This window comes from Pseudoliparis swirei, chromosome 18, assembly GCF_029220125.1.
Source record: "Pseudoliparis swirei isolate HS2019 ecotype Mariana Trench chromosome 18, NWPU_hadal_v1, whole genome shotgun sequence".
NCBI lineage: Eukaryota > Metazoa > Chordata > Actinopteri > Perciformes > Liparidae > Pseudoliparis > Pseudoliparis swirei.
The window spans coordinates 25331041-25585680 of NC_079405.1; the positions used below are offsets into that span (position 1 = coordinate 25331041).

The 254640-nt window shown below is 44.3% G+C and overlaps 21 protein-coding genes, 1 long non-coding RNA gene and 1 pseudogene across 25 annotated transcripts; 7 read left to right on the forward strand and 16 right to left on the reverse strand.

Annotated features, from left to right (window-relative positions):
- Nucleotides 1-35893: 35893 nt before the first annotated feature.
- On the forward strand, nucleotides 35894-53152 carry LOC130208305 (serine/threonine-protein kinase pim-2-like). The gene is made up of 6 exons (XM_056437349.1): nucleotides 35894-35954; nucleotides 51863-52065; nucleotides 52161-52418; nucleotides 52505-52685; nucleotides 52800-52961; nucleotides 53055-53152. The coding sequence occupies exons 1-6, from the start codon at nucleotides 35894-35896 to the stop codon at nucleotides 53150-53152; spliced, it is 963 nt and encodes a 320-aa protein (XP_056293324.1).
- Nucleotides 53153-53226: 74 nt separating this feature from the next.
- Nucleotides 53227-55139, reverse strand: LOC130208306 (uncharacterized). Its single transcript, XM_056437350.1, has 2 exons — nucleotides 55115-55139; nucleotides 53227-54896 (listed from the first exon to the last, which is right to left on the reverse strand). Exons 1-2 carry the CDS (start codon nucleotides 55137-55139, stop codon nucleotides 53227-53229), a joined length of 1695 nt encoding a protein of 564 aa, XP_056293325.1.
- Nucleotides 55140-55262: 123 nt separating this feature from the next.
- On the forward strand, nucleotides 55263-56575 carry LOC130208308 (serine/threonine-protein kinase pim-2-like). Its single transcript, XM_056437351.1, is given in 6 exon segments — nucleotides 55263-55487; nucleotides 55583-55761; nucleotides 55763-55838; nucleotides 55925-56105; nucleotides 56221-56382; nucleotides 56478-56575. Coding segments are annotated over 6 exon segments (921 nt in total).
- Nucleotides 56576-58493: 1918 nt separating this feature from the next.
- LOC130209004 (uncharacterized) lies at nucleotides 58494-68982 on the forward strand. Its single transcript, XR_008834517.1, has 3 exons — nucleotides 58494-58624; nucleotides 68673-68813; nucleotides 68922-68982. It is a non-coding gene; the product is annotated as an uncharacterized LOC130209004 (long non-coding RNA).
- A 9753-nt stretch (nucleotides 68983-78735) lies between these two features.
- Nucleotides 78736-100166, reverse strand: mst1rb (macrophage stimulating 1 receptor b). Its single transcript, XM_056438428.1, has 21 exons — nucleotides 100088-100166; nucleotides 95642-96950; nucleotides 88587-88763; nucleotides 88371-88493; nucleotides 87759-87929; nucleotides 87491-87651; nucleotides 86908-87043; nucleotides 86634-86770; nucleotides 85524-85703; nucleotides 85274-85373; nucleotides 84913-85131; nucleotides 84654-84800; nucleotides 84338-84491; nucleotides 84067-84156; nucleotides 83784-83963; nucleotides 83587-83667; nucleotides 83299-83480; nucleotides 83063-83172; nucleotides 82737-82902; nucleotides 82171-82307; nucleotides 78736-81002 (listed from the first exon to the last, which is right to left on the reverse strand). The coding sequence occupies exons 2-21, from the start codon at nucleotides 96845-96847 to the stop codon at nucleotides 80771-80773; spliced, it is 4089 nt and encodes a 1362-aa protein (XP_056294403.1). The 5' UTR covers nucleotides 96848-96950; nucleotides 100088-100166; the 3' UTR covers nucleotides 78736-80770.
- A 915-nt stretch (nucleotides 100167-101081) lies between these two features.
- On the reverse strand, nucleotides 101082-106739 carry mon1a (MON1 secretory trafficking family member A). Its single transcript, XM_056437240.1, has 6 exons — nucleotides 106607-106739; nucleotides 105900-106045; nucleotides 103608-103994; nucleotides 102768-103533; nucleotides 102514-102661; nucleotides 101082-102000 (listed from the first exon to the last, which is right to left on the reverse strand). The coding sequence occupies exons 2-6, from the start codon at nucleotides 106021-106023 to the stop codon at nucleotides 101860-101862; spliced, it is 1566 nt and encodes a 521-aa protein (XP_056293215.1). The 5' UTR covers nucleotides 106024-106045; nucleotides 106607-106739; the 3' UTR covers nucleotides 101082-101859.
- Nucleotides 106740-107427: 688 nt separating this feature from the next.
- Nucleotides 107428-111221, forward strand: traip (TRAF-interacting protein). Its single transcript, XM_056437758.1, has 15 exons — nucleotides 107428-107843; nucleotides 107922-107979; nucleotides 108081-108167; nucleotides 108355-108394; nucleotides 108488-108615; nucleotides 108727-108821; nucleotides 109086-109199; nucleotides 109317-109404; nucleotides 109507-109596; nucleotides 109678-109766; nucleotides 109863-110015; nucleotides 110141-110186; nucleotides 110266-110370; nucleotides 110461-110511; nucleotides 110759-111221. Exons 1-15 carry the CDS (start codon nucleotides 107746-107748, stop codon nucleotides 110864-110866), a joined length of 1350 nt encoding a protein of 449 aa, XP_056293733.1. The 5' UTR covers nucleotides 107428-107745; the 3' UTR covers nucleotides 110867-111221.
- A 59-nt stretch (nucleotides 111222-111280) lies between these two features.
- Nucleotides 111281-128247, reverse strand: grm6b (glutamate receptor, metabotropic 6b). Its single transcript, XM_056437757.1, has 11 exons — nucleotides 127827-128247; nucleotides 125998-126599; nucleotides 122612-122828; nucleotides 121311-121446; nucleotides 121056-121210; nucleotides 120360-120500; nucleotides 120009-120209; nucleotides 117658-117797; nucleotides 115756-116379; nucleotides 115366-115677; nucleotides 111281-112697 (listed from the first exon to the last, which is right to left on the reverse strand). The coding sequence occupies exons 2-11, from the start codon at nucleotides 126541-126543 to the stop codon at nucleotides 112479-112481; spliced, it is 2691 nt and encodes an 896-aa protein (XP_056293732.1). The 5' UTR covers nucleotides 126544-126599; nucleotides 127827-128247; the 3' UTR covers nucleotides 111281-112478.
- A 642-nt stretch (nucleotides 128248-128889) lies between these two features.
- On the reverse strand, nucleotides 128890-135213 carry comtb (catechol-O-methyltransferase b). The gene is made up of 6 exons (XM_056437443.1): nucleotides 135111-135213; nucleotides 133709-133880; nucleotides 129821-129938; nucleotides 129539-129732; nucleotides 129299-129430; nucleotides 128890-129202 (listed from the first exon to the last, which is right to left on the reverse strand). Exons 2-6 carry the CDS (start codon nucleotides 133877-133879, stop codon nucleotides 129023-129025), a joined length of 795 nt encoding a protein of 264 aa, XP_056293418.1. The 5' UTR covers nucleotide 133880; nucleotides 135111-135213; the 3' UTR covers nucleotides 128890-129022.
- A 292-nt stretch (nucleotides 135214-135505) lies between these two features.
- LOC130208985 (SRSF protein kinase 2-like) lies at nucleotides 135506-143360 on the reverse strand (annotated as a pseudogene).
- Nucleotides 143361-144388: 1028 nt separating this feature from the next.
- ccdc120b (coiled-coil domain containing 120b) lies at nucleotides 144389-157132 on the reverse strand. The gene is made up of 12 exons (XM_056438019.1): nucleotides 156807-157132; nucleotides 154245-154482; nucleotides 151069-151168; nucleotides 150141-150271; nucleotides 149713-149814; nucleotides 149495-149615; nucleotides 149284-149343; nucleotides 148918-149071; nucleotides 148508-148609; nucleotides 147170-148207; nucleotides 146473-146640; nucleotides 144389-146440 (listed from the first exon to the last, which is right to left on the reverse strand). The coding sequence occupies exons 3-11, from the start codon at nucleotides 151115-151117 to the stop codon at nucleotides 146544-146546; spliced, it is 1854 nt and encodes a 617-aa protein (XP_056293994.1). The 5' UTR covers nucleotides 151118-151168; nucleotides 154245-154482; nucleotides 156807-157132; the 3' UTR covers nucleotides 144389-146440; nucleotides 146473-146543.
- Nucleotides 157133-157812: 680 nt separating this feature from the next.
- mbd1b (methyl-CpG binding domain protein 1b) lies at nucleotides 157813-166093 on the reverse strand. Its single transcript, XM_056438182.1, has 16 exons — nucleotides 165717-166093; nucleotides 165158-165298; nucleotides 164532-164673; nucleotides 164160-164431; nucleotides 163948-164030; nucleotides 163798-163841; nucleotides 163317-163457; nucleotides 163122-163202; nucleotides 162745-162765; nucleotides 162527-162640; nucleotides 161675-161836; nucleotides 161420-161569; nucleotides 161179-161259; nucleotides 161012-161095; nucleotides 159232-159372; nucleotides 157813-158972 (listed from the first exon to the last, which is right to left on the reverse strand). The coding sequence occupies exons 1-16, from the start codon at nucleotides 166052-166054 to the stop codon at nucleotides 158499-158501; spliced, it is 2469 nt and encodes an 822-aa protein (XP_056294157.1). The 5' UTR covers nucleotides 166055-166093; the 3' UTR covers nucleotides 157813-158498.
- Nucleotides 166094-168681: 2588 nt separating this feature from the next.
- cxxc1b (CXXC finger protein 1b) lies at nucleotides 168682-176046 on the reverse strand. Of its 2 annotated transcripts, XM_056437230.1 has the most exons (14): nucleotides 175930-176046; nucleotides 174864-174979; nucleotides 174678-174778; nucleotides 174419-174558; nucleotides 173922-174077; nucleotides 173620-173757; nucleotides 173395-173502; nucleotides 173093-173271; nucleotides 172389-172596; nucleotides 171289-171399; nucleotides 169689-169738; nucleotides 169499-169595; nucleotides 169192-169344; nucleotides 168682-169077 (listed from the first exon to the last, which is right to left on the reverse strand). In XM_056437230.1, exons 1-14 carry the CDS (start codon nucleotides 175930-175932, stop codon nucleotides 168931-168933), a joined length of 1707 nt encoding a protein of 568 aa, XP_056293205.1. In that variant the 5' UTR covers nucleotides 175933-176046; the 3' UTR covers nucleotides 168682-168930. The 2 variants fall into 2 exon arrangements, with proteins under 2 accessions (XP_056293205.1, XP_056293206.1); XM_056437231.1 differs by lacking the exon at nucleotides 173922-174077.
- Nucleotides 176047-178946: 2900 nt separating this feature from the next.
- tfe3b (transcription factor binding to IGHM enhancer 3b) lies at nucleotides 178947-187139 on the reverse strand. Its single transcript, XM_056437865.1, has 9 exons — nucleotides 187007-187139; nucleotides 185465-185691; nucleotides 185144-185368; nucleotides 184527-184622; nucleotides 183646-183757; nucleotides 183468-183524; nucleotides 182209-182284; nucleotides 181897-182062; nucleotides 178947-181081 (listed from the first exon to the last, which is right to left on the reverse strand). Exons 2-9 carry the CDS (start codon nucleotides 185654-185656, stop codon nucleotides 180656-180658), a joined length of 1350 nt encoding a protein of 449 aa, XP_056293840.1. The 5' UTR covers nucleotides 185657-185691; nucleotides 187007-187139; the 3' UTR covers nucleotides 178947-180655.
- A 413-nt stretch (nucleotides 187140-187552) lies between these two features.
- gnl3l (guanine nucleotide binding protein-like 3 (nucleolar)-like) lies at nucleotides 187553-193912 on the reverse strand. Its single transcript, XM_056438373.1, has 15 exons — nucleotides 193855-193912; nucleotides 193720-193763; nucleotides 190918-191004; nucleotides 190702-190818; nucleotides 190514-190597; nucleotides 190252-190387; nucleotides 190028-190131; nucleotides 189779-189923; nucleotides 189603-189690; nucleotides 189188-189365; nucleotides 188966-189108; nucleotides 188737-188873; nucleotides 188343-188491; nucleotides 188083-188245; nucleotides 187553-187655 (listed from the first exon to the last, which is right to left on the reverse strand). The coding sequence occupies exons 1-15, from the start codon at nucleotides 193865-193867 to the stop codon at nucleotides 187588-187590; spliced, it is 1656 nt and encodes a 551-aa protein (XP_056294348.1). The 5' UTR covers nucleotides 193868-193912; the 3' UTR covers nucleotides 187553-187587.
- Nucleotides 193913-194175: 263 nt separating this feature from the next.
- opn1sw2 (opsin 1 (cone pigments), short-wave-sensitive 2) lies at nucleotides 194176-199776 on the reverse strand. Its single transcript, XM_056437352.1, is given in 9 exon segments — nucleotides 194176-194184; nucleotides 194303-194348; nucleotides 197725-197795; nucleotides 197895-197995; nucleotides 197998-198112; nucleotides 198204-198367; nucleotides 198444-198538; nucleotides 198785-198860; nucleotides 198952-199776. Coding segments are annotated over 9 exon segments (1056 nt in total). The 5' UTR covers nucleotides 199331-199776.
- A 3661-nt stretch (nucleotides 199777-203437) lies between these two features.
- Nucleotides 203438-217162, forward strand: hcfc1a (host cell factor C1a). Its single transcript, XM_056437373.1, has 28 exons — nucleotides 203438-203538; nucleotides 204720-204919; nucleotides 205465-205613; nucleotides 206320-206480; nucleotides 206582-206790; nucleotides 207068-207152; nucleotides 207270-207376; nucleotides 207481-207660; nucleotides 207753-207986; nucleotides 208071-208219; nucleotides 208340-208522; nucleotides 208614-208835; nucleotides 210128-210229; nucleotides 210355-210583; nucleotides 210879-211012; nucleotides 211104-211251; nucleotides 211373-211593; nucleotides 211828-212737; nucleotides 212830-213146; nucleotides 213309-213446; nucleotides 213550-213787; nucleotides 213945-214220; nucleotides 214330-214436; nucleotides 214523-214657; nucleotides 214754-214939; nucleotides 215046-215343; nucleotides 215443-215506; nucleotides 215610-217162. The coding sequence occupies exons 2-28, from the start codon at nucleotides 204724-204726 to the stop codon at nucleotides 215647-215649; spliced, it is 5418 nt and encodes a 1805-aa protein (XP_056293348.1). The 5' UTR covers nucleotides 203438-203538; nucleotides 204720-204723; the 3' UTR covers nucleotides 215650-217162.
- A 625-nt stretch (nucleotides 217163-217787) lies between these two features.
- On the reverse strand, nucleotides 217788-220082 carry si:dkey-13a21.4 (uncharacterized protein LOC494576 homolog). Of its 2 annotated transcripts, none has more exons than XM_056437374.1 (5): nucleotides 219999-220082; nucleotides 219474-219600; nucleotides 219181-219399; nucleotides 218281-218406; nucleotides 217788-218161 (listed from the first exon to the last, which is right to left on the reverse strand). In XM_056437374.1, exons 1-5 carry the CDS (start codon nucleotides 220052-220054, stop codon nucleotides 218075-218077), a joined length of 615 nt encoding a protein of 204 aa, XP_056293349.1. In that variant the 5' UTR covers nucleotides 220055-220082; the 3' UTR covers nucleotides 217788-218074. The 2 variants fall into 2 exon arrangements, with proteins under 2 accessions (XP_056293349.1, XP_056293350.1); XM_056437375.1 differs by having other exon boundaries at nucleotides 219474-219573; nucleotides 219999-220080.
- A 4314-nt stretch (nucleotides 220083-224396) lies between these two features.
- Nucleotides 224397-228503, forward strand: gata1a (GATA binding protein 1a). The gene is made up of 6 exons (XM_056437434.1): nucleotides 224397-224502; nucleotides 226324-226551; nucleotides 226654-227157; nucleotides 227512-227657; nucleotides 227760-227885; nucleotides 227985-228503. Exons 2-6 carry the CDS (start codon nucleotides 226338-226340, stop codon nucleotides 228276-228278), a joined length of 1284 nt encoding a protein of 427 aa, XP_056293409.1. The 5' UTR covers nucleotides 224397-224502; nucleotides 226324-226337; the 3' UTR covers nucleotides 228279-228503.
- A 3574-nt stretch (nucleotides 228504-232077) lies between these two features.
- LOC130208699 (bcl-2-like protein 1) lies at nucleotides 232078-234723 on the reverse strand. The gene is made up of 3 exons (XM_056437970.1): nucleotides 234532-234723; nucleotides 233291-233938; nucleotides 232078-232731 (listed from the first exon to the last, which is right to left on the reverse strand). The coding sequence occupies exons 2-3, from the start codon at nucleotides 233813-233815 to the stop codon at nucleotides 232591-232593; spliced, it is 666 nt and encodes a 221-aa protein (XP_056293945.1). The 5' UTR covers nucleotides 233816-233938; nucleotides 234532-234723; the 3' UTR covers nucleotides 232078-232590.
- A 515-nt stretch (nucleotides 234724-235238) lies between these two features.
- adnpa (activity-dependent neuroprotector homeobox a) lies at nucleotides 235239-239409 on the reverse strand. Of its 2 annotated transcripts, none has more exons than XM_056437969.1 (4): nucleotides 239037-239409; nucleotides 238374-238481; nucleotides 238098-238190; nucleotides 235239-237999 (listed from the first exon to the last, which is right to left on the reverse strand). In XM_056437969.1, the coding sequence occupies exons 2-4, from the start codon at nucleotides 238479-238481 to the stop codon at nucleotides 235663-235665; spliced, it is 2538 nt and encodes an 845-aa protein (XP_056293944.1). In that variant the 5' UTR covers nucleotides 239037-239409; the 3' UTR covers nucleotides 235239-235662. The 2 variants fall into 2 exon arrangements, with proteins under 2 accessions (XP_056293944.1, XP_056293943.1); XM_056437968.1 differs by having other exon boundaries at nucleotides 238374-238486.
- Nucleotides 239410-239798: 389 nt separating this feature from the next.
- Nucleotides 239799-242257, reverse strand: si:dkeyp-97e7.9 (DEP domain-containing mTOR-interacting protein). The gene is made up of 9 exons (XM_056438416.1): nucleotides 242175-242257; nucleotides 241891-242069; nucleotides 241646-241769; nucleotides 241337-241515; nucleotides 240939-241145; nucleotides 240700-240834; nucleotides 240516-240586; nucleotides 240005-240109; nucleotides 239799-239924 (listed from the first exon to the last, which is right to left on the reverse strand). Exons 1-9 carry the CDS (start codon nucleotides 242255-242257, stop codon nucleotides 239799-239801), a joined length of 1209 nt encoding a protein of 402 aa, XP_056294391.1.
- Nucleotides 242258-244591: 2334 nt separating this feature from the next.
- On the forward strand, nucleotides 244592-246957 carry mafbb (v-maf avian musculoaponeurotic fibrosarcoma oncogene homolog Bb). The gene has a single exon (XM_056437450.1). It carries the CDS (start codon nucleotides 245371-245373, stop codon nucleotides 246343-246345), a length of 975 nt encoding a protein of 324 aa, XP_056293425.1. The 5' UTR covers nucleotides 244592-245370; the 3' UTR covers nucleotides 246346-246957.
- The last annotated feature ends 7683 nt before the right edge of the window (nucleotides 246958-254640 follow it).

The window sequence follows — 254640 nt, forward strand, 5'->3', positions numbered from 1 at the left end:
ATTGAAAGTCCCCTCAGGAGTGCTGACTGTGAAATTGACAGCGCAAAAAGCGGCAAAAATTATGAGCGGTAAATACAAGAGGAGAAAAATCAAAAGCCCATTAATGAAACTGAAGGGAGGAGGACTGTAAATTAATAACGTTGTCATCCAACTGGCACGAAGCAGCACATTTCTGTATTGTTAGACACAGCATTTGACTCACTGTACAATAAAGTCTCCGACATTTTAATGAACCCGAGTTCAGTGATAGTGTGTGTGTGTGTGCGTGTGTGTGTGTGTGTGTGTGTGTGTGTGTGTGTGGTTCAGATACATCTTGTAGGTTATTAAGCCAACTAGATTTCCAGATGGTAGTATTACTCTGTCCCCGCTGCACATGCAAGACGAGAGGAAAAGGAAAGGAGTGATACAAATCCATCCCCTGGGCAACATCAACGTCTTCCTGATATTTTATGACCAGCCGTCTCCACGGCTGATGAGACATTTTCAGCGAGTAATACAAATGAAATATCTAGCTAATGGCGACACTAAAGGAACCTTAAGGGGATCGTTCCTCTAAGAACTTGAGTTGGGTGCTGATGCAAGTGGAAGAGGCCGAGACAACTCACTGGATACGTGGAATTTCAGACTCAAAATCGATATATATATATATATATATATTTCTGTACAATCTTTCTGTATTTCTTTCTGGCGAAGAGACCAAGGATGTTTTTTTCCGGGGGCACAAAAATAGACCACACCTTTCCCAACTCTTGTACGACAACACACTCTTCCCAGCATCACCCTCCTCCCCGTGTGTGTACGTCCTCTCCTCCCCTGTTTTATCGTAAATAGATTGTGTCTAATGCTCTCATTAGTTGTTTTTTTGCCGCCGTGGCTCGGCGTATCGACGCGTGCCGACTCTCCATCTTTTATTCTCTCTTCTCGTTCGGTTTGAACAGCTCCCGTTTCTCCAGGCTTCTTGTATCATCGTTTCGCCGAACCGAAAATAGGAAAAGCTTGAGAGCAAGAAAACGCCTTTGACAGGGTGGGGGGGGGGGGGGGGGGATGCTGAGGCTGCATGATGTTTAAGAACAAGGCAGATCTGGAGAGTTTTTTATTTTTTTATTTTGTCTGAAGTCCGGCACAACTGCGCTGCTCAAAGGCGACGCATGTGTGATGAAGATTCATTCTATGTGATTTATTTTTTCCGCTAATGAAACGGCCTCCATCTCCAAGGGAGCGCTGGGCAAAAAAACCTTCAAAACATGCTCCGTAGAGAAAAGATCAAGCGATGCCGAAGACTTATGAAGAAAACGTATTAAAGACCAAGCAAAAAAACGTGTAATTGTCAAATCAATAATATCAGGAAGAAAGCAAAATGTTTGAATACAGACAGGCTGTTCTCAGCCCCGTCGCTGAAGACCGTAACGATGCGATATTCAGCGAAACCGGTGAGTCAGCAGAAACAGGAACACTGCAGTGGAAGGTTTAACGGCAGGGCGGCGAACCTCATGTGTAAAACATCGACCCGCTGGCTCACTGCTTTTTCTTTTTTTCCCAGCTGGAGACCAACATGGCATCAGCACAATGCCAGCGGAGCAGACGAAAAGAACAGTTCGGAGGCAATGGTCCGACACACACACACATACACACACACACACAAAACACTATCACAGGCCTGCCTGTTGTTCACAAGTTAACCCGTTTTTTCCGACTTGGTCGGCTCGGCGTCCAACCGCATGTCCATTTAAATTCTCTTTTGTTCCGTGAGAGCAAATAAGGCTCGGCAGCGCGGGGAGGCTGCTCGTTGGAAGTGCGTTGCGTGGTTCTTTGGAGGGGAGGGAGAGGCTGATGGAGCGGTTGTTGTGAAATCCGAGACAAGATTTCTCTCGAAACGCTCGCGGCTTTTGGAGAGGAGCCTAGAAAATGGAATATGATGATATTATTTCTCAGTTTGTGTCAGTTAATGCAACGCTTGTCTCAACGGGTCCTGCTGGGGTTTTGATAACCGTGTCAATCTTAAGATATTGTTTATCCACTAACTTCGATGAGAAGACTGTAAGAAAATCTGTATGTGGACGAATTATTTTGCCAATTTTGTGTAATAATAGACAGTCATGTTTCGTTGCACCAAGCGACAATAGGTTGTGCGTCGGGGGGGTTGTAATCATTGTCTATCGATGTATAAATCGTTCTATTGCTTCTCAAAGGTAGCAGAGAGAGTTCATATCTTTAAAAAAAATCTTTCCAGTAAATTTGTTTTGGTAGAAAAGCTACACAGACGTCCACGTTTCAATGGAGCAGGTCATTTATTTTTCATGGGTCGGTTTGGATTGACGCTATAACACCTACATAATATACACGAGGGAAGAGAAAATAATAAAAAAAACAGAATATGCCCCTGAGTACAGTGTGGGGGAGCAGAAAACACAGCCATCTGGCAGCCGTTAGAGCGCCAGTAGACCACACTGGGGGGCAAAAAGCAGGGCGTGGCGGGGGGGGGGTGGTGTAGTGAAATAAAGTTTCGTCGGGCAGCCTTAGGGGCTTTTAGCTCACGTCACCGTTTCTTTAATTTTCCGATAAGCGCCAAATCCAAACCAAAACATGAAATAGTTCAAATAGTAGATGTCATCTACGCCCTCCACGGAAAGGGCTGCTAGGCACAAGACACACGCCACGTCATCGTGGTAACCAACCAGTTCCCCCACTTCTCACGAGAAGACGGTGTCAATTCGTTGAGAGACATAATATATGAACGAGCGTGGCCGCTGTGGTCGGGAAGAATGAATGAAGAGGCTCGGTACTCGTCAATGATATTTGGAGAGAGACGAGATTAATTATCTCAAGAAACCGAGTGGGCGTGCACAAACAACAACGGCCCGTATGCGTGTTCAGCAGCTCGCTCTGCATTGTTCACGGTGGATAACAAAGCCAAAATCTTTATCTTTAAAAGTCAGGAAAAATATCTTCAAAATAGAGATGGACAAAGGGTTTGAAAACTAAAGTTAAAAAAAAGATATTTAAAGATTAAAAATAACCTCAGGGCTGCACAATTTCCACCGTCACCTCACAGCAAGAGGGGCCGGGGTTCGGTTTGCATGTTCTCCGCGTGGCAGCGTGGGTTCCCTTCTGGGTTCCCTCCGGGTTCCTCCCACAGTCCAAATACATGCAGCTCAGGTTAATTGGAGACTCTTAAATTGCCCGTAAGACGCAGGTTGACCTGCGATAAACTCGAGTTAAATCACCTGTGATGTCACCTGGGATCAGGATAATGGTTTGGATAATGGAATAAAAAATCACCTGGATGTGTGTTGGTTTTTCCTCGAGAAAGAAAACACTCCAGACTGTAGTTTATAAACTGAAATCATACCAAAGACCGCCTCACATATTCACGTATTCCTAAGCCAACCAGTGATGTATTCCTACATTCCACCTGTTTACTGAACTCTCCTGTCATTTCTCCCCGGTACTACTAACCCTTACAGATGTTACACGTCTATCCAAAATGTTATCCGATTGTATTTGTGTGGCCATATACGGCATATGAATTCTTCGAGTTACGCCCCAACAACGTTGTTTTGTGAGCTCATCCTGACCTTTGCGACCACTAGAATCAAATCAGTTTTATTCCTGAGTCCAAGTTGACGTGTGTGCCGGATTTAAAGATATTCCTTCCAGGCGTTCCTGAGAAAGCCCGTTCACGAGAACAGACGGACAACCCCAAAAACTAAAATACTAGAGCCACAGTCACAGTAACTTGAATGCATTTCTTTCAAGTCTCCTTTTGTTTCAGGGATTCTATTAAACCATCGTTGGGAGTGTAGGAAGCACTCAGTGGCGGTGCGTCCATTGAGGGCGCTAGGGCGCCGCCCCTCTTAAAATTGAGATGAAAAAATTAATAATAATAATAATAATACATCCTGTCAAAAAACATTATATGCCAAATCATTTAAATAGTAAATATACCGTGTTGACGCGCTAAATGTGTGTGGGAGATCGTCAGCCTGTCAACAACCACTTAAGTTAATGTGAAAAAATATAATATATCGCCACTCATTATCACGGAGAGAAGCCCCTCCCCATTTTCGGGACACCGGCCCAATGTGTGTGTACGGCATCGAGCAAACATTTCAGTCGTTTCAGCAAGGACGGCTTCTCATTGGCGGATGAAACGTGAATCTTGGGCCACAAAAATGTGCTCTCTGGCCAATGACATCGTTTAATTATTTCACGTGACTGGACTATTCGGCAGATCAGAGACGTATCGTTCCCTCAGCCAGAGAGCTCCACGGTGCTACGGGAGCAGGTAGCTAACGGAGCTGTCAGCTGGAGCTCAGTGAGTAATGCACTGTTTAGTTTCTCCTGTCTGTTGTTCCAAAGGGACTGAAACTCTCTGGACTACAACGGGGTGAGGGATCTAAAGAGCTGCAGACAAGTGTAAAGCACGAATCTTGCCGCAGTTATCTAGCTAAGAGCTAGATATATCTCTCTCCGAAGGCGGTCGCATTTTTTCTCTCCCCCCCCCTTCCCATGACCTTCCCTTCCCTGCTTGGCTTCTCTCGTCATGTCTTGTCTGTCTCTATACTGGAGAGACTCTCTACGCATCGCTCTTCGAACTAAAAACCATGGACGTAATCAACTGGTCCTTAAACGCAATTGACACCATCTTCTCGACGAGAAGCTCGGGTTCGGGGGAACCTGCCTGTCCTGCTGGGACGAATGTTGCTGGATACACGATGGACGCGTGGGCGAAGTGGCGGGTCTTGTGCCTAGCACCACTCTCCGTGGAGGACGTAGAAGACATCTACCTATTCGGAACTATGATTACAGGATTTCTGCTGTTTGGATTTGGCGCTGCCCTGGCTTATCGGAAAATTAAGGAAACGGTGACAGCTGTAAAAAGCCCCCTAAGGCTGCCCGACATGATTGACGTTGGGTAGAGTTGTTGGCACTCAGACTGTGGCATTAAACCGCCAGAATGATAACATCGTGGAGAAGCTGACGGCTCTGCAAATGAAAGTGGATCGATTTGAAATCCTATTGGCAAACGGGAGGAAGATGGAGGAATAGTGGTTGCGCAAAATTGAAATGCAGCTACTGGAAGACCAAACAATCCCAATCTTATCTGCTGGCTCCCTTACCAGGACGGGCCTTGGCCAAGGCCGTTACTGGAACAACAACTCCCCCGAAGATCACTGAAACGAGAATCTCTCTCATTCCCTTCCCCCTATCCACAGACACCTGTGGTTGTTTTCTCCCCAGGACCCTTCAAGGCCATCTCCATGGCAACGACCATCTTGCGGACTGAGAACTTTGTCTGTTGTGGCCTGGGGGAGGACGACATACCAGGCCACGCTCACACGAACTTAACATACACTGAAATGCATTCACTACCCCCCTCCCCCATCCCACGCCTTCGTCTGCTTCGTCCCCCCAGTGTGACAGGACGGGGCTGTGATCGGCGCTGTAATGGCTGAAGGACCGGGCTGGCTGCTTGTCGGTGCTGGTCACCTCCTGCCCCCAATGGCTGGGCTTAGATCACCCAGTCTTTGGCTTACCTCCCCTCCCCCCTTCCTACTCGTTGCAATTTATGTTTAAGATGTATGTGCTTATGTGCTAAGGTGTTTTTTTCCTGCTCCCACACTGTACCCCTAGGGGCATAGTCGGGGGGTTGTTTTTTTCTCGCCTCTCTTCCCTCATGTTATGCTGTAATCTTCCATCCCCTTTCTTTTCAATTTCGTTGCTTCTGTACCTGTACTCTATGCAATGACAATAAAACCCATATCATATCATATCATGAAGCTAACTCGCTAACAGCCTGAAGCTAACCCTGTTTGCAGAGCAGAGCAGCAGAAGGAGACCGAACTGGCATCGAAAACACAACGAAGAAGTTCTGAAAAACAGACACATTCCCTCCAGAATAATGAAGCAGGCTGGTTACAGACATGATTGACTTTAACCAGAGAGTTATTGAGAAGTTTGCCAACTTTAAAGAGAGGAGGCTACTTTTCTTTACAGTAGTGAGTCTACTCTGTCAAACAATGTAACATGTGATCTCTTTCTGACTCTATTCTGCTCTGAACCTCTTTCATGTGAGGGTGAAACTCTTTTATTTTTCAAACCTCTGAAACCCAACCCAATGTTCCTTAAAGCTGCTCTGAACCTCTCATGCCCAAAGTTACAGTGTGTTGGTAGTTGTTATTGGACCGTGTTGAGCACGCTGTTTTCTTTAAATAAAGCGTTGTTTTTTACAATATTCTACTCAAAACCTCTTTTCTTCTCATTGTTGAGTGCTATTTAAACTGCGCCCCCCCCCCCCCCCCCCAACAAAATTTCACCAGCCGCCACTGTCCAGGATGTTTGCAGAGGTCTCTCCGACACTGTCATACCCGGATGACCTCAGTTAAGTCCCCGGGCGTGTGGTCACACGTGAGAATAATGTCTCCCGTCACATCTGTGATTCATTGAAGCCTTGGCTGCAGAAGGACAGCGGCGGTTAATAAACACTGATATTATAATGATTTTTTTTTAAGATATAGGAGGTCACTGCGCTCTAGTTTCCACCGACAGAAGCTCTGAAAAAATTCTCCTCATATTAAAAGCCATTCTGTCATGGGGGGGGGGGACCCAGCAGGATGAGGGATGCGTAATCTCTCCTGACAGAATGTTCATGAGAATTAGGTGTGTGTGTCACCGCCGTGTGTGTGTGTGTGTGTGTGTCACCGCCGCGTGCCTTCGGATGCTGAGCCGGCGAAGAGAAGCCGGCGTGGAGACGACTTTCTAGCCTCTTCCTTAAAATGACAGCGGAGCGGCGCACCTGTAGTCCTCGCTCAGTGCAGGTAGCCATGTTTTTTTTTTTAAATGGGTGTAGATGCAAGACAGCAGCCCCGGTCTCCATGGATACGCATGCGGTCACGCCGTCTGTGAGAGGTGACGTTATTGGAGTCACGGCACCGCCTGCCCCACCGGTCTGGCCCGCCTGCTGCTCGGAGGAGCCGAGCGAACCCCATCAACCCATGCTGGCTACGTTTCCTGTTGCACGCACGCATGCAAGAAAACAATTTTTCAAAAACAAGCTGCTGTAAAGAAAATAAATGAAAAATGAATTTGCGCTTTTTGCAGGCATTCATGCATGTTTCACACCCTCAGTGTGATCACATGTGTCCCTCTCAAAGGGAAACGAGGGCGCTACGTATGTATGTATGTCGCCGAGTGCGCGATAATAAATGCATGCAGTCAAATAATGTACCTTTTTTTAAAACTTTCAGCAGAAGCGTCATCAAGTTAAGAGTCGAAATAACAAGTGTGATATCGTGAGATTGAGACTAGATGTCGTCATATGCCACGATTGTTGTCTTTTCCTGGTTTTAAATCACATTCTCATTGTTGTAAATATTTTGTGAAAGCACCGAAAGCTAAACTCTAAAATACCGTCGCAGTATTAATATTGTAATATTGTATAGAAAATATGTCGTTTTACCCTCTGAGAATGATCCCATTGACTTTGGCCACTTCTAGTGCCTGAAGTTCTGTCATGGTAGCACATGAGGTAGATACTTTTTGGTTTTGAGTGACATGTGTGGATGTTCTTATTTCATCTCCATAACGACAGCGTTTCTGTACAGGCACAATAAAGCCAGAAGTCCGAACGGACTGACCGCAGCACAAAGACGCGCTGGGAAAACCAGGGAGTCGTAAAAACACCGGAGGAGCGTTTGGGCCGGTCCTCCTCTGGTTAATCGCCACTAAAAAAGAAGAAGAAGAAGAAGAAGAAGAAGAAGAGTCTGTCTCGGCAGTGATACAGTTCATCTGCTCTCGGTGTGTGCCTGGAAAACGAGAGAGAAAGAGAGAGAGGGAGAGAGAGAGGGAGAGAGAGAGAGAGACCGACAGACTCGCGTACTACCACGCTGAGAGAGTGAGCAGGGAGGAGGTGTGGCAACGTTCCAGGTGACTCAGAACATGTGACAGTGTGTGAGTGTGTGGGGGGGTGGCAGTGCAGTGGGAGGTGGTGAGATGAATGACTGAGGTGCGAATCCTTGTCGCTAATGGAGGCATCAACCTGCACAAGCTCCTTTCCTGAAGCGAGTGATGAGCTCCTCCACCCTAAAACATGTGATGAGCTCTTCTCCATCCTAAAACCTGAGATGAATGAATAATCCTCCATCCTAAAGCGTGTGATGAGCTCTTCTCTAGCCTAAAACATGTGATGAGCTCTCCTCCATCCTAAAACATGTGATGAGCTCTTCTCCATCCTAAAACCTGTGATGAATTATCCTCCATCCTAAAGCGTGTGATGAGCTCTTCTCCATCCTAAAGCGTGTGATTCTCTCCTCCATCCTAAAACATGCATGATGAGTTCTGCTCCATCCTAAAACCTGAGCTGAATTATCCTCCACCCTAAAACATGTGATGAGTTCTCCTCCACCTTAAAGCGCGTGATGAGCTCCCCTCCACCCTAAAGCGCGTGATGAGTTCCCCTCCACCCTAAAGCGCGTGATGAGCTCTCCTCCATCCTAAAGTGTGTGATGAGTTCCCCTCCATCCTAAAGCGCGTGATGAGTTCCCCTCCACCCTAAAGCGCGTGATGAGTTCCCCTCCACCCTAAAGCGTGTGATGAGTTCTCCTCCACCCTAAAGCGCGTGATGAGTTCCCCTCCACCCTAAAGCGCGTGATGAGCTCTCCTCCACCCTAAAGCGTGTGATGAGTTCCCCTCCATCCTAAAGCGCGTGATGAGTTCCCCTCCACCCTAAAACATGTAATGAGCTCTCCTCCATCCTAAAACATGTGATGAGTTCTCCTCCATCCTAAAGCGCGTGATGAGTTCTCCTCCACCCTAAAGCGCATGATGAGTTCCCCTCCACCCCTGCGTTCAGCTCCGTGCCTTCAGCCCTTTGAGCCCCACGTCTAACTCGTCCTCGGGGGCTTTGCACTCGGCACACACACGTTCCCGCCACACCAGGTTGCGGCGAGTGTGACACGGACCAGTAATGCAGCTCTTAGCGCGCCGCCTGGATGGGAGGCGGCTCGGCTCTCTCTCTCTCTCTTTTTTTCTGGGGGGGCTCTATGTGAAAAATGTTAAACGCTTCCTCTTCACACTTCACCGGATAATCTGACCCTTCTCCGCGCCTGTTTGTTAGTTGCCTTGGTTACAAAGCCCTCCAGTGTGGCATCGTAGCACAGTCGCGTTTTTTCGGGCTCAATGCAAAAAAGAGAGAGAGAGAAGCAGCGTTTGGGTTTATGCTGTGAGCCGCGGTACGTTGCTAAATTTAGAAGGCGTTTGTCTTTTGGTCCCGGAGGTTTGTTTATGTCTTCGATAGGGCGGAGCGGAGATAAAACATTTACCTGCGTTACCGCGGGGATCAGTGTTACTATTGTGCCTTTCCGTGTCGTATCGGCGACGCTTGTTTTGAATGATTTCTATTGGACGAGTTCATCGAGCGTCTTGCCACCTGTTCCCTCGGCACAGTTTGCCTTCTCCTTTGCGTGAAGGCATCGACGAGGAGTTCGCAAAAAAAAATACCGAGGATCTCGCTCAATGTGAAATTGCTGCGTCTCATTAAAGCCAATGTCTCCCCTTTCTATTTCGTTTAATTAATGAATCACCTTCGGGGGGAGGAACATAATCTTGTTTCTGGCTCTCGTACACAATATCTTCCCCTCGGTCACAACGCGGGGGGGGGGGGAGGGGCAGACGGGGTGCGAGTATAGCGCCGCTCGGGCCTTGGCGGAGTGGAGACACAAAAGGTCAAAAACCTCGTGGCAAGAAGGTCCGACAACAGGGGCGTCGTTAGGCCTATTTTAGGGGGGCCTCAGTTATTTATAACTCTAACGTGCTACATATGTGCGTGTGTTCTGGTTTGTATGTTTTCTCCCCCTTCAAATTACAATCCAATAGCCTATCATCTTACTTAACGATATAATGGACCTTGGGGAGACTCTGCCAAGTAACGTTGTCCAAATGAGCATAAAATATCGATATGACCCTGAAATGTGATTTTTTTTTGGAGCAATCTGGGGCCCCAAAAGAAAATTGCAAGGACTCCCCTTTCTTTGGATCCTACCGACGTCCCTGTCTAACACTGTTTTGTTGAAATATTTGAAAAGCCATAATGATAACGTTCCAGTCTCCTGTGTGTGGCTATAATCATTTATTGTTGTAAATGTATAATAACAATGTATGACAATGTCTTGGTTGACTCTCACTGTTCTTACAGTGACATTTTCAACAGCAGTCGGCAACTTTATTTATTTATTTTTTAAAGAAAAAGCTCTATAAACTCAGCCCGACCCAGTTCAGAGTCTTGCTGGTGAACGCAGCAATAAGCAGCTGCAGAGACGGATGATTTTGGCAGCAACAAAAACAAAAACAGGGCTTAAAAAGAGAGAATATTAGCGTAAACATACATCAGGGGGACAACAACCAGGACTTCGGATGAATGACAATGTCGCTCCGCCGCTGCTGGATGAGCAAACAAGTAACCGTACGCAACAACAACTTCATGAGAGGCGACGGATGACGTTTCAAATGTCCACAACTCGCTTTCCGCTTTGTCCGAGTGGCCAAAGAAAATAAAGTATTGTTGTTTTAATGTCCGTTTTTTACTGCGGCAATAAAAGATCCTGGCAGATGCCCGTAAAACATTCTTTGGGGTGCACAAAATTAAACAGTTAAATCATCTGTGTTTTATTCGTAGAGAGAACAATAACACAACGTACTGTGAGTGATCACGATAATGCATTGGTGCTCTTTGTAAGGAGACTTCGGTTAGGCGTGGGCCGTAAAGATCGGGGATTGCGTTGCGTCGCGTCTGTACAGAAGTTTCCTGCTCTATAGCCCCGCCCCGCCGTCTCCCCATCCTCCTCCGGTTCTGCCCGAGGCCAAACCTGCTGCACGAGCAAAGCTGAGCATCCTGCTGAAAGTCCAGCTCAAAAACAGAAGGAACTAGAATGGGCACTCGCTAGAGCGCATACCTTCGCATATCACAAGATTGGGCATTGAATTATGAACATTTTGGCATTAGTTGCATGCCAATTGGATATACATTTACTGTGCTATGGTGAAAAGAAGATTTTGACCTTTTCATGACCTTGACCTTTGACCCGATCGATCCCAAAATCGAATCAAATGGTCCCCGGATGATAACCAATCATCCCACCAAATTTCATGCGATTCAAGAAGATGATGAACTTTTTCATGACCTTGACCTTTGACCCGATCGATCCCAAAATCTAATCAAATGGTCCCCGGATAATAACCAATCATCCCACCAAATTTCATGCGATTCGGTTTAAAACTTTTTTTGTTACGCGAATAACACGCATACAAATAAATAAGTAAACTAGAACGGGCACTCGGTAGAGCGCATACCTTCGCATATCACAAGATTGGGCATTGAATTATGAACATTTTGGCATTAGTTGCATGCCAATTGGACAAAAATGTATCGTGCTATGGTAAAAAAAAGAGTTTGACCTTTCCATGACCTTGACCGTGACCTTTGACCCGATTGATCCCAAAATCTAATCAAATGGTCCCCGGATAATAACCAATCATCCCACCAAATTTCATGCGATTCAAGAACATTTTGACCTGTTCATGACCTTTGACCTTGACCTTTGACCCGATCGATCCCAAGATCTAATCAACTGGTCCCCGGATAATAAACAATCATCCCACCAAATTTCATGCGATTCGGTTCAATACTTTTTGAGTTCTGCGAAAGATTTTGACCTGTTCATGACCTTTGACCTTTGACCCGATCGATCCCAAAATCTCATCAACTGGTCCCCGGATAATAAACAATCATCCCACCAAATTTCATGCGATTCGGTTCAATACTTTTTGAGTTTTGCGAATAACACGCATACAAATAAATAAATACACGGCGATCAAAACATAACCTTCCGCATTTTCAATGCGAAGGTAATAAATACACGGCGATCAAAACATAACCTTCCGCATTTTCAATGCGAAGGTAAAAACACACACACACACACACAGTTCATGAAGCCTGTTCAACCTTCTTTCCCCCGTCAACATGTCCAAAGACGGTGCAGCCGCTGCAAGGCGATGCCATTAAGTCGTGATTCAAGGGTCAACTCAAAGCCCATCTCCTCCACACGTGTCGCCACGGTGACCAACCACCAAGAGCAGCGAGTGAGCGGCGGCATCGATTGACGTCATCCAGCTGACGGCTTTACTTCGAGGTCTGTCATGCAACTTTAATGAAGCAATAGATTTCCCCTGCCCTTCACCTGCACAACATGTAGAGGAGATATTAAAACAAGACCGAGAATTCAATAACGGGACTCTGACACACATGAAACATGACAAACAGAACCTGGGCGCTCTCATTTCTACCCTGGAAAATAATCGAATTTCCTGCACGAGATATACAGTAGCTTGCGTGTGTTTTGTAACGGAAATTTTCCAGACATTTTAATCCGATTTTTCACGTGAGTGACCTGAGGAATGACATCGCACACTCAAATATCATGGGAAATGCCATCTTATTTCTCCGGGGGGGCACAAATCAATAATGCTACCTTTCCGTCACGTCAACCCCGCCCGATACGGGCCACCGCCGCCGCGAACGTGAAAAATGACAGATTAAGGCGAGCCGGGGTGGCAAAGTAAGTGGCGAAGACAGCGCACGCTCCACAACAGGGGGGCCATTACCCATAATGCACGGCGGGAGAGGAAGAGGATGTGCCATGGTAACCACGCCTTTGGATAAGCGACCGGCTCGCAGAGGGGAAATGTCTACGGCGGCAGCATGAATCAATGTCGAGGTGAAATATTAATCCACTTCCATTTAAAATTCCCCTTCACATTTTGTGTTTGTGGATGAGGGCACACAAAAAAACGCTCCCGTTTGATTTTTTTCTTTTCCTTTTTTTCTTCCAGTGGACGTTTCTACTCTCTTAATCAAGATTGATGGCGTTGACTTAAATTTCTTTTAACTGACACTAATGGCTGCCTGCACTTAAACAGCGTCGGCAGTGCGCCGCATGTCATTACAACGTAACAACCCTCAATCACGGTGTCAGCGGCTCGTTCCCAGACGCCTACGACGAGAACCACCCAGCCTAAATTACCACCTCCTAAATTAGCAGTGTCACTTCATGTCACTTTTTAGAAAAATGACAACAACCTGCGAGATATGGATAAAAAACAAGTTTGCTTATACCAGACATCTGCAGCTCGCTTATTAGAGCGACATTCGCCGCTATTAGCATCGTGCAACTGGAATGTTCGACCGGACCGCCATTATTTATGTACGATTTTTCCGAGTGACACCAGGAAACGGAAAATATTAAGACATTACGACATAAAAACATCCGATTTTACACTTCGTGGCGGAGAACTATTAGTGTTAGTGTAGTGGCCATTTGTCCAAATAAATCAAATAAACCTATAAATCAAATTGCCACTGACGCACCGTGGGGGTTTTGAGTTGACACAGCCAAAAGAAAGTAATGTCCATTTCCGTATGTCATTATTCTTATAATTTATTTACTTAACAAACAAAAAAAACTAACAAAATGGGTGGCCTACTGGTAAAAAAACCATAGGCCACCCTGGTGCATGCTGGTCCTGAAACTACCCACACCTACATATAGCCACTGGTGCCCAGTGTTACCCAATCAGGGAACCAATCCTAAAACTAAATATATATATACAACAATCACAATGAACTAAACTAAACTAACATTATCATCAGAAAAAAGCTTATCTAACATATCAAAATATAACCTAAACTAGAATGGGCACTCGGTAGAGTGCATACCTTCGCATATCACAACATTGGGCATTGAATTATGAAAATTTTGGCATTAGTTGCATGCCAATTGGACAAAAATGTATCGTGCTATGGTAAAAAAAAAAAAGAGTTTGACCTTTCCATGACCTTGACATTGACCTTTGACCCGATTGATCCCAAAATCTAATCAAATGGTCCCCTGATAATAACCAATCATCCCACCAAATTTCATGCGATTCAAGAAAATGTTGACCTGTTCATGACCTTTGACCTTGACCTTTGACCCGATCGATCCCAAAATCTAATCAACTGGTCCCCGGATAATAAACAATCATCCCACCAAATTTCATTCGATTCGGTTCAATACTTTTTGAGTTCTGCGAAAGATTTTGACCTGTTCATGACCTTTGACCTTTGACCCGATCGATCCCAAAATCTAATCAACTGGTCCCCGGATAATAAACAATCATCCCACCAAATTTCATGCGATTCGGTTCAATACTTTGAGTTTTGCGAATAACACGCATACAAATAAATAAATAAATAAACTAGAATGGGCACTCGGTAGAGCGCATACCTTCGCATATCACAAGATTGGGCATTGAATTATGAACATTTTGGCATTAGTTGCATGCCAATTGGACAAAAATGTATCGTGCTATGGTAAAAAAAGAGTTTGACCTTTCCATGACCTTGACCTTTGACCCGATTGATCCCAAAATCTAATCAAATGGTTCTCGGATAATAACCAATCATCCCACCAAAATTCATGCGATTCAAGAACATTTTGACCTGTTCATGACCTTTGACTTTGACCCGATCGATCCCAAAATCTAGTCAACTGGTCCCCGGATAATAAACAATCATCCCACCAAATTTCATGCGATTCGGTTCAATACTTTTTGAGTTCTGCAAAAGATTTTGACCTGTTCATGACCTTTGACCTTTGACCCGATCGATCCCAAAATCTAATCAACTGGTCCCCGGATAATAAACAATCATCCCACCAAATTTCATGCGATTCGGTTCAATACTTTTTGAGTTCTGCGAAAGATTTTGACCTGTTCATGACCTTTGACCTTTGACCCGATCGATCCCAAAATCTAATCAACTGGTCCCCGGATAATAAACAATCATCCCACCAAATTTCATGTGATTCGGTTCAATATTTTTTGAGTTTTGCGAATAACACGCATACAAATAAATAAATAAATAAATACACGGCGATCAAAACATAACCTTCCGGCATTTTCAATGCGAAGGTAATAAATAAATAAATAAATACACGGCGATCAAAACATAACCTTCCGGCATTTTCAATGCGAAGGTAATAAGCAATGAATAATCAAAATTACTTTACTATAAGACTAAATACAAATGTCAAAATAAATATCTCCAACAGTTAGTGTTAGGTTGCATCGAGGTGCGTTCAAACTCAATTCAGAAAATGTGTATTTTCGGGGCAGCGTGTAATTATTAAGTTATCACGATGAGTTCAAATGTAATTACCTTTGCATTGAAAATGCGGAAGGTTATGTTTTGATCGCCGTGTATTTATTTATTTATTTGTATGCGTGTTATTCGCATAACAAAAAAAGTGTTAAACCAAATCGCATGAAATTTGGTGGGATGATTGGTTATTATCCGGGGACCATTTGATTCGATTTTGGGATCGATCGGGTCAAAGGTCAAAGTCAAGGTCATGAAAAGGTCAACATCTTCTTGAATCGCATGAAATTTGGTGGGATGATTGGTTATTATCCGGGGACCATTTGATTAGATTTTGGGATCAATCGGGTCAAAGGTCAAGGTCATGGATAGGTCAAAATCTTCTTTTCCATAGCACGGTCCATTTTTATCCAATTGGCATGCAACTAATGCCAAAATGTTCATAATTCAATGCCCAATCTTGTGATATGCGAAGGTATGCGCTCTACCGAGTGCCCGTTCTAGTTGTTTTTGTCATCGTAAAATGTTGGTGTTTATTGTTTTGATTTTAGCCGTGGTTTCAGATGGCAGTGGTATCGACCGCTATCGTGACATCGCTAACCGACACCTGCAGAGAACCACTCACAGGTACTGTATGCACGAGTGAGCTCTTTTAAGGATGTTGGCCAATCAACCGCGGATGGATGCGTGCGCGGCGAGTTCACTCGGACCGCATCCATCGCCTCCGTCACCGAAACGGGAGCGCTTCCTCTCCGGTGTCGAGATTAGCGGCTTAATGTCAAGACGTTGCACGACTCGACTGCTACAGGCATCACTGCATTGGATTCAGTCACTGTGTACACCCTACCACCCCCCCCGCCGCACTTCGCTCTCACTCACGGCACGATATTGATCCGCTGACTCTGGATGGAGAGAGAGCTCTAAATGTGTTGCTGCAGTTAAGTCTGGGACTTTGTGGCATGACTCATTTCTGCCCGGTCGGCCCGGGTTAGAAGTGGAGCCCATTCACAAAAATACCCGGCACTGAATCAGAGGTAATGACGCCAGCCTTTAAACAAAATGCAGCACTGACTGTCAAAAGGGACTGATTGTGAAACAAGAACTGATATTTAAGGTATCGGATTTATTTGCTCGACATGCTCGAATTATTACATTACATTACATTACATGTCATTTAGCAGACGCTTTTATCCAAAGCGACTTACAATTAGTGCATTTCAACCTAGAGTACAAACTAAGAACAACAAGAATACAGGAAGTAACATTATGAAGCGGAATAATTCTGCAGGCTGTTATTTCATTTTCTTTATAGTTTTATGTTTGGCTGTTTGTTTACTGTAGAAAAAGAGGTGGAAAAAATATACAATTGATATATAGACTTATATATAAAATATTATATAAAATATTATACAACATTTAAATAAAATATTATATTATATAACATATTATATAATATATTAAATAAAATATTATATTAAATATTATATTATATATTCGAGATTAAATATTAAATATCAAATATTAAATATATATATATATAAATTGGCAAAAAGGCTTGAGTTAAGTCAATTCAACAGTCAGATTCTGCAGTGTTTGATTCCACTCTTCAAAGTGGGATACTACACACACTACAGGGCTCAAAAGGAGATCGTATTACTTTAGATCTAACCCTTCCACACTTGATGGATGTTGTCTCTGGCTCAAGTCATGAAGCTCCCCTCTCTTCTAGAATCCAGGTCCTTCACTCATAATCAAAGGCCAACTGCTCTTATTTCCACACAACTCCACTGACAATATAATGAAACTCCACATTGGGAGGAGCATCTCCGGCACCCCAATAATGTCGTCACTTCCCGATGACAATTCCTTCGCTCCGGTGTGTCAAAATGTTGCTCTGCACGTATAAAAATGATTCCTGTGTCCTCTCAGGTATTGGATAATCTATCCGGCTCTCAACATGACACCTGCGCTGCAGTATTTACCAATTTATGCCCCAATATTGCTCCTCTGTGAAGTGTTTTGATTGAGTACCTGTACTCAGCATAGTAAAGCACATGACTACGTATAAGAGCATTAGCGGCTGAGGACTCTCGAAGGTCCCGTAACATTTTGCATGAGCACAAAGGAATATAATATCTTAAAGACAAGGGGTACTTGCGCAGTGTAATATGCACCGTCTACAAACAACCACAGGACCAGGGAAGGCAGAGAGGAATGAAACACATCGATTGGTGCAATACATTCTAGAAGAAGACTTCCAGAAATCGATCCCACCGCTAATTCACACAGGAGTAACTTATTTCCATTCCCTTCCAACGGGACTGCTACCCTTATTATTCCACATGTGTACGCCTGCAGTCGCCTTTTTCGAAGCGATCCTCACATCTCCGCTTGTGTCTCTCGCTGTGCCGACGGCTTCGGATGCACTCGAACACATCGTTGGAGTGGCTCCCCCGAGGAGATCCTACTGTGTGCAATTTGCGAGGCCGATGCGCGGCAGTCGGCTGCGCTTTTTCCCTCTGCTGGAGCACCTGGGGTCCACCGCAGGTCTGGACCTCTTCTGGGAGCCAACACATCATTACATCCAGCTCAGCGGTGACCCCGAGTGCACCGCTCATCTTAAAGGGGCCTTTAAGACGCGGCACACGGATGACTGGCGCACGGTAGAAAATGCTCCCCTGTGTAAATCTGAGTTTGTGTCTCAGCTGGCTCGCTGTTACGGAAAGGTATACACACACCGGAATGTTTCAATCGAAAAAGCGGTGAACAATTATGAAAGTCGAGAGGCCGATTGAGACTCGATTAAGGCCGGTCTACGTCTTATTAAATCCTGGAGCTGAATGCCAGAGTGCTCGCTCTCAAATGTTCCTCTGAGGCAGGGAGCACGCGGGAGTTCAGAGAGATTAGTGTCAGCGTCTCGCAGGCTGTTACAGTAAAAGCCTTTTTTTCTGTTCGCCGCGTGCCGCCGGTAGCGGGAGGTCTTCCCGATATGAATATGTAAAACACTGCATATGGCACATCTCCAAATGGGTAAATCATTCAAATGTGTAAAAAAGTCCATCAGTGCGTGTGTTTTGTGGCACGAACCCAACAATATTTTGAGTTTTTTGCATGCAATGTTTGATGAGCATTTAACTCAGAGGAAATCTCAATGGAAACAACACATTAGAGGTGGAGTGAGAAGGGTATTCAATTCCCATTAAGGTCAATATTAGATGTCTCGCCTGCTTTCTAATTCCAGATAAAAAAATCACAGAGAGCATTATGCACCTTTGACACGATTGAGTGCCTGTATGGTTTTTCACAGTAAAGGTCTTTCCTGTGGGAGGATCAGCATAAGCCACTAAAGATGCTGGTTGTGTGTTTGAATGTTGCTCAAGTGTTTGTGGCATCAGCATCCCCACAGAGTTGCAGCATCAGCACTCTACATGATGCGTGCCTGTGGAGCCGGTGAGGACTCGGTGCTGCCGGCTCTATGAACACCATGTTATATATATATATATATATATATAATAACTGCAAGTCTCTTGTTGCTGTAGGGATTCAGGATGATGGCGAGCTTTTCTTTTTCATTCTCGCATTCATGCTGCAACTAGAAAGTTTGCCAAGTGCCAATAAAACATGTTTTTTTTTAAACTCACTGCTATAAATTTGTCTCAATTACACTAAATGCTTATGGGGATGTCTTTAGTTTAGAAGGTGTTGCAATGGAATACACATCTATAACACATCTATATCTAAAAACAGATGTGTCTTCATCCAGATGGGGTAAATATGTTTCGTTTGAGGCATATTGCATCTAATGGTGGATTGACGCCAGGCATCATAATACATGTCGGTCTTCATTCTGCACAATAGTAATGTAACAAACGTCATTTGGTAAAGGTTATGAATAGATTTAGATACATCTATAACGGATGGGAGGGAGGGAGGGGGGGAGGAGGGGGATGCATTCTGTTTATTATTATTTTTTACCCGCATTCTGTTGCCGAGTCTATTCCTTAAAGAAGAAGAACAACAAACATCCAAACTTACCTTGACAGCGAATTCCGCCTCTGAGCGTCGGATCCAGTGACTGTCAAAGTCGAGTGTGTCCTCGTGGAAGCCCCCCTGGCTCCTTCCGACACGAAACGTCCCCGCGTGAAGTTCAGAGGGATTCAAAGTACTTCTTCGTCGGTAATGCGTGCGCTCCTGCAGCCCGCGGAGTGCTGGACCATCTGTTGTGTGCCTGCGCGCGCGTCGAGCTCTGCGCGCCGAGGAGGAGGAGGAGGAGGAGGAGGAGGAGGAGGAGGAGAAGGAGGAGGAGATGTAAGGGAGTCCAGTGTCCGGGGCGCGCGGAGGAGAACAGCAGCAAGAGGGGCCAGAGACTATCTGAGCGTGTGCTCGAGTGCCAGTCCTACTGCACGCGCGCGACAGAATCGGCGCGCGACGCGTGCAGCCCGTGGGCTCTCGCTGGCTCTCGCTGGCTCTCGCGCACCTGTACCTAGTACTATTTCCATGGAGGAAGAACATCAATTACAGGAGAAATCTCATGGGTGGATATCTCAAAACCTGGACAAATGAAACAAAAATTAGCATCAAGTCCCGTGCTGTACGTGAGAATATGTGTGTCTCTGTAATTTGGGTGAATCAACCTTTTCAGCATCTGCAGCCGGCTTCTGATTGTCCTCGAGCATTCTTCGATTTATCCAAAGCCCTCAAGGGCCCACATGTCCACACACATCGTAATTGAAGCATGAGGAGGAACCGTATCGATGAAACTCTGAAGTGAAAGCAGTGGATGCTCATTGACTTCGACACTCGGGGAGCAGATGGTTCTCACTCAATGTGACAGATACTGGAGGATGCCCCACATATGTTCAGAGGGATCATATCAAAAGGTCAACATAATTCACTTGCTGCTATCGTAACTGTCGTTGCACGCTGATGTTTTCCAATAATAGATGACTGAACCCGTTATAAGTTGCCATGTTTTTTCCCCAACAAGCTCAGAATATGTCTAAACTCACACAACCGTCTCCAAACAGAAGTCCATCCCTCCTCTGAACACATGCCTCCTCACCCACATGTGCTGAGATCTGCTGATAAATGGCGCCTCCCACCCCGGGGGACGAGTATTTTTGGCGGGTCCTCGCGGACGAGAGCGTTGACCCCGGTGTCGCTGGGTGCCATCTGCAACCACCGAGAGAAGCCAAGCTGCCATACTGGCCATTTACGGCACGCTCCAACTGGGATCGCCCTCGTCCAGCTGCTCGCCATGAGCAACGTAGCCGGGTGGCTATGACTGTGCGGCTCGGGTGACAGAGAGGGGTCGTGCTTCAATCGGAGGGTCGGCGGTTCGATCCCCGGCTGTCTGCTAGTCCGGGGGAGGGGACACCTCGCATGCTAACCCCCTAGCCCATCAGTGTGTGAGCGGCTGTGAATGATGTCATGAAGTGTTGGGGCGCTTTGAGCGGCGGGAAGACGATCGCGCTTAAACGAGAACAGTTTACCAACTCTTCCTTTTAAGGAGGCCGTGTTGGAAGGAGTTGTTAAACTTCTGCTTTCTTGCTTGAAGTTAGAAAAGAAAATCAACAAACATGTTTGTTGTTGTTTTATGTGTTATATGTTTAAGGACGTGAACTATAGTAATTTTTTTAGCTATAGCGCTTTTGATGTGTGAACTTGACCGAAACTGATTGGTGTCAAATGTTTTTATCCATTTTTAAGCATAAGAGCTTTTGTTGAACCACTTCCTTAAACACTGATGATAGATTCCAAATTCCTGAACTCGTGCACAGACATGCTGGGGGGCAGCTGCTCAAACCCAAAAAAAGGGCACCCATCGCCAAAATGATTTATCTATCGATCACTGTAATTGGTTGCTACGCAACACCTGAAACACATGGTGACGTGAGAAGACACGAGAGCGAAACAAAATGACAAGTTTTCTATTAACAATTCCAATTAATTTTCATTTACAAAATGATAGGAGCGAAAAATGCCAGATAATAAACGCGCGAAGTGGAATTCTCACAATAACTCAAATAAAAGCCCCGTCAGATCTCAAAACACATTTGGGGGGAATTGATCACAGATAGAGAAAGTTTTATTCTCAAATGCTTATTATTGAAGAAGAAATGTGGCCTTCCAGCAGAAGGGACGCTTTTCTCATCCAGGGCCAAAGGGGAGGAGCTTGAGCACCACTAGGGGCCTATCTGTGCACGTGCCTGCTGAACTCACTCGTGTTAAAGAGCGCTCAATATGACCTTCGAGCAGCCCGGTATCACAGCGGCATTCACGGCCTTGTACCCATCACAGTGCGCGGCAAGCTGGAGTTGCCATAGCAACCGGTGATCAGAGGGGGGTATTTTTGTTCTGCGTTTGTGAACATATTGAGGAGGTGATGGGGAAAAGACGATTGTATAATCAGTCACCAGCTGGATAACATTTGGTGTTCACCAAGAGTGCTGGAATTTAGTACATGAAGTACATTTACACGAGAACTGTACAACTTTGAGGGTATTGTACTTAAAGATGTATATCACTGCTGTGAAGATGTTCTTTCCATTAAACAAGGCATATACAGTATATGTCTATAGAAATACAATCATGTCCCACAGCCCAGATATGCAGGCTTCAGTCGGCAAACAAGCAGGAAACTCGTCGCAATGACACAAAACTGGTTGAAAAGCGGAAAAAGCTTCGATTTAACTTCATTTGGAGAACATAAGTATTGCTCCTCTTTACTTGAGTTCAAAGATCTGACTTCTTCTTCCACCACTGCTCCCCACCAGACAAAAAAAAATCATAGTTTCACCGCACGTTGTTGTTTCCCGTGTCACGGAAAACGTGCCAGAAATAATCGCGCGCCTCCTCCTTTTGGTGACCGTCCATTCAACGGATGGCTCCTCTGGCATGAAGCCCCACTGCATGACGTCATCTCAAGCTTCTTCTTTTTTTAGGAGAGAGCCCTTTCTGAAATGTGAAATCATGACGGGCACAGTGGGATTTGATCCCCCCCCCCCCCCCCCCACCCCCCTGCTGACACATTACTGCCACTTGTAAAAAGGTCAGAGCCGGAGGCATCGACAACTAAATGAGGATTACACTACGTCGTAAATGTATACGCTAAAGGTGGTTTGCTGTATGACAACTGATACACGGCCAGCAGAAAAGGATTTTACAGCTAAAGGGTTTATTTGAGAATTTTTTTAAACTCATAGTTAGGTGTGTGTGTGTGTGTCTCGTTCACACACAGTTATCGGCGTCTCTCAGCTTTCAGTTTTCACACGTTTTGAGGCTTCATACTCACCAAGTCGCTGTGTAGCCTTTCTCTCTCTCTCTCTCTCTCTCTCTGTCTCTGTCTCTCGCTCTGTGTCAGCATACAGGAGAGTGCATCTTTATTCCCCCGGAGAAAAAGGATGCATGATGAGTTTATACGATCGCATGACACGGACGTTGTTATTGCGAGTCGCATCTACGAGGGGAAGGGTGAATGTTGCCCCACTACCGCCCATCACAGCACTCAGAGGCCTCTTTCAAGCCGGCAGTTACATCCACTTCCCCCGTGGCAGGACTTTTTTTAGCATTCAGTATCATAGCCAGCGGTGAAATTTAAATAAAAATTGGAACAAAGAGATGCTGCAGATCCTAGGATCTGTTTTTTTCTTCTCTTTAATAGAATACATCAAAAGAGAATGCTCTTGAAGTAAAACAACCCCCCAAAAATAAAGGCAGCACTGGCTGAGGTCATGATGGATATTCCTTTTTACTGGTGTTAAAATGTAAAATAGAAATGTAGGACGTTTCTTTTTCTTCTTCTTTTTTGTCCTTTAAATGAATGAATGAATTCAATTCAGTTATTTTGTAAAATGTTTGCTGAAGAGGGTTTTAAAATCTGTCCACATACGACATCCCTGACCTTTGACCTCACATCGGATCAGGAAAAACTCCCCCAAAAAACAGGGAAAAAAACTTTAGAATGGTAAAAAGGAAAGAAACCTTCAGGAGGATCCCTCTCCAGGATGGACAGAAGCAATTGATGTCGTGTGTACAGATGAACAGAGTCACAGAGTTACAACACATTTCATGAATATGACAGAAATTATGAATAATAAGTAGATTTCCACAATCCATGAAACAGAAGGAGGTAGAGAGGAGGGCGGGGGCCATCAGCAGGGCGATGGTGGCAGGAGGCATCACTAAGGAGGCCGGACCAATGAGGCCAGGCCTTTGAGGCCGGAGGCACAGAGAAGGAGGCAGGGCCATTGGTAAGGAGGCCGGGGTCCAGGCCAGGGGCTGGATGCAGGAAACAGGGGCAAGGGGTCAGGACCAGCTTCAGACCCAGCCAGGTCCAACAGACCCGAGATGTGAAGTCACAAAGACTCCAGGGAAAAAGTAGATGTGCAATGAAGAGACATAAAGAGGAGACAGGTGCTCAGTGTATCCTAAAATGTCCCCCTATACGCCTATAGCACTTTATGTTGTCTATGCACTTTATGTTGTCTATATGTTGCACAATTCACTTTATGTTGCACAATTCAATTCACTTTATGTTGGACAGAAGAGAAACGTAATTTCAATCTTCTGTATGTTTGCACACATGAAAAATTGACAAATAAAACTGACTCTGACTCTGACTCTGATAGCAGCATCTCTAGGGGCTGGACCAGGTGAACCTGATTCAACCCGAACTATAAGACTATTAAAGAGGAAAGTCTTAAACTCTTAAAGGAGGCGACTGTGTCTGCACCCCAGACTGAAAGTGAATTAGACATGCCAACTCTTAAATGTCTCACTGAACACTGAACTCATCCCACGAGTGCCCCAGTACATCTAGTATTTCTTGACAAGCATAATATTCTAACTTTGGATAAAGGATGAATATGTGGAAATGAAATATTAGATTGGGACAAAAGAGTTTGGTTACGGTGAAACAAAACGCTGATGAAAGAGAGTTCTACAAAGCGTTCCTCTCGTATCAGGATGGTTACCCTCCAGAAGGTGAATGTGTTTGTATTGAACCTAAATGATGGAGCTCAGTGGATTTTTTCGATGCGGGCATCCGGCCAAGTGGAAGAGCTGTTCGCTTGTCTTGATGTCTGTTTATTCGTGGCAGGTACTGTATATTATTACTTGCCAAAATTCCCTGTGCTATTTCTGGCTCTCCTGAAAATAACTCTGTGAGCTCATTTTTTGGTCAACGGCTGTCAGGATTTTAGTTTAGAATATATGAATGAATACCCGTGGTCACTGTGGTGATACAGCTCCACGTATTTACTTCTGCAATATCTGTAACCGAGAGATAGACTGTGAGCTATAGGGGCAAATGATTAATCTGCAACTAATAGCATCTCGCATGTTGTGAAATCCTCCTTATTCGCTTTATTGCGGAGTTAAATGAGAAGACACCAGAGGAAACACAATCTGCCTTCCAGCACACATAAAACCCACAAATGAACTCAGCCTTGTCATCAATGGGAAGTTTAAGGCCACGACAAAAAAATATGTTTTACATTGTAGTTCCTGTACAGACAAAATAAACCAACGATGTGAACCGAGGAAGCGTGGACGACCGAAGAAGACATGGAGGAGACAGGTGGAGGAGGAGATTCGGAAGGTTGGTTTGAGGAGGGAGGACGCCCCAAATCGAGCGAGAGATGGAGAGACGGAGTTAGAGGGATTGCTGCGAGAGTGAGGTGAAACCGGCCACCCCCATTTTTGGGGGACAAACCCGGTTTAAAACTGGACGAAGAAGAAGAAGAAGAAGAAGAAGAAGAAGAAGAAGAAGAAGAAGAAGAAGAAGAAGAAGAAGAAGAAGAGATGTATTAAGTGTTCGTCCTTGAGTTGTAGATGTGCTGTATAGGCAGATTTTCTTTCACTCCTCACATGTTTACTGAGGTCAAGTAAGTATAAGTCATTTTTTGGGATATCTCTATACTTTACTATATATATTTCTGTTGATTTTTACTTTCACTACATTTCCCAAAGAAAACTGATACCTCTACTCTACATTTCCCCTGAAACCTTCGTTATACTCGCTACAAAATCAAATCTATCTTTAGAAGAAAAAAAATGAATCATGCGACCAACGTCAGGGACTGGAAGTTAAATCATTGGTTAATCACGTCGGGCTCTTCGGGTCCATCTGCTAGACTGAGATCCGACCGCGAGATTGGATAGATGCCAACATTGTTGTAATCCTGTCGTGTGCCAGGAAGTATCCAAAAAGAACGAGAATGGGCACTCTCTAGGGCATTGAATTATGAACATGTTGTCATTAGTTGCATGCCAATTGGATAAAAATTGACCGCGCTATGGTAAAAAGAAGATGTTGACCTTTCATGACCTTGACCTTGACCTTTGACCCGATTGATCCCAAAATCTAATCAAATGGCCCTCGGATAATAACCAATCATCCCACCAAATTTCATGCAATTCGGTTTAAAACTTTTTTTGTTATGCGAATAACACGCATACAAATAAATAAATAAATAAACTAGAACGGGCACTCGGTAGAGCGCATACCTTCGCATATCACAAGATTGGGCATTGAATTATGAACATGTTGTCATTAGTTGCATGCCAATTGGATAAAAATTGACCGTGCTATGGTAAAAAGAAGATTTTGACCTTTTCATGACCTTGACCTTTGACCCGATCGATCCCAAAGTCTAATCAAATGGTCCCCGGATAATAACCAATCATCCCACCAAATTGCATGCGATTCAAGAAGAAGTTGACCTTTTTCATGACCTTGACCTTGACCTTTGACCCGATCAATCCCAAATTCTAATCAAATGGTCCCCGGATAATAACCAATCATCCCACCAAATTTCATGCGATTCGGTTTACAACTTTTTTTGTTACGCGAATAACATGCATACAAATAAATAAATAAATATATAAATAAATAAATAAATACACGGCGATCAAAACATAACCTTCCGCATTTTCAATGCGAAGGTAACAAAGATGTTTTTGGTTATATATTACATCGTATTGACTTCCGGGCTTTTAGACACCATCAACTCCGCTGACAATGGACATTTGATGCTTTACATCTCGTGTTTCAGTGAAATAAGACCGACATTGATAAATGTGTCCAAAAGGTCTATTGTACAAGCGTTTGAATTATCTTTAATTATCATTCCTGAACATCCTGAACACACACATGAGCCCTTACTCATGATGTCACCAGCTTTCTCAACCCTGTGCGCTGCAGATCTGCAGAGCGATGCACACAGGAGAGTCCGCCGGCAGAGAACAGGTCAGCCGTGCCGTGATGTTTTGCTTCTCGTTGCCACGCTGCCGAGCGCCGCTCGAGGCGGAGGAACGAGGGTAGAGCTGTCGCTAGAGCTGTCGCGAATTGCACGGCGCGAATATCTTTATAATTAGATATATATGTATGACATTCATGTTATGAACCCAAACAGCAGGGCGTTAGATGCCGCGACAACCCTGCATTTCATTTGATTTAGGGAGCACGACTTGAGCTTGGCACCATACTTATGGAATCCTTGTCTCAATACGATGTATATCCAACAAACCCTTTTTTATTTAAGCTGTCAGGGCTTAAATATATTTGAACAGAGTGGTAGTTTGCAGATCTTAGTACAGAAGGTATCTTTTGTTCCACGTATGATGAATTGAGTTGGTGAGAGTGGGGGAGGCGTCACTAATAACCAAACATGTTGATTATAAATCAAAATATAAAACTCTTGACATGACACTTCCTGTAAGTCACGCTCAGTGGGCAGAGCGACGGCAGCATTAGATAACAAAAAGTCTACGTTTCATTTTTAAGAGAAAGTGCAACTTAAACCTCAGATGATCAGCGACCAATGAAACCTCTTCTCGAACCTGGACCATGCTGACTGCAGAGAGTCTGAGGTCACATTTGAATGAACAGTGAGGTATTCTGAGTTGAATCACAGCCGCATCACCAACAGAGGTGGTTCGCAGACGGATGGTTTCCATGACAACGTTATTTGATAAGCCCTCTCAAAGCGATCAAAAGTGAGGAATAAAAAAATCCACCTCTTCAATAAGTCAGAGAGCGGTGAGCGGAAACTCCATCGCGGCTTTTGTGCAGTTTGAACGTCAGTTTTTTCCGCAGAATGGCGGAGGTTTCATCCGGCGGAGGGCGATTGTGTCTTTGTGAATCAAAGTCCGACTGCACGGCGTTCACATCAAGGTCAAAAGAGATGAGTGAAGACGAGTCAGAGGGAATCACAGCGAGACGAAGGGGAGTCGGAAAGGTGATGAGCGGGTCCGTTGAGATGGAAAAGTTATTCCAAAAAAGTACATTCTTTCACAACTTCTTATCTTTTAGTAATTTATTACAGTAAATCCGATGATCGCGGGTCGGGTGACACGACTTTACCGATGCAACCATGGCAACCCTGGAGGACAGGATCCCGCATCTCGATAGGCTGTTGCCGCTGCGACTATATAGGCAGCCGCGGTCGCGTAATGCTCTCCACCTCGTGCGGTGGATGTCCACGTGATGCGTTGTAGACAGAGACAAACAAAATAAATAAAAATGCATTTAATGGTGAAAGTGGTATTAGGAGAGCGCGGAGGAAAAAGGGGTCAAAGATCAACCGCTGTCTCCACGTCGTAGAGTCCACGGAGCCCAATTATTACCTGCCTCTCATACTATTTAATCGTTAAAAGTCATATTTATGTTATACGGCTGAGCGCCGCTGCCATGTTTCAAGTCTCGAGAAGAATTAATTGAAGTTTGTATCTTCAATTAATGAATTAGTCTGCATGCAAAATCATTATTCCCATAATAATAATAATATTAATAATATTAATAATGCATTATATGTATACAGCGCTTTTCAAGGTACTCAAAGACACTTTACATTACTTAATTAAAACATGCTAAAATCTATACAATAAAAATAGCTAATATTTCAATAAAATAAGTGAAACAATAAGAACATAGAGCCCACAATCACACATTAAAAGCAGTTCTGTGTGCCCTTCATTGTACACAGAACACAGAAAGATAACGGTGAAAACAATTAGCCCACAAATTACAGTTTTTTTCGATTGCTAAACGACAGTGGGCACAACTGGAGTCACATGTGCAAAACTCTAACCACAGTCTGCACTACCAACAGTCACCTGAGCTAAACAGTTCACATCACCTGCAAAACTCATTCCAAGCAACACAACTCTTAACACATGGCTCAAAACACGCTCAGTGCAGCCAAACACTCTGCACAGCCCTCCCTGAGGTAACACACACTGTCACTCAGAACACACACACAGTAAAAACACTAGCATCAAACACCAATACAGAAAATACTAACTTTTCATCTTTACAGTTTGAACAATTTCAGTGACTTCAAACAAAGTAATATTTTCTTCATAGAAAAGAGTGACATTCGTTCACATGATTTATAAATTTTTTAGAACATAACAATTCTTTAAGGTAAATGAAAATTAGCAGTTTGCTTCAATAGTCTGTAGTAATTTACGGAATTACAGTAATGAGAAAAAAAAGGTAGAAACTAAAAGTACATACTTGTAATTCGAACAAATAATTGAGGGGCTAATCCTGCCTCTCTCTAGCATCAGGTCACATGTTGTCATCAACATCACATCTAATGTTCTCTCTTGCCACCTGGGAAGAACCTTCTGGAGGGCCTGATCCATCCCTGGCAGTCCTCTGGACTTGTGTCCTCACATCCGGCACGCATGGCTTCCAAAAGAGACATTTGGTCATGTGGGTGGTGACCAAACACTTGGTTCACGACATTACATGACATGGTCTATAAGTGGAGCCCTTATTTCATCTGGAATAACAGCTCTTTGTCTTCCTCCACGCATCCCCCTCTCCCTGCCACCCTTCTCCCTCCACGAACCCGTCTTCCTTGTTCTATTTCCAAAATGAGTCTTTCTGAGCTCTACCTATATATACTGTAATATATATATATATACATATACAGGACTGTCTCAGAAAATTAGAATATTGTGATGAAGTTCTTTATTTTCTGTAATGCAATTAAAAAAACAAAAATGTCATGCATTCTGGATTCATTACAAATCAACTGAAATATTGCAAGCCTTTTATTCTGATTTATTGCTGATTATGGCTTACAGCTTAAGAAAACTCAAATATCCTATCTCTAAATATTAGAATATCATGAAAAAGTATACTAGTAGGGTATTAAACAAATCACTTGAATTGTCTAATTAACTCGAAACACCTGCAAGGGTTTCCTGAGCCTTGACAAACACTCAGCTGTTATAAATCTTTTTTTTTACTTGGTCTGAGGAAATATTAAAATTTTATGAGATAGGATTTCACGAGTCACTTTGCTGAGTCGTTCCAATTGGTTCAGTTCAGATTCATCGTCACATGACCAGGTGGTTCATTCCTGCATACAAATAAATATATAAATATATAAATAAATAAATAAATACACGGCGATCAAAACATAACCTTCCGCATTTTCAATGCGAAGGTAACAAAGATGTTTTTGGTTATATATTACATCGTATTGACTTCCGGGCTTTTAGACACCATCAACTCCGCTGACAATGGACATTTGATGCTTTACATCTCGTGTTTCAGTGAAATAAGACCGACATTGATAAATGTGTCCAAAAGGTCTATTGTACAAGCGTTTGAATTATCTTTAATTATCATTCCTGAACATCCTGAACACACACATGAGCCCTTACTCATGATGTCACCAGCTTTCTCAACCCTGTGCGCTGCAGATCTGCAGAGCGATGCACACAGGAGAGTCCGCCGGCAGAGAACAGGTCAGCCGTGCCGTGATGTTTTGCTTCTCGTTGCCACGCTGCCGAGCGCCGCTCGAGGCGGAGGAACGAGGGTAGAGCTGTCGCTAGAGCTGTCGCGAATTGCACGGCGCGAATATCTTTATAATTAGATATATATGTATGACATTCATGTTATGAACCCAAACAGCAGGGCGTTAGATGCCGCGACAACCCTGCATTTCATTTGATTTAGGGAGCACGACTTGAGCTTGGCACCATACTTATGGAATCCTTGTCTCAATACGATGTATATCCAACAAACCCTTTTTTATTTAAGCTGTCAGGGCTTAAATATATTTGAACAGAGTGGTAGTTTGCAGATCTTAGTACAGAAGGTATCTTTTGTTCCACGTATGATGAATTGAGTTGGTGAGAGTGGGGGAGGCGTCACTAATAACCAAACATGTTGATTATAAATCAAAATATAAAACTCTTGACATGACACTTCCTGTAAGTCACGCTCAGTGGGCAGAGCGACGGCAGCATTAGATAACAAAAAGTCTACGTTTCATTTTTGAAAGTGCAACTTAAACCTCAGATGATCAGCGACCAATGAAACCTCTTCTCGAACCTGGACCATGCTGACTGCAGAGAGTCTGAGGTCACATTTGAATGAACAGTGAGGTATTCTGAGTTGAATCACAGCCGCATCACCAACAGAGGTGGTTCGCAGACGGATGGTTTCCATGACAACGTTATTTGATAAGCCCTCTCAAAGCGATCAAAAGTGAGGAATAAAAATCCACCTCTTCAATAAGTCAGAGAGCGGTGAGCGGAAACTCCATCGCTTTTGTGCAGTTTGAAGCGTCAGTTTTTCCGCAGAATGGCGGAGGTTTCATCCGGCGGAGGGCGATTGTGTCTTTGTGAATCAAAGTCCGACTGCACGGCGTTCACATCAAGGTCAAAAGAGATGAGTGAAGACGAGTCAGAGGGAATCACAGCGAGACGAAGGGGAGTCGGAAGGTGATGAGCGGGTCCGTTGAGATGGAAAAGTTATTCCAAAAAAGTACATTCTTTCACAACTTCTTATCTTTTAGTAATTTATTACAGTAAATCCGATGATCGCGGGTCGGGTGACACGACTTTACCGATGCAACCATGGCAACCCTGGAGGACAGGATCCCGCATCTCGATAGGCTGTTGCCGCTGCGACTATATAGGCAGCCGCGGTCGCGTAATGCTCTCCACCTCGTGCGGTGGATGTCCACGTGATGCGTTGTAGACAGAGACAAACAAAATAAATAAAAATGCATTTAATGGTGAAAGTGGTATTAGGAGAGCGCGGAGGAAAAAGGGGTCAAAGATCAACCGCTGTCTCCACGTCGTAGAGTCCACGGAGCCCAATTATTACCTGCCTCTCATACTATTTAATCGTTAAAAGTCATATTTATGTTATACGGCTGAGCGCTGCCATGTTTCAAGTCTCGAGAAGAATTAATTGAAGTTTGTATCTTCAATTAATGAATTAGTCTGCATGCAAAATCATTATTCCCATAATAATAATAATATTAATAATATTAATAATGCATAAAATGTATACAGCGCTTTTCAAAGTACTCAAAGACACTTTACATTACTTAATTAAAACATGCTAAAATCTATACAATAAAAATAGCTAATATTTCAATAAAATAAGTGAAACAATAAGAACATAGAGCCCACAATCACACATTAAAAGCAGTTCTGTGTGCCTTTCATTGTACACAGAACACAGAAAGATAACGGTGAAAACAATTAGCCCACAAATTAACAGTTTTTTTCGATTGCTAAACGACAGTGGGCACAACTGAGTCACATGTGCAAAACTCTAACCACAGTCTGCACTACCAACAGTCACCTGAGCTAAACAGTTCACATCACCTGCAAAACTCATTCCAAGCAACACAACTCTTAACACATGGCTCAAAACACGCTCAGTGCAGCCAAACACTCTGCACAGCCCTCCCTGAGGTAACACACACTGTCACTCAGAACACACACACAGTAAAAACACTAGCATCAAACACCAATACAGAAAATACTAACTTTTCATCTTTACAGTTTGAACAATTTCAGTGACTTCAAACAAAGTAATATTTTCTTCATAGAAAAGAGTGACATTCGTTCACATGATTTATAAATTTTTTAGAACATAACAATTCTTTAAGGTAAATGAAAATTAGCAGTTTGCTTCAATAGTCTGTAGTAATTTACGGAATTACAGTAATGAGAAAAAAAAAGGTAGAAACTAAAAGTACATACTTGTAATTCGAACAAATAATTGAGGGGCTAATCCTGCCTCTCTCTAGCATCAGGTCACATGTTGTCATCAACATCACATCTAATGTTCTCTCTTGCCACCTGGGGAAGAACCTTCTGGAGGGCCTGATCCATCCCTGGCAGTCCTCTGGACTTGTGTCCTCACATCCGGCACGCATGGCTTCCAAAAGAGACATTTGGTCATGTGGGTGGTGACCAAACACTTGGTTCACGACATTACATGACATGGTCTATAAGTGGAGCCCTTATTTCATCTGGAATAACAGCTCTTTGTCTTCCTCCACGCATCCCCCTCTCCCTGCCACCCTTCTCCCTCCACGAACCCGTCTTCCTTGTTCTATTTCCAAAATGAGTCTTTCTGAGCTCTACCTATATATACTGTAATATATATATATACATATACAGGACTGTCTCAGAAAATTAGAATATTGTGATGAAGTTCTTTATTTTCTGTAATGCAATTAAAAAAACAAAAATGTCATGCATTCTGGATTCATTACAAATCAACTGAAATATTGCAAGCCTTTTATTCTGATTTATTGCTGATTATGGCTTACAGCTTAAGAAAACTCAAATATCCTATCTCTAAATATTAGAATATCATGAAAAAGTATACTAGTAGGGTATTAAACAAATCACTTGAATTGTCTAATTAACTCGAAACACCTGCAAGGGTTTCCTGAGCCTTGACAAACACTCAGCTGTTATAAATCTTTTTTACTTGGTCTGAGGAAATATTAAAATTTTATGAGATAGGATTTTAGAGTTTTCTTAAGCTGTAAGCCATAATCAGCAATATTAAAAGAATAAAAGGCTTGCAATATTTCAGTTGATTTGTAATGAATCCAGAATGCATGACATTTTTGTTTTTTTAATTGCATTACAGAAAATAAAGAACTTTATCACAATATTCTAATTTTCTGAGACAGTCCTGTATATATATATGTGTGTGTGTGTTCACTAACAAGTCTAAAACAAGACACCTGCTTAGCCTTTCAGCTGAAATTGCAATCCGCAGTGTTTGAAAGGCACAAGGCTGAACTCTATTCCGTTTTGAATGTGTGGTTCACAGTTTTGACAGCAGTGTGTTCGCATTTGAACAAAGTGCTGTACATCCACAGTGTTGTGCAGATTGTGGTTAAAGTCATGGGATAAGTGTTAGAGTTTCGAAAACTGTGTTCAAGCAATGAAAAACAAACTAGAGTTTGGTCCACATGAACTGCTGCTGTGCAGACTGTAGTTAGAGTTTTGCACATGTGACTCCAGTTGTGCCCGCTGTCGCTTAGCTAACGAAAAATACTGTAACAGCCTGTTTCTTTCTGCTTGTGCGTGTGTGTGTGTGTGTGTGTGTGTGTGTGTGTGTGTGTGTGTGTGTGTGTGTGTGTGTGTGTGTGTTCTGGGTGGATTAGCCCTAAAACTTTACAAACTACTTCCAGCCGACTCGAGCAGCAGAGAGAGTTTAGCTTCTGTCAGAGCCATCTGGAGCTCCTTGAATAAAACGTGTTTGAATTGAGTCACAATTTTTTTCTCCAACTTGGCTCTCCGTTTACGCGACGCACAGAAGAGAGAACAGCGGCACGGGGAGAACAAGTGTTGATGTCGTGTGTGTGTGTGTGTATGTGTGTGAGAGAGAGAGCTGGTGGCAGTGGGTGGGTGTGTGTTGGGGGTGCAGAGATTCAGAGTACGAATGTCACTTTAAAATGCAGCGTCTTCCCTCCAGCACACGACCGTTCCTTCACCCGGTTGAAGTCTGATTTCCATTTATCGTTCCCTGTTTGGAGACACACGCGCGACATGGGTTTCATAATGAAGCGTGTTATGAATCGCATGCTTTCAAGGAGTCTATTAAAAAGTTGGAGACTAATGGTGACAAATTGAGTCGTATTCTGCGATTCAAAGGTTTTTAAAACCGTGATGATAACTTCTGTAACTTCAGCAACGTAAGCAAATTATTCCTCCTTCGATTTATTGAGTCAATATACACAGCAAGCTATGGAGAGGCAGTTATTAAGGGGCGAGTGTGTGTGTGTGTGTGTGCGTGCGTGAGTGTGTGTGAGTGTATATGTGAGTGTGTGTGTATATGTGAGTGTGTGTATGTGTGTGTCTGTTTGTGTATGTGTGTGTGTGTATCCGTGTGTATGTGCATGCGCGTGTGTGCTTGTGTGTGTGTATATGTGTGCGTATGTGTGTGTGTGAGTGTATATGTGAGTGTGTGTATGTGTGTGTCTGTTTGTGTATGTACGTGTGAGTGTATCCGTGTGTGTGTGTGCATGCGAGTGTGTGCCTGTGTGTGTGTGTGCGTATGTGTGAGTGTGTGTGAGAGTGTATATGTGAGTGTGCGTATGTGTATGTACAGTATGTGTGAGTGTATCCGTGTGTGTGCATGCGCATGTGTGCCTGTGTGTGTGTGTATGTGTGCGTATGTGAGTGTATATGTGAGTGTGCGTATGTGTCTGTTTGTGTATGTACAGTATGTGTGAGTGTATCTGTGTGTGTGCATGCGCGTGTGTGCCTGTGTGTGCGTATGTGTGAGTGTGAGAGTGTATACCTGAGTGTGCGTATGTGTGTGTGTCTGTTTGTGTATGTATGTGTGTGTGTGTGTGTGTATGTCTGTTTGTGTATGCATGTGTGTATCCGTGTGTGTGTGTGCATGCCGTATACCTGAGTGTGCGTATGTGTGTGTGTCTGTTTGTGTATGTATGTGTGAGTGTATCCGTGTGTGTGTATGTGTGCGTATGTGTGAGAGTGTATATGTGAGTGAGTGTGCGTATGTGTCTGTTTGTGTATGTACAGTATGTGTGAGTGTATCCGTGTGTGTGCATGCGCATGTGTGCCTGTGTGTGCGTATGTGTGTGTGTGAGAGTGTATACCTGAGTGTGCGTATGTGTGTGTCTGTTTGTGTATGTATGTGTGAGTGTATCCGTGTGTGTGTATGTGCGTATGTGTGAGAGTGTATATGAGTGTGCGTATGTGTCTGTTTGTGTATGTACAGTATGTGTGAGTGTATCCGTGTGTGTGCATGTGTGCCTGTGTGTGCGTATGTGTGTGTGTGAGAGTGTATACCTGAGTGTGCGTATGTGTGTGTGTCTGTTTGTGTATGTATGTGTGAGTGTGTGTGTGAGTGTGTGTATGTCTGTTTGTGTATGTATGTGTGTATCCGTGTGTGTGTGTGCATGCCCGTGTGTGCGTATGTGTGAGAGTGTATACCTGAGTGTGCGTATGTGTGTGTGTCTGTTTGTGTATGTATGTGAGTGTATCCGTGTGTGTGTATGTGTGCGTATGTGTGAGAGTGTATATGTGAGTGAGTGTGTGTATGTGTGTTTGTGTATGTATGTGTGCGTATGTGTGTATTTGAGTATGTGTGCGTGTGTGTGCGCGCATGTGTGAGTGTGTATGTGTGTATATGTGTGTATGTGTATGTATGTGTGAGTGTATGTATGCATACCCCCCCACCACCACCCCTCTCCTCCAATCCACTCAGCACATGTCCGACGAAAACAAACGCGCCCTCAGCCCTTTGTGACGTCCACGTTTAATGACGCTCCCGTTGGGAAGAATTGGATTTTTGTTTTTTCACCGACTTCCAGAAACTATTTTGATGAATACGTCGGCGGGGCAGGTAAACTGGATCAGCGCTTTACCCCCACCATCTTCCAAATGGCGGCCCGGCAGCAGCAGGAGAACCGACCCGACTGGTCCGCAGCTGTCGACCATCTCGGTGAACACTGGAGCGTGAATGGGTGATTTTACTCACAGTGAGAATAAGGGGGGGGGCAAAAAATGATTCCCACATGTGGAGTTGGATTATCAACACTCTGCTTCTTATCTGCAGCATCCCACGGTGGCTAATGAGTCTCATTAGAAGGCAGTTAACAGTAAAAACACATGAATATGTGTGTGTTGCGCAGATTGTTGCAGGATGCATATTCAGTGTACCCTGGATGCTCCCGTGTGTGAGTGTGTGTGTGTGTTGGCGACAAGGTCAGTGCGAAACATATTTCACACTTAAACAAATTCAATATGACCCAAAGTGGTAAATCAGTGTGTGGACAAATTGCACTGAAGATAATGTATGAAATAATAGGCTCAATCCAATTTCACAAACACATCCCCCTTGAGGTACGACTCAGAGAGCTTGACTGCTGCTCTTTACTAGCACACACACACACACACACACACACACAGGAAGAGAAGAAAGAGGAAGCAATTCCTTATTATATTCCTACAGATATCGGGGAAATTGAATTTTTACGGGAGCGAGCATCTTTCATTTTGCCACAACCCAGTCGAACAATGCTCGCTCCTAACGGATGTCGTATCTATAAATAATTATAATGTCCCCTTAAGTAAAAAAGGTACGGTAAGGTAAGGATGTTTATTGTCATTGTGAAAGAACATACAACAAAATGAAGTTAGCGACTCATGAGTCAGTACAGCAGCAACAGTAAAAAAGAAAACATGAATAAAAACATTAAGATTGGACATTTCTAATTTAAAACAAGACATTTTAAAGTATAATAAAACATAAAACACAGGCATCAATCAGTGTCATGTAAAAGAGTATTTTGGTCCCCCCCGCAGCACTGTCCGGTGTGAGCTGGGTCGGGTGCTGGAAAAAAAAAAGGAATGAACCACCTGGTCATGTGACGATGAATCTGAACTGAACCAATTGGAACGACTCAGCAAAGTGACTCGTGATTACCACGTCGAAGGCCTTGGGCTGACTCTGTCATGATGGCCCACCGTCGGGCATATTGCTGGGCTGTCTCACATATTGCGATCCTGCACAGATAGATTGCTTTTTGGATTGTTGTTTATAAAAAAAATGAAAAGAGGAAAAAAAAAATCCTTGTCTGCTCTAGTATTTCCATTTGTCACCGGAGAGTTCAATGAAAAGGTCACGCGCACTGCTCCTTCATGTGCCAAGTGACGCTCGTGGCATCACATGACTCACTGAGCGCAGAGCTTGTGTGTCAGTCACCAACTCCCCACAGAGACCCACCGGACCCCAGAGCCCTCCTGGGAGGGAACATTAGAGGAACAGGCCTCGTGGCGACACACTCGCTGGCACCTCTACTCGTGGAGGACGGGGAGAGAGAGAGCGAGAGAGAGAGAGAGAGAGAGAGAGAGAGAGAGAGAGAGAGAGAGAGTTTAGAGTCAAGGTTTTACAAAAATGGTTTTGTGGCGAACATGTTGTACATAATCCTCCTTGGGAGGGGGGGGGCTGGATGAATTTAAAATAAAATGGTGGTAAGAATAATATAAATACAATTATTATAGTGTTATAGTGTTATATGGAGGATGATGATTTCTGTCCGATTTGTGTCCGTGTTTTTCGGTCCTTGTCTGATTGTTCGTATAGTTGGTTGTTATGCTGTTGTGTAATTTGTATTTATTTGTTGTTGTTTTTTGTGAGGTAATGTGTAACTTGTAAAAACCTAAAATAAAATGAATTGAAATGGTTTCGGTTATTTTGTACCCGTACATTCCTGCTTTTATTCATTTTTTTAAAAAGGCACTTTTTCCTTCTTTTTTCTCTTACTTTGAAAGGATTCAGACGCTGCCTCTCCGTGTTCTCCCGAACCGTCTGAGATCGCCTCAGGATCTCGAACAAGCTGTACCGAACACAAAGCATTCATGATGCAGGTCGTGCAATAACAGAAATGGTATTACACCTTCTTCAGAGGAACATCACCCTTTACCCAGTCCCTCTTTCTATCGCTCCGCTCTTTTTCTTTCTTCTATTACTGCCACCAGCTGAACACCAACATGCAACATCACCTCGCTTGTCTTTCTGACTCCTCGCTCCATTGCATAATCTATATTACGCCTCACCACAAATGCAGATTCACTACTGTTCTGCATTTTATGAGCCAGTAGTATCTTTTGCTTTTTTCTCTTCTGGACTCAAACGCTGTTTATCCCTCCGGCTGCAGCTGCTTGCTCCATGGTGGTTGGAGGAGAAAGAAAAAAACTATTTTTAACATATTTTTTGCTTCCTGCGACTTGGTTGAATCACCACTCGTCTTGCATTGCACAACATTAGGCAGATATCATGACTTGGTCCCGTGGAAAGTCCACCAGGTCAAGTGGCGATGTTTGCGCAAACCAATCAGCGCCCTGCTGGCAGCTAGAGGCGTGGTTTAGGTGTGTGGGGGGGGGGGCGGTGGGACAATGGAACAAAAAGAGACTAGCATTGATGCTACAATAGCATATTAGTATTTCTTCATTGACAGAAGAGCAAAATATATTTTTTTAAATGGCACGGTCGGCTTTCTCTCTGATGGAAACCATGTTTTTCGCTCTTCTACCGACTCGCCACGGCAAGAGTTTGACGGGTGGTTCGTCCAATCACCTTCTACGATAAGTGCCTCCTTTTTTCCAAACTGGATCCATCGACGGCTTCTGAGATGGTTCTGTAAATGATTTTGTTTCCGGGGCGCCTGTGGGTCAGTGGTTAGCAACGACGTGTTTCGATCAGGGGATTCGGGGTTCAATCCCCGCCTTCGTCGATGTGTCATTGAGCAAGACGCTTAACCCCTGTAGCTGTGTCTACGGTGTGTGAATGTAACATTTAAAAGTGTCTTTGAGTACCTTGATAAGTGCTTTATAAATTATATGTATTGTTATTAATATTAACACACCATCTGGCCGGGTAAGGTTAGATCACGGCAGTGCACTCAACAAGTGAACATTGGCCATGTCTCAACGTGTCGACCATCAGGAGCGCAAGAAAGCCAGCAGATACACCCCCCCCCCCCCCTTCCTTCACGGATGCTGATCATGACATTTTAAAATGCCTGCGCGCTCACGTGTTTTTTTTACCACGGAGGCCAAAAAATATAAAGGGAAGAGCTGATGAAATGGATTAAGGTTATCGCGTGGGACGTCGTGCTTGTGTAATCATCACATTTTGATATGTGTTAATGGAATACTAAGCACGTTGCACTATAGTGCACAGACATTATCAATTGAGCTGGAGACGTACAGCGCGGTGCACACCGAAACCGTAAAGGAGCGTCTCAACCCCTGTATCCTTTGTCCCGACTCTCTGAAATAATAAGATTCAAGCTGTTAACATGTAAACTGAAGAAAAAAAACATGTATATAGAGGTAAACACAAGAGGCTCCGGATCTGAAGTAGAAAAAAACACATCCTGCCTTTTTAATACCTACGACAAATGGGCAACTTGTTTCCGTGAGACGGTGCCAGATTCGTGGGCAGGAGGTGAGGATTTGAGCATTTGTTGCGCTGTCGCGGCGAAAAATTCCAGCTCAAACAAAACAGATTCAAGGAAGTTAAAAAAATGTCAAATCTGTTCTACCTGAAGGAGTCGACTTCCGTCACTCTCGACTCCGCAGGTGGAAAGGCCGGCGACATTTCAGGAAAAACAAACACAGAAATGGCATCCACAGGGGGGGGCGCTGCTGTCTTCAGGCATGCATTTTGGGTCCTATGGCGAGCCTCCCTCAGGATGTTTATGTGGACCCCCCCCACACACACACACACACACACACACACACCCCGCCACCTGTGAGATCTCTGATGTGCATCAGTGGCTGAATGTTACCAGACCCCTCTAAACACAGATTATGAGACGAACGTTAAAGCCCCCTAACACACATCTACCAATCACGCCCTGTAGTCATTGAGTATCTCTGTTATGTGTGTGTCTCCTTAAATGTAACTATTATTGACTTATTCTAGTCATTTTGCATCCCTTTGTTGTCATTTAGCTTCCCTTTACAGCCTTTTTGTGTCTCTATATCGTCATGTTACATTATAAACTAAACATGTATTTCTTTGTTGTCATTTAGCTTCTCTTTATAGTCTTTGTGTTACATTATAAACTAAACATGTATTTCTTTGTTGTCATTTAGCTTCTCTTTATCGTCTTTGTGTTACATTATAAACTAAACATGTATTTCTTTGTTGTCATTTAGCTTCTCTAGAAAGTCCTTTTGTAACATTATAAACTAAATATGTATTCCTTTGTTGTCATTTAGCTTCTCTTTATAGTCTTTGTGTCACATTATAAACTAAATATGTATTCCTTTGTTGTCATTTAGCTTCTCTTTAGTCTTTTTGTCACATTATAAACTAAACATGTATTTCTTTGTTGTCATTTAGCTTCTCTTTATAGTCTTTGTGTCACATTATAAACTAAATATGTATTCCTTTGTTGTCATTTAGCTTATCTTTATAGTCTTTTTGTCACATTATAAACTAAACATGTATTTCTTTGTTGTCATTTAGCTTCTCTTTATAGTCTTTGTGTCAAATTATAAACTAAATATGTATTCCTTTGTTGTCATTTAGCTTCTCTAGATAATCCTTTTTTAACATTATAAACTAAATATGTATTCTTTTGTTGTCATTTAGCTTCTCTAGATAGTCCTTTTGTAACATTATAAACTAAATATGTATTCCTTTGTTGTCATTTAGCTTCTCTTGATAGTCCTTTTGTGTCTCTATTTAGTCATGTTATGTCACATTATAAACTAAATATGTATTCCTTTGTGGTTGTTTTGCCTCTTGGAAGTTATGTTGTGCCTCTCTGGTTGTTTTTCTCCTCTTGGTGGTTTCTTTGCATTATGTGTATGTCATTTGGTACATGTATTTATGGTCATTGTACATGTCTTTGTAGTCGTTTTTGTTGCATATCTTTGAAGTCTCATGCTCTTGGGGGGCCCCTAGACCCCTGGACATGTACCTGGTACGCCTGTTACAGATCCATCTACTGTTAGTGTTCAGCATATCCACAGAAGAAAAAAGCCCCATTGAAGTCCTGCAACAACTCAGTGGGTGAAGAAAATCCGACATGGCGGGGAGATGAGATATCTTGTAATAATGAGTGTAAACCCAGCTGAGAAGTGAATTGAGCCTCCCGAGGTAGCCTGTTGCTCGCCTCACCCCCCACACGGCGTCTGCAGGTGGTGAGATGCGGTCGACGTCTGCTCGTGGGCAGATTGCCCCGACGTTTTCTTTTTCTGAAGTAGTCGAGAGGCTCTCCATCGACTGGGAAGACGGACTTCCTTCATACAGCCAAAAAAAGTCACAAGTGAACATCTGCTGAAAGAGAATAGACCCAGACTCTCCTCAAGACTTTGCGGCTGGTTGCCATAGTTATGAGAGGCAGTGGAAAAACACAGCTGAATGGCAAAAATTATTAATAAATGAACAAAACAAGCCTCCCGGGTTGGAGCTCGCTCGCCTGCGCGCTTCGCACACAGCAGAGTACGCTAATAACATCCTGCCTAAAAAAGAGACAATAGACGGTGGATGCAAAAATTACACGGCTGCGTGAATACATCACTTGAGTCGTAGTTTTGGACGCTGTCCACTTAGTATTTCATTAATAGATTGGTGTATTTTTGGCCTCTGAATACCCTGCTTCCACTGATATGTGTTGGCAACATGTTCCACTGTGTCTTTAATCCAAGATTCGAAATGACATCATTCATCAAACATTGCCCGGTGCCTCTTTTCTTTATTTCAGACTTGTGTTTAAAGCTGATGAATAACCATGGCTAACGGAGAAGCCAATTGTTCTTTGTGCGAAATGAAATAACAATAGAGTAATCTGCAACACAAATCCTCTTGACACAGATACAATATTGTCTGATAAGGCAGATCTGCAAAGCTGGAGGTGGTCAACATGAATAACACTGACATTTTTGGGATGATGTGTTTAGTGAATTAATATTTTATCAGAAAATCTCCGAATATTTATGCAATTCAGGCAAAAAAAACAAGAAAAAAATAAAAACGTGTTCCACGTTTCAGGAAAAGAGTGCAGTCACTGTCTTCTGACTGTTGGATGAGGAGATCAATACCTCTCTTGTGTCTGTGCATGATGTATGGAGCCGGAGCCAAGAGACACTTTTAGCTGGAGATGAAATAAAACAGCCAGCCCGGATCGCTCTAAAGTTAGGAAATATGCCTCCAGACATCTTATGTATTCACACTGTAGCAGAAAAACAATGTCGTTATGCTTTTTTTTAACGCTCTGTGTGGCTGGAAGTGGGGAACTCTGTGTCGGTAAATAGCAATTTGTAAATACTTAACTTTAGTTTCTGACTATTTGCCGTTCGCTTTGTCGGGACAAACGTGGCAAAATGAATGCACGACCTGCGGGCCTCAACGTAAACGTCAACGGCAGTTTAAATCATTTGATTTGGTCCCACCTTTATTAATCCATGGAGCGTAGTCCCATTGAGATTTACAAGCTCAGGAAAGGTCCTGGCCAAGATGGCAGCCTCAAAGTTACAGACATGAAATCACACGCTCGAAAAAACGCGGGAAAATGTCACTTAAAAGAGATCAAACGGACTTGTAGAATCCATTAGTTATGTCTGTGTGTTCGATGTTTGAGTGTGGAGTCTATCTCAGGTTGACCCCGGGTGGCAGAGTGTATAAGTAGGGCAAGTACTGTAGTTTATATATGTGGCACAGGTGCGTCTGACAGAGGTTGATGTATGGGTGACGAGGAGATTGTAGTTTTTACCACAAGCAAGACACATCAGAGGGAGACCATGATATTAATATATATATACACTCCCGTTCAAAAGTTTGGGGTCACTTAGAAATGTCTTTATTTTTCAAAGAAAAGCACTGTTTTTTCAATAAAGATAAGATTAATCAACAATACCCTCTATACATTGTTAATGTGGTAAATGACTATTCTAGGTGAAACGTCTGGTTTCTAATGAAATATCTCCAGAGGTGTATAGAGGCCCATTTCCATCAACTATCACTCCAGTGTTCTAATGGTACATTGTGTTTGCTAATCGCCTTAGAAGACTAATGTCTGATTAGAAAACCCTTGTGCAATTATGTTAGCACAGCTGAAAACAGTTATGCTGGTGATATAAGCTATACAACTGGCCTTCCTTTGAGCTTGAAGTTTGAAGAACAAAATTAATACTTCAAATATTAATCATTATTTTTAACCTTGTCAATGTCTTGACTATATTTTCTATTCAAATTTCAATTCATTTGATAAATAAAAGTGAGTTTTCATGGAAGACACAAAATTGTCTGGATGACCCCAAACTTTTGAACGGTAGTGTATATCTATATATATTTAGTTGTATCGTCAGTAGGGATATGTAATTAAACGGAAACCTCACCCAAAGAGTAAGGAACAGGATCTCCTCCCCCAGCCGAGTGACCGAGGACAGAAATCCGTCACTACAGGACTAACAACAAAGTAAGGTCAAACACATCCTTTAAACAAAAAAAATCCACTCGTTCGTCGGCCATTGTGCATTCGTTGTTGTTGCGACAAACAAACATCTTTATGTAAATCCGCTACACATCTCATGAACAATCACGGTGTGTTGCGTGCACAGAGGTGGTCCAGCTCATCCTGGAGCGATCGCTTATTTCCGACGACTCTTCCAGCTCCTCGAGCGCACACAGAGGAGGTGATGGTACTCGATGACCTCCGCTGTACGTTGGAGAGGCGTCCGTAATGAAGGGGCCTGAAGCTTCGCCCGGGCATCCATTTTCAGTGACGATTTTCCCAGTTCACGAGAGGCTCTCAGATCAGCCCGTGTAATAAAGTGGCCTCTCCAAAAAGCCACGGCAGGTGAGTGTCATCGTAAGCCCACGAATAGAATAAGTGGGTGATGATAATGATGATGATGCCGACAATGATGATGATGATGAGGGGGGTTTAATGTCTCCACACCATGTTTACTCAGGTTAGTCCACACAGTTACAAAAATCGCCACTCAGGCTTGTTTTCTAAGTGTGGGGATCCAGACGGTGACACGACTTAGATAATAATACTATTATTGGCTAATATTATATAAATTCTGCAAATAGTTGTGTTAATCGGTTACCTGAAATTATCTTTCTTTGAGGATAAAGTCGCAAGTTTGTCGGACAAAATATATTATTATCTGAAATCTAAATAGGGCTTTATTTAGTAATATGACTGCGGTAATTTAATATACGAAAGCCCCATCAAAAATTCATCTTATTTCAAAATAGTCCGCATAAAATCTATCTAGACATAGTCTGATGCAATCCCCAATAATTGTTTCCTGCTATCAAAGTCCTATCGTCCTTTTATATTTTATTCAGCGCCTCCAACAGAGCTTTCACCAATAAGCAAAGTATAGCACATTATTGTGATGCGGTGTTGCAGCAATGATGTTTGACAAAAGCCTGCCCCTGCAACTCTTACCCCTCTTTAGTGATATACTGCAATCCCTTTCAGCTGTGCGCAGGGATTTTCGGTCGGCATATTGATTTGCTATTAACAGATGGGATTCTTTTCACAGCAAGAATTGCCATTTCATTTTTCTCGCTTCGGAGGCGGTCTAATTTATGAGCTGTGGTTTGGGCTGTTAATGGCTTTTTAAAAGATGTAAGCTTGTTTAGTCATCAGATATCCACTGAATGTGGCCGCTGCCTGTCAATCACTTTACTGGGCAGAGACCCTGAGTTATATATGTTTTGGTTTTTTTAGAGCTTTGTCTCCCACACTCATTCCTCAGTAGATTTATAGGAATTTAGAGATGAATGATTTCAAATTCCACAGCTTTAAAAAAAACATTCCCTATGCCTCTGGTGCCATGAGTCAATTTATAATAAATGATAGCACTTTCCTACATGATAGTATATTTTTAATAACAGCAAGTATGTTGTATCTATATTGGTGCTTCTTGTCATGGTATTACTTGGTATCAAATTGGAACCACATATTGTGTTATTGCTCACCCCGACATAAAGGCCAGGACTGTACATTTCTATATGATACTACTTTAATTGGAGCCATTTCTGTCATTCGTAAATGCTTCATTAACTCTAAAAATCCAATATCAACGTATGAAGATAGATCTATTTCACCTTGAAAATATAGACTGTCATAAAAGGGAATCAAGGGAGTCAAAGGTTATGTTTCACGACCTTTGGACTTGCCGCATGTCACAAAATGATATTTGATGTGAGTGGATTCAAATCGGAGGAGATTAATATGCCTTAATGTAGTCAAGTGCAGTTTCCCCCCATGCAATGTTAACAGGGCTGTGAGGGAGTTGGTCAAAGTGGGACCACTTTGCTTGTCACTCTCCAAAGGGTCGGGAAAGCCGAGCACCGAGGAAGCTCCGGCACTCGCCTCTCCCTTTAATTAAAGACTTCCACTGGACAAGAGTTAGCAATTAGTGTCTCCTCAACTACGGTATGTCACTAGGGAGGTGCCCAGAGGAACTCCCACTCTCCCATTAATGTTTAAACTGGCCTGATTGAGCTAAATTATTCAGTGAATCACTCGTCCTCTGTGGGTAAAGTACCTCCTTGTTGGTTTGGTTCTCAGGCCTAGAGTCTGCGTGATTACATGGGCAGCTGCAGTAGCTGTGGGTTGTGCAGTGGTCGGTGTTGTCACAGAGGGAATGTAACACATAGACTGTGAATGGGGAAACTGTTTCAGCATAAAATGTGAAGACGAGGGTCAAAAGTATCGCAATCATTTCAGACACGACGCCGTTTGGCCTCCAAAGTCCTTCTATATTCAACCTGGCACTGATTGGTAGGCTATCACCATTTTGAACTCGCACAGATTACAAAAGAAAAATGGGTACTTGGTTACTTCTTTACAGTAAAATTGACTTGCAATCACAGAAGCAGTTAACCGGCACTAAACGTTAGCAACGGACAAGCTTAGCCTTATAAGACTAGGCCTACATCTGGTTGTCTGTTAGGGAAAAAGACAGTTTCCTCTGTCAATGTTGCTATTTTACTAGGGAAGATAACGCCTATCTACCAACAGGTAATAGTAAAGGTTTTACTTATAAAGGTGGTAAAGAAGTTTCAGGGATTTTGAGAAATGTAACAGCTAGCTTAATCAAACTTGAAGCAAATGTCCTGTTTCTAGCTCGTCAATACACAGACGGACACACGTAGGGACCCAGGTTGGGCATGATTGATACAACAAGAGCCTGTGACTGGCTTTCAGTCCATGGTCAGAGTACATAGGTCATAGGAAGAAACCATGTTGTTGCTGTTATAGTCCCAGCTTCTACCGCTGTATAAAACTATATTTCTGTAGCATTTAGGAGCATGTATAGGCATTATTATTGAATATTATTTTCACAAGCATGTTGTCTAAAATTTAGAATCACCTTCAAAGAACAATCGTTGTGTTTTCGTTACCTTGGAATGAGCAAATTATATCTACGTAGTAGACATCCCAAACACTCTAATTAGGGCCATTCATGCGTTTGGATGCAGCCAGATCCGACACACTTCACCTTGACGAAGATAAGTTTTAGATTGTGCCCTTTTGAGTAACTGGATGATATATACACTACCGTTCAAAAGTGTGGGGTCACTTAGAAATGTCTTAATTTTTCAAAGAAAAGCAGTTTTTTCAATAAAGATAACATTAATCAAAAATACACACTATACATTGTTAATGTGGTAAATGACTATTCTAGGTGGAAGTGTCTGGTTTCTAATGAAATATCTCCAGAGGTGTATAGAGGCCCATTTCCATCAACTATCACTCCAGTGTTCTAATGGTACATTGTGTTTGCTCATCGCCTTAGAAGACTAATGTCTGATTAGAAAACCCTTGTGCAATTATGTTAGCACAGCTGAAAACAGTTATGCTGGTGATATAAGCTATAACTGGCCTTCCTTTGAGCTTGAAGTTTGAAGAACAAAATTAATACTTCAAATATTAATCATTATTTCTAACCTTGTCAATGTCTTGACTATATTTTATATTCATTTTTCAATTCATTTGATAAATAAAAGTGAGTTTTCATGGAAGACACGAAATTGTCTGGATGACCCCAAACTTTTGAATGGGAGTGTATGTTGGAGCTCTGGCGAGAGCCAGGCTAGCTGTTTCCCAGTCTACATGCTACCGGCCATAAGGTCTGCATTTAAGAGCTAAACTTGCGAGTGGTATCGATCTTGTCTTCTATCTTTCAGAAGGTGAATAAACGTATCATCCAAAATGTCAAACTGTTCCTCACGCCAAAACTATTAACTTATAGCTGCTTCCGGAAATAATGAGCAACATGTTAAAAGTCATTTTATTTGTAATCGTTTTGAATCTGCACCATAGTTTGGGTTTTTAGCTGCTCTTGAATGCAGCCAGTTCCTTCAGTCTAGAATCCAATTGTTCTTTTCCCCCAGTCATAATTTATGACCACTTACAGACAACAATGCTACAGATATTGTCACATGTCCACTTCTTGGACTTTATTGCTTGCGATGTCATTTTCCAATTCAGTCCACATTTGTTGGGGGGAAAATGCATTTCATGACCCTATGGCTCTTATGTAACATCAGCCTTTCAGAATGTGTATAATTGTGCCCGGGGTTCAGATTGTCCAAGCACACATAACATCCCGTCTCCTCCTCCTCCCAATTCATTATTCACAACATTCCTCCCTCGCACAGAAAGCAGCCAGAACAGGATGTTGTTGTTGTTGTTTTTATCTGTGTTTTGTCGCGAGTTAACTGACTTGGCTGCATGTCTTTCCTATAACTCCAGCCATTTGTAGTTCATATTAATTTTTTTTTCTTTTTACAAATCTGTCGCAATGTGCATGTGAAGCCTGCTCCGGGTTATCTTTACTCAACCGAAGGCTGGCATTGCTTCTGGCATCCTACACATTTCCCATTGTGTAAACAGCAGTTACCCTGGTAACAAGCACACCGCAATAAGGGCATCTTAGGAGACAAACACATCGTGCTGTGCCGTGGAGGCTGGGGCCATGTGATAGATTTACATAATCAAGGACATTTACTGTACCGACACTCTCGCTGCGATCTCGAACATCTCCACAGCAACAACCATGTAGGTTGTTGCTTTGCCGCGGACACGTCACTGTCTCCGCCGACATCGAGCTCACCGAGATGTAATTCTTCCAGACCGAGGCAGCTTAAATTACCAGCTGGAGCCTTTCCAGGGTTTTCAAAATAAAAGAATACGTGAAATAGCATTGACTCTTAACCCTTATTTTATTTGCTTTGTCCCTTTTGAATTTGTGAGTCTTCCTGTTGCGTGTCTTGTTAGTACTTGACAATGTCAAAGAGTATAATCTCTATTCTCACTATTAATTGTTTGTGCACCCATTGGAATGTGTAAATATTGTACAAACATTGTATGAGTAGTCTTGTGTTTTTAGGTTTGTTTTATGACATCTGCCTCTTGGAACTACAGATGACAAATAGCCTCTGGCACATTTACAGAAATGTTTTTATTAATGTGTACTGTCCCTTATCAAATAAACCCAAGTAAAAAAATTGTAGTGACACATTTCCTCGACAATGTAACTGCTCATCGGTAAATTTCCCCTCTGCTTATTTGACCGCTGCAATGTTTACGTGGGTAATTGGATGAGTTCTCTTGAGCCAACAGATGTTCCCTTGCAGTCACAGCTCTTAGCTTTATTTGCTAACTGAGGAGTTCAGAGGAGATAGATCGATGCCAATAGAAGAAAATAAACTGCTAATTTAAACTTGCTTTGTTTCAATGGGCTGCTCAAAAAAAAGCAGGAACTGTGTTTTCTGCTTGTGTTTGTAGAAGCCTGCACTGCTATGCTTTTAGTTGTTGTTGACTGGATTTTCTCCCTGGATCTTTACAGGCCAAGAAGCTGTTGTGGTTTCAACTCCGGCTCAGGACTATCGGACCATGTGCTTCGTGCTGGGCTTCATTAGAGGCCCATCACATGGTGTGGACCTTGTGTGTGTGTGTGTGTGTGTGTGTAGATGCTTCCCTGGTTACAAGTCAGCCACGACAGCGGCCCCAGAAACAGCCTCGGACAAATGTTGACGACTTAGATTCTGTATGCCGCAAGGAACAGAGCCCATCCCAAATGTAATTACCAGCAGCCTTGTTCCTCTATGCGGCAAACAGGATTTAGTCCGTGGACGCTCCATCACTGAGAAAGTACATCCTGGGCCTAATACCATCTTCCTGTCACAAGGAGGATTTTCTGTCTTTTCTTCTGAGTTAATGTTTTTTTTTTTTTTTTAAATAAGCGTTATTATTTTCATGTTGATATCTGAACGGGACAAACCAGGCACTTCACAGTGCGATTAAATGTTTTGCAATACAAATATATAGGAGAATATGTGCATGTGGATCTTTGTTTCGTTTCACGCGCACACCAAATGACTCCATTTTAAAAGGGCCCACTGAGTCGCCCAATTGTACACATCAGGAACACGGTACTCTTCACAGGGAGTGCTACTCAGCCCGTGAAAACAGCTGTTTAATGTATTCTGTAGCTCTGGAGTGAGCTGGAAGAAAATAACCCTGGCGATGTCGTCAGGGTTATTTTTGCATTTTATTGGGCTTTTGGAGACTTTAAGATTTTTAAGAGGACACTTGTATTATAAGGCAGGAGAATCTAACAAATGATGCTATTGAAAAGCATTGGGGGTAATTAGTAGTATCCAGTTCAGTGATCTCGAACCACCACTAGTGAAAGAAATCTGTGGATGCAACTCTCGTGAGTCCCCCAACTTTAACGAAGTGCCGTTATGTATCCATTAACTGTTTTTTTGGGTATTACTGTACACGCCGTTTGGTTTGCAAAATTGTTGCATAAATATTTATGCGTTGTTATTTACCCAGTGTGAACTGTTTGCCAGGCACTACAGTTGAATCTCTCTTTTTAGTTATTGTGCAGTCACTATATAGTCATAGTGTGGCTTTAAATGTGTCCATTGAAGGCCACCTTTACATTTATTTTCTTCTTTTAAACTGATTGCATAATCAATATTCGTTGCAGCTGAACATGATGACAGTCGTTGGCTGGTTTTCATCTTGGTGTGTCGATGGAAACTTATATTGTTAAATATTGAATGAATAAGTAAAACAAATAATCATATAAATAGATACGATCAAATTATTAAATTTAACCATGAAATACTGAAATAATCCAATTGGTTACTAATTGATAAAGTGGGGGCCTCTGGGCCTCCATACACCTTTATTTGTCGCTGCGTGATTCAGAGTTGATTCTCATGGCAGGAACACACTCACTGCCTTCAGTACATGTCAACAAAAGTGGTTTAAAACAAATCATAACTTTCTAATAATTGAGGGTAATCCTGAATTTCCTGAAGTGAGCAAATGGACGTGAACGAGGCCCAAAAGCAGAATTCGGTTGCAGTTCGAGCTCCAGAGACGGGAAACAGATCCGTCTCTGCTGGTTTCATTTATCTTTCAAAGAGCCGGATTCCTTTCAGGATTTCATCCTTTTCGCTAACATTTCAACTGACAAGGGAAATCTGCATTCTAGTATTTCAGCCTTAGCACTCCTTCATAAGGTACAACAATACTATATATATCAAAAAAACACCTGAATACTTCAGCTTTTCAACGTTTTCTACCGAGATGGTACCGTCTCACATCGTAAAAATGGTACTTGGGTAACAAACACATAAGCATCAAAATATACAAAGCAACTAACGACTAACGTTTAAAACGGGGACCGCAGGCCGGATGAATTCATATGAGAGAGTCGTCTCCCTCACGAGAGTCAGAGCTCACCCGGGTTGCCAGGTTGAGGACTCAACTTAAATTGGGGATGATCGTGTCTCAGAAGGCAATCACTTCTATTTCTGCAGAAGTCTTGGTCTACTACCAAACAATGTTTTGTTAGAGACCTCCGGGGGTCACTAACATATTTTAATAAATCGCTACTATTACATTTGGTTCAAATTGCAGCGATCTATATTCAATTCAAAACAAAATAAACTGAATTGAATATAGATCGCTGCAATTTATGATTATACAAATCTGTGTTTATTCATACTTTAAACGTTTTGACTTTAAGATCAAGATGAATTCATAAAAAACCTTAGTAGGCCTAAATTTGATTAGTTTGGAAGAAAGCCAGCCAGATGACAGAGAGATAGTATTACGCATTGTATGCTTGTACACATAGTATTTAATGCATTTTATGAATGTATTCAGTGGATACCTCCATCTTTACTTTTAAACTGTAAACAGAATACCATTTAAACCCTCATTTGCATATTCGGAACACGATGTCACACTGTGACCTCATATGGAACCCGATCAAAGCCACTTGAAACACACATATATACCCTCAGATATACAGTAGCTCACTCCAGTTTTGCAGCAACAAGGACTAAAGTTGTTACAACGGTCTTCAGCAGTCTTCATCTATAATGGGCAAAGTATTTGGAAAGCTCTGCAGATGTGTGGAGAAGGTCGTCCACCCTGGAGAAGTGAAAAAAGAAAAAACGGGAGGTGAAGAAAGCCTTCAAAGGGAGGAAAATGGGAAAATTGACTACATTCCCCGTGAAAATGTTTTGCTGTCAAACTCAGGGGACAAGATTACCTTCCCTGGAAGATCAAAAAGAAAACGTACAGAAGATGGGGAAAGCCAACAGAGGAAGAAAAGGAAGAGCCTTGATCCCATCCCCTGTGACAATGAGTTGCCGTCTACCTCTGAGGACACAGGTAAGCTTCATGCCCATATGTTAATTATTATTCTGCTATAAATGATTGAAGAGACATGAAATGATCGTCTTGTTTTTTTGTTTGAGGGACCTTTCGTCCTCATTCGTTGAGAATGTCAGTAAACTCATGTTGTGATGTTTTTTTCTCTCATCTCTAGAAAGTATAAACACACCCGAGACGGCTCCGAGCACGAGAAGCCCTAAGAGGAAAGCGGTCGCCGATGACGGACCGGTTCAAAAGAGGTACCGGATTCTAAACCCGTCAGACATCTTTAAAGCCAAGTACCAGCAGCAACAGAAACTTGGCCAAGGAGGATATGGATGCGTGTTTGCTGGCTACCGCAGAGCGGATAATCTGCCTGTAAGTGTTCTTCACATGTTCTTGTACACACATACCGACACACACACACACACGGTCAGGAAGTTTAACCAAAATGTCTTTTTCGTTTCTCGTAGGTCGCCATCAAGCATACTAACAAAGAATTAGCGGCTTTCATTCATGAAGACAGTGATGGGAACCAAGTCCCCATGGAGGTCGCCATCCTACAGAAACTAGCAGAAGAATCAGAGCGGCATTCAGCAATGATTACCATACTGGACTGGTATGATGTGGACGAGGAGCTGGTCATCGTGTTAGAGAGACCGATCCCGGCCGTAGACCTGGGCGTCTACATTAAACTCAAGGGAGGCTACTTGCAGGAAACGGAAGCCAAGGTAAGCTGCAGTAATCAGCTCATAGCCATGAAAACATGCTAAAGCATCCTTCTCTCTGATCACTCAACTCTCTTTTTGTCTTTCAGATCATAATCAAGCAGTTGGTGGATGCAGCACTTCATCTCCAGCAGAAAAACATTTTCCACGGGGACATTAAGGTGGAAAATCTCCTTATTGAGACGTGCGTTACGTCGCCGCGAGTTCACGTCATCGACTTCGGTGTGAGCTGCTTCTATGAAGAAGGAGAGGCCTTTAACGTGTTGTATGGTAAGAAGTCCAGCTTTACTCCTGCTCTTTATTAACTTCACCCATAGGTGACTTTTACATTGAAACAAAGTTCCTCCTGCTCACGTTTTTTTTCATTATTTCTGTTTATTTTAGCTACTCACGTTCCTCCAGAGTTTTTAAGTCGGGGGGAATACCAAGCCGGACCCTCAACAGTATTCCAGATCGGAGTGGTCCTGTTCCACATGCGACAAAGAGTGAAATATAGAGCGGACATGTCCTTCGAGGAGCTGACTAAGACCTGTTGGCTCTCCAAATGTAAGCAAAACATACACAAATAATGTCGGCAGATAAGTTTGTTCATTTGAGTTGGATCACAGGACCTCACCCGCTCTTCTTCTTTCTCTACAGATGGCAAAAATTTCTTTCAGGCGTGCATATATCCGGACCCGAATCATCGTTTCGACCTGGACCAGCTGAAGAATCACCCGTGGCTGAAAGAGTGTTGAGCATTCTAGACCAGTCAGCCATGTTTTGATAGCGAGGCTGGGAGCCACAGAGGAGTAGACTCAAGAAGAGCTTGTCAGATAAAAAAAGCATTTACTTCAGGCAGGTAAATCGCTGATAAGCGCCGGTAGGGAGGTAGGGAGGTAGGTAGCTGAGCAGCCGTGGCGCCGATGGGACACGGGCGGCAGGGAGCGTCCAGGGAGCACCGACGGGACACTGGGGGCAGGGAGCGGCCAGGGAGCACCGACGGGACACGGGGGCAGGGCGGCCAGGGAGCACCGACGGGACACTGGGGGCAGGGAGCGGCCAGGGAGCACCGACGGGACACGGGGGGCAGGGAGCGGCCAGGGAGCACCGACGGGACACTGGGGGCAGGGAGCGGCCAGGGAGCACCGACGGGACACTGGGGGCAGGGAGCGGCCAGGGAGCACCGACGGGACACTGGGGGCAGGGAGCGGCCAGGGAGCACCGACGGGACACGGGGGGCAGGGAGCGGCCAGGGAGCACCGACGGGACACGGGGGGCAGGGAGCGTCCAGGGAGCACCGACGGGACACGGGGGGCAGGGAGCGTCCAGGGAGCACCGACGGGACACTGGGGGCAGGGAGCGGCCAGGGAGCACCGACGGGACACGGGGGGCAGGGAGCGGCCAGGCGCCGGACGGGACACAGGGGGCAGGGAGCGTCCAGGGGGCGCCGACGGGACACGGGGGGCAGGGAGCGCCAGGGCCCGACGGGACACGGGGGCAGGGAACGCCAGGCGCCCGACGGGACACGGGGGCAGGGAACGCCAGGGGGCAGGGAACGGCCAGGGCGCCGACGGGACACGGGGGGCAGGGAGCGGCCAGGGGCCCGGCCGGGACACGGGGCAGGGAACGCCAGGGCGCCGACGGGACACGGGGCAGGGACGCCAGGGCCGACGGGACACGGGGGCAGGAACGGCCAGGGGGCGCCGACGGGACACGGGGGGCAGGGAACGGCCAGGGCGCCGACGGGACACGGGGGGAGGGAGCGTCCAGGGGGCGCCGACGGGACACGGGGGGCAGGGAACGGCCAGGGCGCCGACGGGACACGGGGGGCAGGGAACGGCCAGGGGGCGCCGACGGGACACGGGGGGAGGGAACGGCCAAGGCGCCGACGGGACACGGGGAGGAACGCCAGGGCGCCGACGGGACACGGGGGGCAGGGAGCGGCCAGGGCGCCGACGGGACACGGGGGGCAGGGAACGGCCAGGGCGCCGACGGGACACGGGGGGCAGGGAACGGCCAGGGGGCGCCGACGGGACACAGGGGGCAGGGAGCGTCCAGGGGGCGCCGACGGGACACGGAGGGCAGGGAACGGCCAGGGCGCCGACGGGACACGGGGCAGGAGCGGCCAGGGGGCGCCGACGGGACACGGGGAGGGGGGCCAGGGCGCCGACGGGACACGGGGGGAGGGAGCGTCCAGGGGGCGCCGACGGGACACGGGGGGCAGGGAACGGCCAGGGCGCCGACGGGACACGGGGGGCAGGAGCGCCAGGGCGCCGACGGGACACGGGGCAGGGAACGCCAGGCGCCCGACGGGACACGGGGGCAGGCGGCCAGGCGCCGACGGGACACGGGGGCAGGGAACGCCAGGCCGACGGGACACGGGGGCAGGAGCGTCAGGGGCGCCCGGCCAGGACACGGGGGCAGGGAACGCCAGGGCGCCGACGGGACCGGGGCAGGAACAGGGGCGCCGAGGGACACAGGGGAAAGCAGCCCAGGGCCCTGGAGAAGGGAAAAAGAAAACGGGAGGAAAAGAAAGCCTCAGGGGGACAGGGAAAATGGACTATTCCCTGTGAAAATGTTTTGCTGTCAAGCTCAGGGGACAAGATTACCTTCCCTGGAAGATCAAAAAGAAAACGTACAGAAGATGGGGAAAGCCAACAGAATAAGAAAAGGAAGAGCCTCGATCCCATCCCCTGTGACAATGAGTTGCCGTCTACCTCTGAGGACACAGGTAAGCTTCATGCCCATATGTTAATTATTATTCTGCTATAAATGATTGAAGAGACATGATATGATCGTCTTGTTTTTTTGTTTGAGGGCCCTTTTGTCCTCGTTCGTTGAGAATGTCAGTAAACTCATGTTGTGATGTTTTTTCTCTCATCTCTAGAAAGTATAAACACACCCGAGACGGCTCCGAGCACGAGAAGCCCTAAGAGGAAGGCGGTCGCCGATGACGGACCGGTTCAAAAGAGGTACCGGATTCTAAACCCGTCAGACATCTTTAAAGCCAAGTACCTGCAGCAACAGAAACTTGGCCAAGGAGGATATGGATGCGTGTTTGCTGGCTACCGCAGAGCGGATAATCTGCCTGTAAGTGTTCTTCACATGTTCTTGTACACACATACCGACACACACACACACACGGTCAGGAAGTTTAACCAAAATGTCTTTTTCGTTTCTCGTAGGTCGCCATCAAGCATACTAACAAAGAATTAGCGGCTTTCATTCATGAAGACAGTGATGGGACCCAAGTCCCCATGGAGGTCGCCATCCTCCAGGAACTAGCGGAAGAATCAGAGCGGCATTCAGCAATGATTACCATACTGGACTGGTATGATGTGGACGAGGAGCTGGTCATCGTGTTAGAGACCGATCCCGGCCGTAGACCTGGGCGACTACATTAAACTCAAGGGAGGCTACTTGCAGGAAACGGAAGCCAAGGTAAGCTGCAGTAATCAGCTCATAGCCATGAAAACATGCTAAAGCATCCTTCTCTCTGATCACTCAACTCTCTTTTTGTCTTTCAGATCATAATCAAGCAGGTGGTGGATGCAGCACTTCATCTCCAGCAGAAAAACATTTTCCACGGGGACATTAAGGTGGAAAATCTCCTTATTGAGACGTGCGTTACGTCGCCGCGAGTTCGCATCATCGACTTCGGTGTGAGCTGCTTCTACGAAGAAGGAGAGGCCTTTAACGTGTTTTATGGTAAGAAGTCCAGCTTTACTCCTGCTCTTTATTAACTTCACCCATAGGTGACTTTTACATTGAAACAAAGTTCCTCCTGCTCACGTTTTTTTTCCATTATTTCTGTTTATTTTAGCTACTCACGTTCCTCCAGAGTTTTTAAGTCGGGGGGAATACCAAGCCGGACCCTCAACAGTATTCCAGATCGGAGTGGTCCTGTTCCACATGCGACAAAAAGTGAAATATACAGCGGACATGTCCTTCGAGGAGCTGACTAAGACCTGTTGGCTCTCCAAATGTAAGCAAAACATACACAAATAATGTCGGCAGATAAAAGTTTGTTCATTTGAGTTGGATCACAGGACCTCACCCGCTCTTCTTCTTTCTCTACAGATGGCAAACATTTCTTTCAGGTGTGCATATATCCGGACCCGAATCATCGTTTCGACCTGGACCAGCTGAAGAATCACCCGTGGCTGAAAGAGTGTTGAGCATTCTAGACCAGTCAGCCATGTTTTGATAGCGAGGCTGGGAGCCACAGAGGAGTAGACTCAAGAAGAGCTTGTCAGATAAAAAAAGCATTTACTTCAGGCAGATAAATCGCTGATAAGCGCAGGTAGGGAGGTAGGGAGGTAGGTAGCTGAGCAGCCGTGGCGCCGATGGGACACGGGGGGCAGGGAGCGTCCAGGGGGCGCCGACGGGACACGGGGGGCAGGGAACGGGAACCGGGAAGGGAACCGTCAGCGGGAAACGGCAGCCGGTGCCCCAAGTTTGATAAGTAAACACACAGCAGCTTGTGGCAGGTTTGAGTTTACTGGCTGGGATAAAGGGAGAGTTTTGATTGGCTCGTGAGGAGATCAACAACAACTTGTTAAAGCACATACAAACGAGACGGAGGAGTTTGTTCTGTTCCTTCGTTTTGTTTATCGCCATCTCATCCAGTCGAGAGACGTGGAGCTGTGCAGGGTGTGGAAAAAAAAGAAAAGAAAAAACATTTCCTGTGGATGTGAAAGAAAAATCATTACCAGGGAGAAGGAAGAAAAAAAAGCTTCACTGGACAAACAACATTCATGAATGTTAATTTGATTTGTTCCGTAGTTTCAGTGAGAAATTCATTTTCCATTTAATATTGTGCCAGCTGCTCATTATATTAGGTAGGCAGGCAGGCAGACAGGCAGGCAATTAGTAGGTGGGGTAGGTGGGTGGGTAGGTGGGTAGGTAGGTATGGGTAGGTGGGTGGGTAGGTAGGGGTAGGTGGGTGGGTAGGTAGGTGGGTGGGTAGGTAGGTAGGTGGGTGGGTAGGTAGGTGGGTGGCAGGTAGGTGGGTGGGTGGGCATGGGTGGGTGGGTAGGTGGGGGGTGGGTGGGTGGGTGGGTGGGTGGGTGGGTGGGTGGTGGGTAGGTGGGTGGGTAGGTGGGTGGGTAGGTGGGTGGGTGGGTGGGTGGTGGGTAGGTGGGTAGGTGGGTGGGTGGGTGGGTGGGTGGGTGGGTGGGCAGGTAGGTGGGTGGGTGGGTGGGTAGGTGGGTGGGTGGGTGGGGTGGGTAGGTGGGTGGGTGGGTGGGTGGGGTGGGTGGGTGGGTGGGTGGGTGGGTAGGTGGGTGGGTGGGTGGGTGGGTGAGGTGGGTGGGTGGGTAGGTGGGTGGGTGGGTGGAGGTGGGTGGGTGGGTGGGTGGGTAGGTGGGTGGGTGGGGTGGGTGGGTGGGTGGGTGGAGGTGGGTGGGTGGGTGGGTGGGTGGGTAGGTGGGTGGGTAGGTAGGTAGGTGGGTGGGTAGGTGGGTGGGTGGGTGGGTGGGTGGGTGGTGGGTGGTGGGTGGGTGGGTGTAGGTGGGTGGGTGGGTGGGTGGGTGGGTGGGTGGGTGGGTGGGTGGGTGGTGGGTGGGTGGGTGGGTGGGTGGGTGGGTGGTAGGTGGTGGTGGGTGGGTGGGTGGGTGGGTGGGTGGGTGGGTGGGTAGGTAGGTGGGTGGGTGGGTGGGTGGGTGGGTGGGTGGGTGGGTGGGTGGGGTGGGTGGATGGGTGGGTAGGTAGGGTGGGTGGGTGGGTGGGTGTGGTAGGTGGGTAGATGGGTAGGTGGGTGGGTAGGTGGGTGGGTGGGTGGGTAGGTAGGTAGGTGGGTGGGTGGGGGTAGGTGGGTGGGTAGGTGGGTGGGTGGGTGGGTAGGTGGGTGGGTGGGTATGTCTGTGCACGTGCCTTGAGAATGTCAGTAAACTCATGTTGTGATGTTTTTTCTCTCATCTCTAGAAAGTATAAACACACCCGAGACGGCTCCGAGCACGAGAAGCCCTAAGAGGAAGGCGGTCGCCGATGACGGACCGGTTCAAAAGAGGTACCGGATTCTAAACCCGTCAGACATCTTTAAAGACAAGTACCAGCAGCAACAGAAACTTGGCCACTTCATCTCCAGCAGAAACACATTTTCCACGGGGACATTAAGGTGGAAAATCTCCTTATTGAGACGTGCGTTAAGTCGCCGCGAGTTCGCATCATCGACTTCGGTGTGAGCTGCTTCTTCGAAGAAGGAGAGGCCTTTAACGAGTTTTATGGTAAGTCCAGCTTTACTCCTGCTCTTTATTAACTTCACCCATAGGTGACTTTTACATTGAAACAAAGTTCCTCCTGCTCACGTTTTTCTTCATTATTTCTGTTTATTTTAGCTACTAGCTTGGTAGGTCGGTAGGTAGGTAGGTAGGTAGGTAGGTACTACTAAACACTAATTAAATAGCAGAGCAGGACATATTACATTTAAGTAAATGCAATAATCCAAATAATAAAGAAAACGATGTTGGCTTATGTAAGAGAGAAGCAGGCAGGCAGATGAACACCAACTCCCCGCGCTCTGTGAGTAACATATCAGGAGCCAGATTCACAAATCGCTCGAGGCATCGTTGAATTAACAAGAGGAACCGGCTGGACTGCCAATTGAGGATAACTGTTGCTTTGTCTAGACTCCGTAACAAAAAATATCACTGTTTACTGTCTCATACATCGCTTAAAGAGTTGTGAGCAGAGAGCTTCTGTCAGGACAGCTTTATAAAGTCGGAAAGTGGAAATGTAAATGAGGACTATCTGTGCCGGTTGGTGAGGAGGAAACAGTAATGTGTAGTTAATGAGAAACTAGCTGCAGCAGCTAGGAGTGTTACAGGGATATTTCATCACTTTTACATACTGTAGATATTCAGAAAAGCCCTGCGCTGAACTCTCTGTTGATATTGTTAAAGCCCTCGTGGCTGAGTCTCATTTTCTAAATTTAAACTGCAGTGTTTTCAAGAATCCTTTTTGTGAAACTGCCACTGTAAAATCCGATAAATAAACCTTTCTTTAAAAAAAAGCATGCAAACCGATTGCCTTAAAAACATCAAGTAAAGTGAACTCCTTAAAAGCAAGTAAAGTTGAATATGTATTGTAAGTTGTACTAACTCATGCTTATAAGTGTAGTATACTTACACTTGAGTTTCAGTAACTAAACCAAATGAGTAAGGAGTACTTAAAACTGTACTCAAGCTGTACTTTTGACTAGTATAGCCTACTTAAAATTACTATTTCAAACAACTCAATTATTTTGTAAAAGTCTGCGACTGATTGCTGCGGAACCGGAAGAGAAAGTCATTCACGGTTTAACAAACATGGAGAATCTCAACAAATGACGGCAGGTATGAGACGCCCTCAACACACATCACACGGAGAATACACAAGTTGTATGAAAAGGAGAGGACTGCAAAAGCGACAGCTTCACAACGTGCACCCTGTTGCTCTCACTGGGGACGACTGGACATCGGGTGACCAGACGTCCGGTTTTCCCCGGACATGTCCTGCTTTTGAGACCTAAAAAATGCGTCCGGCAGGGATTCCAAAAACGTCGGGATTTTGCTTCGTCGGATATTTGTGTTTCTCTGGGTTTTCATAAACTAGTATTTACACCTTACAAGTTTTGGAAATTGTATCTCCCTTACGTTCCACCTTCTTGCGTGAGCTCTGACGGTATAGAGAACAGTCATTGGTCGACCGATCTCAGGGTTGCCAGATTCACGATAATTATCCTCCAAATACAACCATTTTGAGCCTTTGGTACGATACTTCACCATCTCCAACCTGGCAACACGGAGCACCTTGCCGCCTACACTAGTTCATTGTTGTTTGTGCGGCATGCTATAAACTCCTACCAGTGCCGCCGCTCCCATAGTGCACTACGCGCTGTGCGGAGGGCACCAAGTCCTGAGGGGCTCCACAAAATAGGCAACTAAAAAATCCTCATAGTTATAATAATTATAATGCCGATATTATTTCAGTCTAGAAATATTAGGCACCTTTTAGGGATGTATATCACAAAACAGGCAGAACAAGAGAGATGTTTAATCTCAGCACCCCCCCCCCCCCCCCCCATTCACACGCCCTGACTGTGATGAAAACAGAGGAGAGACATTATGCTGAAACGTGCGCGGGACACTTTACTGAAATTGCACAGCAGTGGAATGTGTCAAATAAAGTCACCACACTGAGCACAGATAGAGCACCAAAGATGATCCCTGCTGCGAGACGACTGTCTTTTGATCATGACCCCTGCTTCGCGCACAGCCTCCAGCGTTCTGTCACAGTGTCTCTGCATAACAGCGTTTGACAATGTCCTGGCAGATTTTATGGCACTTTAGTTCATATGGCAGTACATTTAAAATAAGTGTCAAGTTCTAGGAATTGACAAACTGCACTGAAAGTGTTTTCTGGTGTCTCACTCTAACAGGGACAACAAATGTTATGGCACTTTCATTCATATGGCAGAACATTTAAAATATAAGTGCGCTATACACTACTTTTGAATTAATTATTGGATTTTGCGTATACAAATGCGATTAATCGTGATTAATCAGGGAAATCATGCGATTAATCGCGATTAAAAATTATAATCGTTGCCCAGCCCTATTTATTATGTAACACTGCCTAAATAAATGGCAGCTGCATAAATTCTGCAATAACAACAAGCAGTTTATCGGCCAAACTTGGTCGGGAACAAACAAGCTACCAAGTGCAAAATGCGAAAGTGCAAAATGTAAAAACGTAAACGTGACCAATTAACTCAACAGCAGATTTTTAAGAGTCTGCAGCTTTGGTGGGAGTTTGTCCTTGCCCAAGCCAAGCATCACTCTTTGAATGAAGTTGAATGTGTTCTTCATGGCTTTAGGGTAGTTCAAGTGCAAGGCATACGATAGCCCAAACAAGAGGCAAAGTGTGTGAGGTAGGTTCTGGAGATCATCCATCACAATACCTCCCTCAACAATAATGGCAGTCGACACTGGGTCCAGGTGGAGTTGATTTGGAGACAGAAGCACATCTTCAGCGATGACAGTCAGAACCCCAACAGGTACTTGTGCCCAGGCATCACCACTGTCACGATCCTGTGGAAGACCAAACAACAACAACATTACAACAAGGAAATGTTAATTGTCACTGTGTCCACACAGCTCCACACAAACACACACACAGATGCGCGCACACGCATACACACCATTCTAGTAAACATAATATCTTAGATACACCTTGGGAGAGAACATTTCTTCAAATTGAAGGTTGAAATTTGGTGGTCAAAGGTCACTGTGACCTTACAATACATAAAACTCTGGCCATAACTCAAGAATGAATATGCTAATTATGACAATTTCACACAAATGTTGAGGATAAGATGCAATTATAAGAACTTACAAAGCAGGTGTGGTAGAAGTGACTTGGGTCATCACCAAGCAGAACAGGGAGGCCTCGGAGTACGAGGGTTTGCATTGCTGTCACATCTGATGTCTGGAAGTGGATCATTTGAAAAAAGTTCATTGTTATGCAACATTAAAATCTGACAGTACGAAGCTGTTCGTCAATGTGACAATGAAACAAGTATCATAAGAATGTTTGTTTGACAGTACAGACTTACCCGCAAATCAATTTGCTGCAATAACTCAGCCAATGTCTCTCCAACGGTTCCTTTTTTGGACTTGAAGATTGCTACATAGCGGGATGTGAAGCGGTCCAGAGCATCAAGGAAGTTATTATGCAGGTTTGTGGTGGAGATCCGGTTGAACTCGGCAAACACCTAGAACACAGCAAAAAAACATACAGCGACTAAATCAGCTTGGACCATTGTAGAATTTAAAAAATGTTTAAAAAATCTGCAAACAAGAGCTACGTCATTACACTGTTCATTTGTAGGTAAAAACTAAGTTGATATGGGTAGTTGGGATTATTCCCTCATATTTGCAGCTCCATGCAAGTGTAATACATCCAACCAGTTTAGTTAAATTAACATGAGAATGACTTTGAACACTCTTTTCAACCACCTGGCAGTACTATTTTTGTTGTCTTACTTACTTGGCTCTCTGTAAAAAGACCCGGCCACCGCTCCTTCAATGTTGTGTTGGCCCCTCCCTCCGGCAGTTGACGTCAGCACTTTCTCTGAAAAGGACAAAGAAATTTAAAAGGAAGTTGTACTTACAGTATATACATAAACACACTATTTGTAGACATGTAAATGCATGTACATACATATATTTGAGGCCATGTTCATAAACAAATTTAAAAATTGAAATAAACATAAGTAAACATAGCTGTCTTGTCATACTTCCTGAGGAGTTTATACAGGTCAAAGAAGATAGCCTTAATAATAAAAATATATAATTATTTTTTACCAGACAGCGGAAGAAATCACTTTCATGATCACAGAATGGAGGAGCTGCGGTTTAGCTAGATAGATAGATAGATAAATAGATAGCTAAAATAGCTAGATACACAGATGGATATATATATATATATAAATAGTGTCATTACTGCTGTACTATATTTAATATTGTTTTGTAATATATTGTAGCAAGTGGCTGTCAATCAAAGTGTGGCACCGTGCATGCTGGTGGCGTGCCTGTGATTGGCGGAGTAGAGGGAGGCGGGGTTAACCTGTCGGTGGTTGACGGAACCGTTGTTGTTGACTTTCGAGCTGCTGAGCTGAGAGGAGCACGCTGTCTGTGTTGGTGGATGCCCAATAAAGGGAGGATTAATTATATATATACACACATCCATCTGTGTATCTAGCTATTTTAGGCATCTGCTGGCAACTGCTGGCAACTGATGGGCATCTCCTCAAAGGAGAATTTCATGGAGGTATAACAGTATGACATGGTAAAAAATAATTATATATTTTTATTATTATATCATGGTATATAGCCAGTGAGGTGCCAGTGAGGTGACAGTGTGTTGCCAGTGAGGTGCGAGTGAGCAGCCAGTGAGTTGTCGCTGAACTTGCCACTGAGGTGCCACTGAGTGCCAGCGTAGCCAAGACCACCAATATCCCCTGTCTCATGTTAAGATAAATTGCAGATTGAGATTACGCCTTGATTATCTTTTACAGGCATCTTATTGTAGCTGACAGCTCAAGAGGCGCATATAAAAGGTCAAATTAATTTGCGCATTCTCTAAGGCTGAAGAGGTATGCACGCGCAACTGCAGCTTTAATGGTGACTTTCACCACTGGATAAATTAACGTTGCATCGCATGTTTGTGACATTAACTATGGCAGTTCAGATTACTGTATGAAATCATTTCCGTGATGCTAATATTCAGAATAATGAAGCTATTAGATATTTGTGTGGTATGTATTTTTCCACAATGCAGACAGTCCCTGCGCCCCTGTGCGCACTTCTCTCGCAGCTGGCCGCACATTGAAACCAACGTTATCCGCCCAGCTCGGAGAACCACCCGTTTTGGTCAAATGAAGGTTGTAGCTCGTTGTCTGCCAGAGACGTGTCCTTTGTGTTTTAACACCGTTTCGCTAATGAGTTATTTATCCGGGAAACCCGAATCTGTGAATCTTCCAACTTTACCGAACTAACTTTGGCAGTGTGTTGTGTTGTAAAGACTTAGTTACAACGGCACTAGTCATTCATTAACTAAATACACAGGAGTAGCAAAGACCAACCGAAGTGTAAAACCCCTACATTTAGCTTTCACTGCCGTGACTTTATCGTTTCCTTCCACCACCTTTACATGCAATATATAGCTCGCTGCTAGCTAACCAACGTTACACATGTAGGCTAACGTCTTACACCAATCACTTAGCGTTAGCTAGTGTAAAATACTATAACTCCCCCGCTAACAGTGGCTTTAGTGACAAGTTACCGAACTGTTGCTGCAGCCCTCTTGCACATCTTCAACAGTTACCCAGGGAAACAGTTGTTGGCTTTACAAACAGTACAATGTGTCTCTTAATGACGTGGGTGCAACCCGCACGTTTCAACCACACCCTAACGGAGCTTCAGCAGAAAGCACGGTCATGCTGCATTCACTTGTAACTCGGACTTTCCAGTGTCGCTCAATGTCGCGCGCCCTGTGACCAAAATGCGTTCGTCAACTTTCGTTCAGGAACAATTCAAATCGTTTGCCAGGCGACGCCGGGAGCAGTGTGTGTGGGGGGGGGTGGGGGAGTCAATCTTAAGGTGACCGCCAAAACACGCCTGAACAACGTCTGCCAATAGACTAGCAGGGCTCAGCTCGATGAAATTGCGGGGGGAGCCCGTGCGGCTCTCCCGTTATAACTACGCTACTGCACGCGCGCGCCTCTCTTGGCAACCGCACGCCCGTTAACCGCGACTGGATGTAATAAGCGGAATATAGCGCCAAAACACGCCTGAACAAAGTCTGCTTATAGACTAGCTAATGGCAGTGAGTGTAAGCTAACGCTAAGTCAGCTAGATTTGGCTAGTTACCTTAGCAAACTCACGCTAGCTAACATTAGCAGCAGTAAGAAACACTAAACATTGTACACACAGTTATTGTTTGCTTGATAACTTACCTTATTGTTCTTCAGAAGACAAAATGAGACTTTTCACAACTTAACCCTTGTGTTGCCTTCGGGTCAATTTGACCCGATTCAATGTTTCACCCTCCTGTCGCCTTCGGGTCAATATGACCCGATTCAATGTTTAACCCTCCTGTTACCTTTATATTTACTAACATATTTTACCCTTGAGGTCAATATGACCCCAGCTATTAAAATCTCCAGAAAATTATTAGAATTTATATTGTTTTCCAAGTTTAAGTGTGAGGTACTTTATGTTTGTTTGTTGACTACCGAAAGAACACCGACATTAAACATTGAATCGGGTCAAATTGACCCGAAGGCAACACAAGGGTTAAGTCTTTATTGCGCAGCTTCCAGTCGGCTCGAGCCACCGTGTCTTGAGCGCGAAGATGGACTGACTGTCGGCTTCTGCGCATGCTTAGACCCCAGCCGTTATTTGTTACTTGAGTGTATCAAGTTAGCTTTACTCAAAACAATTACCAGGGCTCTCAAGTCTCACGCATTGAGCGTGAGACTCACGCATTTCGGTCTTAACTCACGCACTCCCGCCACACATCGTATTTCTCACGCTGAAAAAAACTCTCGGCTATTTAATGTCAACAACTCTTCTCGGCTCGATGCCGGGGCGCGCGCACAGGTGAGCATCAGGTGCTGATGGAAATGTCACGCTTGCCTGTCTTCAAAACTTGAGAGCCCTGAATTAGTAAATTGGTTATTTTCAACCTGTAAGTAACTGTTACTTGGTAAAAACTAGTAAGAAGTGATATTTTTGATAGCCGAGTAAAGTATACTCATTTAATGTAAGTGTCGACCACTATTACATTTTACAGTGTGAGGCTAATCTGTAAAGAGCATCAACATGAATCGTATGGAGCTTTACAAGTAAATGCACACACACACACATAATCGTCGTTTAAAGCATCTTTATAATGTTGTATGCATGTATTTATTCATTGGCACTTGCGGGCATGGGGACGAGCTACATTAACCTCCATGTATGCCAACAAATAGCTGTAACAGCTGATTGCTGCTGGATACGCGGTGAGTCTGAACCCGAAATATTAAAGCAAAAACTACGAGCTGAAAAAGGCTGAAACGCTCCTCAGAGCCCAGTAGGAGTAAGATGAAGACAACCTTTCACGTTCAAGTAGTCATTGATCTATTGTTATTAATAATGATAGACGACAACAATTATTAGTGCACACTGTAAAATCTGATTAGTTAACCGTACTTTAAAAAAAGCATGCAAACCGATTGCCGCAAAAGAAATCAAGTAAACTCGTTCCAAGCAAGTAAAGTTGAATATGTATTGTAAGTTGTACTAACTCATGCTTATTTAGTGTAGTATACTTACACTTGAGTTTCAGTAACTAAACCAAATGAGTAAGGAGTACTTAAAACTTTACTCAATATGTACTTTTGACTAGTATAGAAACTTTTAAATGCACTACTTATTAAAGTATAATACATTAAATTACAATTAGCTGACGACTTACTATCATATTAGATTCATACACCGTAGGCACAGCTACAGAGAGCTTGCTCAAGGACACATCGGCTAGGACGGGGATTGAACCACCAACCCCCTGATTGAAAGAAGGACCTGCTAACCACCGACCTACAGTCACTCGTAATAAATCTGATGCCACGAAGGACTTTTGCCTGCCCATCCTCTACTAAATTAGATCTTCAGATCCTCAAATACAATATGATCTGTACAAATTTTAGGAATTGGGGATTTCTTTACAAGCCAGAGCTATGTACACAGGCTCCTCTAACAATAACACCGGATGAATCATGGGATCAAACACACGCATACAGACCAATCCTCCTGAATAAACTAGCAACGGTTTTCTTCGGGTACAACAGAGACGGAGACTGAAACCTGGATTATGAGGCATGATGGGGGATTTTTATTATATATATGTATATATATATGGGCTGCAGGCGGCTGAGCGCCCCCCAGCTACTCGTCCTTTCGTGGTGATTGGCGCGTTGTCAGTGGGAGGTATGAGGTGAGACAGTGTGAAGCGAGGTGTCGGTGGAGCTGGAACATTAGGTGCCAACGCGGCGCCCACAGGGGGAATGCAGCTGTCCTGCTGTGCAGTTAAAGAGCTGATGATCGTCATAAAATGATGCAGAAAAAAATCTGGTGACATCGAGGTTAAGTCGCCAGTTGACTGTCAGAAAGATTTGGTCGACGTGTGCGGTCACAGATTTGTTGATAGATCTATATAAGACCTTTTTATGCTGACATAATAGGTTTTAAATGCACTTTTGTACTCAACCTGCCGCCTCTAGTTTGGCTTCTGTTCATGATTTGTACCCAGAATGCCTTTCAGCATCCACCAGAGAACCAGACAGGAGCTTGTTGTATTGTATATATGAGAACAGTGGTTCTCAAAGCACTGATAGCACTTTCTGCTTTTAAATATAAAATGAAAGAAATGGAGGCAGCTTCCCAAAAATGTAAATGTTTCTTAAATTAACTCTGTTATGTCACCGTGTCTTACAGTAACTTTTAGTTTCTTTTAACTTGTCTTCTTCTGTATTTTTTGTTTGTAACTATGTGTTTCATATGTTGTAGCCCCGTTTTGTCCAGGTCACCGTTGAAAAAGAGATTTTTAATTTAAAAAATGGGGGTACGTGTTCCCCCTGGGCTATGTGAAGGCACTCCAGGGGGTACGTGAGATTTAAAAAAAGATATATTTAAAATGAGCATCCATTAAAAAATTCTTTCAAAATAGTTATTAAATAAATATTCAAAACAATATCCGTGTAAGTTCATAAAGGGCAGGTATATATTCTATATTAAACCAGACTCTGATGGCACAGCGCTGTGTATTACATATTCTTTTCAACCAAAAATGCTTTGCACTGGTCACGGGGTACTTGGCAGAAAAAAAACATTTCACAAGGGGTAAATCTCTGAATATATTGTGTTAGAATAGATTGAAAAGGGGGGAAAGACTGTATGGTGACAGTGAAATGAGCTTTTCTGGTTGTTGCAAATAAAATTCTGATCCTCTTGATTCCCAGGAGGGAGAATTGTTCAATCTGACAACAATGTCCTCTTCTCACTTGGCAAATGGCGAGTTGGAAAGAAGCCATCGCTCTGTGATTCATCACGTCCAACAACATTTGACATTTACTGCTGATGTTTAATCTGTGTTTTTTTCCATTGTCTGCTTCTATTGTGCCTCAGCTAGAGGAATATGTGGACCTGACAGCATGTCATCTACATTTGGCCGTCTACATAGAGAAGTCCCCACCGAGCTAGGCTACCGCAGAGCCCACACGGTCACTAACTGCACTCCCTGAAGAAATATTAAATGAATATTGGTGTAATGTGAAATTAAGGAACGACAACTCTGTCTTTATTCAGTCTTACAATCATTAAAAAGCAAAAGCAATGCGTCGATACATTCAGTCACCTTTAAGTGCAACACAAGATCTCTGGAGTAAACTCCTCTGTGACATAATAATAAGATGAAATACGGAGGCCTGATTTATGGGAAGAAGACACCGCTATTTTTACTGTACGCTGAATTATACTTATTTAGATGGCAGGGGTTTGTTGTGCCGTCCTCCCCCACTGTCTTTGCCATGTTGTAATTATTATGCAAATTGACGTTGCCGGGATTGAGGTGCTTCAGGTTTTCATTAGTTTTGGAGATGAGTGCTAATTGTTTTTAAAGCGTGGAAGCCGTGTATATCTAATCTCGTGTATAGATGAATCACAAATGCTTCTTTTTTTTTTTTTACAGAGACGTGGGCGAGCACTGTTGCTTCCAACGAGCAGAAAGAGCATTGATAATATGTACATGGTCCTTCCTCGAAGCTTTGACGATGCAGACGGCTTTTTTTGTGTGAGGTCAAAGGTCAAACCACCTTCAATGTCAAAGAACGTAAGGAATTTGTAAAAGAAAGAGAAGATGTTTGGTCATTGGTTGCTCATTGCTGTTGACATCAAACAATCCAGAGCCCTTTGACAGGTCATTGTCTTCATCTTCCAGTTCATGCTGCCTGTCTCCATCCATCATCTGTTGCCATGACTCCCGCTGCATTGACTGAGGCACCAAATGCTTCCCGGTGAGTCCTTTTCAATACGCCCTGTTTTTGGGACAATATTATCTCCCAGTGAACTCTAACTGTCATTTGACTACCTTAGCTTTTTATGTTGCTCCCTGTAGCCATCTCCTTATGTTTGTGAGGAATACGTTTTTTTTTTTTTATTATAATAATTTGGTTTTGGTACAGAGGATATGAAATCACACACAGTGGTGGTCAAATGTGTCCACTGTAAAGTTAAAATAAAATACTGTAGAAAAGAAAATGCATCGTCGGATAGCAAGCAAAATAATAATAATAATAATAATATGTAATGCTTTTAATTTATAGAGCGCTTTTCAAGGTACTCAAAGACCCTTTAAATCACATGATTAAAACATACTTAAATCTATACAATTAGAGTAACCAAAATTCCCCAAAAGTAAAGTGACAATTTTGAATTATTGGCCATTTTAATTTGGGATTTTTTGTGTTTGGCCTTGACGATGTAACATATTATCAACTGAGAAAGTGGATGCATTCCCCCCCTCAGAAAAAGCTTCAGTCTGTGCAGCTGTCACACAACATCCTGCACTGTGTGTAACCTTTTCATCCAGAAGAAAACCCACCACATCCGTCACTGCGGTGTTCCCGGAAACCACTTCTGAACCGTTTGTATGGGAGCATTATCCTCTGAAAGATGGAACCATCATGAGGGGGAAGTGTTTGCACCCTGGGGTGCTACTGGTTGTGTAAAAAATGGCCTCATATTCCTCTGCTGATATACAAGTAAGCGGTGTAATTACGAGACGTAATGACTCGCTGGATGGCTCCGCTTATCATTACAGATTCAGCGCCATGTTTAACCGTTGGCAGCAGACACTGTGGGTCCAACTGTAAACGTTTACGGTTGAGGGAACACTCACAAACAAACATAAGTAATTGACAGTTGACGTAATGACCGCTCTGCAATGACCCACTTGATTCTACTTGGTAATGTGGGACCGCCTCAGTGACGACCATTTGGGACTTGCACTGAATTTGCTTCCAAGTTTAATCGCATCCGAAAAAATCACTCTTGTGATTTGGGAAATCTGCTTGTTTGCTGTCTTATTGACAATATCAATACGCAGTTTCATGTGTTCAGCCACTAGCTTAGCAGACAAGAGGCAAACAAGCTTTCCACCATCAAAAGGGAAGACTTTGAAATACTCAAAAGCCTCTTTCACCAACATTAACAATGGATCACATGACTCACGTGACAGCGTACTCTCAGATAATCAGCTCATGCCACAACTCTGCATGAATTGCATTGCCAGGCAACAGCTCGGGTCCATGTGGGTCAGTTTATGTCCTTCACCACACAACAAGGAATATATGAAAGATTGAAGGGTATATGGTTTCATCTCGAAGCTCCTTGATCACTTTTTTGAATTTTTTATTTATTAAAAATGATGCATTGGGTGGACTTTGGGTCTGGGGGTGAAGATACACTTCAATAATATTCAGCCACGAGAAGATGTTTTGCTATTATAATCGTATAGGGAGCTTGACGCTTGAAACTAGAGCTTGAAACTACAGCTTGAAACTACAGCTTGAAACTAGAGCTTAACAATGGAGCTTGAAATATATGCTTGAAACTGGAGCTTGAAACTAGAGTTTAATACTAGAGCTTGAAACTAGAGCTTGAAACTAGAGTTTAATACTAGAGCTTGAAACTAGAGCTTAAAACTAGAGCTTGAAACTAGAGCTTAACAATGGAGCTTGAAACTAGAGCTTAAAACTCGAGCTTAACACTGGAGCTTGAAACTGGAGGTTGAAACTAGAGCTTGAAACTAGAGCTTAATACTAGAGCTTGAAACTAGAGCTTGAAACTAGAGTTTAAATCTGGAGCTTGAATCTGGAGCTTGAAACTCAAACGTGTCAAAGACCACAAGAAAACACAGTTTTGTGAATTATATTTCAATATCACTTCAGCAAATTATGTTAAAGGAGTTACTGTGTCATTGCACATTTACAGTAAAAGGAAAAATAATGTAAACATCATAATATTATGTAAGTAAATAAACCGTATGCTAAATATGCCACAGTCACAACATCAACCGCACAGGAGAACACAGCTTCGGCCGGGAGAACTCGACGCTGAATAACTAAACACATTCACAGTCATTTCGAGACATACAATTCTATTATTTGAAGGACTCGTGAGCATAACGTGGGAAAGAGAGGGCCCGTTGTGAATAGGCCTTATGTAATCGTCACCCGGCACTGCCACTCCACCGATGATCCAGGAGAGGTAGGCAGTTGTTCCAGCACATCTATTTCCACGTAGTAAGAGCTCTCATCCCTCCGACAGAAGCACTTGACGAGGCCGGATACCACGATTAAAAATGCATGCTGTTGAGAGGGAGAACGTCGGCGTGATGCTACCATAACACGCCGTATGTAGAAAAGATTTCTTGTTGCAGGATGCGGCGCTCATTGGTGGGTTATTAATTATGGTGGGTGAGCAGAGCGTGATAAGAGACCGGAGAGGATTTGAATGATTGATGCTTCCTTTAGGAGGCTCGTTCCCTGTGTGCTTGTTAACTAGTCAGCTCATCATGGAGGTGGGAGAGGGGGGGGGGGGAGGACACATAGTGTACCTGATGATAAATGGAAACTTGTTCAGATGCGATCTCTAAAATATTGAATACCGGTGGACCTAGATAAAGTATATGACAGCATGAGTAGGAGATAGTGACTCATCAAATCTTCCCATGTGTGAGATTTGAGGAGAGGACAGCCTCCATGCATGAATACAGCTGGCGCTGGCAGTGTGTGTATGCAGATCTCACTCTCACACACACTTTGTTTTCTGTTCAGAGGGGGGACATCAGAAGATGTGGTGAAATGCTGACTCAGGCGGACATAATACGCATTTCGAGAGATATTTAATGTTTGCTGTCCTGGCTTCAAACACGTAAAAACATGCACACATCCAGTGGTGAGGAATAACTCAGATCCTTGCTTTGAATCAAAGTCGTAATCGGAGAGGATAAAATACTATATATGTTCATTGTTACGCAATGGTAAAAGCAGAGCTTGAAAAGTGGACTGAAAGCAACTATAATGTATGTTGTTAGGATAGCAATGGATGAAATGACTGATGGGAACGAGAGCAGGTGGGTGGTGTAAAGCAGGTGAGTGGAGTAGAGCAGGTGAGTGGAGCAGGTGAGTGGAGTAAAGCAGGTGGGCGGAGTAGAGCAGGTGAGTGGAATAGAGCAGGTGAGTGGAGTAGAGCAGGTGAGTGGAGTAGAGCAGATGAGTGGAGCAGGTGAGTGGAGCAGGTGGGTGGAGTAGAGCAGGTGAGTGGAATAGAGCAGGTGAGTGGAGTAGAGCAGGTGGGTGGAGTAGAGCAGGTGAGTGGAATATAGCAGGTGAGTGGAGTAGAGCAGGTGAGTGGAATATAGCAGGTGAGTGGAGTAGAGCAGGTGGGTGGAGTAGAACAGGTGAGTGGAGTAGAGCAGGTGAGTGGAGTAGAGCAGGTGGGTGGAGTAGAGCAGGTGAGTGGAGTAGAGCAGGTGAGTGGAATAGAGCAGGTGAGTGGAGTAGAGCAGGTGGGTGGAGTAGAGCAGGTGAGTGGAGTAGAGCAGGTGGGTGGAGTAGAGCAGGTGAGTGGAGTAGAGCAGGTGAGTGGAATAGAGCAGGTGAGTGGAATATAGCAGGTGAGTGGAGTAGAGCAGGTGAGTAGAGCAGGTGAGTGGAGCAGGTGAGTGGAGTAAAGCAGGTGGGCGGAGTAGAGCAGGTGGGTGGAGCAGGTGGATTATTTTATTAGCAGAAAAATATGAAAAGACTACAGTACATGTACCACATTTGGATGTATTGTAAAATGGTATTCATTCATGTTGATTTGCATATTTAATCCACATATAACCAAATCCAGATTCCTGAGCCCCCATCACACCAGTTTAACCCTTGTGTTGCCTTTGGGTCAATTTGACCCGATTCAATGTTTCATCCTCCTGTCGCCTTCGGGTCAATATGACCCGATTCAATGTTGAACCCTCCTGTTACCTTTATATTTACTAACATATTTTACCCTTGAGGTCAATATGACCCCAGCTATTAAAATCTCCAGAAAATTATTAGAATTAATATTGTTTTCCAAGTTTAAGTGTGAGGTACTTTATGTTTGTTTGTTGACTCCCGAAAGAACACCGACATTAAACATTAAATCGGGTCAAATTGACTCGAAGGCGACAGGAGGGTTAAATATTGAATTGGGTCAAAATGACCCGAAGGCAACACAAGGGTTAAACAAGTCATTTCGGAGAGGCTGAATCCCATCAAGCCAAACCAGTCTAAGGGCTCCCCACATGCTGCCACTGATTAACGGCTATGGAAGTATAATTACTGGAGGGGATTGTTCTCTCCATCACGCCATCAGTTCCCCAAAAGATAAAGTGCGCCGAGTGAAAAGAATAACTGAGAACTTCCATTACCAAGTGGGCCAGATCTGTGCTCTCTCGCCTCCCATTGAGTTCCAGCGTTATCCCTCTGTGCAGCCCTCGGGCACAAATTAGTGACACGGGGTGTCCGAAATAATGGATTTATCATCTTCATTTTGCCGCGTACGGAGAAGAACTACAATACGAGACTCTGGGAAGAGGACTCGCACAGAGCCCGCCGTAATTGAGCTCCGCTGTCGGCTGCTGCTACCAGACTATTGTCCCGCTGGAGGCCATTCTCCATGACTCACTACAATATTGATGTTTAACTTCGCAAAAAAAAAAGAACTGGTTGGGACGGTGAACGCCTAAATGTTTAACGCGGTGGATATTCATGGGGAGGCTGTTCGGCTTGATACTCGTCTGTCTGGACAACGCAGGAATATTGACGTCACTGTATTTTGAAGAACACCAATATGTGCAGTTGGAGCCCGAGGGTATAACGATTGGATGAAAACTAATGGAGATAATTAGCTTTAGCGTGAGGGGAAAAGGTTTGACCTTTCTTTGACCCCGATGAAGGATGTAATGAGTTAAACACCGACGGGCCGAGTCTGAAGAGAATCGATGTCCTCTTTAAGTTGACAGATTCATTATCTTATGGCCTTGTTTTCACTCAGCCACTCGCTTGCATTTGGCAAACTATAACTCTATCTGGCATTCTGTTTTATAATATTCTCATGATAATAAGCAGGATTTCTTTTCTTCTTCTTCTTCTTTTTTTCTGTTCTGCCTCCAGGATAAGGCCGAACGAGATGACAAGATGAGCGTGCTTTCAGCCGAAGTCGGAGTAGTCCGAGAACAGAAGTCTCTAGACATCCTTTGCTTTGGGGCGAAGGATCATTAATTCAATACGTTGCCAAGGCTCTGATGTTTTATGCGAATGTCTTTCTCCGTATTTATTTGCTACGGGAATATTTACCGTACATTTCCGCATCACCCTCCACTTACACGCAGGACGGCACTGTTCCGGTCCGCCTCGGTCTGGTACGGGGGCGTTTGTAGGATTCAAAGAGCCCCAAGGAGAGCGCCATGTCAGGGTATGTTTGGGCCCGCAATATATTTTATTTGGGATATCAAATGTTTCTGACAGTTCATAGATTGGTTCAATCAGAAAGTGATTGTTCTCTGTAGTTTTGCTGCATTCAGTCTATGATAACACAAGAGACATCATTTCAGGGTCATAGTCATATGTTATGCTCATTTGGACACTATCACTAAGATAAAGATGAACTAGTTCAGTGTCAAATATACCATTTAATGGAAAAAATATATTATAATATGAATGCAAAAAGATATGGATAGGTATTGATAGATACCTGTGTGAGTCAGAGTGTGGCAACCCCATCACGCCATTTTTTTGGGAACACGGTGATAAGACTGGCTCGTAAAAAAAAAAGCTGCTTATAACCATTTCCACCCAAGACGTGAGAGGCTGTGCACAGGGAAGCATGTCAGTGCCTCACATTAAATATTGATGGTAATACTCACACGCTTGTGTATTGATCTTTTCTCGCTCTTGTAAATCCCAGGGTCACCGCGGGTGTATTACCTGAGTTATTGCATCCTCGCGTTAGCACAGAGCAGCCATCTATTTGAAATATGATTAATTAATAACAGATTAGCCGAACAGAAGGTAAATAGGAATTGGGCCGGTCGGCCCGGCTGGAGTTTTGTCCTTGTTGTTAGATCCTCTTCCTGTTGGTTTTCATGATCTCGTGCAGGTGAAGGTGAAGTGAACCTCCTGGGAAACCAGATTATGATGTAAAGCTTCTACTTGAATTCCATCATTTAAAATCGATAGTTCAAAAGGTGAAAATGTGAAACATGTCGTCACGGCCGCCAAGGAAATTGAGGGTCAGCATATCATCTCTGCTACTGGGTCCATGTAATCTTTACTTACAGTGTACACACACAAACACAAACACACTCACACACAAACACACACACACACAGACACACAAACACACTCACACACACACTCACACAAACACTCACAAACACACACATACTCACAAACACAAACTCACACATACAAACACACACACACACACTCGCACAAACACTCACAAACACTGCACATACAAACACACACACACTCACACACAAACACACCCACAGACACACAAACACACACACACACACACTCACACACACACTCACACACACACACACTCACACAAACACTCGCAAACACTCACAAACACAAACTCACACATACAAACACACACACAAACATACTCACAGCAAACACACACACACACACAACATACTCACAAACACAACAACTCACACACACAAACACCCACACTCACACACACACTCACATACTCATACACTCACACACACACACATACTCCTCACACACAGACACAAACACACTCACAAACAGAAACACACTGAAACACTCACACACACACTCACGCACACACACATCCTCACAAACACACACACTTACACACACACATACTCGCACTCACACAGACTAGACTGGGTTCAAATGGTGGAGGATACAACATGGACGCAACATGGGAGGAGGGAGGAGGGAGAAAGGAGGAGGGAGGGAGGAGTGAGGTGTGTGTGTGTGTGTGTCTATTGCTCGTTTGCATGTATTACGCAATCCAGCCTGATGTTCAATGTGTAAATGAAGTTCCCATTTGGAGTCAAATAGACGATGAAGCGGATTTCGCTTTAGGGCGGGGCTACCTTGAGATTGACAGGTCACATGATAAATAAAAACCTCTGTAGATGGTGCGAAAGGAAAGGTCACGGGGTCATCACAGTCATTATGTCATTATGTCTCATCCTCTGGAGACGATGGATATCTGTCGCAAAAGCGATAGCGGATCCATTCAATGGTAATTTAAAAAAGAAATAAAAGAAGGTCAGCAATTTAACCTCACTGTCATTGTTTTTATTTCTTGTGTTTCTCCGGCTGAGTGGACTGTCACACCACACATGAGAATATATGAATACTTGTGTTGTTGTTGGTGAAACCAAAATGTCCAATATGCATTTATCATATGATTCTGTCATTCCGGGTTTTTCCAGGTGGGACCCGAGACCACTTTAATGAACAGTTCCCACTTGAGTGATTTACTACACTCCTCGTCCCTCTGGCAACGAAGTGTGAATGTTCTCCGCTGTCCTGTTGACAATCCACGAGTCCCGAGGGAGACCCGAGAAGCATACCTCAGCTTGATGGAGATTAATGGCGGCAGGAAATCATTGATCCCCTCCATTCCATATCCGATCAGCACATCGCTGAGAAGCCCACACCAAGTGTGGAGAAGTATACGAGGGTGCAATCCAATCTTATTTTCAATTATTTTGATTTGCAGTGAAAGAGAAGAGATGAGTTAAAAACGGCTGAAGGAGGCGCTTGTAAAATAAATTAATCACCACAAGGAATATATAATTTACTCCAACTTTGGAGCGGACTGAATTTGCTTGAGTTTACATTTTTTTCTCATTTTTTTTCCAGTCGTGGGCAAAGTTTTGTTTGGTATATTATTTGAAGAAGAAAAGCCCTTTCACACTTTTCACACAATGGTTTGTCCTTCACCTTCTTGAAATCTATTCTTGACTTCTCTTGAACAACTTTCGTTCTTTCAAACTAATTTGTTACGTTAATATAAAGTTATTTAACAAGGCAGCAATGACTCCAACAGTTTATGTTGTTTCACAGAACACCGTAAAAAAACATTTTGATGTGAATAAATATTTAAGTTTAATTCCTGCACTTGCGTATGGGCTCATACCGAGCACAGATCCCATACCAGCGCGTTAAAACACGACGCAGTTTTACTGGATTTTTTCCTGACATTTTGAAAGACGAACGTTACATTCCGCTAACACCTGCCCGATCAGTGCTTCAAGGCGTTTCTCTCCACGGTGATGAGAAAGACCCGGCTCACTCCTGAGCTACTTCCGTCCTTCATTCTGGATGCAGCAATTGTTTGTTTTTCCAGAGCTGATGATGGAATCAACCAAGTGAGACATCGCACTTCTTTCCTATCTCTGTCGTGAGAGTTGCACTGAACTCAACCAAGCCGTATGTGCAGGAGGCTTTGAGGCTAATTTTATTTACAACTACTACTTTTTGGATTCATATTTGAAGAAGGAAATTTGTAAATCAATCTTCTTTTTTTTTTAAGTAAAAATAAAAATATATCCGGCATTTTAGGCTTTTCTGATTCTAATATTGGAACAACCTTTTAGTCTTTAATAAGATGACATTCTGAGATGCAGCGTAAGGTACACATTTTACCAAAAATAATTTGAAAAAAAGGTTTTCTTCTGCAATAATAACTCAAAGCAAAAATGATCAATGACACCCACGGAAGTTCTAAGAAGACTTAAAACCGCATTATGAGGCGCTTTGAAAGTAAGATGTATGCAAAGTGCATCAATGAAATGTGAAGATAGTGCTCGAAACTGAGAGGAACAGCCATGACCAGACAAACATTAACCTTGAGCTGTGTAGCTGTTGGTGTGTCGTTGATCACAGCACACAGGGAAGCCATGCATCGAAAATATTGCAGGATGCACCAATTATGGCTGAACATCGGACAAAAACAAATGAAGGGCCAAAGGCTGCGCAGTTGAATGATTCCTGAGTCTCTTGTAAATTTGGTTTAGCCAAAGGTGCAAAGTTGATTTTTTTTTCTTCCAGTAATCACCAGATGGATAGCACAGGATGGATGCATTCAGTAGGAAGTGTATTCAGACTGCGTTTCTCGAGTACATGAGGTTACAGTAATACCACCAGGGCAAAAATGCCTGAACGTGTCAAAATTAAGCCCCCTCTATTTCTTATTATATGATATGACGACAGTCTTGCTTCACTTGTTCCATATAGAGTTTTTTATTACGCCAGATTTGACGAACAGAATCCAATCGCTCCCAGTTTGACCCCGGGACTTATTCGTGAGGGTCTGCCATCATCACTTATAGCAATGGAAATAATTAGCTTTAAAAAAAAAATCAAAAATACATATTCAGACAGCCGAGCTCGCAGATTGCTTTTCCCTCTTTCCAAACTTGACACGGCACTCGCGCCCTCGCCGATTCCTGTTCCCTCTAATGAGGCTGCCTTATAAAAACGTGCAGGATACGTAAAGCGAGCACGCCCAACACGAACCAGCATGCACTGGCTGATCTAAGATTAATGATAATGAGTTTGAGACTCATTACAAAAAGGCCTATGGTGTGGGACCCCGATGGTGAACCCCGCACAGGAGAAGAGACGAAGCTTCAGGTGGTCACACAGCTGACAGCAGCACTCATCACAGGTTCTGCACTTTTTATAGCCCGGATAGTACAACAGGGAACAAGAGAAATGGAGAGAGGGGGGGGAGGGGATCATGGCTGCCTTGATTCTGTGGATCCTGTGTGCTCTGCTCTGCAAAATGTGGCCTCACACACACACACACACACACACACATTTTGACAACGCAAGCTGGGCTCACTCTCTCTATATCAAAGGCCCCACACGCGGGATTTACTTTTGTTCTCGGCTGGATGTAAAAAGAGAAAACTTGATGTTTATTTCCCTCTTCTTCTATTTGACTCCGGTTTTGTTGTGTGTGTGTGTGTGTGTGTGTGTGGGTGTTGAGGGGGGGGCGGTAGTCGCTGGGAGTTGCAACTGTATGTTGGTGAGACGTCTGTTTGGTTTTATTTGTGACTGACAGACTGTTGGTCTCCACTCATTTCACTGAAGATGCACTCATGTGCTCCTCTGCAGGCAGAATAGATGAAGGAGGGCAACAAGCGTCTCTTGTGGGCGGCCCTGGTCTGCTTTTTAATATTTTATGCGGCATCCAGAGGGATTATTGGTCGGTTTTTCAGCGATAGGGGCAAAGACCTGGGACGTTCACGTTGCTATGCTACGGCAGAAACGATGCCTTCAGGATCAGTGGCCACGCGGAGGACTTCTAACAGAATGCTGCCCTCTAGTGGAGAAGGCACAGTACTGATGCGTATAAATCAACCGCAGGTGGCAGGGGGTTTGCCTGAATTCTCATGTTTACTTGAAGTCCACAGCATGAGCACAAACCTAGAAACAAATAAATATTTTTAATTCACAACACTATCTCAAAGACATTGTGTCGGACATGCGAGCAACGGGGTGACGTCGCGATCGCCCTCAGGACGTTGTGGTGGACCATGTGCGGTCCAAAGTACACAGAACGATAACCGCATCGCAAAAAGGATTACAAGCAAATGTCGTGGGAATGTCGTGCCTCAGCGTAAATGCCGCTGTAGCGGTACACTATGTCGTAGGAAGTAAAACAAAGCGAATGAGCCACTAAATTACACGGACGCTGCACTTATCGTGACACCTTTCAATGCCGTAGCCGACGCCGTCAGACGTGGACGTGGAAGAACTGAGCGAACAAACACAAAAGCTAGCTTGGCACGTCCGCTCGGCGAAGATTTGGTTATCTATCCGACGTTAGCATGTGCCTTTATTTAACTTCAGTTCATGTCAATGTGAACAAACCAGTGCAATGCGTATTCGCTTATAATGGACATGTAACGCGTTGTTTTATTTTGCTCTCTAGCTAACAAGCTAGCGCTACAAAACGTGCATCGTCGGTGACATCAGCAGGGCTCTCAAGTTTTGAAGACAGGCAAGAGTGACATTCCCCCCCCCCCCCGCAGAACGAAATTTTCGGATATTTCCGTCAGTCGCGCGCAATTCCAGGATGCTTCATTTTCATTGGTTGCTGGATTAAATCTTACCCAGATACGGGTTTTTTTCTGATTGGCTATTGTGTAGCCCATTTCTTTTTTTTGATTGGCTGATAAGTGGCACCTCACAGCAGAACTCCAGGGGAGCGCTTGATTCCTCCACGGTGAGGCCAGCTCATGTTGGCGCGCTGCGGCACATTAAAACATTAAATAGCCGAGAGTTGTTTTTCAGCGTGAGAAATACGATGTGTGGCGGGAGTGCGTGACGTAAGACCGAAATGCGTGAGTCTCACGCTCAACGCGTTACACTTGAGAGCCCTGCATCAGTTAGCGGTGAACGACAACGTAGAAACTAAATGTCCGTGAAATACTTTTATAAGATGACTTTGAGTCTGAAGGCTCAAACGTCACTCTGCTATTGTTGCAAAAAGTCTCCGACATGGCGGTGGCGCTACGTGCTAGCTGAGGGCCTCTTATCGCCCTTCCAATGCCCGGCTAACGAACAGCAGGCGGCAGATGTGTTTCAGCTGCTTTGCTGGTAAGAAACGTGGTAGAGTTTTTTTTTTCTTCTCGTGCACTTGCTGTCAGCACCGACACCGTTTTAAAGTGGGAGAGGAAAGGTGAGCGGATCAGGAAGAGACTGAGCCGGAGTCTTCAACGTCTGTGGAGTCGTTTTCGTCCGCGGACTCCGTGAGGGCCGGGTAGGGCCGCGGCTGGTCCAGGTTGACGTAGGTGACGTTCAGACTGATGTAGTGCTCTCCCTCCAGGCCGGACAGGATGCTGGAGACGGCCAACTCCAACGTAGCAAAGCTGGGCCTCAGCTCTGGATCGGGGTCCCAGCACTCGAGGATAATGCTATACCTGGAGAGACAAAACGCGGACAGAGTCTGAGTCTGATGGAAGTAACCAAGTGAGACATCTCCCTTCTTTCCTATCTCTGTTGAGAGTTGCACGTTAACTCGACCAGGCCGGAACAATCCCCCAGGAAGAGTGACGGGCTCTGACGCTAATTTTACAGTCCAAGCAAAAGGGGGAATAGCCAACTCATTGAGTATATTATCAGTTTGCATTAAAATAACGTATTATTACTTTCGCTTTAGCTTTTATATTTCCAAAATTCTTAAATTTTTAGACTTGATCACTTTATAAACACTTTTTGGTGTTCTCCCAGCAGAGCAATGTAACCTCATACAACGTTTTGTAAAATGTCTTAAGAAATTAAGTGAAGTTATGTAAGACATGAGGAATGAATCAACATTAAATCCTCATTATAATTACCTGGATGAAAGATATTTTGTTATTTGACCCCATCCACCTGCACCCCCGCCCACCCTGTGAGGGTTTTTGTTATCTTTATACTTTTTGGTTCATGCTGACGTGGATTATATGCAAAAGTAATTAGTGGGATATCTAAAAATTACAGAAGTAGGAGGTTGGTCCCTCATCATAAAAAATATTAAATTGTTGTTACTACACCTGACGTCTTTGGATTAAACAAATGACGTAGAACATGTTAACTAGTGAGCTGTAGACGATCTGGAAGGTGGATTTTTAATATCCTGTCGGTGCTCTACATGTGTCCCTTAGTGAGACTTTTACAGAATAGTTGATTTATTCTCCATCAATCTTTAAGTTTCTGTGCAAAGAAGCCGCCAGTCCAAGGGATGTATCATTAATACAGCAAAGACATGTTGTCTTTACGCTGTAAAGTCAGACCACCGTGTGTGTGTGTGTGCGTGTGCATGTGTGTGTGTGTGTGTGTGTGTGAGACACACATTAACTCCCAAACTGCATTGTTTAACTGCGTTGGAATACCAAGTAGTGGACAAGTTACGGGTCTCACACTACTGAGTGACCGTACGAACATCTTGTTATTCCTACTCGGACTTTGTTCTTCCGTCTTGATGTCAATCTTTGTGAGGAGTATTCGTACCAAAAGCATCCCTCAATTATGTGAAGTTTTCCAACGGATGTATGCAAAAGTATTATTCAAAATGTGCAACATAATGCTATTAATCCCACTACTTACAAAGGGCCCGGGCAGTACTGGGGCTGAGGAAGCCTCCTGCCCTTCAGTAAGTAATTTGTTATGTCATACGGGTCCACCTCGGGGTAGGGGCTCGCTCCTCTGGTCAGCATCTCCCACAACAGCACGCCAAAGGACCACTGCATCAGCAGAGGCAAAGGTTACTTAGAATATTGTAGTGAATGCAATTATACAGTATTTTTGCTGTAAAATGACACAACCATGAGGCAATCATTTGTTGTTTACCAAACTCATTGGCTTGTGACCCCATAAAACCAAAGCCATGTCTACATGCGACTCCACATCATTACTTTGTTATATCTTTGTTTGTAGCCAAATCAGAAATAATCATTGTGTGACCCCTAACATTTAAATTGCAACCCCTTGGATAGATGTAGAGGACATCAGATGGCCATACATGTATTATTGATATGTGTTAACGTGCTGATAATGGACATTAAACCACTAAATTGAGTTTACCAGACACATAAGCACTGATTTTTCACAATCTACATATAAGACATGAATCATTCCTCAAATATTTATTCCCAGCCCTAGAATCTGCTCACCACATCGGACTTGGAGGTGAATTTCTGTGTCTGCAGACTCTCGATGGCCATCCACTTGACGGGCAGCTTGGCCTTCCTGTGGTCCTGAACACTGTAGTACTCCTTATCGAACACATCTCTGGCCATGCCAAAGTCTGCCACCTTGACTGTATACGACTCGTCCAGCCTCAAAACATGAAAAGCAACATTTATAGTTCTGATGTAACAATGCAACTCCCCCGAAATGTGTACCAACGAAACATCGACTGAAACTAAATCAAAGAGAAAATTCAGGCCTCATGGAGGTGAACGAACTGATGATTTCTCCGCGTATCTCGGCGACTCACATGCAGTTGCGTGCCGCGAGATCTCGGTGCACAAACTTCTTCTGAGCCAAATACTCCATCCCCTTGGTCACCTGCAGCCCGAAGCCAATCAGATCTTTGACGGTGGGGTTCTGAACGAATCCCACAAACACATGACAAAAAGACAGAATTTAAACTTTTGGAGAACCACAAACACATGAACGGCTGTACAATAAATCAAATGATTAATTTGCACAGTTTTAATGCAGGTGCCACACCCTCTTCTCGCAGCGTATGAAGTGTCGCAGGTCCCCGTGTTTCATGTACGGCAGCACCACTAGAGGGAGCCCCTCCTGCGGCAGGAGGATGCCCAGCAGAGACAGCACATTGATGTGGTGGAAACCCTTCATGATGATCCCTTCCTTCAGAAACTGCTCCACCTCCTCCACGTCTGTTATTCCTGTTGACACACACATATCAAGATGATGGACTCATATCTGGAGGACGAAAAGAAATCACAATGATGAGAAGCTGCTTTTTTAAAAGGTACATTAAATGTCCCTCACTGTTTAAAGACTTGACAGCACAGTGGATTTCTCTGTCGTTGGGGTCTTTAAAGTAGCCGTGATAGACTGTGCCAAAATGACCTGGGGGGGGGGGGGGGTAAAAGTATAGAGTAACACAGAAATTATATTTCCAAGTAGGACAAAGCTTACACGATGCTCCATTAAAAGTATTTTCGTTTCACGATGGGGGTCCTCACCCTTCCCGATGATGCGGTGGTGCTGCACAATGAGCATCTCAGCGGGGATGAGAACATCCTTCACCTCCTCCAGCAGCTTGGGCCTAAAACTAGAGATGGAGATCTTCTCCGGAGGCATGAGGGGCGTTAAGGTCGGATCTACGCTGTATGCAGCGTAGCTGGGAGGACTCAGGGACACGGCTGGTAAAGGTGCAGAGAGAGAGAGAGAGAAGGGTTTCTTATCATTGAGAGTTATGAACTATACAGTATAACAGTGTAGTATGCTGAGTGCTCAGCTCGTCACCTCTCCTGTAGTCCCCAGAGGGCGACAACTCCACGGTGTTAGTACTGGAGCGGCTAGCGCTGTGGGTCAAACGGCTCTCCACCATGGAGGCTGAAAGACATTTCACAAGCCTTTTTTTAAATCATCAACCCGAGGACACGTACATCCCACGCAACACCGGGGATGTTCCGGTTGAAAGACTTGTGTGATACATCCCTAAATTCCCACCCACAGCTGAATCCAGTTTGCACCAACAGGTCTGACCAAGGTCCACCGAAGGGAGAGCACCCACCTTTCTTCTTCTTCCTCAGGTGCTTCATAGCGACGAAGGCCAGCACCGCCCCGGCCACCAGAGCCGCCAGGATCCCCAGAACGATGCCCACCATGTAATGGTTGCTGACCCTCACCACCGTACCGACGTTGTGGACCTGCCCGTTGATGGAGATCTAAAGAACAGGGTTCATCAGACACAGTGGTTACTAGCAATTTATTTTGAAATGTCTTTTTTTGGCATTATTTGCCTATGTTTATGACTGCTTGGCCAGCTTCAAGCCTGGTAAGTGATCACTGGACAGTCACATGCGGTCAGTAAGTCATCCTCTCTTTACCTTCACTGGCAGGCCCTCACCGGTGATGCTCATGTTCTTGGGGATCCTGCAGGTGATCTCGTTATCCAGGACTTTAGCATCACAATCAACGCCCGCCACCGTCATAATGATGGTCATACAGGAGCTCACCAGATTCAGCTTTTGATGCTGTGTGAGGTCAAATCAAGACACGAGACAAAACACGAGATATTCACAAAAGCTATACTGAACATGACCCATCCGCATTCATTTTGTCGTTAAATTAAAAGCAATCTCTCACGTGCAGCGACACTTCGTCGAACCCGGGGTACAAATTCAGCACGTGTCCCTCCATTTCAAAAGGAATGGGCTCGCCATACGGGTGGTAGGAGAACTCTTTGTTCCAAAGTCCCAGCGCTCCGTCCATGTCGAAAGAAAGCTCTCCTTCCTCGGTCTCATCCCTGGGGAACGCCGGAGACACGCACTCCATCCTCGTGGGCAAGGACTTACCGATGCACTCCTGGAACAAGACAGTGTGCTCACACTCCAATGGAAACAAAATGACCGCAGAGGGGAATCGAGAAACTCCGAAAACTGAAGACTGACTGAACAGAATGATGCTTTGTGAGTCTACTGTCCATCACAATGAATGAACACTGTACCCTTGACACAGGTTTCAAGTGGCTCTCATTGGGTTTGAAGCGGATGATGGTGCGGTACACAGAATCCAGGTTCTCCCCCGCGATGACAATCTTCGACCCCCTGCGAGTCAGACAAAACGGTGAGGCACGACTCCGTAATGGTCAGGGGAGACAAGATTGATTCCTGTTGCAGCTGAATATCGCGATGTGTTAAAAAACAAAAGATGAGAAAGACGGATGAGAGCAAAAGGCAGAGCTCTCACTGGCTGACCTGTCAAAGCTGCAGTCGGGCAGCACGGCTGTGATCATGGGGTTCTCCTTGTAGTAGAACACCTTTGTGGTGAGGACGGGAGACTTGTCGATGAAAACACTCAGCGGGACGTCCCTCACCTCTGAGATGGGCTGCGACAGGCAGATGATGGAGGACACATTGCCTTTGGGCTTTGTGACTCTGGAGGGAGACAGCGGTGTGAGCAGTGCATGCCGTAACAGTTTTCAAAGCTTTTTTCATGATGCATGTTCAATAACATAGCATAGTTTGTTATTACCTTCACATTGAAAATGCGGAAGGTTATGTTTTGATCGCCATTTATTTATTTATTTATTTGTATGCGTGTTATTCGCGTAACAAAGAAAGTTGTAAACCGAATCGCATGAAATTTGGTGGGATGATTGGTTATTATCCGGGGACCATTTGATTAGACTTTGGGATCGATCGGGTCAAAGGTCAAGCTCAAGGTCATGAAAAGGTCAAAATCTTCTTTTTACCATAGCACGGTCAATTTTTATCCAATTGGCATGCAACTAATGCCAAAATGTTCATAATTCAATGCCCAATCTTGTGATATGCGAAGGTATGCGCTCTACCGAGTGCCCATTCTAGTTGTCTTATGTTGTAAGGTCTGTCAAGGGACTACAGATGCAAATGAGCTGAAGCTAAACTCTGGTACAGTGCATCAAATGGTGGCATTGATGTTTTAACTGTACATGGTGGATAATAATAATAATAATAATAATATTAATAATTATTATTATTAATATTATTAATTATAATTATTATTAATATTATTATTACTATTATAATAATAGTTGCATTGTATTTTTCTTTCTGTATTTTATTTATTTATTTACATGGATTTGTATTACTGCTCACTCCTGTGCACCTGCTGCTGTAATCCTGCAATTTCCCCACTAAGTGACCAATAAAGGATTATCTTATTTTATTTAATCTAATCTTATCTAGCTCATCTCTGAGTCTCAGTCTTTGGATGCCAAGTCCCACCTCGGGGGGTCAGCCTGTGGTTTCTCAAACCATCATTATTCCACACACAATGTGAGGGTAGTGTGATGAAAACCGATGGGGACAGATGTGTTTCCAGACCTCTTTATAGGACAGGGCATGTCGTTGAGAGTGACTTTCCTGGTCTTCCCAGCATCCAAGTGCGGCCCAGTCACCGTGATGAGCGTGCCCCCAACACGAGGCCCATAGTTGGGTTGGATTTCTGTGATGTTGGGAATCTGGAGGGACAGTTCATTGAAGTATTTTGGTAAACAAACAACAAACAAAAAAGCGGGTGCCCTCGCATTTCAAAGTATTTCCAGCGTGTGTGTTGTGTACTGAGGATATTAGTAGACGATAAGCAGCAAAAGATTACCACAAATATGAATCCTGGCATTTCTGCCTTCCCGTCAATAGAGTAGCGTCCCTCCACTTTGCCCTCATGCACCTCCACTGTAATGTGAACGGGTTTGGACAGCTCAGCGGACCCCGAGCGAATCTTACACACCAAGCTGAGGAGCAGCGCCACAAAAACACATGTGTGAGTGACAGTGACGGCAGCAACAGGGACAAATGCAATTTCAGGGTGAATTAAATCTGTTGGAATTTGAAACTCCATGTGTTAGCGTTAGTGTCATCAACCCACTCGCACTGTTTTTATAGAATAAGTTTGTTGGTGATTCTATAAAATAAATGTGTAACCCTTTTAGCCACACTAAGGAAGGTTAATATTTACGGCATTTACCATCAGCTTCAGCATATTAAGGCGCATTTCAAGTTATGTCAGCCCCTCAAAGTCTCATCTCATTTTCCTCCACAAACAGACGTCTCAATAGACGAGATCCCAGAGCAGAACAGTCGTGGTCTTTTCGTGCATTCTCAATTTCTCAGAGAAAAATCCAACATTTCTCCAACGGATCGGACTTGGACCCGTAGCCTGGGCCTGCACGGATACTCACTGTGTGTTATTGCTTTTGACCGGAAGCACAGTGCACGGAGTCTGTCCCAGTCGGACCTGGTGGGTTCTGGAGGTGATGGCGGGTCTCACGGGGGACTGGAACTCCCAGCCGCACACCGTCAGCTCCGTTTGACCGTCGGGAGGAGCGGTCCGCGGGAAGAACTGTGTCGATAAAGCAGAGCACGCAACAGTGCCACCTCGAAATGAAATGTTTTCACTCGTTGCACGGAGAGACGTGTGTATCCCGGATTACGGAAGACAAACCTCACCCCAGTGATCCCCGGCTGGCAGGACTCGTTCCTCCAGCGGCTGGGACACTCGCTCTCCCAGGAGCACACTCCGGAGCACCAGCCACAGCCCATAAACTTCGGGGCTGTCAGGCACATGGCACAAGTCAGGAAGTGTTGACAGCCCGGCCCTCTCTGGGGCACCTGGATCATCTGAAACCAAAGGCATTTAAAAGGTCACATATTCACTCGTATGGCCTTGTACTACTTCATTATTAATGTGGGTATTGCTATAACATGAAAACTGATACTGGGCCTCGTTCAGCAGACAGCTCCTGGTGCTGAGAGGAAGTCCAACACACTTCTCCAATCCAAATAACACACGGTAATGGTCCAAAAAACCCATGTGATTACTGATATATTGACCATGCCGCAAAGTCACATCAAGTTTATCCATCTGCTTTAGCCCCTTGTTCATTCTCAGGGGGACACATGGTGCAACCTATCCCAGCATGCACTGGGCAGAGGGCAGGAACACATCATAGGGCCAATGGCAGCCCCATGAGCCTCGTGATCAAATGACAGTAATATCCACAGAGCCATTCGACACGTCTACATTGATATGAATCCCATTTCATGCGAGCGCTCTTGTACCTTGTCTCCAACCACAAAGAGAAGATACTCTGACGAGGAAACAGCGGCGATGGACGTGACCCTCTGGTTCTCCACCAAGGAGTAATTGGCAAAGATGAGAGGGCTGGATCTCGTCAATACAAGCTGTCAACACAGAACACAACGTACGGTTATAAGTGAGTGGACCGTGTATACAAGAGTCCCGTGAGGACAGATACATAAGCATGGCCCGTGTACCTGCAGCAGGCGCCCAGTCGAAGTGCCAATATGGGCCACGGTCTTGTTCTCGATGGTTGTGACCAGCAAGGATGTGAGCAGGACGTCCGTCATCTGCCTGTTGAAGAGATCCACTCTGTAGTAGGGCTTCGACAGCATGGTCGGATGGTCTCTGCATGTGGCGTTGTTCTCCATGCTCTAGTACCAAGACAAGGGGCAGCAAGACAATGAGACAATGAGAAGGAATCTGTGGCAGAAAATATGAGACCTGTTTGAACGAGGCTGACATCAGAGTCTACGATTGGCTTTTAGGTTACAGAGAAGCAAGAAAAATAACCCAACGATGTTTCAACTGCTTGCTCAGATGTCGTGGAGAAAGAGTCAGTGAAGAGGACCTTGTATTTTGTATTCATTACCTTCGCATTGAAAATGTGGAAGGTTATGTTTTGATCGCCGTGTATTTATTTATGTATTTATTTATTTATTTGTATGCGTGCTACTCGCATAACTCAAAAAGTATTAAACCGAATCGCATGAAATTTGGTGGGATGATTGTTTATTATCCAGGGACCATTTGATTAGATTTTGCGATCGATCGGGTCAAAGGTCACGGTCAAGGTCATGAAAAGGTCAAAATCTTCTTTTTACCATACACTCAAAAAAACGATTCAAGCCCTTCTTTCTAGAGGGACACACATTAAATATTGTTTGACATTAAATTAAATAAAATTAAAAAAAATATTTATATTTTTTTTGAATGGTAAAACACAAAATGTATGAATACTTTCATTTATTAGATTTATAGGTTACACACTCACAAAACGATTCAAGCCTTTTAGGGAGGGGATTTGTTTTAAATTTTTGATACATAAAAATAAATATATAAATTAATATTTATATTTATATGGTGGAACACAAAAAATTGAATTCTTTTTTTTTATTATTATTAGATTTAGCATATCATCTCAAAATAAAAAATAAAAAAAAATGTGTTTCATTGAGGATGCGCCTGCGCCAGCTGAAAATCAGTTGTTTACAAGGTGAAGACACTTTGGCTGTGTTAAGGGTGGTAGTGTGGTGCACACTCAAAAACCAAAGTCAAAGGTCTGGTTCAATTCAGTTGGGGGTTTCCTTCTTTCCTTCTGTGGAGTTTGCATATTTTCTTAGTTAGTTAGTTTTGGACATATTTTACAATGGACATTATTAATTTAATATTTAATTTATTTTTATTTTATTTTATTTTGATTGAAATGAGTGATTGAATTGCATTGTAATTTGTATTGTGCTGTGTTGCAAATTTGAGTTGGAGTATAATATAATTTTGCAATGGATTGGATGAAACAAATTAATTGAGTTCATGAGTGAGTCATCATTTCTTTAGCGTGGTCAATTTCTATCCAATTGGCATGCAACTAATGCCAAAATGTTCATAATTCAATGCCCAGTCTTGTGATATGCGAAGGTATGCGCTCTACTGAGTGCCCCTTCTAGTTTAAATTAGCTTTGAGTACGTATTCGTGCTCTTTCGAAGAGATCCATATTCTCGGATGATGATGTTTCTACTTCTTTAAAGCGTAACAGACGCAGTGAGATGGGCCCAGCTGTTCGCTCGCAAGGAGGACGAGCTGCTACCGGTCACCAGGGAAATCACGAGTTCCCGGCACGCCAGCAGCACGAGGTGAATCTGTCGTCGTTATGTCATCATTTGGTAATTCAGCAGGCCGTGATAAATGATTATGTGCTGCGCTACTGACAGTGGGATTGCCTGGTAGCTTTCGACACGCCGCAGGGCGGATCTCTGGGAGTCGTCGGGTAAACACGGGTTCATATCTTCGGGGCATGAAATAACAACAAAGAAATGGCACGTTGCTAATTGTGTTCCTGTCATATAAAAAGATGAAAGGGTAATTTGGATAGCAGCATTCTTCAAATTTAGTTGAAACGAAAAAAATACAGGGGGACATCAGCGTCGGAGATACACGAGGGCAAAGGGAAAAACTGCCCCGAAGAAATATCATTTTGCCCCTGACATCACTAGGAGAGGGGCAAAAAATGCCCCCATAATTCAATAACTTAATAGCGTTTAGTTGGTTTTCTTTGTTGTGTGTGTCCTATCTGTATTGCCCGTACTAGATAGACAAGCAAAATCAATAAATATAATTTTGAAGTATAAAAAACAAAGAAATAATTTGTAATAATTGTATAAAAAAATGTAACAACAATACATAACTACAAAGAAATATGAATAGAATTTAATATGATTGTCTGATTTATGTTTTCTGTTTGTTTTCTGTTAAAAAATCTAAGCAAACACTTTGAATCTGTAGACTACTGCACAATAGTCTTATTATTACCATGTTTATGATAATTGCTCATATACTGAAAGCATAAATAAGTATCTTTATTATTTCTCAACAAAGGTTAAATGTTATTACACAAGTTTCAAAAAGTGCCCCCAATTACTTTTTAAAGGCCCCTGGATTTCAGGCAGTGGGGGAAAAAACTGCCCCCTAAAAAATATGTAAAGTTCCTCCCCTGGGAGACATACATCCTCCATGAGGCATTGCGATTGGCTCTCACCCCCAGAGGAGCATAAAACCTTGTTTCCAGAACCATAAACCTCAAATGACCTCAAGAAGTAATTACCTGGGAAGCTTAAGCACACATGAGTATGACACATAGTGTGAAAAAGAATAAGAAAGATAGGCTATATCGGCATATGGTATAACCAAACTAAAAAACACATTTTCATATTTAAGCGAGAGGCCAGAAGCTGAAAGCGGCCAGAATCACATGCTCATATTAACAAATATATTATTTTACATTACTCAATTTAATGACCCTTCAGAGTCTATTTGATTTGATGGCGTGCTAAAAAGCAGATGAGCACAGACTGTGTGAGGCGCAGAGGATCTTGTTGGCACTAAATGTGTTTTGGTGTGTAAAGTAATGGAAGAACCAGGATTTCGGATTGTTGGACAATCCCGCTGGCAGACCACTCAACATTCAGACCTGCAGCCAACAACAGCAAAACAGACGAGGCCTCGGGAGAAAGGCTCACCGGTTCCAAGAAACCAAAACCAATGTGAATTCCTCAGATTTTCTATATTTTTATTTTCCTTGAACAACGGACCGAGCTGCTTCTGTGCGACCGCATTTACTTTCTCACCGCAAGTTCTACGACTCAACAACTAAACGATGAAAATCACAATAACAGCAACTCAGTTCTGGGAATTCTATTTAATTCTCAATCTGGCTGTTGCATCGGGAAGAGGGAGACCCCCCCCTCCCCCCTATCCGTCAATGCAGAATAACAACATTTTTTAAAGATTATATTATGGGAAATATGCAACAGTTTTCCCGAGAGTATTAACATGAGATACTGATTCAGTCCTAAATCTAAAACGTTTAAAAATATACTTCCAAAATGCTCACTGTGGCCTCAACAGGCTCCGAAATACACTCACATCATGACACGAGATCAAATCTTTTTTAAATCAAATATATATTTTTAAGACCCTCTTCCTGTCTGGCCTGAGAAATTCACTCAACTGACGCAGCCCTCAAGACCACCTTGGCCCCTGGCCAATTTTCATTCCAACGGACTTCTCACATCCTTATTTATCTATCCAAAAAAAGCAATGCGTATCCCAGATTTCTCGGATTTAAAAGCGAGTGCTCACTGAATGTTGATGCGAGTGGTTTTGGTTACGTTCCTCTGCTTGCCGGGACGCAAATGATCTTAATGGGAATCCCAAAAAGTTTCCTTTGTCCACGGGCATTTAATTTAGAGGATGTGACACATGATGAAGAGGATTAAGAAATTTAAAAAAGGCCAAATGATCACAGAGATTGTTATACAGGACTGTCTCAGAAAATTAGAATATTGTGATAAAGTTCTTTATTTTCTGTAATGCAATTAAAAAAACAAAAATGTCATGCATTCTGGATTCATTACAAATCAACTGAAATATTGCAAGCCTTTTATTCTTTTAATATTGCTGATTATGGCTTACAGCTTAAGAAAACTCTAAAATCCTATCTCATAAAATTTTAATATTTCCTCAGACCAAGTAAAAAAAAGATTTATAACAGCTGAGTGTTTGTCAAGGCTCAGGAAACCCTTGCAGGTGTTTCGAGTTAATTAGACAATTCAAGTGATTTGTTTAATACCCTACTAGTATACTTTTTCATGATATTCTAATATTTAGAGATAGGATATTTGAGTTTTCTTAAGCTGTAAATCATAATCAGCAATAAATCAGAATAAAAGGCTTGCAATATTTCAGTTGATTTGTAATGAATCCAGAATGCATGACATTTTTGTTTTTTTAATTGCATTACAGAAAATAAAGAACTTCATCACAATATTCTAATTTTCTGAGACAGTCCTGTATTTCCATGTGTCAACTATCAGCCATTCTTATTACTTTCAAAACCTCCCCATGACACACTGACTGTGTCAGGGAAGTGATAATTCCACTTTTGGGGAACCACGCTTTTGGGTTTCTTGCTCAGAGTAAGATGAGAAGATTAGTCGTATCAATCTTCTCATTTACCTTCTCATTAATAAAGCAGCATGAGGTGTGAACAATCTCTCAAAAGGCAGATTTAATTCCTATTTTCTGATTATAATGACACAATAATCTACAGACAGATTCAATTTGAGTCACTCAATGACCACATTCTGCTCTGCGCTGTAATAAAAATGAACTTTCTCCAGTTTGAGTCATTTCCTTAATCATGCTTGTTACTCATTGTGTCTGCCAGTCGTAAAGTATTACTTTGGTTCGGGGTTTACAGAATGTTATCATATTTTTCCATCATAATCCTCAGAAAGCATAAACATGGCAAAGCTTGAACCAAAACTATTACATGTGAGGAACTTCTATAAGTGCATCACTAATTTACTTTTACCATTTGGATCTCATCTGTCCTCGTACATGTGCAAACAAGCTGCCATGGAGCCTATTTTCTCCACTCCCCATGCATAATTTCCCCTGCGTCAATGTTGGACGGCACGCCAAGAGAAACGCGCACATTCCTCCGGATCGTCTGACTGACATTTATACGAGCCGTGAACTGCCTCAATTATGTTTCATCTTTCAGCTCGCACTGGTTTTCTGTCAAGGGGATTTAATTCCCTGAAGGAGGAGTGCACGTCCCCGATCGTTCGTGTCCCCTATCGTTCGTGTTCACAGTTCAATGTTAGGAAAAGTGCATATAATCAATAGAAAGTTCTTTTAATTTTGCAATTTTGCAGTTTCTGTGCAGGTGTCACACACTGGATGTGTCTTTCAACCATGATGTTAAATGAGTGTTGGCAGGCTGAGAGGGGAGGAGACAAGCAGAACTATATGGAAAAGAGTCAATCATGAGGCAGTAACAACAACAACAACAGGAGGTGTGTTCCCAGTCAAATTATATAATTATTTTGTTTTCTTTCGTGTGAAATGTATATACTTGTTTATCAACTTCACTCACACTGTAGTGGTCATTTGTCCTGAGAAATCAAATAAAACGATAAATCAAATTGCCACTGACGCACATCATTTATTTTCTAAACAAACAAAAAGAGCAAACAAAATGCTAACACTTCCTCTTTGTGCTGGTAAAAAAAACATAGGTCACCCTAGTGCATGCTGGTCCTGTGCCTACCCACCTCTACATATAACCACAGGTACCCAGTGTTACCCAACCAGTGAACCTAAAACTAAATATATTTAAACAACAATCATAATGTATGAAACTAAACTACAACTATCATAAGAAACAACTCTAACATATTAAAATATAACCTAAATATACAATGAATTATCAATATTACTTTACAATAAAATCGAAATACAAATGTCAAAATAAATAGCTCCAACAAACACTATTCATGTGATAAATTACGCCTCTTGAGAGGATACATGTCGTAAAAGTACACTTGAGCCCCTTTTCACAGCAGCCATGTTGACGTGTGATTGCTGAATAAACACAGGTGTGATAAATCAAATTGATTGATTGATTATATTTAGTGTCCCTGACAATACAGTGAGATAGCAAAGCACAAAACCAGAGCCCCAGCCCAGCTAAATGGAACAGGGCCGTCATAATAAGTTTCAATCACACCTGTGTTTACCCTGCAATCACATGTCAAAACGGCTGCTATGAAAAGGGCCTCCCCGATTGGCTACGGACCGCAGGTAAAAGGGTTATGAAAGGTGTTGGAAGAGAGCAAAGTGGTTTCTCCTTTTTGTGGCTGATCTGAATCCAATTTTTTTTAATCTGGAAAATATAACGCCTCCTCCTTTTTCCACTGACACAAGCAGCCATCCTCAAGTACCTAATGGTTTCATCCAGTCACAACCAGTGCTCAGTTACATCACTATCTTTACCTTCGCATTGAAAATGCCGGAAGGTTATGTTTTGATCGCCGTGTATTTATTTATTTATTTATTTGTATGCGTGTTATTCGCAAAACTCAAAAAGTATTGAACCGAATCGCATGAAATTTGGTGGGATGATTGTTTATCCGGGGACCAGTTGATTAGATTTTGGGATCGATCGGGTCAAAGGTCAAGGTCAAAGGTCATGAACAGGTCAAATCTTCTTGAATCACATGGAATTTGGTGGGATGATTGGTTATTATCCGGGGACCATTTGATTAGATTTTGGGATCAAGCGGGTCAAAGGTCAAGGTCAAGGTCATGGAAAGGTCAAAATCTTTTTTTTACCATAGCACGATACATTTTTGTCCAATTGGCATGCAACTAATGCCAAAATGTTCATAATTCAATGCCCAATCTTGTGATATGCGAAGGTATGCGCTCTACCGAGTGCCCGTTCTAGTTTCCATATGTACGCACGCACATGTTGGTGAGAGATGACGGCTCCACACCCACATGGTGATATTTCCTAACAGGCCCTGTCAAGAACCCTAAACCCTGAGTCAGCAAATAATCATCCATATACCGGGGAGACGCTTCAGATATTTTCCTGGGAATTCCAAAGAGTTACTGGAAACCCCCCGGATCACCCCCTCCATGTTATGGATGAACGCTGTGTGCTGGTTGGACGGACGGCCTCACCTCATGGGGACAGCTCTCGCAGGGCTGGAAATGGCAGAGCCCTCTGGAGAGCTGCTCCGGCCCCGACTCGCAGCAGTCGTCCACTCCATCCACGATGGCTTTGTTCACGTTGTCGATCGGGAAGGCGCACAGGGCCGAGTCGCGCTCCGTCACCCCGTTGTCATCGGTGACGGCGAAAACCCCGTAGAGGATGTCGTCCTCCTCCTCGGCCCCCAACTCCTCCGCCAGCTCCCTGCCCGCCGTGCCGAAGTGGGCCGCCTGGACCACGTTGTACACCACGTCCCTGTAGGGCTCGCTGGCCACGTTCCTCCTCCGCCGCTTCGGCTCGAAGCGACACTCCAGGATCACCTCGCGGTACCTCTTCATCTCCCACTCGTTCCGCGGGAGGCGACCCAAGCGGGTCTGGAGCGGGGAGGAGTCCTGATCGGGGCTCTCTCGCTGCACCGAGAGGAAGTAGACGAACTCCCGAGTGAAGAAGCTGTAGACGTATTCGATATGGTACGTCCGCCGCAAGCCCGGAAGGACCGTCAGGCCACGGACGTCGTTGTAGAAGCCGTCTTCCGTGGCCAGCGGTCGACGCACCGATATCGACTTCCTCGCGTACCGCTGGGTCACGCTGTCGTTGACAGAGGCGGCGACGAAGAAGTAGACGGTCTGGCCCTCTTCGACCATCGTGACTTTGGTGCCAAGAGGGCTGGCCAGACAGTCGGGACAGTACGCGGCGGAGTTCGAATCCTTCCTGAACAAACACTTCGAGAGGGAAGGCGACTCTCCGTTTGGGTTTAGTTGGTGGAAATAGCATACGCCGTACTGGGAACTTCCACAAGAGTATAAAGACATAAAGAGAGTATCCAACAGCAAGACTTGGTTGTTTGTGTCCTCCAGGAAGTTGGGATCCTTGTCAATGTTGCACAAGTTGCATACGTGACACTCGGGGCTTCCCACCGGCCCGGTGCGGAGCTCCCATACCTTCTCCAAGCTTCTGTTGACGGCTTCGATGACATTCTGAGAGGCGACGTACACCTCCTGGTATTGCGAGTTGTTGACTATGTTCTGGATGGCGCCCCGGGCCTGGAAGAAGGGCATGGTGTAAACCACGGAGAAGTTGACGGTGCTGGGGGAAAGCGAGGGGCAGTTGGCCAGGGCGATGGCCAGCAGAGTCTGGACACAGGCACATGTCCCCCACTGCGTGGTCCAGTGGACCATCTCCACTCCGGGGTGCACGGAGGAGGCAACGGCACAGACAACGTGGGGTTACCTCCCGGTCTGATGTCGGGACGAAAGCATCCTGAACGCCAGCCGCTGATACCTAAAGGAAGAAAGTGGAAAAGGTCATTAAATCATAAAGTTGAACAGGGTCAACTTGTGGACTAATAGATGTCGCCAAGAAACGTCCAGAGTTAATTAAATGAAGGCAATAAGTGTCGGAATCACAGCGTTCTGATGGCATGTTTAAATATGCTAAATTAAATTATTATTATAATTAAATTATTGTTCAAATTTCCTTTTTCATTTTGTTGACATATTGGAGGCAAAGGTTTTTTGCACTGTCACTGTCAAGTGCCATAATATATATATATATATATATTTAAATGTCCATGTTTTTAGTAATAAAATGTTTTATACATCAGGCTATATAATATATATGAAAAAAATAATTACAATAACAAATCTGAACTTTGGACGAAGCCACACACTTATGTCGAAACCCATGAAAGAATATATATTATATATATATATAAAGATATATTTAAATTAGGCTATAAATATATATACAGGACTGTCTCAGAAAATTAGAATATTGTGATGAAGTTCTTTATTTTCTGTAATGCAATTAAAAAAACAAAAATGTCATGCATTCTGGATTCATTACAAATCAACTGAAATATTGCAAGCCTTTTATTCTGATTTATTGCTGATTATGGCTTACAGCTTAAGAAAACTCAAATATCCTATCTCTAAATATTAGAATATCATGAAAAAGTATACTAGTAGGGTATTAAACAAATCACTTGAATTGTCTAATTAACTCGAAACACCTGCAAGGGTTTCCTGAGCCTTGACAAACACTCAGCTGTTATAAATCTTTTTTTTTACTTGGTCTGAGGAAATATTAAAATTTTATGAGATAGGATTTTAGAGTTTTCTTAAGCTGTAAGCCATAATCAGCAATATTAAAAGAATAAAAGGCTTGCAATATTTCAGTTGATTTGTAATGAATCCAGAATGCATGACATTTTTGTTTTTTTAATTGCATTACAGAAAATAAAGAACTTTATCACAATATTCTAATTTTCTGAGACAGTCCTGTATATATATATTGTTTTCAGGAAATGGTGAGAGTTATTTTTACTAACAGCTCAAATATCACTCTGCGTAACTCTGTCATGCACTGAATCCGAACGGATCTGAGGTGATAAATATCATCATCTTAGTGGAGCCGCGGTCATAAAGATAAAAGCTTCTGTCCGACACACTGTTTACATAATAAAAAGAGAGAGCTGCGTCGTTGCTGCATTGTTGGTGCTCAGCATCGTATAGTCATTTCTTTCCTCATGTGACTTCCTGCACAAGTCATTCACATCTGTCTGGACGTGTTTATTCTGGTTAACCCAACGTCTAATCTGTCCTCCCCCCCCCCCCCCCCACACACACACACATTATGAGTCATGCTTTTTCATAATAAACCAAGCAAACCAGGCAAACAAAAAAATGCAGCCTCCAAAACAACGAGCAACCGAGCGGAACCGCGCTTCAAACCCTGAGCCTTGGCTTCCTCCTGGACAGACGTTGCCGGGTGGATCATTAACTCGACACATCGCAGTAAGGCCGTAATGAAGAACACCCCGGCCTCTCCACTTTCCATTCCCGGCACAGCCTCTACGTGCCTTCCAGAGGGAAAGGCGTGCACGGGCCGATGGCCAGGAGTTCGACGTGTGCCCGTTTCAGCCCCAGGTGAAGAAGAAACGGCTCATCTGCTCGTGCCACCGAATTTTGATCAACTCTGATTCTTTTTTTTCAACGGCACACAAAGCTCCATTTTCACCAAAACTCCATCACTTATTGTTGCCGTAAGGAGTCGTATACGGAAAAGTTGCAAAGTAAAGTGTGTCGTCCTGGCATCAATAATTCATGGTTTCCCACTAAAGCGGTGTTACATTTTAACGTTGGCGGCTCCATGTGAAACCGAGGTTAAGGTCGGAGGACATGTGCGTACATAGTAATGGCACTGATTGACTTCCTTCATGTTCATGGTTAATAAAGCAAATGGTTGAAATTGAGTTTCCATTCGTTGTACTATTGAGCTATTTAAAGGCCGGGCGGCGTGTCGGTTTTTGCATCAGTGTATTTATTCCCTCACAGGTGAATTAAAGATGCGGGATTCTGAGTTATAGTGTCTGTGTGTTAAATGTGCTTTATATCTTCTATTTAATTTGTCTTTTTTATTTCAGTGTCTATATGAATTTACCCATTTTAAATTTTCTAAATATACAAATTGTAACTTGTATACGCGAGTGGCCTGTGAGGCTACAGTGAGAGGGGTGGAGACATTGCGTTTGGCTGCAAACAGCTTTATCGGATCGGTGCCTTGCTCACAGACACTTTGGCGGCAGTTATAATGATGTCATGATGCACAGATATCCACGAGGATCGATGGTGAAAAACACAAGGCACCCCAAGAAAATATGTATTAATTCAGCGACAGGTAATGCTTCCCAAACCAGTACAGAACCGCCCACAAAAACAAAAAAAAACCAGTGTGGAGCAACACACGTGTGTTTGAAGCATTTTTAAACATATCAGGATGATTCTGTTTATTAAGTTAATATAAGTATGTTATGCAAGTTTATTCTTCAAAAAATATTCATCCAAGTGATCAATACAATTCTGAAAATTGCACAGAAGCTGCACCATTTGTTTGCTTGATCTTGACCCTTTTTAGATATATTTTTTTATTATTATTAATATTATTATTATTGACTTATCTTCCTGTTTCTTATCCTAGCCTAAGCGGCTCACTGACTGTGAAATGGTGCCAGCTTACATTCTGGCTCCATTGTATTTGACTAGCTGCAGAACCTAGAAACACCTTGCCCTGTGGTCTTTAGGAATGCTTTTAGTCCACCACTGTGTTGTTTTAAACAAACTGTACAGAGAATAAAATCCAATTGCAAATGTAAATTGTCATATTTCATGATATAACTCTTCAAATTGGATACGAAATAGTAAAAGAAAGCCTTCCCAGCTCACCTGTCCACCACCAGCACCCACCATCCCAGGCCATATGACAGTGAAAACTCGTATTTTAAAACACTACGGTTGCTTTAAAATGACTTCAACACGCTTTGTGACATGTTTTAACCTCCTGTTATGATATAATGTTAGTGTCTGACGAACAGAAAGTCTCTGGTACATGGCAGACGGGACCGTTATGGCAAAGCTCACCTGTGCAGGTTAGTGTCTGTCCTCTCGCTGCCCGCCTCGCTCCTCGGCCCGTGACTCTGGAGAGCAGCGCGTGCAGCAGCGGGATGACTCAAGATCTCGCCTCTCGAACCGTGAAGCCCGGTCCGTCCTCGCGAGGCTCCGGGACAAGTAACCTGCGCCGGGTTCGGATTTAAACGTGAACGCGCAGCTCGAGTTGGACCTCTTTGTCTCAGACTGGACTTCAGCTAGCCCCGCCCCCTCTGACGGTCAGCAGCGGCAAACCCAATTAACCTTCATTGAACAGTGACGTACACGTGCCGTCAATTAATGCATGTACATTATTATCATTTTGTATTAAATTTATGTCATATTTAATATATATGTATTTTTTTTTCTGCTATATATTTTGTATTATTATAATACTTTTTTTTATTAACTCTACTTCATGCTCTCATATAGAGTATATTATATACAATATTCTAGGATATATATATATATTCTAGAATATTGTATATAATATACTCAATATGGGAGCATGAAGTAGAGTTCTTAAAACCAGGTAATATTGGCCCACTACCATTATCAGTGGTTGAAATATGTGCAATATACTTAATGTACTGTACTGCAATGTACTGTATATTGTGTGTGTGTATAAGTACGGAAGAGCAAAGTGAAACCGGAGTCAAATTCCATGTATGTGCAAACCTACATGGTCATTAAAGCTGATTCTGATTCTGATTCTGAAATACTACGAAAGTAGCTTTTACTTTAGGTAATTTATTCTGCTTTATATTATCCTAAATGTGCACCACACTCTGCAACATTGCTATGCTGTACCAGGAATAATATTACAATAATCCAACTCTGAAAATGAGCCGTTATGACTACTACTGTTTATACTTTAGTGTGAAGTGAATTAATTACTTGTACTTATATTTGCAGAGTACTTCCATCACTAACTAATATGCCTGCTATTCAAAAAGAGAAAAACCCACAAGTCATGCAAGACACATGATCAGATTTGTTTTTGACCAGCGATTTATTGACGTCTAATTCTGGAGGTCTAATGCAGCCATTAACCCGCACTGCCACAACCCCATTTTGGCTTTGAACAATGAGCATTAGTTAAGGCATGATTAGTGGAGGCAGATGTGGGAATGTTTTCCTTATGCAAAGCAAACCTTGAAATACAGTGACACAATACTTAGTTAATACACATATATTGATATTACAAGTTAAATTAAGACTCCCGAACATTGATGCAACAAATGGCAGCAGTAATCAGGTTGAACACATTTTTCCCGCATAGAGGTAAAAAATGACAATTCCAGTTATTGAACACGACACAACAGGAATGTGAAGAACCCATATTTTAACGCCATGTGTTATAACAAGAGGATACATTGTACTGCAGCTTCTCGGACAAATTCCAGTTATTTTTTTAATTCAAATTGGATTCCTGCTTTTTTTAAGACCCGAGGAGAAAACATTTAATAAAACAGCGACAGCGTCTTTCAGTCTTAGAGGCATAAGAGGTCCGTTACAGTAAAACAGAGATTCATGAAACAACGCCAAGAGCACATCAACACCTCCGATCATGTTGTTGTTGTTGTGTTATAGTCAACTCTGTTATTCAAATTTGAAATCATAAAAAGCAGGCCTGATAAAAAATGTAGCATATTGCGCAATCTAATTAATCACAAAACCCTGAATGAGACCAGAGGAACCCGAAGCAAGAAAACTACACTACTGCGCGGCCGTCGGCGTTCAGGAGGGCGATGCTCTTTGGGGGCTCAGTACGTGAGAGGATTCAGGATGAAGAGGCGATCCTCCTCCTTCCGGATCCACTTCAGCAGCTTGGTGACGGCCGAGACGGCCATGGCCTTGGTCCCCAGCGGACTGAAGCAGAGGTACAGCTCGAAGCCACGTGTCACCTGCAGGAGAGGAGGAGGAGGCACAGCAGCTATTCTAAATGCGTATTACAGTATTATTATTTGTTTTACTATTGAGACGTTTTGGAATGCCTCCCTGACGCCGCCTCCCATTCGAGGTTTTCCAGGCACATCTAACTGGGAGGAGACTCCGGGTGAAGACCCAGGAGGGATTATAACTCCCAGCTGGCCTGGGAACGCCTCGGGATCCCCCAAAGTGAGCTGGAAAGTGTTGCGCGTGAAAGGGAAGTGTGGGGTCAGCGTCAGCCTGCTGCCCCCACGACCCGACCCCGGATCAAGCAGATGAGAATTGATGGATGGATGAATGGATGGATGGATGGATGATGGAATGCAAGTCTTTCAATGCAAAGAGCCAAAAGTATAAATGATCACCTTCTTAAAAAAAAACACAAAATACTCTACTTACTTGCAAAGTGCCAAACTCGAAATACACATGCTCAGTCCTTTAGAAGAGAGTAAAATACCGTACAACTCCTCTCACAGCGCCAGGCTTACCCACGCCAGCATGTTTTCCGTTTGCCCGCAGCGGTAGAAGGAGCGCAGGGGTCTGGTTGGATGATGCAATCTGCTGTGGAGGTCGTGGTACAGTCCCATCAGCCTCTCCTGCTCCGCATCGGGCTGGTACACTTCTGGGTACTCTGGGCTGGAGGAAAAGAAATAAGAGCATCATGTCAACAACAACAAAAAACCCGCCACATTATTTGCGAAGCGTGTTTGAGGCACATGTGCATCTGGGACGTCCCGCCCACCTGGTGTACAGCCCCGAGCTCTTTGATTTGTACAGGAAGTGCCTGAGCTCCGGGATGCCGACCTGCTCCACAGAATAGCCGGGGCACTTCAGGGCGTCCTTCAGGGCCTGGTAGGCGCTGCGCTTGCTCAGCCTCTCCAGGAACCGCCGCTTGCAGTCGGACATGTTAAAAAAGTCCTCCCGGTCGGTGGAGACCAGGATGAGGCAGAGCTCGGAGGCGGGCTCCAGGTAAGAGATGTGAGCGTGGAAGAATCCCGCCATGTTGAACTTCGGCAGGCAGATGGGCGACCAGCCTTCGCCGTCTCGGAAGCACGAGGAGGAGCCCACGAGGTTGAAGACCAGGTGCAAGTCGATGTGGTGCAGGACCTGGTCCTTCTTCCTCACCAGGGTCACCAGGCGGTCGCCCGCCAGCAGGATGGAGAACACCAGGCTCTCGGATTTGGCGGCCTGCAGGCCCGACGACACCGCGTCCCTGGCGGAGCCGGCCAGGGGCAGGCAGGTGACGGCGCTGAGCAGCAGGCCCGGGTCTCGGTCCAGCCGGTGCAGCAGGCTGTCGGTGAGGTACTCGGAGCCGGCCAGCAGGCGGCGCAGGTCGAAGTTCTGCTTGTGCCGGAAGACGTGGTCGAGCTGCGTGAGCGTCAGCAGGCTGACGATCTGGTAGTAGATGTACTGCAGCTCCCGCAGCAGCTCCTTGTCCGTCTGAGAGGTCCGAGACACGCCCACCAGGACCAAGGGGCTCTTGGTGAGGAAGACCACCTTACAGCCGTCTGACACGGGGTTAGAACACAGTTCAGGACGTGGCACTTTTGACACGTGCACTTTTGGCTGAGCGGATGCTGACCTGCATGGATGGAACGGATGATGTTCTTCTCCGACTCGACGACGGAGACGAGGGCCATCATCACCCCCATGGTGCTGGACAGGGCCTCCTCCGTGCCGTAGCGGCTGTAGATCGGCTTTCCCGCCTCGCTCAGCACAAACACGTGTTTCCTGTGGCTCCTCCACGCCTCGCTGCACACGTCCTCCTCTCTGGTCCGACTCTGCGGCGATGCGACATCGGCGTTTTGCTGCTCCGCCACGCCGTTCTCCGCCGCCGGCACCGCGAGCTCCTCGGCGCCGGCGCCCGACGCGTCCAGTTCGTCCTCCCCGCTCCGATCCTCTTCCTCGGCGGTCAGCAGATCCTCGAAAGACTGCGCGTGGACGAACATGGCACTCTGCTGGCCGGCGCCTGTGTTTATGTAGGAAAACATAATTTGTCAGTAGGTTGGGAAAGGAATACATAAACAGGGTTCATACACATGTTGACCAATGGATTTCCGGGACTTTTCCAGGATTTTAAACCAAATTTCCATGACCAAACATTGTGAAATCTCGGTGTATACACGAGTATAGACCTTAAAAGAGACATAAAAATGACATTAGTTTGATGAAAAGAATAAATATTTATATACATGTTTATTCTTTTAATCAAACTGCTTAAATGAAAATATGAATATAACAAATTTCCATGACTTTTCCAAAACTTTTGGAAATTACATGTTTTTAAGGAAATAACCATTTAAAAATTCCATGACTTTTCCAGGTTTTTCATGACCATACAAACCCCGATAAGTGAGGACCTATAGAACCATAAAGCCCTTTCGGAGGCCGCCTTTGTTGTTGTTTTGCTGGACTGTCCTCTCCACTGCGACCGGTGGATGAGACTGGTTCCCATAGAAAAAGCTCAGGGAAGGGGCTGCTCTTCAAAAGAGGGGAACCAGACATACATTTGCCAAAATCAACTTCTTAGTCTCTTTCTCTTGTGACAGTAGAAAATATTGTAACACTTCCAACCAAGAATAAATCTCTAGTATCCGCGTGTGGGCGTCTTCGCACTAAAAGGTGAGTTTTATACGCGTGTGTTCTCCAAACAGCCGGTCTCGTTGTCAGGAGAACTCTCCCACATCCTGGCGGTCACAGCGGCTTCCTAAAGCTTTACTGTGGGAAAAGCTGCCAAATGATACAAAGGAAGACGATGCTGTGTCAAAAAAAATAAGTGGAAAAAGCTGAACTGACATCCAGATACCAGAAAAGATCTCAATAACAGATGTTTAGTTTGGGTCCGTCTTCCACGGTAGGACCGAATATTCATAAACTCTGGTCCCAGCAATCTAACCTAGAGAAAAAGAAGTAGAAGAATCGGGAATAGAGGATACCACAAGTCCCATGATGAGTCAGCGAGATACCACAACAAAAATGTCATGTTTATGTCCCGACTAGACGAGAAGAGCAAATACAGGAAGGAAGAAAAAAGATCAGTCGTCAGATTTGACTTTGTTCAAGCTGGATGTGACGCATCCGTGCTGCTGCGGACATGATTTCACCGTGACACTTGTTTCCTTCACCACAACCATTTATTTTCTTTTTAGAGACATAAGTCCAGAGATTACTTTATTATTATAGCTCAAATGAGAACTTTTTTTTTTCACATAATATTATCTTGATTATTACTATTACTACAATCTAGTCTCACAGAGCCCAAAAATAAACTGTCAGTTTATTACTCGAGATGCTTATCACAAGAGCGTTCCCGAGCAGACAAGCGGGCACACTGCAAAAGACAGATCATTGTGATCACATGGTAAAAGAAATGTTTGAAAAACAGGATGTGCATTCTCATTCTGTGTGCGTGCATGTGGATGCCAACGAGGAAATGATTATGAACGACACTTTGCATCAGAGTTATTACTTAATTCAAGAAAGCGGATCTCTACTTATCTTTGAACCAGCCCAACTTGAAACGGTTTCTTTGTACAGCGCACACTAATGTAATGTAAACGTTCTCCTTGCATACTCTACACATGCTGTGTGTTTAAATATATATATATTTTTTTTATTATTATATATATATATATATATATATAAAATCCCATTACGGAAAGGTGCCAGGAAATGGAAAAACTAATTTTTGGATCCATACAAATTCATTCACCCGCTTATCCAAGAGGTCCAGGGACGTCCAGAGAAACCCACAGTGCTTCAATTAGACAAATGTCAGAAAGAAAAGGAAAACAATCCCATTGATCGTGGCTAACAGCTGGGATTTAAACGAAACATGTCACAGTCGAGAGAGTAGAACCGGGCTCAGCCTCACCTGGTTCCGTTCCCTCCACCAGACCTGGTGTGGGGCTCTCCGCCCTCTCGAAGCGGAGGCGCTCCACCGGAGCCAGAGTGGCATTCTCCCACGACGCAGTGGCCCTCTGGGCTTCTCCATCCATCACTGCTACTTATGACACACGCCTGGTAGGAGAGAGAGAGAGAGTTGCAGAGAGAGAGAGAGAGACAGCGAGAGAGTTACAGAGAGAGAGAGAGAGAGAGAGAGAGAGAGAGACAGACAGATAGAGAGACAGGCGAGGGTCACGGGATCAAAGGTCAGCAAGACTTGTGAACTATAGATTGAACACCGAGCTGATTGCGATGTGCTATTGTCATGACGTGGCCACCAGTGCGCGAGCCATTCACATGTTGTGGTGTGACTTTAACCTTTTTTTAAATATTATTAATCAGTCGACTTTCACTCTCGTCGCTGACGTTACAAGCAACAACTGTCGTGATGCTCAGCAGGAAGTGTAAACAGAAGACAGTTGAACATTTCTCCTTGTCGTTGACAATAACTCGTTATAACTTGTTGTTCACGCCCTTCAGAGAGGCGGCGTGATGCTAATGGGGAACTTCTGCGGCTACTTTGATGGGTGACTTTAGCAGATAGTCCACAGGATCTGCGGGTTTTGGTTTCACTACAGTTTTTTTCTTTCTGACAAAGTGCACTCGTGACTCGTTTCATTTCTTCCAAATTGTTACCTTTCATTTCCGGAGTTGTCCGCATTTGGTTGTTCTGCTCCGCCGTTCGCTTGTCAAGCTGCAACTTTCTCCAGCTAACAAGCAGAGACACGACCGGGGAAAAGAAGTAACGCTACTTCTTCTTGCTCGTCACCGTGCACCGTGCACCGCTCACCACGAACAGTCGGTTACGGAAGTAGGAATTGTGGGATATGAAGTTGTAGTCCAGAGAACTACATATCCTCAGTCGGGGCAGTAAACAGCCCCATTGGAGTCGAAAACCACTAAACTTATTTATTTAAAAATGTTTGTATGTATCAGTCTAGTTTCTCAATGTTGCATATTATATTTTTTAGTTTTTGTTATTTAAAGTTATGGTTAGCAGAGTTTAATATGTGATCTTGATGGTGCATTTAAGGCACGTAGGACATCGGGAAACAATGCGTGCTAATTTCAAGATGCTCGAAGTAGGAAAATAGACCCTTGGTTTAACACGTTATCAGTAAAGGTGATTTTCTTTCTTCACATGTTTACACATGTTTTCATGTGCTCCTTTAATAGAACAGGCAAATAATTTATAGGAAATAAATTATGATTAGTGTATGATTAATTATGATACAGTTTAGCTTCGCTTCTCATTAGATCGAAACATAATCTCTACTCACACTTAAGTGTGTTGAACTACATCATAAGAGGATTCTTGAATACAATAAAATGGTTTTAGACTTGTTAAATTGAATAATAAATACATTAAAAACGAGAATACGAGTAACACCTGAATGCAGCGTAAAGGGGCGGGGCTTAGGTTTAAACGTACAGCGGGCAAACGGACAGTGTGTTTGTGTTGTGTTAGCTTAGCTAGCTCGCTAGCTAAGAGTTCAGTCTGATATAGTTCAGCTCGACTGAAGTATCATATTCTGCGCAGCATTAGGGATGCGCGAGTCCAGAAGAAAGACTGTGTATTAACGTGACGTGTTCTTTGTGTAGGTTTGAAGACAAGGCAGCCAGCGTTTACCAAAGCTAGCCAGCGTTAGCTGACAGCAGCTTTCAACGCAGCTTTCACCATTTCCGCACACGCAGTTATGCGCAGAGTCTAGCGGAATATCCTGTTTGTGCGTCAAGTAATACGGTTTTTGGTGCGCTGTTTTTGAAACGACAAGATGCCAATCCGAGCATATTGCACAATTTGCTCCGATTTCTTCGATCACTACAGAGATGTCGCTGCCATCCACTGCGGACACACTTTCCACTATGAATGGTAATCTGACAGATACATTCAACATCTTCCCTTTCTGACGTCTTTAAAAATGACCTTAATTGTTCCCTCTCCTCTCAGTCTTCTCCAGTGGTTCCAGACGGCCCCGACAAAAACCTGCCCACAATGTAGAAAGCAGGTACAGTACTTTGCAGAATGCACTTTAATTTACCAAGCAGATTAAGGACGTACTTAAATACCGTTGTTGTTGTTGTTGTCCCCCCCCGTCCATGTGTTTAGGTCAGCACCAAACACATTATCAACAAGCTGTACTTTGACATTGGTGGAGAAGAGGAGGGGGCCACCAAGGACCCTGAAATCTTGCAGGTACCAAACTTGGAGCATCTGTTGTGTTAATGAGTGAGGTTTTATTTATTTTATTTGCTGATAAATTGCTTGACAGGATGCATTAATATATTGTACTTGATGGTCCTTCTTGTCATGGCATCATTTGCGATTTTAATTTAAAGTGTTGTGTGTTTTTTTGTGCTTGTGTGTTTCCCCCCGAACTTAGAATGAACTTGATCGAATGAAGGCGCTCTTAAGCTCCAAAGGTGAGAAGCCTCCCCGTCTGTTGTGACGCTCCGTCGTTGAAAGCGTCAAATGGAAAGTGATCCATCGTCCTATCTGATCTTTTTAATTCGTAGAGCGAGAGTGGCGGGACAAGCAGACGACGGTGGACAAATTGAAAGACGTTGTGGACAAGCAGAAGAGAGACCTGGACGGTGTGCGGAAGGACATCATGGAAAAGGAGATGCTCTGTTCTACCCTCCGAGTAAGCCACCTGTCCTCTATTGTTTTAACCCATTTTTTTGGGGTTTTTAATACTGGATCGTATTGTCTCTGCACATTTTGTTTGTTCATCTGTTTTGATTGTTTTCGACAGAAACAGATGACGTACCTTGAGACGCAACAGAATGAGACCCAGGCGGCCAAGGAGGAAGCCCGGAGACTGAGGACCAGGATGAAGACCTTTGAGAGGTATCTGCACTCGTACAAATACTGTACTATTTAGGCTTTACGGTTGGGTCACACTATATGATCCACAAGATTAGCTCTTTTGCACAGAGGAAAAACATGTTGATACTCTTGAATATTTCCATATCATATTAGAAATGATAAATATTTGATAATAAAAAAAAGAGATAGAGAGATTATAATTTTGTATATATAAGCAAGGGAGAATTCGTTGGTGAGACTGTCACTGTGCACTAATACAGCTGGTTTCCCCCCCCCCCCCTCCAGCCTGGATGTGTTGTTGCAGGGCCAGAGAGCAGAGGTGGAGTCCATGATCATGGATATGGGTGTCAGCCAGGCGGCAGTGGAGCAGCTCTCCATCTACTGCATCTCGCTCAAAAAGTAAGGAGCCCAAGAGCGGCCGCTCAGTGTGACGGACGCTACATCGTCCAGAGGTTCAGACTACGCTCACCGTGCATTTATCTCCACCCCGCACCCCCCTTTCCTTTCCTTTCCAAGAGAGTACGATAATCTTAAAGGAAGCCTGAAGTCTATAAATGACCTGAGTGAGAAGCTGAAGAGAGAAGTGCTCACCTCAAACAACAAGGTAACATTCATTTTCATAAAAGTCACCGCACAGGAAGCCGTTCTTGAATGTGGAAACTCTCTAAATCAAAGTCTTTAAAAATGTTTGTACAAATCATTTTAGCTACACAAAGCCACCGTGGAGGTGAATCGGACCAGAGAGGACGTGGCGTCGCTGCAGAAGGATTTGGTCGGCGCCGACAAGGAGATCTCCGTAAGGCAAATCCACCAGATATGCATTTATTATCAGCACCTGAGAGATGAGCGGCTGTGACTCCTGCACGTCTGTCCACAGAGTCTTAAGAAGAAAGTGGAGTTTCTCCAGACTACGCTGAGCACCCCGACGCGGGCCAACGAAGCCCTCAGCCGGCTCGTCTTCGAAAGGTGCGTAACGCGCGGCGGCGACCCGACCGAAGTCTCCCAACAAAACATGAACTACCTGTGAGCCACTCATGAGAGAATCTGAATCCATCCGTTTAGCCCCGCCCCTTTGGAGCTGAAGCAGCCCTGCCTCCACCAGCCCGCAGACAGCCAGGGCATTGACCTCAACATGACCTACGACGTCGCTACGCCAGATTTGGCCAAGAAGCCGAAGCCGTGCCAAGCCAAGAAGATGCGGCGCGATCCTCCAGCGTACGTTTGATGTGTTTCGCCGTGGGAGTGTGTTCTGTTTGGATTGTGGAAGCTGCTGCTGTGTGAGCTGTGCGTTAAAATCCGTGTTGTGGTATAATCGAGAATTACAATTCTTTATTCTTCAGGTCGTCTGTGTCCAAACACTGCGAGAGAAGTTCCTCTTTAAGCAAGGTAGCTTTGTGGACGGCACTCGACGAGGTTCATTTTCAAATTATTGGCACACGTCTCACATGTTTTTTTCTCACCTGAGGCTCGAGAAGAGGACGGACCCCTGGATCCTTTCATGAGGAACTCCATCCTCTTCAGGAAGAAGGCTTTCGGGAGCATGTTGGACCCTCAGAGGAAGATTGGAGTTGTACGTACACCATGACGACCAGGTCCACGGTTATAATGTGTTATTTGTTCTTTTTAGTGCTTTGTTGAAAGAAAACGTTTCTCGTTTCAGGTGAAAACTGGTTATGATGGTTTAGGAGGACGTACCAAATTCATCCAACCTGTATCCTTTTTTAAATTTATTCTGTCATGAGGCATGTATGGTGCAATTTCAACAATTAATTTGATTTTGTGTTGAGTATTTGTTTGGATTAGCTGAGCTAAACTAGGTCAAACCACTGCACGCCCAGCACCAAACGGCAGCTCGTGAACAGATATTTACCTCAGGAGTTGGTGGAGGTCCAACCTGAAGTTTTAAACACAATTATTGCAAATGCTGCATCATTCCTTAACCAAGTGCTCCTCTCCAGTCTCCCTTGTCAGAGATTCGCCCGTTGATGAAAGCCAAAAGGAAAAATGTCAGCAGGCCCCAACCCAAGATTGCGACTCTCCTGACGATGGACAGCTTCCTCCAATAAACGGACGACCTCATCCTGGAGTCTGAGGTCAGGATGCTGTGGGATGTGCCGTGTTTCGTGCCGCTCTGGCACACAGAACCAGCCGGGCAGCGGTTCTGCTACTCGGCACCAAACTGGGATTCCCAATCGAAAAACTTTAAAACCAGTGACTGACCTCCCCGCATGACAACGGATCCTCAACTTTTTGGCGACGACATCAAACCTGCTGTAGATATTGTTTTGTGTGTGTGCACTTGAATGTGGAGACTGCGTCGGAGCCTTTTGTTGTTTTCCCGGTGTGTTTGTGTGTGAGACGATTTGTTTACTGAGAAAAAAAACTATTTTTCGCACTTATTTAAAATGCACTCAACACGTGGATATATTCAATGCTATCTTTTTGTTTTACTGCACCTACCAGATGTAAATCGAATAATAAACAATAATTTTTTTTATTAAGGATTGTGTGGGGTCTACAAGCAATTCCCTCTCGACTGCTTCCAGCCACAAACATTTCACCGAGGCGTGCTCTCCTGCAGAGGGCAGTACACACACTGTCTCCCCCACATGATCCTCAGCCCTGCACTGGGAGAGAGGCTGGAAAAGAAAAGCTGCACCAGAACGGGAAGAAATCTTTGAGGAAAACGTTATTCAAAACAAACAAAAACGTCAGTAAAACCTGAGTTGTACACTGAGATCAAGTAACAAAAAGTGCGTTGCAAATCATATCCTGGCAGTTAAGTGGCCGCTGTTAATGATGTCGCAGAAGAGAGAACTTGTAGCGCCTCAAGTGGCACAAAATGAAACGCAACACAACGGGAAGCTTCCCGAAGGTTCCCACGCATGAACGAGATTGCGTGCAATTTCGACAAACAATATGGGGAAGTGCCAAATGTTGTTTATCACTAGAGAAGCAGAAGTACCACGTAGAACACACATCTCCTGTTCATAACCACTTGTATCCGGTTTGCACGATGAAAACCGTCAGTTTACCTTTTTTATAACTGCATTCATTACACTAATTTAAATCAAACTTGTTGCTTTAGCGATTTGGAAATTGTATGACTCCTGGGAGTGCTTAAAGTAAAGTGTTTCCTCTCCAGGGGGCTCTATCAGAAATAGTAACAGGACGTGGTGCATTTTAGAAAGCCGGTTCCTTCCGGTGCAATCAAGCAGAAATAGTCACGACAGCCCCATACAAACAATATTTCAATTGACACATAAAAAACAAACACAATCCATGCAGAGGTTTTAGAGCCAGCAGACCACCCTTCATTTGCCCTGATCCCTCCCAAGAGATTCCACATCAATGTACATCTTTCTGTAGGGCAAAGGTCGCCATTTAACCATAACCTGGAAGCTGAGGTGTGTATACGTGGGCATGTGAAGGTCCTTCCAGTTGTCGTTTGAAGTGAGCTACAGAGCCAGATCTCCGGTCAATAAAAGAAATAAAAGAATACATCTGAGTTTCCTAAATAAGTGTGAAAAGACACAACATCCAAGAATGTCTTTGCTGGTCTTTCTATCCGGGGAAAGTTGGTGGTGGTTGGGTGGGTGTGTGGGGGGGTGTGTGGGGGGGGGGGGGGGAGGCAATTCAGCCAGAACTAACATCGATGGATCCCGCTCCAGTTGGTTTTCACTGTAATCTGTCCGGTACGATCTTGGCCCCGTTCTGTTTGTTGTTGGAATTCTGGGACAGCTGCGCGGTCACGGTGGCGGCCTGCACCTTCCTCTTCTGGACGTTCTGCTCCGGGTGGCAGATGATGACGTAGACCTTGGGGACGTAGAGCATGCCCAGGGACACGGTGGCGCTCAGGCTCATGGACACCGTGAGGGTGGTGGTCTGGATGAACATCTGCACACAGAGACTCGGCAGGTCAGAGAGATCTTTACACACACACACACACACACATCTGGGATCACACAATCAATGCATTTCGTCTAATTCCTTAGGACAGTGGTTCTCAAATGGGGGCACGTGGCATTTGTAAAAAAAATAAAATTAGCATCCATAAAAAAAAAATTCAAAAAAGAATAAAAGTGTAAATTCACAAGTATATTTGTATATATTCGATATTAAATCAGATACTGATGGCACAGCACTATGTATTTAACCAAAAATGTCTAGTTAGGGGGGACTTTGCTGAAAACATATATAAAATTAGCATCCATTAAATAAATCATTTCAAAATAGAATATAAGTGTAATTTCATAAGCATAATTGAATATATTCTATATTAAATCAGATACTGATGGCACAGCGCTGTGTATTTAACTTAAAAATGGCTAGTTAGGGGGCACTTGGCTGAAAAAATATTTCACAGGGGGTAGGCTACATCATAGAAAAAAAGGTTGAGAACCACTGCCTTAGGAATCATTCCGTATCTGCGATTATCGATTATTTCATCTTGCACAGATTCAAGAATACACACTGAGTCATCTCGAAAGTGCAGTCTTTATAAAGTTCATCTCAAAGCACAGCAGGCACCGTCTTTTCCCTGATGAATGATTCAGGACCTGTGATATGTCGTCAGGAACGGAGGCTCTGTTTACGGCCTTCACTCTGTCCACTCCTCACTTCAGTTCCTCTGTTTTTTTATAATAATCAGAAGTAACTTCTCCTTGGATCGTCCGCCAATAAATTATGAACTCATTATTCGCGCAAACTGTACAAGGCATGAATAAATCAAGACACATGTGCCATAAATAAGATATCTCCGTGCCATAAATAAGTCATACATTGTACACTATCTTCAGCATTCTGGTTTTTCTCTCTCATGGCCGATGTCCAAACAGTATGGCTCCCCTTTGTCGGGCTTTTCATCGGTTCCTCTCGGTGACCTCGCCGCTTGGTGAAAGGAGCCCGTTGTTGTGATTGTGTTCCTGTGCCGGGGCCGAGAGGAGACTGGCTCGGGGGGACGGGGGGGGGGGGGGGGGGACGGCGAGTGAATGTGTCATTCCGTATGTAGAACGGGACGACAAGCAGGGAAGCTGAACCTCATCCTCACACGAGGCCACACACACACACACACACACACACACACACACACATACAACAGCCGCTATTTCCCGAGCTAGACAAAAAGCAAGCGTCTATATTTAGCTCTTTTTTTTCTCTAAAGTGATGATTCATTGAACTGGATGGTTGAATTGGTCTGCGAGGGGTCCCCTGCCTTTCCATCGGCTCATCTGACCTCCTTTTCTTTCCCCTCGCTTCCTTTTCTGAATTCACTTCATTCCCATTTCAGAGGAGGTGAAAAGACTGAAAGCACCTCGGGGCTTTAATTGTTTCGGCCTGACTGATTCATAGCACTGCGCTGTATTAGTCAAAGCCCCCCCCCCCCCCCCCCCTCCAACAGCCTACTTTGTGACGGCGGAAATAGCCCACGAGCTGAATTAAACTCGCAGGACAGTGAAGGCAGCACGGCCTGTGTGTACAGGAGCAAGTGAATGCAACATGACAGGCAACACACATTAGATTTCAGCCTGAACATCTGAGGGATTCATTTGCTCTCTTAAATATGAGTGTGTATGTGTGTGTGTATGTGTGTGTGTGTGTGTGTGTGTGTGCGTGTGTGTTGCATAATTCAGATTCAAATTGGAATTTAAAATTACTGCGAATAATATGAAGGATACGCGCTGAATTCCCTCAAGAGGCATTAATAAAGTGCTTCTTCTTAAATGACTGTAATAAAATGAATGAACTGCTATTAATTTGGTGATTAATTGCAGAACAAAATGAGGGACTGCACTCGACAAAAGAATCTATGAAGTGATCAATTAATAGATTACACCATAAGTCTAATAATTATGTCATTAGTAAATGCACATTATGGCAGAATTAATGACAATTAATTTCTACCATCTTTAAAGTTGTTTAGGCATGTGGTCAAACTTTTGAGGTGATGAATGAAAATGGAGGAAAAGATTCCTTTCTTTCTCAAATCGGTGCTGCAGAACTTCATTTAAATCATTTAAAAAACACATAGAGGGAATTTTTTTCCCCCACGACTTTCCACCATTTTATCTGAGCAGAGAATGAAGAAGAATTAAGAGTTGCTCCTCTCTGGATTCTTAAATCACGCTTGCGGTCGAGATGGAGAAGGTCTGGTTTTCATGCAGTGGTTGCTGCAGACACAGAAAATTAATAATATCCCAAATAAAAAAAATACTCCATTACAAGTAAATATTCCCCATTCATTGATTTTACCAAATTCAAGATGATAATGTTAGCGGGGAATATATACTTGAAGTATCCAACATTTAAAATGATCATTAGTGTCCACACAGATAGGCCAATATTACATAATATGATATATTATTGAATAATTACTGATACAGTCATGTGTAATTTGAACTGCCTTGACTGCTGTTGGCTAGTTTAGGCTTTAAAGACTCTTCTCGGTCATTTCCCTCCAAAACGTAGTCGAGTAGGACTGTAGAGCGGCGTAAACGTACTCAAGTAAAGTACTCGTGCCTCCATTCCTCGGAGAAGTGGACTATCAACACGTGGAATGGCCCACCTTCTCCGTCGACTGCGCCGTGCCAAAGAAGATGGGTACGAAGGCCAGCCAGATGATGCAGGTGGTGTACATGGTGAAGCCGATGGGTTTGGCCTCGTTGAAGGTCTCGGGGACTCCTCTGCTCTTGATGGCGTACACCGTGCACGTGATCATCAGCACGAAACTGTAGCTCAGGCAGAGGATGAGCGACAGGTCGGACATGTCGCACTTGAGGACCCCGCGGGCGAACTCCGGGTCCGGGGGCTTCTGCTCCTCGTAGTCGATGATGGTGTGGGGCGGCATCACGCCAAACCAGATGAACACCCCGAGCAACTGCGGGGGAAAAGGAAGCGTGAGTCGAGGGCGCTGCGAAGAATCGAGGCGGCGCGCGATGAAAGCCCTCCCCCGTACCTGCATCGAGATGAGCATAAAGGTGATAATCAGCTGCGAGGTGGGACTGATGAACTTGGGGGGCGTGACCGCGACCTTGCCCTGCTCGAAGATGCGGTAGATGCGGTTGGTCTTGGTGAGCATGGCGGAGTAGCTGATGCACATGCCGAGCCCCAGCAGCAGCCTGCGGAAGGCGCACACGGGCACGCTGGGCTCGGCGATCATGAGGAAGGTGATGAGGTAGATGAGGAAGATGCCCGTCAGCAGCACGTAGCTGAGCTCGCGGCCGGAGGCCCGGACGATGGGCGTGTCGTTGAAGCGGACGAAGGTGACGATGCAGCCGCCGGTGGCCAGGCAGCCCAGGATGGCCAGGAACACGGGGATGACGGCCCAGGGAGAGCTCCACTCCAGCTTGACGATGGGCGTGCTCCGGCAGCCCGTGCGGTTCTTCAGGGGCCTCATGTCGAAGGGGCACACGTCGCAGGAGGACTCGTCCAGCAGGTACTGGTAGCCGTCGCAGAGCTCGCAGTGCCAGCAGCAGGGAACGCCCTTCACCATCTTCTTCCTCTCTCCGGACTCGCAAGGGAAGCTGCACACCGACGCCGGGACCTTGCGGTCGCCGCCCGACCACTGCATCTCCTCCAGCTAGGGGACAAAACACAAAACACATTGTTTGACTTTGTCTGACGCACAGCTGCTGCCATGAGGCCGGACAGACACGGCTCCTCTGATGAGGCACGAATTTAGCCACAAATTGGTCGAATTGACTAATTTTAGAAATTGGCCCATTTTTTCACAAATTGGTGATCATGTCATGAATAGGATTTTGTTGTCTTGCCAACATGAGCTGTTTCACGATCAGTCTTCTCAAATGGCTGCCGTCAAAAGATTTGTTATACGCTATGGTCTGATATGATATACAACCGAATAGAACGGCTCTATGTATATTTACTTCATTTTGTATAATTACACACAGTACATGCTGCTTCTCTCTTTTTTCCCTGATTGTAAAGGATGCCATTGTCTTATTTGAATAAACCGTATTAGAGTTCTCAGTCAATAAAAGCAAGCAGGGGTCCCAGATCAGGTGAAATGTGGTATATTTAAACTCGGTATTTATCAAATGTGCTTTGAATACATTGTTTTAATGCTAATTTAGAGCATAACTTTATGAAATATACGAAAAAATATGTTTGAAAACAAAGTTTAAAGAAGTACATTTAAGTAATTGCACAGAACATACACTTAAAGTATTTTTTTCTTAAAATATTTTTCTTGAAAGTATATACTGCAGTACAATTATTTTAAAGTGTGTTAAAAGTTGAATTTTTAAAAAGCTTGAAAGTGACATATATTTGCAGAAAGTGCATTTCTTTGATAGTATATTTTAAATGTACTGTTGACATTTGAAGTATATTTTAAATATATTGAATTATATATTTTTCGCCTGGGTACCCGTGGCGTGCAGAACGTGATTAGCAGTACGACGCACAGTTTCTGCCCGATGATGGAAGAACCACGATCTCAGAGAAGAAGAGGTGTGACTCACACATGAATTCATTCTAAATAAGTTGATATTTCGATGCAATGTGCTTCATTGCTGAGAGTCAGCTGAGAAGATCAGTGCGACTGTCGTGTCTGTATGCTAACTGCTTAGCTAGCTTAGCTTAGCATAAAGACCGGAAACAAAGAAACCCGCCAGCCTTGTTCTTGCTGATTCGAGGCACCTGGTCAGGAAGCAGTCTGGCACGTGAGTAAAAAACCACGTCGTAACGTCTTAACACTTTGATTCTCTTACGGATTAAACAAATAATATACACTCGCATTCGCTCGTTAGCTTTAAACGTGCTGGTGGGCAGTTTCGTTATCTTTGGGCTAAAGCAAGTCTTCTCAATGTCTTTTTAGTAGAAGTACAGCATTTACATTGAGGCGAAGGTGGTTTGTCCATTGGCCGATGACCTTGTAGCCGGGGTTGCTGACATTGGACAGTTGGTACTGGAAGATGTCGTAGCGCCCCGGCGCGTCTCCGTTCTCATTGAACATCACTCCCGTTCCTGCGCTGCCTGTCGGATGGAGACAGAATTTTAAAAGATCAGAAAAGCATAACTGGAAATCAAGGAATAACACACACATCACACACTGGAAAAATGTAATGTCAGGATATATTTCAATGGAAAAATTCACCTCATCTATCATTTACAACTCAACAGAACAACACGACATCTGGTCATCATTCACGATATTTTTACAAACATGACACCACTCATCTTATTGATTAGTTAATTAATCTTAATTACCTTCGCATTGAAAATGCGGAAGGTCTTTCTTTGTATTTATTTATATTTATTTTATTTATTTATTTATTTGTCGCAAAACTCAAAAAAACTCAAAAAAAAAATTGAGCAGAATGGAAGAAATTTGGTGGTATGATTTGACAGTTTTGAGGATTTTGATGATTGGGGTAAATAGGTCAAGGTCAACAAGGTCAAGGTCATAAATCTTCTTGAAAAAATCTTCTTGAATGGTGAAATTTATTATCCGGATTGGTTATATTCAGGGATCATTTGATTAGATTTTTGGGATCCAAGGTCAAGAAGGTCAGTCAAAGGTCATGGAAAGGTCAATATTTTTTTTACCATTTGTCAATTAATGTTTTGTCAATGCCAAAATGTTCATAATTCAATGCCCAAAGAAATGCCCAAGGCCTAATTCATTTATTTTTTATTTTCCCTTGCCTGGAAACCAATTCAATTCCACGTACATGCATACGATCATACATATACATCTGCCTTCATCTATGTATTTAGTATCTTTAAATAAAAAATAAAAGAGCTCACACACACACAAATGTACACATGCACACAATTATTTTATTTTTTTCTCAATACTCTGACCTTATGATGTTGTCCTCACTGTTTTGTCATCCTCTAGGTGTTATGTCTATGTATTGTTTTTTGTCTTATAATTAAATTGTTTTAATAAAAAACAAAATGGAAAGAAATAAAAAAGAAAAGCATATATTCGGGAGTCGAAGGCGACGAGGAATTCTCCAGCTTACACCACTGCCTCCACCCACCCTCCATCTTAAGTACCCACACGCTGTTGAATACAGCTTGTGTTTGCTTTCTTTCGGTCTTGTGCAGTCATGTGAGGAGCTGAGTGCTCTTTAGTGGAGGCTCATCGGGTTCAGTCCTTCAGTGCACTCTGCTCCCGTTGGCCTAACGGGGATTGAACGTTCCTCTCGGGTCCCCGTAGGCGCTCGATCAGAACGTCTTCCATACAAGCCAAGGTCATCCGGCGAGAGGAGAGCGGTGAATAGGATGCTCTCATAGAAACACTTTTTCTTTATTCAAACCGCGACTCTCTTTTTCAAAAGAATATTTTTTTAATAAAAGACGAGGATAAGAAAAGAGCGAGTGTTGTGTATAGGAAAGAGAGGAGGCAGCCCTAGGGAGGGGGGGGGGCTTTGAGGAAATGTACTCTGTACAGTAGCTCGTTCGGTACATTAGTAGAAACATCTCAAGGCTCCTGACTTCAAGTTAACCTCCATTCTCATGTTTTCTTTTGAAAATGTCCTTCTTTTCAAAACCTGGCGAGAAAATTAAAAAGCGAGGTCTTCGCCAGCGGAAATCTCCGATCTCACTTCGCGTTTCTCGTCCAGTTTGATGACAGGAATGACATCTACACTACCGTTCAAAAGTTTGGGGTCATCCAGACAATTTCGTGTCTTCCATGAAAACTCACTTTTATTTATCAAATGAATTGAAAATTGAATAGAAAATATAGTCAAGACATTGACAAGGTTAGAAATAATGATTAATATTTGAAGTATTCATTTTGTTCTTCAAACTTCAAGCTCAAAGGAAGGCCAGTTGTATAGCTTATATCACCAGCATAAATGTTTTCAGCTGTGCTAACATAATTGCACAAGGGTTTTCTAATCAGATATTAGTCTTCTAAGGCGATTAGCAAACACAATATACCATTAGAACACTGGAGTGATAGTTGATGGAAATGGGCCTCTATACACCTCTGGAGATATTTCATTAGAAACCAGACGTTTCCACCTAGAATAGTCATTTACCACATTAACAATGTATAGTGTGTATTTTTGATTAATGTTATCTTTATTGAAAAAACAGTGCTTTTCTTTGAAAAATAAAGACATTTCTAAGTGACCCCAAACTTTTGAACGGTAGTGTACATCGTCCACACATTGCACAAGGCAGGTAGGGGGGGGGGGCACGACCTGCGATCGATGGTCAAAAGCTCACCGTTGAAGCTGACCGAGCGAATGTAGTGGAGCAGCGTCTCTCCTTCCACGGGGTCCATCTTCTCGCAGACCCCCATGTAGCCCGGGCACAGGTCCAGGTGCATGCTGTGCAGCGCGTGGGCCATGGCGTACACGGCGTCGATCACAAACTGCACCTTGCCCTCCTGTTCGTACTGAGAGTGGTGACTGATTCTTTCCTCGCCTGACGAGAGGACGGAAGTGTCAAAAAGGGATGAATGCAACAGAAGTGCTCATGAAAATATCGCGAAAGAACACAACAAAAATATCTAAAAATGCATATCTGACGGTTTCCTTTCTTGAAGACGCGTCTAGATGTCGACGCGGTGCTCACCTGTACATTTTCTTCTACCGAGTTTGTACTTTATGCCCGGGCGGGTTAGTTTGCACTTGAAGTCGTCCTCCCAGAATTCTGCGAACCAGATGTTCCTCCTGTTGTTTTCCAGAGATCTCGAAGTGAAGTACTGGTCGAACCCTGAATCATTTTGCAAGTCAGACTTTGTTTAATGTTTCATAAAAAAATGTCATGCAGGCTTTGAAAAGCACAGCGATTGATATCGGTGTGCTAATAATCACACGGTGCTGAAATCAGCAAGTCAAATACAGGTTATTTTGCACGATGAAATATAACTTTGACACAATTCACAGTTTTTTCGCAGACTTATGGAACGTCAATAAATTCCTTGTTGTGTTGGTATTGGACTCATCTATCAATGTCACATGTCACAATTCATATTGCATCCAGTTGCATCCATTAAAAAAGGTGCAAATTAGCTGTAGCTACAATCTGGTGCAGTGCATCATATGGTGACATTTATATTTTAAGTTAACTGTACATGGTCCCTTAAAAATAAAGATAATAATAATACAAATATTAAGAATACAAATATTAATAATAATAATATTTATATTAATAATAATATTTATATTAATAATAATATTTATATTAATAATCTTATTATTAATAATATCAATAATAATATTAATAATTATAATTTCCTATTTTGATTGAATACATTTGCCCATTTACCATCAATAGAGGCTCTTTTGGGCAGGATGGTGACCGCGCCCTCAGCCACATCCTCCTGGTCTTGAATGGGGGAGTTTTTGGCCCCCCAACTGTCGGAGCCGACGAACAGGAAGTGGCCCGTGAGGTTGGCCGTTTTGGCGGTCTGCAACACCCGTCTCCGCAAGAACAGATTATTGCTACGTCACTCCTCTGCGTTATCATCACAATCGTTGTAAAACTGCATCATCTGACATAAACGTCAACACCTTCACTCACTTGATGTCGTCCTCGTTGGCGAAGATGATGACCCCCCGAGCGCTGGAGGTCTCCATCAGTCTCTTGATGATCTTCTCAAACTCCCCTGGCTTCGGCTCCCTGGGAATCTTTATGGATTGGGCAATACACAGCCCACCTGCGTCAGGGGAGTTAGGAAATGCGTTGGCGTCGTTCTACATTGCGTTTTTCTCCCTTCACTGCCCAGTTAATCGGTTTTGAATAGAATACATGTATTAATGTGTGAATACAAATAAATATTACAAGACTTAAGAGTCTACAGAATCTTTAGCAGCTTTGGGACGTGCTAATATTAGCACGCTGTGCTAACGATGATAATGCTAACGTTAAGATGTTCAGAGCATACACACAGAATAATAATGGTTCTTAAATGATTCTTTAAAAGGCTTTACGAAGAACCATCACCTGCTGAAGAAACATTTTTTATTTGAGACACCTTTATAGGTTCTTTGAAGAACTCTTTAAGGAAATGGTTCTTTAGAGAACCCTGGTTTGACAGGTTCTTTGTGCAACCAAAAATGGTTCTTCTATGGCATCACTCTGAAGAACCATTTTTGTTTCCAGATGGCACCTTCATTTTTGTGTGTATAATGCTGCTTAGTTTCGTGTGTCAACACGCTATAGCATTTCGTGCTAATTAGCACTAAACACAAAGTGCAGATGGTCTGATAGGAATGTTAGTTTTGAAGGAATTTGGTCTAAACCCTCCAAAAATTGTCAATTATATTTTGACCCAATGATTGTGTCAGGAGTTACATGTCTGTCTGAGGGGAACATGAATGTCTGAGCCAAAGGGATGGCAATTCATCAAATACTAAATAATGACAATAATATTACTCAAAACCGCAAATGTCAACCTCATGATGGCACTCGGGAAAAGCTCTGGGCATCACCAGTCATTAAGTTTCATCCTCTGGAGACCACGAATGTCCAAAAATTACAAGATTCAATGGAAATCCATCAAAGAACTGTTGAGATATTTGAGTCTGGACTGAAACGAACGACCGATATCAGCGAACTGTCCTCCATTGTCAATTGTTGACGTGCCGTATGTGAGTGATACCGTAATTATTTTAAATCTGAACCCGAGTAACATCATTTGAGCTTTTAAACATCATTTGAGCCTTTAAACCCATATGAGACGGTGACTTCTGTTTGCCCCGTCAGTTCGAGGTTTCCTATTAAAGGATTTTTCTGTTTCCCATTTTAGTCTTTTAATGAGGAGGAACAACACGGCTTTGATTCATGCAGTAATCCCTTAAAGTCGCAGCCGGAAACTCAACCTGCTTCTCTGGATATCTGGAGGAAGGCGTCCACGCCGCTCTCTCCGTAGTTGCCCTCGGAGGCCAGCGTGGAGACGTAGTTCCAGCCCATGGCTTTGACGATGTCCACCATGGCCTGGGCCTGGTAGGAGTCGGGAGGCACCACGCGGGAGAAGAACTCGTAGCGGGTCTTGTCGCTCAGCTCCGGGGCCGTGGAGGCGTAGCTGATCTGAGGGATCTGAGACACGAAGACGACGGGTCAGCGATGGCGGGAAGGGGTCGAGGGGTCGAGGGGGAAACATGAGCGGCACGACCAGACGCCAATGTGATCAAAAAGATGGGAAAGAATGACGAGAATAAGGAGTGAATCACATCAGAGGGTGATGCCCGACTTACACACACAAAAATAATGGTTCTTAAATGGTTCTTTAAAAGACTTTGTGGTTCTACGAAGAACCATCAGCTATACTGAAGAACCATTTTTTCATTTGAGACACCTTTATAGGTTCTTGAAGAACTATTTAACCCTTGTGTTGCCTTCGGGTCAATTTGACCCGATTCAATGTTTCATCTTCAGTCTTCGGAAATCAGTATGACGATTCAATGTTTAACCCCTTTTACCTATATATATATATTTTTAACATATTTTTTTACCCTTGAGGTCAATATGACAAAAAATTAAAAAAATTAAATTATTAAATTATTTTTCATTAATTATTTTTTTGTTGTTTACTTGTTGTTTGTTGTTTGACAAAACAGAAGAACATTTAAATTTGAATTGAATGACCGGGACCCGGACAAGAAGGGAGTGATTGATTGAATGAAAGGAAATGAAACAGGCAACAGTTAATAAATGGTTCTTTAAAGAACCCTGGTTTGAAAGGTTCCTTGTGGAACCAGAAATGGTGCCTTAAAGAACCATTTTGTGAAGGTTCTTTGAGATTCCTTTATAGGTTCTTTGAAGAACTATTTAAAGAAATGGTTCTTTAAAGAACCCTGGTTTGAAAGGTTCCTTGTGGAACCAGAAATGGTGCCTTAAAGAACCATTTTGTGAAGGTTCTTTGAGATTCCTTTATAGGTTATTTGAAGAACTATTTAAAGAAATGGTTCTTTAAAGAACCCTGGGTTGAAAGGTTCCTTGTGGAACCAGAAATGGTGCCTTAAAGTACCATGTTTTAAAAGTTCTTGGAGATACCTTATAGCTTCTTTGAAGAACTATTCAAGGAAAAGGTTCTTTAAAGAACCCTGGTTTGAAAGGTTCTTTGTGGAACCAGAAATGGTTCTTCCATGGCATCACTCTGAAGAACTATTTTCGGTTCCAGATGGCAGCTTCATGTTTCTGTGTACTCACAGACAAAACCTTCAAAGTGCCTTCCACATTAACACTAACACGTTTTAGTGCATTAAAAATCCCTCAATTGGGCTGTCGCAGAGAGCGCTCATCTGCCGGACAGCCCGTGTTCTCGGTAATTCTCAGAACCGAGACAACTTGTTCTGGTCTGAGGATACGGACGACGTCACAGTGAAACACAGATGGTGGCGACCACATCTGTGAAAAGCATTTGTTTTGAGAAAAAAGAAGAAGTAAAAAAAAAGGATGAGAAGATTAATTTACTGGTGTGCTACTTCTTTAATGACACAGTCTACGTCGACAGTTTATCTCAACCCCCCCGACCCTTGCTAATGCCCCCCCCACCCCCAGCATGGCTTAACATAGGGCCCTCTGGAGGGGACGAGGAGAGAAAGGTAGACACAAGGGGGTAGTGAAGGAGAGCGGACCGAGAGAACCATTTCGCAGATTATCTGGAAGGATTAAAGGGGTTTTAGTCAAATTACGTTAAGCACAGAGGGAGAGACAGAGATCAAGAGACTAGAAAAGGGTTAGCGTTTCTCAGCTTTAAGCCAGACAATATTTAATTCTGATGGCCATATGCAGCTTCAGTTTGCCACTGTGTGTCAACCCCGTCAAACTCAGATGTACTTGTCCATCTCGTATTTACAGATCCTCAACCAGATGTGAACTTTCTCCAAAAAAAAGTAAAAACACTGTTTCACCAGCTCCTAAAGTTACATTAAGTGTCCAGAGGAGAAAGTATCAGAGTCAGCGAGGGGATTGAATCGTTTGTGTTCAAATTTAAAGACGTAATCCACATTTCACTTTCTAAAAATCAATGTGCCCAATCAGAAACACTCGTCTCTCGTCCCGCTGCAATCTTCTTGTTGTCAGTAAATGCTTGAAATGGTCGAAAGATATTCCAGGTTTCAAGCAAATGGAATAAGATTGTGGTTCAGCCCCGACACAACGGGCTGAACAGAAGTGTGTGTGTGCAGGTACAAGATGAATATGTTATGCAGGATTGGTTTTGGTCTGTGAGTTATAGAGAATGATTAATGGTTTATTCAAATTTTTAAAAAATGGTGAGGAGTATACTCTTAATTAGGTTTGTGAAATTCAAATAACTGCGGTTGAAAGTCGCCGGGCCGTGTTCACGCTGCAGAATGAAATCAACTTTTAATGCCGAACCCCATTCATCATCTGGGAGAGAATTTAAAAAAGGCCTAAATGAGCGAGACCGTTGTGCGCCGCTGTACATCTTCACCGGATCAGCCGTGAGCTAATTCAACGGCACGGATACATATGTAGGTTCATTCAATAAATATCGGGATAATCAGCTAGTTTGAGCCATAATTCGACATCAAATGCGGATAATGCACGGGAGGTTTAGCTTCATGAGTCACTGATGTCATGAGAGGATATGCAAAATTACAACAACACAAAAGAAATGTGATGTGTGACAGTTCAGTCCCGCTTGGTGTAAAAGTCCTCCACTAACAGTTTGGGGGTTTGTGGCCCCCTGAAACGAGACAATTCTACTTGTGACCCCAAAATAATTTGTTTCACTTCAAGGATAATATATATTTTTTAAATCTTTATAGCATTTATGAACAGTTAGGCAGGAAACACACGAGGAGAGAGGAGGTTCCTGTCTGTAATATGGTTTATGTAATAATATAATATAAATAATAGAAACCAACAGGAGCCCCAAGTATCCAGATACAGGAGCCCCAAGCATCCAGCTACAGGAGCCCCAAGTATCCAGATACAGGAGCCCCAAGCATCCAGCGATTCAAAGTAAAAAAAAAAAAATGAGAGTAAACAAAGTTTTTAATTAAAAACTAAATTAACTCTTAGACTATTATTTCTTTAACCCTTCGTTGACCTTTAGACTCGAGTGGGAGATCTGACCCCAGGTTGGAAAACGCTGCTTTCCTTAATTTGTGTATGATGTCAGCGGCGTTCACCTGGATCGATCCCGTCTGCTTACTTACTGGAAAAGGAGGAACTATCTAAAATATCCGTCCCCCCTTTTCAGAAATAGACGTGGTGGAAGAAAAAAAAAACTCACCGAAAACAACCTGAGCACATTGGCCACCATGATGGACACCGAGCTGCCGGAGGCCCCGATCACGCCCACCACCCTCTCCAGTTTGGGGAGGATGGGAGGCTCTCCGTTGGAGCAGCGCACATCCGAGGTGTCCTTCTGGATGAGGGCCTGGACGAAGGTGAGCGACTGCTCCAGGGCATACGTGTCCCTGGAGCAGGTGTCCAGGATCCGGGCCCCCAGAGTGATGTTGGGCAGCAGGTCCGGGTCGCTGTTGATCTGGTCCAAGGCGTACAGCAAGGCCTCCAATCGATGGACCCCCTTCTCCCTCTTGATCTCGCCGCACGGCACGCCGGCGGGGCCCCGAGAGTGCACGGGGAACAGCCCGCCTAAGGTGAGGTCACCCTCGATTTTGATGGACTGAGGCTGGGTGCCCGGCGGCTGGGCCCACGAGCCCGGCGCAGCGCCCACCAGCAGCGCCCACGTCAGCCGAAGCCATGTCTGGTATCTGAAAGGTGGAGCGAGCGAGCGGCGGCAGGAAGAGCGGGACGAGCGGGCCTGTGTTGTCATGATGAGGACCAGCAGAGGTACTGACAGCACCAGGCCACTCCCTCTACCTTTGACACCTGAGGGCCGTCAGAAAGGTCGGATTATAATCTCATCATAACCACTGTCAAAAGATATTGTATATATATATATATATATATTTTTTTTAATGGCACTTGATCAGTGGAATAAGTTTGTTATATATATATACTGTATATATATGTAATATATATATAATATAATATATATATATATATATATATATATATATATATATATATTTTAATGGCACTTGATCAGTTCAAATAAAAAACTCCTGTAGGGGATCAAAAAGGCAAAATAATCCCCAAAAGGAGTCCATCATATATATATACACTACCGTTCAAAAGTTTGGGATCACCCAGACAATTTTGTGTCTTCCATGAAAAATCACACTTTTGAAATATATATATATATATATATATGTATTTATTCATATATTCACTGGTCTGTCATCAGTGAATCTATTGTTTTTTGCTGTGAAATATTTAAAAACATGCACATATTCTTATATGTTTTTCTATTATTTTTTAACATGTCAATTTGCATATGATGTTCTTGGAGACTTGAGATCTTGAACAAAATGTTCTTATTATTTATTTATTTTATTGCATGTAAATACTGAAAGGATCCGTATCAGTTAAAAATAGAAATTCATAAAAAATAAATGAAATGCAAAAAGCCCAAAAGAAGATTTGTAAACGACATTTTCTGTTGAAATCTGTTTTGGTGTGTTTAATAAACAATGATAATTTAAAAAAGACTAAACACAAGCTGTACATGTATACACTATTAAAAAATAATAAGAATTTAAAAAAGACCAGATTTGAGCCTTCAGCATGACGGAGTGAATATGCTTTCATCACTTTTAAAACACTAAACATTTTGCAATAACAGAAAACATCAACTGCACCGTGGCAGCATGCCCCAAAAGTCAGAGCAGGTTCATTTAATCTCACACCCGTCACATTAAACCCACAGAAAACATCTGGGCTGAAAGTAAACATCTGGGCTAGAAGTGTAAATACTTAATGTTGCAAGGCAGAATTTGAACAACTGTATTACAAGGTAACTAAATTGTCATTTTAAATCGAAATGTCCAATATGAATTACACCTAAATAATATAAATTGTGCATGCTCTATTCAAATTGCAATACATACATATATTCATATTTATATTGGCAGACTGCAGACACTTCTTCCCTTTTGAAAACACTGCCGGCAGCCAGCGAGGAGACACATCTCCTCACGCAGAGGCGCTTCTCACCTGCCCATCGCTCATTGACCAGTCTGGTTCCGATCCATCACTTGAGCTCCTCCAAGCGGGGCCTCCTCCATCCGACGGTCCGATATGGGATTAAAGACCTCGAGGCACGGCTCTACCTCTCCTCACCGAACAAGGTAAATCCTCTTTATCATCTCAGACGCACGCCGTGCACTCTCATGGAATAAGCAGGAACGCACTGAAAAACGATGGTCGGAGGGAGAAAAAGAAGTGTAGTGGGAGTAGTGGTGGAGGTTCATGAAGGGCTAAATGAAGACAGGGACCTCTGAGGCTCCCGGCTGCAGGAGCATGGCAGAATCAGAGGAAAGTGGAGGAAAAGAGCAACATTACGCCAGTGAGATCCTACAAATCACTGGCAAATCCCTTAAAAGCTCTCTCTCTCTCTCGCTCTCTCTCTCTCTGTGCATCTCTATCAAGGCACTCCCCCCCCCCCCCTCCACTCCCCTCCACTCTCTCTGTTGAACTCCCTCCTCGCTCGTTCTCTCCGGTGCACTAATGGCCACAGATTGGGATTACCATGCAGGCGTCTGTAAAGAAAAGCACCAGGTGGACGAGCCCACTTCTCCTCTTTTTTTCTTCTTCATACAGCTGAACCAAATGCAGAGCCCCCAACCCTCCTCCTCCCCCTCTTCCTCCCCACCCCCCACAGTATGATGGAACTCACTTTGAGAGATTAGATGAGCGGCGGCGATTTGATTCACACACACACACACACATACACCCACATGCCACACACACACTCTCCCTCCACACACACACACCTGTCAACACTGGCACAATGGCGAAGAATATCAGAGCAGGAAATAGGTTTTTCGGCACCGCAGAAGGCAGCTAGATTATATTTATTATTGATTCGAGTTGAGGCTCTGGGAAAAGAAGACCCCCCGCCCCCCCTCATCCCCCTCACCCCAGCTCATCTTCGGTCAATTAGATGCTTGAAAACCGAAGCAATGCTGCCTCCTGCTGTACCAATAACGCACCGAGTGTTGAGACCGACATCACGTGGAGTTGTACACACACACAAAAATAAGCACACAACACAAAATCCTTCCTCGTACTTTTAATATCAAGCTCGTAGACTCGGTGACAGATTAAACTCCTGATTGTAACCCGAGACAACAGAGGCCAGCGGTCCGCGAGCGCCTGTGTGTGAACCACGACACCTTTCTGTGGAAAGACTACCCTAAGAATACGGACTTCTCCAAGCCGTCCTCCACGTTGGTGTACTCCAGGTGGGCTTTGAAGTACCGGCTCTGGTATCGCGGGCTGCTCCGGACGTATTCCAGGTAGTCGGGAGCGCCGGGGCAGATGACGTTGTCCGCCAGCAGGACACTGCCTTTCCTGAGGAGGCCACACTCCTGGGTGGGAGAAAAAAGAAGAAGCAAAGAGCATCTATCATGCATCGGAGAGAGAAGAAGAGAGTACGATCGACATAAAATGAGCGTAACACTCGCCTCCATCAGTTTTGTGTCGGGGAGGTAATATTTCTTCCAGTGATCCAGGAAAACCAAATCAAAGGTGTCCACCCCAAACTGCTCCTTCAATCTGCCTATCAAGTCATCAGAACTGCCTTCGACTAACTGGACCTAGAGAAGAGGAAACATATCGTCTTCTAACCTGCACACGCCACGTAAAAAAAATGGATTGTTTTTCTAATGTGTGTGTGTGTGTGTGTGGAGACAACCTGGCTTTACCTTGTCCTCCAATCCGGCCCAAGCGATGACTTGACGGGCAATTTTTGCGAACTCTGGGTTGAACTCAAGAGTGATGAGCTTGGCGTGAGGCGGAAGCAGCGTGGCGATGCGCACCGTGGAGTAGCCACAGTAGGTCCCCAGCTCCAGCACCGTGGCCGGGTTGACCTCAGTCACCACGGAGTCAAGAATGGCGCCTAAAGCGATAGAAAGACAGAAGGTACACGTGAGGCGATGATGATAGATTAAGCACACATCATCATAACCATAATGACAAAGCAGGACCTTTCTCATCCCCCACATTCATGGCCCACTCCTTGTTTTTGCAGTAGTCATCGATGGCCTGGATCACGCTGCGAGGGTCCCCTCTAGTGGCGTTCTTCTGTACTGCACCCAGGAGCCGCTGAAGGGAGACACAAAAGAACTTTACAGTAGGGCTTTCTTTTCTTTTTTTCCACTGTATTTTTAGTGTCATTAACAACATGTCGTTAATTATTCCCTCCTTTCAGCTTTTTTAAAGATATTAGAAGATTTCACAGAGTAATATTTAGGAGCAATAATACTGTGTGTAAAGAATACCAAGTTCACCCTTTGCAACTGCCTGATGCTCCATCCAATTATCTTTTAGATGGAATTGAATTGATAGTGTTAAAAAGGGCATAACACTCATTGTGTCCATGTTTCATGGATCATTATTGTTCTTGTCCAAAGGCATCACTGAGTTAATCGTTGTCTCCGTTTGTTTCAATATGGAATAAAGTAAAGGTTGCTTTTTTTGGTAATGTGAGTTAAATGACAGGCATCAACAAAATATAGGAAAACGAATGAGACAAATGTGTTTGTGTTAGAAAAGAGCTGCAGGAAGTGTGCTCTGTGGGCGTCATGTGATCTGTGATGATCAGAGATTAGAAGAGGCCAGCAGAGACTTGTCTATGTTTATTTGTCTTCCTAATCTCTCCATCTTCTCATATGTTTTCTGCTCCTGGACACAACTGTCACACTGCCGCCCGCCTGCTGAACGTGTTACCTCAATGATCATGGCCGCAATAATGTGTTTTTTTTAGGGCTGTCAATCGATTAAAAAAAATTAACTAATTAATCGCACAGTTTGAAATTGCGATTAATTAATCGCGATTAATCGCGATTAATCGCGATTAATCACAATTACAAGTTAAAAGTTAAAAGTTCATTCTTTTTAAAGACAAAACTTCACACAGAGCTGTGTTTTCAAAGAGGCTCCTACCTATAAAGTGCCAGCGAGGTATTTAATATCGTGGATGATAAATTGTTTCTTCAGTGAAACATCAGATTAGTAAAAAAAAGAAGTATATTGAGACCCCATTGGTCCTGTCATCTTTAACATTGAACACAGCAGAACCAGTGGCCTTGGTAACTGACTGACATTCAAATATGTCACGTTAACCCTCTGGAGGCTGGGCTCATTTTATACATTTTACAAAACAAAAAAAATTCACCGTTTAACCCTTGTGTTGCCTTGGTCATTTTTGACCATCATCATACCCCACCCTCTCCCTTCCTTTTTATAATTTGACCCCATTCTATGTTTAATGTCGGTGTTCTTTACGTAGTCAACAAACAAACATAAAGTGCCTCACACTTAAACTTGGAAAACAATATTAATTCTAATAATTTTCTGGAGGTTTTTATTGCTGGCGTCAATTGAACCCCAAAGGGGTAAAATATGTTAGTAAATATAAAGGTAACAGGAGGGTGAAACATTGAATCGGGTCAAATGACCACAGGGCGGGAGGTTAAAATATTTCGTCGGTCAAAATGACCCAAAAACAACCAAGTAAAAAAAGTGTTTCTCTCTCTTTTAAACACAAAACTTCACACAGAGCTGTGTTTCGAGGCATACTACATATAAAGTGCCAGGTATATCGTGTTTCAGAGGCTCCTACATATAAAGTGCCAGCGAGGTATTTAATATCGTGGATGATAAATTGTTTCTTCAGTGAAACATCAGATTAGTAAAAAAAGAAGAAGTATATTGAGACCCCATTGGTCCTGTCATCTTTAACACTGAACAGCAGCAGAACCAGTGGCCTTGGTAACTGACTGACATTCAAATATGTCACGTTAACCCTCTGGAGGCTGGGGGCATTTTATACATGGAGGCTGGGGGCATTTATACATTTTACAAAATAAATTAAATTCACCGTTTAAAGTTTTTTGCATGTGACACAACCCCACGTGTTATACATCAAACATTCCAGAACAATCTCAGCTCTGAAATGAGCCTCATTGTCCTCGCGCCGTGTCCTCTGGTTGTCTGACTGACAGGCTGCTAAATGAGCCTAACCTGTGAGATGGGAGGTCCTTTGTAATTTACTGAGTGTTCATTGGTTTTTTTCCCCCCGAAATGTTGACAGACAAACGGATTGACCAATCACGGTGAAGGTTTCGTGTGACGAGTTCTTTCCGCGCCGCGTGTCCCGACACGTCGCCCTCCGTTCCTCTGTGTATCAGAGGGGGAGACGGGAGGAAGGAGGAGCAGGAGGAAACCCGACTGATTCATCCACGAGTTAAACTCATTTCTGCTCCTTATTTTCGCGGAGAAATGATTGTTTTAAAAACGGAAACAGTGTCAAACCGTACTGCTGCGGTAAAAAAAAAAAAAAAAAAAAAAATATTTTAGTGCGTTAACGCGGCCAAATTAATCGCATAGATTAACGCGTTAACGCTGACAGCCCTAGTTTTTTTAAAAGTGTTATTCCAGGGATTCGAACCAGCAACTTGTGAGCCACATCCATGCCCTCCATTTAGAAAAATCCCCACACAGAAAACCATTCGATGGGAAATAACGTGATATGTTTTCTTTTGTTTGTCTGTGTGTGTGTGTGTGTTTACAATATGTGTTTTCTGGCTCTCTTGTATATAATGTAAGTGGATTTCCACAATAAACATTTTTTATAATGTTTATTGTAGTGTGCTCTGTATGCTTCTTGGTAGGACGTCAGTATGCATATAGGCCTTTTCCTCCAGACAACCCTCTCAAAGTCTACAGTTGAAACACTCCCATCCATTAATTGCTCACCCTCCAGCTGAATGTTCTGTACACACTAAAACAATCAGCGGTTAAATACACACAATAAGAAAAGAGTACGAAAACATCAGAATAAAAGTGCGTAAGTGCTACATAAGTCAAGAAATATAAATATAAGAATATAAAGAAAGTACCAAAGAAAATGTGGAAAATGTATCTTGGGAAAATACCATTTTAAATCCATAAATCTTTGTGTTGTTTAAATATAAGACATAAAATGCTCAATTCAATTGCAGGTCTTGACCATCTACTTCAGCAGCCAGTGTTAATGAGCAAGGCAGCGTGGCTGTATGGATGTCGCTCTGTGTTCAGCGCGTCTCGATGGGTTGCGATGAAAATGCTCATTTGTGGTCCAGAGAAAAAACACATGCACACACACACACACACCTGTCATCTTCAGTCGTTGTGTAGTGAATCTCTCGTATTGCACCAAGCCGGCCTCCACGACGAGGCATTACGGTAAGAGCGTGTATTAACTGACTTCAAAATAAGTCAAAAGATAAAATACACAGGGCAGACAAGGAATACAAAACATAAGTGTTCACTAGATTACCTTTGAAATCTAATCTGAAATTAAAGACGCATTTCCTAATGAGTGTGATTTTCTAGAGCTCTTATTTTGAAATTCAACATCAAAACGTCCCAATATATATATATATATTTTTTCTTCTCGAAAAAAGCCCCCCGACCCTGATCAATGCATCAGGCCAGAGTTTGAATATGTTCAACTCTCCGGGTTAGAGTCAACCCCCTTCATAACTAATGATTCCCATCAGCCTCAGGTGTGCGTTGTGTTTGGTGCTAATTGGACAGTGTTTACATGCTGGCAGTCCAAATTAAGAAGGTAAACAAGTTGATGTCGTCACTTTGAGTGTGCCGTAAGGTAGCGTTCAGCTTCCACGCAGGCAATTCTAATTCTAATCTGCTTAGTTTAGGATTATACCAATGTAACGATGCACAACACATTTGTGCATGCGTGTCACTTTTGTGCATTATCATTTTCCGTCTGTCTCTTATCTCATCATTGGCATCTATCTTAGTCCACCAAACACCTGCACGGACTACACATCTCCCTAAGAGGCGAACACTGCGTAGCTGAGGCCCACCTGAGGGCGCGTGGACCGGGTCACTCGGTCCAATATCCACTCCACGATTTTGTCGTGCCAGAGCAGCGTCAATTCCGGGTGGATCTTCACGACGGTGGGGATCACCCATCGGTACAGAGCGTACAGGAGAGCTGCTCCACCGGCGCAGCTGTAAAGAAGAGTCAGCCACATCCTGCAAGCGAGACAGAGACAGATATGGCGTGGTTTATATATTAACATATGCACGAGATAAAACGAGAGCGCTCGTTTGGTGATACCTCTCGAGCGCACCCTTTGTGCTGGGATAATGAGATGGGTGTTTACTATGCTCCTGCTTTCATTATCAGATGCTGCAGGCAGGCAAGGTCCGAGCTGTTCCTGTAGCACACATCGTTGTTTTATTTTAAATAAACTGCAATACACACTTGGTGAACACAAGCCCCCTTTTGCTTGTGTGGTCATTACAATAAATAAATCCCCTTAACAAGGGAGCTCCTTCTGCTCCACCTCGCTCCCATAATGCATCTGCGAGAGAGCAGCGGTGGCAGTTGAGGTAATTCCTTTTGATTCGGGGTTTGAGTTGCATGGCAACTGGGCTGGGGGTTAAGAGCTAAAAGAAAGAAAGAAAAAAAGAAGAAAAGGGAGAGCACACTGACTTGAACCCTTTTTAATGTGTCCTCCTCCTGACAGACACACAGAGCAGCGCTGGTATGGCTTTGATAACACACACACACACACACACACACACCTGTCATCTTCAGTCTGTCGTGAGTCTCTCGATGGTCAAGCCAGTCTCCATTTCGAAAACCAGTCAAGCCAGTCCGCTCTTATGTACTAGGCATTACGGTATGAGGGTGTAAGAACTGACTTCAAAATAAGTCAAAAGAAAAATACATAGGGCAGGCAAGGCATACAAAACATAAGTGTTAATTAGATTTCCTTTTCAATCTAATCTCAAATTTGAGACGCATTTGCTCATGAATGTGATTTTCTAGAGCTCTTATTTTGAAATTCAACATCAGCATGTCCCAATAAGTGAAGAGTTAACTTCAATTCACCATTCATATAATTTTTGATTTTCCACTTATACATTTAGTTTAATGTGCTACTGTATCTGTATTTTAAAAGAAGTGGAGGCTGGTTTATATAATATTATATAATAATATGTATATATATATTTATTTATACATATATATATATATAAATCATCATCATTACGAATGACGTCACACATGCTTTGTTGTGATAAATACTGAGACCAGCAATGTCAGGTTCACGCGCGCGCGCACACGCAGGAATTAAAACCAGACTGAGCCGCGCGCGCTCTCCCCGTGTGGAACAAACAATTGTTCGGCACTTGAAAAAAATGACACCTGGTGCTTCTCTAAAGGGTCTGTCATCAAAACACCGAGCGGAGACTCACGTGAGCGGGAAGTCGGCCTCCGGGTCCTCTTCACACCTCCTCGCGCTGCGAGAGGGAAGAACTGAGAGCTTTCTCTAGCAGGCGGACATATGCCTGTACCGCCCCCTTTATTTCTTCAACCCCCCCACACACACACACACACACACACACATCCACTCTGGATGCTCTGCTGAATGTGAGGGTTGCACAACATACCGACTCTATGCTCATACGCGCGCGCGCATTCTCACATGCAGAGGCTTCTGGGAATGCGAGAAACGAACAGGGGGGGGTATTCCGGCTTGGCATTTAATAATTTCCCCACTGGTTCCCTCTGCTATCCGTGTATTTTAGTCAATACCTCCAAACTCTATATGCATCTTATTTCTCTAATGATAAATAAATGATAAGCAAAATGGAATCTCTCTCTTCTTCTTTTTTTGTCGTCAATTTATTAAAATTCAAGATTTTTTTGTTGCTTTTTACAGTAAGACAACACTTCTCTCTCTTGGTCATTGCGATGCCTGAATTGGATGTGACTGATATTAAAAATAGAAAAAGATCAATCACCCCCAACACCCCCCCCCTCCTCCCACTGGGAAATACATGAGCTCGTGAAAAAAAAAAAAAGAAAAAAAACTTCATCAGCTGCACATGAGACATCTGTCCAAGGTCCCGTGTCAGGTGACCCCCCCCCCCCCCCCAACAGAGAGTTTATATAGTCCACTTGGCCCATGAACAAGACCGGCCCGGTTGCGGACTAGCAGGTCATCCAGGGGTGTTGCAGACATTGGGCCGCCGTGGCTCTTTCCTCCGGCAGCAGCTCCAACATGGTGAGGAGGAACGAGCCGAAGCCGGCGGCCTCCTCCCGAGGCCACTCGTACTTCTCCAGCAGGATCTCGAACAAGCTCCACGGCTTCAGCTTGGAGATGTGCCTCAGCCGACCTGCACGGGGCGACAAGTGGACTGGTTCTAGTTAGGATGGCTGCACTGAGGGCTTTTTGTAAATAAATTGTTCATGTAGTTGAAAAATCATCTAAATAAAGCCAGACAGAGGATTGTTGAGTCTCAGGTAATGTGGCCGTATGACGATCAGATTCCTCAAACATGACTGTATTTGTTATTCATTTACTACACCGCTATTATACCTTTGTGGTTGAAGAACTGTTTGGAGTTCCTCCCTGACAGGGCGAACCGGGCTGAAGTGAACCCAGCAGCTCAATGATGTGGGCAATGTGATCTGCATATTAAGCACACTGCATATTAATGTAAGTACGTGAGTAAAGTTTATTTATATATTGCACTCATCACAGACAAAGTGTCACAAAGTGCAGTACAGTAGTCCATTAAAACAACGTGGCAATAACAGTAAAAAGAGCAAAGTAAAAAACACAGTCAAAGATGGTGCAATAAAATACATTAACAGAGAAGATTTTAAAAAAGGCTGTATAATATTTAAATTACCCAAAAGCCAGTGTAAACAGGTTTGTTTTGAGATGGAGTTTAAAGGATACTGTTGAATCTGAGTATGTTTGTTGATGGAGGACAAACACGGAGGCCGTAAGCAACACCCACCTTCCTCGCGGCTGAACGAGGCTCCTGACTGGGGGTCAAACAGGTAATCCCCCGTGGCCAGCTCGAAGGCCTACGGTGCACACAGAGCGAGGAAGAGGACAACGTGTTGCTCTCGTTTCGTTTGTTTGTTTTTAAAGCCGCACGCCGGCGCTCCTCTCACCATGCAGGCGGCGCTCCAGATGTCGGCCGGCGTGTCGTAGGCAGCGCCGATCAGAACCTCCACGGAGCGGTACTGACACGTCTGGATGTCGTCAGTGAAGTGTTTGTGCTGACGGCGAGACGGGACGACTCATTAGAGAGGCCGCCATTAAGACACCTGCGTCTATGATTATTAATGAACTCCACCTTATTCAACCTTCCACGTGGAATCAATTCAATTCAGTTTATTTGTATAGCCCAAATCACATCTTTTTACTCTGACATGCATATGATTATCTTCAGTTTTATCAATTCTGCTGTTATTTATCGTTTATATTAATGACTACAAATGTGAACCAATTAAAACATATTTCTAACAAAAGAGAGAAGTCCACGCGGTCTTGTCTCACAGTGTTTCTCCACTAGAGGACGTGGTCCTCGTGGCTATGGGCTCTGCACAAAGCAACGATGGGTTGAAAGTGTGTGTTAAACTATAGGCATATTTTGCCCCCCCCTCCCCTCCCCCAACCCTCCACTAAGATGCCCTCTCCCACCTGACCCACAGTCACCTGACTCACCACCACCTCCACATTCCCTCATCGGCCCTGCAGTGTATTTACTGCAGGGCCATTTCCACCCATTCCCAGCTCGGTGGTCAGTGCTGCTTCCTGTCTGGCCTTCCAGTCACTTCCTGTCTGCCTGGATTGCACTCATCTGCCCGACAGCGGCTGTTTCTAAAACACCAGTTTGCTTCATAACGCCAACGACTGTGAGAAACGTATTGATTTAAGATCCTTCAGAACAGAATTTCATTCTTATTAGTTTTTTTTTTTTTTTACCTTTCCCCCCCCCACCCCATTAAGTTCATAAAATCTTTTTGTTTGATACATAACAGATTCTGATTCATATAAAAATAAATTCCAGTTATAAATATGTTGGTTTTTGTCTATCAAAGCACTTTCTTTTGGTGACATGAAAAACGTAAACAAATGTAACGTATAGGCCTGACGCGAGATCCATTCGCGTATTCCCCCAAAAATCTTGTCCAATCAGCATTTTTCTCACTGTGTATTTTGATGCATGAATCAAGATCCAAATGAAGAACGACTGAACGGCAATATTTCCAAAATAAGGTTTTTAGACAGTAAGGAACTTACTGATCGCTTTCTAGTTTGAAGATGAAACTACGTCGCAGTGATTTTGTATGTTTTTCATGTTTATTTTGAAACAATCACTCACCACCCAACAGGCGTTGCCCAGGTCAGCAATCTTAATGAGGATTTTATCAGCATTCTGAGGTTTCAGTAGGTCCAGAAGAACATCCGAGTCTCCGATCCCTAAAACAAAGTAAACCAGACCAGGATGGACCGAGTGTACCGATGATGAGGTCGTCATATCAACGCGTTAACACACCAACTGACCACGGGGAGAGGATGGCGAGGGAGGAGGCGTGTGATGTAACAACGCTGATCTGGAGTCAGACGCCGGAGCGTCCGCGTCGAGGTCCGGCCGCGAGCAGACGGAGTCTCCGAGGCCGTGCGGAGTCCAGTCCGATCCGTCCTCCATCAGCAGCGTCTGCCTCCTCGACGTGAGGTCACGACCCGTGAGCTCAGAGGGACAGGCGGAGCTGCGGGTGGGGGCGGCGTCTTCAGAGAAGGACACGTGGAGTTTGGCTTTCTGGTTGTGCTCCTGTCCTCGGCGACCCCTGTCTTTTCTCGTCAGTCGCTTGATGGGGGTCTTGGAGATCTTGCTGGACTGCAGGGGAAACAATCAGAGGTGGGCCCAAAGTAAAACGACGACATCATGTTTGAGGGCACTAACAACGATTCACGCCATCACATGTCATTTAGCTGACGCTTTTATCCAAAGCGACTTACAATCATGTTGCGTTCATACGCCGTAGAGACGGCTACAGGGAGCAACTCAGGGTTAAGCGTCTTGCTCAAGGACACATCGACTAGGGCGGGGATTGAACCGCCGACCCCCCTGATTGAAAGACGGACCTGCCGATCACTGACCCACAGTGGATCCATGCCTGTTTCGGAAGTAAAGCAAACCATGCAAAATAAGGCTACTATGTGTAGGATATTAAAATGGTGCTCCCTAATTGTATATTCAAACACACGTGATATTAAAGGACCGTATTGAAGGAATATTAGGTTTTCTGCAGCCTTTTTATCGGCTGCTTTTACCAATACATGTGTATGCGTATGGAGAATATATTGTGAAGCTGTTGTAAACAGGAAGTTGCAAACAACAAGCTATTTTGAAACCACAACAGTTGCTGGAAGGACGTCAAAGTGAGGCAGTTATATCCTCTTACAATAACCGACACCTCGCACACCCTCCCTCTGTCCCGCCCCTTTGAGAGCTACAGGAGCCTGTGAGCGACACAGCGGAATTGAGATGGTTATAATAAGATAGTTGTTAATTATAGAGATTTAAGAGCCGTCCAGTACAATTAACAAAGTATTTCATGAACAGACAACTTCCATTATGTCCAAAACTCTGTGTTTCTGGGGTGTTTCCCAGCTAACTGTACACTTAATAGCAAAAAGAAGATGGTCATATTTTGCCTTCTTGAAGTTAAACATAAAATTGCAATGGCTTGGAAATCTGATCAGAGGCCGAGCAAAAACCATCGGCCTAGAGAAACTTACATATGTAGTGAAAGGAAAATATAACACCTTTGTAAAGATTTGGAGATCATTTATGGAGTTTCTGGAGGGGGACGATTTTATTGTAACTCTGTAACCCCGACACATCTTTTTATTTCACAAAGTATTTCATGTTCTCTAGCGTGGAAATGTCTTCACATGTCTGGACTACAAAGCAGGAAGTGCTTGTTACCTTTGCATTGAAAATGCGGAACGTTATGTTTTGATCACCGTGTATTTATTTATTTATTTGTATGCGTGTTACTAACTCAAACTCAAAAAGTAAAAAACCGATGAATTTGAAATTGGTGGATGATTTATTATTATCCAGGATTTTTTTTTTATTTTTTTTGATCGATCAAGTCAAAAAGGTCGGTCATGAAAAAAAGGTCAACATCTTCTTTTACCATATTTGTGTATCATGTGGCAATCAACTAAACAAAATCATTCAAAAATCAAATAATTCATCTTGTGATATGCAAAGGTATACCGGTATGGTAGTGCCGTCTAGTTAAAAATATGTTTTAAGTTGAGTACAATATTGTTCTTCAGGGTCAAAGAATGGTGGACACACTGTCACATCAGGGAGTTCCCTGTACTTAGAGATCCCTTTTCGGGTTCGACAACAACATTAGTCGTCAAAATTAGAAAGTAGTGTGAAGCAGCTGTGTTATTAACACCACACATCCCAGTCACGAATATTTCAGAAGATGTCAAGATGCAGTAAAGATGCTCGGGGGTGCAAAAGCAAAAACACAGCGTGGTTCTTACCCACTCCCCGAAGGTGTGAAAAACCCCCGTCAGCTTCCCCAACAAGTTGGACAAACTCTGAGGAAGTGAAACACGGGCGTCATAACGCAGCTACGACAAAGCAGGAAATGATTGAAATAATGAAAATACTGGAACGCATCTCAGGGCGCACACCTGTTTTTCTCTGGAGCTCCTGTTCACTGGCGGCAACAAACACATCAGCGGGGAAGAAGAGGCACGCGTCGTGAAAACGAGGCGACGAAGAGGTCGACCGATCGAGAGCGTCGGCCGCGGCGGGAGACGTGCGCGCCGCCGCTTACCTGTGGAGGCGTTCACCGGGAACGCCGGCAGCTTCCACAGCTTGGTGTCGGCCGCCAGGTTCTGGACGTACAGCTCGTCCACTCTCAGGAGGATGTTCTCCGGCTTGATGTCGGTGTGGATGATTTTGCATTTGGTGTGCAGGTAATCTAAACCCTGCAGAACCTGCGGCGAGGAGTACAACAAACACAGATTGAATACGGCGGTCAGTGGGGAGAGAGAGAGAGGGAGGCGAGTAGAGGATGGAGTGAAAGGAGGTCGCACGGCACCTGTCTGAGGATGCTCTTGACGCAGGGCAGGGGGAGGCCGGAGTAGTTGGATTTGATGATCCACCTGAGCAGCTGGTGGCCCAGCACCTCCAGAACCATGCACACGTCTGGTTGAGCACGTTAAGGAGCTCGTCTCACGCCGTACGCAAGTTGCCGGTGACGTTGTGCCGAGTGTGTCTCTGCGAAGGATACGCTCTCCATTCGCTCCAGGGGTCCGGAAGTCTTCGATAAGGTGCACGATCCTCTCACGTTTCGGATCTCTGGGGTCACTGTCCCTCACCTGGTTATCAGAACACGTTAAACTAGAATGGGCACTCGGTAGAGCGCATACCTTCTCATATGACAAGATTGGGCATTGAATTATGAACATTTTGGCATTAGTTGCATGCCAATTGGATAAAAATTGACCGTGCTATGGTAAAAAGAAGATGTTGACCTTTTCATGACCTTAACCTTTGACCCGATTGATTCCAAAATCTAATCAAATGGTCCCCGGATAATAACCAATCATCCCACCAAATTTCTTGCGATTCAAGAAGATGTTGACCTTTTCGTGACCTTGACCTTGACCTTTGATCCAATCGATCCCAAAATCTAATTAAATGGTCCCCGGATAATAACCAATCATCCCACTAAATTTCATGCGATTCGGTTTCAAACCTTTTTTTGTTATGCGAATAACACGCATACAAATAAATAAATAAATACAGGGCGATCAAAACATAACCTTCCGCATTTTCAATGCAAAGGTAAATATCCTCCAAATGGCACAAAGACAAATATTTGCACATGTGCCGAGCTTCCGCCGTTCACTTCTGAAGATTGAGAGAACTATACGACGCATCGTTTTCTCCCCTCGCCGTTCATACGATCAGATTCCAGACGGAAAAACAAAAAGCAACGCGGGAACACTGACGCGTTTCAGCAGTTGGATCTCGTCCAGCGCCGTCTCCGTGAACGTCTGAGCGCTCTTCACCACCTTCAGGGCCACGAAGCGGCCCTTCCTGCACGCAGGAACAACGACGGCCGTTAGCTCCTGTTCTTCTTCTCTCTCGTATTAAGAGACATCGCTACATTATCTCTGTTATGGAGGAAAAGGTCAAAAGGTCAAACGTGTACTCACAGCAGGTCCCAACAGAGCCATACGGTGGAGAAGTGACCCCATCCCAACTTCTTGACCACTTGGTAACGGTCGGCGAATATCTCTCCGATCTCTACGGGGTAGTATCCACCTGCAACACGACACCCCCACGCCCCCCCCCCACCCCACCCGCATCAAACAAACGTAGCTCCACCAGCGCGTTGGAGTCGTGTGGTGTTGGTCGGGGGTGTTGGGGTGCTGCCTACCAATGCCGTAGTCGTCCGGGTTCTCCTGTTCCTCCTCGTAAGGTCCCGGAGGATCAGGCGAATGAGGACGAGTATGTACGGCTGGAGGGCAGCGGGGCGTGGGGGGGGCGTCAAGTCTCCCTCCGGTGTCCGGGGAGGGGCGGGGCCTCGGCGGTCGCTCGGTCGGTGGACTGGAAGAGCTTTCAGTGAGAAGGGCCGAAATGGCCGAGGCATATGAAGAGGACATGTGGAACAGGGGGGGGAGAAGGAGTCCGAGCACAGCTGAAGACGGGCCCGGCACTCAGGGTGAAAGCTGTAAAAAAAAAAGATAAAATGTCAAAGTTCTTCAATCACACTCTGACACCAGCTGCTCGTCTCCGGTGCTTTATGTCACTGATTTGCAGGAAGTTTTTTCTTTTTTCTTCTTCTTTTTTTCTATGACATTTCAAAGAGGCAGCAGCGTACATGTGCGTTTATTTTTAGCTGCATGAAGAGCACGTCAACGTAAATAGCTCCTCGCTCGTCGTGGCCCAGCTGCAACGGAACTCCTCCTGGTGTACCGCACGGGCCGGGCGCCACAGTTGTAAACACGAAGGGCTGTTGGACCCAGATAACGGGGCTCTTTCAAGGGACATCTGGTTCTGGCAATTATTTTGTATCTGAGGTTCATGAAATATGAAGAGGTTATATTTCGGGCCTACGGAGAGAGGGCAGTAAGTGCAATTGAACTGAATGAATAATCATGTCAGATAGATGTTTCTTTACTTTTCCAGTTGATAGAGTGTGTTCATCGACAATTTAAAAAACACTTTACAGGTGTCGACCTACGGCGAGCTGAATGTTTGACTTTGATAGTCATGAAGCCAGCTCCTTAAACATTTAAATGTCAAGATGTATTTAGTATACTGCGTATAGCCAACCTGTCATTTATGTATTTATTTCCGTTAATTTTTTTTCAAACTTCCACAGCTACTCGTGAATCAAATATAGTTTATTTTATTGTGAAGTCCAGTCTGACTCTACTGCTGGAGCAAAATGTGCTCAGGACATGCTGTTGGTCTCAACTGGGAAAGACAACAACAAAACACCTTCTTTCTCTTCTCGTTCACAATAAATACTCAACCACATGAGAGGAGGAGCCTACTTACCCCCCCCGTGCGTGATATTTATCCAGATGTGATATTTGTAACGCGGGAATATACAACTAGCGTGGAGCGAGGACTCTGCTCCTGCGTGACTGAAACACCCTCGGGTCCAGGAATAGCAGAGTGCTTCTGCTGCTGCTGTGTTTCTGACAACACACACACACCACTATGTAGTTCCCAGTTCTATTTCCAGAGGGGGCATAGGGCAGGGGTCATTCACTTATTTTATTATATTCAACTTTGACTTCCAACTACTTTTTATTACAGGTCGCCATAACATAATAATTACGGTAATGCTTCAGGCAAAGTTTTAGGATGCTACTTTTAAAAGCAGAGTGTTCCCCTGTCTGTTTGTGTGTGTGTGTGTGTGTGTGTGTGTGTGTGTGTGTGTGTGTGTGTGTGTACATCTCTCGGGTACAACAGTGGTCCAGTCACTCACTGTCACAGTATCGACTATAATGGAGCGTCTCGTTTAAACACTTTGAGAGGAGATACATTTTGAAATGTTTAGCTCCAAAGGGTTTAATGGAGATACATTTACATTTGTAGTATATTGATATAAAAACAATTATAATTTAAAGCTATAAAGACTGTTTACAAGCATAGTTTGAGACATCTTAGCATGACAAAAATGTATTTTACCCCTTTTTAATACATTTTCGGCAAAACTTTTGTTCCGTCTCCTAATCAATGTGACGGCCTGAACTGTTCCAACATACCGTCATTAGGTAAAAGTAATTATTTATTTTTTATTAAAAAAGGCATCTGTGTGAAAATTTTTGGCCAATGGTAACTTAACCTCTAAGCTCTAATTTTATAATAAAAAGTATAGTATATCATTTCAACACCGTCTCCAGAGTGGCTTAACCTGTACTTTTTCACCTTAAGTTTGATGATTTTACACAATTCTTATATATAGATATAAATATATATAAATTAAGTGGAGTGTAGCATTTGAAAATGGTCAGCAAATTACTTACATGAAAAAAAAATCTATATATAGAAGAAAAGAAAAAAATCTCATATATATACATATATTTTTCTTCTTTTTATATATAAAATAAAATCTCTATATAAACAAATCTATATACATTTTAATTTAAAAATAATCAATATACATATTTGTTTCTTCTTTTTATTTAATTCCGCTCTTACTGATGTGTTACAGTATATAAACATGCCCGACACATTCTTTATTAATTTCAACATGACACTTTATTTCTCATACATACAGTATAGGATGGGCCTATTTAGTCATATTTCATGAAGAGTATGAAGAGAGGAGGCAAAGAGAAAACAGCTGTATTTAAATATCTTTTCAAAGAAAGAAGAATCAAATATTAACACGTCACACTGCTGAATGAAGTGGATCTAACACACATTACCGATTCCCACTGATGAGAAAAGAGCTACAGTAGATGAGAGCTACAGTAGATGGCTACAAAATGTTATAGGTTCATAAATATAATATAGTTTGAATAAATTTGCTTTTCAGATCACAAATTTATACCATTCATTTTCAACTTACGGAGTACATTTTATGAAAAATACATTTAGGACCCCCAGTGCACAGCAGTTTGGTCTTTGATTTCCGGTTTTCACCAGAAGGAAGAAGCTCTATGAAGCTGGATGCTGAGAGGATGTGAACCCATCACACAGCAGGGTCACATTCCACCGCGGGCTACAGTTGGTATAGTAGAAAACAACATCACGCATGATAAACAATTACATTCAAATGAGTCCTCGGCTGGCCAAAAGTACAATAAATGACTGTAAAATGATCCGTCTAGCCTAGGAGACATTTACTTTCCGTTTCCTCGAGGGTTTAATGGATTATCCGGACCTTTTTCTGATGTTTTACGACACTATTAAGACTGATTACTTAGAAATATTCTATGACGCATTAACTACTAAAAAAGTTTCTTTCTTTTTCACAAAACCAAGCACATGAAACGCATTTAAAATCATTACAAATACACACAAAATATCCACCAGCATGAGACCTGCTCACGCCGACATTCGAAAACCGCAGCGGCCCAGATGCTGTTCACACACCGCCGACCTCACTTTTCACAACTAATTAAATAGTGCTCACCTGGACAGTGGGAGGAGGTTAATTTTTTGATTAAATACGTGTCATGTGGTGGTTAGTACGGGAATAAAACGAGAACCTCATGAGCACACCTCTATGTACAGACTCGCTCTCACATAGACTGCCAGTAGATGTCGACAAAACTTACTCATTTTATTTACTTCCCCCAATTAAAAACCCTGTCTGTCATAGAGAATTAAGGCTTAAGATGTTCGTAAAGTGCTCCGTACGACACTCAAATCCTCCACGACTAAATGTGGGAAAAGAAGGATTGGATTTGACGACCACATCATCGTCACACATGTCGGAGGTTTCCCAGCAGCCCTCGGGTTGGGTCGAATTGTTCTTTCAAGGTCAGCACGGAGAAAAAGCGACATAAAAAAATCGACGGAAAAAAAACACGACATATATGACATCATTCCAAATAACCTAATTCAGTGACATCGGGAACTACTTTCAGGTTTTTTTCCCGATTGGACTAAGCTCACCACGGCTCAACGCTAGCGCTTCACGTTATTAGAAAGCACTTTTAAAAGGTTTCTTCTAACCCAGCTTTAGTTTGGATAGCAAGAAAAAAAATATACAAATGTCTGTGAAATCAAAGGCAGATGACGACGGACTCTTGCTATAGTTTACAAACACACATTCCACTGGCATGTAATTAATACGTTTCAAATGACGGGAGCTCATATAACATCTGTGTGTATCACGAGATCAACAAGCAATTACCTCTTTCATATAGTTGTTCTTTATATCTCAGAAGATACAAAATAGTAATTTAGGAGCTGTATATATTCTGTAAAAAAGTATATCTCGGGAGTCTTTTCGGGGTTATCGGGGGAGGAGTTTACTGCTCGCGTTGGACCAGAAGTTTCATATACTAAGTACAGCGTGACCGTAGTGTTATCATCGGGTGAGTCACCTCCAGTGCCAGTACTGGGTTTAAAGTTCATGTACTGGTGGGATCGGTTACAACTCGGGGAGCTTGCCAAGGCCTTTTCACACTGTGCAGCTACAGTTTGTCTCTTTCCGCTGAGGTTGCCGTGTTTTGCTTTTGCTATTGAGGTCACATTGTATCCACGTGTGTCTGTGAGGCTACAGGGTAGTGTGTGTGTGTGTGTGTGTGTGTCTGTGAGGCTACAGGGTAGTGTGTGTGTGTGTGTGTGTGTGTGTGTTCTGCTGCTTCAGACCAGGGTGCCTGGGTCTGCACTGGGTTCCTTCGGGGTCGCCTCCTGCACCTCTGGATGAGGAGTCTCCTGATAGAGAGAGAACTCCATCGACCTGTCGGGGAGGCGAGACAAATCAATACAGCGCTCCGGGAACAAGAAGAATACATTTTTCGCGATATAAAAACTAAATTGTCGTAATTAAAGACGCCCATTAATGAGAGTTCACGTTCCGTCTGTGTAAGCTTCACGTGGCTGCCGTCTCTCAGGCAATTCAAGGACGTGATGAGGAGATGAGACGCCGGCGCGAGGCAGACGGCAGCGCGCATAATGCCGACCAGGCAAAAAACAAAACGCAAACAAAACAAACACAAGCGCGGTTGTAAAGGTCACGGGATGATCGATGGATTGGCCGGGAATAGAGCGAGAATAATAGCACCATCCTCTGCTCAGAGTTAGTGGAGACACTGTGAGGGAGTCTATTTGCAAATATGCATGTTGGTATTTGTCTTCTAAAATGTATTTTAACATCACGTCCCTTAAAGTGACAGTACATCGTTCTTCTGCTGTGGAACCGTGAATGATAAACTAACCAATAGGCTGTGGAGGAGACGAAGCAATGAGAGGAGGAACTAAACACTGACCTGCCATGCAGCGGGTGACCGTGGAAGCTGGCCGACTGGGGTATCTGAGACCTTTGGAGGTTGGCCGGTTCCCCTTGAACAGACTGGGCCTGGTGCACCAGCGGGTGGGGGTGCGAGAGGCGCGAGACGCCTGCCTCGTGGCCCTTCGGGGCAGCGGGGGGGTAGCCGAGGGCGTTCCTCAGGTACCAGTCCCTCAGCCCCTCCAGAGCCAGGGCTTTATGCAAGCTCCGCGTCGAGTCTTCCGGGGTCGGCAGAGAGAACTGCGGGGGTCTGCGGCTGAAGGAGGGGCCCGACAGCTCGGTCTGGTAGGGGTGCAGGTTGGGGATGGAGGACGTGGCGGTGCCGGAGTCAGGGAGGGGAGAGTCGTACGCCGACAGCAGGATGGCATCCTGGGGATGCTGCTGCAGCGGGATGAAGGGTCCGCACGATTTGGTCCTGGTGACTTTGACCCTGCGCAGCTCCGCTTGGGACCCTCGGAGGACCATGGGGCTGTAAGGAGGCGCGGCGCTGGGGAGGTTCACCTGGGAATGGGAGAAGCCGTTGGCGTGGGGAGGCGCCGCCGCCGTAGAGGAGCGAGGGGAGGACCCGTCCTGCCAGATCCTGCCCGTGGACTGGTACAGGGGCTGCTGCACCGGCATCCTCTGCTGCTTGCCCCAGATATAGTCCATCAGCATCTCGTTGTAGCCTCCGCCGGCGCCGCGGTCGCCCATGGACAGACGCATCTTGGCCTGGTCCACGGAGCCGTCGGCGTGCCTCTCGGGGCTGCCCAGGTGAATGTGGCGCAGCTTGCCATCGGTCAGTGTCTCGGAGCTCTTGTAGGGCCCTCCCCTCGGGGGCATCCCGTTTCTGGGAGCGGGGTCGTCCGGGAGGCTCGACCTATCCAGCAGGGCCTCGGAGCTGTTGCTGCGCCGCGCCCGCGAGCTGTACGGGCAGCCGCGGCGGTCAGAGGAAGAGCCCTCCGGGGCCAGCGGGATGATGTAGGGCACGTCCGAGCTGCCGGACCACTGCTTCAACCCGTTGCCGCCCGACACGTCCGGCCTAAAAAAAAAGGCAAGACGTGCACAAAAACAAGCTTCCATCAGGACTTGGAGCAACCGTGGATAAAGACAAAGAGATTTTTTTTGTCAGAAACCATGTCATTGCATTTCACAGAAAATCACTTAAGATGGGAACACAATTTGTCTGCTTAAAGACGGTGAGCTAGAGCCGCCGGCTGGTAGCTGAACACGACACTAATCGTCGTTACGACCCCCGACTCTGTGTCTGCATTTAACTCGAGTCATTAAGCCATTTCTGAAACGCACAGTTATCCCAGCAGGGGGGGTAATCACAGATTACCTGACGTGAACGCTGATGGGAGCGGTGCGGCCCAACAGAGGAGTAGCCGGAACGCTTCGGCCTTCAATGTTGGACGCACTTCTTGGCAGAGAGTGAGCCGGGCTGCGAGAAGCAACGCAAGACATACGGACGTTAACGAAAAACAAATCGGGATTATGGGCGACTTTGGTCGGCAGGTCCGTCTTTCAGTCAGGGGGGGTCGGCGGTTCAATCCCCGCCCTAATCGATGCGTCCTTGAGCAAGACACTTAACCCAGAGTTGCTCCCTGAAGCCGTCTCTGCGGTGTGTGAACGTAACATGATTGTAAGTCGCTTTGGATAACAGTGTCAGCTAAATGACGTGATGCAACAATGTAATAATGTAATGTGATTATATCCACAGGACGCAGCGCGTGGGCCACTTCCATGTACCTGACGGAGCTCGTGACGGAGTTGCGGCGCGTCCTCATCTCGTAGTAGATCTCCACCGGCGACAGCTTCCGGCTGATCCTGTGGTCGGGGCTGCCCACTGTGAGCCGCGGCTGAGACAGAGAGCGCTGGTCAGCCGCCACGCTGGGAGACGACTCTGTTGTGAGGGCGAGGAAAAGAAAAAGTACAAGTCACGACGAGCCGAGTGTGCTATTCCGGGGTTCTACAACAGAAATGTGATGGCGCGTTTATCCAGAAGCGCACACGAGTCTCCCGCCCGCTGAGCGCGAGTGATGTACTTTGAATGGGGAGCTGAGAATCCAGCTGAGCTCGTTGTGAATACGTGCAGTCTGAACTCTGGTGACTCACCGTTGTCGTGGGATGTGGAATCTGACATGGAGCTTGTACTCTCCGACATGACGGTGTCCTCTGGAAGACAACAACCCGTTCAGAGTGAACTCTGTTCGCTTCACGCGAATCCAAAAGCTGAGATTTTATTGTTTTCCAGAGCTTAAAATGTGACTGACCATGTGTCTTTGTTTTGAATTCACTTGTCCCAGACATGTGCGTGAGATCCTACCTGTGTGACACCCCCGGTGAACCGTCCTCTTGCTATTTGGGATATTTCGGTCCGCCTCCGAGTGTCGGTACAGGGCCCCGGTGAAGATGGCTTTCATCTGCTTCCTTTGGGCCGCCTCATCCTTCAGCCGGGGACAGACGGGCGCGTTAAAGACACACGGCGCACGCGGCGGTCCGGCCGCCGCGTAAACACAATTGATATTCAAGGTGTTGACTTACCTCCGCCTTGGCGTTGGGCGGCAGGCCAGCCCTGCACTGCACCGGTGGGGGTTTCTCCCCCGTCTCCAGGGGGAAAGCATGTGGCAACTTCCCAGTCAGCTCCTGCAGAGGACATTCATTAGACCCCCGCTAACTAAAATCCCTCCTCTCACTGGCCTGCGAGGTCTTAAAAGTGGACCATAAAATGACACCACTTTACAGATTAAGGCTCCATAAAAACCCACCCCTTAAAACAGTCGACTGCACTGAAATAGGCAAATATTAATTAATATGAAACACTTTTTTGTTTTTTAATCGAGAGGTTACATTTTCAGATCAACCTGCAATATGCTGCAGTCTCGGTAATTAAACGAGGTAACGCGCTGCAGTCGTCTCAACACTTGTGGATGCCGTGCACGTATGTTAAGTGAAGGGAGAGCTGCACTCACGGCTTCCTGCAAACAGACGTGTTTGAGCTCTCCCACTCTGGAGTTGAGGAGCGCCTCCAGGGCCTGCTTCCTCTCTTGCAGAGCCGCAACCCTCTCCGCCTGCAGCTTGCCGTCCTGGCAGCCTTGAACATCTTACACAGCACATTTTTAGGGGGAGTTAATTAAAGTTTCAGGCTGGCAACACTCTATATTATTTAGAGTCCACAATACCCACGGGGAAAAAAAGCGAACCCACAACGTGCATCCAAAGCCTGATACACCCATTTCCTCTGGGTCATGGGGCGCCCATTGTTGTTGTCCCAAAACTATTAAAAACTCAACAATGAGTCACGGCGTTCGCACTGAGTCACATGATCCCCGTTGCCTTGTCCAAAGGAAAGTGTCCTGCTCCGTTTTCTTCAGTAGGAAGTGGAACCAGATGATTTGGGGAGACAGACGGTGAAGAGACGGACCAACACATTGTTGTTTTTTGTCTTTTCGTGGGATTTGCTGACAATATTAATAATAACAATATAGAAAAATGACAGACTTCAATTAACGAAAGCCGTCTGGACATGTTGGGTGCAATCACCTGAATGCAGATAAGTTCCAACAAAGACGTTCCACCCTTTCAAACACTCGTAATCAGAAACGCAGCGTTTTGGGGTTTCTACGGTTTTCACAATGATTGCTTTTGCTAAAAGTTGCTCCTTTCTCACAGTCCCTCAGCGCTCCGATAAGATTACCCGACAGCTGTGGGCGGCAGCAGTGAAACAAAAGGCCTTCACACACAGCTGTTTTCTCAGCTGGCTACCTTGAGAAAAAAACACTTTGTTTTCCTTCTCTTCAGATGTGAGAAAGGGGGGAGGAGAGTAACACAGAGGCCATTCCGGGCTTGTCCAGACAGAGAGTGTCCGGCTCGACACTGCGAGGAGTCGTTCGTACTCACCAGGAGCCCCCAAACCCATGGATGTGATCAGATGTCCTTTGACCTCCATGCGATGGAACTGTGGAGACTTTACAACTCTCGCTCCCAGCCACGCCCTCACCTGCGGGAGAAGAAGCAACGGAGACTCAGCAGAAGGCATCGACAAAACGCGTTCGGGTTTGCAGCCACGTGTTTTCTGCAGGTCTTCGGTCAATGGTTGCATTTCTAGCAGGTGGGCAGTACGCCTGTCTGGGTGTCTGCTCGAGCCGATCCCACCAGGTACCATCGGGGGGAGCTACCGCCCCTCAGTGCAGGTAACAGTGAATAGTGAATGATCCTTCTAGTCAAGAATAGTGGGACACTATTTAGATCTTTCTGCAAAACACACATGCAGAATCAGAGATTAATAAAAAACTGATTTTGCACATAACATTTATAGATCATCAAGAGATTAATAACAGTCTGAAGATGACTTAACTTGCACCTGAAGGCATTCTGGAAGTGAGAAATACTCTAATATTAGCACTCGGAGACAATTAGAGACCAATTAATTTGCAAAGACAAGGGAATGAGAATCAGTAACATGAATAATGTATGAGCAGAAACCTAAAGCCCTCCGTGTTTTATGTCTCCATAGCTCAACAGCTCTAGCGCTGGTAGAGAGCCAGAAGCAAAGCCAGGAGGAGTAAAATGCGACGTTCAGCAGAGTTTCCTCTTTCCTGCTGTCATAAATATCAAAGATTACACCAAACTCACTTTGCATGGATTTGTGGTCACTCTGTTGTGTCGCTCTTACATATCGGATGTTGCCCGACGTGGAATAAGTAAAAGAGAAAAACCTCAGGCGAGAAATGCGGCAGTCGTAAAGCGAGCAGCGGTTCACGTGATCCTAATGCAGGATCTTTACGAACAAAGCCTCTTCCCCCGAGGCCCGAGAGAAACTCGACATCCAAAAATAGCGAGCGCATTTTTTGCCAAAAGCCTCCCTCGCTCAACGCGGCCATAAACACGCGCCACGCCGGTCGAGTAAATCATAAAACATAAAACGACTCCATTCAGCCCTCAAATCGAGACGCGGGGCGTCGGAGGGCCGGAGCAAAGCGGTGCGTTCTGCCAACGTGCACGTCTTTTACAAAAGGGAACATTTGTCCGTCGGTGAGTCCCGAGCGGCGGTCTCCGGCTCTTTATTGTGGTTTGTTTATTGGGGGTCGGTCAGACGTCGCGTTTTTGTTTTCCTCGACCAGAAGCAACATGAAGAGCGAGGCTCTCTTTTGTGTTGAAGGCATACTTGAAACGCTTGTTTGCGTCGGTCCCCACCGTCCCGGGAACTGAACCAGTGACTGCTGTTTGCCCCACCCGACAGACAAGTAGGGGCCTTTCACACAAACAAATGGCAGTTACGATCGCAAACACACACACACACACACACACAAAGCTCGACACATGAATCCTGTTACACTAAAGCGACGCCGGAGATCACCCAATTTGAAGTCAATCTAGTATACTGAGAAGGACCCCGAGGCACCGGAGTCATGGCCGCTCCGCGTCGCCCGACTGGGCTGAGCGGTGGGTCCGCCGAGACCAGAAGACGCCGAGAGGGGGCCGGAGGGACGCGGTTGGCCCTCATCGGCATGGTCGCCGGAGACAAAAGGCCGCCTGAAGAACAACGGCTTCGCCCAGCAGGCGCGATCCTTTCCCGCTCAGTAAAATGTGTTGTGTTCAGGGCCCTGGGTTTGACCTGCGTCATCGCTTTTGCCGCCACTCCTGTGCAATAATACAGTAATTTATGTTCTCCACAACACGCAGCTATGACCGGTAGCTAATAGCCGACCGTGGCCTCAATCAGAGGAGGATCGGCGGTCCGATTCCCCGGATCCTCGCCAGTCCATGACGATGTGCCCTTGGGCAAGACACCAAATACAAGGTGTGTGAATGTTGTATGACGGGGTGAACGACGACGTGTTGAAGCGCTTTGAGTAGTCGGAAGACTAGAAAAGGGATATTCAAGTACCGTCTATTTTCCCTTTAATGTTGGCAAACGTGAGCAGGTAAATAAGTCTGTTTGCTCATTCGTCGGCTCCGCCTACTTCTCGACAGGACAACACATATTTAAAGGCTTCAACACACACACTCACTTTTCACACATTTAACAAATCCCAACTTCTGCACCTTCCGTCCTCGTGGGTCTGCCGTCGACCGACGACATGCAAAACATCGACACTCGGCCCGTTGTAGTCTATTGTTCTCAGAGGTTACGCATCCTGCTGCACCTCCGTCTCACTGCACTGTAACCGGCAGCTCTTAGATCCTTCTGATGAGGTCTCTGCAAAGAGCTAAACAAAAGACTTACAACAGAGTGAGTGCTTATCTCCAAGCAAACATCAAAGCATCCGGAGCTTACCGCGATGATCGAGTTTGGCTTTGCGACGCGGACGGACGACCCGCTGCGACAGGTCGCCCCGTAACCGCGAAAAACGAATGGCGCACCTGGAGGGGACCGGGGGCTCTCACCGGGTCCAAGTCGAAGCGCTTACTGCGCGAGACATCTGGCGTACGGATGTGCCCAGAGAGGTACGGCCAGGTGAGGCCCGCAACAACAACACGAGGCGGGGGCATCACATTCCAGAGAGGAGCCTGCGGGAGGTACGGCGGGACAACGAGGGATCAGATAGCCGGAGTCACGGGGAGATACGGACGCATGGCGAGATCGTCAAAACACATGGAGTGTGTGAGAGAGAGAGAGATAGGGGGTGTAGGGACAGGCTCAGGGGGTGATGGTGGTGGTGGAGATAACACTGTGGGAGCTACGTTGATTAAAACATGAGCCCCCCCCAGTGCAGCGCAGCGCGCGTCACACAAATGCAAATCAGCGAGGGGGGTTTAATATGCGAGTCCGGACGGGGGCTCAACACCGAGGCCTGTAAGGTAGGCCCAAAACCCTCCAAACTGCACCGCACCGCTCTCTCCCCCGTCGGCTCACGAGTCATCCGTATTAGATCCCTACGAGGCCGAGCTAAATTCCTACAGGCAACAGCTTAATAACCAGTTTTCTCATCCCTGGACAAACACGACGCCTCCCGGCTCTCTAAGAGATTCACTCTCTCTCTCCGCCGTCAGCTTTTTATCTGGCCCGGGAGTGCCGGGAAGCGGCTGCCGTCGTGAACAGCGTTTCCATCACAGATGTGTTCATCGCTTACAGTACGGCACAAAGTCTTCACGGGAGAGAGGCGCCCCGCAGACGGGAGGCGCAGAGTGTTGCGCCGGTCTCGTTCGACGGGGCAATGAAACAAAAAAGGAAAGGGGGACAGAAGAGGAGCGGAGATGTCGCCTCAGACAGGCGAGGCGTTCCCTGTTGGTGTTGACACAGCTGCTTGTTGGTACACATGGTAACCAGAGCGGCGGTTACACCCGTACACAGGAGTCGGATCCGGGTTTCTGCGTGAGAGAGAGATCGGTGTCGGTCAGACACATGCAACCGATTCCTTGCCAAGGATTTACTAAAGTACCTCCACCTGACCATCCCGAGCAAAGAGCTGCAGAGGGCTTATGGGAGGTCAGGTCACCCCCATCTCCTACCCCCCCCCCCTCCCCCACACACACAACCCCCACTAATATGCTCTCTGTATCCACATAATACTGATTTATAGGGACAGCTCAGTGTCGTCCAACCAATCACGTGACTCCCCCGTCTCAGCCTCCGTGGCCTTGACGCTCAACTTTGCACGTTAGACACGGCCACCGCGGCTGAATCAAAGCAATCCTGGCGATTGCTATCCACCTGGATTCTGCTAAACTGAGGTGGTGGTGATAGTGTGTGTGTGTGTGTGTGTGTGTGGGGGGGGGGGGAGTAATAAAGAAAGGAATGCGGAGCTAACGTCCGAGGGGATTATTCGTATGCATGTTTCCCTTTGTGCTGCAACACCTGGAGGGATTTCTGTACGTGTTCCTATGTTGTTGATTGTTATGATCCACTGTGGCTGAGATCCACTTGGTTTGGTTTTGGAGGAAGTTCAAGTCTTCTTGTGATGTTCAGCCACGTGCACGAACATCTGCACCAGCCTGATCTGATGCGTTGGTGCTTTTTCTTTCGGATAGGGGGGGGAGTCACCCACATGTCTTCTTCTCTCTTATCCACTAAATGAGAGCACAACTGCTCGAGTGTTATCCACCATTTGATAGAGTCTAAGATTTGCTCCACTGAGCTCACGCACTAAGCACCAAGGCGCTGTGGACGAGGCCAAAAGCATATTGTCATTTTAAACCTATATGCAAATGTGCAAGTAAAAGGGTTTGCAGAGAGGTGCGGGATCCAGATCAGCGGGTGGCAAGTGTGAGACCTTTCCACACACACACGCCACTAAATTGGCCTGCCAGTCAATGTGCTACTGAACTAAATACTCAGTCAGGCTGTGTCTTCAGGGCCTGTTAAAGGGATCAGTGTCACCTTGGTGTCACAGATTGGCAAAACGATTGCGCCAAAATGGGGCAAAGTCCATGGTGTTTGACTGTATAGTGACACTTAATATAAATGTGATAAACCACAGGCGGTGGCTGTGGTTTATCACATTGGGTCGAGACAGTTGTCCCTGAACCCCAGGGTCGGTAGTTTATCCACACGACTCCCATTGTCCACGTGTCCCTTAGCGAGACACTCAGCTGGTTGACACGGTTCCTAGTTGCCAGGATTAATGCAGTGGTGACATTTTATGTATACCTGTAAACTACCTTTATGGGCCAGTAAAACAAATTTAAATAAAGAAGAGTGCCACAACAGCAAATAGAGAGGGCACATTGCATTCTACGGCTGGCAAGTAAACAAGAACCGCCAAAATAAGAGCCATCAGCAGCCTCGAAAATACTTGGCAGCAAAGTTCACAGACAGAGAGAGAGAGAGATGGAGAAAGATAAAAGGAGAGAAAACAGAGAGAGAGAGAGACAAAAGGAGAGAAAACAGAGAGAGAGAGAGATTCCCAGGTACACGAGGGACGGGCTAACTGCCCTGAAGGCACCAACTGACCCCCCCACAGACACACACACATGTTCAGGAATCTGTTAATAATAGGGCTTATGGCTGCTGCACATGGGAACGGGCCGGATTCAAAACTGAGCACAGTGGAATCGATGAGACCAGCAACAACGCAGTAACAGGGATAAGTTGTGTGTGTGTGTGTGCGTGTGTGCGTGTGTCCCTACCCCCACCACCCCAGCATGACACAGAGAGCTGGTCCATTTGAATTCACGCGCATTGCCCTTCCAACGGACAGACGCGATGTTCTTCCCCGGAACATAATAGCGCGCGCGCTGCCGCCTGGACGCCGCACATATTGGATTTCATCACATTTACAGGCGTGTTGTTGAAGCACAGCGTGGAGAGCGTGCACAGCATGTGTTGTTACCCCCCCACCCCACATATCCCATTAGAGCCAGGCTCTCTGAGGCTGCAGCCATCCTGCATCTGCATAGTCGGTTGCGGACGGCTGCTAATAAAAAACACACACACGCGCACCGTGCTAATTAATGAACACATCACAGGTGTGTCGCCGACCGACACGACGCCCAGAACACGGCGCTGCGTTCACGGCGCGAGACACGCGCGCGCGACCGAATGATATTATAACAACAGAACCACGGAAAACCACGGCGTATAACCTCCGTAATGTAGGCCATGCTTCTTTCTCTTGACAGAGAATCTGGGCTGTTCACAAACACACCCAGACGGGATGAGAAGGACATCTTGGAGCACCCCCCAAATATCTTACCAGAGAGCATGACCGATGCCTTCGGAGGTCTCCATGGTCCTCTGTAGCGAAACCAAGCACAGAAAAATCATTCCTGCATGCGACCACGGGACAAACCCCCACGCGCGCCCCCCCACCACCACCTCGAAGAGAGAGCTTCAATTAATTAAACGTGCGCTACTTTGTGATGCACGCGCAGGGGGGTGGGTGGCGGGTGGAGGGGGGGAAGCCCGTCGCTCATAGTGGCTTCGTGTCCCAATTGTAATTCACCAGCAGCCTCGCGACCTCCGCCGTCTCGGAGCCCTGCGCATCTCAGCAGACCTGCTTTTCAGAGAAGAAAGGTTTCCCTTCTGCGCCGGATGACACACCACCCTCTTGTTACACCGCCGCGGTCTCCACACTGTCACAGCGGCTCCGACGCCCCTCCCAGATGGAACTTGCCTTCAGTGCGCGCGTCACTTAAGCCCGTCATACACATGTTGTTCACCATGTGTTGCTTTGGCACGCGCACAATGACGGCGAATAGTAAATAAAAAAAGGGGGAATAAATAACAGAATAACTGAAATTGTGTGTCGTGCTGGAGAATTCCTTCTCCTTAAGAGTTTATATATATATTAATATAGAAATATATATTAAAGAATAGTAATATACATGTATACATATTTGGATTATTTAAATGTCTATATTTATGATAAAACGTCTTAATATGAAATAAATGTGGATATCTTTTTATTTTTAAATTATTCACATTGTGCACTGATATAAATATATAAATTGAAATGCCTATATTTGAGAAACACATCCTATATACACGTACACACTACGGGTTTAAATTAAGGATATCATTTTGGAAAACAAATTCTACAAAAGATAGCACTTTTATCTCAGTATTGTTAAGTTTTATCATATTCCAGATGTTGAATCTGCCAATCCAAAACCATCCGCTGTCTTATTGAGTGCAAATGCATCTGCATTAGCCCAATAAATTATGTTGAATGTGGAAAGAATATCTCTCTTTGGGAGGAGTATTTGTTTTAATTATTTTAATTATTTTACAGAGCAGTATTAGATTCATTTTATAAAACAGAAAAATCCAGCGAACATGAAGGAAACAAAGAAAACAACTGCAAATGATGTAGCGTTCACAATATAATTTACTATTGAAACAAAGAAAGAAAAAAGCAGTACAAGATGAACACTTAACTTATTTAGTCCAAAAGACGTATGGTACACATGACAACACTGTTGACACGGTGTCCAATGTTGATGAGGGTTCATTGCAAGAAATCTCAGCTTCATTTTTGGGGCTGAGGGACAGAATTTGGGGTCAAACGACTATTCAAAAAGGTGTAATAAGGTCACCGATTCCTCAAGAGTGCGAATCAACCAACAGCACACTTACCACACGGAGAGCTGAAGGATTTCAGCTCCGTCCGTGACAATGCCCAAAATCTTGACACAACAGTCATGAAGAGAGAAGACCTACAACACACCAGTGGACGTCCGACCCCAGCTGGGTTACAACGTCCCGGCTCCTGGAATGTTTTGGTGATCCCTCAAAATGATCACATCATACTATTACAGTCTGGAGGTAAATCAGTAAAATGTCCTATCTATATCTGTATATATATATATATATAAAGCACGACGTTGCACCAGAGAATCGGTGGTCTCCGCTGCGTTTACAGATCGTCTTCTGCCTCCGCTGAGGGTTAAAGTCCTCGCAGCGCTCTGCAGTTGGGACAGACGCTCACCTTCTTGTTCACCAAGAAATCGCACGTCGACGCTCGCTCCAGTATGATGAGGTTTGTATCGGACAACGGCTCTTTGGGCGGCAGTCCCTGGCACACGACGTAATCCTCCAGGCCCAAAAGCAAACCGACCACTTCCGTCACGGAGGTGAGGCGCGCCGGGTACCGGTCGTACAGCGGGTGGGTGGGCAGCAGCGGCTGCTTTTGGACGGTGACCTGGTAGCAGAAGCCCGGGTCGATCAGCACGATGGCGTCGCTCAGGCTGGACTGTTTGGAGCACTGGATGAGCTGCAGCTGCGGGCCCTCCACCATGATGGCATACCACAAGATGGGCATTGCAGAGGAGCGCAAAGACTGGAGCAGAGTCATAAGCTGGTTTTCTATGTCCGCACCACCGACAGGCGGGTTTTCAGCCAGACTGAAGATCTGTGTGATCTGCAGAGAGCAACAGAGGGCATTATTATGTGGATAGATATAAATTATTTATATTTATTAATGTTAATATTCTAGATATAAATATTATGTATGATAATATATTATATTAAAATGTAATATATATATATATATATAAATAGTTTATATATTAAATTAAAATGTAATATATAATATATATATATATTAATATATTATATAAATATTATATTAAAATGTAATATATAATATATATAAATAAAAGTTTAAGCAGGACAATTACCATGGGCAACTCCTCCTCCTCTTCTTCTTCATCATCATCATCATCTTCTTCTTCTTCCTCCTCCTCCTCCTCTTCGTAGTCTTCGTCATCTTCGTCGCTGTCGTCATCCTCCGCCATTTCTTCGGCATGCTTTTGACCATCCTTGGGGGGGGGGGGGGCAATTATGAATTAACTACAGTAATTCATGTGCAATTAAAAACATAGAGTGGAATTAAAGTGCAGATATCTAACACATTTATATTGTTTTGTATTGGCTCACACAGACATTCAAATATTTCAGAAACCTCTTAGTCAATGCAACAGCATCAGAAACTACAACATTCAAATTTGCCATGACAAAAGAGTTTCAAGAAAAGGAAAAAAAGAATAACTGAAAACTTTGAGCATCACTAAAGTTCAATGAGTGTATTGGCAGAAGTTTGTACATGTGTGTATTTTACAGCTGGTCATCTCAGCAGCTATGGAGGAAGCAGAAGTGCAACACTGATCTGAAACATGTTCCTGTAGTAAAAATGAGACGGATCCAGAGGATTGCTTTCTACTGGGCGGCAGGCAAGTTGGGGTCCGATCCGCCTGAGGAAGGTTGAATCCCTGGCAAAAAAATATTTTGGGCTGAATTTAAAAATCACCTAATGAATCATCTTTATCCCTCTGCCTCATCGGCAGTGTACGTGAGACAAATACTTAAATCTGAATATATGCGCGCCATCAATATTTGCACTAAAACCAGGATTATATGAAAATATGAAGCTTAATCCAGTCTTTGCCAGAAGACACTGTACCTCACAACAAACACTGCAGTTTGCGGAAGGCAGTGGCGCCGGTGAGGTGGCAAGCACCACGAAATGAAACATGCCGATACTGTTAAGACAGTGTAGGATACAGTTTATTTTTCTCTGACTACTTTGTTGGCTCCTTGTTTAGAGATGTAAGGGCCAAAAACACCCAATGCTACTGCAGTGATAATGAGTCACGAAGGATCCGATATTTTCATCTAATTGAGTGACAAAACATGTGATAAAGAAGAGATGGGTGACCAGGAGAAGGAACAACCCGCTTGTCAGTGACATGCATCCTTTATAAGATTAATTTCCCTTTCGGGGGTGGCCCGGTGCCTGGAATGCACAGAATAGCGACATCCCCAGTTTTTTCTTCCGTCAAGCACCCTCCTCTTCCTCTCTTCGCGCCTACTGTCCGTATCTAATGTCTATGGTGTCAACCTGTGCAATGAAGGCAAAACAATGTCCCACCAAATGAACACATGTGCCTTCACATTGCAGACCCACAAAGAGGGCAGAGGACAGGGGGGAGGACAGACGACAGACATCCATACACATAAGCACACTGTTGCTAAAAGATCCAACCTCGAAATGGAACGCAGAGGTACAGATTGCTAATCACCATGGACTGGTAAAAAAATAAATGAAAAAACCTGGCCAAACAGGGTTGGAAGCAGGCCTGGATTCATCCCACTGGGCCACAGGACAAAAAACAGCTTGACAACAGAAACACAAGGAAATGGGACGAGGTGCCAAAGCATTCGCGAAGGAAAGTGTAAACAGGAAGCTGTGGTGACTCACATGATCGGTTAGGTGCAATAGAGCAATTAAAAATCATAAAGTGACATTATATACATCCCAAGCAAAACGCTCCGGTACTTAAAAACAGACATAGACGCACTAATACCAATCGCAAAATGTCAACACGTTTTTGGCTTAATAGGGGGAAATATGTGCATAATTAGCCAAACAAAAAAAAGGAGGTCAGAATGTAAACAAACCAGTTTAGAGTTGTTGTGGTTGCCGCTGATGTGGGGAACCCCGTCAGGAAGCCCATTAGGCAGTTGGAGATCCATCGAATCCAACTGCGGAAAGACAAAAAGTTGACCGTTACCGTGGTGAGATGAGCGTGACATCAGCACAAACATATAATAATCCATTTTTAAACCTGCGTAGAAGGCGGTTGGTTCTTAACATCCAGTCCATATAAATATGTGCTACCGCTGGCCGACGCAGTGGTCCAGTTTATCTAAAGCAGTGGAAAAATAAGGGATTAACAATAATGAGAAATTATAATTCTTTAACATTGAGGGTTTTAGCGGCAGGCGAATGCAACTATGTTAAAAAACCACCACGAAAAGAAAAATCAAAAATCAAATCAAAAATCACCAAAGTCATGGAGAACTCACCGGTTTTATGTTACAGTCGTCGTCTTCATTGTCGGTGAAGTCCAAGGCGTACTTCCGGCTGGACTTGTAGTGAGGTCGAGGCCGGCCCGGCAGAAATTGGCCATCTGGCCCGTGGTCACTGTGTCTCTTTTGGGAAGGCAGCAAGTGTCTCTGCCAAAATGTTTGCAGCGATATTTAAAAACCAAAACACGGTTACAGTTACATCCTGACGACGAGAGGAACAAACACATTTGCTCAAACGGAATAAAGCCCTACCATTGCCTGTCTCTGACACTGGCGTAGTCGACACTTCTGCCTCTTCTTGTTGCTGCCTCCAAACTTGGGTTTGTCTCCACAGAAATCACAAGTGCCGCAGTCTTTCCTGCAGAGACAGGCTTTACATTCTCCACAGGCCCGTCGCTTCCGCTTCTTATGCCACTGAATAATAAAGAAGGCGAACCCAAATGATCAAATCGCAACACACTGTGCAATTTGCGTTGGTTACGAGACACCAACATGTGTTTTCCATACACCTGTTTGTAATGCCCATTTTCAGTTTGCATGTTACAAAAATAAAACACCAGAAAATTGGGGAAAAAAGTCAATATTAAATTGCAAAAAAGTTAGGATGCTCGGTTGAGGTGGAAAAGTTGTGCACTGGAAACCGCCTTAATCAATAAACACGCAGGTGTAATCAGATCTGTGTGGACCAATGAGGAAGCTTTAACCTTCATCACATGGTTTTTCATCATTTAATGCTTTTGACGGGCACTCTTTAAATCAGAGGATGGAAGCATGCATTCTTTTGTGTTTTGTTTCGCCCGTTTTCTGGATTTAATATGACAACTTTGCGCTACATTGTGGAGTGTACTACTGGCTCCCTCTCATGAAACTTATGATTCATCTTTAACACCTGTCAAAAAAACTTAAAACCTAAACTGGGAGAAATTCTGTCTCCCCATTGCTGTGAATGTTCAATATGGGTTATTGTTCCAAACTGAACAGTATATTTGAACAACATTTTGACTATACAGAGAATACAAAATAGACAGCAAAGCATGATGTGACAGGTTTAGTTTAAGCAATCACGACTTTATTTTTGGGAAAGCGGGTTTTAAAAGAACTCACGTCATCGTCGTCGTCGGTCGACATGTCGTCGTCGTCGTCGTCGTCGTCGTCGTCAACATCCACGTCCACGTTGACCGAGAAGTTCTCCGTGTCGCTGCTTTTGAGACTCGGGTGCTGTGCCAGTTAAAACATGATCAGTTAAAAGGGGAAAATATGTTGCAATAACATTGAGTTTTATGATTAGAGATGGATGTTGGTCTTTTATTACAAAAACGTACCTGCGAGTCTGCAAATTCACTCTGTAAAATAAAAATGGATGTTGTGAGTACTTCAATGAATCCAATGAATTATTCAGTGTCAAAGGCAGAACTGTGCATAACTACACTTTTATTACAACTTTACATTGTGGAAAATTTGGAGTAACTGAAACAAGTGGGACCCTTACTGTAAAACATAGAAAACGGATTATTTCTTATTTATTTTAAAGATCAACCCTTAAAACTTATCTAAAAAATAGTTTTAAATGGCTGTACAGCAAATTAAAACACCGGTGGTGTACATGCAGAGTTCAACAAGAACGCATTGGCTTGCGAGCCCAGCACATGGAGGTCTTTGATCTGATCTCTTGTACATGTACATATTAGTGGAGTATTACCTGAAAACTCAGGCTGTCCTCATACATGTCAGGAATGTCATTGTAAGGCTTTTGCGGCAGGAAGGCGGCACTTCCAGGACCCTGGGGGAAGATACAGATGAAGAACATTTTTTAAAAAGGCCATGAATGCAAAAGTAACATAACAAACAACGAGAATCCAAATAAACAATAGCCGGTATGTACCCGGCAGCTTACCTTGCGAATGGGACATATACATTTGCGTTTCCGACATAAGCGTTTCCTAGATTCCGGGCTCTGCATTCCATGCTTGCAGTTGGCACACAGCCCACAGTTTATTGTGTTGTTGCATCCCAAGCACTGTCCACAAGGAATCCACTGGAGTTGACATGATAAGAAAAAGGAAAAAAGGAGAGATTTCTTGATTCAATAATATTCACCTCTTCCCCCCCCCCCCCCAACATTTTCATCAGTATTCTAATGCTGGAAACAACAAGATAATATAGATTGTCTCACATTCCCCAATGTTATAACACATTCAGTCAGTTTACACAACGCAACTCACTCACATAATAAATAACGTGTGAATTCTGAAATCCATGGTTTAAACAAGGTGTCGAGACCATCTTAATTTCCCCACGCTTAATATTTTTGGGTCGTTAAAAAGGGTGAAATGCTGCCGTTCATTCACACAACTTGTAGATCGGCAACGCTGTACCTTTCTGAAACGAACCATCGGATGTTCTTTAGACTTTGAGGCTGCTGGAATGAACAGAAATAAACGAAATTAGACGAGTGCCCCGAACTCAAGTTATTGTTTTGACGCAGAAGTTTCCTTTAGCATGACGACACGAATGACCCGACTTACCCCAACAGTTGGGACAGCAGGGCTTCTTCCGCTGTTTGTCGTACCACGTGCCTGTAAAGGAAATTCCACATCTGGCACAGATCCTGCAGGGAAGCATGATAACATTATTCATAATGCAACTCGACACAAAGCAAACCATTTGGATTTGTAAGTGTCCTGATAATCTGCAGTTAAAATGCTGAGTATGTGAAATCAAGTAAAAAGGGACTAACAGTGTGCCGTCCTCTGACCCGACTTCTCCATTTATGGAGGGGAGCGGTCGGGACGATGAGGGAAGGGGAAGTTTATTTGTTTCTCCAGCTGGTGGATCCTCGTCGCGTGAGTCTTTATTCAGCGTTCCTACTGCGCTGTTCAAGGAGAGACTCGTCTGGAGGTTTTTGGGCCCCAGACTGGGGGTGGACGTGTGGTGGGAGTCTGGAGTGTCCGCCCCGTCTCCTCGCTCCATCCAGCTGGACTCGGAGGAAGAACGCTCACGGACTTTTCTCTAACGGGTAAGAAAGGGGGGGAAAGTAACCGTTAAATAAACACAAACACACAAACAGACACAGTGTTATGAGTCTTTTTGTTTTTTTAAAGGCCTTTACCTTTGTTCTGTGTCGAATTCTTACGGGTGGTGCTTCGCCATTGTAGAACTTTCCTGACTTGTATTCAAAGGTGGACAAGTCCAGCTGTCCCTCCATCAAAGAGATCAGCTCCACTCGGCTTCTCACTCGCTCGCCACGCGGACTGTGAATAAATACATCAATTACAACTTCAAAGGAGCTGGATGACAACCACGAAAAAGTGAGACACCCCTTTTGAAAATGTGATTAGGGCTACAACGAACAATTATTGGAATTATTCATTGATTTGTCAATAGTTAATTCTACAAAATGTTAACCGCCAATCAAAAGGTTCCAAGAGCCAAAAGGTGACCCTGTTGAAATTGATAATTGTGTCCAACCAGTTGGAAAAAAACAAAGATATTCAAACTACAACCATTTAAAAAGAGAAAGGACATCAAATTCTCACATTTAAAAATGCTTATGTCAGCAAATGTGTTCTGGCTCAATTTTGACTCTAAAATTAGGGCAGAGAGATGCTCCCACTTGCATTCATAGCACCACTCAAACGTCAACATGTTTTACCACAAAGTAAATATAGACGATAAGATTGTTTTGTATACAACTGTACATTAAGATTATTTACATTTCTAGCCTGCAATATTTACCTCAGGTAATACACATCCTTCTGTCCGATGCTAGAGCCGGAGCGCCGGACGACTTCTTTGCGTTTCCAGCCCTCTCCGAGTATTGACCACTCGTCCCACCCTTCATCGGGATGTGATCGCTTGCGGCGGGGCATTGGAAACCTGAACATAAAACCAAGAGACGGGAATTACACACGCCAGAAATCTTTACACCACATGGGGAAAAAAAAAAAGAGGAAAACACGTTATGTGATGTATGTTGTTCCCATAGATTGAGGCCAAGTTGCTTCACGGTTTGAGTTGACCAGCTGATTCAACTGTAAACACCACTATTTACCCGTGTATACGATTACATATGATTATACTCTATTTCTAACCAAGCAGCTATAAACTCCAACCTCCATGCCAGTGAAACATCATTCCATTTCATCAAAACCTCTGTCAGAAAATGAGTCCAGCATCAGCACCACTGGCAGGTGAGAAGAGGAAATGATGCTTGCACTTGGCCAGGCAAGCGGAATCAAATCCAGAGTTAATGATGTGTGCTACCAGACAACAGGACAAGACGAGGGCAACCTACTTATAAATCTTTTTGAAGAGCTTCTCGCTGCCCGCTAGGCTCTCACTCCTTTCACTTTCTCCTGCCAGGCTTTCTTCGTCATTATCATCATCCTCAAGGGGCTCGAACCAGTCGACGGGAGGCTCGAAGCCGGCGGCCTTAGCCGCCTCATCCGCGTCCTCTGAGCCGGGGAGCTCCTGTGCGGCGACGCTGTTCGAGGCCGCCCGCGGCTCCAGTGCGGGTGTCGGTTCAGAGGTCCATTCTGCTTTCCCGCTTATCTTCTGTGTGCTTTGCCCCCCCGCGCCTTGCTCCACGGGCGCTCCGCCGGGGACCGGGGTCTTCAGCGGCCCTTCGTTCATTGTAGCACCCGTTCCCGGTTGTTTCCCCGCAGACAATGAAGACGCCCTCTGCAGTGGACGTTGCGTCCCATTGGGAAAAAAAGAAAGTTGTGTGTTTTCCAGACTGTCCGTGGACGCAGCCCACTCCCCCCCGACTGAGCAGTCCGGATTGGTGACAGCCCCTCAGTTGGTCATGGCAGCACCTGGGGAGAGAGGGGGGCAAGAGAAGTCGACGAATATAAAGTTGAAAACATGCTATACAGGTTTGTTTGTTTGTGTATTTTATTCAGTCAATCAAATCAAATACAATACAATAGTATTCGATATAATATACAAAAGAGAAAGACTGAAAAGGTATAGGTAGAAGCAAAAAATGCTTATAAATTCCTATCCTAAATTGAAATCAAAATAAATCAGAATATTTCTATAAAATAAAGAAAAGAAAAAAGAAAAATATATATATATTTATATATACTACCACATACATCTTCCATATAAATACGTTTTTAATCACATTTATAACTCTCAAGAATTGTTTTTAAAATAATTCCCTTGAAAACCAAAAAGGAGGTCGTTATGTCACTGAGGTAACGTAAATACGCGCGCGCTACTCAGACGTCTGCTGTGTGCTCGACAACGACTTAACGCGTGTACCGGCTGAATGGACGTGGTGACAGTCGTGCCTCCTATTTAGTAAACACCGACCGTCATGTTCAGTCAGTTCACAAAACAGGGTTTTCACACTTAAAGAAACGTGAGCTGACTCCAGCGATGGGTTGTAACGTGAGGAAATACTAAGCAGCCACACAAGCTAGCCGCGGATGCTCAAAGTGCCGTTACTGTCGGGCTCTGGTTCTCTGACATTGGTGATTGTTTCTCGGCGCGTAGTCTAGCGACACGCCGCGTAACGCCAGTCGCTTAAAGCAAAAACAATGAAGCTGAAAGCGGGAGTAACGTTAGCGCAAAGTAGTGTCAACGTTAGCCGCCGTTAGCTATAACGTCCCTCCGTGGCTCCTGCGTCAATATGCTGACACGGTTCCTTTGAGTGTAGCGCCGTATATCGCAACCAGTTTAGATTAAGAAGGCCACACAAACCTTTGGGGGTAATATCGACCAGATGCTTGGCACACTGGTCACAGACACTACTTTCCGAGGCAGCGCTAACGTAGCTAGCTAGCTGGCTCCCATGTAACTGCCACTAGCGGAAACGGTTGTGAAGCCAAAGAAGAACTCGACACCAAAGATAGTAATCGGCCCGGCGGCCCGCTTCGACCTCGGGCGAGGACTGTCAACATCAGACAGCGCTGCAGACGTGTAACAACTAGGTTGTACTTTACATAAACAAGTACAGTTTGTCCATTCGTTTGTTTTTAACGCTAAGTGGCCTAAGAAGTATGTGACGAAAACTTCTATTATCCAACATTAGTTAAAATACTAAACACCGTGAACAACAGCTTACAGGCCTTTTTTTAGCGACGGTATGAGTTAGCTAGATATATCAGCGAGTAATTTGGGCTAGTATTGCCATTAAATAATATTGAATGAGACATTTTTATTTCGATGTGTTATTGCCTACTCGTTTGAAACGTCACTCGTTAATATTCTGTTTGGGCCATGGGAAAAGCAGACTGCACAGGAAAGTAAGACCTGCACAATAAACAGGCGAGCGGGAGGGATTTCTCTCTCATCCCGTTTTCATACTCTTTAACAGCACGCTTCGTTTGTCATTTAGGTGCGCTGCGTTCACGGGTCATTCAAAAGAGGTGTGTGCGCGCGCTCCAGAGAGGCATTTGAAGGCAGTGGTAAATTAAAAAAGTTACGTTTTTCTGTAACAAAATGACTTATATGACTAATAATAGCTTGCTGTCGAAAAGGCTGTGCGAGACCACAAACCAATCTGTGTAGAAGGTAGCGCAATTCAACTCATTCACTGCTATTCAGGCAATAAACAAACATGGAGTAGACTCGAGTTTCTTTTGTAGTAGATACACATTTGAGGTGGGAGTGTAATATTAACATGTCAGTAGTTTTTATAACGAGGGAAATAAATTCAGTTTAGTTCATCAATATGTGTGTATTAATTTTAATCAAGGAAAACATTAATTATGATCAGAAATCCTGTCTCTAAACTATAGAGACACCCCACCCCATTAGCAGCATACTAATGAGGTTTAAAATGTTCTACATTAATAATCCAGATGTGTTGTTCAGTCTGCAGTCTTTTAAATAATGTATACTATAAGTTCTATATGCAAAGTTGAGTTCTTCTGTATCTCAATGTTCAGTTGCTATGAAGTTACAAGTGGTTATTTAGTTACAAAAGCCTTAAGAAAAGTAAAACAGCACAACAGCAGGGCACTGGTCTCGATGCAGTCTTTCTCTGCCTTTCCTCGGTTACATCCACTGTACCCCCCCACCCCATTTGAAGATGGCAGTGGTTGTACTGAACTCTTTTTCATGGTCCTGAAGGACGGACCACCATAAAAAGGTTGTGTCATTTTAAGCACATATAAAGTGCACATCCTTCATTTAGCAAGTTGTAATTCCATAATAGTCACAGCACTCTGTGTACATTGTGTGTGCAAAGGCGAATAGAAAAGACAGAGCAACAAACACATCACTTGAACATACATACACCTTAGTCGAAGCAAGTTTACGGTGTTTATTTGTGGCAATCATACCGAAAACAGCTGTTTTCAACGGCAGTAAGTCATCTACCACAGTCACAAAAAAATATATATCATTTACCATATACAGTTAATTATCATACAAACATTTAAAAATAATTATCTAGTTAGAAAATCAGATTTAATCCAAAGTGTAGGAACTGTTAAATCCTCTACACTCAAATATCCACAGTGGCCCACCGATCAGAGAACAGGTGCCGTCCAGGTTGACTACCTATCCTTGTTGCTACGGAGATCGGTCGTCACAGGGTCGTGTTGAATGGTCTGGTGCAACATCAGAGCGAGCAGACCGGCTCTGTTAGTCATCGCGGTCCTGACATTGCGTTCCTGTTCGAAGAGCTCGTCCAACTTGTACCACTGTGGGCGAGAAGAGGCGTCATGTCAAGTAGGAGGCGTCAACAAAAGAGGTCGTCCTCCGTCGGAATCAATTGAAAACGTGCTGGATTTGCAGTTCTGTCCGTTTGAACCTACCACCCTGACTCGCTCCAAGTCCACCTCTGCTCTCCTCAGCTTTTCCCAGTTGTAATGCTTGTTGCACTTCCTTTTGGGGACCTTGCAGTAGTCTCCGGTCAGCTCAAACACATTCTTCACGAGAGGACATCCACACACCTCATCCAGTGAGATCTAGTCACCGAAACAGACGAAAAACAAATGTTACAAAATCTTGACATGAACACTATTTCATGTTTCGCTTTCAAAATGTTGGGGTTTTAGACCAAGAAGGCAGTTTTTAGTGCATCGAGGTAATCCTACCAGCGGCTGAGAGGTTTCCACTGACCTTAGGATCTCTGGAATGTTCTGGACACAAAACCTGCAGCCTCTTACAATAGGTTTTGCTTTGGGGATTGTACACATCACAGAAGAGTCGGGTTGCTCTGTGGGGGAAGAAAACAAACATGTTAGCAACAGAACTGAAATCAAGAGTCTTTTTATATTTTGAGAGGATTTCTTCTTCTTCTTCCTCTTACCCGTCTATCCTTGTCGGGTACATGGAGCCAAAGGAGGTCTGACTCTCATACTGTCAAGAAAATCAAGAGGGAAAGAAATGTTACAAGTAGCCTGTATGCTTATGTTTGCATTTATATCTGATTCCTTGAGGCAGCGGCAGGAATAAAGTAAAGGTCAGGGGTCGCAACAGGAATACAGTAAAGGTCAGGAGTCGCAACAGGAATACAGTAAAGGTCAGGGGTCGCAACAGGAATACAGTAAAGATCAGGGGTCGCAACAGGAATACAGTAAAGGTCAGGGGTCGCAACAGGAATACAGTAAAGGTCAGGGGTCGCAACAGGAATACAGTAAAGGTCAGGAGTCGCAACAGGAATACAGTAAAGGTCAGGAGTCGCAACAGGAATACAGTAAAGGTCAGGAGTCGCAACAGGAATACAGTAAAGGTCAGGGGTCGCAACAGGAATACAGTAAAGGTCAGGGGTCGCAACAGGAATACAGTAAAGGTCAGGAGTCGCAACAGGAATACAGTAAAGGTCGGGTCGCAACAGGAATACAGTAAAGGTCAGGAGTCGCAACAGGAATACAGTAAAGGTCGGGTCGCAACAGGAATACAGTAAAGGTCAGGAGTCGCAACAGGAATACAGTAAAGGTCAGGGGTCGCAATAGGAATACAGTAAAGGTCAGGAGTCGCAACAGGAATACAGTAAAGGTCAGGGGTCGCAACAGGAATACAGTAAAGGTCAGGAGTCGCAACAGGAATACAGTAAAGGTCAGGAGTCGCAACAGGAATACAGTAAAGGTCAGGAGTCGCAACAGGAATACAGTAAAGGTCAGGAGTCGCAACAGGAATACAGTAAAGGTCAGGAGTCGCAACAGGAATACAGTAAAGGTCAGGGGTCGCAACAGGAATACAGTAAAGGTCAGGAGTCGCAACAGGAATACAGTAAAGGTCAGGGGTCGCAACAGGAATACAGTAAAGGTCAGGGGTCGCAATAGGAATACAGTTAAGGTCAGGGGTCGCAACAGGAATACAGTAAAGGTCAGGGGTCGCAACAGGAATACAGTAAAGGTCAGGAGTCGCAACAGGAATACAGTAAAGGTCAGGGGTCGCAACAGGAATACAGTTAAGGTCAGGGGTCGCAACAGGAATACAGTAAAGGTCAGGGTCAACAGGAATACAGTAAAGGTCAGGAGTCGCAACAGGAATACAGTAAAGGTCAGGGGTCGCAACAGGAATACAGTAAAGGTCAGGGGTCGCAACCTTTTCCTATCCAAAGAGCCATTTTGCCCTATTACCCACAAAATAAAAATTGTCTGGAGACACAAAAGCTATGTGATATCATGGCTAATAAAGTTATATATATAGTCATATTCTATACGCAAACTATAGTTTGTTGTATTTATGAAATTATAGAACAAGTTAAATAGAAATACAATGTCAAGATTTGTATTGTACATTGTATTGCTATTGTACCCGTTACAACAATATCAAACTCCTGTGAAGAGAACAAAAAATGCACTATCACGTATCGGCCTACATTGAGGTCAACTAAACTCTGCAGGTCTTAATAAATAGAGCAACAGAGGGGGCTGCTGACCCCTGGTATAGAATATAGTCACCTTTGCGTAACATCTCTCCATATGTCTCAGGGCCACTTTGGGATTGATGGGATGACTACAAGACACACAGAAAATCTGCAGGTCCGTGTCCTCGCTGTCGCCTTCATTCGCCTGCAGATAGAAACCAAAGCAGCGTCACCTCTGCTTTTCCTCAACAGCTTTCAAGTAAACAAAGACCGGCCCCGAACCGTGGCGAGAGCCCCAGGGAAATATCACGAAAGAGCAGTTGCAACAGAAACAAGCTGCGTGGAGCCCGAGACACCAACAGATTTAACAAACTGGTAAAGAAGGCCGGCTCCATCAATGGCTGCTAACTGGGAAGTCTGGAGATGGCGGTGGAGAGGAAGGCACTGAAGAAATGATTAGCATATTGGATAACCCGGCCCACCCTCTCCACCACTTACTGCAGGGACAACCGAGCACTTTATCCAACACTCATCCAGCTGTATAATAAATCCCTATAAAAAAATCCTATAACACCTGTAAATAACCACATGAAAGGTTTATTGTTTTGTGTTGATTGTGTTTTTGTATCTGCCTTATTGGTTTTGATGTATGCCTTTTATATTTTATTGTTTGAATAATTTATAGACATTTTAATCTACTTCCTCTTTATAGATGGATCGGATTTTTATTTTGATAGGTTCAAAGGAAGCGCACGTGTATTTTATGTTGAGATGCAAACTTGGCGGTACTGCTACGGCTGGACAAATGTGCATTTTATTTAAAGTTTAATAGTTCTAATGGACCCGTATGAGGCTAACGCTCTTGGTGACAAGGTCGTGATTATTTTAGAGTTTTAGTTTAAGTTTATTCACCTAAAGAGAGAAAATAAAGAAGTTTCACCAGCAGTAAGTTTTACGGCAATTCATATAAGGGGATCCATTACAACACCATTACACTGTTGTTGGTTTGGCTAAATATGTACACTGCTGTTTTGTTTGCTTTGTTAGTTAATTTCATATTATTCCATTATAAATTGTATATATGTTATTGCTTACCTGTATGTATGAATGCTGCTGTAGCGAAAAAATGTCCCATTGTGGGAATAAAGTATCTATCTATCGCTCCAACAAGCCCGCGGGTTGCCGTCAGCTCACCTCCTCGTCCTGCTGCGCCGCCTGCTGCTTGGCCTTGGCGATGATGCCTTCCAGCTCGTGGAAGCGTCGCTCCATCTCCGTGAGGCGCAGCCGGGCGTTCTGCTGCTCCCGGCGGATGCGCTCCAGCTGCTTCTTACCGTGCTCCTCGGCGATGCAGGGACTCTGCTGCCACTGCTGGATACGCTGAGGGAGGATCTCGTAGATCCGACTGGAGAACAAAATATATACACGGATCAATGCATATTAAAAAGGTGGATAATAAAACAGGTCAACATGAGGATTTTTTTTCTTCTGCGGGCTGTGATTCAGTGAGCCGAGATGCAAAAAAGAATAAATAGTAATACTTTGTGACTAATCAAATCATATTGGGTTCGGGTTGAGAACAAAAACTAATGTCATAAAAGTAATAATTTTACCGACATTTCCTATTTGTTACACTAGGTGGAGCAATAGTACCAGAACAGTAATGCTGTCATTGGAGTACAACTGGGATATACCAGTAAGCAAACAGTTTTTCACCATTACGTTTATACTAAATATAGGTCGTTCCAATTTTTTATTTCAGGGGAGAAATCTCCAATAAGCAGCAAATAGATTAAACTACTATTAAAAATTCATTGGCTTTGTTTGTTTAAAGCAGACATCCGGACTACAGGATCCAGCCTTAAACACTGGGATGAAAAGGTGAAAGTAAGAGTTCTTACTTGGCAGCCAGCTTCATGCCACAGTCCTCAGAGCAGTATTTGGAGTTGGGTTTTGTTGTCTCCACACAGCTGGGTCCCAGACACTGACGCTGTCCAGTGTTGTCCCGGAGTTCGCCCTTCTCGCTGTATCTGGTTTTGTCTTTGTGCTTCTGTTTCTGCTTGTGGCGCCGTGATTCCTTCTGGATAGTACCAAAAAACAGAGTAGTGGAAAGGATAATTTTATGTATATGTGGTAATACCATCTGCCACGTTAACGCCTGGCAGCACTTGAAATAAGACTAATTTCTCGGAGAAAAACTTACTTTCTTGTCGTACTTCTTTTCTCTTCTCTTCACGTGCTTCACCTTCACAGCTTTCTTACGCACAACGGGACTGAAGGGCTGCTCGTCGTCTTCATCGCTATTCCATGCCTGAGTGAGAGGAGCGCAAAAGAAAAATAAAGAGACTAAACACACAGCTACTGATTGAGCGTGCGTCAGGACCGAGCACATTTATAGCCATCACGATGATGTCACATGTTCTGCTACCATGTTGTTGTTCCCCGATGCCTTGTACTGCTGGTAGAGATCCGCCTCACTGTCGTAGTCGTCCGAGTATAGTCTCCGTCTGTGGTAGGAATTATCTCTTCTTGCTTTCATTTCCTCGTCCTTCACGCGCAGCATTTTCTATACAAAAACAACAAGCAACAGGTTGCACATTTCCAAAGAAATATATATACCTATCTACCTATCTATCTATATAGATTAGTGATTAGCACCAGATGTTAAATATTCTCCTACACTTCTTTGGAATAATCTTGTTCAAAAACAAAAGAGATGAATCGACATACCCTGGCTCGAACCTCACATTGCCTAAACCTGCACTTCTGTCTGATTTTGTTGGGGCCTCCAAACTTCTTCATGTCCTTGCAGAAGTCACACACGGCACAGTCCTCCGTCCTTCTGCAGGGCTCACATTCGCCACACATTCGCACCGAACGCTTCACCTAAGGTCAATCACACGATGGACAGTAAGAGCCATTGCAGCCGAAGAAATGTGCATCGTTTTACATCCTACAAACACATTCAACTAACACTTGAAAACGGCTTCGCATCGGTGTGACAAAAAGCTATATTTTTCCGCATTTTCACTTCCGTCGGGGGGGAAATTGTTGTTTCGAAAATCAAACTGACTGAATGAATACTAATGCTAAAAGCAATGCACGTTGTTCCTTATGTCAGTTAGGAATGGCTACTTTTAATTTGGAGATCCAATTATCTAATTTTTGTGAAAATTGGTTGATGCTCTTCAGACATTGCATTCAAACCTAAATATCTGTCAACTTACTTTTGATCCACGCCGCCTTTCACTCTTATAGTCAGGAGTACTCGGGGTGCTGTACTGTCTATCAGATCCTCTGTCATACTCGACCTCCTTCTCTCGGTTCTTCTTTGTTCTATACTTTATTTCCAGTGAGGAGTTTTTATCTGGTGACAGGGAGAGAAAAACGCAACAAAGTCTTGTTAATTCTTGATGAATTAGTGATGTGCTCAACATTCAGCACAGCACTCTTAAGAGGCTGCGATGACAGATGTTTTTCCATCACCTTTGCATCTCGTGCAATACCATTCGCGGATTGCTTTCGCCTTCTTTTCAGTGATGTTAATGCAGTGGCCATGGAACCACTCATTACAGTTATCGCAGCCACTGTCAGGGAGGAGAAAAACAAAGGAATTGATCATTGTTGCTTCCATACCCAGCGATGTTATTGCTACTGCTGCTGCGAACTTACATCATGAAACAGTTGATGTCTGGTTTCCGGCAGATGCAGTACAGGGGTGCGTTCTCACCCTCCATACTGCTGGTCTCAGGCCCCGGTGCATGGTCAATGTCAGACAACTCGCTGTCCTAAGAATCAAAAATATATATAAAATAAAAAATAAGCATATCACAAGTGGTAGAATTACGTCACCAATAACTGGTTGTTGGTTTGCAGGACATTTTTGTCAAGGAAAACAAAAGGCTTTAAGTTGCATTTTCATTCATAAAACAAGCAGACGTGTAGCATTTCACTCAAGAGTAGCTCTGCTGTTATTAAAACACAGGCTGGCTGCTCAGTCACATGGGATGGTCCTCACACCTGACTTATCACAATCCTACATTCTTAATTGCAAAATATAGCTTTGACATGTGTCATAATACACAGTGAAGAACATTTAGTCATCATTTGAAAATGAGCTAAAGTAGATAATTTTTAATATATATATCTCAGTTAGCTAACGTCGTTAACGCCAACAAACACAAACTGTCATGACGTCGTCACCGAACTAGAAATGTAACATTAGCGAGCGTTATATCATCATTACATTGTCATATATATAAAGATGTGTTGAAATGCGTATACAGTTCAACATACAAGGAGTTGGTCAGCTAAACCGAAACCACAGTAAACCCCAGAGTAATATTAATAATAACTTTGTTTCCATACAAACTACTGTATGTTATATTCTGTCCTACAGTCATTCGTACGCTAGCTAGTCAGTTAGCATCAGCTAGCTCGCCAGCTAAATCGTCACTAAAAGATACAGCTGATGTTTTCCTGCCGACGTTACCTTCACTATACCACACAAACACAACTTGTAATGTATCCAACACCGTCGGGTTACTATTCGACATGCATAGGACTTATATTTAAACTACATACACTAAGCTATATTGGACCACAACATGCCCCTGTGAGATGTAACGTTAAAGCTAAACGTACGGCCGTGTGGAGCGAACGCTACACGAATCGTCACCTAATTGAAATAACTTTACAAACTTTGCCAAATCGTCTTTTCGTCTTAAAGCATACGTACCATGGTGAGAGATCTGTAACGGTAACTCGTATAATGGGAGGGAAACCAATGCAACACCGAACCGGCAAAACTACCCGCTCGATAGCTAGCGCTGGTTTATGGTTTACTGGGACTCAACATCGCTCACAATCGTCTAAACTCGGTACTACTCGGAAAAAATATCGTTAGTCCGTTGGTTCAGAGTTCTTCTTCTATGGTAGCAAAATACCATCGAGCGGCTCACGACTGCCACCTGCTGTATATGTTACAGGTTGCGTCTCTGACTTCAGGGATATATATACCCAGACACACCATTCAAATCAGTGTTAACATTGTTGTCATATTATCTCCAGAAGCTCAACCTGGAGGATATTTTTGAAATATGCCATATTGCTTAGATTAGTCGTGCAGAACCCGTCGAAAACATGCCTGTTGAGAATTGGCCGAACCTTTGGCTTGTGATGGGTTTGTATCAAAAAACATTTCCCATATGAACAATTTGAGACTCAAGATAAGAATTTCCAAATAGGAGATTCATTGCACAATAGGTAGATTACGAACACATATTAGATGCAAAGAAAGAAAAATACAGCGATGGTCAACAATTCAATAGGATAATTGATCATATTTCAATGGAATCGTATACCGTGATGAAATCCTATGGATATTATGATACACAACTATGTAAACGATGGCTTATTATATAGATGGGAACATTGATCTGCTTTTCTTTCATTTCACATGAAACAGTCCAAGTGGTTATTTTATATCGGCTGTGTATTTATATATGTAATTACTTGTACGCAAGAGAGCAAGAGAGAGAGAGAGACAGAGAGAGAGAGAGAGAGAGAGAGAGAGAGAGAGAGAGAGAGAGAGAGAGAGAGAGAGAGAGAGAGAGAGAGAGAGAGAGAGAGAGAGACGCAGTTCAACCTCCACAGCTGATGTGCAGGATGGGTTGCATGAATAACGCTGCTGGATCGCCTACTTCTAAAATATGCCCTGAAAAGTGAGTATAACTTGTTTGACAACATTCTTATCATGCAGAGATAAATTTACAATGCAGGCTTTCATGGATTCCTGTAAATGCAATGATGCATCATATAGACGGTATTTAGAGGCACAGGGTTCAAGATTATATCGCTGCTGCATGATTGCATCCATCCGATGAACTGAATTAAAGTATATTAAATGTTAATTGTATTTTATTTAGCTCAGTCATGTTGACTTGATATACCTTATTTATATCCTTTGTATTCCATTAATACTACAAAAAAACAAAAACAATATTTGTTAAATTATAACAAATAGCTTGAAATGTGGATAAAATACTTCAGATTGACAAAGTAAAGGTGTTTTCTTCTGGAATATCTGAAAATCAAAATACCACATAAGGTGAATAGTCTTACTTATATACATACATTTTTTATGAATATAAAAGTCAAGTTCTCATGTGAGGATATCCCGCGCTGAATTTCATCTACATTATAAATGTTTCCTAAATGGTGATAAATAATAGATTAACTTCTCTCCCATTTCCAAGATGCCCACTCATCACTAAAGGCTTCAAAACTGTCAACACATCTGGCTCTGTTGTGCAGAGTGATGAACTTTAATTTTACATTAAGTCATCTATCATAACCTAAGTAAAGGAATTTAACGATATATATATATATAAATATATATATATAAATATATATATATATATTTATTTGTTATTTATTTTTTAAACAAAGGAATTGTATCATGTTCCTTTCAGATGAACAGGTATAGGTGACATGTGCAGTGCCACAATGGATACAAAACAGGATTCTGCAGATATGAATGGAAAGATGGGTGATGTACATGATGGCAAACCCAAGTCCAATGACCCACTGGCCACTGCTTCAAGGTTGCCCGACGACCCGAGCCCAGATCCAACAGGTGGGTTCACAGAGAGATTCATTGTCATGAACCAAAGTATTTCAATCTATTTTTTAAAATAGATTGAAAGAGTTGGAGGAAGATTAATCTGGTTGTAGATGGTCTTTTTGACTGAGGTATATGTGCACCTGTGTGAACTGGGATATAATGACTTGAGTATTAGTTTTGGTTTTACTCATGCTGTGATCTAAAAAAGTAATCTTTCTTTTTTTATTGTCTGTCACTGTTGTATATCTGAAACTGTGTTTAATGTGCTACTGCTGTGTTGGCCAGGACACTCTTGTAAAGGAGATTTTTAATCTCAATGAATATGGTTACATAAATTGAAATAAAATAAATAAAAGCTCGAATTGCGGTTCAAAACTTTTCTTTTCTCACATCTTTGACTGACGTCACTGTTTTCAGAGCGGGTCTCCACTGAGGTCACCGAACCGTCTCCGACCGACATCTCCGTGAACGTGATCCCAGAAGGTACCTTTTGACCTGTGACCTCCAAAAGGAAGTCTTCGCGTGGGGAGTGTTTCTCTCGTGTGTTTCACTTCCTCGTGTGTCATGGTGCAGAAACCAACGTGCAACCAGACACAACAGCTGGAGAGGCCGGAGCTTCCGTCGGCCGCCCTGTGGCTCGAGCCCAGCCGAAGAAGGCCCGCCGGGTCCGTGATCCGAGTCGGTCCGCCAAATCAACCCGCAAGAGTCAACGCAGCCTCAAAGTCACTGGCGTGCGCGCGCAGCCAGGTGGTCACGGTAAGGACACTTTAACAGTTGCGCATCCCATGAACTCCTTTACGTGCCCCGCCCCTCTCACTTTCTTCCTCAAATTGAAGCCTCACCTCGCTTCCTTTTCTCTGTTCTCGAACTTTCTCGCCCCCTCCACTCCTTCTCCTCGAGACCTTTGCGCCGCGACCCTCTTGGCCTGCCTCTTCTGTCACCCGCTGGACTGCTTCCTGGCCGGGGCGAGAGGCTGCGCCCAGTGCGCCTGGTGTCTGTGCTCGTTCCGGTGGGTCTGCGACTGTTCCGTCTGCCTGCCGGCTCCGGAGTGCCTGGACCTCGCCATGGAGTTCTCTCAGACGCTTTACCGCTAACTAACACGCGAAAAACCACACAGCCGAGACACAGGAGACCAATGGGAATCTTTTTTTTTATTTGTTAAAATCTCCCGAAAAAGAAGGAAAGTAAAGTCAAACTTGGAAAGGACAAGACACAGATGCTACGTCTGGTTATGGTTAACAGTCAGTGTTAGCACTCAGATATAAGTCAGGGTAAGACACGGTTAATTAGTGTCTAGACCACGTGATTAGTAGCACTGAGTTGTGGAGGAACGACCACAGGACACCTTTTTTTTTAAACCACCACCAAAACGCAAAGATGGCGGTTTTTTTTGGCTGCTGAATAGTTTAAAAAAAAGAAATTTATGCATATTAATATCTTGGAGGTTGTGTTCAGTGCGTCAGTGTTAACAAAATAAAACAAAAACACATCTACACGTATGCAGTGTACTTTCTCACACATTAATTTGCTGTAAATAAGGTTGTGCCGTTGAGCTTCGGACAGATTAAATGCCTTTTCTAACAAATTAAAATAAAACTGGCTTTTTTATTGAATAATAATTGCATTGCGGGTTTTCCACACGACAAACGGGTTATCATGACAGACAGTGAGGCTAGTGGTTGGTTTAAAAAAGGAGGCCCAAGCCCTCTGGATGAGCATGAGATGCATCAGCTTTTTGATCGTCAACCCCCCACAAGAAGCCACAATCTTGGTAGAGCATGCTGAATCAGTAAAATAAATCCCTCAGTGACAATATCAATGAAGACACATATATTAGCCAGGTGAAAACTACCAAGTAAACTATTATTCGGGTATCAAATGAACTACAGTACTATTGTAAAATTGTTCTGCATCTCTCATTCCGTTTTGCATTTCCACTGACTTCGTGAATATATTAAAAAATAAAAACCGCTGATTTGTATAAGTTGTCGCTACTCTGGAAGAAGTCCTGCTTTGGCCAACTAGCTGCAGCAGCGAGTGAAGCTTCCATTAGTTTTTCAAACTATTTTTTTTAACGTATTACAAATACATGCAATCCGGGCATCAGCTGTCCACCGTGTGCGATAGTAATAAAAACAGACAAACGCTCTCATAAAATGCATAGACTGCCATGAAATAAGGTGCAATTAAATTGCTCAAAATAAAATATTCTTATATACAATATGCAGTAAAATATCTCACAATGTGCCAATTCACCTTAGAAAGATCCCTTCTGTAGCTGCTGGTGAAACAACCCAACATGGATGAGCATGCGACCGCTATTAACGAACCCTGATTCCAGTCAGTTGAAAAAAGAAAATAGACCGTATGTTGGTGTCTCATAATAAAGTTCTTCTTTTTTTTTATGCCGGTGTTGTGTTGTGAAAAATGAAACCTCACAGCTTTCTTTCCTACAAACGAGCACATGATAAATTCAAGCACACTTTATATCCCTCTTTAAATCTCTGAAGAAAAATCTTTACACTATATAAGAATGGAAATATGTCTTAATGCTAAAGTCCCCGATGATACAATATTTCATTCATGTATGAATCCAGACATAATTTATCTGACCAGCTCCAAACAGGGACAATAATAATTAGGCCTGTATGGCAAAAAGAAAAACAAATACAAAATCAAGAAGAACATGTTAGTTCAATCTTAGCTATTTTTTTTGTTGCTTTTTGAAGTTCAAATGTACAGTCCTATAAACAGACTGATGTTTTTTTTTTTAAGGATAGACTGCACATCCCGACATTCTTGTCCCGACAGACAGTCAGTGACCGCCACACGGGGCTCATCACAAGTCCTCGTCCATTTCAAGGCTGCTGCTGCTTTTCGAGGCACCTGGTGACAAGGGGGAAAAGAGCGGCTCCGCCATCCTGTCCAGGGTGCACCCCTCGTCCATGAGAAAGTCTCCCAGGCCCACGTCCGGGTAGAGCGCCGACGCCGAGGAGTCGTCCAGCTCGGCGAAGCTCAGGCTGCCCAGGTCCAGGGGGCTACTGATGGTGACGCCCACGGGAGAGTCCGAGGAGGGCGGGGACAGGAAGGAGGCCGGCAGAGGCTGCCCGAGGCCTGCCGCGCCCAGGCCGAGGAGGTTTTGGGAGGACACGCCCTCTGCACCGGGGGGCAGAGACGGACCGCCGTGCGGGAGCTGCTGCTGCTGCTGCTGGAGCCGAGCTAGATCGGGACTCAGGCCGTGGAGCCGCGCCTGCATTTCCAGTTCCTGAGGAGAGCGGCAGCAGATCCACATTTCAGATGCCGTGTTCCGGGGTGACGGGGACATAAAACCTCGGGGCTCTTTGCATGTGAAAAATGATTTCCCCGACAGTAAACAATACCATAAAGCCGCAATAGACACGTTTTTTGCTTTGACTGAGGCAGACTTAAGTTGACTTTAGCTATAATAACTCATTGAAACCAATCTTTACCACAGAGCTCAGATTACCACGCCACACATTGCTTTATAATTTCTGTGGTCTGCAGAAGCATGTTTCCCCCCCGAGGCCCGTGGTGTGTCTGTGGTCGAGAGACAAGCCATCTGGGGACTCACTCACTGTGCAGAGCCTCTATTGGTCCAAAAAACCCAAGACGTGCCTTCAAGGTGTGTTGACAAATACAAAATTAAAAGAAAAAAGAGAAAAAAAAAGGAGAAGAAGTAGAAGAAACAAAAACACCAGTAAGAATCCTTCTCAATCATAACTTAGGACCCAGTGGATAAACGTGTCTGTATCTACAGAAGCCCTGTCCTCAACCTGTATTTTCATATTTTGCTGCATTTGTTTCTGGGCGTCAACTTCTATGAAGAAAACGTAGCGACCAGGTGCCACATACAAAAAAAGAAGCTTAGAAAATGGCAGAAACAGCACAAAAAAATAGCGAGCACCCTTATTCCAACCGTTCTCCCACCTCTGGTGTAGTTGAATCCAACTTTGAAAAGTTTTTAGTTTCAAACCAAGGCCGACCAATCCAAACCAAATCGGAGTTTAACCACCGGAACCAGTCGAGCGCTACGTAGCTGTTCGGCCAATGAACACTGACCTGGATGCGCAACATGAGACCGTGGTTGGCCAGCTCCAGTTTATTCTGACGCATGTCGATGTCCTTGGCTCTCTGCTGCTCCTTCTGCAACTTCCTGATGTAGTCCACGGAGGCCTTCAGTATGGTGCCTTTATTCCAGCGCATCTCGCTGACATCATTGTGATATCAGTATACGTGTATTTAAAAGACAGGGGCGGGGGGGAGAAAAAAACGATTTTTACTACACAACAGTTGCACAGCGCGATAGCTCCGTAATGGTCAAGTGATTCCGGAAAGAAAAATTAATATCCTGGAAAATCTGACTGTGCTTACGGTTCATTCGTCTTAGGTATCAGAGTGCCGAGCTCCTTTATGCGGTCGTTGATGTTGAATCTCCGCCTCCTCTCAACTGCCATGAGCAAACACACGTTACTGTACCTTCAACAATGAGTTTTTCACTAGAGCAAGCGTTGTCAGAAATAACTCTACATGAGCAGAAAATATAAAATGGGTTGTCCTCAAGTTAAAAATCATATCGTCCAAATTGCTTTACATTACCTGATGGATTAATGTAATTATTTGACTGTTTACATTTTCGTCTCCTGAATGTACCTGAAATTACCTGAATGTATTGTATAAGTTCCGTAGCCTGTAACCCTACAATTGGTGGGTGGGGTGGGGTCGGGAATGAGGTTTTAAATTTCAATCTGTCAGTGCGTTTACATGCAATCGAATTATTGGCTTAGTCGGACTGAAATCGAATTATCCGTTTCATGTAAACACCTTTGTCGGACTATGTGCGGTCCGACTTCGATCCGATTAACACCCTGGATAGCTCGGTCCGATCCAGTTGATAATTCGACTCTCGCGGCATGTAACGGTGAATTCGATTAGGAACTGGACTTTGCGTCTTTGCGCATGCTCGAGATCCCGCCGCCCTCCCTCCCTCCCTCCCATGTCGTGACCCGGAAGTCGAAAGAGACGATAAATTAAATTCTCCGTGTACCTTCGGCGACGGCGTCTTCTCTCCATTATCAACTCAGCCAATAGCGCCATTTGCATTCGCTGTACTCCTATTAACACCATGGAAGAATAGTAGAGGGATGTAGCTTCGCCTTGCTCTCTGTTCGCCATCTTTCTCGAAATGTTGTTGTTGGTGGTGGTGAAGAGGTCAAGCGGAAATGGCTGTATCACCACGAGTTGTAATGAAAACAGCGCTGCCTATCGTATCGGATATGACATGCTTTCGACCAATGATTCGAATTACTCACTGCCATGTATATTGGGATAACAGCAGATCCCCCAAAAGATAGCATAGTCCGACTAAAGCAAGATTCGAATGATACCATCATGTAAACGCACTGATTAATTGCCCTGAGACGTGTGAATCCTCTTCCCTGGTGGGATAAAAACTGTGAAAATCAATAAAACATATTTAAAAAATAATTTAAAAAATCATATCGGTGGAAGTGGAATATTTTCTTCTTTATTTTTAAAAATCGACATTGCACATGCGCTCCGACTGTATTTCAGAGGTTAATTGTTTTCCCACTCAACGAATTGCTCAAAATGACAAATAAAGCTCGACTCACTAAGGTTGTGGTTGTCCTTCTTCTGCCTTTCTTTCATTAACGACTTGGTGTCTACATCTGAAAGACAAATGCATCGTGTTCCAATCGTTCAAACATTGCACATCTGAAATAAAATAATTGTCCTCCTAACACTAACAGAACAGCCAACGCGCATGTTTATAAAGGTTAGATACCGTACCTGGAACTTCCCTTTTAATTTGTGAAAGATCAGCGGGGCAGGAGTTGCTGACAGTGAACGTCGGTGCTGCCATTCCAGAGTTATTGTAGATATCCAACAGATTTCCCGGGAGCTGCAGGAAATGGAGCATTCTTTCATATCATAGAGGGCCACTGATTACCATAAATCTACATGCAAATCAGTAAAAAGGCCTTTTTAGCATCAATATAATGAAAGTTGGTGAGACGACCGCTACCGAAGCCACAAAGGCAGGAGTTACAATTCCCTTTTTAAACTAAACTGTTATCAAAGGGATGCTGCTTGAGGATAAAGCAACGCATCATCATGTATTATATATTAAAGCTAGAAAACAATACCGGGAGCTTTAAAAAAAAAGTTTATTTTTATTTATTTTTTAATGTTAAATCACAAAAAAGCATTTACCTTACTGTGCTTCTTTTTCTTGTCTTCTAAAAGAATCACCATAATCCTCATTTTATATATTTTTTCGAGGCAAAAGGTTTGTCAACGCTCTTCTTATCTACCAAATTAATGGTTAAACTGGCCGCTATCAACTTTTTTCACGAGTACAATCCATTCGTTTTCCCCCGGCCTTGTATCGTCCGATACCTTCACCCCGCCCCAGGCAGCACTTTTGTGACGAATAGTAACCGAGTGCCAAAAGTTTATATTTACTCCTACGACTTCAGAATTCCACACACGAAAGAGACCGTCCATTCAGAGAATAAACACTTTGGGTAAAAAAGGCTAACATTTTAAATCCACAGGGAGTACATCAAATAAAGAACCAGTACTTATTGGAGAAAACATTTGTAAAAATGTAAAAAATAAAGTATTCACGTCAAAAGAAGAAAAGAAAATCAATCCATTGATCTACATACCGTGCTTGGCAACTGAAGCCCCGAGTCAATTAACGTAATGATGTCGTCATTAAAACTGGATTCAAGACTAATGATGTCGTCAATCACGTCGTCAATCTAGATAAAGCAGACGGGAGGAGGAACACCATTGTTACTAGATCAGAGAAGTCCTTCGGGCTAAACATGTCACGGGTAATCAACATGTCTATACATCGTGTGCTTTGTGATCTAAAAACAGCCTCGTAGAAGTAAACTCTGTAAGCACCGACACTAAACTTTTCAACCAATTTAACTGAAGTGGCCCGACTTCACAGAAAGGGAGGGGGGGGTGCAAGAGAAGTGCTGGCATGGTTAAACTGTAGGTGCAGTATTTCACATCTTATAGTGACAACAGGCCATCACGGGTACGATGACAAAAAGGCATGTGTCGGCGCAGCGGGACCTTTGGACAAAATCCTTCCAGAGTAAACAAAAATAGTAATTAAGTTAGAAGGGAGAGAGAAAGCTTAGACATTTAACTTCTCCAAAATTGCACTGCGAGTTTGCAGAAGAGACACGGTTTTGCAATCCGCCATCTAAAAGCCCACACGCACAAGACGTTACACCGCCGGTATTTAAAAGAGGGGAATTTCCCATACTTCCTCCTTGTTGGATCCGATGTTGAGCAGAGCCATTGGACTGTTAGGGACACTGCTGGCAGTGGGGGCAACTTCAGGGGCAGAACTGGACTGCGGCACAGGCGACAAGCCCATGGTCTGAGTCACCGCATTGTTGCCCAGGGTGGTGGAGAGGTACTGCTTCACCTGCTGCCTCTGTGCCTGCTGGATGTGGTACCTGGTGGGGTTCTCCAAGTGGCTCTGGACCTGAACGTTCAAACAGTACGTTAATGTCCCCGGGATAATCCGACTGGACTAAGCCGAGCACGCGATTGGACGGGCGTACGAGCGGGACGCGCTTACTTTCAGCACCTCCACAGGCACTTGTGCCGGAGGCGGGCGGGCAGCATTCGGGGGCAGTGTGACGGAGATGGCTGGAGTGGAGTCGGTGGCCCGGAGCTGAGAGGCGGAGGACTGCTGCTGGGCCTCGCGTCTCTCCTGCTCCTGGGCTTGTTCTCGCATCAGCTGCTGCCGCAGCAGCACGCGTGACGACATGGCCGAAGAGAAGAGATGGAGATCTGGGGATGGAGCTGGAAACCAAACACAGAACAAAAAGGAGCGTTATTGATACAGCAGTATTTCAAAAGGGACCGAGCGGTTCTGTGGAATGAAACAGCGATAGTACTCTGGTGATGATGCATCGGCTATCCAGATGTTACTTCCATTATTGGTACCTACAAAATAATTACCAACGGAAATATATTTTGTAGTATTATCATAATTTAAGCTATAAAGTGGGCAATATCTTAACCGGAGCGTTAGTCATCTGTCCTTTGGCAACCTGCAGCCAGCTATGAAACCGTGCTTAAAACATCTTGTAAAGACAATCAGGAGCCGATTGTGAAACAACCCTACAGTCTTTGTCAATACAAATTGATCACATCTGGGCCAACATCAGCCTTGGTATTTCTGAGTGTGCATCCACTGAATAGCCCTCAGCTACATGAGCTAGTGTACACTGCTGCGCATAAAAGGTCAACCCTCTCCACACAATCTGGCACAGTTGTGTCTCCTTCTTTACCTTCTCCCGAGATGGTGTGGGCTCGTGGATAGCTTGACTTACTTTACGACTTCCGACTTGACACACGCGACTTCTCCCGAGTAGAAATTAATGAAGGCGTTTCTATAAATAAAAAAAAGAAGCCAAAAGCAGGCACAGCATTCCCAAAACACGCCGTCGAAAGTTATGCAAAAGTCAACGTTACACGGCGACGGAGTGCACAACGTTAACTGTCCGTCAGTGTCGCTTCCTCCTCCGGGGGGTCAGAGGAGGACATTTACGTGGAAATGCATCGACAGCGCCTCTATGTCTGTGCGCGGGGGGGGAGGGGAGGGGTGTGTGTGTGTGTGTGTGTGTGGGGGGGGGGGGGTTGTCGTCTCAATACAACAGCCACACTGACAACAGTGACGTGTTCATTTGCGGACAAGTGCTAATCATCTACTTTAAACATGTAGCTGCTTTACTTTCAGCGGTTTCTCGTCATCACCATTCGCCTTGAGCTCGAAATCTCGCGTCACCTCAGCAGAGTTATTCTTGACGGCCGCGCGCGCGCTGCTCAGCGGCCCACGCCAACCGAGGCTCTGGAGCTACCGAGTGAAGCTAGCTCACGAGTATTTACGTCGGTGTCAGTTAAACTCACGTCGCCAGCTGGAAGGAGGTTGAACAGTGGCGTTTGTTAAAGGCCTGTGTCCATTACGAGCAACTCAAAAACACAGCAACGTAAACATATGAAGTTGCAGGTTAGCTAAACTAGCGAGCTAACGTTATCTAACACCCGTTAGTTGTCCCCCCAAAAAAGCGACCATAACGCCAACTAGCGTTTTAGAGGAAAAAGCAGAACCTACTGTGGCAATGGATTTGTTTTCGTTATGTAATCACAGCCATAAATCTCCGAAGTCATCCGGTTTCTTGGCCATAGTTGAAGTCGTTGTACAACGAGCTCCGCAACAGCCGTTAGCCGCTGACACCGACGGTGTTGTTTATCTCGCGCGGGGTCAACCCGTCGCAGGTTACCCGGAACTTGTTGACTGCTGTGAGGTTGCACTAATTTGAAAACGGGCCTATTTAGTGCAGGTGTTTACTTGTTGGTGGGTTTAATAGTTCACATAAGATACAATTTTACTTTTTGGATTTAAATCTGTGTAATCTAGGATGCAAAACAAAAATACTTTAAATCTGAATTTAAAGTGATTAAATTATGATGAAAGTATCACAGGAGAAAATAATGTGTTCACATTTTCCAGTGATTTTAAGGAGCAATAACTGAACTGGGATATCGTTAACCTTCTGAGAAACAAGCATGAACATTTTCATTTTTATAATGAAATGAACAAAGTATCACAGTTTATCTGAATACTGCTAACTTGCATCAAAACGGGACAAGACACAAATAATGTTTTACATTTAAAGTTTTATTTAAAAAAAATCAGCCATCTGAAAATGAGAAGTCCATTGCAGCCGTCAAGGAGTCTGAGAGTTTGGTGGCAATTTTGTCTGCAGAGAAAACAACAAACATTAGTTTTAATTTTGCATAATTAAATATTAAGTGTATGGTAGAGCGGAAATAGATTACTCCTAACGGAAGCCTGCCTGTGTGTGTGCAGGATTACATGCTCATCATCTGCTACATGGGAGGTGGAAATAAATAAACACTACAGACCAATATAACCTTTTACACAGGAATAGAGGTCTCCTTCACTACGGCCCGTCAACTGATGAAGCTATCTAAATCTTGGGTGGTCTTGACTCTTGAATAACATTTGTTTCAATGAGAACAGAGAAAAGGAGTTTACAACACAACTCACATGAGGTTGTGGAGTCATTTTGGTTTCTTTACTTTTTGTAATAAGTGTTTCAAGAAGGGATAACATGATCATACCACAGACAGACATTACAAATAGAGACCAATATTTAGACAAACCAGCTCTTTTCTGCTTCTTTTTCCTCTTCTTGCCGGCAGCACGGAGTGCCTGACCCTGCTGTAGAGGATCTACATCAAAGATAGCCTTCAAATCTGGAGCCCTTGGTACAGGCACGTCAGTCCTTGACCTCTTCGATTTTATCTCCACCGTCATTGGTCCAAACTATTTTGAGCAGGAAGGAAAGTGAAGTTAAAGGAGACGCATTTCTACAAATGGGCAAAATTTTAATCAAGAAAACAATTAAGCGGGTGTTTCACACCTCTAGGTCCTTTCCACCCTCCATAGATTCAGTTTCGTCCTTAAATTCCGGCTCTTCCAAGAAGTCAGACGCTGCTTCAACCGGGCCGCCTTCGGTCATTCCAGTGGTTTCCATGCAAAATCCCATTTGGATATCAGGACACGATGACTCTGAAAGACAAAGAAAGGCACATCCAACTTTGGAACAACTGCTGCTTATTCTTGGGGGTGTGTTACAATAGAAGACATAACATGATGTCCTCACTTAAATGTAGTGGTGTGTAGACTTCTGTCTCATGATCTGGGGTTTTGAAATACATGCCCCTGAAACTACTTTACAAAGTAGCCAAATGAAAACGGTTGACAATGAGGTCTGGGATTTTCCCCCTCGCCAAAAAAGGTAAACATTTTTTTACCTGCAAGAACCTTCTGGTTTCCCTTTTCCAGCTCATCCCAGTCAAAAGCTTTACCCATCTCTGTGACAATCTCAGCGCTGACGTGTGTGGGAAGGGTGTGTGTCTCTGGAGGGTGTGTGAAGTAGCTGATCCTTCCACTAAATAACAGAACATTCGAAAATTAGCATAATGTTACGACCTATTTGAATGCAATTTGTCAAAACATCCAAAAATCACAATGTGGCCTCACCATGTCCAATCCATTAGCACACTCTTTGCAGCTTTGTCCGAGTCGGGCAATCCTCCCTTCCTCAGTTTGCCTTGACGTCGAGCAAGCATTGCCAAGAACTCCAGACCGGTGTGAAAGTCTGACACCCCGTAGTGCTCCATGATCTGTACGTTCAGAAAGATGACTGTAATGGCGGTGTTCAAAAGACACAATCAGGCAACACTCGGAGAAGTGTCGACATACCTGCGCCTTGTTGCAGCGTCGGAGGATGGCTTCAACGGGCGGCAGAGGATCTACGAGATGTTCGATTTTCACGCAGTTGCGAAGAATCATCGCCGCATCGGTCGTTGAAGTCGCCATGACGATGCCGGGGCAATCTAAAAGCTTGATGTGTTTGTCCAAATGCACCTGTTGAAGGCACCTGAAAAAAACATCAATCCAACAACGTCAGCAAGACGAGACGTGGACAAGCAGGATTTCAGGATCAATTCAATTCAATTCAATTCAGTTTATTTGTATAGCCCAATTTCACAAGTTACAAATTTGTCTCGGGAGTGCTACATCATGTACCTGCCCCCATCCCTGCCCCCAAAACAAAACTCCCAAATAAAAAACTCCCAAATAACCCTTCAGGTTCAACAGCTCACGGTGTACTTACTTGGTGACCCCGGGAGTGGCTCCGACGTTACACGCTCGGGCTCGTTTCAAACTGTTGATCAAACTACTCTTTCCCACGTTAGGAAATCCTACAACACAGGAAGGCGGCAAATTGTTTCACTTTGGAAAACCTCGCCTCACGCAAAGAAAGGGCCTGGTGCACTGCTGGACCCTTACCTACAACACCGACGGTGATCGCCGTCTTTATGTCTAGGTTGCGGCAGTAGTTGGCGAGTAGCTTCATCAAGCAATCAGCACCGATACACGCGCTGGTACTGAGGAGCTCCGCGGTAGCTTGCGTCACTGGTACGTTGCTGCGTTTCTGTCCGTGGCACGAGACAATGGAAATAATGGGAAATGTTATTCTGTAGCTTTGCTCAAATTTGCATTCTTAAATGATCAAAGTATAGATTTTTAACTGCATACCAAGTTCTTGTTCTGTTGCTGAGTAGATGCTTTGAAAGCTACTGTGGGGAACTCATTACGGAGATATTTAATCCACTTTTCCACGATTTCCTTTGACACCAAATCTATAACAAAAGTATTTTACACAATAAATATAACACCAACTACTTTGTCAGCCATTGAAATTACGGAAATACAGACAATACCTGAAAGATATACTTTTAAAATGTATTTAGCTAACTTACCAATTTTGTTAAGCACTAAAACTATCTTCTTGTTCATTCCACTTTGAATGACTGCCTGCTCCACCTGAGGACATCTGCAGCCAAGAGGGTCACGTGCATCCAAAACCTCCAAAATAACATCAGAGGCATCCACTACCTTTAAAAAAAAAAAATTTGTTTGAACAGTGTGACAGTTTTTCAACATTCATTGACTTCTCATTGCTTTGAAAAAAGGTGGAGAAAAATACGTCTCTGAATGAGCACGTATGGAACATCTACGTACCTTCTTAAACTCTCTGTAATATGCCTTTCTTGAATTCTCATTTTCGAAATTAACATTCTTCTCCAAACTCTGCATGTCTATCTCCTGTAAACACAAAGAAGAAAACCCAAATGAGGACAGTGGCAAGCCTGCACAGTATGCAGTTGTAATAACTGCAGTGTATTTCCGCTAAAAAGACCGATATTTACCTTCTGGTCGAACGCTCTTTGTCGCTGTAGGATGTCATTCTGAAAGCTGTGCAAATTCCTCCTCTTCATCAGATCTTGTTCTCTGGAGATTTTCTGTCTGTCCTGGAGTTCCTGAAGCTGATATATATATATATATATAAATTGAGAAATTTACCTCAAGACAATATCAGCAACGTAACCTCAAATAAGGCATTGGCAAGACTTTCAAATATTCACCCTTTGAGTCCGGATTTCTTCTGGTTTTCGGGTCTGCTGCGCAGATGACCGCCCCGAAGCCTTGTCATTTTTTTGTCCATCTTTAGACTGCAGGCAGAATAAAAACATACAAAATAGCCTATAGTATCATAATATATATTATTTTAATTATTTATGAAAAGGAATCACAGTGCAACCGAAGTCATGTAACAATAACGTTATTGCTAAATCTGTGAGGCCTTGCACATTTAACCAGAAGCTCATGCATTTTCCTGAGCGAGCAAACAATCAATAATAGATTACATGTCTGAAAATCTGACTTGAAAATTTAGTACCACCATTAGGGGTGCAACGGATCATCATTGATCCGTGATCCGTTCGGATCATCTATTTCGGTTCGGCACGCGCGCATGATCCGATGGATTTTATGAAGAAAAAAAAAAAAATGTTCAGTCCACACACACCACAGCCGTCGGCTGACATAGCGATTGCGAACATAAAGAATGGTCATGGCGGCGGAGGAAAGAGAAGAACTAGAAGCCCACCATGGAAATAGGGCAACTGACGGGAGTAAACCGAAAGCCTCAACAACCGCTCCATTCATCATTTATTAAGCCCTTTAGGTGCTGACATGAGGCCATATTCCGCCAGTAAAACAAATCAAACTTCAACAATTGACACCGTCTTCTCGGCGACGGCTTGGGGGAAAAATTAAGGAAGCGGTGACAGCCGTTAAAAGCCTAAGGCTGCCCGACGAAGTGGACTGATTTGAAAATGGGCTTATCTGCTTTTCGCCTCAGCAGCAGAACGGCCTTGGCCAAGGCCGTTACCGGAACAACACCTGTGTGGCCTGGGGAGGGCGACATACAGAAACACGCACACGAACTTTCATATATACTGATTGCATTCCCTACCCCCCCCCCCCATCCCACGCCTTGCTTCCAATGATTTGACGGGGAGGGGCTGTGGCTGGGCTGCTGCTGTTGGCGCCCGGCGGCTGGCTTTGCCCCTTGTGATGGGTTACTCCCCCCAATGATTACCTCCCTCCCCCCTTCCTACTCGCAAGTTGTGCTATGTGCTGTGTTTTTTTCTGCTCCCCCTGCCCCTCCTCGGCTCGCATAGTCGGGCGCTTGTTTCTTTCTCTTCTTCCCTCATTGTATGTAATCTTTCATCTTTCTTTCTTTGTAATTTCTCGATTTTTGTACCTGTACTGGGCAAGCAAAAATAAATAAAATATATATCTATATCTATCTAACACACACATGAGCTGTTGCTTTCGAGCCACGATCCATCCGCGTCCGCACACACACTGTATACTTTATTGGCAGGTCAGGATGAGCTAGCTGTAGCACCCTCTGTTGCACTCACAGGCAGACGGGTGGGACGACGCAGTGAGCGATGAGAAGTCCGGCTGCAGACACCCCCCCCGAGTCACACAGGCACAGGCAGTCACCTTGCTGGTGACACAAGCAGCTATATACTCTGCATTGACCGACAAGACCTAAAGAAAATGTCTAAACCCCTTAAACTGTTACATCTCTGCTGAGCACTGGAAACGTTTATCTGTGTCAATGATCAGACTGCCATTAGAGAGGACCTGAAGCCCTACACTTCCCCCCTACTCACATACCCTGACCCCCGCCCAGAGAGGATACAGAGACTGTGATGAGGTAAAGGAAAAACATTAAATCTTCATACATTTTTATTTTCAGTTCTTTCTGCAGGGTCAAAGCTGCAGAGCCAACAGAAACAACTTGACACATCTCTCCAAACAAAGCGTTGGCAGAGCTTTGAGAGAGACCTTTGACCCAAAGACACAATGACTTTAAATACCCTCATATTGCTAATGGGCAAGATGTATCTCTCGCTGTGCCAGGCTCTTCAGTTTCTTTCCAGAGGTGTTCTCAACAGCAGGGGACATAGTGACTGCAAAGGACCCACACCCAGAGACAATGAACCCTTGTCTTTTTTTGAAAGAAAAATTAAAATTAGCTAGCTCATGTATGCTTTGTTTCTTTTTTCAATTTAAAGGAAGGAGATATGCCTTTATATGTTGCACTTAAGTTTTTTTCATTGATTATGTTGAAAAGATGTTAATTGTACACACTTTAAGTTTTTTTTATTTCAATTGAATAATTTAAAAAAAGTGTTAATAAACAAAGACAAAACATGTTTTATTTGTCTTCTATTTTTTTTTTTTTTTTTTTTTTTTTTGCTGATCCGATCCATGATCCGATCAGGAACGATCCGAAATCGATCGTTTGATCCGTTTTGTTCCGTTGAACCACCATACATAAAGAGTGTATCTGCTAGTTTATTGTGTGTGTTTGTGTGTGTGTGTGCTTTAGCATGCTATACACAACCATCCAACATTATGGAATCATCTGTTACATTGATGTTGTTCTTCTTTCCATCAATGACTATTATACTAGAAATAAAATTAATTAAAACTATTTAAATGTATCATTTGGACTTTAAATCGTTTTGGACCCAGAAGAAGAAGAAGAAAACTATTCTAACTTCCATTTACTCGGTGTTCCCATGTCGGGGTGATTACTGTTGTGTTGTGATAAATGTACAGTAAGTATGGCGATGGAACGGGATCTTCCACTGTTCTCGCGATACTTGGCAGTCTGAGCCAATGTACCAGATAGCTTTAGATGAGCAACTATTTACAGTCTTGGTGGCACTGGGTTGTCCTGACATTAGAACGTGATATTTTCATGGAAACAAAGACCACACAGCAGGTTTGTTTTCGTAACGTTGAGCTCGAGCACTAAAAGTTAGCCACATAAAAAAAACGTTAGCTGGCCTCGTGCTTACCTTAAACTTTTCGAGGAAGCCGAGACGTTTGGCTCGGTTTTTTTCTGTAAAAAAACAAAAAGTGCATTTAAAACAAGCCACGGCAAATTGGTGAATACATTTAGTAAAAGATGTGAACAAAAATCAAATACGTACTAGTTTTGGACATGGCTTTACCGACGCCTCCTTCTTCTTCTCTTAGTTCACGTGTGTGGCGACAGGGTGAACATCCGCGCACGGTGATGACACCCACAACATCCGGTTACTTTTCAAAATAAAAGATGATCAACCAAAAAGACGTGTTCCGTCTAAGACTGGGCAGGAGTCTCAGTACCAGTATCTGCATGTAACGCTGCGTTGGGAGGCCAACCTAAGAAAGACAAATATCTGGTGGAGGCATTTCCTTGTCAACATCAAAATATGTGAACCTAATAATGAATTAATGTGCAGTGACCTTAAAGAGCAATGCACTGCAACTTAAGCAAACTGCAAATCGTCAAAACTAGAGCAAATGATCAAAACACCTTCACCAATTTGACTACACGTGTTGAGTATTTAGAGTGAAAACGCTGCAAAACATTGCATGCACAAGGAGAATACTGACAGAAGCCTGTGAGGAGCCTGCTGGGTGGATGAAACTGACCTTTGACCTGCCTGTGGAAGAGAGCAAGGGGGCGGGGGGAGTTGTGTCATATTTTAAGCAGTGGTGTAAAGTAAGAAAGTAGATTATATAAGTATATGTTGGTTTTCTCTTACTTAATACTTAAGCTCTAATACATTTCAGATACTTTACTATGATCAATTAAAAGACATACTCAGAAACCTTTGTTCCTTTCGGAGAGATTAGTAAACTTGAAACAGTGAACAATATAATGCAAAAATAAATGGTGGTAAAAAAAGTGGACCAGAAAACAAATAATTTGATAAAGAAACATCTAAAGAAATACTTTTGCAACATGAAAGCACATTTGAACTAATATTAATATTTCGAAGAATCGGTTGATTTAATTAAATAATAAAAATGTGTTCGCAAAGACCCATGAAACTAGATCTTATAATATTTTGGTTGGAATCATCAGTCTGAAATCATTAACAGCAACAAATTCTAAAATGTTTGCAACAACCACCGCTGTAATGTTTCATTAAAGGACAATTAGCTTTTTTTTAAAAAGGCACGGAATGACAATGGCATGTATCAAGCACGCAATAAAAGGTGTTTTGAGAAAGTGTGAGTCACTGCAACCACGAGAGGTCCTTGAGCATTCGGCCATAAATCAGCACCCAAATTATAATTCAGTTTTGTGCAACAGTGTGTAAGATTAGCCGAGGGCGAATAACGAGAGATGCACACTGACTGGTGTCATGTGTCAGATATAAAACATTACTTTATTGGCATTATGACATTGTGCATTTTGCAGTTAATATGTGCTTTACAACACGACACCCATATAAGGAAACATTCCAATACAAGCCAATATTGACTCATAGGTTAAACGTTACTGTATGGTCTGTTAACAAGAATATTTGAAGATTTTCAACCTTATTTCTAAATATTAAAGTATATAAAATAATAAATAAAAACAGTCTGTATCTCCGGTATGCAGCTGCACAATCTGTTGTTACCTATATACATAACAAGGATGTGACAGTAACATACAGAGGGACGACAAAAGTGCTATTTTATCTTTGGTATCTTTGGGGAGCAACACCTCTTTAAACCTTCTTCTCTTTATTTCCATGTCACACCTCCAACAGCGGAAATGGCATCCCACAAGATGAGTGCAGAGGACGTAATGGATGGCGAGGACTTCTGACAGTGAACATTTGACAATGCTTTTGCTGACTGATATTCACTCGGTGAGCATACAGCACACACTGGGGAATTTATTTCCACATTAACCATCAGCACTTATTGGACATCCGCATAAAAGGTGGCGAATCTTCCCTTTGAAAAGCTAAGAGGAAGAAACGTCATGATTATATTACAAAATGTTGCACATTGCTTACCTCAGACTGTATGATTATAGGAGTGTATCTACATGATACACAGAGACTATTGCATAAGCCACCAGAGATGATGGGGCTGTGGACCGCAGGGCCCTTCTAGAGGCAGGAAGAAATGGTCGCCATTCTCAGGTCAAACGTCTCCCCCGCGGTGGTTGACCACCCAAATAGCAAAGAAGGTGTCAGGCAACCGGCACACCATGGAAGCCCGGCACCCTGAGGACCACCCTCCTGGTCACCTCCTGCTCTGCCTTCTGGGTAGAGGCAGACTCGGCCTCCGCTGCCTGTCGGAACCCCAATGTTGATGGGCCAGCCTCACATGTATTCGCTCCGATTTGTCTGAAGTCAGTCAAATGATACTTGGGCCTTGACAAAGAGGAGGACGAGCGTTCAAATATTAATTATTTACATTTTTTTAATGCAAAAATCTTGTTTCAATATTTTTTGATAAAGCAGAGAGAAGGTTGGTCTGGATGGTGCAGGCAATGGTGAGGATGTTAATGCCAGTGCCGAACACGAAGGTGAAAGATGTAATACACAGCGCTGTGCCATCAGAGTCAGATATAATATATATTAAATTAAGTTGATGTATTTACTCTTAGATTTTTTTTAATCTCACGGACCCCCTGCAGTGCCTGACAAATTAATTTGGTTTTGCATTGATTGGTGTAAATTCAGTGTTCTTCGTCATTGGAAAACACACAAAACACACTTGCATAAGCCAATAGTTATAAAGCACGCGTTGGTGCTTACCTATCTATCTTATAAGAGACGCAGTAGATCTTTGTAAGAGGTTGTTGTTCATAGCAAGACAATGATCAAAATGTTTAACATTCCACTGTCAAGAACATCGGCGTATTGGACAGAGATTAAGATATGGAAGCACGGTGGTGTAGTGGCTCGCACTGTCACCTCCCAGCAAGATGGGCCCGGGTTCCTCCCACAGTCCAAAGACATGCAGCTCAGGTTAATCTGAGACTCTAAATTGTCTGAATGTGAGCGTATATTGTGATCTGTCTTTATATGTGCCCTGCAATGAACTGTCTGAGCTCCAGCCTGAAAAGGTTCGGATAACAGAATGGAATGCAGTAAGATATTCAAGATTTGGTGAATATAGAAACATTATCTGCAGGTATCTGAATCCAGGGCCACACAAGCATCTGCATGTGTGCACATGCACGCTTGTGTTTAACAAGCTTGTTAATCCTCCTGTTTCACGTTAATCCCACTTTCCTAAGGAGGATCGCAGCAGGTCCTTGGTTTGATAATCTGGTTTCCAATAATCTCACGCCCTGTAGCCCTTCATAATCCACTCTTCTGGGTTGAATTAAGCTTGGGTGTTACCTTTCTGGTATTTTGCCCCCTTGCCTGAGTTTAAAGAGGGGTTAAGATGCAGCTAACATGGTGCAATGGTAGCTCTATAATATCACCTGTCTCCACAGATACAATATTGTGCACTGTGTCTGCATCGGGTTGTTGGATTGACGGAGGATGAATTAGAGATTAACAAATGGATTTTGTTGTTGTTGATCCGCATAGAGACATTCAAAGCAACACAGTCATATAAAACGCAAATGATCAGTCGCCTCTGCAGCAGTGTCGTTAGAAATAACGAAACAAAACAAGGATTTTGTGAGAGATTTGATATCATTAATGGGAACCAATACAATGTTACTTTCCCATCGTATCTGAATTCCTCAGTAAATAATGAGTTACTTTCACAAGGCGGCGTGTGTAACAGCTCACAAGTTGCAGTGCCTTACAACACAACACCCCACAAAGGAAACTGCAGTCCAAACCCCAAAATAAAAAAACATTCAGACACCATATTTAAGAGATGTTCATTTTTTAATAATATTTTTACACTTTGCAGATTATTTATATTTCATTCTTATTTTTTATCACATATACCTTCCTTTTTGTCATATAACGCACGTACATTTACTGTTATTTACAATTCCACAATCAGTAGTGGCAGAGAAGTCAACGGTCTCGATGTTCTGTTCAAGCGGGCCTTCGGACACTGACGATGTCGACGACTCTTCATCATCAGCTCCTCCCATCCCCATCATCTTCATCATGCATGCCCGGAACTGAAAGACATCAAAGGAAAAAAGACATTTACAAATAAGCTTTATATGGCACACACCTGTTGTGGGATTCTCAATGTGACGGCGGGACGGCCAACTGACCTGCTTGTTGAGGAGAATGTAAATGAACGGGTTGTAGACTGTCGAGGCCTTGGAGAAGACGGACGGTATAGAAGCAAACCTCAAGTCGAAAGGTTGCCCGCAAAGGAGGCATAAGGCAACCAGCACACCAGGAAGCCAAGAACCATGAGGAACACCATCCTGGTCACCTCCCGCTCGGCCTTCTGGGTGGAGGCAGACTCTGCTTGGGCCTTCGCTGCCTGTTGAGAGAGAGAAAGGTAAGCCATGACTTATGGCTTCTTCATGTTTAGTGGTTCAATTATTGTCACTTTTTCCCTAACTTTGCCTCACCATTTTCAGTGTAATGAGGAGCTGCGCGTAGCAGAAGACAATGGCCGCGAGAGGAATTGCAAAGTGGCCGATGAAGAGGTACATCACGTAGGTTTCATTGTTGTATTTGTTGTCGGCGGTGTACCAGTCTGGACCACAGGAGCACTGCAGGCCTTCTGGGATGATCAGAAAGGTAATAGGTGAGGAGCTTTGCATCCTTGGTATCAGTGCAGATGTGAAGGTGTTTTGCGAGTAATACTGACCTGCTCCATCCAAACAGAGGAGGAGCTGAGGCAAGCAGCGCCAACACCCAGGTGCTCACACAGCAGGCTATAGCATGGTCGGGCTTGAAAATGGGGCAGCTGTAGCTCAGTGGGGTAAGAGGGTCGTCCTGCAACCCCAAGGTTGTCGGTTTGATCCCCGCTCTCCCCATTAGTTGCAAGTCGAAGTGTCCTTGAGCAAGGCACTGAACCCCCAGTTGCTTCCCGGGCGCATCACTGCAGCCCACTGCTCCTTAATAACTAAGGATGGGTTAAATGCAGAGAACTAATTTCCCCTTGGGGATTAATAAAAGTATATAAAAAAGTAAAATAAATAAAATAAAGGTACCGAGTGGCTTGCAGATGACCAGCCATCTTTCAAAAGCAATCACACAAAGAGACCACAGGCTCACCATACCTGGAACGACATAAAGTGGGATTAAAAACATGTTTTATCTGTAAACTCAAGTGTCTTGATGTCATCGAATGTGTCTCAAAGTTTGTCTCACCGCCAAGCGTTACCATAAAACCTTCTATCCTGCATGCTAGCGGTCCGAGGATGAAATATTTGTTTGAAAAGGAGCAGCAGGCGGTGAAGGAGCCGACAACGGCCATGAGAAGGTTCGACACGGCCAAGTTCACCAGGATGTAGTTGAGGTGGGACCGGAGCTTCTTGTTTTGGATGGTGCATGCAACCGAAAGAGCGTTGATGAGAGTGCCAAAAATAAATATAAAAAACATGAATACAGCCATCATATAGAAGATGCCTGAGCTTGCTAGATGGTCCTGGGGGACCAGGAAGGGGCTGAGAGACGTGATGTTGTCCGTATCCAGTGGGATGGGGATGTAGAAATCCTCCTGTAGCTCCATCACACGGCCGTACTTCATTTTGATTGTGAATGAGGAAAATCAAAATGTGCTGATGCTCCGTTCCGCGTCTCCTCCTCTATGACTATGGCAGTCCACAACAGATGACAAGAACCCATTTATAAGGCGGTCCAATGGAACATTTAATTAATTGAATAATTGATTGGATCCAATCTGGAGGGGAGGCCATAGTTTCAGCTCATCCAGTCATCATTGCTATTAGGACGGCTAATGCCATTCAGGCTGTCCTTGGTTAGCCTGCTTATTGCTCGTATTAGGGCGGATGATCTCCGCCGTCATTATCGTATGAGGATCAAGGAAGGATTACGTCGTGTTGAGTTTAAATCTCAACTCAAAGAAGAGCATTTCCATTTCTTCACGTCAGCAGAATCAAAATATTGTAGGGAGAGCTTTCGTTTGAGGTGAACTTTAAGGAAAAATTCTGTTATAATCTGCTTCCCGTTATGGAAGTGGAGCCTCGTGTACTGCATGTGAGCATAAGTCTGCACTTCCTGTCTGAAAGGCCGTGAGGGGTTCTGCCATTTCTATTGGATACAAACTTGTGTTATGTACCGAGCAACATCTTAAACATGAAATGTTGGTTTCTTCTGCTCTATCAAGTTGTACCAAAAATCTAAATAAAAAAAACAATGCAAAGGAATTTGGCCTAATTGAATCCTTTATTTTGAAAGACGGTTGAAATAAAAGACTGAGACAGGAAGGTCCGGAGATGTACTAAAGTGCCCTGCTATTTAGATGCAAAAATAAACTAGCTAAAAAATGTAAATGTAATACTGATAACAGGGCTTTTGTTGAAAGTATACAGTGAACAGACTTTTAGAATAAAAGTTGTGTTGGAAAAACTCCCTGAGTTCTTTGAGCAATATCAAAAGTAAGTTGTTCATAGATAAACAAATATTGGATTTAAGAAAACTCAAAGAAATGTTGTTTATAGTCTACATCATTTTTTAAAAACTGTCAACCATCAATTCAACAAGTATTTGTACATCATTGTTTTAGTCTTTTAGCAGGTTAAAAGGGTTTTGCATATCATGACATCTTAAATAACGTATGGACCTAAGCCAATAAATATTTTACATTTAGAATAATAACATAGCAATATAAATGTTCAAAACAGCTTCATTCCTCTGACTGAACTGAGCCGCCACCCTTCGTATACATAATATAGTTTTTGTGTTTTCTTGTGAAGCAAAATGGGAGAAATAATCTGCATTTTGTTGTGCAACCCTGTTGTAAAATAACAATAAAATAACCTTGTAACCTTCTAAAATTATATTTATGATTTCAGGACTTCTGTATAATAATGGTTGTTTATACTTCTGATTTTATTTGTCGCAAATCCCTTTCAAACAAATGTCTGTATGGCAATGAAATGAAGGTTGATAGAGGAAAAACCCTCACACACTGATCTGCTGGGAAGCTTATACGGGTGAGAACCCATGTACATCTTCTCAAAAACGGCGATTATCCTTGACCAACGTCACTTGTGAGGATTTGACATGATGATCTCTTTAGGCTTTTAACGTTTAGTTCTCTAGACGTTTCCTAAGACTCTTACCGGTTGTAAACCATTACCGGCGGCTCAGAACATTACGGTCAGTCAAGGTGTTTGTCTGAGCTCTATTGACCTGTTTGACCCGCTAACGAGATTCACATACATGTCGGTGAATGCTGTCGATGTGACAGTGAGAAGGACCAGTGGGCATATAGAACAGGCATGGCCTGGATTCAAACACTCAGTAGGCGGTAAACTCTAAAAAACTCTCATATAGTTATTCAATTCAATTTATTTTATAAAGCCCAATAGCACAAATTACAAATTATCCTCAGAGGGCTTAACAATCTGTACACATACGACATCCCTGACCTTTGACCTCACATGGGATCAGGGAAAACTCCACCAAAAATATTATTTTTAATGTCACATGGGAAGAAACCTTCAGGAGAGCAACAGAGGAGGATCCCTCTCCCAGATGGACGGAAGCAATAGATGTCATGTCGACAGAATGAACAGCGTTACAGAGTTACAACACATTCAATGAATATGAACAGAAATGTATGAATAATTTGTAGTTAGTAGGAGGTAGATGTTATTTTAGAAGTTCAGATATCTCCACGATTTCTTTCCAACAATGTTGGTGTGTTTTCTTGGAATAACAATCTTAATTTTAATTGTGAGTCCCTTATGACTCAGAATAAGTCCCTCTCCTGGTCAGGAATGGGACTTCCTGAGGAACAAAGGAAAGAAGAGATTTGGATTAAAAGGAGTACAAACGTTCTATTAAACTTTAAACTACGTGTTACAACGGTTTGCGTGAACTTGATTAACAATTCATCTGTTGAATTGTTGCTATATTAATATGCACAACACTAAGTATGACATTATGTATTATGTCCACTGTTAAAACTTTTTGACTCGATGCTATAACACGTCAGTTTACCTCTTCACCTTATCGTGTATTGCTCTGTTGTATTAGTTTGTATTGTGTGTTTACTGTGTGAGATGGGATGGAATGTGGCGGTACTCTGTGATCAAATTCTTGAAATGTAACTGGTGTTGGTCCTATTTTTTCCTGTGACTATTTCATCTTTCAGTTGGTACATCGTTAGTTGCTAGCTATGATATTGCCGTATTACTGCTCCGTAAACAAACTAAAATAAGACAATTGAAATCAAATTCACCCCAACAGGTGAATTTGATTGCCAGGCAATTAGACCTCTCAGGGTGTCGACAGCCTGTGCTTGATTGACATCTCCCTGTTATTGCCCATGAGCTTTGTTGCAATTAGGAATAATAAACAATTATATTTTTTTCCTTGCACTGGCACAGCCTATTAGATTAGAAAAATGTATTAATCCCCAATGGGGAAACTCATTTGTCACCAACATACAGACAACAAATAGACACAACAGACAAGAAACACACAACAAGGAACAAACAAAACCAGAAAATGCCCCATAAAACATGATCAACAGAAATATGTTAAATCTAAAAATAAATAAAGCTGTTCATTAAAAAACGGAACCGCTGCTGGAACAAAAGACCTTCTCGGTCGATCAGTGGAACACCGAGGCATCCTGTCGCTCACTGAATGAACTTCGGAGTTCATTTAAACCACGGTGTAATGGATGGCCTTCAAAAGAAATTATTGTTTTAAGCTCGGTCCTCGTCCTCTTTTACTATCATCTACCTGAGCAGAAACTTAATCAGACATAATAAGTAGGAACACTTTTATTTTCTTCCAGCACACCAAATCATGAATAAAATATTGAACTGATGAAAACTCCCTGGCCCTGTTATATTCATACATAACTTGTTCAAGTAATGTGTTGCAAAAAAAGATCAGTCTGCATTTGAATGAAACTGTAAGCGCAGCCATTTAAATATGCCTTAGATGTTTTTGTTGTTGTGTTTTTAGCATTGGAGCAATAATGAATACTATTTGTATTTTTTTTAATTTTACATCAACAATAAATATATTGTGAAATAGACTATTTGAGTGTACTGACAAAACGCAAACCGAACATCCTCTTAAATGTCAAACTTTTTTCAAGTGAGTCGAGATGAAATGTGGCTGAACATGTACAGTTTTGAAGAGAGATGTAGATAGTAATGCAGTACTTGTATCAGTGGAGGGCGCACGAACGATGGGTGTGGGCGTGGTAACCGCAGAGTAGCCTTCATGTGAGCACTAATCTGTAAATAACTGTTTTTTTACACTATTATTCTCCATGTATAGGCATATCTAAGTATGAATACACTGGAATAAAATCAGCATCACCGTCAATATGAAAATAAAAGTGATTTCAGCACGGATGTCGCCATCTTTACTAAGGGACAATAAGCCGAGCGCTATCACAACTTGTTGTAATTTTATGAAACCCGTCCTATGTTTAGTTTACATCGAATTCAATTGTTTCCAAAAACACCTCACGGCGAAGAGCATCCTTCACCTATTTAAAATGGCAAGCGCCAAAAACGCTGTGCCTTTCTGTCGGAAATGGTTAGTGAGCAGGGTCTCTGTCGCCATGTTTACTTTGGGTGACGCCAACTCTCTTCCATTTTCCTCCGCCTCTGGTTGTCAAGAAGATGGCAGCTTCCAGGCAGGCATGAGAGGAAATACTTCTTCAAAAATCGAATGAATTTGGATTATTGCCTCCAGATAAGACCACTCACGCGCGTTTTTGCTATTTCCGCATCGAAATAAGTGAGTGAAATTCAGAAATATTTGCGCCTTTTTCGGTTTGTTATGTTTTGTTGTGGCAGACCGCCCGGCCATTTTTCTTGTGGGAGCTGTAGAACTAGGCCGATTGTCGAAAAGATGGATGCTTCCAGAGACGGCATGAAACATAATAACACTCTGTTTGTGCAGTTTCACTCCGTTTAGCTGCGTTTTAAGACCGTTGTCGCAACTACACTTGTATCAGGTAAAATATGCATGTCAGAATATAACACAATTACATTGCATTTAATTGTGAAATTCGGCGACGCTTTGACAGATGTTAGCCTTATAGCTAACGCTGTTAGCTCGGTCAAATTAGGGGGATTGACTAGCCGCTAGTGCTAACGGAGTAAAGCTAACGTTAGAATCCATTTGATTACCACGATTGGGCTTAATTTGTTTGAAAATTTCAACAATATAGTAAGTGGCCGTTGTGGCGCGGGCCCCTTATGCTGTTGCGTCTGTTAAAATAAGATTCTGTTATGTATTTAGTGTTATTAACTACATTAAAGGGACTGTAGATAATGCTATGCTCGTTAGCTACAATATGGCGACTCCCAGAGAGGCATGAAAATAGCCGACTCTTGTTCACAGGTCTAACAGTGGATTAAGTTTGTGGCGCGACCACGTGATGTTATGCTTTGTTGCCCTGCTACCTTTTAATTGTATTTGTTTTTATATTTAGTGTGTTTTGCCGCTTGTGTGGCCGGTTAGCTTTCATCTATTTTTCGTTCGCTTCCGCCATTTTTCAGAGGGGCAGTCGCGATAGCGGCGGTTTGTTTGGTTACAAGATGGCGGCTTCCATGGGTAGAATTCAATGGTTAGAAATAACTAAGACACAACTCTATGACACATTTGATGTATTTATCAGCACAGCTGCATCGTCAAACAAACAGTATAGGTTACACACCGGCAATTGTTCTCACGCTCGGTCTCCACGTTTTTCTACGCGTTTTGGATCGATTGTGTTCAATAACCAACAGCTAGCTGCTAACACAGCGAACATTAGCTGCCTTACAACGACCGCACACACAGTTGTTTAAAGTTAGCCGACGTTACGCGGCACAGGCGGTTCCTGCGGGTGACTTTCTTAAGTCGTTAACTTGTGAAGAACACAATTACTTCAGCAGTCAAGTGTAATGTTGTGTAATTATTCTCTTTGACAGAATCATGTCTGCCCCTGGCTCCGCGGTGTCTGGGACCACGGCGGCGGTTCTGCAGCCGCGGTGGAAGCGGGTCCTCGGATGGTCCGGTCCCGTTCCCCGGCCCAGGCATGGGCACCGAGCTGTTGCTATAAAAGAGCTCATGGTTGTCTTTGGCGGTGGAAACGAAGGCATTGTGGATGAATTGCATGTGTACAACACTGGTAAGACTGCTTTTTACCGCTTATTCGTCACAGCAAGCACCGTGTTTAACTTAATCAACCTGCAGATGCGAAATAACAAACAACTCTTGTTCTCACATTGAGTGTTCGACCTAAACATATGTGTTATGTCTAAAGACCAATTCGTGATGTGAGAACTGTGTAGCGTACAGGCCTCAGCAGGCCAAACAAGCCCGTGTCGAATTAAATTTGGCCCCCTCTACCGGAGAAAGGGTGTAAATGCACGTTAAAAAAGGCGGGCTAAAATAAAATGGATGATGCTGGTTGGTTTAAGGATATCCTCTGCCTCAATTTCCTGCACATACACCAATAAGGGCAGACAAATTCAGCACACTTTCTTTTTGTATCCCTATCATTAAATGCTGATTCGGGGTCATGTATAATGCTCATAGGAGGGTTGTTTCTGGGTTATTCCAGCAGTTCACATCCATGTTTAGGTCATAACATTAACTTCCTTCATAATCTGAATGACTTCATACAAGTTAGCATCAATTGTTAACTTCCATCATCACTGTTTTTATTTCTAGCAACAAACCAGTGGTTTATCCCAGCGGTCCGTGGTGATATTCCCCCTGGTTGTGCTGCATATGGTTTTGTCTGTGATGGCACCAGATTGCTGGTGTTTGGGGGAATGGTGGAGTATGGAAAGTACAGCAATGATCTCTATGAGCTACAGGTAATCCGTCTATGGAAAATAACCCACATTTTTGTCTTATATTTGCACACTAAGACAATGCAATTGTTTGATGTGTTCACTATTGTAGAGTTATATTTCAAATAGCTGTTGTTGAAACTTATTGAAATGGAGATGAATATTTTTACAATACAAACAAATCTTTTTAGTGGACCCACAGTGCACATTTTCATGGCTATAACAGTCAGTAGAGATTGTTAATGTAGAAAAAGAGTTGAAAATGATGGTCAAATATGTAGTTAATGTTATGGTGTAGCTTTTTACATAAGCGGGGGAACACGCGTATAAAACAAATTAAATCCATAATTGTTACATAAGTTACACTGTTGTAAATGTACTCTGTGCAGTTCAGCTGTATACTTTGACTCTAAGCCAAGGAACACAGTTCATTCTGTCTGTTCAATTCAGATAATTATGTTTAATGACTTGCAGTGCAAAGGTTTCATTACAATCTCATCCCACAATGTCTTACTTGAATATCTGCTAAAATAATTGTTTCTTGAATGCATCGAGATTTTTGCCTTTGCTAAGTTTCAGCAATTGGCTGATGTGATGCTAATCAGCCCAAGTTTTTCTGCTTCTTACAAGTGCCCTAAGTCGAAGTCTTTTGAATAGGGAATACGTTTTTACTTTGAGTTTATTACCGTTTCTGCTCAGACCTGATGATGATATGTTTTTTTTGTTACAGGCCAGCAGATGGGAATGGAAAAAGTTGAAAGCAAAAAATCCGAAGAACGGTCCCCCTCCTTGCCCTCGTCTTGGTCACAGTTTCTCGCTGGTTGGCAACAAGTGCTACCTGTTTGGTGGACTAGCCAATGACAGCGAAGACCCAAAAAACAACATTCCCAGGTACATACGTTTTACCGGCGTGGCCTTTTGCGGCATACGATGCTCGAGCTCCTACTTCAACGAGCTAGATTGTGACTTCTGTCTTTATTTGTCATTTTCAGATACCTGAATGATCTGTACACACTTGAGCTTCGCGCGGGCTCCAGTGTGGTTGGCTGGGATATCCCAATCACATATGGCGTTCTGCCGCCCCCTCGTGAGAGCCACACTGCTGTTGTATACACAGAAAAGACGAGCAGGAAATCCCGCCTGATAATATACGGAGGAATGAGTGGCTGTCGCCTTGGAGATCTGTGGACACTTGATATTGGTATGTTTGTACAAGTGGGCATAGAAAAATGATACCCCCTTGAGAAAGTGCTGCTATTTATATCCAATTTGACCGACGGGGGTTGCGCATCATCACACTTGGAGTACCACACTTTCAGAAAGGATTCAAAGTGTGTCAATGATGTATGAGAATAAGCCTTACACATTGGAAACAGAGTTGGAAATGATATGCAACCAGATAGTTTAATGTATCTGGTTTCATGTCAAAATACAAAAGGGCTTTTGTATAACATTCTGCTGCTGGTCATTGTCTCCAGATACCCTGACATGGAACAAACCATCAGTAAACGGGACGGCACCGCTCCCCAGAAGTCTTCACTCTGCCACCACCATCACAAACAAGTAAGACAACTTGCTCCACCGAAGCAACAACACGTCCGAACTCCCAGAAGATCGGGCTCTGCTTGCTAGCAGCAATTCACTTGCACCTCACTGATTTTCTTTTTTCTCAATTTGCAGAATGTATGTTTTTGGAGGTTGGGTTCCGTTGGTCATGGACGACGTCAAAGTGGCCACACACGAGAAGGAGTGGAAGTGCACCAACACTCTTGCCTGCCTAAATCTAGGTTTGTCTTACTCCTGTATTTATTACGCTTAGTTTCACTTGGAAGAAGTTTGCGTAAAACGTCCTTCGCTGGAGTTAATGTTTGTACCACGTGTGTGTCTGTAGACGGCATGTGTTGGGAGACGGTGTTGATGGATACGCTTGAAGACAACATCCCGAGGGCTCGTGCTGGCCACTGTGCTGTGGCCATCAATTCTAGGCTGTATGTATGGAGCGGCCGGGACGGTTATCGTAAAGCTTGGAACAACCAAGTCTGTTGTAAAGACCTCTGGTACCTGGAAACGGGTAAGTGTCGTGTAACACGGCCGTGTCATTTTAAAGGGACTTCTGTGTGTCAGCTTGTCAATTGTTAAATGTATTGTCCTTCACCTCCCCAGAGCGGCCACACTCCCCTGCCAGGGTCCAGTTAGTCCGTGCCAACACAAACTCTCTTGAGGTGAGCTGGGGTGCCGTCTCAACTGCCGACACCTACTTACTGCAGCTGCAGAAATATGACATCCCTGCGACTCCAGCTGCAGCCTCGCCAGTCATGAGTGCCAGCCCTGTGCAGCCTCCAAAGAGTCCTGCACCGGCTGCTGTAGCCCTCTCTGCTCAGAGCCTAACTCAGACAGGTATTGGAACACCCGTGACCAATGATTCCTCTTTTCCAACATGTCCCAATATATAACCTGATCTTCGGTTCCCTTGTGTTCCAGCTGTCTTGAAGGTTGCAGCTCAACAGTCTGCCACGGGCACGTCTATTGTCACAGTCCGCCCCAGCCAGCCTGGCAAATCCCCTGTCACTGTGACAACCCTCCCACCAGGTGTTCGTATGGTAGTGCCTACCCAGACCGTCCAAGGATCGGTATGACCAGCAACTTTGCACTGCTTTTTATCATATTAAAGATTATTTCCACAGTAAATATCATTATCAGATGAGTGCATGTGTCTAATAATGTGTTTTCTTGTTGTGGTTTTTTTCCAGCCAATTGGGAGTAGCCCTCAGATGAGTGGCATGGCAGCTTTGGCTGCAGCAGCTGCAGCAACACAGAAGATCCCGCCCTCTTCTGCAGGCACTATCCTCAATGTTCCTGCAGGTGCCACCATTCTCAAAACGGTAGCCATTTCCCCGGGCACGACCACAATGAAATTGGCTTCTCCGCTCATGGTACAGATCTCACTAAACATTCTCATTTCTAATATTCTGTGCATTCTGTCTGACCTTGGGACAATTCTGAAAATAAACGTTGTGTTTGTAGGTCAGCAACCCGGCCACCCGGATGCTGAAAACTGCAGCAGCCCAGGTGGGCATAGCGACTCAGTCCTCTCCCACCACCACCAGACCAATCATCACTGTGCACAAGTCTGGTGCAGTCACGGTGGCCCAGCAGGCCCAGGTGGTAACCACTGTGGTGGGAGGAGTCACCAAGACCATCACCCTGGTCAAGAGTCCACTCACCATGGGGAGCGGCGGCACTCTGGTAAGAGAGTAGGACAATGTGGAAATTCGGTAGCGCAATTTAACACTAGACCACCACTCCGAGAGCACCCGTTGGTGCTTTCACATGCGTGCTGTAAATGATAGGTTCTGTAAATAGTATATTTTCCACACGTTTTTGCATATTTATGTCTTGTCCCATGATTGTGACAACGTGTACTGAGCTTTATCCAATGGGGGAGGGAGTAATGTTGGACGACAGTGACAGTTGGTGGCTTCTCCTCGGAAAAAAAAGCAAGCATGATGTGAGTGATTTGCATTAGAGATGCACCGATCAGGTTTTTGGTGCCGATCACCGATCACTGAAATCAGTATCTGCCGATCACCGATAATACCGATCACGGTGTCGATTGAAGCATTCTATTTATTGTGTAGCATTATTGCCGAGGACTATGAGGAAATACATATATAAAGCAACTCAAACATTAAAGAAATTACCAATTTCTTTAAACATTTAGGACTTTTACTTTGAAAAATGTCCTAATTGATACATTAAAATTGTTTGATTGCTATTGTAGGGGATTTCAGATATGTATGGAACACATCTGCATCATTCATTTCCTGGAACTCTTGGGGAAATCTATTTACAGGACTTTTCTTAACATAGAAAAGTCTGACTTATTTTTATAAACTCTTCCTTGGTTCAGTAATTTTTTTTTAATGTTACCAACATTTAAGCTAAATCTCAGAAACATTCTATAAAGATACAAAATCAGTTAATTGTTTACTTTTATATGTTAGTGTATGATTTGTCGACATCTTATTTTGATAAACGGATGTTGTTTCACGTGGTTCTTTCCGCTAACTTTATCAAAACCCTCGCTCGCTCCCGATAGAATGCGTTTACCGTCAACATCAGTCTCTAGGGGCAGACATGTGAGAGTCGGCTGAGTCGACCCAGAGATTCAACTCGGGGGACGGGGGCGCCGCTCGGTGGTGAGGATCCCCTCGTGGACCTCTCACTCTGCGGCCCTCGCCGGGCGCATCGTCTCCGTTGCGATGCGCGGCGATTGAAACGTCTCTGATAGTTCTCGCAGATGTTCCGTCATCTGATCGGCCGTTTTGAGAACGCCGATCAAAACCGATAATGGGAATATCGACCGATATGGATCGGCGCCGATCAGATCGGTGCATCCCTAATTTGCATGACTGTTGGTCAGTTAGGCCTGGAGTGATTTGTAGAGACACCAGTGTTCCAGCTTCCCACTGAACGCCCTGTGCTGTCCAATGTTTCCTGGCCACTCGTGAACCTGTGTCTCTCTCTTATGTTGGCAGATCTCCAACCTTGGCAAGATGATGTCTGTGGTACAAACCAAGCCATTGCAGACAGCCCTCACAGGCCAGGGTTCCCATAACCCTCTCGCGCAGCTCATACAGGTCAGCTATATGCGTGAGTGCTGGAAGAAAAAAAAAAACTAACAGGAGGTAGCTTAAAACTCCTGAGACGGGCAACGGACGTCTTTCCCCAAATGGTTTGCATAACTTGTGCCCGTCTCCCCCAGTCAAAGGGTCCCCTCCCAGCCGGCACCATCCTGAAGCTGGTGACCTCCGCCGATGGCAAGCCCACGACCATCATCACCACCTCCCAGGCTGGAGGCGCAGGAAATAAGCCCACTATCCTCAACATCAGCAGCGTGTCTCCGACCACCACTAAGCAGGGCACCACCATTATCAAGACGATCCCCATGTCCGCCATCATGGGCCAGGCAGGAGCTGCAGGCCTAAACTCACGCAAGTTCACGTTCCTTCTGACATAACACAACGGCCTGCACGTTTATGACCGAGATCAGTACAAACAAAAGACGGGGGGGTTGAAGCAAAAGGTTCATATGCTTCTTGCCGTTTGTTGTCATCTGGTTGGATTTTCAGCTGAGCTGTGGTTGCATGACACAACAGAAGTAGGGATGTAATCTGGCAATCGGTTCTCGATGTAAACTAACCACGGTCTGGTATTGGGATAGTGTATCTTGAGTCGGCATAATCGGATGTAAATTAACATGAGGCATGCACGCTTTGGTCGTTGCAGGTGTGACAAGCAGTGGCATGAAAACGCCAATCACAATCCTCACCACCAAGATGATGACCTCTGGAACTCCTGGTAAAATTATCACTGCCATGCCCAAACTGGTCACTGCAGCCGGCCAACAGGGGATCACACAGGTAATCTGGCTGTTTGCCGGCAGAAGTTCTTCTAGCCGTTGTCGTTCATGTTGCACATGAGGAGACTGATCCTGAATTCTGTGTTTTCTAGGTGGTTTTGAAGGGTGCTCACGGGCAACCTGGAACGATTTTGCGCACCGTGCCTATGAGCACAGTCGGTGGCGTTCGACTTGTCCAACCAATGACCGTATCTGCTGTTAAGGCCACTGTCACCACCACGGTTGTCAAGAGGACTACGGGTATGAATGATTGTTCTTGTGATTTATTATTGGATTGCATTAATATGTTGTTCTTTGTACAATGTTCTTTGACCCCTTTAGGTTTTCATCTTTCTTTTAATGCCACTTCTCTTTCTTCCAGGTGTCGCCACTCTCGGGACGGTCACTGGCACGGTCTCCTCGAGCCTCGCCGGAGCCGCGGTGGACAGTTCCAACGCCTCTCTCGTCACCCCCATCACCACCCTGGGAACCATCGCTACCCTGTCCAGCCAGGTCATCAGCCCAGCTGCCATCACCGTTTCAGTTGCTCAGACCAACCTGACTGCTGCCACCACATTGCCCTCCTCCACCATGACGGTGCAAGTAAGACCCTGCAGATTGTTGTCCCATCGGTTGTGTGTCGCAGTGTAATCATCGTGGCGGCACTGCGTTAAAGGGTGGGTTGTGCTAATGCTCATTTCTGTTACTATACAGCAATGGCAATGCTACTGCTTTTAAAAACCGTTGGATAAGAGTTCGGGAGAGGGTATAAGAGGGCTTCCTTTTGAGCTGTATGACTCGCAGATAACTTAAATTGATTCACTGTCTCCCGCTTAGAACCAGCCCACCCAGGTGACTCTGATCACAACTCCCAGTGGTGTAGAAGCTCAACCAGTGCAGGATCTACCGGTGTCCATCCTGGCTTCACCGACCTCCGAGCAGCCCAGCTCCACTGATGCCGGAGCAGCCGGAGAAAGCTCTGGGACCGTCACCCTGGTCTGCTCCAACCCGCCGTGCGAGACCCACGAGACGGGAACCACCAACACAGCCACCACCTCCTCCGCCGCGATGGGAGCAGGACAGGTCTGTTCCAACCCGCCGTGCGAGACCCACGAAACGGTCACCACCAACACGGCCACCACCTCCTCCGCCGCGATGGGAGCAGGACAGGTCTGCTCCAACCCGCCGTGCGAGACCCACGAAACGGGCACCACCAACACGGCCACGACCGCGTCGTCAAACATGTCTGCGCCGCGCGTGTGCTCTAACCCGCCGTGCGAGACCCACGAAACCGGGACGACTAACACGCCCACCACGGCGTCGGCCAACATGGGCGGAAACCAGCAGCTGTGCTCCAACCCGCCGTGCGAGACCCACGAGACGGGAACCACCAACACGGCCACCACCTCCTCCGCCGCGATGGGAGCAGGACAGGTCTGTTCTAACCCGCCGTGCGAGACCCACGTGACGGCCACCACCAACACGGCCACCCAGTCGTCCTCCGCCGCCATGAACGCAGGCCAGACGAGCACCACGCAGAGGGCGTCCTCCAACTCGCGCTGTGAAACACACGAGACGGGGACCACCAACACCCCGTCCACAGCCACCTCCAGCATGGGCAGCGACCAGACCAACACGGCAACGGGCCAAGTCCAGAGGGTGTGCTCCAACCCGCCCTGTGAAACGCACGAAACTGGGACCACCAACACGGCCACCACTGCCACCTGCAGCATGGAGACCGGCGAAGGCACGAGTACACCCAACGTCTATTGACTTTTAATTGTGAAATAAATGCATTGGGCGCAAGTCTAACTTGAATGATGCGTTTGTGTCCGTCAGGCGCCCAGCAGACAGAGGAGGGGGCAGAAGTTACCACCAGCCCAGAAGAGGCCGCCACCACCACAACCGCTGCTGCTGCAGTAGTAGCAGCACCAGCAGCACCAGCAGCAGCAGCAGCACCAGCAGCAGCAGCAGCACCAGCAGCAGCAGCAGCACCAGCAGCAGCACCAGCAGCACCAGCAGCACCAGCAGCACCAGCACCAGCAGCAGCACCAGCAGCAGCAGCAGCACCAGCAGCTGGCATGGTTACCACGGTTCAGGGCAGGGCCATCACAACCGTCACTCAGTCCACACCGGCCCCCGGACCCTCTGTACCTGTAAGAAATGCACTAATACACCGGCAAAATGAACACGCGATCTAACCACCGCTGCTAAGTCCTGGTACTGTCAGCCGATGTCTTCCTGAAACATAATTTCCCATCGCAACCAATCTGTATGTTTTTCTAAATTTTTTTTTAACAACTTTTTTTTCTCTCTAGTCGATCTCGTCAATCACAGAGGCCGCCGCCACCGCCGCCGCCACCGCCGGCTCCACGGAGGAGCCCATGCAGACTGAGGAAACGGCATCAGCGGAAGCTGCAGAGGAAGCAGTTACCGCTATGGAAACGCAAGCAGAGGTGGATAACCGTGTGATGTCACCACAATGCCGGTGTTCGCTTGAAGTGCATCCAATCGGAAGAGTCATCGAGTGCATATATGACCCGTCATGTGTTCTCCCAGGGAGGAGCCGCAGCCGCAGCCGCAGCTACAGCCTTGAATCTACCCTCGGAGCTGATGTCTGAGGGTCAGGGTGCCACGCTCATGGTGACGGGGCTGTCGGAGGAGGAGCTAGCTGTGACCGCGGCAGCCGAGGCCGCCGCTCAGGCAGCCGAGGCCGCCGCTCAGGCAGCGGCCATCGAAGAAGCCCAAGCCCTCGCTATCCAGGCCGTCCTCCAGGCGGCCCAGCAAGCAGTATTGAGTGAGTTCAGCCGTAGCGCAGTCGGATCTCTCTCTCTTTTGAAATGTCGTGTCATAGATTAAGAGCTTTCTAGTAAAGTGAGGAAAGGGCATGGGAGGATTCATGTATTCATCCCCGTCGATGTCTGAATTCTTCCACCATCTTCTCTGTTTCGTAGATGAGAGCACTGGAGAGAGCCAGCAGCCCACCAGCATCCCCATCATGTTGACCCAGCAGGAGCTCGCTGCGCTGGTCCATCAGCAGCAGCAGCTGCAGCTGCAGGAGGCTCAGGCTGCCGCGCAGCAGGCCTCCGTGGACACCAGCGTGCCCACCGAGGGCCTCGCCCCCGCCGACAGCCTCAACGACCCCTCCGTGGAGAGCAACGGGCACAATGAGATGGCCGCGGCCGTCACCAGTGCCGTGGCGTCACTGCTGCCACGTCCCACAGCTGAGAGTAAGAGTCATTGCTTCTTTTCTTTCTCTCTTTCTTTTTGGGAGGGGGCGGAGAGCTACTTTGGATGTCTTTTTAAACTCAATACTGACTGTTCCTTCTCACTCCACAGCACTTGCTCCATCGAGCACATTCGCACCCTCTGTATCGGTGGCGACTCCAGCCAAGCCGCAGGCAGCAGCCGCTCTAGCGGACGTCGCCAACGGGATCGAGGGAGAGGTGCGCTATTGGGCGACATCCGGCTGGGCCAGCTTAGTCAAACGGAGGAGAGATGTAACCGTTTGCCTTGTTTCTTTTTCTTACAGAAGCAAGCCCCTCAGCCGACCCCAGTGAAGCCTGTTGCGAAAAAAGAGAACCAGTGGTTTGATGTTGGAATAGTTAAAGTGACCAACATGGTGGTCACCCACTTCTACATGCCGGGAGACAATTCTCAAGGAGATGTGAGTTTCCCAGGAGGCTCCTTGTCATGCTTCGATGACTTGGCGTCGGAGTGCTCGGTGCATCTCTGACCTCCTCCCGTGTTTCCGTTTCGCCAGGATGACACTGGCGCCATGCCGGACTACGGACAGATGAAGAAAATGGAGCTGCAGCCCGGCACGGCTTACAAGTTCCGCGTGGCTGGGATCAACGCTTGCGGTCGCGGCGCTTACTCTGAGATATCTGCTTTCAAGACTTGCCTACCTGGCTTCCCCGGGGCACCTTGTGCCATCAAAATCAGCAAGGTAAACAAAGCTCTCCTCGCGTCGTTGTGGCTTTGACGCACTGGTGTGTGTGAATGGCACCGGCTGTTCTCCGGAGCCATGCTAATCGTCCGCTGTCCCTACGCAGAGCCCAGACGGCGCCCACTTGACCTGGGAGCCGCCCTCGGTGACGTCGGGCAAGATCATCGAGTACTCCGTGTACCTGGCCATCCAGAGCAACCAGACGGCCGAGGCCAAGGCCTCCACCCCGGCCCAGCTGGCCTTCATGCGCGTGTACTGTGGGCCCAACCCCTCTTGCCTGGTGCAGTCGTCCAGCCTCTCCAACGCCCACATCGACTACACCACCAAGCCGGCCATCATCTTCCGCATTGCTGCCCGCAATGAGAAGGGCTACGGCCCCGCCACCCAAGTCCGGTGGCTGCAAGGTGAGCACGCCAACTAATTCTCAGACGCCGTTTAGATTTTTTGTTCTCGTCGTTCGATGCGTTTCACATGTTTGTTTTTTGTTGTTGTTGCTTTTGTAGAATCTGGCAAAGATGCCGCCTCTGCAAAACCGGCCGCCAAAAGACCCGGCACCTCCCCCGATACGTGAGTACAGTGTCGACACACGGGCTCAACGTTGAGACGGCGCCGATGAATAAAACATGCGATACTTATTATTTTGTGCGTGCGTGTGTTTGTGCTCTTGCAGTAAGGTTGCTGGTCCAAAGAAGGCGAGGACGGACCAGTGAGGTTGCCCAGAGCCCCCCGACCCCTCCCCCCTGTCTTTTGTCCTTTTTCCACTCGCTGTCCTTTTTATCAGGAAGACTGACCTTCACTCCGCCTCCTCATCATCCTCATCCTAATCTCATCCTCCACCCTTCAAGTCTCAGATCAAGACGGAAATGGAGGCAGAACAAGCGTATGAAGCCGAGATGAAAGTCAATCTGAGAGATGTTTCTGTAGATAAAAACCCTCCTTCCTCCTCGTTCTGTTGGTTGTACTATTTCTAGAGGAACACAAACTTAGAAGCACATTATCTTTTTCAGTCACATCCCCCTCCCATCGTTTAACATCTATTTTTGGCTTGTTTCGGTAGTTTTAAGCAGCGTAGAGAAGAAGATCGTTCACAAACTGGGAGCCGGCCTGAGCTCATTGTTACCTTTTCGTTTTTGTCTTTTTGTTTTGTGAATCCTGGGGGGATGTAGAGAGAGACTACACGAAATGATGTACAGTGTTGGAAGAAGAAGAAAAAAGCTGTGGAGGCATTAGTTTAGATAAGAGGAAAAAAATCGGTATGGATACAAATAAAGCACTTGTCCTCAACGACAGAGGACATCATTCTTTTTCCCTTTTCTTTTTTTTTGGGTCAAAAACTAATTTTGCTTCATCGAGAACCAAGTCTGTATTCATCGTGCTGGACTCCGGTCTCCTGTAAATGTCATCACTGCGCTTTTTACCCCCAAGAGGAGGACTGGTGGCCGACACTTCAAAGTGGACAGAAAAAAAGAAGAAAAAAATGTCAGATTTGTAGAGAATGAATGACGGACTTTGCTAGGACTGAGACTTGCAACACACACACACACACTCGCATTCAAAAAAAACTTCAAAATCTTCCCAAAAAATTAGCAAGCAATGATGCAGAAGATCTTTTGTGTAGTTTATTTTTGTATTTTTTAAGCTTTTTTTTCTTCTTCTCCTTCTGTGTGTCTGTATGTCGTGTGCATTTTAAACAAAAAAACCCATCACTTTTTTTAACAGTTGTTCATCCCCATAGTTTGTGTTCGTGGGAAGATCGGCGGCTGTGTTGCGGTCGCCACTCTATTTTTAAAGAAAAGATGACTCTTCGTTCAGTTGGTTGTATGTTCGTGTTCACGGATGGTGACGAAAAAGAGAGACTTTTTGCATTTGTTCCATCGTAGAACCCACGGAGGTTATAGGACTGAAGGGAACTTTGAAGTGGACCCAGGGAGAGTTTTTACTTTGTTTACTTCTCAATGCTTGTGTTGCTTTTGTTTGCCAAACATGGAATTTCACGGGGTACGATGGAAGAAAAAACAAACGTCAGATCTTTTTTTTTCGTACCTCGCCCCGCCCCCCTCCTGCCCAAATATCCAGATCAGTTGTCCCATGCTTTTTTTTTTTTTTTATGCTCACCTCTTTAATTCTTTTTGTGGAAAATGGCAAATTATATTAGTCGACAAATTTTTCCCCCTATCCTATTTGATGTATGTGAATCCATTTAATAAATTTTAATTTGTTGTCCTTCCACGACTGTATTTCAGACTACGGGTGGTGTGCAGTTTACTGTGATGTGTCGGCCCGTATGTCTTGGAATGGGGACGTCTCGGGAAGAAAAGCTTACAGAGCTGGAGTGTACTCACTTTGTAAATTAGTTCGTTCATAGAGCAAGAATAAAACAAACAAAAACAACATCTTGGCCTTTTATATACCTGTAACAAACTGTTTTTACATGTTGGTCATCTCTTGATTGCCTTTTTGTGTCTTTACTTATAAAAGAAGCATATATATATATATACATATAAATATATATAGTCTCCCTGATGGTTCTAATTTGCGTCTGTCGAGCTGATTCACTGTAGGAGTCTGAATCACTGCTAGTTTCATTACAGTATATGAAGTTGTACAGGGAGGAGGTTTCTGGACACGAGTGTGTATCTACTTTGTAAGGGCGGTTTCAGTTGTCACGGTTACGGCCAGGAAGAGGCGAGGTTTTTTCTTTTCTTTCGCTCGCTGCCTTTTTCCCTCCGGCCGGTCGCCTTTTTTGGTTTTCATGTTTTGTGGTTCCCTCCCTCTCCGATTTCTTACTTCGAAGCGAGCTTTCTCTTCATATGCATTCATCGTGTGTGTGTGTGTGTGTGTGTCGGTGTGTCTGTTGAACAAAACTAGACATGCATGCAAAAAGCAGTGTAGTTTTTAGTAGTGATGCCTTAAGTTAGACCATAAGCTGAAGGTTCTCCAAACAAAAAAAACAGACAAAAAAAAGCATTTACTGACTTTGTTCCCCTCTCTCTCTCTCCACGTGGTATACAATTGTGTCCTTTCCTTCCACAGTACCTTTTGCTGGGTCACTATTTTTGCACCCTCGTTAGATAGGTCATCATCAGCAGTGCCGAGGTCTCTGAACTTTCCCTCCCCGACTCGGGACGAGTGCTCTCAGCACTCGCAGGTGTTGCGAGTTTCTCTCGGCTGTTTGCAGGTTATCTGGAAATGTCCTGTATTTTCCAATGTGTGTTTTTTGTACTGTAGGGAGTAATGTATCTTTTATCATCAAAAAATAAACATGTTAAACATAAATCAAAAATAAAGAGGTGCATCTTTCTTTTCCTATTTCTTTCTTCGTGAAAAGCGTCGCGGTTCACCTGTCGTAAGCCGCCCCGAGCGGCGCCCAGGAACGGCCTCTCCACGTCCAGGCCGTCTCTCGCGCTCCCCTCGAAGTATTCTGCTCCCACCTCCTCGCACCACCGCAGGGCCGCGCTGGCCGACACCTGCGGCACGTGAAATAATCAAATAGAATAATAAGAACTTGACTATAATAAAAGCTGTAAATGACAGGTGCCATATTTGCCCTGTCATTTACTGTAAATGAATGTATTTGGGAGTCTCCCACATTGCCATAATCTTACAGCATGTGAAGTATACATTACTTTCATAACAACCATGAATCTAAAATGGCAAAAAACTGATACGGTGCAACTTATTGTTTCCTTAAATATATTTAAATGTGAATGAAAACTCCCTATGCTATACACATCAATCACAGTAACAGACTGACTACCTAATCAAAATGTAAAATGCTTTAACTCACTGTAGTTGATTTTGTAATCGATTATTACCAAGATTTTAAATGCTTTTTACTTTCCGTGTCTTCTACTCTTCAATTACATTCTAGAAGCCAGATATTACAGCCCACATTTGGGGAAAGCTGCTTTCTACTTGTGTTTGTAACGGAACAGTCATAAAGACGTAAAGGCCACTGAGTTAGTTATATTATATGCATTTATTTTTTTAAAGGATGATTACCGGGCTGCAAACCTTATTTTCATTATTCCTCAATCTGCCAACTATTTCCTCAATTAATCTCATGAAAGCCAGTTTGATTATTTTTAAATCCCTGCCACGAAAGAGTATGATACAATTGAATTTGTTTAAATATTGTTGCTTTTATCACCTTTCAAAATACACCCTTTAATCCCCCCCCTCCCCTCTCGTTTCCTTTCCCCTATTGCACTCCTTGAACCCTCGTCCGCACACCGGCTGACCTCTCGGTTGCTCAGGTCGGTTTTGTTGCCCAGCACGATGAAGGGGAAGTGTTCTGGCTCCTGAGGATCTCCCTGGACCAGGAACTCCATCCTCCACTCCTGCAGAGCGGAGAAACTGGCCGCGGAAGTGACGTCGAACACCAGCACGCAGCAGTGGGCCCCCCGGTACAGAAGAGTGCCCAGAGACTGGAACCTCTCGGTGCCCGCCGTGTCCCAGATCTGAGAGGAGGTTAGTGAACGCCCGCGTTACAGCATCAGCACGTGATGGACAGGTGATGGACAGGTGGAGCTACCTGAAGGTTGACCGCGTCCCCGTCTATGTTGATGGTCTTGTCGAGGAAGTCCGTCCCCACCGTGGCCCGGTACATGTTGGTGAAGCGGTGATTCACGTACCTGTTCAGGAAGGAGGATTTTCCCACCCTGTGTCAACACATACGTATACCAGCTCAAATCTTTCCTCATTACTCACAAAGACATTTAGGATACATATAGACACAGGTTTCACCTTTTTATTTCATTGCTTTGGACATTTTTTTCTTCAGATTTTCTTGTCAGTATAGTTTACTAATTAAAAAAGTTTAAATACCTCTACTATATTCATAAAACACAGTACTTTTTTAAAGAATATATAATATATACATGTTGTATTATTATATGTTTAGCAATTACATAAACCACAACACTGTGTTTACACCCACATGTCTGTGTCTTAAAGGAATAAGTGAAAGTAAAACTGCTGAAGTGAGTGCAGCGAATAATAATAGAAAGTTTACAGCAGGGGACATTAGATTATAAAAATAAAGGTTAGTCGACGTTACCCGGAGTTTCCTATCAGGATTATTTTCAGGGTCATCGGATTTTTTCTGTCGTTCATGTTCACGTCAATTTGGCTGTAGTCTGCACTGGAGCTTCACCTGCTGGCCGCCTTCAGGAGCGCCTGGGAATAATGGCTGCTTTGAGTCAGGATGTCACATCGGAGGGTTTCAAAGCCCAAGAATCAGATTATGGTTGGGAAATAAATAAATAAAACCCCGACACTTGTCGCCTAAAATTCCTACACGTCTGAGTATTTTTTTTTGCATCAAATTGAATTGAATGTCCACGATATGTCGTTGTTTGTAGAACGTACGTAATGCACTTTTAATTGAACATGTTCATGGAGCAAAAGTAGCATTTTAAGGGCAAATTATCCCAATATTGAAGAGGGAAAAGTGTACAAGTACCCAAACTCCTCAAGTGTCACTTTGCTTCATTGTTCGTGTCACGTCCGGGGGAAATTAGATAATTTCCTACAGCCCGCAAAGGCACCATAAAACAGCTGCTTTTGTCTGGTTGGCACTTCGCTGACCTCTCGAGTCACAACCCAAAGGTACAGTTGATTTCAGAATAAAAGTATAAATAGGCTGCAAACTTGAACGGAATACTCCCATAATTATAAACCAAAGAGATAGATTATATATATTTTTGGAATGTTTGTTTTTGTTTTGCCATGTATGTTGTTCTGCGGAAATTGAAGCACACAAAATATCTTAATTTAATACCTTTTAATTTATTTTAGGAGATGAAGTAGTACAAAAGATTTAAGTTTGAATTTATTAAATAAAACGACTTGATTTTTAAGAAAAATCTCTGCTCTATTTATTTAACGTCACAGTAAATCAAGTCATTTTTTAATTAAAATAAATTATTGTAATCTACTGCAGATTGTATTTGATACTGTGTTGATGTGCCACTAGGGGGCAGTAGAGGCCTCACCTTTCCTACAGGGTTTCCTTTCTGCTGGAGCAGTGGAGGTGGTTATATCTACAGTACAATATTTTAGGTTATTCATTGTTTTTCATCTGATTTTTTAAATCTGAATGTTTAGTTGATGCTCACAAATCCTCAATATTGGAAGTAAATGGACTGAAAAGTCGTCAGAGAAGAAGGGACCACGTTCAAGTTCAAATACTCATATTTATTCACATTTTGCCTTGTGATTTCTTTTCAGCTTTTCCTCTCAATATGTTCAAAAAGTTTCAATGAATCTGCATTGATACAATACAGATAATACTTTCTTTCAAATCTTTCAGTATGACAAATATCACAATACAACTTTCAAATATATAATATACACAAAAGATCATATAGCAATAACAAACCTGTGTATCCAAACAATGTTCAACCCCACAGATCTATGTTTTAAATTTTTGTTGAGATCCAAAATGTTATGAATAAAATAGAAGGATATGGAAAGTTTATGAGGTGTCACATGCATCATCTAGATTATTTCCATTTTCTGTCCTTAATTGTGATTTTCTGTATAACACCTGGTCTGAATGCTATGACCGGGCCTCTCTAGTAAAAGAGGTCGTGGATCTCAGTTGGACTTCCTGGTAAGATAAATAAATGAAAAGCATGTTGTCTTTGGTTTTAAATGTTTTACTTGGTATAAACATCATAAAGCTTAAATCAAGAGCTGAAACAGGCTAACATAATATTAAATGATACTGTCAGACAAAGCGGAATCACATGACTTTAACAACTTAAAAGCTACTTAATGGTAAATAAAAAAGGAGACACATTGGATGTTCGGAGGTAAGAATAATGCCATAAAGTATATCACTATCACACATGGACATAAATAAATACATTATACCCATAATGGCATGTATGTGGGTGAATAACGTATGAAAAATTAAAGCAATACACTCAAGTTCAACGAGAAAAACTAATTACCAAAGTAAAAAAGAAAGAGAGAGGAATGTTATTGCAAGAAAAACCACGTGCTAAAAAATTAACTGCGTGAACTGATGAGGTAAAGAGGGCTAAAACAAAAAAAATGAGGGGGAGAACAGTGTGTGTGTGTGTGTGTGTGTGTGAGAGAGAGAGAGAGAGAGCTCTCCTGGGTATGTCGCTGCGGGGCAGAGATAAGACCACCGCCTACACACAAAAGCTTGTTTTCTTGGGAGTTGGATCGTTGTCCCCCTAAAGTCCACCGGTGACACACAACACCATCCGTCACCCGGCCACGACCTCCAAACTGTCCAACAAGAAGCTCCGGGGTCAGCTCAAACGGCTCCTGTCGAGATACCGTCTCTACAGAGTGGGCATGTGTGTGTGTGTGTCTATGTGGGTATGCAGCTTTATGACTTACATGACACGACCACAAACCTGCTGCAATGTCCTCCTCTCTCTGTGTGTGTGTGTGTGTGTGTGTGTGTGTGACAGAGAGCGCCGCTGCCCTATAATTCCTGGCCTCCTCCTTTCATCTTGATAACCTCTTATCAGAGCAGAGCAGCGCGTCCCTCTCTGAGGCAGCAGCCACATCCCTGCCCAGCTGTCCTCAGACCTCGTTTCACTCTTTTCTCTCTCTCGTTTAATGCCACTCACACACACACACACACACACACACACAATTAGCCCCAGCGACAATCTTTTCATATATCTTTTCAGTATTCTTTTGGAGCCTACCCAGCATGCACTGGGCGAGAGGAACACAGGTGATACAGATTACTTCGGAGTTTTTTTCGATTCCCCTCACCTGTGTACTTCAAACCCCAACACACATCTTTAAACCTGCAACATAAACACAGGCAAAAAGAAAAAAATATCGTTCTCGAGAATTGCGCAACAGCGGCCTCTTTAACAGTAATTACATCCATTCAGAGTCATTACAAATCTTTTTTACCCCGTTAGATTTTTAATTTTCACTGGTCTATGCTGGGTGGGAATTTAAAAAATGAGATATAATAATAATAAATTGCTCACTAAAGGACGATGAAGAACCCACAGCTTCTGACAGAGGGACACTTTTATATTGACTTTATTCATTAATCAGTCAATTATACTTCTTAAAAATGAACTAAATATCATAATTATGTGAAAATGCCGCCAACAATGCAAGCATGATAACCACATGGGTCACAGGGGAGCCTAAAGAGGTCATGAGTGGACGACTTCCACACGCGATGACCCCTCAAACACGGACCATGAATCCGGCGGTATAAGGGTGAAACGTTTGAAGGAAGTAGGTGACTCAATTACAAACGTTATCTATATTGATTTGCATCCGACCCGGCAGACGTACTTCATCTTGCCCCCTCGCTACATCGTGAGTGTATCATTTAAATTTGTTTAAATTTTTTTTTAACCCTTGTGTTGCCTTAGGGTCATTTTGACCCGAATCAATATTACACCCTCCCCCCGCCTCTGGGTCATTTTGATGTAACCCTCCTGTTACCTTTATATTTACTAACATATTTTACCCTTTGGGTTCAATTTGACGCCAGCAATTAAAACCTCCAGAAAATTATTAGAATTAATATTGTTTTCCAAGTTTAAGTGTGAGGCACTTTATGTTTGTTTGTTGACTACCGAAAGAACACCGACATTAAACATTGAATGGGCTCAAATTAATCCTAAGGGGGGGGGAGGGTGTAATATTGATTCGGGTCAAAATGACCCTAAGGCAACACAAGGGTTAAGGGCCTCAATTATTCCCAACAGGTTTTTTTCTCCCCTAATTTCCCTGAAAACTGTAAATGAACAAAGAGGAAAGTCGAGGAGCTGCTTTGACTACCAAATGGCCATATCTCCCCGCCCCCCCTCCACCCCCCATGATTGCAGCTCCTCTCCTTGATTTGCATTACTGTGTTACACTCTTTTTCTGGACCGCAAAAGAAATTGAGTCTTTGCATTTCATATATTTGCTTTGTTCCGTCGACGCTCTTCTCCGTGTGGGGGCCGGTGTTATCAGGGGCCGTGTGCACATTTCATGAACAGCTTCTGCTCCGCCTGGAAGAGCCGTACGATGCCCTCTATTTGACGTTGATGAACGCATGAAATCATAGAAATATGAACCCAGTCAGATATTTCTTTCTATCTGCCACAACTCACAGTTTGATAGTGGCTAATAGTGTGTACATCATCAGATACACACATGTTATCGGTACACTAGGCCATAAAGGAACGAGCAGGGGATCCAAGATCTAAAGCGGACACCTTTAACCTTTCGCCTCGACATCGATGAGTAAGATCCTACGTGTTGGATGAATTCCACCGTTTGAAATTATTTGACTTTTGAGAGTTATAAATATGTCATATCTGCACCCTTCATAAGTGGCTTTTATTTTTTCTTCTCTCCGGCCCAGAAAAGGGGTGTGTCTTCCAAAAAAAACGTTGTCCCCAACCCCTCCCACGGACTGTCTCTTTAGCCCTGAACTTCTGCTGCTGGGAGGAGAAGTTGTTCTTGTAGCCGGCAGTGTGACAGCGAGGCAGACGGCCCACCTGGCTCCACACACCAAGACCCCCGAGCCTCCCATACCGCGCTCATCCACTCAGGTAGGTGACCCCTCGGCTCCTTGTTCCTGTTCCTGGACACCAGAATATAATCCCGAGTGAAGAAGATCTGTCTCGTGAAGGCAGAGTTGTGCATTTGAATCTTTCACTGCTGAGGTTTTATTTTTTTATACCTCACATTTGCCGGTATTTATTGCTCGGTGTTACTATGTTCAAGTCTCTCTTTCAAAATCTTCTTTCAGGGAAATTATAACCATCAAAATATAAATATACTTAAAGCATCACATGTTAAAGTATTTACTATGGAGCAGACCACCAGAGTTATATTATATATCACATTTAAGGTAGATCTTTACTCACCTCAAGACATTTAAAAGTTGGAGCCTGGAGGCTGCTGGTGGTGTTTTGGGGACTTTGCTTCTTTTTTTGGGGGGGCAGATGTTCTCTTGTTTCTACCTTTTCTTCATATACTATTATTGTTATATCATCTCATCATTTTATTTTTCGGTTATTCCTTCGATATATATATATTGCTACGGGTCTGTGTAACTTGGAGATCTAATAGCATGATCGTCATGACGATGACTGATCCACATTTCTTTCATTACTAACTCATTTATATCCAATTAAAACATTTTATATATATATAAATAACCATTCATCTTTTCAATCAGGGTGATACTTACACCCCAAGTTAATTGATTTAGTTTTTAAATGATTACATCTAAAGGAGAGGGTGTAAATGGGATTGTTATTATTATTGCCGCCTGTTTTCATCACTGCCTTGCTCAATGTGATGGTGCTTCCACACACACACACACACACACACACACACACACACACACACACACACACACACACACACGCCGCCGCACTGTTCTTATATTCTCTCACACTTCCAGTCCAACAGGTTTCTATGAATCAGAGAGAGATTAGGGCCGTGTTGGTACATTTATCATTATAATAATGCAGTCTATCAGATTTTCTCAGGCTTTATCTGACACTATCAGCCTCTTCTCTTTCCTCTTCTCTTTCCTCTAAACATGTGGAGCAATCGAGTGTTTCTCGAGTGTTTTCGCAGCCCCTTAAAAGAAAAAGAAAAAATAGATTTGACATTTTAGCGTTTTCATAATTCTTTTTTCCCCCTAAAGTTTCATCAGTTTTTTAAGAAGCGGTCTTCTTTTTAGTATATTTTTAGTTCATCGAATGGTCGTTGAATTACTCTCTATGACTAAACATTGAATCATGAGTTATTCACCACCACGGAAAGAAATGTGCAAATAACAACATCTCTCACTAATCGAGGAGGCTGGTGTGAAAATGTCCCATAATCTTTTTAGCAGTGTGACAGGGGGCTGCTGCTAATAGTTTTCACCGAGAAAACGTTTGTGTATGTGTGTGTATGTGTTTGTGTGTGTGTAGGTGTGTGTTTGTCCCCCCCCCCTTGTATAGGGCGTCCCCGAGGACACGTCTTTTTGCATTCTTCTAACTGGCACACACCTTTTGTAGAAAGGCCACCGAGTAACCGTTTGGTCACTGGCTGCATCGCGACATTTATAGACCCAGATATTTTTAGTTTTTTACTTTCAGCCGCAGTCAAATGAGGATCCTAGAAAAGGAAGTTTGAAGAAAGCCTGCTGTCGAGAGATCGCGTCGCTGATAACTTCCAAGTCACATCGGGGTCGATTTGAGAGAGTGTGGCGATAATAACGCAGCAGGCCCAAAATCAAAACAGTAAATCACACACGGTTATTGTGGCAAACGAATCGACGAGATCCGTTTCCAGCTTTTAAAAAGGAAAAACCTCAGACTCGGGAGTTGTCTCAAAGCGCTGTCGATCTTCTCACTCCGGTCGTGCCGCAGGTTGATCCGTCAGCATGGAGGATTTGTCCGAGCAGTCCCACTGGCCGTCTCCGTCTCTGCTCAGCTCCGATCCTCTGGCCGGTTTCTCCTCCGAGTCCGGCCTTCTGCCTCCGGGAGACGACGGGGAGGTCTTCTTCCCCGGCCCGGACGCGGACTACGCCGGCCTGCCCTCCTTCTTCTCCAACCCGAGCCACGGCCGGGCGCCGCCCGCCTACAGACACAGCGCGGGTGAGTGCTCCCCCGACCCTTTTCCATCTTCTCCTCCATCTTCTCCTCCATCCTCCAGAACATGATCTGACTTTTAATCTTGTCTTTTCCCTAAAAAAAAAGTCAGACCGGTGTTCACCTCCCCCGGCCTCCTCAGCAACCTCCAGCTGCTGGACGGGCCGGGCGGCCACTCCTCCCTGAGCTCGGCCTACGGCCACCCGGCCTCCGCCTGGAGCCCCCTCACCAAGACCCCGCTGCACTCGCACACCCCGACCTCCCTCTACAGCCCCTGTGTCACGCCGTCCTTCGCCGCCTCCAGAGACGGATACTTGTCTCCGGGCAGAGAGGGCAGGGAGAGCCCCCGGCTTCAGGAGGCCCTGAAGGCCGAGCGCCTCAGCCCTCTAGGGGGGTCGGGGGTCGGCAGCAGCTTCCTGAATCTGACCCCCGCTACTGGGAGCGTGTACGCTCCGTCGTCACACTGCCACCCGCACCTGCTGAGCCCGTACAGCTCGTACATGACGGGCCAACAGGACTACAACTCCTCTGCGCTCTACTCCAGCCCCGGAGCGTGGATCAGCCCCTCGTTCTCCCCGAAGCTCCGCAATAAGATGAGGATATCCACTCCAGGTGAGAAGATCGCTTGTTTCCTCACAGTTTATGATCCACAAATAAAGAGGTTTTAGGATTGAAACAAGCTGAGACATGGCATGAGGTCGTCCAGAGGCCAAAGGTCAACATTTGAACATGGGCAAGAAGTACTGAAAGTGAAAAATGGACATTTGAACATCTGCAATTCCATGACAACTGTATCAAGGAAGGACCTGGATATTGGAAATAATAACAGAATCTGATTCAAATTATTGCCGGATTAATCTCAAGGAAGATCTGTCTCCTAAATGCACATACATGTGATAAACCCATATATATATATATATATATATATACTACATAATGCAATATTTATTTTTGTTTTTTCAACAGAGGCCAGAGAGTGTGTGAACTGCGGAGCCACGGCCACCCCTCTGTGGCGTCGGGATGGTACGGGCCACTACCTGTGCAACGCCTGTGGACTGTACCACAAGATGAACGGCCAGAACCGACCGCTCATCCGGCCCAAGAAGCGATTGGTACGACCCGCCGAGACCTTTCATGGGCAACCGCGATCATTCAAATGAAATCCTTGCCAAAGCTTTTATTTATTGAAGTATTTTCTTTGAATGTGTTTTCAGATTGTCAGCAAGCGGGCGGGCACGCTGTGCGCCAACTGTCACACGAGCACGACGACGCTGTGGAGACGCAACGCCGGCGGAGAGCCCGTGTGCAACGCCTGCGGCCTCTACTTCAAGCTGCACAACGTGAGTTCATCATTCCAGACTCACACTTCACATTCATATTTTTTTCATCATAAATCTTCTCCTAAATAAGGAACTCTGCCTCCGTTCTCGTCCCCTCAGGTCAACCGGCCCCTCGCCATGAAGAAGGACAGCATTCAGACGCGCAACCGAAAAGTGTCCAACAAGAACAAGAAGAGCAAGAAGGCGGCCATGTTTGAGGCCTACTCGGATATGACTCAGCCCCCGCCGTCCCTGGACGACGACTGCGGGCCGTTCTCCGTCGGCCCCGGCGGGTCGCTCCTCGCCTACGGCCACGCGCCGCACCTCCTCCCGTCGCCGTCCCCGCTGCATCCCTCCGCCTCCTTTCAGTACGCACACCACCTCAACGCGGCCATGATGCCCACGCTGGTGTGAAACTGGCACCAGGAAGGGGCGTTTTATTTAGGAATCGAGGCCCCCCCCCCCCCCCCGCTCGCTTTGCCAGTTTTTTGCGTGCATTTGTACATATATGCGTTTGTACATTGGACCACTTGAGATTTCTGTCTATTTTCACTGTATTTTACAAGATGAGTGGGTGAACACACTGATGAGGGAATTGTTTCAGCTGTGAATAAAAACACTCTTCTCCATTAATCACAATGTGAGATTGTACTTTCCTTTTTTTCCCCTTACACACTCTATTTCCTATTTGCTGAATAAATATATCGTCAGATCGGAAATCTACGGAGGAAATCATTTTAAAAAAACGTCTGGCGGCTTTTGTTTTTTGGATTGCATTTGAATTCCCTGTTCACCCGTACTGCTCATGGAGCCGATCTCTCTCTCTCTCTCTCTCTCTCTCTCTCTCTTAATATGTACATATTTTTTTCATGTGTAATATTTCCACTCTCATGTTGAAAAGATGCACCAGGACACTAAAGTCTCAAATGTCCCAAGAATTCAGATCCTGCATTTAAGTAAAAGCAGCAATATGTTTTACCACCGGGTTAAAATGTTCAAGTCTCTATTAAAAAAATCTTCTTTCAGGGAAATTATAACCATCAAAATATCCTGAAAGCGTCACATGTTAAACTATTTACTATAACGAAAGACTTTTTCTGAGAAAGTCCATGTTGAGTACTCATTAACAGTGATGGAAATTACCAAAGTATTTCAGTTGGGCACTATCAGTTTACTGAGACTTTACACTTCTGCTCTGCTATATTTTTTACCATAAAGAAATTGATTTTTATTATCAGCTCATAGGAGATACAGATGCAGATTACACCCCCCGACAGTCCATCAAGTTCCAGGCTCCACCTTTTAAATGTCTTTACGTGAGTACAAATCTACCTTAAATGTGATATATAACATCTCTGGTGGTCTGCTACACAGTACATACTTTAACATGTGATGCTTTAAGTATATTTTGCCGGTTATAATTTCCCTGAAAGAAGATTTAGTAATGATTGTCAGTGTCCAGGTAATAGAGATAAAGATAGCGGTTTCACATCACACCGGACCCTCGTGGTCACAACTCATCAGATTGTCACTACGGGCGAGACTCTTTTACAGGATTTTACTGTAACAGACGACGGAAAAACAAGACGAGACGCGTTCAGTATGTTGTAATATTCCACCGTGTATGTGCCGTGTGTTTCTATGCAGGGCCGGGAGATGGCTGATAGGTTATCACGGAGGCCACAGACCCCAGAAGCGTCCACCTGCTGCTGGCAGCGCCGCGCTCTCACTCCCCGTCAGTTCGCCGGTGACGGGGTCGCCGTGTTCACGTCGGCTGTGATGACACCAGAGAGTTCAAATAAATCATCGGGTGTCATCTGAAGGCGCCAGAAGGAAGGACTGCGCAGGGCAGATCCAAAATATACTGTATGTGTGTATTGGTTTTTAGTTTGAAGAAGGACTAAATCAATGTGTCGTGCTCCGGTCGCATGGTTTCATAATCTGCAGAACAATGATCACACACACATCGCTGAGTGTGTGTTCACAGACGATTTACTACGGAGCGAAGAAATAAGACTTCATTTATGCACACACACACAAACACATGCATACATACACATACACAACACACACATACATACACACACATCTACACACAAACTCACACGCACACATACACACACACACGCATGCATACACACACACACACCAATACACATACACAACACACACACACCTACACACAAACACACGCATACACACACAAACATACATCCACACATGGATATACACACACATACACAACAAACACATACACACGCACACATACACACACATGCATACACGCACACACACACATACACATATACATACACACACATACATACACACAAACACTAATACACAACACATACACATACACACACCTACACACAAACTCACGCACACATATACACACACACGCATACACACACAAACATACACACACATGCATACACACAAACACACATCCACACATGGATATACACACACACACAACAAACACATCCACACGCACAAACACACACGCACACACACATGCATACACACAAGCAAACATACACACACACATGCATACACACAAACAAACATACACACACACATGCATACACACAAACAAACATACACACACACACACACATGCATACACAATCACTCCTATCAGTGTTTTGGTGATAAACAAACTTTGAAGAACATTTTGATGACGAACATTTTTCCAAGTTGCTCATCAAACACCGAGAAGAACAAAACTAATTCAAACTGATATTATCAATACTTTTCAAATAACCGATGATGACCTCGATGATGGGAACGTAATGTATTGATGAGGTGACACATGGGGGGGGGGGGGGGGCACGATGTTTTCTATTGGGATCGGTTTACAACACGTATCCTGAATCTCAGTGAAACCTTCGTAATCCACACGGTGAGATCAGAATTATTAAAACAATCACAAGACGAGAAATAAAGTGCAACCAAAACAAACAAAAAAGAGGCATTAAATTGAATGTCTGCTGTTTATCTGGAGCTGTGGCCGCCAGCTCTGCTCTGAGGGAAATGGCAACAAATGACGGGGATAGATTAGTAACCACAGGCCTCCTCAAGTTCACTCACGAGCCATCCGTTGGCGGCCTTCTCTCTCTCTCTCTCTCTCTCTCTCTACTCCTTCACTCTTTTTCTCTTTTCCCATTCGGCCAGTTTTATCCTGCAGAGCTGCACGGCGTCCTTAGCTGTAGAGGGAACTGTTATAACCGGAGAGCAAGAGTTTTGATAATGACTGTATTATTATTGTTTTGACTCTCTGGGAGACTCAATTTGAAATAGAGATTATAACCATAATTGGTCAAATTGATGTCTTCGTCGTGTGTATTTTTAAACATCAGCTTTCCTGCAGGAGAAACAGACGGATGCATTTCCAGAAGATGGAACACATGGCAACACTATGAAATATCTACAGCCAGACATCAATTGGGGAGCTAAATAAATGCGCGTGCCACCGCCTGACGTACGACACGCTCATCTAGAGACGCGCGGTACTCGTGCACCCCCTGGTGGTAAGAAGACGGCACTGCAGCTCCAATTTTCCTCCCAACTGACAGGATGTAAAACTCTCCACGCTGCAGTTGAGAGATAACGCACGTCACGTGCATGTATGTATGCGTGCGTGTGTGGCTCATATTGTCATGTAAAGAGCTGGTGCATATTGTGATGGCTGAATATGAAATGAGGGAGGCTATGGAATAAAGAATATGGGATAAAACACTTCTTGTAAAATGAGCCTGTAAATGTGGACATATGATGGGAATAGCTTCTTATCCTGTCTCGACATACATGTTTGATTAAAGAAACGTTATAGAGTTTGATGTATCCTGTCATGTTAATATTTGGGGTATTTTTTTTTCATATAACTAAGAAGTTTTGCTATAGTTGATATGTTGTTTATGGGCAGGCATTACTCTTTTCAGCTATGCTGAATATGAATATGAAGCGTCCCTTTTTAAAAATACAATCTTAACATTACATCTCTCAGAGATATTACTTTGGAACCAGACTAGTGCTTTAATTGATGTTATAAATAAGACATTGTAACAGGAACATATTACAGAGCTGTGGGATTCCTATGAGGAGGGGAATATGTTTGCACCATTACAGTTTGTTGTACTTTGGGTTTAGCTTGACAATGTATTTATAGATTTTGACACTCGATCTATAAATAAAATAAAAAGACACTAGAAAAACATAAATAGATTTATTTCTTTAAGCATGGCCAACACTCCAGTACAGTCAACCAAAGGAGCTGAGCAATACACAGTGAAGATGAAGCATAACTTATATTCTGTCTGTCGGTTTGTAAGTAATCAAAAATTGGTCCTTGGATAACTGCTCCACTGACTCTTAGCTTATCCGGTTCATTTAAAGCGCTTCCCGTCAGAAGAACAACACGCTTTAACTAAAAAATCAGCTGTCACACACACACACACACACATGCACGCACACACACACACACAAAGAAAAAAGAAGAGGACAAAGCAGGGTGTGAAGTGTAACAACTCACCAAGCGACATATTTATGGCTGCACACCCACAAACTTTAGCCAACCCACATTCTGTCAGTGCACAAGCAGACTGGGCTGTTTATGTAAACATCAACTATTTAGTTTGACTTTTCTTGGCGTGGCATCACACGGGGTGTGTGTGTGTGTGTGTGTGTGTGTGTGTGTGTGTGTTTGGGCGAGATGACAGCGACTTCACCGCTTCTTGCTGATGGCCATCCCGCCGAGCACTCCTATTAGCAGCACCACTCCGACGAGCAGCCATCTCCTCAGGGTCTCCGGAGACATCCTCGCCTCTGCAGCGCCGACCCGCCCAAAAATCTCGGCAAAGCAGTCCTGGAATGGAAAAGAGGAAAAGAGAGAGAGCGAGGGATACTTTTAGTTATTGGGACAATGTTAAGGTTTCTGTCGATAAAATATGAAAGAGGTACCTACACTATTTGCATATAAATTTATATGTTTGCATATACAATATGCATGTATGTCTTGGTATTTAAAAAAAAAAGTTTTTGTAAAATACGTTTTTTAAATTTGTATATTGATGTATTGTGATCGTTATGTAGACAATGAAAAACTAAATATATTGTTCACAAAGTAAGTTAAAGTGTTGAAATTAAAATGACGAATTTTTGGTTTGCAGTGGAACGACATAAAAAAGCGAAACTAAATAAAGTGGACTGATGAATATCAACGGTTTTAAAAACGTGAGAAACAATGTCATCAAGCACAAATCCTCTGGAAACAAGTTGTAACTGCTGTGACTCTGAGCTGCTCCGTGAAAATCAAGCCACAACCTCTCCGCTTATTTTTGCCATTAAACGGCCGAGCGTCCCTCGACGCGGTAACGGTGCTTCGAGCGCCCGCTGCACGTCGGGCTCATCCCCGGCCGACTCACCCATCCTCCCTGGCCCTGGATCCACGCGCTGATGTGCTCGTCCAGGTACATGGTCATCCAGTCTGCGATGCGGGAAACCAGCTCGCTCATGTCCTTCTCGACGCAGTCCACACACAGGACGCTGCCGAAGGCGAACAGGCCCACCACGCGACCCCAGTTGACCCCGTCCTTGAACACCTCGTCCATCACGCTCTTAAAGCTGTGGTAGGCCGTGACGGGGGTGATGTTGAGCTGCGAGGAAAGGTCACTGAACGCTTGCGTGAAGAGCATCTCGAACTCATTCGCCGAGTCCCGCAGAGCCACCTTTACAGCCTCCATGTCACCGGATGGCGACGGCGTCCCCGGCTGGCCGCCGTCATCCCCGCTGTTGACCAGCGAGCCGTTACCGGATGCCGGGTTGGCTCCGTCTCCCTCCGTCCTCCCGCTAGCGTCCTCCTCTGGCCTCAGCAGAGAGGTTGGGTAGTTCCTCTGCGACAGCTTGTAGCTTATGAAGAACTCCACCAGCTCTCTGTTGATGTTCGACATTATTTCCACAAAGTGAAACCTCCGAAGCACGGCCAGTCTAACGCGTCCCCATCTGTCCTCCTGCCATTACACTCAGTCTGCCAGCTTCTTCATTCCTGAGGTTGCTTCTCCCTCAACAGCAGACTGGAGAGAAGAGGGGGAAAAAACTTACATTAATCAATGAAGGAAAACATTTGCATGTGTTTTCTTCTCTCTCTTCCTTTTGTTGCATCCATTGTTTTAAATTAATTGATGCACGTGAAACTCTTAAACACTTTGTGTAATCCATCACAGAGAACATCAATATCACAATATCATCGCATTGATCGATTCAAATGACCTCCACAGCACACCAACACTGTATACAATGTTGGTTTATTTTACTACTACAAAACACATAACTGACAACTAATGGATCCATGCAACATGAAAACTGCAGAAAACATTATAAAAAAACAAGCGCCACTCGCGAGCTCAAAAGCAGCATTGCACGTTCGGCATTATGAAATCCAGCAGCACTAAATAATTACAACGTACGTGAAACGCGTCAGCTCTGAGACCCGATCTGCCACCTCTGACAGCTCCGGCTACACGTCACGTAGAAACTACCTAGGTTTAGCTTCGCGTGCTAACTAGCTGTTTTAATAAACAGTCCACAGGAAAACGCGTCAAACCCGAAAACCGAGCTACAGCCGCGGGCCGTGTGAGACGTCACCGTCGTTGACAGTTATACTTACAACTATTCAAATGTTGTTCCTCTTTTTCAAAGTGCAGCTATGGAGTTACTGAAAGCTGGAATGGTGAATGCAGACACAATATGGACATTTTTGCAACGGCAGTCTGTGGCCTGGACTGGGATGCACGCTGGCGGTTGGCCAATACCGCTACTGTACCAGCCTCAAGTCCCGCCTCCTCCGGCCGCTGCACCAATCAACGCTGCGCCCGACAGAACGGAAGTTAGGAGGCACTTGAATGCTAACTAATTGGAAAAGCATGTACGTTTGTTCTAGTGTCGTAATGTTAATTTGATACTAAACCATTCTGGAATCCTGGCTTTAAAAAAGCTATATGTTTTATATTTAGTTCAAAACGGAGTCCCTAGATTGTAAAACATCTGCAATGTTTTTACTTGATTAGTTAAGCCATCTGCACTTTAAAAAAATAGTATTACTTAATGTATAGACAAAAACTTGTAACAAATGTACTATTACAAAAACATGTATTTGCAAAACATTTGCTATAATTTACTCTTTCGGAACACAGCTATTAAGCTTAGTTTCCATTACTTTAATTTTAAGAATGTATCAACTGACTTCATTAAAAACTATTTTGTTGCTCTATTTAAAATGTAATGCTCCAGTTTACTACAGTGTTTAAAAAAAACTATACCTGTTGTATAAACACTTGGCATAAATGAGCATCGTTAGAGATTGAGTCATTGGAGTAGGGAAAGAAAAAAAAACAAATGTTTTTATTAATCAAACATTTACTAAAACATGAACATAAGCGATTAGCATATCCTACACATTCTAAATGTGAAATGACAATATGATACAGGTATTTGTCAGAGGAAAAAAAACAAAAAACATGGAAGTGGGGAAGTAGGCAAGCTTTCATAAATTTGGTGACAATTAAAAGTGAATAGATTGCATGAAGAAACTAACAAAGAGGAAAGGCTAACATATATACAATGTCACTTATGCACTACACTGTAACTTCTTCTTCCTTTTCTCCAGCACTGGAACTGGGCCAACATCTAGAACTGAACCGTTTGTCACCCGGTGCCATTTTCCCAACCATTTGTGATTTTTTTCCCCCCTCCATCTTAATGTATACACCTTCCTTCAACACACCGCTAAGCAGCGACACTAACAGGAAGTCGTCAAAGCATTTGCATTCCCGTCCTGCAAAGCGTTCTCGCTCTCCATAGAGGAATCGACCGTGTTCAAAGGTTCCGTCTCTTCAATCAGGTCGGCTGCCTCCTCAGATTTTACATTCTCGTCTTGGTTTGCGTCCACACTTCCGTTCTCAGTGGGACCGTCCTCTGTTTCCGTTTCTGGCTCAGGCTCTGGCTCACTGTCTGAGTCAATGGAAATTGTCTCTGTGCATGTACTGAGTTTTAAGGTAGAGTTTAGCGTCTCACCCCGCTTGGTTTGGCCTCTGCTTGGAGTGCCAGACTTGAGGCCTCCAGATCTCCCTGCGGAGGCGACGCCGAGATGGCTCTCCACGAAGATCAAGTCGTGCTTCACTTTGTTCACAGCGTCCATGTCGTAGCCGAGCAGCACCGACAGCTTCTTGGACTTGCATTGTCTCTCACAGATCTTTCGCTTGTTTGTAAAGTGAGTGGCAATGTCGGATTTCCAGAGCCACAGACTCGCAGAGAGCTTCTCCTCTTCATTAGAATTGAGGTACGGTCGCCGGTTGAAGTAGGAAGTCAGGAAAGCTTTCCTGGCCTCGTACGTCTTGTGCTCGTAGCTTCTGGGATCCAGAGCGAGGCCAACGGCGTCAAACTGATTCCCGACAGTTGTGGAGGAAACTTTTGACTCCTTGCTCAGTTTCATCCTCTTGGGGTTGGACATGGCCTGCGTGGACGGCTGCCTTTTGAGGAAGCCGGCCCCCGATGAGTTGAGGGTCAAGGCGGACTTGAAGCCCTGGCCTGCCTGGTTCCTACCAACCGCCCTGCACTGCACAAGATGCAGCGTGATTGTGGAGGCCACCATGTTACTAGTGTACACTCCCAGGCAATGAATGCACTTGTAGGTCATCTTTTTTTCCACGGGATGCATTGTTTGGAGCACTTGGTGTCTCTCCCTCAGATGAATGGCCAAAGGGTCCGCGATGGGACCTTTGATGATGGTGAAACACAGGGGACACAGACTCTTCCCAGATTCACTCTCGTGCGCCAGTAGGGGGAGTCTTCTCGCAAATTGATCACTTTTCTGGATGGAATTGCCGAATTTCACCGGGGATGGATCACTATCCTGGGCGGGGTCAGACGGATCTTTATCACTGGCGGAGTCCTTCATGTTAAAAGTGAGCACAACAAGCTGTACGACACTGGCCGTATCTTGTTTGAGGGTGAGATCAAAGGTTAGAGGTGACGAATTAGGCGGTCCAACAAAGTCATCTGGATGAGACGTAGCAACATGCTCGATGATTTTCTCAACATTGTGGAAAACAGAGTGGCACTGTAGACAGGTGAGCCCGTGGATCAGCATGTGGTTCAGCAGGGTATCGCTGGGCAGATAGCGGTTGCAAAGCAAACACTTGCTGGTGAAGTTGTGTATTTTCATTACGTACTTAGCAAATGCCCAAATTCTCTTTGCCTTGTGTGCACTCTCGAAATGAGCGTTGTAAAGGTTTTCTGGGAAAAGCTCATTGCAAACTGTACATATCTTCCACTTCTGGGTGTGTGCAGTGTTTCCACCAGCAGGATTAGTTTCAGCCACTGAGCTGTTGCTAGAAACTGTGGCGCGTATCTGACTGGCTGTGATGAAGGGCTGCATCTTAACAGCAGGGGTTACTGGCTTTAAATAGCCAATAACCGACTGTGCCATTTGGTCAGTTCTAGGTTTTTGGCCACTGAGGGCGAGAGGGGCCTTCTGAGAAGCAACCGGTAAGAGTTGAGGCTTGGAGACAATAATGTTGGCATGACCAATCATGGTGGTTACTTGAGCACCAATGCGCTCGTGGTACTCTACAACATGCTGTACCAGAGCCTCATAGCTGCGAGTGGAAAACTGGCAGCGCTTACAGAGGATGTTGTTGCCATTCACAGGACTAGCCCCATTTTTGACAGACGATTCAGGAACCATAGCGAAATATGGTGAGACAATATGCCGAAAGTGTTCTCTGTAGATGTGCCTTCTCACAACATTGTAGAGGCCGTCCCGGAAGGAGCATTTTTTGCAAAAGTACATTGCTTTCTCCATACTCTCTCCCGGCTTCCACCCATAAATCTGGCTGCTCTTTGCCTGTCCAGATCCATGTGGGTTTCCATACTTCTTGTAGTTGGGTGCGTGGAATATTTTCACATGAGTCTCCAAAATTCTCTTGCTTGCCGTAAACGTGCAGTATGGACAGTTGATCAGAATTTTACTCTCAAAGATTTTCCTATGTACATTGCGGAAGTGATTCTTGTAGCCTGAGTAGTATTTGGAAGAAAAGGGGCACTCTGTGCAGCAAAATGGCTTCGATCTGTATTCCTAAAAAGACATTTGAGAGAGAAAAAAGGCATTAAGATAAATACGGTGGCTTGTGTGGTCGCATTTATAAAGCCTGTGGGCACAAAAGTAAGATTCACCTGTGTTTTGGAGTAGGATGGATCCCATGAACAGATATCAAGGCAAAGAGTAGCCTTGACATATTGCTCATCAGGACAAAACTCTTTGAACTCCTGCAGAAGGATTTGAAAAGTTAAAAGCCATATGGTTATAATAAACAATATGTAATTTACATACAATCAGGCACGGTTGATACCGTGCAACAACGACAAAATCAAATCATCTGTAAACACCATAATGAGCCATGTTTTTAATTTTTAATTGAGAGCTTCTACTCACAACTAAAATAAACTCACCTCGGCTGCCTCCTTGCAGTAATCCAGTCCAATGTCTTCAAGTGCTTTCTTCACTTGTTTCCTCGCTCTCCTAATTCGTGTCAGGTTATTCACTGGAAGCTGATACATCTCTCCTGGCAAACAGAAAATAAACTGCTCATTGTTTTTGGAGGGAATTTAAAAGCCAAAACGCAGGCAGTAGAGGTACAAATAATTACCAACTTTAAAAAGAGATTAACTTCACAAACAGGCGACACGCCCTTTCAACGCGTGTCTCTGCCGAATAAATCACTGTCGACGGATTCACTTATGGCTGGGTTACTTTCTCCGTGTTCAGCCCTTCAGTTTTCTCCAGCGGCCCAGCGTCGTTTCAGTGAACGTGCTTCAACTTCGTGTTAGCTTCAGTTACACAATGAAACGGAGCAGGTCGGAGCCCTCCCCGGCTCCTGCCTGTCCGTCATCTGGATGCACGTTTCAGCTATACGACGGTCATTGTAGTTTAACAGCACATGTTGTTAGCTTTCGTATGCTATCAGCTACGTTAGCTGCGTCGGCCGCTAATGTCCCCTTCAATACCACAACATCGCTTAGCTTAGCTAGCGCCAAAGTTAGCGCCGCATAGTCGGTTACGGTTATTTATTTCCTCATTTTCACCGACGAAATCAGTCGATGCGTTTTACTCACCTCGCGATCCGTCCGGGGACTAGTTTCGTACGGGTCTCTTCGCTACATAAAATTGGGAACAAAGACGCTGCCCGGCTGGTCGGGACGAACGGAACGAACTGCGATGGCGGTCGCTCTCCTCGGAGCCGGTGCGGACGCTCGGCTCCACGGCGAGCTAACGATGCTAACGACGCTAGCTAGTTATCTCATCTGCTTTGCAGTCGCTACTCGCTGGCTAGTTGGAGGATTGAAAGGCGGTGTAGAGTGATGCACAGCTCAGGAAGACTCCCAGACGGACGACCGCCAATACTACCAGACGTAATTTGAGTAATTATTGTATTAGCACTGGTGGTCGGGCCGGGCTGCTAGCTCCCGTTACCTATTTCAAGAGAGCCAACTCTCAATCCAAAATGGCGACGACAAAAAGACGGAAGTCGTAGCAGGGAAGCTGGGCAGGGGCTGGCTCATGGGATGGACGGCCCGAAGTTAGTGTTCATCGTGGTTACGTTATGACCGTTTTATTTACAGTTATATAAAAAAAGCTAACGTGTAGCGTTATCACGCAGGAAGTGAGGTATCCATATTTATTTATTGATTTGTTAAGAAAAACACGTTCTCCCTCAGAAGTTACTACATGACCTCTGCTCTGCCCATGCTCGGCTATATTCAGTCTAGGTTATAATTGATTTTTTATTTATTAAAAAAAAACATTTCACCATGTTATATTTCATTTTCAGCAAATGCATTTGTGTCCAATACAAGAGCTAGACGGACATTTTGTTGTCATTGCAGCGGTTCCAGAACTTCCAGAACAACGGTGCGAGGCCCCGTCATCACCAGTCTGTTGACCGTCCTGTAGTCCAGGTGGAGAACACACTGTCCGTTCACCTGGCACACAAACTGCCGCACCTGAAGAAGACGATGTGTTTTTTTGTCACAGAGTGAAATATGATACATTCCCATTTTCACGTGTGGAACTTATATCTGACCTTAACTCCTGCAGCTGCTGAAGGGCTTCCAGGGTCAACGGCCTGCACATAACAGGGAGCCATGCCTCGGACAACAAAGCCCCAGCCCATGGCATCTCCTATCACCTGTCATGAGCCAAGAGTGAGATAAATTACACAATCTGTAGAAATTAAATGGAATAATGTATTATTAGTGAGATGCAACTACATTAGTCCACATGGAATAAAGTATGTGTTTAGTCTTGTTTCGAATGTAAACTACGAAGGAGCCAAAGTATTTAAATGCTTTATTTTACTTGATTGACACATACGAATTGTATTGTGTTGACATCACAAAACATGGAGGAAAAAGCTCTCCCCAAGTTTCCATTTTATAAGAATGTTTTTGTTTTGTCCCTTACTGTATTGTATGTGCGTTACATAATGATCCAGTTTTCATGTTTGGAGAACGATTGTTTAAATTATTCCGAATGAATGTAAAAATCCTATAAATGTTAGCCCAATCCATCATCAGGTCTGTAAAGTAACTCACCGTCAACACCCTCTTTATTAAAGGTGCCCCAGGTGCGAATAATTCTTCACACGTAAAATTTCTCCTCAGCACTGTAAAAGTGTTGAAGCAGTTCAGACATTTAGACCTCAATATACACAATACTTTTGTCTTTTTAAAGACATTTTTGAAACATTTCTCACATGAATATTAATTTCACACTTGCCTGATTTAGGATTGAAACTCACTGAAGCCAAAGACAGCTGGACCAGAGGTGGACACCCAGAAGAGTGAAGCTGAGTGGAGTTCAAGCTGCCTCTACGCCCACTGGTAACCTGCTTCAGGTCTTTACTTAACCTCACTGTCGGTACATTAGTAGTAACGTTATAATATGATATGTGATATAACGTTGACATTCACAACAAATTGTACAAAGTGCCAAAAGGGCCAGAATGTTCTTTTTACCGGACTGGAAAGCACTGTTGCCATCCTGGGGCAGGCTTTTGTGCAGGACAAATGGACTTTCCGCATTGCCGTCCTCTTGCGTGGACACTGCCACATCTTCGTCGTCACCTTGTACCTTCAGCAGTTCAGATAGGCGTCGTCTGCGTCGGAAATTGATGCAGAACTGATAGAGCAGTCCACTGTCAAAGAAGTCATGCTTCTTTGCCACTAGTGGTGGGAGTGGGGGGAGAGAGAGAGGGCGCAAAACATCACGGTTTGCAGTTTAATGGGATTTTTCCCAGAAAGAATTGATGAGTGCACTTGCTTTTGATTGCACAAGTCCCAACTGGCCACTCACTGACAGCCCGCTCATTCCCGATGCCAGACATCAAAAGGGGTCAACGAAGGGCTGCCCTCACCGTGCTGAATGATGCCATGCTCCTGCAATGCGCGGCACAGCTCCAGACCCCGGCACCGGCTCTCCGCCTCCCCGTTCTGAAGGAGCCAGTCGATCAGCTGGCAGCCAGCAAAGGAGCGCTGATATGCGACGGCGTGCTCCTCCCTTAGCTGCAGAATGGACTTCTTGTCCCCGATGAGACTGAAGAAACGGACACGCGGAATCCGATGTGTCATAAACACACAAAATTACTTTGGGAAAAGTGCCGGTCGACGGTACGGTTCACGGTCAAACAAGAGCACGCCAGCACAAAGTATACAGCAGCTCTTACTGTTCATACAGCCGTTGTCCTCGCATGAAGATTTTCACTTCTCTATTGAAGGGAAATGTGCCATCATCCTTGCGGAAACGGTACAGGAGTTTGGCGTCCTGCAACATTGGCCTCTTATCACAGACTAAGAAAAGGCAACGAACAGTTTCTCTTAAGTTTTTTCTAAATAACGCCACGACAACATTTTCCCTTTTTTGCCTTCCAATATCTCGCCGCTGACACTCGTGTTATTGCGTCCTCCTTACCGTGGTGGAGGATGTCGTGGTCCATGAGGTGCTGCATGAGGCAGACGGCCGTTGCTCGGTCCGGAGCCTCCTTGTGGCTCACTAGCCAGTCTATAAGTTCCTCTGCCACGAAGCAGTTCGGGTACGTGCGCAGGTGGTAACGTCGGTCCTTGATCAGTTTTCCGTCGTGGAGCCTCAACCTTGAAATTAAGTTAAAATCAGGCATATATTAGCCTTGAATCTCCTTCAAGTCTGACCATAGACGAGCCATATACACCTCTCTCTCTCCCTCTCTCTCTTCATACCTGAGTTGTTCTCCAGCAATCATGACTTCTCCTTCATTTTGCCTGGCGACGGCTTTTCTCCGAATGCTACTTGTTCGCTCCATGTTTGTTACATGCGGACTGGACGGTTAGGTGAAGCCGACTCTTTAGTTATGGCCCTTTGGTGTTTACAAAATAGCCATTGGAACACACAGAACCCCATTTGCCATGTGGGAAAAGGTGTTGTGTATACAGAAAGGGAGACAGAGTTGCCTCCGCCAAAATAAAACTGCCCAGTGTTGACATGTGTGTTTTCTCTTCATCCTTATGAAGCTATCGCTGGTTTTGTTGTTGGCAGTTTCGATGGCACACAGAGGTCACATTTCCTTTTATTTATTACACGTTGAGAGGTGCAAGTGACTGTTGTTTTCCACATGATAGCCTTTTGCTAATTGTCTTCATGGTGCTAATTGGCCAGCTGCGGTCAGTTAATGGATGCTGTGACAGTCTAGGTAATCTACGGATGTTACAGCTTCCTAGAAGACGCGTCGTTATGGGTCCGCAGTGGATGAAATTGAATGAGGTCAACATTTTAAAAGGTGTGCCATTGACGGTGCTCGTCCTCTTATCTTATCGTGGTTTCGGCATCAGTTTTTTGTAATCGATGGGAACACAGGTCATGTAAAGTGAGTCTTGAGATGTGACCGCGTCTGTGCTTCCAGACATTCGGACGGCATATCAATCCTGTCGACATCGCAACGGAAATGGCCGCCTCAACCATAACCACCTTCTAAAAAGCATGACGTGTCGGGTTCGTAGGTGGGTCGGCACCGGGGGCCACGTAATGCCCTCGGTTCCTGGATGCAAATACAGTGACGCCAAGAGCTGTTGTTGCCATGACAGCTTTCATTGTTTATATTCCTGTGTAGAAATTCAATGTTTTCAGGAGATGCGTCTGTCTTCCTGCATGTGTTTTTGTGGCATGCTATGATCCCAGTGTCTGCTGGCGATGTGCTCGTAAGCGGTTTGCATCCTAACTTTAGCATAATATTCCCTGAGCCGTCCTCACTCAGTCCCACTGTCTCCTCTTTTCCTTTATTCCCAGCAACTAAAGCTGACTGAAACAATACTGCTGCGTTCTTGGACAGCATTGTCTATTGGTTTTGGCTCGAGTCATCTGTCTTGTCAGGAAAGCTTTCACTATCTTTGGAGTAAGCACTGCCAGAGAAGGTCATCTCGGGGCAGGAACATCCCTTAACCCTTTGTGCAGCCGTGGCACCTCTGGACACCGCTAGGGGTGACGTCCCCGAACCAGAAGGCACATCCTGGAACATACCAGGTTTTTATTGTGCCAGAGCAGAGAAGTTGCCGAGATGTTGTCAGCGGCCTTCCTGATTTATAGTGGGATGCTGTGGCTGTCGGGGCTGAAGGCCGACCTTCTGTAAAATCAACACGTGTTTCAGGGCTCTCTGGAAATAATTCAGAATTCATTCAGCACTCGAACTCTCAAAACAGGACTGATGGAGGCTGGACATATCCCCAAAACAAATCATATCATCAAAAAACAAAAGAACAGATATATAGTCAAATTTGCAAGCAGCAACGAACGGGCCTTTGCACCTTAGTGCACGTCGGGGCTTCTGAAAATTCAAGCAAAAATCGAAATGGGTTTAGAGCATGGTTCCAAGAAACTTTTTTTAAAGTCTCCTTGTGATACAAATTTGCTTTCTCATTGGTTATTTTGTTAAATATCTTGACAATACAAGCAATTTGATAGAAAACCATAGCTTTTGATGAGTTTTGATAGGTTTCATCCAATGATGGTCCACAGCAAAGTGTTTGTAGGAGGCGCTAGCAAGCCATTTTGTCATTATGAAAGTGAGAAAACTATAATGATAAAGCCACAAAAAGGCATTTAAATGGCAGAATAATAATAACCATCACAGTTTCAATAGGGCCTTTGTTGTCGGTGCTCGGGCCCTAAATAAGAAAACACAGAACAGAAGGAACTGGACAGCCCTGTTTCTAAAAATGTTGTTATCTGAATCGATTGAACAATAAGAAATGTTTGACTTGTATTCAAGGCATGGACACACACTCAATTTATTTGGACAAAAACATAACCTTGAGTTTGCTGGCCACAGAAGTACAGATGTTCCTCTTCAGAGCTCGGAGTGGATTTGTAATATCAGGACTGCTGCGGTGTTCGCTCGTGGCCACCAGGTGGCAGTGTTTCCCTGTGTACTCACGAAAACAGCACAGCGAGCACAATCGTGTCAACGGAATTGTCTTCCAGCCTCCTTTTTTGTTTTCTTTTTTTGTTTGTTTAAGTAAAACGAGGCAGTGGCTGCAATTTATATAAATCAGCACAAATTCAGTCATACATTAAAACCAAATTATGGCTGAAAGAAAACAAATAATAATACAACAAGGGTGACCCCACCCTATATGTTTAGCATATATCGGATTGGGGAAAAAACAATAAAAGCACAGCCTGGACGAGCCCGTGTGTGAAGGTATTTGACCGGGACGTATTCACACCGCGATGAATCTAAACAAACACATGGGCATACGTGCAAAATGGAGGACAAGTCAAACAGTTAAAAAAGCATATTGCAGAAGATGGTGTTCCGCTGTGCAGACATTTATAGGTTTTGGTCAAATGATCATCACGAACAGCCCGTTGGAGGGGGGGGGGAGGGGGTACGGGGGAGGGAGGGGAGGGACCGACTCGTAGCGGCTCCTATGCAAATCGCCCCTCTCAGCGTGTTTTTATTGGAGAGCGGCGCGGAGGTGTAGCCTGGAAGGCGTGACATCATGCCAATGCAGCTTTATGAAGAAAGTGCGCTTCTCCGGGAGCAGGCAGAGAGGTGCGTCCAGTCCGCTGGCGTCATCGGTGGACTTCTAGCGTGCGGCGACTGAAGCCAACACACACACACACAAGAAGAAGAAAAAAAGAGAAAGAAAAAAAAAAGGCTGCGCGGTGCAGAAATTCTCCAGTTCGTTTTCGCACAGAGTTTGATAAGGTGGGAGAGGCTTTTTTTTTCCACGCACGCGTGTTTCTTCTTCTTTTTGTGTGTTCCGATCCTTCTGAACTGAAATCAAAGTTTGGGATTACTGCCGTTTTTTCGAAAGTGTAAGCGCGATTTTTTTTTTTTTGCTGACTGTATGAAATAGCTGTGGACATTCGGAGCTCTCTGAAGAGACCAGCTTTTTTCCTTCTCCTCCACCAGTCAACATGAGCGATTCACATTTGGGACTGCAGAAAAACCCCATGGATTTCGTCAGCGACTTCGACTTGATGAAGTTCGGCGTCAAGAAGGAGGCGATGCAGGGGATCGACCGCTCCTTCGTCGGGCCATGCAGCCAGCTCCAGAGACCGGACTCTGTTTCCTCCACCCCCGGCAGCACACCTTGTAACTCGGTACCCTCATCGCCAAACCTCAACCCGAGCGAGCAGAGAAATAACCCCGGGGGCGACCAGTTCTGGATACCCAACAACGGGGGTTACCCTCAGCAGATGTACCCTCAAGCTTTCGGGCTGACACCCGAGGACGCAATGGAGGCCCTCATCGGCGCCACGGCGCACCAGGGACACCCATCCGTGCCCCACGGACACCAGCCGCCCCATTACCAAGCTGAATACGAAGGGTACGGCCACCTCAACGAGCCGGTCCAGCACTACGCGGGACTCCCGGGTCACTCTGACATGCAAGGCATCCACAGCAGCCACTGCCAAGAGCCTTATATCAAAGACGACATGGGCTGCGCGTCTCCGGAGTCGCAGGACGACGACGACGACGACCAGGTCCTCGGTGCGCACCACCAGCACAGCCGCCACGACCGGCTGTCCAGCGCCGACAGTCACTTCTCCGACGACCAGCTGGTGTCGATGTCCGTCAGGGAGCTGAACCGGCTCCTCAGAGGCCTGGGCAAGGACGAAGTCATGCGTCTAAAGCAGAAGCGCCGAACCCTGAAAAACAGGGGTTACGCGCAGTCCTGCCGGTACAAGCGCGTCCAGCAGAAGCACGTTTTGGAGCATGAAAAGACCAGCCTGGTGTCACAGGTCGAGCAGCTGAAACACGAACTAAACAGGCTGATGAGGGAGAGGGATGCATACAAACTTAAGTGTGAGAAACTGTCCGGTGCAAACTGTTACCACGAAACTGGGTCCACCAGTGACAACCCATCCTCACCCGAGTATTTAATGTGACTTTGTTTAATATTCCTGCAGATTGCTATACTTTTACATGGGGAGGCATTATGTTGACAGCTCGCCTTTTCTGCTCCTTAACAAACAAAGCCTGTGGATCCGCCAAGTTGTAATTAATGTTGGACAAAAAGGATATCGCTCAAATCATTGTAATAGATACGATAGGCAACAAGTTATGACCCAAAATTACAATAAAGCATGCATGCAGGACATGCATGAAATGTTTTTTTGTTTTTTTTATACAGGCGTATCTGTATTTTGTCTGAAAAGACATACTTGAAATCTGAGAATATTTCCTTTTTATTGATATACAACTTTAATCCTTCTGCATTAGTTACTCCTCAATCTTCATATTAGTGATTTTTGCTTTGCTTAGTTTTTGTAGCTCAAATTATATTTCGTGTCCATGCTTCCTTAAAAATCGACGACATACAAAGAAGAATTATGTTTAAACAGCATTTCTATTATTTTTTATGAAGCTGATTCTGCTGGACAGATGTTTTCCTTATTTGCTTTTTCTTTTTAAGATAATATATGATTATGCAAATTGTTTTTCATCCACTATGTTTTTAATTTGCTATGGATCAATAAAACTATTGTGACTTTTTAAAATTGTGTCTCCTCGGCTAATAGAATTACTTTCTCACGACAACAAAAACTGTCCACGCAGGGAAATATTTCCGCTCCCTCAAATGCTCAACCGTCTTTCAAGTTTCTATCACACCGTATAGTATTGAAATGTCTTATTCCTATGAGAGCAATACCAAAAAAACTAAATGTAAATTCACATTCGCAATATATACAAATGGAAAAAAAATACTTTAGAATCGCTAAATCCACAAAAGGAAACACACACACTTCATCACATATATAAGTCAGGTTGATATAAGTGTGACAATAATTTGTGCGCAGTGTAGACGACAAGCACAAAACAGTGCCTTTGCTATAACTTACATTATACTATGACCGCATACACTATATTTTTAAATATACATAAATTAGACTTTTTTAAAAATCCTATTATTAGTATTATCAATATTATCATAAGACGGCCAAATGACCAGGAGCACAGTATCAGTGTTGTGTATCTGTTGGTCTGGTGGTGAATGAAAGGACGAGTGGCTTTCCCTCCTTCCGTGACCTTTGACCTTCATGGAGTGCTGCTTCCTGTGGGACCCCGGCATGTGAGCGCACAGAGGGCTGACTGGCAGGGGCTGTGGGGCACAGATAAAATGTGAGTGGAAATCAGGCTTCCCTTCTGCTCTCTTCCTCAGACACACAGATCACCTCTGCATTCATTAACAGAGGAAGAGAGAAACAACAACCTCGACACACACACACACACACACGGCTCCTGCTGCGCTCCGTTGTCCGGCTGCAAAGGAATTTGTTTCTCCTTTTTCTTCTTTTCTTCCTCTTTTTTTTTTGTTGTTGTGTTTTTTTCTGCCCTGTTACTCACTTTTCGAAATGCTCGGGGCAAATTTCCCGACCACATATCATTCCCACTTCAGGACTACAATAATATTTGGATGACCGTAATAGCACCAAGGCCATTGTGATAATGTCTGATAAGTGGCCACATTGTAAATTGAGTTCGTAACCTCTGTCACGGCCTGTGTGCAGAGAAGACGGAGGAAAAAATGAAGGGAGGTTTCCCAACCGTGAGAGGAGACTTTCTCTTCCCGCTCGGTGAGAACTTGGCTTGGCAGGTGGCTCTGTTAATGGCGCCACCCTTTAACCTGGAGAGCAGGTTCTCTTTCCTTGTGTGACCCTCTTGACAGTGTTGACCTCACCCCTCTTGTTTAGAGACAGCAGGCTCTAAAAATCACACCACAGGTGCAAAAACACTTTCCTTCTGAAAACAGGACCCAATCCCTGAAGGTCGGCCTCCGCTGCACTGGGAGTACGTGACGTAGACGAGGGTGCGTTTGTGTGAAGGATGCAGCTGAAAATAACCAGATGGTGAGGGCAATGAATAATGCTCCTCTATGTTTTAATGTCATTGGGACGGGCTCGTTAATCAGCCGCTCTTATATATGGCATGAGAGTTCGTTTACGGGCGCAGTTTAATTTTCCTCTGTTTCAAAAGTGTACTCGTAAATATAACGATTACCAGTAAACCTACTCGGACGACCGCTGGGCAGAGAGTAAAACTCACCGTCAATAGATACTGAAGAAGTTTCCTCTCAAATAAGTTTAGTTACATTTCTTTGTTCTTTTTATTTATTTTGTCGTATTCAACATACATGTGCATGTCTTATTATGTATTATCCAAAAGTGACATAATAAGGTGAATTACTAAATTAAACTGCATCTGCAGTATTTGAAAGGCTAAGGGTGTATTTGCACATGCAAATAAAATAAAATTTAAAAAACAGAGCGCACGGTATGTATGTTTGTGTACACTTGCATATGTTTAACATTGCCTGCACTGATGCATTTTAGTAGGTGTGTTTTTTTTTCAACCTTTTCTTTGTTCCGTGCGGTACGTATTTTTGCTCACTTACATGCATCACATGAGGATTTCTAAGCAACGGCGGAATAATACAGTGGAAGTGTTGGCGAGGAGAGCGGTTTGTGGTGCTGTGTGACAGTGTGCAGGGTGCCATTGTAGAAACGATTAGCCAGCTCTTTTCCCTCGCACGTGATAGGGTGGTGGGGCCTGATGTGGGAGCCTCACACTACCCCTCCCCTCCCCCCAGTTCCCTCCACTCCCCTCCCCGCCACCAACACCCCGAGCCCACAGCGCCTGAGGCTGGCTACTGAGTCAGCAGGAGGGAAAGGTGTCTGCACGGCTGTGGCATCAGAACAAGAGAGAAAGCAAAATAGCCGGAGAAGAAGGATAAAGAGCGGTGAAAAAACGATTTAGAATGGACACGCTTGCATTTTTTAAAAAACAGATGGAGAGAAGGAACGATTGCGCGAAGTAAAAAAATAAAAAAATAGCCAGAATCCCGATGATGAAGCGGGTTAAAAGAGGAAGCATCATCATCATCGCCTGAATTATTTCAAAACCTCTTCTGCAGAGGCCTTTTTTTATTTTTTATGACGTGACGAAGATGTCCGCTCTTGATGCAACCACGGCACACTTTGACACAATGAGAGTGACGCCCAGTCGATGGCTGGTGTTCACTGGAAACTTCAACGTGTCCCATCAGAATCTGGTGCCCACCTCTTGGCCCAGTGCAGATTCATTTTTCTGCCAAGGCCCGGCTGCATCTCAGACAGCGAACACAGACAGAGGAATGCTGCAGAGACTCACCATTGTGTGGGGAGAGGCAGAGGAATGCAGGCTGCCAGGCGACGTGCGCTGTCACCAATGAACACAGCCAGAGGCCTCGAGCCACGAGGGCCAACGGGCCCCACAGAGTCCGCACATATATCGCCCCCTGTGATATCATACCTATAGCTCATGTGAACTGTGTTGCTGTGGCCCAGCGTGACTTTCTATACACTGAGTATCTTGACAAAAAAAACCCGCCAGAGATTAGAAACAAAATATCCCGTCAAATAAGAATCAGTTGATCAGCTGAGTAAATATTCCTTTTTAAACAAACCCGGGTTGATTCATCTGTGAATCTAACGATTGGCACTAATCTCCTGTGGCTGAATGTCAACTGACCAGACGTTTGACCCCCCCCCCCACCCCCACCCCTATAGTGAGCCGTTTCCAGCCTGAGCCAGTTCTTCCACCCGATGTTTTGCAACAGTTGAAGGCGACCCCGTCTGCGAAGAGCGGCTTCGCGTGAAGCGCAGAGCGAGAGATCGGGGATGGAAGGACAGGATGGACTAGGGGCTTCCTCTTTCACTTCCTATATGAGGGTCCAGTCAAGTGACTCTCTGTGAGAGTGGTAGGTTTGGATGTCGCAGGAAAACGCAGCTTCGACGGCTGCGGTTTCCGTTCAGGATGTCCAGTCCTTTCTGCGCACGGTTGTGACACTGTGAATCATGCGGTGATCACACACGCACAGGGACGTCTCCATGGACATGGCGCACATGGACACACGCACACACACACACGTAGACATGCCTATGCGTACACAGACGATCATGTGTATATGCGCTTTCTTGCTCTCTCACACAGAAAGCTTCTTTTTTTTTTCGGTGTTGCCACATCGCAAAAGATTCCATGGTAATTACTATTGTAAGCTACTACTGGTAATGACTTAGATTATCACATGATGGGCTCTGCAGGCTCCAACGGAGTGGATTAATGTGTAGCCTCATAACTACAATAAAGATTGTCTCGCTATCTTATTGGCTGTAATAAGGAATCTTTGCTTCCTGGGGACGTTGTGTTTCACATGTTTGTGCATGGTCTCCTGTGGATCTGATAGGAAGGTTCCCTGATAAAGTGCTTGTCACGTTCCAGTAGACATCCCTGACAGAAGTGTGACAAAGTCCTGTCACATTACAGACCGTGGACTTGAGTTACAAAGGGTGAACTACTGTATGTAATGATTATACAGGTTCCTCCCAGCGTGACAGAAGCGTTATAAAACAGCCCGACCCTGTTCACAGAGGATGAAAAACAGAGGTGTTTTACTAGCAACCTGGGGGTAAATGAACTGTGCGTTGGATGATCTTTTTTTCGATATAACCCGATGACCACACCCTCAACACCTTGACTTTCGTTCACACGACGGACACACAGCATATCCTCCAGTTGTTTTCTTCGTGAGTGACACTGCAGTTTGCAGGATAAATAAGATGCCAAAGAGTGAATGAGGGGTCATTAGAGAGAAGAGAAAAGTAAAGAGAAAAAAAAAAAAAAAAGAAGAGAAGGAATCTCCTTTCCTTTCATTCCCTGCTAGGATTTCCTGTTCTGTTTTATGGGGGTCATGCAGCTGGCAGGCGCCCTCCTGTTTCTGTCCATAATGATGACAGGCGTCCATTAGTGCACAGTAGAAACACGAGCCACAGAGGTTAACTCAGGCCCCCCCCCCACCCCCCCCACCCCCCTCCTGACAGCCTCTTCCCTTTCCACAACCCCTGGCCCCCCAGTATACAGCCTACCTATCTATAGGGCAGATAATTGTGGCTCTCAGTTGCTGTTGGCAAAACTTTGCTGATTATGGGTCAGCTCCTGCTCAGAAACCAGCATGTGGAGCCTGGCGAGTTTATCACAATGTGGAAAGGAAGATCCGGCCCTCTGGGAGCATATTATGTCTCTGGTATATAACAAACTCGCATCCAGGAAGAGTAATGGTGGGACTGGTTTTTGAGAAGAGTGCTGGCAGATGAAATAATAAATAGTTCTTGCTCCTGTTAGAGAACAAAAAAAGAGGAAAGCATGTTGTTGTTTTTAAATGAGGTTTGTTGTAAGAGATTTTGAAATGAATGATGGCACCGTGAGTTCGGATGAATGGTGGCCGGAAAAGAGCAGATGAAGATATCCCGGAGGAAAAAAACTATTATCTCGATCAGTTTCAGTTAGAAAATCCACAATAAATTAGATTTCTCCTGTTCTACTGTGAGAGCGACGAACACATGATAGGGTTTGAAGAGTATCATTCAAAACAGTCCTTCATAAGTTTCTGCGGGTGTCACTGACATGAGAATATGGCAACGGTGTCATACGTTCTGGTAATGTCTAACAGGCCTCCTTGGAATTGGGCGTGTCACTCTCCCACTGGTGTGCCATGTTAACGTCTCCCTTGTGTCATAATTCTTCCCTCGTGTTTCTCAGAAGCACTATGTTGAACTTAAAGCCGTGTTATTTGTCCTTTCAGCCGACTTTAGGGCAGCCACGTTTTTCCGCGTCCTCTATACGCAGCTGGAGGATTTGGCCGGACAGTGTTCACACGCCCATTCTTTGGTTCTCTGGCCATCTTTGTCATCACGGGCGATGTTAAGCCTCTGCTACAACAACTGAGTAACAACCATCTGTGTGCTGCAGTTTGACTGTCAGGGTATAGAGACGCTTGTGATTCGCTAACACAGGGCTTATAAGGACTCTATTTAAGGGGATGCAGGCCCTTACACTACAGTGAACCCATGTACTTGTTTGCTCTTTTTGTGGTCAAGATACAGGAAGTACTTTGTTCTGGAAGAAAGAAAATGAAACCCCAACTTCTCAAAAATAATGAAATGAAAGGTTACAAGTAGAAAAACAACGTTTATGGAGTGCGATAAGAATTCCCAATGAATTTTAGGATCGATTGTCTTTTGACGATACTGGCGGCTTCCCTGTGATTTAATTGTGACACATTCTCATGGATTCATGCAAATTGTGAACTTTGACAACCTGCATTATCTATTTTTTTGGCCACTTAGAGGGAGCAGAAACAAACTGTAAACACCAACATTTTATCACCGTTTAGAGGATTAGTTCGACCTTCCGTCGCAGACTGAAAACTCATCTGTTCAGACTGCACCTTTGCCCCGAAGTGATAAAAATGAGTATCTTTCCCTTGTTGTCTCTAAATGTTAGTGCTTGAAGTAGGTCTGCATATCTGATGAAGGTGATGTACCATCCACTCATTGTGGTCAAACCCAGACGGTTGAGCGCACTTATTATGGATAGAAGCGTCAGCTAAATGAATGTAATGGTATGTTTTTGGAAGCTACAGCTTCGCTAGCTTGCTAGCTGGGCTTTGGGTCATGTAGCGTGTTTTAATGGATGACAAACTACGCTGACATGGTGAATAATCCTCTGTTTATCTCTTTCTCATAGTGATGTGAATAATCTTTTGATACAACAACATTAATGCCTGATTTATACTCTGTGGCTGTGTATTCTGTGCGGGAACCTCCTGTGCGCGCTAGGTTTTTTACAGCGCTGCATCTCATTGAGCGTAGCGTACCATTTTCGAGCTACATTTATCAGGAAGTGCGCTTTCTGTGAGCTCTCCCCGAAAAGCAACTCTGCGGCCCTGTGGAATCACCCAAGTTATAATTCATCCTGAGGGAGACGTGACTGCCTGTCCAAAATCAAATGGCAATCCATCCAATAAATGATGGAAATAGAGGAAAAGTCAGGGGGTCACCAAACTCAACTGTTGATTATAGCTGCTTTAAGAATAACATTGTTTGTGGAAGTTGTTTTTGTTTTTGGTGACATGCTGGATTGAATGATATTGTGTATTGTATCCTTATTACCTCCACAAAGGAGACTTTCCGTATTGGTTGAGTGTACCATGGGCCAAGGAAGAACCCATGGCATTTGGAAATAATGGGTATAAAATCTATTTTTTTAAAGCAGCAGATCAGTTTTGTAGAAGAGAAAGTGAACTGTGTGAAGTAACACACTGCCCACACGTGGTCGAGCGGCGGCCTGCAGCGCCAACATGTCCGGGCTGAACAACACAAGTGGGTGGCCTCCCGAGCTGTAACCCAACAAACTCTGACCTCCGCCTGCACGTCAGGTGTTGAGAAACGTTCAACTGTCCAAATGTTGTGAGAACCCGCCGTCTGTTTGCCTCCCGCACGTTTGCGCCGCGCAGGCGAAAAAGCTCCGGAAAAATTAGTTTAAGCGACACCACGACAATCTATCACACTGATAACATCCGAGCCACAGAAAACAAAAGAAGAAGAAAAAAACGATATTGAAATGCGTCTCTGCCGTTTACGAGTGATTATGTCAGCTCCGAGTCTCTTTCGCACGGGCGAGGTCAAAAGGTCACCATAAGTCTGTGAGTGACAGCAGTAATGGAGAGCGGGGCTATATATAAATCCCGAGGAGAGGAACAGCCTTGACTCATGTGTGGACCTTGTGCATCCTCTTTCCGCACAATAAAAAAAAAAAGAATCTGCTCATCTTGCTAAGTTTCCTCGCATCTATATGACTTAGTCGCAGTAATTATTTTCAGACGCCGATTACGAAATCTATTACTCTCCCTCTTCGCTCATCTATTGTTTTAAAATAAATGGCAGTTCTAAAAAAAAAAAATATGTATTTTTGGCAATGCTCTCATATCCCGTCTTAAGTTAGGTTGTGTTTTATTGGAAAGAATTCGGTATCACTGCCTGGTTGGAATAGATCGTATTGATCCGCGCGATAAAGTGATCCCTCTCTTTAAAGATTCTTTCCCAATGTCCTGCTCAGGGAGTTCAGCTGCTTTGTTGTCTGAATAGATCTGGAGTCTAACTGTGTTGATTCTTCTGTGGCAGCTGAGGTGTTTAGTAAAGGCTGCTGTGGTTGATTGGTGGAAGGAGTGGAAAGCCGGAGCATCGGGCTTTCCCACAGAACCAGCGGAGAAGACTTTGAAATCGGAGCAGCTTTCTCAGAAGCTTTATCAAGCCCTGATCACCTGATAAATCTGTCAGAAGCCGCAGCCCCGTCCACGGGAACCT

What these genes read in the sequence shown, in the direction of transcription:
- LOC130208305 (XM_056437349.1), top strand. Translation starts at nt 35,894, where the DNA reads ATGGCGGCCCGGCAGCAGCAGGAGAACCGACCCGACTGGTCCGCAGCT. An exon ending in GCAGAGCGGATAATCTGCCT is followed by an intron (nt 52,066 to 52,160) that starts GTAAGTGTTCTT and finishes CGTTTCTCGTAG; the next exon opens with GTCGCCATCAAGCATACTAA. An exon ending in GGCCTTTAACGTGTTGTATG is followed by an intron (nt 52,686 to 52,799) that starts GTAAGAAGTCCA and finishes TGTTTATTTTAG; the next exon opens with CTACTCACGTTCCTCCAGAG.
- LOC130208306 (XM_056437350.1), bottom strand. Translation starts at nt 55,139, where the DNA reads ATGAAGCTTACCTGTGTCCTCAGAG. An exon ending in GCTTACCTGTGTCCTCAGAG is followed by an intron (nt 54,897 to 55,114) that starts GTAGACGGCAAC and finishes TCCCTTCTCCAG; the next exon opens with GGCCCTGGGCTGCTTTCCCC.
- mst1rb (XM_056438428.1), bottom strand. Translation starts at nt 96,847, where the DNA reads ATGGTCCACTGGACCACGCAGTGGGGGACATGTGCCTGTGTCCAGACT. An exon ending in GCCAGCCGGGGATCACTGGG is followed by an intron (nt 87,652 to 87,758) that starts GTGAGGTTTGTC and finishes TTATCGACACAG; the next exon opens with TTCTTCCCGCGGACCGCTCC. An exon ending in CTCGCGGCACGCAACTGCAT is followed by an intron (nt 82,903 to 83,062) that starts GTGAGTCGCCGA and finishes TCATGTTTTGAG; the next exon opens with GCTGGACGAGTCGTATACAG.
- mon1a (XM_056437240.1), bottom strand. Translation starts at nt 106,023, where the DNA reads ATGGATGGAGAAGCCCAGAGGGCCACTGCGTCGTGGGAGAATGCCACT. An exon ending in GGTGGAGGGAACGGAACCAG is followed by an intron (nt 103,995 to 105,899) that starts GTGAGGCTGAGC and finishes ACATAAACACAG; the next exon opens with GCGCCGGCCAGCAGAGTGCC. An exon ending in AGCTCGGGGCTGTACACCAG is followed by an intron (nt 102,662 to 102,767) that starts GTGGGCGGGACG and finishes CTTTTCCTCCAG; the next exon opens with CCCAGAGTACCCAGAAGTGT.
- traip (XM_056437758.1), top strand. Translation starts at nt 107,746, where the DNA reads ATGCCAATCCGAGCATATTGCACAATTTGCTCCGATTTCTTCGATCAC. An exon ending in GCCCACAATGTAGAAAGCAG is followed by an intron (nt 107,980 to 108,080) that starts GTACAGTACTTT and finishes CCATGTGTTTAG; the next exon opens with GTCAGCACCAAACACATTAT. An exon ending in TGCTCACCTCAAACAACAAG is followed by an intron (nt 109,405 to 109,506) that starts GTAACATTCATT and finishes AAATCATTTTAG; the next exon opens with CTACACAAAGCCACCGTGGA.
- grm6b (XM_056437757.1), bottom strand. Translation starts at nt 126,543, where the DNA reads ATGACAACACAGGCCCGCTCGTCCCGCTCTTCCTGCCGCCGCTCGCTC. An exon ending in ATGTGCTCAGGTTGTTTTCG is followed by an intron (nt 122,829 to 125,997) that starts GTGAGTTTTTTT and finishes TTCGTGTCTCAG; the next exon opens with ATCCCTCAGATCAGCTACGC. An exon ending in TCGCTCGGTCAGCTTCAACG is followed by an intron (nt 117,798 to 120,008) that starts GTGAGCTTTTGA and finishes TCCATCCGACAG; the next exon opens with GCAGCGCAGGAACGGGAGTG.
- comtb (XM_056437443.1), bottom strand. Translation starts at nt 133,879, where the DNA reads ATGTGGCTGACTCTTCTTTACAGCTGCGCCGGTGGAGCAGCTCTCCTG. An exon ending in CCCGGTCCACGCGCCCTCAG is followed by an intron (nt 129,939 to 133,708) that starts GTGGGCCTCAGC and finishes GTCTCCCTTCAG; the next exon opens with CGGCTCCTGGGTGCAGTACA. An exon ending in GGGCCGGATTGGAGGACAAG is followed by an intron (nt 129,431 to 129,538) that starts GTAAAGCCAGGT and finishes CCTCTTCTCTAG; the next exon opens with GTCCAGTTAGTCGAAGGCAG.
- ccdc120b (XM_056438019.1), bottom strand. Translation starts at nt 151,117, where the DNA reads ATGGAGGTCAAAGGACATCTGATCACATCCATGGGTTTGGGGGCTCCT. An exon ending in TTCCACATCCCACGACAACG is followed by an intron (nt 149,072 to 149,283) that starts GTGAGTCACCAG and finishes CCCTCACAACAG; the next exon opens with AGTCGTCTCCCAGCGTGGCG. An exon ending in TCCGTCACGAGCTCCGTCAG is followed by an intron (nt 148,610 to 148,917) that starts GTACATGGAAGT and finishes TGCTTCTCGCAG; the next exon opens with CCCGGCTCACTCTCTGCCAA.
- mbd1b (XM_056438182.1), bottom strand. Translation starts at nt 166,054, where the DNA reads ATGAACGAAGGGCCGCTGAAGACCCCGGTCCCCGGCGGAGCGCCCGTG. An exon ending in AAGGATGTGTATTACCTGAG is followed by an intron (nt 164,674 to 165,157) that starts GTAAATATTGCA and finishes ATTTATTCACAG; the next exon opens with TCCGCGTGGCGAGCGAGTGA. An exon ending in GAATTCGACACAGAACAAAG is followed by an intron (nt 164,432 to 164,531) that starts GTAAAGGCCTTT and finishes CTTACCCGTTAG; the next exon opens with AGAAAAGTCCGTGAGCGTTC.
- cxxc1b (XM_056437230.1), bottom strand. An exon ending in GTATTGCACGAGATGCAAAG is followed by an intron (nt 174,559 to 174,677) that starts GTGATGGAAAAA and finishes CCCTGTCACCAG; the next exon opens with ATAAAAACTCCTCACTGGAA. An exon ending in CGGCGCAGCAGGACGAGGAG is followed by an intron (nt 171,400 to 172,388) that starts GTGAGCTGACGG and finishes TTCTATCTGCAG; the next exon opens with GCGAATGAAGGCGACAGCGA.
- tfe3b (XM_056437865.1), bottom strand. Translation starts at nt 185,656, where the DNA reads ATGTCGTCACGCGTGCTGCTGCGGCAGCAGCTGATGCGAGAACAAGCC. An exon ending in TCGGATCCAACAAGGAGGAA is followed by an intron (nt 184,623 to 185,143) that starts GTATGGGAAATT and finishes TGCTTTATCTAG; the next exon opens with ATTGACGACGTGATTGACGA. An exon ending in ATACCTAAGACGAATGAACC is followed by an intron (nt 182,063 to 182,208) that starts GTAAGCACAGTC and finishes ACACGTATACTG; the next exon opens with ATATCACAATGATGTCAGCG.
- gnl3l (XM_056438373.1), bottom strand. An exon ending in AAGAAATCCGGACTCAAAGG is followed by an intron (nt 190,819 to 190,917) that starts GTGAATATTTGA and finishes TATATATATCAG; the next exon opens with CTTCAGGAACTCCAGGACAG. An exon ending in AAACCAGAAGGTTCTTGCAG is followed by an intron (nt 188,492 to 188,736) that starts GTAAAAAAATGT and finishes TTTGTCTTTCAG; the next exon opens with AGTCATCGTGTCCTGATATC.
- hcfc1a (XM_056437373.1), top strand. Translation starts at nt 204,724, where the DNA reads ATGTCTGCCCCTGGCTCCGCGGTGTCTGGGACCACGGCGGCGGTTCTG. An exon ending in CCTCCACCATGACGGTGCAA is followed by an intron (nt 211,594 to 211,827) that starts GTAAGACCCTGC and finishes TCTCCCGCTTAG; the next exon opens with AACCAGCCCACCCAGGTGAC. An exon ending in CCAAGTCCGGTGGCTGCAAG is followed by an intron (nt 215,344 to 215,442) that starts GTGAGCACGCCA and finishes TTGCTTTTGTAG; the next exon opens with AATCTGGCAAAGATGCCGCC.
- si:dkey-13a21.4 (XM_056437374.1), bottom strand. Translation starts at nt 220,054, where the DNA reads ATGAACGACAGAAAAAATCCGATGACCCTGAAAATAATCCTGATAGGA. An exon ending in GGGACGCGGTCAACCTTCAG is followed by an intron (nt 219,400 to 219,473) that starts GTAGCTCCACCT and finishes ACCTCCTCTCAG; the next exon opens with ATCTGGGACACGGCGGGCAC. An exon ending in CCGACCTGAGCAACCGAGAG is followed by an intron (nt 218,407 to 219,180) that starts GTCAGCCGGTGT and finishes CACGTGCCGCAG; the next exon opens with GTGTCGGCCAGCGCGGCCCT.
- gata1a (XM_056437434.1), top strand. Translation starts at nt 226,338, where the DNA reads ATGGAGGATTTGTCCGAGCAGTCCCACTGGCCGTCTCCGTCTCTGCTC. An exon ending in GATGAGGATATCCACTCCAG is followed by an intron (nt 227,158 to 227,511) that starts GTGAGAAGATCG and finishes TTTTTTCAACAG; the next exon opens with AGGCCAGAGAGTGTGTGAAC. An exon ending in TCCGGCCCAAGAAGCGATTG is followed by an intron (nt 227,658 to 227,759) that starts GTACGACCCGCC and finishes ATGTGTTTTCAG; the next exon opens with ATTGTCAGCAAGCGGGCGGG.
- LOC130208699 (XM_056437970.1), bottom strand. Translation starts at nt 233,815, where the DNA reads ATGTCGAACATCAACAGAGAGCTGGTGGAGTTCTTCATAAGCTACAAG. An exon ending in TCCAGGGCCAGGGAGGATGG is followed by an intron (nt 232,732 to 233,290) that starts GTGAGTCGGCCG and finishes TTTCCATTCCAG; the next exon opens with GACTGCTTTGCCGAGATTTT.
- adnpa (XM_056437969.1), bottom strand. Translation starts at nt 238,481, where the DNA reads ATGTATCAGCTTCCAGTGAATAACCTGACACGAATTAGGAGAGCGAGG. An exon ending in ACTGCAAGGAGGCAGCCGAG is followed by an intron (nt 238,191 to 238,373) that starts GTGAGTTTATTT and finishes ATCCTTCTGCAG; the next exon opens with GAGTTCAAAGAGTTTTGTCC. An exon ending in CATCCTACTCCAAAACACAG is followed by an intron (nt 238,000 to 238,097) that starts GTGAATCTTACT and finishes ATGTCTTTTTAG; the next exon opens with GAATACAGATCGAAGCCATT.
- si:dkeyp-97e7.9 (XM_056438416.1), bottom strand. Translation starts at nt 242,257, where the DNA reads ATGGAGCGAACAAGTAGCATTCGGAGAAAAGCCGTCGCCAGGCAAAAT. An exon ending in CCACGACATCCTCCACCACG is followed by an intron (nt 241,770 to 241,890) that starts GTAAGGAGGACG and finishes GCCTTTTCTTAG; the next exon opens with TCTGTGATAAGAGGCCAATG. An exon ending in GGACAACGGCTGTATGAACA is followed by an intron (nt 241,516 to 241,645) that starts GTAAGAGCTGCT and finishes CCGTTTCTTCAG; the next exon opens with TCTCATCGGGGACAAGAAGT.
- mafbb (XM_056437450.1), top strand. Translation starts at nt 245,371, where the DNA reads ATGAGCGATTCACATTTGGGACTGCAGAAAAACCCCATGGATTTCGTC.